Here is a 249,673-nt window from a genome sequence, read left to right as displayed (position 1 = left end):
CGCTGTCCCATGTGGGGCGGTGGCTCTGACAGCTGCTGTGTCCTGTGTGGAGCGCTGTCCCATGTGGGGCGGTGGCTCTGACAGCTGCCGTGTCCCATGCTTCCTCGGAGAGCCAAAGGCGAAAGAAACGTGGGTGTTTTCTTGCATGTTCGATCCGAAAGGGCTTCGCTAAGCGCGTCTTCATGTGGGCTCTGGAGAGAGGAGGCTGTGGGAGGGAGGGAGGGAGGGAGAGAGGACATACCAGAGCCTGGAAAAACTGAAAAGTGGGAGCTTCGACTTGGCAGTGAAGCCCTGGATGGTATGTGGAGAGCGACGGTATTAGTTGGAGCGTGTTTATCTGCGAAGGCAACTGTTTGTACATGTTAAAATGTAAAACCCAGGGAGGAAGAAGGTAGTCTGTGAAGGACTGGATTCAGGGCAAGTGATGAAGGGGGGAACAGTTTTCCTCTCAGAGAAGTGGTGGAGGGTCAAGTGATGTTCTGGTAGGACTGGTGAAAGGCTTTAATTTGAGCTTTATTTCACTGCAGGGAGGAACAGGGTGGTATCAGAGAGCAGGAGGTATCAGCTGATGGGCCTTAACCTCCTTTGACTCCTGTACTGATACTAAATTGCACCCACAGCAATCTTGCTGTGGCATTAATACATTGAGGTCGAAGAGACAAGAAGACACATAATTTAACTTAAAAGAATCTTCTATTTGGGCAGCTGTATTAATAGAGTGCAAGACTTAGGTTTGCACTTTGGAAGAGAGTGTGACAACTTCTTGATGCTGATAATCTCAGGAATGAAAATTCTTAGTGTTTGACATTAATCAGGTGGACATAAAAATGAGATTATTATGCATTAATGTTTAATTGAGCAGGCATTTTATAAGTTTTGTAGTAAAAACTGACAGGAAGGTGGATCAGGGCTTGAAATTATCATGATAAAAAACATCAGGACCAGGTTGCTGAGTGTGAGCTCTGCTCAGTACTAGTGAAATCATCTTTGTTATCATCTCTGTGTTCAGCACAAATCCAAAACACAGCTCTTCACCAAGCCACTTGGTGAAGAAAATTAATTCTGGCCCAGCCAAAACCAGCACAGCACCCAGCCCTGAGCATCCTTGAGGAGTCCCTAATGTATGGACAAATGGATTTCAGGTACTATCCCAGGCCTATCTCTTCCCCTTGACAGTAGAGGGAGCCTGAAGTATTTTAGAAAAGATGCCTGTCTTGTAGGTATTTTGAGGTCAGATGACTCTTGTGCTGGGTGAGCTTGTAGCAGCATGAGAAATGGTACTCTAGTGTGGCAGAAAATATGTTTTTATTTTTATGAATGAAGTGGAAAACCACAGTTGGTCTGTTTAATTCCTAAACCAGTTTTTTCTTTCTCTTACAGGTGTTTCTGCTAGTTCTGTTTGTCATGGTTGCAACATTTTTCTTCCCAGTTTTAGCTCCTGTAGCCTAGTCTCCAAACCTGCAACACGTTTACACTTTCCTCTTACTGTTTATCTGCCTTTTATACATATATACATTTTAAATTGAACTTTTTGTTTCTTGATAAAATTACCAGCTGCTTAGAGCTCCTGTTAAAAGTCTCTCTTGCTGATGGATCTGCCAAGGGCAGATGTGGATAGTGTTTAATCCCAGTGTAACTAAGAGCCAACAGAGGATTTTGTATAACTGAGAGTGTTAAAGGTACAAGTTACAGGTGATATATAGGTGGGCATGCCTGTGTGCATATGTATATACAGATATAAATGAAAGTACATGTATTGCATACCTAGGTACATGTATAAATATATATTTATAACACTACAGGCATTGGCATAGAGAGTTAGTATGTAAGTAATTTGTCTCTGTGTATACATTAATGTATATGGGTAGCAATTTAATCAATGCAAGGAATCTCACCTAAACTTGTAAAATCTGCAAAATGCTCTCTCTTGCTCCTGAAGACAGTTAAAATCAGAAATAAGACTAAATTACAAAACAAATAATTACCACTATTATATAATAAATGAGTAAATACACACTTAACAGCATAATTATGTAACTATACTTTTCGTCTCCAGACTCAATCAATCAGGATTGTTCTTGATTTGTAGTTACTCATTTATTAGAACTTCCAGTTTTAAAAGGTTTGGTATTCTCTTAATTTGCTAAATTTTTTTGGTTTCAATTTATTTTTAATAAGAATCTTTAAGGTACATCATAAAATTGACAGATCTTTTTTAATCTCTGAAAAACTATGCATTTTAGCATTTTAGCTATTTTAGAATAACACATACAAATTCATTATGAAATCTTACACTTTATTATTCAATTTCTTTTTGGTTACTTTATTTTTCATTTTCTTTTAGGTGTTACTGGGAAGTAGGAGGCCCCTTTCCCCCCATTTTTATTTTGTTTATGAAAGCAAAATAAATTGTTTTTTCTTTTGATAAATGGGCCATATTAAGTTCATACAATATTTAATCTTAAAAGCAAAGAACCATTGCACAAGAAACATCACATACTTAGGTAATTAATATATTAATATATGCTGTTATTTTTATAACTGCAGTAGAGCTACACGTGTAAAGCAGTTTTTCAAATTTGTCAATGAAAGCTCAGCAATACAACCAGTAGATGGCCCCAGCCTAACATCTCCCTTACACAGTGGTGCTCTGGTTTGCTGGATGGGTGGAAAAGTTTTTGCTAGAATACTCAGTGCACCGATATATAAAAAATAGGGATCAGAATGATGGATAAAGACTTTATGCATAGCTGCCCAAATTATAGGATACTCTTCTATAAAGCTGGGAACTAACTGAATATTAAACTGAATATTTAAGGAGATTTGACTTATCCCAAATGAAAATAAGTACATGGCATTTTCTCAGAGGTAGTAATGCACACAGAATGAAAGTTTGAAGTCAAATTTAGAACATTTCAAATGCTGTAGGGAATAAAGTTTGTGCAAGCTGGAGATTGGATCCTGCTGAAAGCAAGACAAGAATCAATCTGTAATTTCATTCAATATTGTTATTGGGAAAAACATTTCTCTTGCTATTTAAATTTAAAAAATCACAGGACTCAACAAAGTTTTCCAGCACTAATATTTGAAGAATTGAATTCTGCTGAGGAATAAAAGAAAGGAAGGATTTTACTTTGATGAAAGCACCAGCCAGGGATTTATAAATGCAGGTGGTGCCTGGCAGTGCCACAGATTTTCAACTAATCTTTATCAAATAATTTATTTAAACCCCTCCCTGTTTTAATATGGAAATAAAAGTGAAATTTATAGAGAACAAAAAGTGTATGTGACAATAATCTCGTGCTGTAGACCAGATGGTTAGAAAAAGCAAGCATGAGGGGGAAGTTGCTCAATTGGATGTGTAATTTCTTATATCTTGTTTATACACTAATTCCATGAACTGTTGAGTACCTAGTGGGTACATATGTCAGGGTATGTTTGGGTATTTGGAACATTTATCTATCTGGTAAAGATACAAACTTTGAATTTAGAGATTTAGCAGTTTCAACATATGAAGGAACTAGAAAGTCCCAACAAAATGTAGTACGAAATTAAAGTGCATTTGTGTATCCATTCATGCCATGCTTTAGATAGAAACAAAGGAAGTCTAGCCAGGATTATTCACGGACTTTGGATGCCTTGGACCTGGTATTTCATAGAAATTCATAGCTATAGACTGCCTATAGACCTCTAGAATCAAGTTCCAAGAATACTAAAAGAGGTCAGAAGGACGAGTTCTCTCAGTCAGTTTGGTTTAGATGAAGATCACGTATCCCTGAACTCAACTTCTGACTGTGGATAGCTGCAATTCCTTTATGATCTAAAGTCTATGAAGTGTTAAATTACAACGAGATCTTAAGATTCCACAACCCAAGCTTGTAGGATTTAAAATACAGTATAGAAAATGAGGAAAACAGAATTAATGACATTTAAAAAATTATTATTTTAATTATTCCAGTATGGTCTTGGATTTTATAGAGGAAGAGAAGTTTGAATGTGTCTGGGCAGTACTCCTTAGTCTGACAACTGTTCTGCAAGTGTTACCTTATTCACTATATCAAATGACTCTTCTACAGCAAATGAGGGATTGGCTACCTCACATTTAGCATCTTCTTCAACACAAACTGTTCACTTATTGCCAGATCTAGGTGAGATGGGGATCTTCTGAAAAAAACCCTCTCATGAAATGACCTGAAAAGGTATTCATACAGCTGAGATGAATTAGCATTATAAAAGCAATCTCAGATGTTTCTGATCTCCTGAACTGATGTTCTCTTGATGCGGCCTTTCTCTTGCATGAGTTTTTTGGAATGTGAAATCCTAAAGAAGCAAATACAGAATTAAATTTATAAAGATTTCTTATTGTTGCTGGATCATCCCAGATTTTCAAACATTAATTGTGAAGAACAGAATTCAATATTTTAACTAATGTTAATGACTGCAGCCAAAGGCAATACAATGTTTTAATATTACAGCTTGTTTCAGTGGCACTCGGGTCTCAGCTGCTTTCCTACTTGAACTTGCCTCAGAAAATACTATATAGAAATGTGAGTGTTTTAGTTCTAGAATACATCAGACATTAATTTAAAATTTTAATTAATTTTTTTAACCTGTGACTTCATAATTCTCTTAATTCATACTTGCGTATTTTATAAGTTCAGCCACACAACAAATAAAGATAAAATGTGGATTTTTTTTTTCAATACTATACTAGCCCAGTTTGACATGTAACATCCCTGGCTGGTTTTTTTTTGTTTCCTATCACAATATTTGTGTGTATGTCTGCATTACCTTTCTTTTGTCCTTTATCTACTTCAAAACACAGCTTAAACAAAGGAATAATTTTCAGTCCTATTTTGAAAAACTACTTGTAGCTATAACATCATGCTAACTCCATGTGTGTTGACTGCTTTACAAAAAAAAATGCAGTGGCAAAACCCAGCCACTGTACAGAAGAAATTTTAAAAATCCTTGGAAAAATAATGGAACGATTAATATGAAACTAATCAATAAATAATTAAAAGTGAATAGCAGAATTAATGCAAATTCATTCGTGTTTATGGAAAGAAATCTGTATTGAGGCTGGCTGAGATGGAGTTAAATTTCCCACAGCAGCCCTCGCAGTGCCGTGCTCCATGTTGGTAGCTGGAAAGGTACTGATAACAGACCTGTGCTTTGGCTGCTGTTGAGCTGCACAAACTTCAGCTTTTCTTTTCTTGCTTTGGTAAACGGCCTCCTCTCAAGCTACTGATTGTTCCCCATCTTATTTGCTCTGTCTTGTCACCCAGGGCTTGGTGGCTTAGTGGGCACTTGGCTTCCAGCCAGGGTCAACCCACTATATAATTCTATCAAACCATCTTCACATTATATTTTCTGTGATACTGGTTGCTTAAAGGATGAAGAAAATTGGGATTTAGTGGTCTGTTGAAGCTGTAGACTTCGACCGAGTTTTACACCACTATAAATCAGTCTATTTTGTTTTTTAATCCTAGAACAAAGTGGGGTTTTTTTTCATCATGCAGAGCTACTAAAATGAGCCTTACTAGCAAGCCTTTGTGCTAGGCATACTATTGGCAAGGGACTTGCTTTTGATGGCAGATGATGATGCTTTTATTCCTGGCAGCAAGTGGTAAATTCATGCATTGGTTGGGCTGAGACCTCCCTATGTGCCACTATGAATATGGGAAGTCTTTATTGTGAGGGTGGTAAGGTTGTCCAGAGAACCTGTGGATGCCCCACTTGTGGAAGTGTTAAGGCCAGGCTGAATGGGTCTGGGAGCAACCCGGCCTAGTGGAAAGTGTCCCTATCCGTGGCAGGGGTGTTGAACTAGATGGTTGCTAAAGGTTCCTTCTTACCCCGGCCGTTCTGTGATTCTGTGATTGCCAAGTGTTGGCCATCAGCTGCCAGCCACAGTAAAATCTCACCAGGGACTTGGGGTTGGGCATGATCGAGCTTGGAACTTTGAGGGAGCACTGCCAAGCAACCTGACAAACATTCCATAAACGTTCCACCGCAGCTGGTCAGGTAGTGTCTCCTGCTTGTGGCTTCTCTTAAGGTTTACAATTCACAGACTGTGCACAGGAGGATGTATTTGTCAGGTGCTTTATGTGTAAAGATTTTGGACACAGTCAATGGTTAAATTGGCCATTGGTGTTTTCCTTTTGGGACTGCCAGTTGGAGAGGGATCTTCACTCCAGAGCACCTTTGATCTATGGGCTGGTTTCTAGTGAATGGAAATGATCACTTCATGTTGTGACTTTCAGTAGATGTTACCTTGCCCTCTAAATTTATCTTCTTGGCACCAGAATTGCCTTCATGTTTAATTAACTTTCATGCTTGTAAATAATTTTATAATGTCCTGTTAAGAAATGGCAGAAAGCTGGGTACAGGCAAAGTGAAGCAGCCCTAGCATTTCTGCTTGTGTGTCTGTGACTTAATTCTCTTTGCCCAAATTGAGGCCCAAATTGACATTGTTTTCTGAAAGGTTTTCAAAGTATGTGAGCAGGGAGATATTATTTTTTCTAGTGTGTATATTCATGGAAAATCAGCATGAGACCTTAATTCCAGTTAAGAGAAGACTAAGCAACCTGTTGTCTTAGGATGGCTGTGAACTAAAAATCATTTAATGCTATCATGCTGAGCAACTTAGGTGCTGTGAAAAACTGCCATAATTTCTTTTTGTTATCTTCATACAATCTTCAGAATTCTTTTTTTTCCTACTAAATGAGATTCTTTTTGTACTGTGTTGAGCAAGAGGGGAAAATTAACTGAAAACAATTTATGTTTTCAAATTTTCTCTATAAAAACTGAACATTTAACTTAATTTTTAAGTAGTGTTGAAAAACTTGGCGAAGTGTCAATGACTCTTGCTTTGTGCACACTATATTAAAATATCATGCTAACTACTTGTGTTATTTTCAGTGGGGTTTTTTTGTACTCACCTGTCTTTGCTCTTACATGCCAACTTTATATCTTCTTAGTACTGCAGAGGCAGTCTTGCAAAAAAAAGGGATGACCTGGAAAAGACACCTAGACAGCAAAGAAAGGGAGACTGTGGGTGTTCCACTATGCAGAAGTAGATACCAAAATAATTTACTATTTTTCTATATGAATGGCATTTCACGTAAAGGAATAGTTTACTTTAATTTTAATTTAAAACAACTTTTTCCAAAGCACAGTGTAATCTAAACCAATATTATATTAATGTTCTCTAATTATAATTTAATGTCTTACTATTACAGTCATGCCACAGCTCTGTTCTAAGGTGGAGGAAATACCTTCTTCAGAAGACATGAAAGAGCAGTGATATGCTGAAACATATAATATACTATGCTTGCTGAATTGCCTTATGATTTTTGAATGGATAAATAAAACCCCCAGCTCTTTACACATAGCTGTCTCAGGGCTTGGGGTTTCATTCAAATCTTACTACAAAGTGAATTTACTGATACCTGCTTTATCTATGTTTGTTCTTGTGCCAGCCTTGCCTGTGAGCTCAAGTCGTCCCCTGTCCCAAGCAGAACTCATGTTAAAATTATAGACACTAATCAATAATATTTCCTTGTCTTGGTTTTGCTCTGTTAAATCAAGGTAGTCCACTGTCTGCTTGAATGCCAGGAACTTTGTTTTCTAAACATATCCATAGCCTGATTTCATAGTTGTTTTTGGTCAGATATTAATTCCTTTGTGGTTTGTTTCAACCAGAATTTACTATAGTACTTTCTAAATCATCTCTCAAATCCAGTATGATTTTTTTTTTCTGCTAGGAATTGCTTTGTCCTGGGTTAATTGTGTGTAATTTAATCTTTGCCTGTATGGAGTGCCTTGACATTGATACTATAAAGGCGGCAGATATGCCCACAGGTTTTCTGCATGTTTGTGTGATTTTTCCTGTTTCTTTTAATTAGGAAAGTCTACATATGGAAACAACTGGCAAAGAAACAACTGACAATCCAGGTAGCATTGTAAGCTGCTTCTGTTCTAAATTTCCTTGACTATACCCTAGCCAAAAGCTTTTTCTTAAGCAATTGAGATGGACTGAACTACAGGGTATTTTTCATCTATTAAAAAATCTCTGTTGCTCTTGACATTACAAGCCATAGCCACAGATTCTAGGGCTGTACTGGTAAAGAGCTCATAGGTATTCAGACAAAAGAAAGTCTCAAACCCCAGTGTTTTTCCAAAACAAGTCCATGATAAAAGGCTGTGGACAGGAGGGAGTATCTGTAGTGTAGGGCATTTTGAATATATCATTATTTGCAACAGTACTTAAAGAGTTTAATGTTGGGTGCACTAATTTCATCATAAGGAAGGGAAACAAAAGGAAAATAGCTTTGCTTTTTTGAGCGCTATCAAGATACATTGGAAAATAGGTTTTAGGCACAGTTTTTCTTAAGAGCTAATTTCTTGCATGGAAGCAAGATCTTTAAAATGGAAATACATGCACACACTCAACTTTAAATTTCTTACCTTCATTCTGCCAGTACCTTTTCTTAAATGTCTGTATCCTGTGCACATGCTATTCATTTTTACTTTTTGGGATCCTTATTGTTTTCCAGTAAAAAATATGACCTATCTAGCCTTGAAAGAATAGTAATTAAAGAGACTTTATATTCTTACTCAAGGGTGTTACAGTTCTCATTAAAAATCAGGTGTGTGTTTTTTCACTTCTACTGTGCATTTATTAACCCCTGCCTGCCTTGAAACTTTCCCTGAACTTAGAGATGGGTGATACACATCCTTTTTTCTGCCTCTTTGACCATCCCACTTTATCTTAAACTTGTTTGTGACATTATTCTGAATTCTCTTCTTTCAACAGAACCTACAAGATGTGAGACAGATTCTTCAGTCCAGTCTTCATCTGTCTCAGAGAGAGATTCATGCAAAGGGAACAAAAGGTTTGTGTATGGTTAAGTGACAGTTTTTCAATAGCACTGTCACATGACTCAGTAATGCTTTCAAGGGGTTTTGGACTGGTGGCAAATAAGATAATTAGTATTATTATTACTGTGGTAGTCTGAGAGTATAAATAAAACAAACACTGGCAGTGGCAGGCCATTCTTTTTACTGGCTATCAGATCTTATTTGAAAATGCAGTATTTATGGTCATTGATAGGGTGGTGATGAGGGTTGTGGCTGAGATTGTGTAACTGAAATTAATTTGTTTTGTAACTGCAGCCAGAATCTCCCTCTGAAAACCTTAGAGATGAAAGGAGAGATGAAAGTTATTTTCTTAAAATCAAAGACAATTTAGTTAGAGGGAGAGCCTGCATGGAAGTTTCAATGGATTTTTTATTTAAATCACTCAAACTCTGATTCTGATGTCTCTTTGGAATCAGTTCATGTTCCTGTGTGAAACTATCCTTAAACCAGAAAAATATTAAATGAAAATCTAATTTGTGAATTGCAGTAGTAATGACAAAGGGGTGTCAGATAATTTAAACAGGGCACGGAGAGTGCCTCCCCTTGCTAGATAGGAACACTTTGTTTAGTATCATTGAAAGCAGACAATTATGGAAGGAAGGGGTTTTGAAGTCAAATTTTTGAATAAGTTTAAAATGTTGATGTTTCACAGAGTGGCTACATAATGCTAAGTGAAACTCGATTTGTGTGTCTGAGACTGGACAAAAGGAGTAACTTGATGAAGGAATATTTTTGCACACTAGTGATATATTTTACCTTCCTAAGAAAAATCAAATATTGCTGTCACAAGGAAAATCACATATTGTAATTTGAAATCAGATAAAATTTCCAATGTTCTGAAAACTATTTATATTTCAAAGTAAACTCTGAGATAATGTTGACTTAAATTTTAGTATTACTTGGAGTGCATTTTAATTTTTTACTTGTATGAATGTTTGCAGACAGAGATATGGAGTCCTCAGCAGTGATTCCTTTTCCTCTTCTGAAGATGATGAGGATTTGGAAATACAGAAGAAGAAGAGAAATTTAAGGAGGTTAATGAACTTAGGGAATAGGGGAGGGAGGAGTGTACCTGGGAGGACTTTGCGTATGCCTAACTATGAAGTTTTGCCATCTTCATTTTGTACCTTTACAAAATTGTCATACATGTTGATATTGACAACTGTAATTGGAGTCTCTAAAACAGGATTTTTATGATTGGCTTTTAATAAGAAATTTGATTTCTAGGTGGGAATGGGAGGAAATGTGGAGATAAAACACTTTGGTGTATTTTCTTGATGTAAAACTTCACTGTTGCTGTGTTTTGCTGGTTTTTTTCAAAGCAAAAACCACTATAAGAGAAAATAGGGGAAATAGATTTTGTTACTTAACAAATGTTCTAGGAATATTAATTTAATAACAGTCTAACAGATGAGTTTTCAGCCTGACATCTTTCAGATGTGTATCTTCTGGCACACACATTCCAAAGCCCTCAGGAAAGCCCAGGAGTTGTGGGCAGCCTTTATAATATTAACACCCACTGAAATAAGTGTTCTCCTGGGCTGTAACTTTTTGAAGGTAAAAGCTAAAACTATTTGAAAGATGTCAGTGTGTTTGGGAAGGGGAGGAATTCTTCCATCATGATAATCGAGGTCAGTCCATGGTCTATTATATGGAATAATTGTTCTAAGCAATTCCTATATGTGCTGTGTTAACTGCCTTGGATGTTCATAAGTGGTATTGTTGAAATAATTAACTCTGTTTAATGTCTGGAGTGACCACTTTCCTTTATCTACTCATAGCCATTAAATGTAAAACATTGGAATGAGTATTTACCTATTTAGGAAGTTCATGCTGATTTATAAGCTCTTCTGCATTTGCTTGTTGTCATTAGAAAATCAAAAATCTTCTATCTGCGTTGTAAGTTAGAAAGCATATTTTTTTCCTCAATTCAAATCAGATCTCTTCTGTCAGCTTTCAGAAGTGTGCCTCAATGGGAGTTGACAAGGATACCGTGAAAACTGGAGGAAGTCTGGCTGGCATGGAGCAAATGCAAATAGATGGTTCAGTAAGTATTTTTGAATCACTGTGGTAGTGTGACATTTGTAATATTTATGGAAGCTTCCAGTAATGGGGCATCTATAACTCCCTTGGTTTACAGTTTTCTCTCAGGCAATCCAGCTTCTCATGGAACCTTATCAAGGCTTCAGCTTTCTTTAACATATAAAATGTGTTCTGTTGACTTCATCTTTAGGTACAGTTTGATGGTGTGGGTGGTCTTTCTGACCACATTTCATCTTTAAAAGAGATGGTCATTTTTCCATTGCTTTATCCTGAAATCTTCGAGAGATTGAAAATTGAACCTCCAAGGTAACAGACACTGTTTAAAACTCTAAAGTTCTAATTTAGCTATTTTCAGGAGAATTCAGCTGGGGCATCATTATGTTTTCATGCTTCCAAATTCTCAGCAGTTGATTTTTTTTCAACAGTAGTAAAATGTAACTTAAAAAAAATTGGTAGAATCCAGTATATATGTAGGCCCAAAGATTTACTGTGTGGTGAGACCATCCTTTCAAAGTCTCTTGCCTTTCAAAGGCAGAGTTGAGGATTTCTTCTTTATAGCTCTATATGGAGGTGGACTTGATTGGTTTGTAAGCAGAAAGTACTTTCTACTCAAAGTCAAATGTTTGTTTAGCAGAAGTCCACTTGTCTCTGCCACCAACTCTTTTTTTTTTTTTTAAAGTTCTCAAGTATCACTTTTGCAAGTGATAGGATATGCAACTAGAAACTTTTAGTGTTTGTTATATTTGAGCTAAAATCATAATCTGTTCTCTTTTTACAGAGCTAAGTGGCTTCTGTGCTACAATAAAAGACCAGTGCTTTAATTGTTACCTTTATATATTCTTGGTCAACAAAACTCAGTCATGGCATATTGAATTAGGACCTAAAATTCTTTGCCTTCAGTAACTTTAAAAGTATTTCAAAATAGAAAGAAAATATTTTTGTGCTTTGCTTCTTTATTAATTGAAATTCTTTTTTGAAGCAGCAGTGTATTGGCTTTTCTAGTTGATGTAAGTGCAGAAATGCAGAATATCTTTCCAGCTTTAGAATACTTCTTCCTTTATCACCACCAAAGGGAAGCCAATGCCAGTAACTCAAAGCTTTCTAAAGGAGAATCAAATGTTTTACTATAAAACCTTGATTTATGTGAAAACAAGAATGAATATGGAGTGCATCATTGAAAAATGAACTGATGATTCCTAAGTTAGCCTAGTCTCAGATTCTGCATTGGAAGTTTGTTCTTGTTTGGCTCCAGCCACCCCTGCTGGATTGTCAGAAGTTTTGAAAGTGTCCTTTTGGGATGTTGCAAGTTTTTATCAAGGTTTTGTATTTCTGCATTATCCTCTTTACTGATTTTGTTTGCTGCCTTGGAGAACTGTGTAGGAACATTTTTGGCTTTTCTCTTACTTCAGCTGTTACTGCTATCTTATCCATGGGGTGTTTTGTTTAGGAGAGCAGAGTTGTGTGTTTTAAGGATGGGGTTTGTAATAGATGCTTTTCCATGATGTTTTTTTCCTTATGTGACTTTTAATTTTTTTAATTTTTTTAATTGCAGAGGCTGTCTGTTCTATGGTCCTCCAGGGACGGGAAAGACACTGCTTGCTCGTGCACTTGCTAATGAATGCAGTCAAGGTGACATGAGAGTGACCTTTTTTATGAGAAAAGGTGCTGAGTGCCTGAGTAAATGGATAGGAGAATCTGAACGACAGCTTCGTATATTATTTGAGCAGGTAAGGTTGAAATTTGGCATGTGTTCTCTCTGAGTTGGAATTAAATTTCCATGGTCTACAACATGTTTTGTCAGCACTTTCACTGAAATGGGATTGCCACTGTTTCCTTTTTCAGTGAAGTTCTAGGGGTTTGAAATGTTGAGATGTATTGGGAAAGGTTAGTAAAGGAAATAAGAAAATCCTGCAAAGCACCACCCTCCTCTCCCCCAAAACAACAAACCAAACAACCTCCCAAAAAGTCACAAAAAATGTTTCAAGAAGAAAGAGGTGGTGGCTTAAGATCAGATTGAAAGAGATGCAGGCTGAAAGCATTGTCATTTAAACTGATAACAGAGGGTTGCTTCCAGAACCTGTAACTTAGCTAAGTCCTGTCTCTGTTCTTGTGGTTGCCAGGTAGATGTAAAAACTACTTATGTGGTTTGCTTCTTGTCACCCAGTCTCCTTGAGTTGCTATAGGATGCTGTCTTCTGTTACTCATGCCACTTTACTCTGTTAGCTCAGTTAAGAGAGTCTGAAAAATTTAGTTAGTGCCTTTCAAACCATGATGTTTTTCATGCATTTTCTCTTTCAAGTAAGGCTGTTTTCCTGATGTCAATATTCCTGTGTTTTTATTGTAGGCCTACCAGATGCGACCTTCAATTATTTTCTTTGATGAGATTGATGCTCTGGCTCCTGTACGGTCCAATAAACAAGACCAAATTCATAGGTAGGATATGTTTTGTATCTACATAGAAGCTGCTTTATCTTTGTGAAAAAAAGATGGCAACTTCCTTTACTTCAAGTGACACATTCATTTTTCCTGAAAATTAGTAATTCTGTGCAAATGAATCTCAGAGATTTTTAAACAGTACTTGAAAACAGTTTGCTGAGCTTGATATCAGCAAAAGGTCTGTGTTACCTTATCTGTATTTTATTATGACTTAAAATGAGTCTTTTGCTAAACAGCATCTCATAAATAAAAACTTGTTCTTTTTGAATGATCGCTGGACAAGGTTATGTGTAACTGAAGAAAATTTACTAAGCTGGTGAATGAAAACCATATTTTTCTGTTAGCTCTGTTGTGGGTACACTTCTGGCACTTATGGATGGCTTAACCAGCAGAGGAGAGGTTGTAGTGATAGGAGCCACCAACAGACTGGATTCTATAGATCCTGCTTTGCGAAGACCTGGGCGCTTTGAACGAGAATTCCGCTTCAGTTTGCCAAACAAAGAGGTCAGAACTTCCACTCAACCTTACGCTTCTGTGGCGAAGTCCATTTTCATGACAAATCCCTGTAATAAGGCAGCATTGTGCAGCAGTGCAAGTCTCCATCTGCAGTGTACAGTTTGGACAAAAGCTATAGGGAGACAAAAAGGGATATTGGAGAAATTGAATTGCATTGTACAGGGCAGACCTGGCACTGAATATATATGATTAAGGTGATTTCAACAAGTAGTTAACTCTCTGCTTAGTTTCGGTTTCTCTGTGACTGGTGAAGAAAATGGGATGCTGATAGTAACTGAAATGTTTAAGAAAGAATGGGTATATTAATTAGTTATGAACTACCCATCTAGCATCTTGAAAGTAAAAGAAAGGATGAGAGAATGCCTCCTTGGTAATAAAAACTTTGGTCAAGGATGATGCTAAAGCAAATTAAGTATGTTCAGATCTTACTGGAAGTTATTGACAGGGACTTGGACACAGATGTGAAGGATACTGCAGTAGCTTGGGAAGCTTCTAGTTCAGTGGCAATAGTTAAGCAATATAAAATGAGCATTTAGTAACAAAAACTATTGAAGGGGGGAGATAGCTTGCAAAACTGGAGACCTCTTTTTGTGTTTTCTCACTGGCTATCTCTGATATTTCTTTTCACTTCCTGGAAAAAGGATAAAAAGATTCATTGGATTGAAAGCTAGTAAAAGTGTACAAATATTTTTCTCCAGTTTTCATCTGCTCTCAGGAACAAGAGATGAGGTGCCATTAAAAAGATCTAATACATGATTCTCTACTGTGATAGAGTTCTAGAAGTCTGCCATAATTAATCTGTGTACTAAAAGTTTCATGAAATTTGCTTAATTTGAGAGAATTTTCTTTGATGAAAATACCTCTGTTTGCAGATAAGGATTTTACAATGATTTTTTTCTTCAGAATCATTAGGTCTCACACTTGGGAAAAGTCACTTTTATGGTAGATGTAAATGCCTTTTACTTTACTGCAGCCCCAGCAAGAATTTATTTTAACAAGTTCAGAATTATTAAATTTCCTGCTTGAAGAAGCAGACAGTACATTAATAAATAAAATACTAATACTATACTTTACTATACTTTTAAAATACTAAAAGGTTTAGCAGATAAGAAAGATATTTGTATTAGTGTAAGGGATTTTGTGGGTTTGTGTTGTCATTGTTGTTTTAAGAGAAACTTGGAGCAAACTGAATGCAACTGTTTCCAGGCAAGAAAAGAAATTTTCAAAATTCACACACGAGACTGGAAGCCGAAGCCATCGGACAACTTACTTGAAGAGCTGGCTGAAGAATGTGTTGGTGAGCTTGAAAACTCTGGGTTACTACATGTGACTTGAGTCCTAGGGAGCCTGAGCTTGTAGCAGGCAGTACTCGAGCTCTTGTACCTTGTGGCAGAGAGAGGCAGTGAGGAGGCATTCGGCATGGGACCAAATTTAAACACTGCTTTCGATTTTCTTTTTGTCTCTCAGAACATTGAATGGGTTTGTGACATCTTTCCCAGGAACAAAGTTTTGAGCAGCAGGCTGCTGCCTAAGTGCAGGATATTAGGCTGCAAGCCATGTAACAGAACTTTTCTGCAGCGCAGTAACTCTTTAAATTGTCTCTTAGCCTGGTAATTTTTGGCTGCATACAAAGTCTTTCAGTGCTGCCCTTTAGAAGTGCTGGCCTTGAATTCTGTTTTGTCTGAGATTGACATAACATTTGATTCCTGTTTTGTTTATTAGGATACTGTGGTGCTGATATTAAAGCCTTATGTGCCGAAACTGGTCTCTGTGCTTTGCGGCATCGCTATCCTCAGCTATATGAAAGCAGACAGAGACTGCAGATAAACATGGATTCAATTAAAATAAAAGCAAATGATTTTTCCATGGCCATGCAGAAGACTGTCCCAGCTTCACGGAGGGTTGTGCCTTCCCCTGGGCAAGCACTATCAGCTATTTCAAAACCACTGTTAGAAGACACACTGGAAAGGATTTTACAAACCTTGCAGAGAGTATTTCCCCATGCTGAGCTTGCACTAAAGAAGGACCAACAGCAAGGTAGAACATCTACATCCACTTGTTTTAAAATCTGCCAGAGCAAAAGCTTGTGATCTGTGCAATCAACATACACAAATGTACTGAGCTGTACTAGCAGCACAATTCTGTAATTTGTGTGTGCACAATGCTGGGTGGGAGCTGTGAGTGACATGCAAAAGCAGTCAAGAAATATGCATTCTCTGCTGGAGGACCCTGTTTCTGACAGGAGCTAGCATCACATTTATCACTTGCAGAGAGGAATCAAAGGTTTAAATTATTAGCACCTCTCTTCAAATAAATGCTTAAAGCAGGAGAAATGTTTTTCAAGTGTCTGGGAGCTAAATAAGTTGTTCCTAACCATCTTTATTCTAAGGAGAAAAACTCACAAGTTTTGTCAACAGAGAGATAATAACTGATGCAAATCATGGGACATAGGACAGCTTGGTAGAGACTTGTGCATTCTCCTTTGATGTGTGGTAGAATGAGCTCTTCAGGAAATAGCATTCAAATGATGAAATACAAGAGAAGTGTTTTCCAGCACCGATTTTGAAGGTGTATTAATGCAAGAGGGAGATGGACTATGCAAGAAAGTTAACAAACCTCACTTCTCTTTAAATCCTGTTTTAGGAAATCATGTGTTTGATAGTGATGAGGAATCACCATCAATCTCTGAAGAGAAGCCAACTCATCGCAAGAAGGCAGAATTCCTCACTTTCAGCAGGTACATTTGTCTCTGTTGTGGCTCTGTTTTTAAGACAGCTGAGTGTGTAAACTGTTTGGTGTGAGGGATGCTAGATGAAGGAGCTGAGAGTGTGTGTGTGAGGTGATCAATATTTGCCAGACATAAGTGTGAAGCTCGTTACTCCTGTTCTGAGTACACTGCCCTGGCCCATCAAACGGAACTGTTGTGTGGGTATTTGGCTGGACAGTCCCACTCTGGGAATTAAGAGCTGTTACTTAATCCAGCCAAAAGAGTAGCAGATGTGCTGGGGACTGGCAGGATTTCTAGCAGAGGCAGAGTACCAGTTTGTGAGAAAGTAGGCTTTGATTGTTTTCCTGTTTGCGGACCAGCTTATTATTTTGTGGAACAGGGAGGGTATTTACAAAACAAAGTGTGTAGGAAAAAACTTTAATGTCTGTTTTCCTATTCATCACCCATTTTTAAACTTGTTTTCATCTTATTGCTGTAGAAATCCTCGTGACCAGCCAACATCTTACAGGCCACGGTTCTTACTAATCGAAGAGCCAGGATCTGGGCAAGCTTCTGATTTGGCAGCTGCAGTAATACATTCCCTGGAAAAGTTTCCCATTTATACACTAGATACACCAACTTTGTTTGCTAGCACATTACCAGATGAAACATGTGTACAGGTAGCTTTTTTTCTCGTTCGTCTCATAGGATTAGTGTATAAACTAGTGAAGTAAGCAAAAGTCATTGTGAGTTTAAGTGACCTGATTTAAATGTGCTGTTTTGTTTACTTTTGTCTGAAAATCCACTTTTCCGATGGAATGATACCACATAAGGATTTTATACATAGCCGTGTTATCCATTTGAAATGTAACAGGGAGAATATTACTAGCAGCTCAGGAAGATGGGAATTGCTGCTAATAAACCCCTCTCTGTGGCAAGAAATCCTGCTGGTCTCATGAGGGATTCAGAAAATTGGTTTTGTTGTTTCTTAAGAGTCTGTGCTACCAGTAGATGGCTCTGCATCGACCTGACAGCGTGTCAATGCACCTTCTGTAGCCTCTTTTTTAAATTGTGTTTGTACGGCAGCCAAGGTTTTGAGGCAAAGACATTGTTTTGTTTGGATTTTTTGTTACATATGCAGCTTTTAATGCTACTGTGTATGCAGCAAAAGTGTTAAAATTCATGGAATACTTAGATTTGTATGATATTGAGTTTTCGTTAACCAGGAAAACAAAATATAAGCAGTTTAGTGCTGTTTTGCATTTTTACTTTTGGGCAGTAAATCCAGTTTGTTTTTTGGCATCACTGTATTAAAATATTTTGATCTCTAGTAGCAGCATTTGAGAACTATAGAAGTTAGGACAGACATTATGTGACTGGGTACTCATTTGTCCCATAGGAGGAGCAAGTCCTTTGCAGATTGTTAATCTGAAATGGTGCATGGAGAAGTTTGTTGTGTGAAAGGACTGTTCCACTTCCCTCATGCAGCAGATGTGAGCTGTCTTCTGCAATTGAGGGGCCACTTGTAGGTAGTGGCTTGTGTTTTTCCAAAGCCCACCTTTGGTAATGAGAGGCAGTCAGTGATTTAGCTCTTCAGACAGTCTAAGGACTGGTCACCTCTTATAAAATGTGCTTGAAGTTATGAATTATAGCCAGGCATCTTGTGCTGTGTTAGTCCTCATCTTTTCACATTTCACTTTGTTTGTTCAGCCTGTGCTCCAGTCTGAATTGGGTGTGTGTCCCTTCTGAACTGAAAACGTTGTGTAGTGATTTCTCCAGGCAAATACCAAAGACCTTGCCGAAGAGTTAGCTTTGGGTTTTTTCAGGCACACCACTACATTGGCTGAGTTCTTAGGCTCTTTTGGAGTTATCTTATACCTAAGTAGTTTTGAAATCAGGCAGAGATTCAGGTCTGTTACTGTCTGCATAGAAATGTCTATATTTGAGTCAAAGTGCAAATTTTACCTGGTTATTAAGGAGTAATTTATCAATTTGTCTTGATGTCTTGCATTTATACTTCTTATTTCATAAGGTAGTTTGAGTGATATGTAGTTATTTAGTAGTCTGTTGTACACGATGTAGTTTTTTATCAAAAAAACCCTTTTATTTTACTAGTTGATGCGAGAAGCTCAGAGATCAGCGCCAAGTATCATATATGTCCCACAAATCTCTTCATGGTGGGACACTGTTGGAACTACATTGAGATCTGTTTTTACAACACTACTGCAGAGCATCCCGAGGTTTACTCCAGTTTTATTCCTTGCAACATCTAATGTACAACTGAGAGATCTCCCAGAAGAGGTATTTCAGTCAATACTTTTCTTCCTTCGTTACTCAATTTCTTGTTAATTTTAACTCCCTGAAGCATTAGACTTACATGCCACTCTTAAGCAAATTCAAACCCAGTCCCTTAAAACTTGCTTAGACAAAACAATGCTGTAAGCATTTGCCTGAGGTGTTTTCTGAGTAAAGATTGACTTTGATCCAGCTTTTTCTCCCTTCTCACATACTCAACATTATTAGACAGGTGTATGGGCTTGCTTCCAACAACGGTTTTGGTGGCTTCAAGGTGCTTAGGTATGTCCGTAGTGAAGAGTGTGGTGCTTAAAAGGTAGCTAGGAAAGAAATATTGTTTTTCTGAAAGCGTTTTTACAGAAAAGTCAGTCATTTTTGCTGAAAAAATGCAGAAGTCACACTGTTATTGATGGAATGTAATTTCAAATTTTAATTATTTTTTAAAAATTTAATTGTGTCCTTCATCTGGGTGAAAACTCAACAAATTAGAAAGCTAAGGTCCAGTTTCTGTTTAAGCAACTTGGAAATAAATTTTAGGTGTATTTTTTAACAGAATTCTTCAAGAGGACATGCTGAGCTTTGTAGACATGTGAGAATGTTCATTAAAGGAGGGTGTTCAAAATGTGAATGTGTTGCTCAGATTATTTTGTCTCAGTAACAGAAGTTTTCATACTGTTAATAAGTGCCTTCTAAAATAAGGATTGAAATCCTTTCTATAATCTTTGGTAGCAGAAATAGAAAAACTGAATACAACTTGGAAGTATTCAAATTTAGACACTTCATTTAAATTAATTACAAATAAAATTAGAGAAAACCCAAACACCTTACTAAAAAGCCAGCGCTTGTCCTCTGAGCCTTGCCATTTTCCCTCTGTAGATGCCATCAAGATTCAAGGCAAAGGACAGCAAGGCACATAAATGGCAAATAAGCAGCCTTGTGCATGGTGAATCCCCAGTCATCCCTTTCTCAGTTGTTTATCATACAGTTTCTTCATGGAGCTTAAAATCTAGAATGTGATCCTTAGAGAAGGCTCTTTAAATTGCCATGCTATAAAAACCTAGTCTTTTAAGGTCACAAAGATAACTGTTAATTTATAGTCTTATCCAGATAAGTATTCAGTTTAATTCAGAGAGGTACTCATTTTTTGGAACAGAATATAAGAAGTTTGCATGGCCTTGTATAACTGAAGTATATTTTTTCTTCATGCTTTAGATAAAAGCATTGTTTAATAATGAATATGAGGAAGTTTTCAGAATCCCGCGTCCGACCTGTGCTGAGAGAAGACGTTTTTTTGAGGACTTAGTTATGAAGCAAGCTGCTCAACCTCCTGCATTAAAAAACAATACAAGTGAGGAGGATGTTCTGCATACAAAACTTTGCTAACTCTAGGTTAACAGTTAATACAGTATTTGCTTGGGTGATAATTTTCTATCAATCATTTTTCATGTGCTTGTATATGAGTACCATCAATTAACTACAACTTTCTGATTCAATGAAGCTTGCCAGCCTTTGGAAGTGCTGCCTGTAGCACCACCACCTAAGCCTCGAAAGCTGACAGAGGAAGAAATAAGACAGTTGGAAGAGCAGGAAGAGGATACCTTGCGTGAACTCAGGATTTACTTAAGAGATGTGGCTCAAAGACTTGTCATTGACAAACGTTTCAAAGCATTTACAAAGCCCATTGTCTCAGAGGAGGTTAGTATTGACTTATAATACCATTATAACTGTGTGTATTCATAATTCTTCTGTGTTTATGTTTCTTGGTCTTCTTGTGCTCTTTCTAGGAAGGTTTGTCTTTCATGTTAGGACCGTACTATTCTGATTTTCCAAGAAGGAAGTGAATTTTGCTTTTACTTGACTCCTTGAGACTCTCAAATGTTTATTATTTGAGTATTCACTGAAAGCCCTATGTTCTTTCTAAAAAGTCTTTAAAACTTTAGAATATTTCAGTTAGAAGGGGTCTACAAGGATGATCTAGTTCAAGTGCCAGTTACACCAAATGCCAACACAATTTGCCTATGGAAAGGTTTGGATACATAGTTACGTTACATCACTGAAAAGCAGAGAGATCACTTTGTATTTATAAAAGTACCTAAAGGGCTGTTTTAATGAAGTCTAAAGCTCTTTGATTAAATAGTTTCTATGAGAACAGGAGTAGAAGCAGCAATTTGTCAAATAAATTTTCAGATACTATTCCAGTTTCATCTGGGGCTTTTCTCAGTACATAATCAACCATAAGGGCTCCATGATTTCTCTTGCTCCTATACAGTTCCCATTGAATTTATTGAATAAGTCTATGCCAGGGGCATGTACTTCAAAGTCAGTTGTAGTTTTAAGATAGTTTTGCATTTCAGCAAAGTCCCATTCCCCTAAGCATCCACTCACTTGTCTTTTTCTCTCCTTGTAGTTTCCAAGATGTGAATAACCTATAAACACATAGATGTCCTCATCTAAAGTAGTCATTAGGCTTCTTTTAAGCTCTGAGTAAAGAAATTGACATTTCTGGGTCCAGTTATCTCATTCTAGAGTAGATGACAGGTGCTTCAAAGGTGCAAATCCCTGCAGTTTTTTTCTTGCTGCCTACAACACAGAGAATCCAAGGTGACATTACTGAGAAAGGTTTCTCTGCAGTGATTTTCTGAAAGGAAGTGAAATGCATCGCACCAGTTCCCCTCTCTGCTCCACACACACTTCTGACCACGCTGCTTCTTTTTTCCCCCCCTCTCCTGGTCTGTCTCTTCAAAGGCACCTGAAATACCTTTTCGATTTTCAAGAAGCTGGTTATTTTCTGCATCTTTATAAATATAAATATTTATAAATAAATATTATAAATATTTGGGGCTCTTATGATGTCCTTTATTTGACTTTATGAAAGTGATTAATTTTTGTAGCTTAAATCTCTGAGCACGCATGTTTAATTTGTAGGCACCCAATTACAAGGACACCATTAAACAGCCCATGGACCTCTCAACAGTTCTCTCCAAGATTGACATGCACCAATACTTAACTGCAAGAGATTTTCTAAAGGACATCGATCTAATCTGTAGCAATGCTTTAGAGTACAAACCAAACAAAGGGCCTGCAGGTACAGGTGTATTTTTTATCCCTAATTTGGAAACATTTCAAATGTATAAATTAATAGATTTTTGTCTGTGGAAATTTAGTAATCCCACAATGGATATGGTATTAGATAATTTTAAGGATCCCCATTAGATAATTTTAAACAACCCCAGAGAGCATTTCTTGCCAGGTTTTAAATGTTTTAGTATTAAATATATTGTTTGGGTATGGAATTGTGAAGGTGTGTTCATTGGTAGCTAGTACTTTTTCTTAAATAATTAACTTTTCTGGTTTTATGGTGAAAATACAGACTGAGATAACCTTTCAGAACCTGCCTATGAAAAAAGAAAAGTCATTCTAATTAACCAAAATAAAGAGTTTCATTGACTGGTAGAAAATGCTCAGTTCTGGCTGTAAAATTTCAGATCATCTCCTGAGGCACAAAGCTTGTACTTTGAGTGATACTGCATATTCCATAGTGAGGCATGAAATGGATGAAGGTTTTGAGCAACGCTGCCAAAAAATTAAAGAATCTCGTAAGAAAAGAGGTATGTTTTTTGATGCTGAGGATTTTGAGACTTGTCTCATGCTTTGTAACCGGCCACACAAGACACAATTCTTTGCTCTGCGGGTGTAAGAAAGCAAACCCAAAGTGTAATGTGAAATGGAAGATGCCTGCAACACCTGTGGACACCAGTACCTCCTGCTCTAATGGCAAGTTGCATTTTATTCAGACTTTCTTGGAAAAGGTGCTGAAGTCACTGCTACTTTCTCTGTTCCTGTGGCCTAAAAGCAGGTTTCTGTGATGCTTGGTTCTTCATGCTGGAGGCATTGAATTTTTCATTATGCTGCTTCAAATTGTGGGGTAAATCGTGAGGTCAGTCATTTAGTATGGTTATGAAGTTGAATGCACTGGCTGCATGGCATTCTAAGAGCCTGGCCTTGATGTCCCAACTGACACTTAATGGCAACTACATCTTGAAATTCGAAACATTGTCCGTGTCTGTTTTGAATATTCAGCTAGTTACCCATTACATGAAACAGTGTTTTTCCCTTCCCTGCCTATAATATATCTAATAGAGAACTGATCTCATTAACTTGCAACCTTTTCTCTGGACACATGTAGGTAGATGGTACAGAAGCTCCTGTGGTTATTTTCCTTGCAAGATGCTGCTGCTGCATTTTAAAGAAAGGACTGCTTTGGGAGTGGTTTGGATTACTCTTTTTTGGTATTTCTTTGTAGATAAGTCAAAAAGAAAATGCAAAATGAAGGAAGACTCTTCAAGTATCTCAGTAAAGAGGGAGAATATTCAGTTTGTATCCTCCCAGGACAGTCCTATGGAAGAACATGAAAATGTACTTCAAGGACAACAGAAAAATGGGACAGAAGATGAAAGTGAGAGAGTGACCCTTGAGGCTAAATTTCCTGCTGAAGAAAAGAGTGTCATGGTTCCTGAATGTTCAGACCTTAGAGAGGAGAGTGAAATGCCAGATTGCCAAATAGCCAGAGCTCTTGAAGATGCAGGTTCAAGCGGTAAGTGAAAGGTCAAACAGGTAATTTTGCTCCTTTTTGTTCTTGAGGAGGATTACACTATTTATTAGGTTTTAGCCTTCTTGAATTTCATTCTGTTACTATTTTGTGCCTCTCTTAAATCAACACACAGTGTTCCTTGCATAATGATGTTGCTGCTGTAGTAGTGTTGGCTACAGCCATGGTTTTTACAGTGGCTGGGTTTTTATTGATTCTACAGTTTGTTTTCCAAATGGTACCAAATTGTACAAGTATCTTCCCAGTAATAAGCAGCCTAAGTGTAAACTGTACTGCTGTATTTAAAACAGTGTGGACTCAGAGACCCCTGTGGAATAGAAGAATTATGTCCTAATGTTTGAAATGTAAAATGTGTGATGTGTTTCCTAACCTAAAATACTAGTTTTTTAGACCATGTTTGTTTTTTTTAACTTCAGGTTTACTATGCAGTGGTGTAGTGGCAGCATGAATATTTTTTCTTAGTTTTACCCTGCCTTTTTTCTCTAGTGGTTTTTTTTCATGTCTGAGTTCCTGGTTTTTATACAGCAGCACTAGAAAGATAGAAGTCAAGTATTCCTCGGTAAAAAAAAATTATAACAGTTCTGTCTCTGTTATTGCAGAGAGCTAGTCTTTTCCAGGTACAGGATACTTCACTGATACTGTATTCCAGATAATGAGAAATCTTGATTTCAAAAATGTGTGTAATTCCAGATTCACAAGTGCATCATACAGCTTGTGTGGGGCATTCTCAGGTGGATGAGCAACTGCTAGTATGTGATGGGGAAGCAAAGAAAATTCACACACAGGGAGTGTCTGTGGATTATTCTGAACTCAGAGTAAGTCTCATTTCAATTTTGCTGATACTGAAGTAGGATGTTTTCTTGCTACCTGTATGGTCGTCAGTTAAGTCACTTGTTAACCAATGCCAATTCAAACAATTCACGAGAGGGATATATAGCTTGTGAAATGATTCAGCCTGTAAGGACTGTTGTTTCCAGAGCTGGTGTAGATGGCTGCTTTTGGTTTTGTCAAACTGAATTTTAGGAGGTTGTTCTCTTCCTAATTTTCAATGTAAAAGGGCTTGTTAAATTTTAAGTTAGCTCGCTGTCAACCTGCTGCTGCTGTTGATTAGCAGGTTTTGTGATGGACTGGGGAGATGGCTATTTTGGTTTGCTGTTTGCATGATTTCATTAATTAGGACCTGGAAAAGTACCTTGATTTTTAGCAGTGATGACTTTAAACCTGAAATTAGAAGGTTGACCAAAATATCATCCTGGATAAAATACCAATATCTGCTTTGCTCAAATGCTTTCAAAATTCAGTGTAAGAATTTTTCATCCATACAGTTACACAGTTTTTCTAGTCCCCTGAAGGATAGAAGTTGTTATCCTAACGTATAGTGAGGGAAAGGATCAAACATGGGCCTAGCTGCAGAGGGAAAAAGAGGTTCCTCTGCATGAACTGGAGAGGGTAGAAGAATGACCTGCCCTTCAGGGGATATAGCCACAATAAATATTCAGGAAATTACTTGATTGAATTTCTGGAGGTTGGTCAAAGCAGAGGAAGCTGCTGTTTACCTGCTGTGATGGGAAAGGGAGTATTACTTGGTTGTTTCCCTTGTGTGGGGAGAAAATCCCCTTTGGTAAAAGGGCTCGCCAGCATAATTTCTATCACATTTTTGAGTGTTGGTCTGAACTGTAGAGGTTAAGTTAACTTTCCAAGATGGCTTCCTAAGGAAGCAAATTTCAGAGGGTTGAGTTGTCCATGCCTGCTTGTATATTTAAAAAAGCTACACAGTTTTTCCTAGAATCAGAATGCAAATGATATGTAATCTGAAATTATTGCCTACTGACTGGAGAAGTGGTAGGGTAGAGCCCTTATGTTTCTGCTCATACGTGTTTCAGCTGTGAGGAGAGGGCTACAGTCATGAAATGCATCTTTTAGATGACTTTTTTCCTTAACATGGGTGTCACTGGAACTCACTGCTTGTAGCAGAGAGCCCGTCCAAAATGGATCTGCTTGATTTTGCATGAGGTTTTTGTTTAGTTGATTTTGTTTATTTTCTTGGAGATTTCTTTTGGATGTGTGTTCACTTATTTGCTTGATATTAGGCGTAGAACTCAAATCTTGCGATAGCTGATCTAAGGGAGGCTGAGTCTGCTGGCAAGGAGTTTGAGGTAGTAATATTTTTATTTGGTGTGGCTGCTCTCTTCAGATACATCTGTACAGCCTCCCACAACACATTGAACAGTTGAACAGCTACTAAACAGCCCCAGCAGTGCTGCTGCTAACTTCTTAGTGTTGCTTTCCCCAGATTACCATATTCACATCTTTGGTAACACAAGGAACTGTATGAGAAATTGGTAATTTCCTACAGACTGCTCTGCTAGTTCATCCACTCTTGAGTTGAAGGGTAGGAGCTGACTGATGTTAGTCACAGTCACAGATTCAGCTAATGGGTAGAGGTGAGCACCTAAGGATGCTTCTGTTTCCATCTGGCAAAACTCTGTCTGGAAGATCAGAAGGCTTGTTTCTGAAAACACATTTTCTAGGGCCCTGCATTGCAACCATGACTTCCCTGAGGCAGCTACTCTGTGACAAAGTGGATCGTATCCCTCCCTGCTGTTCTAGAGGCAGTTGAATCGTAGTTACGATCACTGATGTCATATAGTGATGAGTAAGAAAATCCTGTCAGAAATGTAAGCTTTTTGTCTGACATGTGGAGTATTAATTTGTTTCCTCCAATTAAATCTTTTGAGATACTTAATCAGTTTTCTGAAGTGCCACTTCTATTTAACAATATAAGAAAGTAGGATGTATTTTGTGCTATTCTGAATGGCAGTTTTCATTTTTTTGCTTCAGCAAGTGCTGGATTTGGTCATTGTGGCAACTGAGAATGTCAGTATATCTCGCATGGAAAGACTATATGCTCTCCTTAGCCAGTGCATTTACCGACATCGGGAAGACGATGACAAAACTGAGTTAGTGAAGGTAAGTTTTTTGTCTTGTTGCCCTTTGTGTCCCATGCTGTTATACATGTGTGTGTGTGTTGTGTTTGTGTATGGCTGCACTGTGAACATCATGCTTATTTGGCATTATTCTGTACAGCTCAGTTGCCTGTCTTTCAAGGCTTTCATTTCAGTCTGGAAGACATTTATCCATATTGAAAAACCTTTATTGTATGTTGCATAATTTTTGGCATTTTCAGCAGGAAAAGGCTTGAAGGCAATGGGTTCACCCACTCAAGCCTCTCAAACCAGTTAACCTCAGTGTGTCAATAGCCTTCTCCAGAAGGCTTTCAGGGGTGGGAGGCTGTGAAAGGAGGGTGCATTTCTCAGTGTGTCACTTCCTCTTTCCCCCCTTGCAGGCAGGCACATGTGGTAATGCTTATATAGTAGTCATTCCATTCTTGAAAAGAAATTAAGTATAAAGCATAACAAGAACTTGAGACTATTTTCTAGTCTCATCAGACATTATTTTTAACTAGCACGGCCCAAGCATCTTTAATTTGACAAATGGGGAGTTTTCTGCCTATGACAGTTTGCTAATGAGTCAAATGCTCTAATTTTTGCCTCTAAGAGAGGATTTCTGAGTTGTCAGTACTAGGCAGAAATCTTCCACAGGCACCCAAGGTCCCAGCTGGGCATTCCTAGTATTCAGTTCATTAAGATAGGTTGGGTATTCAATCTTCAGCTTCAAGGCCCTTGAATTCATTTGTCTTTCAGATGCTTGTGCCTGAGAATAGATAAAATTTGTTCAGTCTGCCTTAAAAAATTGAGCAAGCCTGTTCTGTTTGGCCCTAGTCATCTCAATCTCTTCTTCTAGAGCTGATAAAGAGTTAGAACAGACTCTGTTCTGATTATGCAGGCCAGTCCTGAAAAATGCACCCACCCTTCTCTCATAATGATATGGTTTGGTGTAAAAAGGGACCTGTTTATGTTATCTCAGTGCTTTTGAGCTTTTGTGACTGGACTTGATTTTTTAATTTGTTTTTTACTTCTACCTTAACCAAAAAACATATCCTCTTCAGAGTACCTGCATGAGTTGATCAGGAGCAACCTTTGCTGAAGAGAGAGACTTTAACAAGTACTTAATCAGAGTGCAGAAAAGAGCAATTCCAGCTTTTAGTTGTGGCTCTTTGGGAACTGTTTCTTTTCTCATTGTTGAAACCATCATTGATAAAGATCCATAGTCCCATAATACAGATTCTTCCAGTCTCTCTAGCCTATTCTGTATTTTGGGTGCCTAAGGAATTTTTTGAAGCTAATGGGTCTAGAAAGATGTTAGCACATGTATTGGCTAAGCATGTATTGGCTAAACATGACTAACAATTTTAAGTGTCAACAGACTCTTGATTCTTTTGATGAAGAAGCAAACAGGGTTCTCCTGCTTGCGTTCACATTGTGACTTGATTCCTAATTTGTCTTTTTTTCTTGTTAGGCAATGAAGAAAGAAATTGCAACATTAAGTTATCTGTGATAATTGACTTCAGTATATTCTAGTGTTGATGTACTTCTCCCAAATGGAAAAATAATGTTTAATGTCTCAGTAATTGCAGCAACTAAGAACAGATGAATAGAAGAAAGAAACTTCTTTTACCATATGAAGGAAACCAGACATAACCTCCACTCTGACTATGGATCATCTCCTTGCACACTGAGTGAAAGAGCCCGTTTCAAGACAACAATGTTTACTTTCCATGGAAACATCATGAAATTCTTCTAGAGGATCCTGATTCTGACTCCTGATATTGTCACAATGCTTCCAAATATTTTTGTCACTGTAAGATGTGGGAACTGATCTTATTTTTCCTTTAACTTCTTCCTCTAATTTCTAGTGAAGTGAGCTGGGATGTTCTGGGTTCTGCACCTTGGATGCAGCACGCTTGATTGTGTGTACAGACTGGAGATGCTGGAAAGCAGTGCCTCAAAAAAGGACCTGGGTCCTAGTTGATGGTTGAATCTGAGTCAGCAGTGCCCTGGCAGCCAGGAGGGCCAAGCATGTCCTGGGGGCATCAGGCACAGCATGGCCAGCGAGGTGAGGGAGGGGGTTGTCCCACTCTGCTCTGCACTGGAGCAGCCTCACCTTGAGTTGTGTGTGCAGTGTTGGGCTCCTCAATATAAAAAAGACATTAAATTATTAAAGAGTATCCAAAGAAGGGCAACCAAAATGGTGAAGGGCCTCAAAGAAAAGTCATATGTGGAGCAGTTGAGGTCACTTGGTCTGTTCAGCCTGGAGGAGCCTGAGGGGTGACCTCACTTCAGTCTACAGTCCCCCTGTGAGGGGAAGAGGAGGGACAGGCACTGATGTCTCCTCTATGGTGTCCAGTGACAGGACCCAAGGGAATGGTCTGAGGCTTTGTCAGGGGAGGTTTAGGTTGGATATTAGAAAAAAGTACTCCACCCAAAGGGTGGTTGTGCACTGGAATGGGCTCTCCATGGAAGTGGTCACAGCACCAAGCCTGACAAAGTTCAAGAAGAGTTTGGACAATGCTCTCACACATGTGGTGGAGTTCTTGGGTCTGTCTTGTCCAAGGCTGGGAGTTGGACTTGATGATCCTTGTGAGTCCCAAGTCAGAATATTGTGTGATTCTGTGAGAGGCCAGTACTGAGATCAGCCTCCCAGCTGTGGCACAGGCTGGCAGAGGATGCCACTCCTGCTTGTGACTCTGGCTACCCTGTCACCTCACAGGGGTGAGGTGAGGGAGCACTCACTTGCCCCATCCTTGTCCCCCAGCAGCCCTTAACGGCAGCAGTGGTGCAGGCATGGGCAGGATGGGACCACACTGCTGCCTTGCAGGTGGCCAGCACAGGGATATTGGAAGTAGATGATCTTAAAGGTCCTTTCCTACCCAAACCATTCCATGGAATGTGTGGCCAACTGTGTATATGTATGCGTGTGAATATATATGTATAGATATGGTATATACCTGTGCTCTCTCCGCATGTGCCTACTGAGAATAAAACGTTTGTATGCTTATAAAGTGAGTATTAACTATTAACATAGCATAAACTAATTTTTTTACAGTTCTATTTTGGCCTTAAGAAGGAAATAGATAAGGAGAAATGAAGGATATAAGTATAGCACATGGGTAGTCTGAAATTGACTTTAAATAGGCCTGACAGAACTCCGTGCTGGAATGCAGAGCTTCTTCAGCAGGCATAAAGACTATAAAGTTTTTAGTCTGCAACAGTGTTAAAGTAATTTTGTTTTCATATAGCTTGGAAAATATGTTGAGATCCAATCTAATTTCTTACTGCTGTTTACATCACTTATCACTATTTTGCACAGTTGAAGCAAATGTGTTTTGGAGTACATTCTAGCATTTCAGGAGTTCCAGTCCCTCCCAAAGATTCTCCAGTGTTTGGAGTTTTTTTCCCATAAACACTACAAATTGCAGTGGTATTATTTCTGTGTTTTGAAGGCTTCCTTTGCTTTGACATATCTGCATGAATTGGTCTTTTATTATTTTCATCTTGCCTCAAGCAGAATTAAGGACCCTATTAAAAAGTACTTATCAGAGAAGCTAGGAAAGTGGAAAAAAGAAGTCATCCACTGAAAACTCCAAGGTCCCTTATCAAAGTTTTTGCATTGTTAGTCCAGTTTAGCCCTTTAGCTGTCTTTTCTGCATAAATGGCACACTTTCAAAGTTACTGAGCTTTTTCAGATGTGTTGAATTACAGTCTTTAGTTGCATGACGGAGCTACTTCTTGGCTCAAAAACTGTAATTCCTCCTAAGTGTGACAGCACAAGTTCTTTTTTTTTTTTTTAAATCTTACTAGCAGTGCTGAGCCATCACACAAATTGAAGCAATAGACTTTAGAATGCGATATATTAAAATTCTTACAACTATGAAACATACATTTAGTTATAATAGAGGTTATATAGTATTACATGCAGTTATTTTGGAACAAAGGGGATAGAAATTGTTGAATACTCTTGATCTATGTGTATATTTTAGCATCAGCTAAAATGCTGCTCTGCTGTAATTACCTTTTCATATTAGTCAATGGCAACTGTTATGAGATATAGAATGATGGAAAAATTGAAGTAACACAACTCAAAAGTTCTTTTAAAATAACATTACTGAAATTATTCATCATATATAGAAATACAGGACAGACCACACTTCTGGTAGAATACTGAGTAAAATAACAGATTTTGGAAAATCACATCTGCCTAGAAACTACTGGCAGTAAATTTCCATTTGGTGAAGGATTTTAGTTGCAAGTATGCCAAGATTATGCAAGGATAATACCATGTAGACATTTCACAGATTTATGGGTGTTGTTCCTGAGCCAATAATACAAAAGCAATTAGATACAGTAAATTTATGAGAAGGCAAAAAAAAACATGGGTGAGGCTGGTCTGCAGTAGAAAATAGTTACAGTTCTGAAACTGTGTTTTGTCTTTCCTTGATCCTCTGGGCATGATCCTCTGGGCATGCATCTGCTGTGGTTTCAGACAGTTTGGACTTTACAGAAGTGGCAAGGCTGAATCAATGACTCCCTTGTCACATTCACAGGCTGTGTGAGTGCTGGGGAATTCCCATGGTGAGGTCTAAACACAATATTTCTGTATTTCAATAGCTTCCTTGGGAGATCTGGAGGTCTCTACCAAAGCATATGGCCCCTTTGTGGATATTGTTTCTTCCAAGTGGACAGACTTCCTTATGGAACTCTGATCAGTGGGAAGGGAAGAATTTTCTGATTAACTGACTAGGGAAAGTAAAAGAGAAAATTAGTCTCATTTGCTGGGACCTGATTAGAAGCAGGGTATTATCCAACATATATGTTCCCATTTTGCTTTTTCTAACTTAGAATTCTTGATTCAGTATTAAAGATTTCTACTGCCTTCTTGAATAAATAAATAAATAAATAAATGCATTTTATGGAATAAAATGAAAGAGCAATTTAAAAATAAATGAAAGGCTAAATTTCTCCTGTTGAGAGTACTATTGGCACTTGTAAGATATTTGTATGACTTCTGAAGCTCAAACTATAGATCTTTTTGTATGCTTTAAATACTAGGCATTTTAATGGCTCATCAAGCTAATATATGTATGAAAGAATAAAGGCTGCATTATTCTCAGTTAATGTAATGCAGTTTTAGAGGCATGTATTACAGTATTCAATATTATGAACTCAGCAGGGTCTCCTACCCTTTGCTGAGATTAATTCATACGTGGAAAGGGAACTGATAGGTGTTTTATTCCGTCCCAGCTGAAGAACTGCATATGAGACTTGAGTTAAAGACAATGTAGTTGCTACAATATCACCAGCCATGTTCATTGGCACATTCACGTCACTGAATGTCAAACCATTGTGTTGCCCTAGTCTGGGACTGGGAGTCCCTAGTCTGATGCTGCCCCTAGAAAGAGGAAAGATAAGTTGGAATGCTGTGTAGCACTGACTGTGGTCCACCTTGCATGCTACCAGAAGCTAATACTTCTCATATTTTGTCTTTACTTGATGCCTCTTGTTTTAGCAGGGACATGCTCTACCAGCCCTTATGCAAAACTCCTGATGAAATTACATGGAATTCTCCTTGGCTAAGATCATAGAATGCTTGGATTGGAAGGGACCTTAAACAACATCTAGTTGTAACCACTCGTCATGTGTAGCAGCGCCATCAACTAGGCCAGGTTGCTCAAGACCCCATCCACCTTGGTTTTGAACAATTCCAGGGATGAGGAGTCCACAGATTCTCTGGGCAACCTGTTCCAGTGCCTCACGACACTCAAAGAATTTCTTCCTAATGTCTAATCTAAACCTGCCCTCCTCGAGCTTATCACTGTTCCCTGTTTTTCTATCACTATATGCCCTTGGGAAAAGTCCCTCTCCAGGTCTCTGGTAGACACCTTTAGGTACTTGGGGTCTTCTGTAAGTTCCTTTGAGCCTTCTCCAGGCTGAAAACCCCCACTATCCCAGCCTGTCTTCATAGGAGAGGTGCTCCAGCAATGCATTTTAAGTAAATTGAGCAAATCCATAGTGTTTACATGCTTTAATCAACTTAAATTATGTTTACAAATTATCTTTTATGTAAATGAAGATTTTCTCATAAAAACACATGGTAAGAGTCCCTAAGTTACTGGCCAAATACTGGCATCTCTGGTATACTGAATAATGATTGACATTTGGCACCATTTTCTGTGGAGTTATACCTGAGATACACAATTGCAGCTCAGGCAACTATATTTCTATGAAATGCTCATTAGGGACCTCTCAGAAACTTTGCTTGTTTAGAAGTAATAATTTATTTATGTGTTTGTTCATTTTGCTAAATATGCCAGACAGTAGGAACTAACAGCTTTGCAACTGTTCCCACTGTGAAAATAAGGTCTTGGAAATACGATTCTCTGGCTCTACTGATTAGCTGAGCTTTGAATGTGTTTAGCAACCTGCAAGAAAAAGGATGAACTTGGAACAATGTTAAATACTGTGAAAATATCAAAGAGAGACACACTTTATTGTATATCTACAGAAGTGTCAGAGAAGATCAATTGTAGTGAATACCAGAAATTCTGAGATTCATTTGAATGGGTGAAGCTAAATCTGGTGCTGTTTTCAACCCATGCTTCCACATGAAGAGGAAATAATTTGCTGTTGTTTAAAAATGGGAGGTTGGTAGATTTCATTAGATTTCTAATGCTGTGTAAATAGCTATTGTGACAGACAATACCTCTGAACACATGCACAACAGCAAAGTAGTTTGCCTTGATCGCTCATCACAATGAATGTCAAATTAATTTGCAACATCAGTACACTCCTGGAATTACAATTTTATTTATTCTGAGCTCTGGATACATTGCTGACAGTCCCTGAGTTTTAATTCCGCAGAAGTCATGACTGAAATTCCAAGGAAAGAAAACATGCTGATTATACAAAAATCAATTTCATTGTTAACTGGTGAGAAACACTGAAGTGAAACTGTACTCACAGAAAGCAGAGGTAGTGGAATATTTATGCAGTGGTGCCTGTTTAAATCTGTTTCTTCTGTATTCATATTATGTGGGTGAGAATGAGATCTCAGACATGAAAAACAGTAGCTACACTTTCCTGTTATATTTTTAACACTATAAAATTGATTTTCCTTCTGTATGTACTAGGGTCTTTATTTCTTTTGATTACTGGGAATCTTATTTTGTCCTCCCCAAGAAATGCAAGTAGCTTTTGACTTAGTTTTGAAATATTTAATAGAAAATTTGGAGCTTTTCTCTCATCTTGCAAGGTAAACATGTGAAACCTGCTTGAAGTTATTAAGCAGGAGTTGCTTATGATGAAAAGGGTGGTCAGGCAAGCAGGAGTGGCTGATCATAAACCAGTGGTTGTATTGTTGCTGCTAAAAGAAACTTATTCTTTTGGACATGTAACTGTTCATACTAGAAGGAAATTATTCCAGTCTATGTATGTTTTAATTTGCTGCCAGGTATATAAGCCTTGTAACAATCCCAGTGATGGGCAGGTGTTAACACTTCCATTCTTCTGTGTCAACGGAACAGGATGTCCTGGATATGTGACTTAATTTTTTTTGTATATGAATTAGAGTTGTGATAACTATGAGATCTTTCTGCTGTGCCTTGGTGAACTGAGAAATCTCTCTTGATTGTGGCTATATCATAGCACAAATGCAAAGTATTGCAGGGTTTTGGTTTGCAGACTGAGTGGTACTAAGACAGTGCCACATTCCATATTTGCTCTATACATGTGTTTTATGTGTGTGTGTATGTACATCTGAAAGTGCTCAAGTGGTCAGCAGACTTGCCACTGGAAGATGAGTCACAGGTATAAGATTTTTCTGTTACCATCCTGCTAAAGGATTGAAGAACTGAAAACCCAGTTCCTTTTTAAGAGTGGTACAATTATGCCAGCACCTGTATATATTAAAATGAAATTATTAAATCAAAACCAGTTAGAGATTAAGTGGGAAAAAGTGGTAAATACAGACAGTTTTTTGAGTGTCTGAGGAAATGAGTTCTGCTTCTTTATGGATCTGTGTTTTTGATCATTGAATGCCTCAGTGTTTAATAAGTTAGGAATTCTTCCTGCAGTTTGAGCATTCATTGTGGCTCTTTTAACTGTGGATTGTCCAGAGTCTAACTGGACTAAAGTTCACTTTAAGCTCTTTTCCATAAGGAATGCACTAAATTGCAAAAATATCTGAAGAAGCTTTTTTAGCTTTCATTGCATGGATATGAATAATGTATTAATACTTGACAGCTGACAGCTCGCCTCTTGCCATCTAGTAGAAACAGACTGTTGTGGGGAGATATTTTGAAGAATAATGGCAAATTGCCATTTGAAAACTGCAACATAAGAGAACAAATAACTAAAAAAAAGATTTCTTTTGGAAAGGAAAACAATAGTTTCATTACCAGTGAATGACAACAGAACTCAACCTGTTTTGCAGTAGGAATACCTAAATTGTAATTTAGCAGTGATTCACAATAAATTGTCACTGTGACGATTTCCAGTTTGGGAAAATCTGTAGAATGCATGAGAATGAATGGTGAGAAATAACAAATCAAACTTATTTATAATAATGTAAAAATGTTACTGAATGGCACCATTCCCTCTGCTGCCATATGCTTGATATGTCTTTACTGTCTGCAAATAAGACATATGTTATGGTCATCATAGTTCAACATTATAAAATACTTCTTAAGACAAAAAAAGGCTTTTGTAGCAGCCTTGAGTAAACTTGTGTTCCCTCTGGGCTCCCTGATGTTAGCTAACAAAACTGAAGATAGTTTTTCCTCATCATCTGGTTAATAGTGTCTATTTTCCACTCAATGAAAATTTGCTTTCAGAGAGTCAGCAGAAACATGGTTTAAGCCTATTCAATAAATTAAGGTTTTACATGATAACCTGAATATTTGGGTTGCTTACTTTCCTAATATTTATATCTAGAAATGCTAGGGATTGTTTTTCCCTCTGAATAGATTATGGTGGGATATTTTTTGTGCTAACCTAATGCTACCTCAGTATTTTGTCAATATCATCTCTACTGACTTGCTCTATTCCTCGTCTGGCAAGAATACTTCTTTCTTTAGGACCTAATCCCAACCACATATCACTCTTGCAGGTTATCATAAAATAGTTTTCCTGCTTCCTAGCTGCATTTGTGTTCAGTCATAGGTCAAACTGCACAAATTTTCACTAGCATCAAGTCAGTTCCTTTCTTAGCCTGTTTTGGGTCTGGGATGAGATGCTGGGGTTCTTGACATTTTTTTTTGAAATGTGCTTCACAAGAAAAATAGATGGAGAGGAGAAGATGGGAAAAGGTGACATGGTTAGAACAGAAATATTTCCTAAGCTCATGGTATGATTGAAGAGGTGTTGAGCTAGGAACTACAGTGGTGTATCTTGGTGCCTTGAATTTGCTTTTTGGAAAATGCTCCCACTTTTTTTCTTCTGTGTGATTTAGTCTCCTTTCTGCACAACCAAAATCTGAAGAGGCCCAGGTCTTGGTGCAGGATGGAACCATCTGGCAGCTGGAATGTTCGTATAGAACTGCAGTTTTGCAAATACTCCTGGGTACCATGATTAGGTGTGTGGGCTGCTTGGTTACTGAATAGTATAAAACACACCAAATCCTTTCCTTAAAATGCGATTACTCACGTGAATGCCAAGAAGAGGAAATTTGGACAAGCAATAAGAAAGATGTGGGGTTTTTTTTAAAGGAAAAATAAAATTGGCAATGTGTTTGAGGTAAAATAGAAAGATGGAACAAATTTAGATTTATGTACAGTGCTGCACACTCATAGAGGGAACCCTTAGATTAAAAGCTGAAAGGGTAGAGGTTCTGCAGTACAGAACTTCTGTACACAGAATAGTGAATGGTGTATTAAGAGATGTGTAGCACAGTGAGGCTGTGAAAATAAAGTGTCTCTATGCTCTCATCAAAGGGATGGACTTGGACTTCCATTTTTGCTTCATTGCACTGCTGTTCAGATGTTGACATTAAAAAATAGCTTTCTAATTTGTAGGTGAGGGCATTATATTCCTAATTTTCTGAATGATAGAGTTGCTCTATTATAGGTGGATTTGCAGCAAAACTTTGCCTGTAAAAAAAGTTTGTTATTTTCATGAGTCATCTTAAAGGAGTAAAATAATCTCCACTATAATCTAAATTTTGTCTTACAGTTTCAAGGTGGACAAGAGACTGGTTTATCCACTACATCTGAATATTAGGCTGAGGTACCTAGGTTTGACTAGCCAAAAAAAGGATGCCAAATCTTTCCATGCTTCTGCTTTCCATCCTGCAGTCAATAATGTTTACTCACCCTTGTAAAGTCATTTGAGGCTCTGTATCTATGACAGTGTGAGTAGTAATTACCAGTAATTCTGAACAGAGAGCAAAGAAAAAGGCTTAGAATCACTACATTTCATTTTTTTATGAAAAAAGCATGGATTCTGACTTTATTTGCATAGCCAAGTGATTTATTTCTGTACACATTGTCTGTCAGAGATTCCTGTATAATTTTGTTAAGTAATGACACCTAAAGACACTATGGATAATTGCTCTGGTATATATGCAATGTTCAATGTAAAGCGGTTTCATGAAGAGAACTGAAATGAGACACAGATGATTCATTTACACATTTATTTACTATCCTGCTTATTCTATCAGACTGAAATGGAGAACAATGCATTTATTTTAAAGACATTTGACATAAATTAAACAGATATTTTGATGTTGAACAATTGTACAGACTACAACATGCATATTAATATGTAGATTGGTGCAGAAATACTTAGTTGATCAGCAAAATCTAGTATGACAAAAATAATAATCACATTTCCTTTTTTATGAAGTTAAAATGCAGCTGATATGGAAACATTGATACGAATACCACTAAATGTGAGAAGTTATTAGTCTAATGAAATCAAATGGTTAGTTGAAAAAATAAAGCTATTGTCAAAGTTTTATCTACAGAAAGAAACTAAATCAAAATGTTTCTAACAAATACAATAATAATGAAAAAAAGCATGTTTGATGCAATTACCATTGCAAAATGCCCTATTATTCCCCTGCCCCACCCCCAAATACAAACAATGCATGAAGCAAAAGCAGCATATTCTCCCACAAAATGTCTGGGGCATTTTGTAAAGGCAGATGAATGAGATTAGACAAGACTTATCACATATGCTTTTATCTCCTAGTGACAGTACTTTTAAAGAAAGATACATTATTAATAGAGCAATGTATGATGAAATGTTGCTAAATCTGTAAAACTGAACAATAGTGAAGACACTGCTATTGCCCCAAGAGAACTTGAAAAAATACTGTTGTGCTTTTTTTGTTTGCAGCATTCAGAGCATTCACAGAGGAATACAAAGTAAAGTTCATTAAACTCCATAAAACTAATAATAGTCATGCTACTGTATCTATGAAACTAACACAGTAATAACATATAAACATGAATTAGTACATATATAATTTGATATTTACAGTGATCTTAAAGCAATAGGCTATGTATTCAATGCTCAGCTTCTTTGTACACTAATCTCTCCATGTTTCAGCTTACCAGCATGGCTCCTTTGATTTTTGAAAGAGTTGTACAGCTAAAACTCTGCAGAACTCTGATAATTTAGACATATAAATCCAGAACTCTGCATCCTAGCAGAAGTACCCATGATTGTCCCCAAGAGTAGTTTTTTAAATTTCTTTTTTAATGTATTTAGTAAGGTGTTAGAAATTGTTTCTTTTGCCTGACACTATAATATATTGCTCCATCCTTCAGTTTTATACAGGCAGAATTCCCACTGGCGTTCTGCTTAAGGACTTCAAGAACAGGCATAAATGTTTTGTATTCTGAACCTTCACAGAGAGATGCTATCTGCACAAAACTCAGAGCAAAAATATCACTACAAGACTTATGTCCTCCACCTTGAAATGGTTAAAAGAAGTAAGATAAGGAATAGGCTTTTTGTTCCTTGCATTACTGTACAAGCTATGTCCCAGACATCAGAGCAACAAAGCACACAACCAAAACCTACTAGTTCCTCAGTTTAAATAAATTTCAGCTGGTGATCCAAACAGGAAGATATCTAGACAATGGAAAATCGGCACAAAATACTCAAGCTGGGCTTCTGATCCTCCATCAATGCACAACAATTTGCTTTTATTCATACCAGTATAAAGTCAGGGTTACTGGGTAAATAAGAGTTAAGTGAAATAAAGCTACTTGCAATAACTTTAATCATTTCATTCCACTGACTTTGGAGTAAGTCTAGTGCTGTCTGTACTGTCTTCATTAAAAGTAACACCATCTTTAGGGTAAATTCACTGTAGAAATATGCAGTATATAGAGTTTGGTCCAAACTACAAAACCCAACTATCCAAAGGTTATCAAGAATTTATTGCTTAAATGACTTTATGTGGGTTAACTTGGGGAATGCACTGGGAACAATTTAATCTTTGGCTACACATTGGGTTTTTTATGCTATACCACTGATAAAAATGGCAAAATTTACTTGAATAAGTGATTTATCCAAGAGCTACCTGGGCTGAAGACAGTAGCCATGGTAGAGATCTATGTCTACATTAGCAAGTTGTACAATACCAGGAGATTTGTTGAGGACAACAGTTTGTGCTGACAGTTTACACTACTGGGGTACAATTTTTTGGACTTGCTCTCATCTGGTATCAGGCCTGATGGCTTTATCCTGCCTGCAGCATAGCTGGTGCCCTCATGGAACAAATTTTCTGGTTCAACTTAACCTAAAAATAGTCCAATTTGCATGGTGCAGGATTGCTCGGTTTTGTGAACCAAAGCATGAGAAGTGGGGGTAGCTGAGAGATCCATGTCAAGAGATCTCTTCTGATTTTTTCTAAGATACCAGTGTAAACTTAACCATAGACTTCCATATTTAGAAGTGTACATTATTCCTGCTGATGCTAAATATGTATTTAAATAGTTATTTGAGTTTAAAAAATTACCCTAATGAATTTAATTACACAGACTGCTGTTAGATTCATCGTTTATTTTAATCACCAGACTACAGTCGATGTCTAAGGTAACGACAGATCACCATTCTGTTTAGTTGGTAGGTATAATTAGGATAATCATCTTTTTTTGGATTAAATGTTAGCTAATACCATGTTTTTTAGTTACTTTTAAGTAAAAAGAGCAGTAATATTTGTGTGCTACTTCCTTGTTCCACAGTGGTATTCATCAGGATCTGCATTAGGTGTCATAAAAGAAAACTAAATATAAATCAATAATAATATAGGATTAGAAAGTATCACTGCTGTTTTGGAAGAAATCTCCATTTTTCTAAGGGGTAATACTTCCTAAATATAACTCAGCATTTAAAAAAATACTGTTTAAACCTGGAACAAAATAAATACAAAGACAAGTACATCGCCCCACCTGCAGATGTCCCATGGTGTATGATCACTGAACAAGAAACCATCACACAATGCAAACAAAATTTTTTCTTTCATTTTTGCCTGCCAGTTACCTAACCTTCCTTTGTTAAGGAGACTGACAGAGGACCTGTAAAAGGTTTGGCTCCCAGAACACCTGATCTGTTTTAGAAAGCATTTCATCTGGAGTCAATGCTGAGCACCACTAATAAAACCAGGTTGGACAAAAGACAAATATTCACACTTAGACTGATGGCTCTCCTAATAGCATTTACCAGTCAACTGCTTTTAAAAAAGTTCTTGCAAGAACACTGAAAGCTCTTGTGTGAAGGACGGGTGCACTGTGGGGACATTGGAGAATTCAGGGCACTTTACAACTGGAAAACAGGGAGAAGTGACACAGTTCTTGTACCTTGGTTCAAATGCAGCATCTGGCCATTTGCACCACACTACCAAAACACTTTCCTGACAAACAAGACACTCCTGTCATCTTGTTGGGTGGGCTGCCTTCTGACCACTCCCAGCAAGAAGAGAAGATTGATATTGGGGAGGAAATGGGGAGAGATCCAAAGATCAATAAAGATACCAACACATGATATTTTTTAGGAAAGTCTTCTGAAAAATTATTACAGATCAGATATTCATGTGGCAGGAGAGTGGGTAATGGCATCACTGAACCTGTTGGTTCAAGGTTAAAATTACAATGAAGGAGTGGAATTAAATCTTTTGCTTCTGGAATTTTTACCTAATTTAGTGAGAACAAGGATTCTTTTACATGTGTTTTATTACATCTCTTTTTATACAGTACTCTAAAACATGCCCTGTTTACTTATAGTTTTCTGCCCTTCTTTGCCCCTTTGTTGTGTTTGCATTTCTTACTTGATCTGTGCTGGCTACTTAGGAAAAAAAAAGCATATTTGTTGCATTAGTTTGCTTCTAATATATGTTTTTATGATCAAAATACATATTTTATATCCAAGTGATTAAAAATAATTTGAATCAAAAAGCCAATCAGTTAAACCCTGGACATTTTTACCAGTCTGGCCATCTGCAATAGAGCGTGAAGAAGACAACTGTCTTTTTTACTGGACTACAGTTTAGAGATGAGGCTAAAGCAGTTAATCAATAAATTGAAGGTAAACCTTGAAGGAAACAGAAGCTCAGTCAACATGTAGGGGAAGAGGTCTACTTTTAAAAGAACTCATTGTTTTTCAAGGAATACAAATACATTGCCCAGTATTACCTGATAGGAAATGACTCATGGAAGCCAATTGTCATTTAGATTTAGGAGTGTTATAGGCAAAAATAAACTGTCTGTACACATTTTGGGTTACAAAATAGTGTGCTAAAAGGCTCTTCATGTCCGTTGCTCTAGTGTTAGATCAGATATCACCTCTCTAACATCACTAATGTTTGAATTTTGAGACCAATTGTGAAGTGAGGACACAGTGCATTAGATTGCTGCATTAGCACAGAGGCTTCTATAGTCTATACAATGTAGCATTAAAAGGCCTTTTGTGTTTTCATTTTAAAAAGTGTATTTTATATAAATTCGTTAGTGCAAAAACTTCCTACACCTTGTTACATTCTTTACATTACATACTTCCCCTGTAAACAGCTTTCCTGTAGGAACTTCCTTTGCAGTTTGTGCGATATATTATTCCCCCCTACCCTCTACCCCCCACCCAGATTAGGATTAATGTGACTATTACTCAAAAACTCTTCTAATTACTCTGTGAACATTTTTTAAATATGTGCATTTGGTTTCATCACTGAAAAGGAATTAAAACTTTGAATCACGATTCTGCAGTTAGTAAAAAATATAAAAAATATATCAATTGCAAAGCTATCTCCCTGAACATTCTTCATTTTCCAGTGATGTTAGGAGTCAGACCTCTTTCAGGTGCACAAAGGAGTCACTTCTTCCTGAGACTCCTTAAGTTGTTTTGACATTGCACAGTTGGCATTAGAGACTGACTCCAGAACTCAGACACATTCTCCCCCTGCTGTGGTGAATGGGTAATAAGTCCAAAATGGCTTAAAAGCTTTAGAAAACCAGAAAAATATACTTGTGTAATTTTGCATAATTTGCTGCATATCAACCCATGATGAATGAAATTATCCCGGCCTGCACTTCTTATACCTGCTGTACTGGGTAGAAAGCTATATCCAGTCCTGCAACTGCTCAAAAAGATGTTTTAATCAGGAATTATACAAGTTTGGTATTCAGAGGTGGATCCTGTATATGCAGTCAAGACTGGAAAAACCACATTTCTAAACCTGTGCTTCTGGAAATAGTTTTCAGCATAGACAAAAGTAGATAACAAATTATACCAAAAGCACTTCTAAAGCATAATCACTTTGCTTCCAGTATTTCAAAAAAATAAAACATCTGTTAATAAAGTGAATTGCATTTCTTTCAAAATAAATGTGCTTCTCTGGAAACATTTAAAATACAGCAGCAAATAAGGGCCTGGTTTTTCATCTGGTTTATATAGTTAAAGCTCCTGTTAGTTTTCATCAAGAGGGAGAGACTATTGTTCTTCTCATTAGATTTCAGTCAGTCCCTTTTCCCACCAGACTCCCATTGGTTTCAGGGGAAATTCATTTGCGCAAGAATCGAGGCCTTGACTTTATTCCTTTTGAATTTGTAGTGATTTTAATGGGCCGGCATCAGGTTTGCATGAACTTTAGCTCAGGAGAGCTTTAGGAATGAAATCTCTGTTCCTGCAATAGGTTCCCAATGGCTGGACTCCTCCCTTTCCATCAAGTGTCATAGGTCTAAGGGGCTTTTCCAAAGTGTAAGGGTCACCTGGGAGAAAAAAGCACACAGAAGGAACTTGACAGACCTCAGTCTTGCCAGAACATCACTGTCTTGAATGGGAATTTTCTGTGGATCCAGAGCATGGGACCAGGTCCCATTTGGTTTTAATCTGGACTTCAATAGTTCACTAGGATGAAAAGGCAGATCAAACAGGCCCATGTGATTTCATAAAACTGCACATAGAAAATACAAACCAACACTTCAGGCATATAAAAATTGACTGGCATTTAGTTTTAGTCACTGAAAATATCTAGAAACTAAAAAATAAATGTAGAAGAGTAAGGACTATAAAATATTAAAGATCGAAGTTTAGGGACAGTGAGACACAACATGATTGAAAAGTGTCACTCAGAATACAATATAAATACATAAAACTGAATGCAGCAACAAGTTAAAATGAACTGCAATTAAAGACAAAAAAAAAAAAATTATTGATAGAATTAATGACCAGACATTGTTTGAAAAAAAACCAAAGACATTGTATTTTCAGGTATTCAAATGACTGAAGAGACACCTCAGTATTATCTTGTTACAGAAAAAAGAAAACTGATGGAAATATAGAATTTAAAAAAAACCAAAAAAACCCACCTAAGTGATTGTGCTGTGCTCATTGTTTGGCCCAGCTACCAGGATAATATTTTGGGGCTCTTCAAACTTGCCTCTTTTCTATGTGCCAGGCTAAGTCTGTGGCATTGGCCCAGCCATTTAAGCAAAGGGCCACGTTGTAACAAAAATGGTTGTTCCTTACACTAAATGCATTAGGTGCCCGATTGTTACATATTCAAGTGACAGAAAAAGACATAAGTAAAAATTAACCTACTAACCTATGGTAAGTAGAAGCCTGCTGTTCCAAAACATGCATTGATTGGTCTAAAGTACTTTTAAGTCTTCCTTATAAAAAAACCCAAAAAACCAAAACCAAAACAAACAAACAAACAAACAAACAAACAAAAACCCCAAAAAAACCCCACCCAAACAAAAGGGAACATTTTCTAGGGCATGTCCATGTAACTGCATACATTTGCTTATGATTAGAATCCATGGACTGAATAAACTTTTTATGATTTAGGGAACTAAAGCACTCTAGAAGCTTTAAAAAATATTTTATAGCATAAGGAGCTATGGATTCTGGATAAAATAAAAATAGCCTTTTTTGAGACAGTGGTAAGATGGGTTATTCGTAATGAAGGCTTTGGTTCAGCATCTTTCTTTTACAAGGCTGGAGAGATCAGATAAATGCAAAATGCTTTAGCAGTTGTCAGTGGAATGACATTTTCCTTTGTTTAAGTAGAGTGGAAATCCTGTACTCCATTTCAGAACAGCTATGGAAGGATGGGTTGAGGCAAAGTTGGTGAGTCAAGTGGTATCTTCTGTCAGTCCAAATGATTGAACTGAAAAACACAAACAAGTTTTGGGGTATGGAAGACCTGAGGCAAATCACATGTACGTGAAGCCTTTTCTTCTCCAGCTATATGATTTATGATAACAAAGCTATCACTTTCCCCTACAAACCTTGTCTCTGATGTCCTTACACCTTAACAGCTTCAACAATATTACCATTACTGAAGTATGTGCACTGCATGGAGAACAAAAGGTAAAAGATCAAAGATCATGTAGGAGCAAATAGTGTTAAATCAAAGGAAAAATAAGAGTATGGGAAATATTTTTTTTTAATAAGGTGTAGTCTATGAGGTTGGAAACTTTTGGGTATATCTGAATAGCCATTTGGCACTATTTATTGCCACAGAAATAACTATGATTTTTAAATTTTAAAATGGAACTTTTTTCCTCAGTTATGAAATGTTGGCAATTTTCTATAAAAATATCAAATGCTTCAAGTTCTGGTCATTAAATCTTTGCTTTCCCTCACAAGATCATTAATTAAACTGACAAATGCAATAACTGAAGTTCTGCAAGTAAAAAAAAAACAAACCATCATGATTTATAGCACAGATAAACTAAAATACTGTAGTCCTTAATTAACAGATATACTCATGAGCTTTTTAACAGAAAGCAAGATACGTGAGATGCTTTAAGTAGAAGTTGCAATTTTGCAACATAAGTCTGTACAAAACCTCCAGGCAGCACGCTGTGAAGGAAGTACCTGTGTCCCAGGAAATGCTTTTTCCATAAATCCTTGTTAACAGTAACTTTCCCCCCAACCCCAAACTATTTACAAGTATATGCATTTTGCAAGCTCAAAGCACCTTATTTCACATCCTTATGAATGCATGCATTGACATTTCATCCTTTCATGTGCAAATTCTAAAATTCATTGTAACTGAGGGGAAAAAAAAAAAAGTTTGAAGAGTTCAAAACCTGTCTACAATCATTAGTGAAAGGATCAAAAATGTCAGATGTTGCAGACCACTGGCTCCTAATAAAGCTCTCTTTATTGTATTCACAATTCTTGAGTAATTTTTCCCTGTTTTTTTCAGTTTGTTACAAAAGCAGTCTTTTATTTTTTTTTAATTAAACAGTATTTAAACTAAACAACTCTTCATGCCATGCAAAAATAACATTTTATGCACTTTTGTTGAGGCTTTCCATGTTTTAGTTCATAGGCATTACTAACTGTGTTTTAAGAAAAGATATTTTTATTGCTTCTGTAACTAGTCACATGCTAGTTTCGCGTGTAGGACAATAACCAGTTTCTCCTGGACTCGAATGAATTTCTGGAGCAAATAAATGGTTTTCCATTTTGTGACCTTCTTGGTTATTGTCTGGCTTTACCTCACCCACAGCATGGTAAATGTCTTGAGTACAGTTGTGGCTCATGCTTTTGGGTGAAGAGCTGACCTGTGGCTCCCCTGGTAAATTGTTGCCATCACTGTGTTTATCCCCACAGCAATTTGTCTTGATATCCTGTTTTTTCTCATGTTTCATACCGTGTAACTCCATAAACTCTTCTTCTTCTCCAGTGTCTATTTCAGTGAAGCTCCTCCTCTCTTTTGAAGGGAAAGTGAAAATTTTTTGTTTGGGAAAGAGAGGGGATGATTTTTTAGCAGGTCCCTGACAAAGTGCAGGTGCGTCAGCACCAAGTACAGGCCGTTCACCTTGGGGAGAATTTTCTTCTAGGAGAATGGTGCTGATGTGCTGAGGGGTGGCCTGTGGGAAGTCTGCTCCTGCTGTCACTGGCAGTGGCCTTGCGGTGCTCGGTGGAGTTTGTGGAGCGCCACCTCTATTGTCTTTAAAATTAACTTTAAGAGATCTAGATTTTAATGGGTTGCTACCTTTCAGGGAGCTTTTGGGGCTTTCCATGGCAGTGTCAAAATGAAAATGACCATGTGAAACATTTTGGGACCCACTGCCATCACTGATAACAGCTCTGTTGATTGGATTATAGTCAAAGGTGACATCAGTTGGAGAAAATCCTCTGTCTTTTGCAAATGGTATAAACTGAGAACTTCTTGCTCTTTGGTTTTCTTCCAGGTTAACAGCATCAGTTGGAAATCTCATTTGCAAGTGAGAGCCAGGAAACAGAGAGAGTGGAGACCTCTCTGTTTCCGTGAAGTCAGTTGCACAACTGGCAAAGCTGTCGATACTGGATGTGCTTCTCATGTCCATTACGATGTCCGCAGGCCCCGTTGGCAACAGATCTCTCTGACCCATAACTTCTTCCATTTCTATTTCTTCTTCATAACTGGGTGGCTTTGCTGACTGGTCTTGGTAACCAGCATTAAGATTAGGCTGAGACTGGGTTTTCGTAATTTCATTATACAGCATCTCCAGTTTTTGTGCACTGAGGTGCTGTGGGCTGGAGGATGCTGCAGCATTGTTTAATTGCTCATGGGAGTCTTGTTGACTAACTTCTTGATACTTGTTCTCATAAGATTTGTTTGAGCTTGTTTCAGACATTGTCCTTCTGGCCCATTTCCAGCGACTAGGGGACAGGTGGCTGTTATCAGGTGTCTCCTTTGGACTAAGTGGTTCTCCAAGCTTTCCTGAATCTACTGCTACATCTATCATTTCCATACTGCGAGCAAAGGCATCTTTCAGATTCATGGAGACAATACTGCCATTTCTTTTAGCTCGCTCAAGTGCTTCTCTCCTCTTAATTGCCTTCTCCTGTCTTTTCTGCTCCTTATAAAACTCTGAGAAATTGTTCACAATAATTGGTATGGGCAGGGCTATGACCAGCACTCCAGCAATACAGCAAAGTCCTCCAACTATTTTCCCTAATAAGGTCTTGGGATAAATGTCACCATATCCTACAGTAGTCATAGTAATTGTTGCCCACCAGAATGATGCAGGAATACTTGTAAATTTTGTAGCATCCTCATCCTTTTCAGCAAAGAATACAAGACTTGAAAATATCATTATTCCCATGGCTAAAAATAATATCAACAAACCCAATTCATTGTAACTCCGCCTGAGTGTAAAGCCTAAAGACTGAAGGCCCGTTGAATGTCTGGCGAGCTTAAGAATCCTTAGGATCCTCATAATTCGAAATATCTGAACCACACGTCTGACGTTTTGGAACTGCAGGACACTTTTATTGGACTCTGTGAGGAAAATGGTGACATAGTACGGCAAGATAGCCAGTAAGTCAATAACATTTAATGGGCCTTTGAAGAACTTCCACTTATTTGGTGAGGACAGAAAACGCAAAAGATACTCCATGGTAAACCAAGCAATACACACAGCTTCAACGTGTGCTAGCTGAGGGTTGTCATTTGGCTGCCCAAATTCATCTATTTCTTGAAGTTCTGGCAGTGTGTTAAGAGACAAAGCAATAGTGGACAGGACGATGAACAGAATGGACACAATGGCCAAAATCTGTAAAACAAAATAAAAAAATGTTTTGGTTAGACTGATACAAGTGTGCTTGTCAGAGTTTGATTGAGTCCTTTCAAATACACGTGTCAAATAAACACAGAATGGTAGAAGCTGTTTTCGCTGCTGTATTCATTATTTTGTTTCATTGTTTTGAATTTTGCACAGAGAAAACATTAGACTCATCTTAGACATCATCAAAACCTGATTGCTTTACTGCCTGCAGTAAGCTGATTCATCTCAGAAAGCAGTCCACGACTGGTCTTACCATTTTTAAAATTACAATAGGAAATGGTATTTATCACTGCAAGTCACCAAGTGAAAGATATATAGTTCCTGCTAATGTGAAGAACACGATGAATTTTCTGCATTAATTGTAATTATGTAAAACTTTACATAGTGGAGAATTGATTTGGGAATACCATGTGTAAGACAGTAATTCAGTACTACATATTGCACACTTCTCTAGACAGGCATACATTTACAAGCTGAAAAGTCAAGAAGAAAAAGTTAAGAAGAATAAACAGGAAGCACTATTCAGGAGACTAGTCCTGCTAAATTTTCATGTCTGGACAAATTTCAGATGCGACAAGAATTGAAGGTATTGGTCCTGAATTAGGTTGAGAGCAAGATTTTAAAATGTAAGTAGTATGAAAGTGAACCGAGTTTCTCATAATTATTAAAATGTCTGAGTAGACAAAGGCTTCCAAGAAATAAAGTTTTGCTTTCTGTCTAAGGAGATAGGCTTTATAATATATTTTGTCAGTCACTTTCACAGAATCTTAGAATGACAGAATGACAGAATGATAGAAACATTAGTGTCAAAAGAGATCTCCGAGACCCTCAAGTCCAATGTTTGACTGAGCACCACCACGCCAACTAAACCAGAGCACTAAGTGCCACACCACTTTCTTGAATGCTTCAAGACCTACTGACTCCTTAGGCAGCCTTAGTTCAAATGCCTGACAAGCCTTCGAGTGAAGAAATTCTTCCTGATATTGAACCTGAACCTCCCCTGGCACAGCTTGAGGCCATATCCTTCCATCCTGCCACTGGTTGCCTGGGAGAATAGGCTCTCCTCCACAGGGCTATAGCCTCCTTTCAGGCAGTTGTAGAGTGTGATAAAGTCTCCCCTGAGCCTCCTTTTTTTCTAGGCTAAACAACTCCAACTCCCTCAGCTGCTCATCATAACACTTGTGAGCTGCTCTGTGCTCCAGACCCTCCACCAGCTTTGTTGCCCTTCTCTGGACACACTCCAGCACCTCAAAGTCTTGTAGTCAGGGACCCAGAACTGAACACAGGACTTAAGGTGTGGCCTCATGAGTGCCAAGTAGAGGGGGATGATTGCTGCCCTGGTCCTGCTGGCCACACTATTCCTGATACAAGCCAGGATGCCGTTGGTGGTCTTGGCCAGGGTACACTGCTGGCTCATGTTCAGCCTGCTGTTGAGTAACACTCCCAGGTCTTTTTCCACTGGACAACTTTCCAGCCACTCTTTCCCAAGTCTGTAGCACTACATGGGGTTGTTGTGACCAAAGTGCAGGACCCAGAATTTTGTCTTGTTGAACCTCATACAGCTGGTCTTGGCCCATTGATTCAGCTTGTTCATTTCCCCTTTGCAGAGCCTTCCTGCCCTCCAGCAGATCAACACTCCTGCCCAGCATTCTGCTGTCTGCAAACTTACTGAGGCTGCACTCAGTCCCCTCATCTAGATGATGGACAAAAATATTAAACAGGACTAGCCTCAATACTGAGACTTGGGAAACCCCAGTAGAAACCAGATGCCAGATGGATGCAGCACCTTTCACCACCACTCCCTGGACCCAGCCATCCAGCCAGTCCTGAACCCAGTGAAGAGTGCACCTGTCCAAGCTGGGGGCTGCCAGTTTTGGAGAATGCTGTGGGAGAGAGTATCAAAGGCTTTACTGAAGGTAGACAGTATCCACAGCCCTTCCCTCATCCCCTGGGCAGGTCTCCTGGTCATAAAAAAAGATCAGGTTGGTTTGACAGGACCTGCCTTTCCTAAACCCATTGTGGCTGAGCCTGATCCTCTGGTTGTCCTGTTCATGGTGTGCAATTGCACTTAAGATAATCTGTCCCATAGCATTGACGTCAGCTGAGTGGCCTGTAGTTTCCTAGACCATTTTTCTGACCCTTCTTGTAGATGTGTGTCATGTTGGCCAACCTCCATTTGTCTGTTCTTGAGCTCTACACTCTTGAAACACTGACTAATGTACAGATTCCCCCCCCCCCCCCCCCACCCCCCTCTCCTTCCTCATCTATTCCTTCTGAAGAGTTTATAACCATCCATTGCCACTCTCCATTCACATGAGTGTTCTCCTGGTGTCAGCTACATCATAGCTCTCCTGCTGCACGATGGCTTCCAGCTCCTCCTGTTTGCTACCCAGACTGTGTTCAGCCATGTACAAGCACTTCAGGTGGGCTGTTCATTTCACCCCCAGCACCGGCATGCGCCCCCCAGGCGCATCTCTAGTGAGCCTGGTCCTATTGTCTTTCCCCTTCAAACCTAGTTTAAAGCCCTATCAATCAGTCCTGCTACAATTGTTTTCCCCCCTTTTCCCTCCTTTTTCCCCCATCTGTCTCCTGCAGGCCTGGCTCTGTAAAAATTGCCCTATGATGGAAAAAAGACATTTTGATGAAGTTCAGGCATCTCTGTACCTCATGGCCTTCTACTTTGCCTGGAATAGCTGGTCATTGTCTTTTATAGAACCAATACTATGAGAAAAAAAAAGAATATCAGCAAGCATTACGGCTTTACCAGAAAGTTTATTTATTTACACTCTAAGGAATATGAGCAACTTTGAGACAGTGAGCAAAGTGTTAAAATGATATAAAAATTATTATAACACTTGGAAAAAATATATTATTTTGGTTGGAAGTTCTAATTAAATCCAGGTCTTTATTAGAAATAATAAAATAAATAGTTTTCTGTTTTAATGTTCAGTTTAAGCTCATTCACAAAAGCATTTACTTTCATTTCTCAGAAATGGAACTGTTAAATCCATTTGGTGACGTTCCAACAATGCATTAGGTCTGACAAAATTGCTGGAACACCCAAGAAGAGTGAAATGAAGCTAAGAAGAATGCAAGTGTGAAGAGTGTATGCAGTGTATGTATCACAGTGGTGATAGAGACAGAAAGGCCATCTCACTGAATCTTTGAGAAAAACAGCAATAAATTTGTTTCATCTAAGGGTTACCAAGTGGATATTCAGCTCTCTAAGCACAAATGGAAATTGCTCATGGTGTGGTGTGTATTTGGCATTATGTTGTACTTATGTACAATCTTTGGCCTTCTTCAGCTACTAATAGCACAGAACAGGTATGCAGGTATCACCTTTCATATTCTAAAGTATCGAAACATATTTATGTGAATCTTTATCAGTGTTGCTTCTGTCCTTTTTTTCCAAACTATTTTTATTGGAGAAATAAGATCCATTCATTTCTTCTGCCAAATGAGTTAGACCATCTGTCTTCATCCTTCGTAAAGCCAATTCAGAAAACATCCTTAGGTTAATCTATCCTATTTAGGAGGGCTATACATTCCTTTAAACCTTCCGCTACCAATATCAGCAAAAGAAGCCAATCTTAGTCAAGAATGAGGGCAATAAAAGTGCATTTGAAGGCAGGGCTGATTAATGAAATTTGTGGGTAGGACTGAGGCAGACTAAAGACAACACCATAGGAGAGCAATAGCTACCTTTCAAACTGTGAAAGTTGCCTGTATCAGATTTCTGTTTTAAAGCTGGAAACTTAGAAGAGGTGCACTGGGTTATCCAATTCACCTAAATGACTGTGAAACAGCAAATGCAGGCTTGACTTCTCTAAAATACTCCATAACATAATTATACTTTCTGAATTTACAGAACAAATGAACAAGGCATAGGTCTGAATAGTTGAGCTTGCAGTTTCTGTCAAGCTGATGGAGCCTTATTGGGGCCAGAATCAGAATGTAAATAACAGGATTGAAAAAAGCTGTATAATACCAGGACCAAATTACTTGACATGCATTGTACTTAAAAAAAAAAAAAAGTAATAATGTATCTGCCCAACTGTGATTGAACTGATTTTAATTAGGAACCACTGGCATTTCAGTCTGTCATAAGGGATTTATTTTATGCCTAAATGTCTCCCAGCATACAAAAGATCCTAGAAAAGAGGTGAGTTAGTGAATAGCACCCCCTCTTGCACTATGTGACATTGCTAAAACTCCATGCATTTTGGGTGTTTTATTGAAAACAAGCATCCATCTCTTTGTTCCAGCCATTCCTTCATGTGCTGCTAACACAAGCCTGAACTCCCCCAGCTCTTTTAATAAAATATGCAGTACAGCAAGCCTGGAACCTTAAGTGATTTATACATATAATCTATAAGCATGAGTCTGTTCTTAGTGAAAAAAAAATTACAACAAAGTAAAGTAGTTTAGTTTCTTCTAATGTAAGAATCTCAAGCTTTTATTTGTTTGGGACTTTGTTGTGTAATTAAAGCAGTGCATCATTCCACACATAGTATGTTTTAATTATTGCAATTGATTAGATTTCACAACTCATTAGGCAAAAAAATGCCAGGGGAAAAGTTGGAAGAACAATTGCAGATATGAGAAAAAGAAGACAAAAAGAACTCCCTATTCTGAGTCTACATAAAAAATACTTTGCAAATATTATTCTCAAATTACAGATGCAGATTGTATTAAGAGAAGCACAGAATTTATAAGAAAGACTTGTAGCAAACTGCTAGGCTGCTTATGCTGATATAGAAAAGTAAAGAAACCACCACTGACTGAATCTTTCCAGCAGAACTTCCTGTTTATTACCTAATATTTTTAAACTATGTTCTGGACTGAAATGCCTGGAAAATTTGCACACTCCAAGTAATTAATCTATGACCCCAGTTCTTGACATAATATTTTTAACCTGAATTTCAGACTATACTCTGTTAAATGACAGATTCTGGCAGGTTGTGTCATTTAGTAATGGTACTACAAAAGCACATAAAAAAATCCAGACCTCTTAATCTTTAAAAATATTTCCTTTTAAATGACAATTTTTTTCTAAAAGAATGGACAAATTTAGATTTTTTTCCTATGGACTGGATATGAGGCATTTGAATCTCTTGATGCAATGAATAGTAAAACATTCCTTGAGTTAATGATGCAGTCTTCACAGCCTCTGCCAGATGCTGTTATTTTAATTTTTGGGGTGTAAGGACTGGTAGAAATCTCCTGAAAATTTAGTTGTTTCCCAGTATTAAATTGCCACTAAAAAATGGCCTTTTTCCCCTGTGCACCCCCTCATTGCTTATTACTGCCAGAAGTGTGAGGAATTCTGCATAAAATGAGCATACAACTGAGGCAGAAAATAAAGGTGTAATGGAATAGCCTTCAAATTGTTCCTTGCTACTCTGCAACAACTGATACAATATGTGAAATGATATGATATGATATGACATGACATGTGAAAAGGCTTCTGCTATAACTGACAAGCCAGTGTAATTTTTATGTGCAGCAGAGAAAAAGTATGCATCAGGTTCACATTAAAATATAGCTGCTGAGGGGAATTTCCATTGAGCCCTGATCAGCCAGTACAGTATGTTTGATTAATACAGGCTTCAGTCTGCAATTGACTAAGACTGTATTCGCAATCGAGTTTCCTTAGTCTTTTTTTTTCCAAGGGTGGGATCTAGGGTAGGATCTAGACCATTTAAATAATAGACAGCAGCACAGTCGCATACTTTTGAGATTTCTAGCCTCCACAGACACTGAAAATTATCAGGCTGTCATATATTCTTCCCTTTCTGCATTGAAATTTATGATATTGTCTTCACATAAGACATACCCTGGCAGTATCTTCAACTCTGCCTTTATCTCAGAGAAAAAAATCTCAGAAAAAATTGCTGTTGTTCAGGTTTTAAAAGGCTTCTGGAGAACTGTATCAACTTTCTTGGGTACTTAGCTATATATTCTCTAAAGCATCTCCTCTTGGTAAAGAGGTGAGTAAATTTGAGCAGATAGATATCTGGAGTTGATCTAGATTCTACAGATCAACCTGAGAGCTACCAAGTGCTGTAGCCTGCAGGTCATGCTGGATCTTGCATGGAAGTGTGTGGTATTCACATACTCTTTGAACAGAGAGAGACATAATTCTCTCTCCCAGGATTTTTCCTGGGGAAAGGAAGTGAAAAAGCTCAGAGAGAGAAGAGAAAACAATTCTTGTCTCTATTTGCTGCTCCTGTTGTTTGGCACATGGGGAATGTGTTATGGAGGCTGTTTACCAAAAGGGATTTGTTAATTGGCCGCTGGTGATGGTTGTTTGGATTGATTGATCAATTTGGTCAAAGCTGTGTCGTGACTGTCTGGTAAGGGTCATGGGTTTTTCTTGAGTAGTATAGTATAGTTAGAGTATAGTACTAGTATAGTATATAATATAATATAGTATAGGTTAATAAAGTAATTGTTCAGCCTTCTGAATCATGGAGTCAGAGCACGTTATTCCCTGGCTGGGGGTCGCCTTGCATCAATAAAAGCGTCCTTAGCTTGTAGCACAGAGCTCTCAGCTCTGGCCAGGCAATCCACAGACTCATAGCCACACTGGCAGGAGCAGAAGGTTAGATAATGGGTGCTTTCATTTTTCTGAGGGAGTAAGCCCATGACAGTAGAAGACATTTTGGGAGGTTTGATGAGAAGTTTGTAGAAATTAGTTTACTTCAGCAGCATCCTTTGCTGTCAGGTGTCTTAAGATTGTGATATTGAGTTTGCGACAGAATGGACAAAAAGTCTTGCTCAGTAAGAGTGCTGTCTTGTACATCTGTCTAAATCTGTTTGCATTCTGTTCTTGATCTCTGGGACTATCCAAAAGAGATGCACATTGGAGAAGCAAAGACAACTCTACAAATTGAGTCACCTTGCAACTATAACTATTACTACATGAGGAATTTTATAGTCAGGACATCAGTCTGTAGACATTTAGGAGAAGGGGCCGTTAAAATATTCTTATGTGATGCAAAGGACGAGAAGAAGGTCATGATACAACATCTCGCTCCCTGGTCACCCCATGTTCTCTCTCCATTGTGTCCCTTGGGTTACAAGCATCGCCTCTTGCTTCTGAGCCACAGTTTGCAGAGGGGACTGTGCTCAGCTCACACCTGTAATTCTGCATTCCCATGTATCAGTGTGCCATAGATCACATCATGAGCAGTCTGACAGACTTAAAATTATTTTGAATCTAAGGTTTCAATAGACCACACTGAAAAAGTTAAACAAAAGGCAAGACATTTTGCTACAGGCCTTTACTGGCTAATGCTCTTTTTTAACATACATCCTTAGCCATGAGACATAAAAAAAGGAGACAAATAGAAACAAATCCTACTTGGATTTACTCCAAACTAGAACACAATGGAGCTATGGCAAGCCTTAAGCATGCCAAATCTAACCAATCTCAGTAGTCCTGCAACACTGAGAATTATCTAAGAATAGAAGTACATGTTTGCAAATGCTCCTCGTTTTAAGTGATGGAAAAATTAATTTCCAGTTACTAAAAGTTTAATTTTTGTAAAATAAGAAAGGGGAATAATTTAACAGAAAGCATAAATTTAGTGCAGCTTACAGCTCTATCACTGTTGCCCTTTCAGGAACACATCTGATAATAACTCTGACAGCCTATGTGATCGCTGAACAGCTTCTCTCTACTGCTCTCGATCTCCTTCCTTGATGACATTATTTAGAATTCTGACCTTTCATTTCCCCCTATTTCCTAGATTAGTATTATTATTAATATTTTTAAGGAATTGATTTGACTGTTCTTCATTGCTCTTTCAGGGATATTCATTAAGCCTCACATTAACTACATGCATGAAGGTTAAGCTCTCAGTGTTGTATTTATCTAGTGTCTAAGTGAGGCACAGTCTTTGCTTTTGGTCTCTTTGCACTGGGATGACTCTCACTTAAAAAGCTTGGTTTAGAAATACTAACTTAGGAGGTTTTCACTAAAGATTTCATGACCAGCTCCATAAACACTCATCATATTTTTAGATATGAGAATGATCTACTAGTTCATCAGTTGATGAAAAAGCTCTGTCTGTAGTTTAGCTTGACAGACAAGTTCCTATGAAGATAGTGAACTCAAGTGCTTCTAGATGTTTATTCATGGTTCTATGAAGTTCAGTGGTGACTTTACCTAAGGAGTGGCATATGGCCAGGGATGTGCTGTCCTATCAAGCTCACCCAGACTGGGAGCCAACATGTGGGACCACCTTTGTTTCTGTAATGTGGCATCCTTTAAGTCTCTGTCTGAGGAGATTTAAGGCAGGTAGGAGTTTGCTGCCTGCCAATTCCGGTGTGCATGGCAGACCAGCGATGATAACATCAGCAGGATCATAATCAAGGTAATTCTAGTGGAAGGCATGATAACACGTAATTAAACCTCAGATTTGGCCACTAGCTAATTCCAACTTCTCCAAGCACAGCTGTAGTCAAGCAAGGTATTTTGAAACTGGCTAAGGTAGGTCTATGTGACTGGAGAAACTGCTTCTGTCTTGGCAAAACCTTCATTTCAGCAGTCATAAAGCCATTCTCTGTAGCCGATATACTTCCTACTTGAGAGCACTGTATAAATTCCATTTTTTTCACAAAGCCTTTCCAACACTTTGTGCTGACCTCCCCATTCCATAGAAGAATATTTGCCTTAGAAGACCTGGTATCTCAGAGGAAATAAACCTGTGTAGGAAAGGATGTTTTGTTCTTTGAGATTAGCAAGCATCCTTCTGGTTTAAAGTAACAGTAATAAAATGCATCTGTCCTGCAATCTGTTGCAGGTAGATTACTGTTTATTGTATTTATGCTATTAGGATAACAGTAATAGAATACACCCCTCCTGCCTTCTGGAGTGAGCTAACTATATTTACTTAATGACTTGATTATTGCTTTAGGGAAGGGTGGCCTTGGGGTTTGTACCATCAAGATTTTCAGCATATGGATTAGTTTGGGTTTGAGAATTTGATTATGGCTGAGTATCGAAGTGGTTTTTATAAGGCAACTCTGTGGGTAATATGGCAAATGGGAACCCTGGGAATGGACTGAATCTCTGTGAATCTGAACACAGGAACCACTCAAGTCTCTTAGAACACTAGGGGCACATTAGGTACGCAGTAGAAAACTAAGTACAACACTGCAAACATTTGCAGGATGTATTTACTAAATATTGCAATCAAAAAGTGATGTTGGATACCAGAGAAATTGCAATATGCACAAGTAATAGGCAATGGATTGCAAATGGGACTATCAGCTTGATCTTTAGCACAGCCCTGACAAAACCTGCTGTGGTTCATTATAGGCAAAAAGCTGAGCTTAATACTGAGGGCATCTGTTGGACTGGCAACGATAGGGGACCTTAAGTAGCCACAGATGAAAACAGTCTTCATAGTTTGGGAAGAGACAAATGTATTTTGTTTAGCATCAGTGGAGACAACCTTGAATACTGAATCAGCACAGAGCTAATAAGAATTATTTTTTTAGCATATTAAGATCCATATCAAGTCAGCTCTAATATTTTTTTGCTGTGGTTCAACAGCAAAAAGCTATTTCAGCTGGAGACATGAAATCAATTGTTTCATGAAAAATAGCAAACTGTCCCCTAGGAATTAATGTAGTTGAAATGGCAGATCATAGTATATGTAGGTGAATTACTTTTTTTTTTTTTTCACTATGAAATTGGATAAGCCCATGAATTTGACTGTCATATATTGACAGAAATAGAGATAGTACCTGCTTGAAATTATAGTGTGGCTAGTTTAATCAATTAAATAATTTAATGTAAGATAGTTTATAGTGAAAATAAAAAGTTTATCTAGATAGCTAATGCTTTCTTTGCTCTATAACAAAGTTAGAGATTTAACTGCCTTACAGATGATCACAAAAAATAAACTTAAAGAGTAATTTTAAAGGTTTTATTTATATATAGCTTTTTGGCCTCCTAAGTATTATTTCTAAATGGAATCATTTGCTTATGTCTGCAAGAAAAGTCACCAACATTTATCAAAAATGAATGAGATGTCTTTATTAAAGCTCCTGCCTGCCCTCATTCAGAAGTTTTCTAAACCTTTGACATATTTCTTACATTTAGGTTGTGTTTTGCAGTAGCTGTCTAATTTTTGGGTAGTGAAAGCTGAGTATTATTACTCAGATGAATGTACTAGACTCTCCAAAATTTGCATCGAAGTCATGACAAGGAGCTTGCAGTTTCCAATCCTTTTGCGTAGCAAACCATATGCAAGATCTGTTCTGTGCTACTTCGCTCACAAAAACATTGGCTTCATTACAGGAATTTCATTAAAAAAACCCCAAACAAACAAAAACCGACAAAACTCCACAGCAACACAGCTCAGCCTGCAGACCCAAGCAGAGAGGTGGTCTCCGGGAGCCGAGGGAGCGGGGCTGGATCGGCGGTGGGAGCCGGGAGCTGTCCCCGGCCCGGTGCTGAACGCGGGGCCCGGCAAAGCGGAGGCGGCAGATGGTGCTGAGCCCATGTTCACTCTAACCCCCTTCTTTCTGTCACGTTACTTACAGGAAGGTATGCAAATGATGCGGTGTGAAAAGATAAGTCTGGGAAAATAAAGATAGCTCTGGAATAATATTTGTTTCTTGGAAAAAATACCATTGGAGGAGGCAGGAATCTCACCAGAGGTGAGATATTTCTTTTTCCGCTTGCCGTTTAGTAAGTTATTACTAACTCCCAGCAAATCACGGTGGAGATAAACAAGCAGGAGTAATGAAAAATCAAACCCCAATTGTTTAGCTCTAAGGAGTTTTTGCATAGGCTGTTGAATGTAATTAATGGGGGAAATCAGCACACCTGATATACAGATTTATTCTGACGCTACCTATTTTGATATTAGCATTCAAGTTAAAGCAGAAAGCTGGATGTAGCCGATTTTTAAAACTGGAAATGAAGTTACTTGGTTCTCACTGTTTCCATTTGTCATTTAGTTTTAATGGAATTTGCTTTCACTTGGGACCTCAAGTTATTAAACAGGATGGTACACTTGAGTCTAATTTGCTGAAAAACATATTAAGATTTTGTTTGAACTATTGTCATTTTATCATCTTTTTACCATTGAATAAGAGTGTTTTTTAGTCATATGACACAATGAGTAGGAATGGTCTTCCTGAGGGCTGATATTATCCATCAGACTTATTTGAAATTATGACAGGCCCAAAATCCTTTATTCACACTTTTAAAATAATTTTTCTATCTTGGCTTCATGTTAACTTCTATATAAATTTCAGAACGAAGGTTCTATATAAAATATCTATATTAATCTATGGTTTTATGTAAAGGTTATGCCATTATTTCCCAAACTTGCAGAATAAGAGAAATTGTTAGGGAAAGGAATCCAGTCTGCTGTCTTTTTTACAATACAGTAGTTAAAGTTCTGCATATCTTAAGTGTCACTTCCTTATGTTAGATGTCACTCCAGGATTACTTTTGAAACTTCACCTGTAATACTGCAGTTTCAAACCCTTATTAAGGTGTGATGTATGCTGTAACACACACTCGGAGTACCAATGCTCTTCAATAAATATGTAAATGTCCTCACATCACATTTAGGAAGGTCAAATTGTAATTGAAGACAGATCTGATTCACAAAATATATTATCCATTATTAAAATACTATTAATAGGTACTGCTCATGCTGCTGTGAGCTCAGAGTAAGACGACAGTATATGAGAAAATGCCCGTAAATTACAGCAACATTCCAGTTCAGGGCTGTAATTCAGACTCTGCTTTTAGCAGAAATACCTCAGGCAGGTGCTGAACAAGCTGTTCAAGGAATGTCTGTTTATCCCAAACTGTGACTTGGACAGAAGAAGGGCTGACTATTCCCTGATCTACAGAAGACTGGTTTTGTTCTGTCACAAATAAATGTCTGTTATGCTCATAGTCTATGAAAATTAGGGTCAATCAGTGTTACAGGGTCTGGTTTTTCCTCATGAAATCAAAGGGAGGTTTATTGTTGCCTTTAACCAGAATGCACCAGTGGAGTTTGAATATTTTAGTCAGCTGTACTGGGAAGCAAAGAAGGGCAGTCTGACAAGGCTTTGTCTAATGTTCTGCATAAATTTTGATATTTTTCCTATTTTATATTTTAACCAGTAGATGTCTCTGTTTTATCATGCAGCCATTGACAAGGACACACTGTTCCTGTTGTCACAACACATATTTAGTAAGAGAACCATTTGTTTCCCATGGAATGAATACACGTGAATGCAAAAATGCCAACCTAATGCTCTCAGCATACCCTAACTAACCTAAGCTCCCAGAAGCTTTGGTGAGAGATCTGGCTGCTAAATAATATTGAAAATCATCTTTATGGAAATGCCCCATAGGATTTTAAGAGGGCAAAAGGGGAATTGGTGAGATTCTATGGATATTCATCTAAATAAATGTAATAAATTTAGTACATATTTTTTTATCCCATGGGAAGGCTCACAGAAGCAGCTTACAGAACAGTATGGAGTATTTGATTTCTACACAATGCCTCAGGAAATTCCAGGTTGTGATAGAAGAATTATCTCCTCTACTTCACAAATGCATAAGATGATATTATTTCTGCATCTATAGGCATCAGGAGTAGTAATATAGATAATTTGAAACTCTTGCACCTAACTGAAAATATCATTGTGATACAATTCAATTCAGACTTCTGTATTTTCCAAATTTGAAAAAAAAATCTGGGATATATACAGTTTTTCTAAAATCTCTACAGCAGAGATCAGCAATTTAAAAATTATATTAAAATTTTGTTATTGTAAATATATGAAAAATGAAGATTATTTCAGAATTTACAACTTTTTGATTTTTAGTAATTGTTTAAGAATGTGATAGGTTTCCATCAGTTGTTTCCTGGCCTTGTTATTGTTCTCTTAAGGCAGTTGTCCACACATTAAAAAACTTAAGGACTATTTTTTTTGTCTCTGTTTTCCTGGATATCTTTATATTTGAGATCCTGGATTAGGTAATCAGAGAGAAAAATACTAGACTGGTTCTACACTGAGCCCTGAACTGCGTCAGAATTTTTGTTTGTGGGCTGCTCCATCTTGGTCAGGTGCTCCCTTTTAGAAATCCCTACAGAAACTGTTAGGATCTGTTGTTGTGCCACATACTTATTAAAGTAAAAAAAAGCATATAATCTTAGAGAAGAAAAAGGTCACCTCTTTTAGGTGGCAGCTGTTCCCACATGAACAAACAGTATGCTGGGGCTTTTTTTTTTCCTCCATTAAGACCCCTGTCAGTGTTGGAAAACAGAACTTCTCTAACTGTAAGGAGCATGCTCCTTACAGCCAAAGGCATGTCACAGACTAGCCCTGTGTGTTCACACTTCCACCCACTGTGGCTGCTTCTCCTACTGTCAAGTGGAGCCAGAGGTGAGCTATGTTTTAGCCCAATGTATGCTCCAAATGCACTGTAATGCGAGGCAGAGATGGCCAGTGTGAGTCCTCAGTCCCATGGCACTGGCTCCACCAGGCTGGCCATTTCTGGGAGCCAAGCAGAACACTATGTAGCAGAAATACCAGGCCTTACCCTGAAATGGTTTATTATTAAATACAGCTTTTCCCCAAATATCTGAACACTGAGGAGTTGACTGTGGAAGGGGACATGAGTGCTGCCTAGTTTCAAAAGAAGAACCAAACTGTCTGTCAAATCTTCCTAGTTGTCAAACTGATGGCCAGGCCACAGAAACCCCATAGGTTTCCATGACTGCAGCTACAGCAGACTTTCTACAGCTCAATCAGGCTTAAGACAAGAAATAAGCCTGGAAATAAATTTGTCAGGTACAAACAGCTATAATGCAGCTATCTGCAGCAAGCCTATGGACAATAAAATTCATCTTCAAAGAACCCCTGAACATGGAACAAATACATTATACTCTGGCTATGCATCAGGAAGTATCTTTCATAGCTGACAATTTCATAATACATATATATATATTTTCTTTTAACTGCCAGGATCTGGCAATCTATGATAAAGTCTTGGAACAGAGTCTTTGGGGTATTTACACACTAATTACATATATTTCTACTTCTGAAAGTCACATAAAACCCCCACACCCACCACCAAAAACTCAAAAGTTTGCTGGAAGGGCAATGTGATTCTTTATTTTGCATGATCTTTATGATAAGGGATAGAACTGCCTGAGTAATTAAAGAAGAAAAAGGTTTGTGCTGTTACTAAGTCAGAAGTGCTAATCAATAACAAAGTAAATAGTCTTGAAAAATCTCTTACTGTGGAATATTTGTGACAAAACCATATGGCTTTTAGTAATTACAGCACTGGAAGAAAACAATATTATTCAGGTACCACCTGGAATAAACTGGAACCACTGTGTATGAGGAATATATGTAATATTACTATATACTGTTACATATGTTTTCTCTGACATGTAAACATACAGGTATTACATTCAAAAGGATTATTAATTATTGATCTTACAGATTATAACTGCTTCTGCTTTATTCTGGGTCCTTTATGTCCAATTAATTTTCTGTGAGCTGTATAATTATAAATACATTTTTTATGGGGAAATACCTGACTTACTATACCTAGGAGCTCACTGACAGTGAAGTATTTCACTGCTATTAATAGAAACACCACAACAGCATGGCCGAGGTTTGTTTTTTTCAAGATGATTTATCTTTGCAGGCATGACAGTGCACGTTCCTGTCATTGTCCCATGCTCCTTAGAAGGCTAGGAATGGGACAGAGGTGATTTGTTGCCTTCAGCGCAATACATTTGACATCATAACAGTTAATGTTAGCCTGAAAGGAAATAACTGGCACTACTGCTTTTACTGCCATATAACATGGAGAAATGGATGTGATGTGGAGATTAAGGAGTCAAAACACAGGAATATTTCTAGTGCTTTGCAGAATTTGGGATCTTGATTTCTGAACTGAATTTTCAGCATCTAAGAAAACACTCTTTTTCTTTGAGGTCCTGTTTATATTACAGAATGTTATCTTTTTGAAATATTTCCATTAAGACAGAAAATGGGAACCTAGTTTGACAGAAAATAGGATTTAGAATTTTGGGATTATATTACAATGACTGAAGGAAATACAACATCCTCCATCAGCCCTAACATCACCATTTATGGATACATCTCTGCTCAAACAATTAGCTCCCTGCTTCGTTTCTATATCCTGGTTCACTTCCAGGTTCTTTCTGGAGGCACAAAATCACTTCTGAGTGAGATGAGATCAATATTCTTGCTAATATACTCCAGGAGAATAATATGGACAGAACAGTGAAGTCTAAAAGCAGGAACAAGGATGTTTAGGCCAGATGTGCTCATGCCCTCCACCTCTGCACAACTGCCCCTCCTGACACTTCTGGAATGGAAGGGACTTTTGAGTAGCCTGTCTGTGTACTTGGACTGAGCCAGAAGAGACATTTTCATCCCTATCACCAGCACGCTTTCAAATGTACCTTTTATAGCCCCAATCTGACACCGAATCTGATTTACACCAGAAAGCACTCATATGGCAACTGTGTGGTGCTGCTGTACATATCTAATGCTTCTGTTGGGGGAAGCCTGCTATATGTAACTCAGCAAGAAAAACAGTAATTTCTATGGATTTTTATCTGCAGGAGGCTTGTTTGAGAGCAGCATGATTTGGGTAAGAGATTCCCCTAAAGGCATGTGAAATCGTAAAGGAGGAATAGTTTCCAAATCTCTCTCTGTGGAAATCAGAGAGCCAAACAGTGAAATGGTGCCAGTAAAGAAAGTGAGAAACAGAGGTACTTTCACTGTGTGATCCTTCCACTCACTGTTAGTCTTTCAATACTTTCAATGGACACCCTTGCTAACATCAAAACATACAAATAAAGCTGCATTGAAAATGTCAAACGTCAGCAGTGTTAGTAGGATCGCTAGTTTCACACCGATTCCGGGATGAAAAGAGCTTATGATTTTTATCTCTACATCACAGAAAAATGTGTTCTGAAACACCCTGTCAAAAGGAAAAGATGCAATCCCCTCTCCATTACAAGCATTGGATTTTTATTAAAATTCATTTAGTGTCTAACTTTGTAGCTGGAAAGAAAAGCAATATTTATCTTGGAGTTGCGAATTGCTTTTGATTTTGACAAATGACTTAAATTATTTGCTTATCCAATTTACTTTAGGAATGAATTGTATATTTTTTTCCAGAGGGTGTTACAGTTCCTAAAGAGTTTTATCAATTTTCCATTAATGTGCCAGTCAGTCTTAAGCAATAATCACAAAAGCAGAGGCATCATATTAACCTCTTGATACCAGAAGTTGGAATTAGCATATTAGCACTTAAGCAACGTAAACATTGGCCCATTGGTGACAAGGGATTAAACTGCAGCATGCTGTGTCTGCTGGGAATGAATTCACTACACCTGGCCTAGCATATTTTCTGCAGTGCACAAATCCTTATCCAGGTGCACAGAACTCATTTGGAATCCTCATAACTTCAGGAGCCAAACACCCAAGTATAGCAGGAGTCAGGAATAAAATCCTACCCCGGTCTGATGTATCTTAAAGCAGCTCAAATGAATGAGCCTTTAGCTTTTCTTATGTTTTCTTTTCCTGCACTCTTCTCCTGCACACAGTAATTACTGGGGGCTTTTGCAGGGAATATACTTGTGCATACTATCAGTAAACATTTTTGATCAGTAATTTAAGCATCAAGATATGCTTCAAAATCTTACCACTACAGTAAGCCTAGATGTAAGAACCCCATTGCTTCATACTGAAATACTAAAAAATTGTCATGATAGAATTATAGGAGCAGAAATATAGTGACTTGATTTTTTTTTCAGTGAGAAATCTGTCTCAACAGTTATAATTCATTATTTCTTCCAGTAATATTTATCATATGACAGCAAAGGAAAACGAAAAAAGAAAAGAAAAGAAAAGAAAAGAAAAGAAAAGAAAAGAAAAGAAAAGAAAAGAAAAGAAAAGAAAAGAAAAGAAAAGAAAAGAAAAGCATCAAACATATAGGCATAGTTACTTTATACAAGAATTTCTAGTATTTATTAAGCATATCAGAATTTTACAGGAATAAAGTTATGAAAGGAATTTGTTGTTCTGCATTATTATCGCCTGAAGCTTTGATGACCTGTGAGTTATCAAAACTTGCAGGTAGGTCCTGAAATTGAAAGCCGGGTGGCCTTTCTAGATACAAGCTGTTTAATTTTCAAGACAAATGGCAAAGAGCTCCTGGGGAAGACTCTGGAATATCATGCCTATGTCCTCACATTTCTTAGCTATAAATTTCCTGTTGTATAAAACTTCAACATAAAAACTACTGTTCAGTAGCTGCCAACTTCACATTGGTCTTACAAGGATCACTTAATTATGCCTGGCATTTGATAAACTTTCAGAGATCAGTTCCCATTTAAATCACAGCATCTTGCTGGCTCTTTCTTACGTAGGAATGCAAGATGGGGTGGGTTATTGTTGGTCATGTACAGCCACACAGGCACTCAGGGTTTGCTGGCCATAGTCTAAGGACTTGCATTGATATTATCAATTCTTAAATGATCCTGGAAATGATACCACACTGGACCAATAGTCAGCACTAACCAGATGGGTTGCCTCTCCCAAGTGCCCATTTGCATGGCATGACTTTGGGGCATTGGATAATTTGTTTTCCTTATAATTAATCATTTACTACTGTTTACATTGCATTGATGGAAAAATGCAGTTCCCTTTGAAGTGGGCTCTTTGCAGACCATTGGCAGACTCTTATCTCCTTCTAGATTATTCTTAATACTAGATGACCACAATAAATAAAATTGAAAGATAGGAAGACAGGGACACTGTCTTTACCATTTGAAGCTTGGTATCACATATTATTTACCTTATTGGTTTTTTACATGAGTGTCTGTACAGGGAATGGGAGCCTTTATGAGTTCAGGGCATTATGTAGCAACAAGTGCTCTTAAGGTGGTTAAAAAATATGATTTATTATTTCTATGACAACTTAATTCTGTATATGATTTATATATGTGAGAACTTTTTGCAATAGTAAGAAAGACAAAAAAAACCCTTAGATTGAATGAGAATGGTGTTATCACTTTAATAATAATTTTCATTTCCTCACAGTGAAAAAAATAAAATTTTCAAAGATAAGGGCAAGATTTGAGATGAGTAAACTGGTCTAGACACCCAGGGTTTTTATAGCTCAATTGCTTGCAGTATAAATTCTGTTAACCTACTTCCACATCTCTAACAAACATCATATTTGTATTTCCAACAAATCACTGACTTTCCCTTCTTTTCCATCCTGAAAGACATTTGTTTGCACAAGTTCTTCCAAAACAATGAAAATGTGACAAATGTATTTATTTTATACATCTTCCATGCCAGAAAGGAGTTTAAAGGATCTCATTCGATTAACAGCCTATTAGGAAACTTGAAATGAAAAACAAAATTATTTTTTTTTGCTCTCCACTAGTCTTGAAGCAGGAAGACTGACATTTTAAATTTTTTCCACTGGACCACCCTCTCACTATATTTGTAAGTACATTACAATTCCTGTTTACCAGTTTATAAGCTTCCACTTCAGCAATTTAGATGAAGAAAAAGCCTGTATATGCACGTAACTGTGGTTATCTATCTTAACTACATCATCTGCAAAAGCAGAAACCTTAATTACCTTAATGCAATCAGGAAAGCTTCTGAGTCCTTTCAATATAAATGCCCTTTTACTGGCTTTTACAGCTGATCTTCAGAATGCTGAGTTGAAACATATGGGAACAGCTGATACTACGCTGATAGACAAGAGGTCAAATCTTTACAGGGTCACATATGTTACTGCTGAAAGCTTAAGCAATTTCTTGCACGCAGGGTTATTTATAGTGTTGAAGAGTGAACCAATAGTATTGGTATCTGATCCATACCTCATGTAGATAAACCAAACTGAATGCCAAATCAGGGAGCAGATGTCCGGGAAACTCCTCTGAGTGACAGATGCCATAAAGTTTATGAAATATTAATGGCCACTTCAGCAGATTTTCCCTGCTAGTTTCTCTCTGGAGCAGTCATAAAATCCCAAATTATCTGGACTGCATTATGGTCCATGAAATATGCTACTTCAAGGTCTAGGGAAGGTTGCATCTCAAACACTGTCATCAAGAACCTTCTTCTTTGTGTGTCCCCCACAGGTGTCAAAGTTCTTTCTCAGTTGGACTGAGCAGGACTTGTATTGGTTTCCCTTTAGCACATTTTTAGGTTTGATTATTGTACTTTTAAAACAGTTCTTGGATGCAAATATGCTGCTTGGTTAGGAATACAGCAATAAAACAACACCACAATGCAACAATAAAACAACAGTACAAATAATATGTCTAGTTTATGAATAGCAGTAAAATCCCTTTGCTTGGACCAGGGATTCTTAAACTGCATAACACTTAACTGCCATGAAAGATGCATAAATAATTCCTAGGAAGCCAATAGCTTCCTTCTGAGCAGAAACGTGACTGGGAACTGCTGTCATTGCTCCCAGCATTACCACAGAGACGTTACATGAGAAAAATAAAGTTAGGGACTTCTAGAACCCTTTGTGTTTTGCAACAGATAAAACTGTTCAGTTCAGAACAATGAGCAGCTTCTCTCCAGGACACGTGCAGGAGGCTGTGCAGCACAGAAACAGAAACCTTATATATAATGAGCCACTTCACATAGCAGATTATGTGGTAGCTTCTCGTAACAGAGTAAAATAACTGCCCCAGTGTGAGCCTTGTTTTAAAAGACATCTGCTTACAATTGTAAGGGATAATATTTTGCAGTGATAGGGAACATTTGAATCTCAAGCAAGAGACCGGAGTATTGTCTGTGACTACCTACAATTACCATTTCAACTCTCACAAAGATACACTTCCAGATCTCCACAGCTGTTTATATATTCATGTACTGTACAAATGAGGAGGACAAAGATATCTGCTCAGACCACTTACCTCTCACAGACTTTTAGATACTTTGCATAATCTAAAATGTACAAAGTGTATTTCTAAGACAGAAGAACATCGTATCAAGATTACAATCTCTGAAGAAAATGCATCAAATCTCAGATTTACTCCTTCTCAAAATTGCCATTTACAAATCCTGAGATTTCATGGGAGCAGCAGATGGTGAAAATACATTTTTAACTCATTTATGTTCCATGTGGTTGGATGAATTCTTTTGCTCTCCTCTAAAGTATCCTCCCAATACAATTTTAGCATTAGTTCCAAAAGTTGAAATTGTTTATGAAGTTGGGGATTTTTTCTCCATTTCATTTTGTATGGTTTTTGAAGTGACAAAGAAGTAAAGCCTCACTTGTATTTCAAATGCAACACCTGTCAGCTTTCATATATATCAGATATAAACACACATATGTTCACATACACACACACACCTACATATATATGTAGATGTATAAGATAAGTATGTACACTTATGCCTAGAGAGATCTCTGCTAAATACTTACAAATCTGAAAGACAAAAGCTTAATTCAGGAGCATTTAGGGTTGCGGGCTACACTGCTGGCATAGTGCTAAATTCAATTTACTAAACTCTTTATGCAATGTTTTATTACACAAAAAATTGCAGATATGCCAAAAGTAACAAAGCGGATTGGTATGGAAGATTTAATGAATTTGTGTCACTCTGGAAACCTGAATCAAACATGATATTCCTGGAGCTTATTTTGGATTGCTAGTGCTTTTTAAAGTAATTAAGAACATACAGTTAGGAGACATTTGAATTGGGCTGGAAATGCTCTATGGAAAAAGACAATTTGTTGCATATCTTTTCTGCATTGTATTATTTTGGGTTCCTTTCTATTTTTAGTGCACCCTGCTCTGTCCAAGACTTTGACTTTCCTTATATCAGTTCTCAGTTCCCACCAATTTCTGCAAGAATTGCACCAATGGAGAATGGCAAGAAAGGAAGCTCAAAAATAACAATGAAAGTGCTTATGTACCATGGCAAAACTCCATGGGCTCTGAGGATTGCAGATAAATACTTGTGTACCAAGGGCCTACAAAGTGATTTTTTATTCATTTAATGTGATGAAATACCTGGAACACTTTCTCCACAGTTATTTGCATTTCTTTAAATCAGTTCACAGTTTTTCCTGATTTACTTTACCAATCTGATCTCATTTTAACAGTTCTTATGAGTAAGACGAAATGGAGAACATCTAACAGAGTCAGTTCAGTTCAAAATTCAGTTGCACAGAATTGCTTTTAATGTAATATTGTGCTGTGATTTATATCCATTTAACAAAGCCAAGCATTAATAGACTCAAGAGAAAGAAGAAAAGAATTAAAGCATCACTGGAAAAAGCAAAATGAAAGTGTCTCTAGACTGACCTGTATATTAGAAGAGTTAACCACATAACATCAATATGTCAAAATTAGGAGTATCTACAGAATACTGAATGAATCCTGGAGATACTTCACCAGTAATTTAATGTTCATTATGTATTATAAATATTGATCACTAGAACAGATGGGCAAGGATTTACTGAGGAAAATTGTGAGAGAAATTAAAATGAATAAATATTTCCTCCATGCCTTTTCTTCTGTTTTAATGGTAAAAGTATTTTGCTTAGAAACCAAAATGTCAGATATCCATTAAAAATGTGAAGATTTTTATTTAGAGGGAAAAGCTTCTCTAAACAAATATCAAGCAGTAAATTTCTGACTCTCTCCATTGCAAACTACGAATTGAGCCTTAAGTGCCTGGACAACATATGAGAATATTTCTGGGGGTATTGGATCACTGTCACTTGTGGTCTGAGTCACCTGTTGTAATGGTCACATTCTACCTTCCCAATTTAACTACTGCTCTACTGCTTTTTCTCAGGCAGGTGAATCTCAGCACAAGTGTTTAACAGATCCATCACAATGGTGATGTGTTCCAATGCACAGCAAAACACCCAAACTCTTGAAAACAAGGCTGACTCAGGATGTGCAGAACACCACCTTCTGGGCTACTTGCACATGCTCAGGCACAAAAGGAAGAGTGCCCATCTTTCCTCTAGCCTGATTTTATTGGGACAACATTATGACAGCACTATTAAATGAGTCCACCAAAGTCAAGGGGGTGAAGTTTAGGTGGAATGAATCTGAATTCTGATGTTCATGATATTCCCCGATACTTCATAAAATCAGTAATTTGTGTATGACTCTGTAAAGAAATTAAGATTAAATAATAGGCACAGCACATTAACCTTCTCTTACCCTGTGTATAATATAACACAATACAATTCAATACAATACAATACAGACTAATATGTATGGTAATATGTCTGGGAAGAATAAAGTTCACGTTTTTAACTGCCAGAGAACTCTGCATTATTCAGAGGAGTATTCCATACTGTTCATCCTCAGGCTAGAATGTACAGTGTACTCTACTATTACTTCCTTCCCAAAATGCTATTTACAATCCTTTGAGCCTGTCAGTTCAGACAGTTCTCAGACCACTTCACTTCCCACTTACCTCATTTGTATTTAATCAATTTGTCTGAGAGAATGTTATGATGGACAGAGTCAAGAGACTTATTCACTAATCTCCTCACATCCACCAAGAGAGCCATGTTATTACAGAGAAGTATCAGGTTAGTTAAGCATGATTTTCCCATTTGTAAATCCATCTCTCAGTCACCTTCATGTCTTCAAAATAGCTGGAAGCAGCTTCCAGGATGTTTTGTTCCATGACCTTCCCAGGGATTGAGGTGTGGCTGACCAGTCTGTATTTTCTCCTCGCCCTTTTTGAAGTTATGAGTGACATTTGCTTTCTTGCAGCTCACATGAGCCACTCCTGATCACCACAACTTTCTGAAGATAACTGAGAATGGCCTTGTGGTGGTATGACCTGACCCCTCATCACTTGTGGGTTTATCCCATCAGATCCTATCCAGTTTTGGATGCCCAGTTTGTTTTAATGTTTCTTAATCTGATTTTCCTCCACAGAGGGCTAATTCTCCTTTTTCCAGAACATCCCAGGGTTCTCACAGATTTTGTATTGCTGATGGTTTCTCTTATCAGTAAAGACCCTCTGTGCTGGCTCAGGCTGCAACTTCAACACTGCTAATGTGAATTGTATGATCTTTCACTAGTATTACTAGTTAGAAATGATGATGAGTTAGAAAGAATTTTCTTTGACATTTAAGTTCTAGGCTCACTTTTTAACAGCCATTAGCCAGAAAAGCCTTATTTTTCCCTATGAGCAGAGATTTGCATGTAGAACTCCATTCATTGTGGTGAAGATACTGGACTAGAAACCTCAGGATATGCAGCAGCTTTGAAGGAATAACTCTTTGGTGAATCTAATAACATACCACTACTTCAATGCCACTAGTCCTGAACTAATTAGATTAAAACCAACAAGTTCTGTACATGCAACAATAACTCCTGCTATTTTTCAGAATCCCTCCAATAAAGAGAGAAAAGGCATGGGATGGCTCATAAATAAATAATATAACCCACAAAAGCAGTTGCCATAATTTTTCTTTTATTTTACTGTTGAAAAATTTCCACTCTGAAGACCAGTTTTATGTTCCATATAGAAGAACATCCTGTTACCACAAAGTACCAGAAGTCACGCATTCTGACTTGTTAAATAGGGCAGAAATTGAAAGTAAAAAGCCACAGCAAAATTATCATAATTATAAATTGCATCTGAAGAGCACCATTGGTTTTTTTTTGTGTGTGTGTTAAGTGGTAATACAGACAATAAAATCAAACACATGTTGGAATGAAACAATTCAACAAATAAGTAGAAATTGAAAGAGTTTCCTGGAACTGAGAATGGCCAGAGTGAAAATAAGAAAGAAACACCATTATAATAAAAAAGAATACTTGGGAAACACTTACTGTTTGGGATTTTCTGAAACTCTTTTTTAGCTTTTTTTTTTATGCTATGCTAGCCTGATTGCTAACAAATTTTCTCTTTTACAGACACTTTTCTCTCACTGTTGTTACCTGAAAATTGTAAAGACAATATATTATATCAGGCAAGGAGAACTTCCTTTGCCAGAAAATACCTCCCATTTGTTTAGAACTTTCCTAAGTTTAAACAAGACAACTCCCATCACAACACAATAAACTTTTGCACGCTCACTTTTATGTCTTATTGACATGATAGAAATAAATCACTGATAGAAAAATCTCAAAAAGATTTAGAGGCCATATCTAAAAGGATACTTAGAAAGTCACAAGGAAATCAACTGAAAGCAGACATTTGCAGTGGCAGGGATCTGGGGGGCTGTGCTGACAGTGCCTGCACGGTGGGGTTCACTGAGTGCACAGGCACAGAAGGGAGGAGTGGGGTGCTTGTCTTCTGCACAGCCACAGAAAGCTTCTCCCTTTCAGCCCTGCTGTCCAGCGACTGTGGTTAATGCCAGCAGATAACAGCCACTAATGCAGCCTGGGATGAGCAGAGGGATTGGCTGTGTTTGCTGAAGGGCAGAGACCACAGGAACAGTTGAGGCTTAAAAGAGAAAAAAAAAAAGCAAGAAATATGCTGGGGCAGAAAGATGGCATCTTTTAGAACAATATGCTATTTTTTTTTTGAGATAGAAACAGAAGACCTGTTAGGAAAACTGGGAACTTGATTACAGTACCCTGTTTTTGAAGCAGGGCTAAAAGCTATTTGCTTACCACTGTATTCACTAAACATCTCCATTTAGCAACTACATGTAAGCAAAATATATAAATGACATTTCTGAACTGTCACTGGCGCAATATGATATTTCCCCATAGCATATGGAATTAGAAATTATCTTCCTTGCCATTGGCTGGAGCCAATGTTTCAATTCCTGAGCCTTTGGATATATTTACATCGTAGGACCGTCACTCTACAGCCCACACCTAAAGCCCCAAGGTCATTAATCACCTCTATGAAAGAGATAAAGCTACTGGAATAGAACACTGTCACCAAACAAATTACAGTATATTTCCGACCTTGTGTCTTAAATATTTATCATTGCTGTAAGTAGATTTGTGGGGCTGCTCTTTTTGAGAATCTGAAGAAAGCTGCAATGAAGGGAAGCTTGTCACTTGTTCTATGAATAAATAGGGCACTTCAAGATCCATCAATCTGATGCCTTCCCAAAGCAATAAATTCAGCTTCAAAAGGAAAAAAACTTCCGCCCTCAGCTGTAGATTTAATTTGTCATTATTGTATGTGTATGTTTCTTTTGATGGTTTAAAAGCAAATTCTTAGTGACAAAATTTGGCAAAAACATGAAAAGATTACCTTTACAAAACATAATGTTGTGTTTCACTTTGAAATCTATGTCATTATGCTCACATCTATTTCCAGACTTTATTAGGGTGTGAGGTAGAAAAAGCCCATCAAATCAATCAGAACCTTTGAAGAAAGGTTTTTCACAGTTGTCATCCTCCCTGTTTTTTTGTCTCTGTTTCAAACAACCAGGAGAAAATACCCTTATCCTTCAGTGAAAACACCCTCACCTTTCTCTTGGTTGCTTCTTTCAGAAACAGAAGGTATCTAATACTTTCATGCCCCATCGTACACCTCAGATACAGCCATGCCATGAGACAGTGCACTGCAGCACTGCAGAGGTCAGTCCCCACGGGAAGGAAGTGGTAAATTAACTAGAGACAATACAGGATTTTTTTCTTGGGTTTGGCTGTTTGGGGTTTTTGTTTTGTTTTTGGGGGTTTTTTTGTTTGTTTGTTTGTTTGGGTTTTTGGTGGTTTTTTAAAATTTTGGTGTTTTTTTTTTTTTTTTTTTTTTTTTTTTTCCCAAGTTGTTGTCTGAAAGAAAGCAGAGAAAAGCATTGTATGAATCTTATGAGGTGTTGTCTTCTCTGTGTTGAATGACAAACTTTTTAAATAATCAGAAAGCCTCCTGATAGGCTTTATAGCTATTTGGATGGCTATTTGAAGCACATCATAAATATTTTACACAAGAAGGGAAAGGAAGGGAAGGGAAGGGAAGGGAAGGGAAGGGAAGGGAAGGGAAGGGAAGGGAAGGGAAGGGAAGGGAAGGGAAGGGAAGGGAAGGGAAGGGAAGGGAAGGGAAGGGAAGGGAAGGGAAGGGAAGGGAAGGGAAGGGAAGGGATATTGGGCAACCAGTGAACTGGGTGTAATGGACAGCATACGTGTGTGTGTGAGCCTTTTTAAGACTACTGATGAGATCAGGAGCAAAAGAAGACCATAAATATTTGATTTTTTTTTTCATAGTCCATTGTGGTTACAAGCCAAAGTGATCAGTCATGAATTAGAATGTGTCCTCAGGCTTTTGCCTGATGATCAGGGTTGTCTGTATAATTCAGCGCACATGCACAGCTCACATCCCTTCCAGGGCAACTTTCTTTTCTGCCAAAAAACCTGTGCAGAGTGGCAGGTAGAGTTTAATGCAATTTATGTCCTGTGAAGGTCTGGAACTAAATCTTGACTGGCTACAGATATGAGAGAGAAACTGAAATGGCACATTGCTATTCACACCAAAGAGATATTTCATATGATTTACATGTAAGTGATGGAAGTGTATTCTATTTGATAGTCCATGCAAATCAAATGTGTCACATGGTTTGCTATTCAAAAGCACAAATAAATAGTGTAATATTAACAGTCCTAAAATAGTATCACTGAAAGGACAGGCATGCACAGCTAACATAAGACACTGAGTTTCACAGAGCAACTTTGCTGTTTAACAGCGTGTACATTTTCTGGCTCAGACTTTGTTTCCTGCAGGCTTGCACTAAGCACATCTGCAGCAAGGAGTTAGTTGCCAAACTGATAAGCTATGTTTTTCACATCTTCCAGAATCAGAAGCATCATCCTCCATAGTACAATACAGTGACAAATTCCCACCCTTCAGATCTTTTTAGTATTCCATTGGACAGCTCCCTCCACTGCTGAGAAGTATTCCCAAGCACATTAGCCAATGCATTTCTGTATGTGTTTGTGGGAAAAAGTAGTCTGTAAACTGTATATTACTGTGCACTGACACCAGTGAAACTCTCGTCCTCCTCTGCTCTGTTCTCCTGTGCTTTATCATGGCTTTAGGGTACTATGCCTCATAACAATTTTAGTCTGTGCACAGTAGCAGTTGACCTTTCCCTTTGTTATGGAAAGCTCCACGCATATTCCTGAAGCTATACAAATGATAAATAAAAATCACCTAATCCCCAGCTGCATCACTTAGTCCCTAGCTGCTGTGCACAGAAACTCTCCATACTACATTTTCTAACATCACTATCTGCCCCTGGGTATTCATTACTGTGAACAGTCAATGATCAGGCTATAACCTGGATAAGTTTGGTGAAAGGACACATTTGAAGCCGTTCAGAGTAAATACATAAATAATTTAATTTCCAGAGTTGCCCAATAGAAACTAGAGTCTGTACAGAAATCTTGTTTTACCTGTCTCTCTCTACCTCTGTTCTTTTAGGGTCTTTTTCTTGAAGTTTTAAAGTTCAGCCTCATATACATGATCTGTTTGTTTTAGTACCCTAGTACCTAATGCATGACATTTAATAAACTAATACCCTACTAAAGCCTAAAAATGGTTCTCTTCTAAAACACTGCTGAAGAAACATCAGACGGTTTGTCATCCTGTACCAGGAAAGAATGAGTAAGTGCTAAAAGTGGCTTCACATCCTTTCTATATATAGAAATCCTATTACAATTACCCTTAACTGTCCTTTGCCTTGCTGTAGTAGTTTCTTCTGTGTCCTCTGTACCTCCATAAGTAAATACAATAAGGTGTCAGGGTTTGTTTGTGTATATAAAAAGAAGAAGCAATCCTGATCCCCTTTTAGTGTACAGCTAATTTCCAAGCAAATGTGTGGTACCCTCATCCTCATCCATCTCCCGCTTTGTTTCACAGTTTGTATGTGCAGTAACAGTTCTTGATGCTGTATCTACTTTCACATTTTGAGAACTAAACAGTTTCTTAGAGTGTCTCCCATTGCCACATCTTGTGCTTGGAGTACAGAGTACTCAGAAAAGAGTCAGGCAGCATTAATAGCTTCAGGAAGCAAATCTGGGCAGAATTCATGGCCTGCATAAGGAATGAAGGTGGGTTTTAGTGAAGGACCTGCCACAGATGGATAATGATTATAATAATCACCAGTGCATCTAACCAGTTTTTTAGCAGTTCTTTAAAAGGCTTCTTTGTTGAGAAAGTTTTTTACTCCCTTTGCTGTCAGCAGAGCCTGTTTCTTTCCTTCTGAAGATTAATGGTCAGTTAACTGCTCCTGGCTGAGCAAGGCTCATTAAAGGAATATTGTCTAATCATCTACAACACTGCCTGTCTCTCCTTATTCTAAGCATATCATTTTGCAGAAACAGGATCAGAGATTAATTGAGTCAATTAGCAGCTAGATTTGCAGACAGTTTGGGAGACCTAAGATTTCCCACTTACTGTATTGATTTGTGTGCAAAATGGCATCTAATTTTCCACACTTCTAGGACTGGCAGGCATCCAGTCTGTTATTTTTCTATCCTAATGGTTAAGAACATGCCATGTAATCTTTGCCCATAAGTTGCATTTCTTTGATTTTCCTTTTAAATGCAATCATTCTATTTAGGTATTTGGGGGGTTGTTTAACACATTTTTCAAAAATCAAGCAATGTTGGTAAAATACAGGCCCAGCCAAGCTTAAATCGAAGACATTAGCTCTAAATCAGGAGTCACAGTGTTTTCCTGACTGAAAATGGGCCAATTTCTGTACTAATTGATAACCTGTAGATTTCTGATGAATCACTGCTTTTCACAGAAAAGGACAAACTAGCATTAAATTCCTCAGTATGTATATATAGTTTGAAAGTTTAGGCTGCTCTCTCTTCCCACATCTGGTCTTTGTCATTCCTTATCTTAAGGCAGAGCTCATGCAGTTGATGGATAGCTTCTGGCCATTGATCAGGACCCCAGAGTGGGCTTCAAGCATTCAGAAAAGCACTGCTACCTTCTTCCTGGGTGTGCTTGGAAGTACACAAGAACAATTTCATGAAGCTAAATGCTGCTGCTTTACAGGTGAAAACTCTGGCAGAGCTTCCATTTCATCTTTTGTCTTCCATCCTAATAGTGCTGAAGTACTTCCCAATCATTAGCAGTAAAAGACCCTGTCACACATTCATTTCTGTCTAAAATAGAAGTAAGATAGAAGTGAAGAAAGGAGGAGAACAAACTTCAGTATCTGATTCAGACAGCATTTAAGTAATTGAGAAGTAAGTGGGTGACTGATTTGAATGGACTTTCACAGGGATGAAGGGACCTCAGCTACAGAACTGAAACACCTCCAAAGTCATAGAACATGATCACCTGCTACACCTACTGAAATTCATTTTTGTTATTTCCTTATAGATAGCCCTCAGTCTGGAAGGTTAAGCAAGGCTTTTGGAAGCTCTGCAACTCCTTTAGTGTCTTTCAATAGAATAGGCTCTCTGTTTCTCAGAAGATCATAGTAATAATAGTAATTATTTGCCCTTCCTTCAATTACTCTGCCTTCAGCAAGGAATCCGATCCTCAGTGTCCAACATTTTCATGTAGCAGTTTTTTGCTGTTCAGAAGTCTAAAATGAAATTGAGAGTTTTAATCTGCTTGTTTACTAAGGTTCCTTAACAGCCTTAATATCCACCTCCTCAGTTTTCCATCAGCAAGTGCCACTGTTCAGCGGAGTGGAGAGCAGAGATAATTGCTTGAAAAACAAAAGCCACAAGTAATGCAAGATTGCATGAGCCAGCTCATAAGCAAGCGTCGTCTTCACTTCCAAAGTGCAATTCAAAGCTCTGGGCCAGTTATGCACGTAAATTTTCATTCCTGGGGATTATTTAGTGAAGGTGGTGGGAAATGTGCTATTCTAAGAAACCACAGCTTTCATTTACTTAGTGGGTGCAACAGATTCTCAGCTACTTTGTATAATCAGATTTGCTTCTTTAGCTAAATCATAGTATCCTGTTAACTTAAAAAAAAAAAAAATACAGGAAGCCTTGTTTCTAGGCAGTTTTCTGCCTCTTCCTCACTGTTAGACCATATCACCTGCTTGCTGTTTTCCTTTCAGGACTCTGATAGGAAAGCATCTTCTCTGCTGGTTTCCTTAAAGGAAATGTTTGACATTGACCCTTTTGTCTCTTGTTTTCCTCCTGTTATCAGCTGCCCTTTTGCTCTGTGGCAGGTATTCTTGAAGGTGAGAAAGCACTAGCAGGGAAATGGGAAACTTTCAGTGGGATCAACAAACCTGAGTCTGCTGTGGCAGAAGTTCTGGTGAAAGTTGACCCCACCGTTGCCACTGCTGAGTAGCCAGATATTAAAAACTGCTATTAGCCCCTGTCTTTCTCTAAAGAGAATCAGCAATTGTATGAAGAAGGTGTCTGAAGTCTTACACTATACTGAAAAACAGCAAATAAAGCAAGCGTTTCCAAATTTTGCGTCTTGCAATGGAATTAAGATTCTTACACCTAGTACCCTCCAACGTTTGTGTTGCATTTTTCAGTACAAAATTAATTTTTTTTATTCAGTGAAGCTGGCTATTTTAGCCAAGATTAAGGGTTCTAAGGATCATGAATACTAAATTCTATTTATATAATACCAGACTCACATCAGACATACAATATTACAGGCAAAGAAGAGAACATTCTGTAGGTAAAAGACCTCAGTGTATGAATAAAAGGTTCTAAACAAAGTGCAAGCTTCACTTTCAGTCTCTTTCAACTACTCACATCCTCCAAAGCTGTAGCAAAGACCATAAACCTCAGGTTTGTAGCTATGTCAGAAAGTGTTGTCTTTTATTTCTAAGAGTGGATATTAGTTGTCACTTACAGCATATGGCCAAAGCCAAAAAAACCCTGCCTGCCAGTGGATTTAGGTAGATATTTGTCACTGAAGTCCTACATTACTTAAAAAGGACACAATTTAAGGAACTACCTGGAGGGACCTAAACACTTTTACTACTTTCTACTTCAAGCTTCTCTTCTGATATACAAACTCTAGAAAATAGAAAATATGCGTCCCTTGTGATCTCTTTGTTTAGGGGTCTCTTTTTAGAATCTGACAAAATAGTCTGGGGTGCTTATTACACCCCAAATTTTGTAAACCAAACCAATGTCTTACTAACACAATGGAATGAAAAATTCCACTGTATTTATTTGACCAGCTTAAAAGTATGCTGCTAAACACACTGCGATGCAAATGAGAGGCAATTAGCATATCTGACCACAGACAGTCATCCTCGGAAGAGCAGCGTGTTTAGATATAAATGATTACCCAGTAATGAAATAGCAGCAGCAGTGATGAACCCATTTCCTCAGTTCTAATTACATAGGCTCCAAAGAGGTCTAAGCCGTGTTCCCTGAAAAGCTAATTATTCTACCAAGAATACTTTCTGCATCACAAATAAATTAATCCCCACAGGAATAACTGAGCTGAGGTAAATGTGACAATGTTTCTGCCATAGGGAAAAGTATTTGCTCCAGAATTTTTAACCATCCAAATACTGGAGAAGCTCCATTTGCCCCTTTGAAAATAAGTACATTTTGATAAACAGTTCAGATTTTGCAAGGTTCTTGATCTCTTTATTTGGTTATTCATGGTAAGTACCATTTTAATCCCTTCTGCATTTTCCAGAAGACATTACTTCTGGTTTTCTATCTAAAGTTAGTTACTCATTACCTTTAAATCACCTTATTAAATGCTTTAATATGGGGCTTTAATAAAAGGACTTTACAAAAAAAAGGTCCTAAAACTGCAACAGAACTAAAGATATCTTCATATAACCTTAATGTAGTAATAAAAATTACTAAAATAAAATTGATCCCATATGTAACAGCCTATTGCCTAGAAGTAAAATAAATGCTTATTGAGAGCTCAATAGCTCCCTAAAATCAAAATGTACGAAGGGAAAACTGGCATTTGAATTGAAAGCCCTGTGTTAAGAGATACACTGCATAACACTAGGCAAAGTTGTAACCCTGCTACTTTCCAAATGCTGCTATTTGAAAATAGGCAAACTAAGTTGTCTGCAGCTTTTCTTCCTGGAGCATTTTGTATCCTTTCTCCTCCTCACCTCTTCCTAAGATTAGCAGCTACACAGGTGGAAAGGGAGGGAAGGGGCAAAGCCCTTGAGCTTCACAGTATCTCAAATTTCCAACTCTTGCCCTCTTAGGAAGATGATGTACCCATGTATCTAAATGGAGAAGCCAACAGATTCTAGCAGGGTCAGAGAGAATTGTCATGTTCAGTTCTAGCAGCACCTTGAGACCCTTTCCCCTTTCTAATTTCTGTTTCTTTTATTTCTCAACTTTGTGCACGGAAGAAACCCAGCACTCTGGATTTAAGTATGAAATTCATGGATACTATATTCTTGTCTCTAAATGGCTGGCTTGTCTTAAGATAGGCTTAAGAAATTTCTTAAGATAAATACCCACCAACCCACCCTGCAGCTGAGAGCAAGGGAGTGAGCAAGGTGTTCTTTTGGCTTGTTAAAAAACCCAAAATATTTCCATGGAAAAGCAGAGGCATCTAAAGCAACACTGTGCTGCAATATCACTCACTAAGGAGCTGCCAAAATATACTTTAACTGTGCAAGTTATAGTATGATCAGAATGGTAAATGGATTCAAATATTTAAGTTTCAACAGATAGATTGAGGAAGAGGGCTTATATTCATTGCACATGATTTTATAGTACCCAATTTTTGTACTTAGCATTGCAATGAGGATTGATAGAACTAATCCAAAACCTTCACATAAAAGGAAACAACATGAAAATGAGATGACATAGAATTTATAAATTATGAAATTATGCATAAGATTAGAGCTTTATGCCTAGGGTAACAAGCACAAGAAATATTTAATTTAATTATTTAAGTTAAATATTTATATATATTTATTAATTTAATTTATTTATTTTTTAATGATTTAATTTTAATTTTTATTTAATTTTCATCTGATACAGAGTCATTATGGATCTGTCTGGGATATTTGACAAAAGAATAAAGAAAAGAAACAGTTTGTTGAGTGGTTAGGGCCTTTTCGTGACATTGAAATGCTGAACCTAGTTTTTAGTACAGCAATTTGACTAACATAAAACTTGAACTGAGATGAATGAGATTTTCATTTAGTTTTCTCTTTTAAAATCTGATCCCTATTTCTTAAACTGAAAACCAGCAAAAATAAAGGAAATCAGAAATTTAATTGTTTTTCAGTCCATTAGATAAAGAAATGTGTATGTCATTGACTAGGTAATAGCTTTCCCAGAAGTATGAATACTTAAGATTCAGTCTGGTGGTGATGCAGCACAGGATTATGGCAAGGAAAGGAAATATGAAATGCCATGTAGAAATAAAATATTTGAGCTGAAAGGAGAGGGAATTTTAAAAACAATGAATTTGCTAGATCAATAGCAGATGCAGTCTCCTATAAAAACAAACTCTCACTGCTTAGATTTAAGATTAAAATCACTTTACTTGAAACAGTGAAAACCTGTGTGGAAAAACATACTTGATATGCTCCAGGCTTAATCCAAAAAACTGTTTAGTTAAATCCATACAAGTTTTTGACAGACCTAATTGCCTTGTCTATGATTAACGGTCCACCTTCAGCTTTCAAGCCTTCATTCCTCACAGGCTCTGACTATGGAAATGCCTGATACCTCCAGAAGAAACTACAGCACTGAAGGATTCCAGGTAAAGCAGGGTGCAGAGGCATGTTTTCCTCAGCATCACCACCAGCCACTGCAAATGTGTCAAGCTTGGTTGCTGTGCTTTACATTGTTCCCTGTGCAATGCAGAGCCAAGTGAAGGTCACAGCCTTCATCTTCGAGGTATCTCCTCACTGAAACAAAAGATTTCGTTTACAAGGGTGCAGAACACAGCTGACAACACTTCTCAGGTGGAACAGAATAATATGGCTACAGCTCATCTTTACAGAGAATAGGACTGGCACAATCTGACATTTAAATAAGACAAGACACCTAAAACTTGAAATAGAAAGCTCTTTTCTTTTACCTTTGTCTTCTTACATGAGTATTAATGATGTTGCTTAGTTAATATACATGAATTTCCAAAACCAGACACTCAAGTACTCACTTCTATATCTGGGGAAAGGGTAGGAGAACAAAGTGCCCCTCTGGCATTAGATATAGTGCTTAAGCAAGATAATAAGGTATATGTCCAGTTCTGGGCTCCTCAGTACAAGAGAGACACGGAGCTCCCGGAGCTGGTCCAGCGGAGGGCTGCAAAGATGATTAAGGGACTGAAACATCTCTCTGATCAGGGCAGCCTGAGAGAGTTGGGCTTGTTCAACCTTGAGAAGAGACAACTGAGAGAGTGCCTCATAAAGAGAGAGTACCTCATAAATGCGTATAAATATCTGGAGGAAGACTGTCAAGAGCCTTGAGCCAGGCTCTGCTTGGTGGTGCCAAGCAATAGGACATGAGGCAATGGGCAGAAACTGATACAAAGGAAGTTCCACCTCAATTTGAGAAAGAACTTCTTTACTGTCTGGGTGACCAGGCACAGGCCATCCAGAGAAGTCGTAGACTGTCCCTCATTGGAAATATTAAAAAACTATTTGGATGCCATCCTGTTCTATGTGCTTTAGGATGACCCTGCTTGAGCAGGGAGGTTGGACCAGATGACCCACTGTGGTCCCTTCCAACCTGACCCATGCTGTGATTCTGTAACTGATTTCAGTTACAATGAAAAATATAGCCAGAAAACAGAGGAGGTTAAGATGTAAAACTCTTGAAAGAAAATAACACACAAAGTTGTTGGGATAGAGGAGGAGAAGGACAGGGAGGGAAGAAAAGGTGTGAAGAAAGGGACTGACAAAAGCTTTTAAAATATCTTCCTCGTATTTCTCTGATTTCCTGCTTTCTGCATTCATTAGCCCTTCTTTTAACAGACATAAGAAGCATTTGACTTGGTAAAATGTGGAATGGGAGGAATAAAGAGAAGTGCCCTTGAAACATTCTAGATGCAGAAATCACCTATGTCTGTCTTCTGTTTTTCAGTATCAGTTACCAAGAACAAGTAAGTAATTTTTTGCTATCTCTGGTTAAAAATTCTCTCTATTAAAAATATCTCTCTATTAAAAATGGCTTTGTTTTATAACACATAACCCACTTTCTAAAAGAAAGGGATGGATGGCTCTGAACAGTGAGCAATTCCATTCTTAACCTTGAATTTGTTTTGTTACTAGGACAAGGCAGATTGCTAGTCTAACACTGCAAGAAAACAAAAAATTGTTTGATAAGTCATCGCTTTTCCATGGTACTTACAAGGGGAACAGGTTTATCGTTAAGGAGGTAGAAACTATCCCCCCTCTGAGCTAGTGGTGGAATTTCTCTCAAAATCCCATCTTCTGTATGGCTGGGATGCCCACGAGCTGGTTCCTGGTCTCTATGCTTTGGCCCTCTTTGTGATGAGGGCAGATAAGGTGATATTTAGCTTCATCCAGTGCAGACTTAGAAACTGATACTAAAATTACTGAGAATGATAGTGAATGCATGTAAGATTTATTGCAGGTCATTTATTCGCTTATATATGACTGTGCAGAAAGGTACTCAATGTTTTTTAGGACAGGACCAGTATCTTATTGTTTGGGAAGATCTGTGGCATTACACTGTGTCTCTGAAGCCTGGACAGATGAAATCTAAAGTGATGAATACTTCCCAACAAGAATCTAAGATCTTAGAGCAACAATTATTGAAGAGTGAATAAGGCAAGACCGAAAATTATGCTGATCAGTGAAGCAATGTCTTGGGAGGAGCTTGTGATTCTTTAGAGGTTAAATCAGTCAAGTGAAAGGGATTCTGTAAAATCTTTATTTGAAGTGCTTGCTTCCATCAAATTGTGATAAAAATCTGATAGGTGAAAGTTTACAGGATAGCTTTAATGGAAGAACAACATCTCTTCTGATTTTTAATTCTCAGATTTGAAATTCAAATTCAATAGTATATAAGACGGAAAAATTTTCTTGCCCATACTTCAATAAGCTTACATGATACCGTCAGGATGACCAAAATGAGAGTCTAGTTGAAGCATGCATAACATTCTGGCTAACTTAACCAGGTTTAGCAAACTTTTCAGCCCAAAAAGTAGCAGCAGAATTGAGGGCAAACAAAAGCAGTAGAAATTCTTCATAGGCATCACTTTTTACATATTAAGGTACTGGAAAAACATGGATAGCAGTTATGTGTGGAAAATAATAAGCTGTGGATTTGCTGGAAAATAATTCATTCTGATGTAAAAATCTCTTTTTTGCCTCCCTTGCAATTTTAGCATGCACATACTTTCCACTGTAGTAGATGGTTCTTTGATTAATGCCAGCAAATCTAAGCTGCCAGTAACTTTTCCTCAGGTAACTGAACTTATTTCAAAACAGTATTCATCTGGTCACATCTGTTCTTTGGCTTTTTTTTTTTTTTTTTTTTTTTTTGCAGAGGACTGGTAGGGCCAAAAAGCCATGGGAACACCTGGGAGCAGCTGCACCATGTTGCCTGGCCATGTTTTCTCCCAGTGCAGCCTGCTCGGGGGCTGTGCTGGCTCCATCTCTGATCACTCCTGGGGAGTGTCCCCAGAAATTCTCCAAGCATCTCTGCTAACACCAGCTGCTGGGTTAACCAGATAAATTCAGGCAGTCTGTCCTATTAACAGAGATTATGATTCATTTAAAAGCACAGAGGTGAAAAGCAATTAGTATTAGTGATGATATTAAAGTGAAATTCTTCTGGAGAGGAAAGACTAGGAGAGAGAAAAATTTTTTCCTGATGTTTTTCAGCTACCGAGAATATTTCTAGATAAAAATAAGTGATTCACCCTACGCATTTTTGTCACTTGTTATTTCAAGGGAATTATCATGGCTTGGCATTAGTTCTGAGGTATAATTCACAGTGTTTAAAATAATAAATATGTAAGAGCCTCTTGGTAAACAGATCCATAGAAAGGGCAGGCAGATGGAGGTCTGCATGCTGTTTTGTTATACGTCCAGCATTACTTACATTTGGTAACTACTGAAACCCTTAAGCTTTAAATCTCCTCTTTCTCTTATAAAATACTGTGAGATTAGGAGGTCTGCACTAATCAAGTGCCAACAATAAAGAAACCCAAACCCATTGTGGAGCAGTCTATCCTAACCAAGTCAAAGGTGAAGGTATTGCCCAAATACTCAACAACAGACCTTAAGTATATTTTTCTCTGCTTAATGTTATTTGTAAAATACGAAGGTAAAGGTGTTTTTCTGTGCCTGATTATCTGCTGAGAATAATGCATTAGAACAATGAGCATAAAGAGAATAATGCACAAATAAACAGGAACAAAAAGACCTTGTTAACTTGAATGCTTCAGAGTCTGAGATTCACACTCAGATTATCTCTAATCTATTTTGAAAACAAATATTTGTTTTCTTTTTTTTTTTTTTTTAAGATTTCTTCGTCTTAGAGTTGGGGTAGACTAAGTGCCCTGGGTGTAGGTGGACAAAGAAGCAGATAGCAAATGAATCTCTGAGTTGAAAAGACATCTAAGTGGAATTCCAAGTTGGAGCAAGAACTTGTTCACATTTTTAAAAAAATATCACAATATATTTGTCTAAACACTTCTGGGCCGAAATATCTTCCCCAGTTTTCTTGTTTGCCAGCTAATAGGGCAACAAGACTTGTGACATAGCAATTAAATAAATTATAAAAATAGGGTTTCATTTCTTGAAAAATTTTATTTCTGACATTTTCTAATGGAATGCTGATTTGGTATGTGGAAGATGCAATTTAAAATAACAAAAAAATACACAAAGAGGTACATCTTTCCAAGCTGAAGAAAGTGTCCCTTTCATTCAAGATGAATTATTAAAGTTTTTCACTTTAATAATTTCAAACATTAAATTGAAAAGTCTACAGTTACTAAATAAATAAAAAAAAGTATTCAAAATATCCAAATGACTGTATTGGTATAATATTTACAGTTTTAGCTTGCTTGGCTTAGTGCCAAATCTATATCCTCTTCGAGGAGATAAAAGAGAATATTTCTTAGAGAAGTGCTAATGGCAGTTCATTAGAGTCCTGTGACTGAAGGCCTTGAGCTGAATATGTGGTACATTTTACTCTTAAAAAGATTACCCCCATATTAATTGAATTTCCCAAACATCCTTTAAGGAATATCACTATTATCTTACTACTTTATTGAAGGCAAAGCCCATGAGTGTTTAAAATGAGGCCAATTTTGCTGCATTAAGAATAATGATTATCAGTTATATTGAGGATAACACTATGCCACCTTGTATTAGCTACTTGAGAAGGAAAAATAGAATTAACAAGTCTACTCTTCTCTGAGCCTATATCAGTATAATAAATTTTGATTTAAAATTAACTCTTTTTTCTTTTTTTTTTTTTTTTTTTTTTTTTAACTTACGAGCCAGAATCTCTCTGGATGGCTGAAATTTGGAAGAAAAACTTTTAGTGTGATGTACGTGCACAGAATGAGATGTGCTGAAGCCAAAAATTCTGTAAGTGACTCAGCTGAGTAGCATGCTCCAACTGTGAATGAAGTTCAAGGTGGTTTACTGGCCTCTTGACTAGTAAACATGAGATGGATTCTGCCACGTAGCAGGGCACAGCATTCAGAATATTACAGAAGTCATCAAAGAAAAGAAGTACAGCACAGAACTGGTCACTGACTGAACATTCATTTCAGTTTTGGTTAAAGCATGAGCACATTGGCATGTTCTCATGATACATTTATCAGAACAAATGACTAGAAATGGATCCTGAACTCCTCTCATGGTTCTCCTGTCCACCCCACACATCAAAATGTTCTTGGGCTGAAAGTCAGCTGTAAGCAACAGCTGCAAAGTAAAAGCTAGTTTTCTTTATAATGTATCTCCAGTCCCACCATACTTATTTCAGCAGAATGCCAGAGGGCTAAGAGAAGATGGAGGTCAATGAGTTTTTAAACCTATCATGGATATTCTTGTTCTTTTACATTGAAACAGTTTTCACCAGAAACTTTAAAAGCCAAGAGTCATCTAAAAAGCTGATGGTTTGAAGTCAGGAGTATCCATACAGTATTGCATATTAGAACCTGAAAGGGGAAAAGCTTATTCTCAGTCCCCCATAAAACCCACAGATTTTCAGAGGTATAAGCAGTTTCATCTCGCCCTTGCCATTAAGAGATCTTGTCAGTCCTGGAATTCAGAAGAGGGGGTTTTGTCTTGGCCATGAAACATACAGCAGATGAACATTCAACAACAGTTCAGAAAAAGATCTCAATAGGATTCGAACTGAAACCCATTTACATTAATTCCTGACTCAGAAATACATCTTTAAGACTGATCTCTCATTTAAAACTAAGGATTTAGATGAAAGTATGCGATGAATATACCACCTGAATAGTTACAGAAAACTTTACAGAAGGGTCAGCTTTTTGGTCTATCAATCCTGAAACAGTTGCTTTCAGCAGCAGGAATTATCAAACATCTCCATATATTCAATGTAAAGATGAAGCTTTTGATCCAGTCAAATAAATGCAAGTGTCAGCTTTCACTGGCTTAAAACCCTTACAACTGTAACAAGCAGCTTGGAAATGTGACAGTCAGAGCACGATCACTGACCTAAACACAGGCAGCCAGTGTCACTTAGGATGCCCTTCTGGACCCTGACTGGCCTCCAGCCACTGCTCCACAAGGCCACGGGTCTTCTATTGCTCTAATGTCACATCTGCAAGACTCCTGCAGATGCCCTGGATACCCCACCAGGGCATCCCAAATGATACTGGCTATCTGCATTGAGGCTGTTCTCTGAATGCTGTTATCTGTGAGAAAAGCATGAAAACCAATGGATCCAAAGCTGGTATCTCAGATCCATAATTATTTTAAAATTGTTATAATTATGAGAAGCTCACCAGTGATTTCAGGATGCTTCAGCTGGCAAGTATTCAACTGGAGTATACAAAGTTATTTTTCACATGTCTGCAATTAATTAAGCACTGGAAGTAGTCAGCTAAGTGTTCCCTCAGATGAGCATTTATAGAAAGGATAACATTTTGGTGCAATTCTTTTACTAACAGGCTGCTTGGGAAACTGCAGTGTTTTGTGAAAATTTTGGACTGACTGCTTCAAAACCTTGACAATATGTTTAGTCTGCATAAATGAGGGAAAACATATTTTGTTTTGTTCAGCATGCTCTGAACTTTCACAGTTACATAATTATCCGCTCAGATGGTCCCACAGTCTTATTTTGACTGAAGGGAAATTGGAAGTGTTGATAAAATAAACCCAGGCTGGAAGCTTGGCAGCTCTGCCATTTGTTGGAGAGAAAAAGACCGAGGTTCAGGACTTTCTTTAGCATGTGATGTTTTTCACTGCAAACCATTCCCTGACATGGTGATAGTTAGCTGCTACAAGGACATAAAAAATGGCTGGATTATGCTTTTCTGGTCTTCTCCTGAATAAAGATATTATGAAAGTGTTAAGTTGAATTTTGTGGGACAAGCTGAGATGCTGGCACTTCATACTACCCAGAATATAAATCAAAGTACTTGATCTGATTTTGAAATGAAACAGTTCAGGGGTTTGTTTCAAAACTTTAAACTCTCAGGAAGCCTCATTTTTTCTTCCTTTCCAGTACCTTGTGTGTAAAACTAAGGTGTCAATGACTTCCTCTGCAGAGCATTTTGCTGATACCAATGCTACAGTATCACCGCAGTCTTGACGAGTAAAAAAAGGACAGGTATGATTTGAGTCATAACAAGTTGGTAAAAATAAAATGGAATGAAAATTTTCAGATTATTTCTTGTCAAATATTTTACAAACTCAGCCTCTGACCAAAAAATGGATTTCAATGTGGGAAACTTTCTGCTGTGAATTCTCTGAAAATTATTGTCATTCCTTAGTTCTGCACAAGACCTTAAGTTAAGGTGAAAGGAAAAAAGAAATGAGGAGCTTTTCCTTGCCAGCTCTTTGTCTCCATATCAGTCAAGACAAAGATGGTCTGAAAGTGTAACTGTCCTGCATCTTTAATCATTGTCTGTGCTAGCAAAGAATGAAATCTGCTTCTGAAGCTCCTGTTGTTAAAGCATCTTACATCCCTTGTCCCTAGGTGAAGACACCATGATGGCACCCAAGGCAGCTGAGGCTTGCTTCATTGATTTTTCATGTGGGCATCATGCCATGTTTTCCTGCTCACAATTTCATCAATTGGCTCTTGACAGACAATTTTTTCACAGAAAAATCTGAACTGTCTCCTACTGCTGCAGCAATACTGAGGTAGATCTAGATCTTTGGGCAGATCTAGAAGGGAATGCAGTTTATTTTCTCTTCCACACAACCAGAGGTGTGTCTGCTCAGTATTTGTGAATATGTGCAAAGTACAACTTGATACAGATTTCTTAATTTCTGGGACTGCTAGAAAAGTGCATTGCTTTTGGCTCCTTGCATCTTAAGTTTCACAGTAAAACTTCTCTGCTTACTTCAATTCCGCTGGTTTCATACCTTTTTCCTTATCAGAGAGGCTGCACAAAACCGCCCAGGCCATGAGGCACTGTCAGCCTTACTCATCCCTGCCCAGCCTCCCCAGGAGCCCTCTGCCCATGGGGGAGCTCCTGTCAGGGCTCTCTCCACTCTGCTCAGGGCACAGGATCCCAGGTCAGCCTACTGGGGCCACCAGCTGCCATGGGCTCAGCTGAGCCAGGCTCCCCTGTGGCCCCACAGCCCAGCAGGGCCATGTCCTAATGCCTGGGGAGGTGCCCAGTGTCTGGGGCTGCCCTGTGCCTCCCTGCTCCTGGCTAGGGTGGCTTGTGATGAGCTGCCAGGCCCTGCCCTGCTGTGCTTGAGGAGCCCTGACAAGAACCTCTAAACTATTATTAATGGCTGAAACTAAGGCAGAAGGAATCCACATCTTTGTGTGGTATTTATTAGGGGATGCCACTTCCTGGAAATGGTTTAACATGCAATGGTCCCAGTGGATGATCACTTCAATCATGTTACTGGAATACCAAGGCTACATACTGTTAATCCAGACTAGGCCAGGAAAAAAGGTCACTTTCTCACAAAACCCTTTGAGCATCCATGGTCTCAGAAGAGCACAAAAACTCTGGTTAAAACTATGCAATATTCCTATATAAAGAAATTAAAGTTAAGGGGAATTGGGAATAGTGGAGTTGGGGGTCCTCTGAATATGAACAGAATACAGCTTTCCAGAGGCTGGCAGCCAGGTGTACATATGGCGCGTCCCTCGGTGGCTATCTCTGGTGTACTGACCCTTCATAATTTTTGGATTTAGTTTAGGATGAGATTAGGTGTGTCCACCCTGCATGGGCAGACCTACTCTATCTGCCTGTAGAAGACCCTGCCCATCAGGACCCACCAAGACACAGGCTGTGCCTTAGACCGCACAGGCTACCCCTCGGCATCCACCAACAGCCTTCATGCTTTCTACAGCCTTTCTCTGGAGACTTCTTGTGCCTTTACACACCTGAGCATTTAATATTAACAGAAAGCTTTTCAGAATTCAAAGTTTGAATATTGTCCAAGGTGCCAATCTAAAACAATCACATGTCCTTTCTGTTGATCAAAACAGTTACCTTGAGGACTAGAATGAAAGAACATTTGTTATTTCCAAGAAGGGCTCTGTGCTGAGAGCACTGACAACTTAATTCTGCTTAGGACCTCCATTGGTCTTCCTGTATTCCAGAAAATACAGAAAAGAGCAATAGGGCTATACTTTCTTGCAGATACTCAGAGCTAAAACAATCCTAATTCTGGTGGACAGGGGATCCCCAAGAAATATTTCTCTCTTCCAGCGCAGCCGGCAACCTGGCCTCTGTGACTTTTCCCTTATAGATATTCTGCAGGTCTGTAGGAGATGTTTTTGGATTAAAGACAGTCTTTTTATTAGATGGGCCTGGATTTAAGGGATAAAGGCTCTAAACTTCTCATCTAGAAGTTTTTCTGTCAGTGGAACACAAATACCAGGGCTTTAGGAACACAATAAGATAAGCTTTTGCAGGACACTCCCCATCCCTCAGAGTAGCATACGGTTAACTTTAAAAATACAATCTGTTTTCATACTGCATAATGCTCATGATTAAACATGAATTTCTCATAGCTGTTAGAGCCTGGGGCAGTCAACAAGCCCCAGCTGATAAATGCTGCTTAAATGAAAAGACATTTTTTTGTTAGGCTCCTGGCAATTCAATAACGATGTGGACAAATCTCTGGCAGGGTAACTGGCAGACCCTGCAAACTTTCAAGGAGTCTTTTTTCAAATGTCATGATAACAGTAGGTCAAATCACTAATTTCTGGCCCAGAATCACATACCACAAGGATAAAGCTCATTTCCTTATAACTCCCACATGACACTGCAAAATTTCCTTTTTGATTTTGGAAAATGTAACAGGAACACACAGAGCTGAAGTAAGAAATAGATATATAGGCCCTGATAAATGGTATGACTGATGAGCCACTTTGTTTTGTGGTAACACCTCAAGGCCTCTGACAGGACTGGGTCCTGTGGTGAGAGGTGCAAAGGGCATGTAGCAGTATAATCACATCTGCTCAAAGACTTTGCAGTCAGAAAAGCAGTTTGCAGCACAAAGAACAATCTAATCCCTGTTCTACATCCTGATAAGTGAGGTGTAAGGAGTGCCTTCAGTAAGCATGAAAGGGGAATAACTTATTTCACTGCTGTGTAGGCTCTAGCATTATAATTATATTATAAATATCATGTCACGACACAGGATGTTATATAGTCAAGTTTGTTCATATATCCCATTGCTGGAGCTGGGAAAACTGTCCCTGATGAATAAGTTAAATTCTTCAGCAGTTTTAACTTTTAGCATTAATCATAATGATAATAAAGTTCATGCTAATAGATGCATTCTATAATTTAGGTATCTAAATATAGCAGTTTCCTGAGGCTCTGACAGTGTGAGGTATTAGCCTTTCCTGACTGGTGTACTGAATGGGACTTTCTGCTGGGAGCAATGTGAATCATGGATTTAATATATGCAAATTCTTTCATGTCGAATCTTTTCATGGGTTACAACCTGCCTGCTTAGACTCACAATCTGTATTTGATATGGCTATGATAAGAAGTTCTGCAGTATTTACTTATGGTGGCATACCATGAGGGTAAAGGGTTGTTACATGTCACAGGGGAAAGGCAGAAGTGCTCCCCTTTGTAATTCAAAATAAATGAAAATGAAAAACAAGTGCAATCTCTAAAGCACTATTATTTTAAATTTATGAATCATTAAGCTTTCTAGTGCAATAAACATAATTTAATAGACAAAGCATAACAGAAGGAACTCAAAACATGTTTAAGTGATTAAACAGCAGAGATCAGCAGGTTTCAAAATGAGAAATTGTTTTAAATATATTTCATTAAATTATTAAGTGGATTGCTTCACTTATTAGCTTAAAATTCTGTTCTCCAGAAATTACATCTCAGTTTCCAAAGAATATGTATTAAGAGAAAAAGTACATGCTTTTTCTGCCATGATGAAAACTGGGAAAGGATGCCCAAGCCTCTGCCTTATGAAAAGGCTATTGCCCAGCCAAAAAAAGAAAAAAGGACAAAGACGTTTTTTGTTACTGCTATAATGCGCCGTTCTCAAAGAGGTGACAGGAATGTGTTTGCTGAACATACAGCATGTCTCTGGAAAACAATAATCCCCTTTACTTCTTAATCATACTGAGAAAGTCTAGAGCTAGGAAGGAAGACCTAAATTTAACCAGACTCAAGAATTTAATCAATTTTGGGTAAATTTAGCTCTCCTTCCATGTAATCTGGTGGCAGGCTGGTGAGACAGCAATCTTCTGACAGGGTATGTACAACTGAAGTAATGAGTTGGTGACCACAACCTGACCTCAGATTGCTTCAGCATGAGCAACGCTCTCTCCTGGATGCTTGTTTCAGTACCACAGAAATGAATCCAACAAATCTCACCTCCAATCTGCTGTTCATTACTCCTAACCAAGGGTGGCACAGGGCACTTCAGTCCCACCGAGGGACAGAGATGCCACAGCTTAGAGGCACCCCGGAATTCTTCAATATGTAGGGAACATTGAACACTTCCAGGGTCTTGCTAAAAGCAAACTTAGGGGCATCAGCACACAGCCTCTTTCTCCTTTCTTACATGCAGCAGACAAAATTTCCATTCCAGTATATCCTCTTTTTTAAGGATGTGACCCAGCTTCATGGGATATTTATGGTAATAATAACAGCAGGCATTAGCAGTGCTGCCTGGATGCTCTCCAGATAATAAACAACGTATGGGATTCCTGTCGGCAGGCTTCCACTCTGTAGCCAGGGGGAGTTAGCTGAGATGCCCAAAAAGCACAGCTTGGTCAAATGGTGGTATTTTGATAGGCCCTCCATGAAGCATTAGGACAGAGGATAGAGGAGCACAGCAAGAGCAAATGCTATGCTGGTGAACATATGGATAAGTGCTAGAAAACTGTCCCTTAATTGCTGGGGAAGGACAGGCAATTAGTGCCAAGAATATGTTTATTACTGTGTGTGTCTACAAGAGTGCATCCCAGTATTCTGGCTGCTCTCCAGGACTCCCAAGGTCTGTGGGTAATTATAATAGACACAGAAGTGTGACCTAACTACAGGTCCCATAAATTATCCTCTTGCATAGTTTGTTTAATATTTTCTTCATGATTTTTATATATACTACATATACAGTTAAAGAAAGTATATTTATCCTATAACAGCATTTTACTAGTAGAAAGATCAGAGAAAGAAATAAATTAAAAATCAAGATCAGGAACAACTATTTTTGTTACGATTTCTTTGCCCATATTTACCTAACGCCCTATTTAAGCTTTTAACTATTAGCTTTCCTGGGTAAGTCTGCTATGTATAAGTTTTTTTTCATTTCCTCAAAGTAAGAAATTTTAAGAATGAGCTTCAAAAATATTTTTAATTCTGAATAGGAGTGGTTCAAGTTGAAATATTATTCTAGGGTGATCAAAAACCAAATGTAAAGCTAAGCTTTTGAAAATTATCAAATCTGAAAAAATATTAACTACCCACAAACCTGATCTAGAACTGAGTTTTGTGTCATTAGATACGTTACAGTTATTTCTATTTTTTACCATGAAAATGAAAAAAAAGTTAATTAAAAATTCTCCTTTCATTTCAAAAGTCTTCTTTTTTCTTTTTTTTTTTTTTTTTTTTTTTTTTTTTTTTGAGAGAGAGAGAGAGAAAATTGGAAGTGGCACAAAGTTTTTTTTCTTCCTTTTTTCCTACAAATTTGCCAGTAGTTTCGGAGGCCAGTTGAAGTGGAACTACATTAGCATGCAAAACCTTTTTGCATCATAACCCCTCCCCATAAAATATAGTGCTCTTTATCCTTCTGAGTAATATAATGTGAACTTTGCAGGACATAATAGTGCTACATCAGTCAAAGCCTCAATTACAACATAGGAACTCAGTTTGATCTAAATTGTCTAATAACATAGCCAGTGGAATTTTGCCTAAGCTACACTGATCATAAGTTTCCTTTATAGTTCAAAACCAAACTGTTTCTTCTTCTTTTGTAACTGATGGGCTAAAGGGCTTGATAAATAGAACAGAAATTAGTCTCTGAAGGACTTCTGTGATAGGACTTGACAGATATAACTGTAGAATGAAGTCAAGATCTAGTGCAGGGTCTGTAAATGTAGTGGATTTCCAATTTCACATTAAAATCTGTCCGTTCACAGATGAGGGGTAGCATACCTCCAGAAAAAGGGAGGTTTTGTCTATAGGCAGAAAATGTGTGGGAAGGAAGTGCCTGACAGAATATGTTCTAGATAAATAAGGCAAGGGGGAGAAAGCAGGAGATTTGGGACAATGACTACCTCAGTCAGGAATGAAGCTCAAAGTACAAACATTCAGCTTGAAGTCAGCCTCCAACCACCACTTTGTGAATGGTTGGAGCTTTACCATATTCATTGCCTTGTTGTATGTGAATCCCTGTCAAAGTCTTAGCAGCTGTGGGAATCTAAAGTAATCAAAAGGAGCCCAAATCTGTGAAACAATAACTTGGTATTCCATTAAGAATAAGCACTTCTGCACTTTGATCTAACGAATAATTGATTTTGCCATTTTTCATTGTTCTAATGCTGTTTTTAACTTTAATTTAAATATGATTACATTTTTAATGTAATTTACTTCAAATATTCTTCTTAGCAACAGCAGCAAAATGATGATAGCAATGTGGATTTTGAACTGATAATATCAGTCCTCTTATATTAGTCTACTCAACAAGAGAATAGCAATCAATCCTTACTAAAAGATAGTTATGGACCTGTGCCATCTCTACTGCATTTGGTTTGAGCAAATTTTTTGGGTTTGCTTCTTCCACTGTAAAAAAATAATAATTCTCACGCTGTGTTTTCTTATCATAACTAATTTTTGACTATGTCTTTATACCACAGCACCTGAACTCCTCTGTGGCTGCCATTAGCCGGTGCCAATAAGAAACTGTGATGTGTTTCAAGTCATATGGGTGATTAAGAATGGGTTCTGAAGGTCTTAGGCCCAGTAAAGAAAATCACAGGTAGGTAGCTTCCTTTACTTTGTCTTAAAAACCTGTGGCAGAACCCAAGAAGTTCAGTCCATGATTGCTATGAAAATTCTGTGAAATCTCCATAGATTATACAACTGAACTACAGCAAAACCTGCTATATCCCAAAGGCAAGGATTTGTTCTAGAATTGTTCTCTGAAAAAAAATTTGTGTAATTATCTTCAGAAGCTTATTCTATACCATGACAAGGAGTTCGTGGATGCAATTCATGCATTTGTTAATACTCCTCCTCAAAACCCAGATATTCCTCATTTGTGAAGGAATGATACCAATGCACATACACTTTGATACCAATGCATCAGCCTGGTGTCACAGAAATGCATGAGAACCCTGGCTGAATGAATTTTAGGTGGATAAAGATGTCTCTGAAATGTCTCTTATATCTAGAGAGCATTCAGTGCCCTTACCCCATCAAATGGGCTAAGAAATCACTGCCCTGCAAAGCAAGAAGCAAGCTTGGAAAGACTGGGGGAGGTTGGGCAGAGTGGCAGTGTGCTGCATGTGCTCCGGCAGAGTGCTCCAGCTCTTAAAAGGAGATTCAGGCTACAAACTACAAACTTAACATCTGCTTCCTCCAAAGATCTCCAGGGTTTGCACGATTTTATCCAAAACCAAGATTTCCTAGTCCAACCTCCCCTTTGGTTCTAGCCACAGTAACTTGCTTGTATTTTCTTTCAGCCAGAAAAAAATCAAAGCGTCACACAATGTGCTTTGGGAGAAAGAAGTTCTGACTGCTGAGAAGGCAAACTACAGGAAAGAGTGGCACCTCCAGCTGCTAAGCCCAGTCAGTCTTCTGTCCAGTAAACACTCTAGATTCCTGGCAAAAAAAGGAGCATCACCACCCAATTCCATGCCACTACATCAGTTTTTGCCTTGCAGCAGTTTGTTCTGGGGTATCACAGGCATGAAATCATTAATATATTACACAAGAGAGCAATGGTGCCACTGTAGCTGGGAAAGTCTAAAGATACAAGGCACAGGGTTTGCAGTGAGAGATGGTATCTTTTTGGCTTGATCAACCAGTGCCGTGTTAAAAAAAAAAAGGATAAGATAGTGAAAAAGTTTTGTGTTTTTTTCTGACGGCTTAACATAACCTTCTTCTCAGCCTCCAAGAAATCCTATAATTAAAAAAATATTTGCTTAAGGATGACTCTGTTTGCTGATATTTAACTATCATGTGATCATACAATAGTTAATTCTACAGATAATTTAGTAATGTATCATGTTGCAATAAAAAAAACCAAGAACAAACATTTAATGAAACTTTAAAAATCAAAGTGAATGTTGACATTCATCCGGCTATTGCCCAGATTTCATCAAGTTTTCCACTATTCTTGCTAGTTCCAAAGGTTTTGCTCAATGTTTCATTGCATTATCTCAGATTGTGCTTGATGACTGAAGGATCATAAAGAAAATAAAATAAGAAAGGAGGAAAGATAATATTTTTTGGAACTGTGGTCAATTATTCATCTGGGTCAGCTGTTTCCATGAATGATGTCATGTAGATCTCACTTAGAAATAAAATACAAATAGAAAATACTGTTCCACCAAATGCAAAGTACTGCAAATAATGTAGATAATGAGTTTTTAATGACTAAGTTCACTTTGTGCACAGTCTCAGAAATGTCCCTGTAAATGTTGTTTACATCATGAAAAGGGCACATTAGGTAGAGTTTACCACTCTGTACTCCTTCCCTGCACTTACAGCAAAACCATTAGAGAAGGGATTTGAAGATATTTGAAGCCTGTTGTAATTACCACACATGAAAGAGCAGTTTTATACCAAAATCCAGTGAGAAGGGATATTTTGGTAACAATGTAAAGTCAAAGTGCTCCAAAAGACCCTAGAATTTCTTAAGCATTTTTTCCTGTGTGTGAATATAAAAGGCTACAATTTCATTCCCAGTTACAACAGCAATTTCAGGGATATAAAAAACCAAAGTGGTTCATTTTGCTTGACCTTCAATTTGCTACTACAGAACTAATTAGGAACACCTAGCACATTTTTTTTCAGAAGGAAAAAAAGGACGTACATACAAAAATTTGGCTAATAAGAGAGAAGTAAGAAGAATAAAAGAAAAGTGTTGAGTTGCCTCACTATGACAGTACTTTTAAACTAGTTCAGTCAATTTTATTCACATTGTGACAACCTAGGTATGATCATATGAGATCTGTATCTGTTTCACTTGGAAATCAGAAGCATTTTGTTGTGATTTTAAGGCAATTCTTTACATCTTTCATGATGAAAATGCTGAGTGCATTGTGAATACGCAGTGGTTTGTACTGCTTGCATTCTGTGTTTTTAGAGAATGTTTGCTGATTTAGTCAATTGTAAAAATCCATCAATTTCAGCAATAGCAAGGTGAAAGCACTAAATACCTTTGACTAATGTATAGCGATTTCATAATTGCATGCTGATAAATATAGCAGCATCATTTGAATTTTTTTATTTAGACAAAATAAAGCCATTTTGTTATAATTTCTAATTCTTACTTACAACATAAAGTTTAAAAAAGGAGAAATTTATTTTTAAATATATATTTTTTCAGGATTTTTCAAGGCTAAAAAGTCAGTTTATGATTGTGGTTTTTTTTATTGATAAATCTCTATTTCTCAATGGAAAAATCTTCTGTTTCAAAATTTCCTAATGAGCTCCTGTGGTAGGTAGATTACAGAAAAACTACATGACAACTAGTACTCTTTGTCTATGGCAATTTTGCATGGCATGATTATTTTACATTTCCTCGTATATTAAGAGAAAACATTTAACCCTAATTACATTTTCCCCAGTAAAAGGTCTAAAAGTTTACAAATGTCTTTGTCTTGAGACATTATCACAACACCAATCCTATATTCAATGGTTAAAATTCTTCACCATCTCTTGGCTTTACTGATCCTGGTTTCCAAAAGTTGCTGTTCATATAACCTCGTTATCTAGTGATCACCAGTTTCCTTTGCTGAGATTGTTCATCACTTCTATCCCAAGCACGTTTTTCCTCATGTTTTTCCACTTCACCAGTTTTCATTGCCACTTTGTCAGCAATTTCAAAATGCCCATTTTAGCACAGAAAAGAAATCCAAGGAGTGAAAAATTTTGAATTAAAGTTTCTAAAGTAGCCTAAAATGAGCAGTAGGGTGTCCATGCTGGTCATATAAAAGAAACTGAGAATGAACTCTCTGTTGATTGCCAACACATCGATAAAATATTTGCTAGCTGGGCTCTCACCTCACTCCATCCCTGTGGCCACAGATGATTGCTTGCTCATAAACCTTTTGAACCCAATTAGCCACCACAGTAATAATCAGCAGTCCCCATAAACCCCACTAACTTTGTAACAATACACCAGAGCCATTTATGAGGACTTTGTAATGATGAGCAATACATGCAGCATTTTCACCCTGTACTTGAAATTTTTCTTTTCAAATGCAGACAATTCAAGCCACAAAAGCAATTTTGTACACAAAAAGCCAGTATCAACTAACTTGGGCAGAGAGCTGGAGCGGCTGCAAAAATGTCATCTCTGCTCCCCTGGGAGACTTGGAAATCATCACATTCCTGCAACAGCAAACTTAAACGTTCATCTAATTTATACTGGATGTTATGAAGTCCAGTTGGTTGAGAAATTACAGCTTTGTATTGATTTTCTACTCCTTTTAAAAGGCTCTACCAGAAGTATTAGTGTTATGCCATCTTTAAATTAATGACATGCTAGTTTTTATAGCCTATGTCTATCACTAACATAAAAAAATAAAGACCACAAAAAGAGCAAGTCTGTTTTCTTCTGTACAAGGAAAAAACCTATAGTCAATATTTTGACTGGGCCTGTGAAGAATAACACAAATAAGATGATACAAAAAAAGAGATCCCACTTGACAAGAAGATGGTTTTGTAAAATGATACACAATGGGTCAAACCCATTAGGAAGAAAAGGAAGTCCCAAGAACTGGCTGTGACAAAGATTGAACAGCATTCATAAATTAGCTGATGCCTAAAACTGTTATTCATAATGCTCTATTTATCAGCTTGTAAAGGCTCCCATTTTAATTTATAATAACACTCCTCCTCAGTTATCACCCTTCTGCCACTTTTCATTACATTAGAAAATTCAGTTTTGTATACCTTGTTCTCCCACAGAGAAGAAGGAATTCATTTTTCTCCCCATCTTTTGATTACAATATGCATTTTTGCCTAGATTCTCCTGACTTTTACTAGTGCAATAATTTACTGGACAACTCTCTGCCACCTCAAATCTGTGCCCATGAACACCATGCTGCATCTTGATTTGTCTTCTTGATAGCAGAATATTGAATTCAATTTCAAAGATAAAAAATGCCATCCTGTTTGCTTCATCAAGTAGAATAAAGCCCTCTTGCTGAGAAAGGCATTTGAGTGAGGGTTAACTGTGACCTGTGCTCCTCCACAGTCCTTGGAACATCTGGCCATATGGGCTGTAAGCAGATTAACCCAGTGCTTTGCACTCTCCTCCTTTAAACAGCTTAAAGGTTGCTGTTTAAATAGCACGGCATGCAATTTTTTAAAAAAAAGATCAGCAAATATTCAAAATAACTGGGACCACATGAATAAACCCTCTCCATGGGAAATTTTCAGAGGACCTGAAGAAGCAAATTATTTGGAAATTACTTCATTTTGTTTCAATCTTATGTTTTAACTTGATATATCTAAATTTAATCTTTCCCAAAGTTGTCAAATCCTATCTAGCTTACATGATTGATCCAGACATACAACTTCCACTACTCCTGCTTCTGACAATCGTAACAGACAGTTTTAAAGTCTGGGTAAGAGAGACCTGTAGTAACACCAGCTTGTCTGGATGAAGCCTCTATGCCTTGGTGAAGCGTCCCTCCCAGGGTGCTGGTGGCAACATACTTTTAGCTTCAGCTGTAGCTCCAAAAAGCTGGAAAGTTCATCCTCTCAGCACTGACCACCCAGCTGGTGCCTGCTAGTGCCCAGAGCTATGTAAGCATCTCACTTATCTCGCTTGACATGTCCTCTGTGGTGCAAGCAGAGGCAAGGCTCTGGCTACCCTCCTCACGCCGGCTGATGCTTTTGGCCGCAGGAGCAATTGCAGATGGACTGCACTGATGAACCAGAGGTCATGTGGAGGACACTAATGCAGAGGCTTTCCTTCTACCTGGGTGGTTCTTTTTTTTCCCAACAGCAAAATAAATTGCTGATGCTAAAACAACTAATGTGTTAATTCAGTTTTCTTAAAATTTATGTTTTCTTGGGATTTTTTCCCACTGAAAATGGAAACCTCACAGGTGGAATTTTGGTTATAGTTGAAAACAGGAAAATCCATTTAATTTATTTAAAAATAAAAGGTTTTACACAGAAATAATTATTTTAAAAGAAAAATTGAGGGCAGATAGAGGGCAAGTCCCAAGCCGTGTGAAGTTACTACTTTTTATCCCCATCTCTGTTTCTAAGATTTTCTTTGTTAAAAGCAGATGCTAAACTCCACAACCCCAAATGTTTGCTTTGTTTGAAATTGTACTCTTAGGTTTTGCAAAACATCTAAATTCATATTTGTCTCCTGATTTCCAAGCACTTCATCTCTCAGCTCTTGTGCTTTGTAGTTACTGCACTAGAGAGTTAGTTCTGATCCCTATGCTTTGTGTGAATAGCATGACCAATCCTGGCCAGAATAGTTGTTTTCCAATGTGAGTTTGAAGAAGTTGACTTCTTCACAGGTGTGGGTGGTCACTGTGGCTCTGCAGACAAGCTGAAGTCTTACTATCTTCATTTTGTGTAGCTACTAATTTTGAAGTTGTCCATCATGATTAGTTCTGGAACTAAGTCCTGTCAATTACCAACCATGGTGATTTCAAGGTTTTCTCGCTAACTTTAAAAGAGGAACTGAGGAAATACTGATAATAGCCTCTAAAACAATATTAGAAAACAGTTTCTGCCATTGGAAATCTTATTAACATGCAGAGCAGCACATGGCCCAATACTCTGCATTCCTAGTTAATGGAAAAATTATTAGCAGATAGCACTAAGTTAGGAAAAGGAATGATATTTTGATTGAGTTATTGAACTGGCTCTATTAAAGAAAAATCCATCGCTGAGCTGACAATCCCTGCTCCTCATTCTGTTGTGCATCTTCTAGGAGGGGACCTGAATGAGAACAGAGTGCCAAGGTTGAGGACAGATGGCACTGGAGACAGATTGCAGAAGCATTACCACAATGCATGAAACACTAAGGCAGCATTTTAAGGACTAGCTCTCACCTCTTGCTGAAGCTGTTAGGTATTGTGTACACCAAAAGGCCATCCTGAAACAGGAAAATGGCAGCAATTCTCAAATTTTGGGCTGATGATGCCAGTGACAATACTCCACCAGCCAGTTCAGGTCAGATGAGTGTGTGATGCATGATCTTTGTGGATAATTAACAGTGGACTTTTTGAAACACCAAAGGCCCGAGCAACTCTTTCTTTCAACTAAAACATATACAGCACTGACATAGGAATTCTTTATTCCTAGACCATGATAGAATATAATTTTTCAGTTCTTTAGAAGTTTTTGATTTTTCCCATTCCATCTGGGTTGAAACTAAGACCTTTCTAGTGAAAGCTCACATCTCAGAATATCATAAATTAGGATCTTTGTCTAAAATGGAAGATAATCCACATGAACCTTCTTCAGCTCCCAGTTTCTGCCAGAGATTTCTATTTTACCAGCTCAGCTGGGATTCCTGACTACTAGATTACAGACTTGGTATCTCTTGCTGTGTCCTAGTAACTACTCAATTATTTAAATATGGAATAGCTCCAACAGATGCTGTTGCAAGAAACACAGTCTATAACAGCACAGTCAAGGCATTCATCTGGGACACTGGAAACCAAGGGTCAAGTCCTCGTACCAGACAGGTTTAAAATCTTTATACAAAGAAATAAATTTATGCTAGACACACAACACCACTGGGTCAGGGGAACATAAGTTCAGGGCTAGATTCATTCCTAGGGTGGAGCAATTAACTCCACCACTGATTATTGGGAACGTAATTTACAACAATTGGATGTGATTTCTTCTTTCTGAAATTCAGTGATTTCATGAATGATTCTCTGACTACTGCTAAGATAATGCCTTTGTTCAAACTGATACCCTGTAATAATTTATATAAACACTGTTAATTATATATTTGCACTGTATAGCAATTTTGTCTGTGCCCACTGATTTCTTTCACAAAACAGAGAAATAAAACTCAACACAGTTTTCACATACATCACCAGCTGCCTGTCTAATTTCTTAGAAGTGAACAAAACCAGTGTAGGTGACAGTCAAGACAGGCAAACTCAGTCACTCCCAAATCATATTTACCTTCCATCACTGCCTTTTCCTTTCTGATTCATCTATAATGAATATCCTCCTCTCTTCATTAGATCCAGTTACTGTTTCTTTGTCTACAGTAACATAATCCACATGGTTTAAAAACACTGCTCCCTATCTCTATTTCTTCCCCTTTACCATTAGTATAATTGGGATCAAGCTTTGCCCATGAGACCTACAGATAGAGTTTGCAGTAATAAGGTATTGGAGGAGGTTAAAAGAGAGAGACCTTTAAGGCAGGAGGAAACACTGCAGCAGCTGCTCAGATGAACAATCCTGGGTTTTGTGATGCTCTGAGCGCCTGCTGCTGCTGCGTTACACATGAAGAAATAAATGTGATGCCCAAAGGCAGGGTACGTGCATTTGACAAGGTAGGATGCCTTCCCCCCCCCTGGGTGCTTTCAGGCACAGCAAGAACAGGGCCAGCTCTTGAAAGCCACATGGCAGGAGCTTCTCAGCCACTGCTGCTGCTGCCACTGGTTTTTGGGAGAGGACAACAGGACTCGATGAGCCTCTTCCTCATGGCTTTCAGAGGTAGCACTGCAAGATATTCACGTATCACAAGAAAGATGGGAAAAGATTTGTAAAAGACGGAAATTTTAAGATTTCTATACTCTTAAATAAATCTCTTACCCTGCACAGTGACTTATCTTTTCCGGGATTATTTTCACAGCCACGGATTTCCCTTACTTCTTCACTAAGTGAATATCCAAAGCGAGACTTTAGTACTAAGACATATGGAAATCAAACAAATCAAGATCCATATAAGCTGGTGTCCTCTGGTTGACCTGTCATGTGTGGAAAGCAATGACAATCTTAATCCTCAGATTTTGGATTGTATCCAGTCTATAAAAACATGTGGACTGAGAGGAGAGGATTGGGAGGCAGGCTGAGCTGCAACAGGCAGTAGATGTGGGCACTGCTCAGCAGTGCCCTCTAAGAGCTAAAACCCCACAAGTCTGTGGGATGCATCCTTCTCCACTGCTGCTTCTGTCCAGTATGGCTTGTGAGAGACAAAGCCTTGAAACAAAAAGCAACTCTCTGCTGTGAGATCAGTAACTGTAAAGTCCATCAAACCAGTAAAGGGAAACCTCGGGTCCCATCTCTGATGCTGGGTGTTAGAGTTGGTAAAATAGCACTACAGCACGTGTCCTGGTATTTGTTTCTGCCAGCTGTGCTCTATTTTGTATTTTGGGGAAATAGGATCAAGCTCTGTATGAACTCAAGGAGTTTATTTCAGTTCCTTTGCCTTTCTAGAACAGAATCCAATATGAACAGTAAGCATAATTTGAAAACTGTTTAAGAGGAATATATTACATTAAAGTATGTAGCCCCTTCTCAGCATATTACTGACTGCTATTTGACAGCATTTTATAAAGCAGTAGCTTTCCCTGTTCCACTGCAATGTACATGCCTGTATCCTGCCCATTACAAAGAGAGGGCTGGCTCAATCTGTTTGACCACTGTCTCTGCCAGAATGCCAAAATGCTGCTGTGAGCATCAGAGGAACATACCAAAGATTAGACAAAGAAATCCTGTGTAAACCAGCAGAACACAAGCTCTCTGGGCCCTATGAGGGAGGTTTGCTCTTTGAGCTGCCCAGCTTGCCAGGGGGTCTCTTCCAGCCCATGCACCACCAGGCACAGAAACCGGGACCAGGGGCCAAATGCAGCCCAAGCCAGAGCTGGCAGCCAAAGATGCTGAGGAATGCACTGGTCCAGAATCCATAAAGGCAAGAGGCAAGGCCTGTCTGTCGTGTCCCCTGGAGTAGCCAGGACAAGGATCAAGGAGCAGAAATGACTGTACTAGAGGAAGGGTGAGGGATAAGGCTCAGTAGCAAGAGGAGTACACAGCTACTGCCAAGAGACACTGCAAGCAGACAAGGACAGCCGAAGTTATTGAATCCTCTACTAAACGAGCAGGGCACACATTTAGTGGTTGGATTTAGCAGACCATTTCATTGGAAGAGCTGGGCTGTGGAGCTCTGAGCTTGGGCAGAATTTGTTACCTGAGCCAGAGGCCATGCTGCAGTAGCAGAGAGAGTATGACATAATGAGGGAGGAGGAATACAGCTTGAGCAACATGCTCTGCTCTACTAAACCTACCCTTGCTTATGGAGAGCTGGAACCTGCAACTTTTTTGTCAAAAAAGGGATGAGAGTTGTGAGCCACCTCCAGTTCCTGCCTGCCTCACTCCACAGCCCCTCAGCACAGGGGGCATGACCCATCATACTATGGAAAAATCGGGTCTTCAATGAGGCCATGCTGCCATTACCCTTCAGAAAAATACACTAGTCTGTGGACCAGTAGCATACAAACATATTAGGTCCCCTCTTTTAAAAAAACCTCACTTGAACTCACCCACATTTTTTGCCTTTTGATACTTAACAAAGCTCTCAGATCCCTTTGAACCCACATTCCAGATCTTTTAAGTAATAAAGTCTCACAAGACAGGCACAAGAAGGAAAAGATTCCTTCATTAAAGAAATCCTGCATAAAACACTACCCTTGGAATAGGTTTTAGTTAAGATATTAATGTAGTTGAAAATGGCAGAAATGTAGAAGGTCTAATGTAGGATTTTTCACATTTCATGGAAACACAAGTACAAAACAGCACATTTGTTATTCATTACATGAATCTCCATAAAACTCCAGTCTTATAAAAAGTAATGTCAGGAAAAATCTGATTAAATGATGCTGTTCTCCCTCAGGGAAAACCTACTTAATTTAGAAGAAATTGTGTTAAAGCCTGAATTTCCTGCTCCATTTCACCTTATTTACCATTCCAATAAATTTATGCTAGACTAAAAAATTGCAAAAACCACTGAATGTCAGGTGAACACAAAAAAAATATGCATTTAATATGCTCACACATTTAGACTTAATGCTTTTCAGTTGTCTACTTTCAAAGCTAAAGTATTTTCTTTGGGCTTAGTTTTGTCATCATGACATTTTTAAGAATCTGAATATTTAGCTGTGTTAGTCTCTAGCATAACTGAAGCTTCCTGCTTTAGTTTTGGTCAAGAACAGCCCTTGAAGTGGATAGTCAATGCTATTTTGAAACTGCATTCAAGTATTCTCAGGTATTAAGTGTGAAATTTGGCTCTAGGTTAATAAAAATCTTTGGTTACCCTCTGCAACAATTGCATCAATATTCATTTAACTCTGATTTAGGAAGACAGTTGTATTGTGAGTGATTAGATGATTACTGAGAATATATCTAAAGATTATCAAATAACAATAGCTATTTAACAATAGATATTTTGTCTTTTCCTGTCTTTGAGTTTGTGTCTATTATGCAGCTGTGAATTCTAGTAATTCTTCTTGCTGTTCAAGTTGCTACTCTGTCAAAACAGAACCAGCCTTAAAAACACTAGCTAAATTGATACCTTAGACCACTGACACACATATAGAGCTATTAAGAAATAAAGCTTGATACCTGTCTCCTTAAAATACGGATGTTCACATGTCCTGTCGCATATGCTGGACTGCAGGAGAATACGTGGCACTGTATGAAGTGTGTGACATCTGCTATGGCTAACAGATATTAATGAGCTTGCACATGTGTTCTCCTTCTATTTACTGGGCTCATGGCAAAACTCTGAAGGCTGCTGCAAAGGCAGATTTCATTGACTGCTTCATTTTCTACATGCTGGAGGCATGGGGTCGCTAAGCAGCCAGGTGACAGCCATCACGGCAATTTAGCAGAGTTTAGTTTCCTCCTAAACTCTCACTTAGTTTGTCCCTCCCAAATCCATGGTCCCCTCTACTTTAAACTCTGTTCATGTTTCACTGGTGAAATTTTTGGTTGCTTTCTAGACTCATGAATCAGCTGTAGGGAGGGACAAGACCATGCAATACTCCTGCTGATGCAAGACCTGTTTTGCAGCTTTAATTATATAAAAATGTCAAGATTATGCACTTCTGGGCAGTGATTTTCATTATTAGAATGATTTCTAGATTCAATAAGTTTTTGAAAGATTTTCAGTTTCCTGTCCGCCTTTTTGAACACCAGGGAGGGGCCATTTTTTAAAAAAGAACATTTTTCAAAAAGGCTTAGACATTGTTCAAACACTTTTCACTGTAAAAACTTACAAAAAGAAAAATGACATATCCAACTTTTTCCATGCACTGAATGGTAAAAATAAGAATTCAACAGGAAAGCAAAAAAATCAAATAATTCCTTGCTTTTAACCAATCCGAATTTAACTTTCATGCTGTACAGATAACACAGAGTTTAGCAGAATACTGCAATGCAATGTGCAAAATATTAATGTTTGAATTTTCACTGAAGTTTCTGCTGATGTGCTGAACTGGGGTAAGAACTTTGTCACTCTGGATGCTGAGTGCTGGACTTAACCTAAAGAAAACCTTACGGTCTAACCTAAAGAAAACCTTAAGGTCTAAAAAAGGACAATTTTGGCTGAAAACACACCAAAATTCAGTGTCAAAATAAGGTAACATTTGGAATAAAACTTTTAAAAATAATAAACAAGAGAAAGGAAAAAGAGAACAACCAGGATACCATACATATCATAACCAAGTCCAGGACAACTGATAAATAAAAAAAGAGAGGTACAGGGAAGTTATGACTGGCATAGACCCATTTCTATGTAGATGGTGTATAACGCACCGACAACACTGTTTAACTCATTTTCTTCTGTTTTCACAAGAAAAACTTTTTTTAAGAGCATGATGAAGTACTTTCTAGCACTTTCAAGAAGGATATCAATCAGCATGTACAGGAGATAAATACTTTTCAGGCTGTAACCCTGAAAAACTTGCATAGAAGATCCTATTTCTTCTGGAACTCAGTCAAGCTTTTGAGTAGAAGCAAGCTCGTCTGCCTTTGATCAAAAATTTTTATTCTGTTAGTACTTAGGTACCTAAGATTTTACTTAAAATGCAGATTTATAGCTAGTCAATACCTCGACTCCGAATTAATGCTCTGTACATGTCTCATTAGCAAATTTGGCATGACAGAAGATCAGAAGATCAAAGGACTTGATGCTGTGGCTCCTACATCTTTGTCAGATGCAGTTGAAGGAATTTACTTTGAAGTAGAATTTGTCTGTTTCTGAGATTGAAAGGTTCTACCTGTTGGGGCTCAATGCTCCTCATGGCCACATACCTCAGAGAGAGGGAATGACATGTATTCGTAAGACTTGGAGGGGATTTTCCAATTTAGCTTCCTCCAAAAGAAATTTAAAATCCAAAATTGTGATCCTAACTAAACCAGAACATACTAAATGGGGGTGATACAGGGATTTGCTTCAAACCAGCCCAAATAGCACTCTGACTGTAAGCATTCACCTAAAGCAACAGTTTCATGCTGTGCCACCATCCATGTCCCATCTCCAACACAGTTTCTTGCTGTACCACCATCCACGTCTCATCTCCACAGATTTTACCTAAGCCCTGTATTTAAGAGGATGATTCATAACATGACCGACATGTTACAGAAGAAGAAATCAAGCTGGGTGCCTCCCCGGTGGTTCTCCAGAGGTTCAACTCTCCCTTTGGCAGTGCTGGTTCCCAATAGCACCCTCTAAGCTGGGAGGCTGAATGAAGCCCTTGTGAAAGTGCCATGAGAAATGTCTTTGGCAGATGATCTCCCTGAAGAGAAAAGCTATGAACGTCTTTTTTAAAATAATTTTGAAAGGCTGTAGTACTATGGCCAGTGCTGGAAAGCTTTACTGCCTGAAAAAAAATTGTCAGGATGTGGAAGAAGAAAAAGCAGCAATTTAAACAACTTCTTCAGGGCTAAACTGCTATCTCATATTTAGGAGCTCTTGGCATCAAGTATCCTTAGTTACCCGTGGAAACTAGGCCTGTGTGAGTCAAAACCACATAGCTGAACAAAAATAAACACAACAGAAAATCTTCATTTGAGCTGTTGCAGATAATAATTTTTCTATATGCTTTCTTTAGTAAATTGAGATGAAGACTTAAGAATTGTAATAATTTTGGGGCATTTATGATAAAAGTAAGAAAATAAAGAAATAGCGGAGTCCTTTTATAAAAATAGTCAATTGACTTTCAAACACCAAGGAAGATGCAGCTGTGCAAACATGCACAGTACCACCATACTCTGGAAGTCAATCTCTCCAGCAATTAGCAAGTAATTTCCCAAGCAAATCTGGCCTGACTGACTCAACACAGAAACGGAATTCATAGATGTCTTCTCCAAAGACAGGACTCTAGCCATCAGACTGTAAGTGTAGTACAGGCAATGAGGAGCCTCTAGTCTTTCTTCTCAAAGCTGCTGAATTTTGGCTAAACTTTCGCAAATCAAGTTCAATTGACTGACATTATGACAGAGAGAGAGAATAGTGTTGAGCCTGTAGCTCATGTGCTAAGAAGGAAGGTTCACCACATTTTCAGTTGAATCTAAAAGGTTCTAATAATTTTTTTAACAGCTCTTAATGAAAATAAGCTTTGAATAATGGGAAAGTAAGATTTATTTTTCTAGAATATGTTCTTACTTCCTTGCTAATAGAGCACATGGATGTCAACTTCCTCACTTGCAACTGTCCCTTCTGTGAGAGAAGTTTTCAGATAGATGCATGCACAATGGAAAATGTAAATTACAAATTGAATATTTGTAAGGTAATCATCTGGTGAAGACCAGTAAGCCTTCTCAGGAAAATACAAGAGTTTTGGTTAAATTTTTATGAGCTGCAGAAATGGGCTCTTGGGTGTTTGTGGATGTGTATATATATAAATAGACACACACATCACAATTCCCGTTTTAGCAAGGGGAATATGCACATCTTGTCTCATTACTCACATTCCATTTTCTACTTTGCCTAAAATATATTTAGTAACATCCCAGCATGGAGTATCTTTGAATTTTTGTTTGGAAGGAGTATCCAGCTTTCTAAACTGTTACCTGGATAAGCTCTTTTCAGAGGAACAGCTCTCAATTCCCTTTTACACTAGAAGTACAGTAGAAGGAACAATTTACCAGTCTATGTGCAAAAAGCTCTTATACAAAGAAAGTTTTCACAGGTCTGTTGTGCAGCATGAAGGCAACTCTTTGGATCAGCACTGAAGACTTCTTTTGTGTGTAACATTAATGGCTTGACTTGCTAGCACCTTCCATTTTAGAGGCTGTAAATTATAATATATTTACTGTTGGTAGGATAAAGTATTAGGGTATTTTTAGACACTTCATCCTGTGTATACCATATGTAAGGGAAACAACCTTAGGTGCAACTTAGCCCACGTATTTCACATTTAGTCCCATATTTTTTTAATACAGAATGGTCTAGCATATTTTTCTTCAACTATATGCAATTTAATGTTATGGCTTGCCAAGTTATTTTAAAGAGATTTATAAAGATGGCTCATAACATCTTCAGAGGCTGAAAAACTGTTTTATCTGTAGGAGGGATGGAAAGGAATCTGAAAACCATTTTCTGGAAGGGGCTAATAGCTGAGAGCATGAGAAGAAACTAGGAACAATTTCAATGGTATTTACAAGAATGCATTTTTCATTTAGCTTTTGGAAGAGGCTCTCACATGGGTCAAATGTGTCTTGGCAATTCGTCAGTAAAATGCAATTTAAGTTTGAAGCACTCTAAACTAAAGCTTCCAGAGTCTTACTTGTGGCCTGATGAGGAAGGTTTAATTTCAGTAACTGCAGACCTGATTCTCTATTTCCTTTCTTAAACTATTGATGTCCATAACTCGGTGAATGCACTCCCAAAATAATACAAAGACCCCTTCCTGGATGCCAATAGTAGAGCAACTGTCATCAGGGCCACAGGACAACTGGAGAAACAGTGTCTGGGCTTCTGGCATGTCTACATACAGGAAAAGACAGAGGCAAAAGCAGAGTTGAAAGAATCACACCTTAGGCACAGACTTTACTGTGTGACCCTCACTGTGGCCCAGAGCATTTTACTCAGTGTCAGTTTGCTTAGTCTCCAAAGGCAGCTGAATTCTGTGGCTGAATAATTTATTCCAGCAGGTCAGAGGAGTTCAATGATCCAGAACAACAACTAATGAAGGTGGTAGGCACATCAAAAGCATTTAAATGATGACAGAAAGGAAAACTTTAAAAAAAATCCTGCTCACAAAGATGATAAATCTCTTTACAAATCATATGACAATTGGTGGTACATCCACTGCCCCTGTTTGCACATCCTTTTGTGAAATAGCTGCTTTACAGTCACATAGAGGATGTTGCCCATAACCCACCACACACCGCTCTCCAGAGAATCCATATGGAAATCCTAATGTCTAAGTCCAGTTTCTGGTCAAATAAACTTCTTGAGTTCTAATCTCACATGCTAAAGAGATGATATTACTTCCTTTCCATAGCAGTTATGGGGAACTCTTCTCAACAACGCAGCTTGCTGATGTATTTCAATGATACTATAACTTTGCTACATAAACTCATGACTGCATTTTGCAGACATTCATGCACAATGAAGTGTCATTGCTTTTTCTCTTAAGTAGGAAAAAAGATTTAATCTTGATTCAATTAAAGAGCATCTAATAAACAAAGTGTAATTTCTACTCAGAGAGAACAGCAATAAGTTACTTTTATTTTTCTTCTAACAGTGAGAAAGAACAATGACAAAAGTGCCATGAAAAGGCATGATGTGTTTTAATTTCCATATTGCAATCCTTATCAAATTGAAAATGATTTTGCACTAACCTTGAAAAGTTTAACTGGCTGCCTAAACCTCAGACCCCGAAAGAAAAAAACTGCCAGTGGAAAGGACATAAAGGTAAAAGTGCTGTACTGGATAATTCATTTACATAACACATTTAAAATGCTATTGTTTAGGAAAAAGATTGTCTTTGTTAAAAAAAAAAAAAAGCAGCAAAAATCCTTCTGGCTGTTACTATGCTACTGTACAGACATTTGGTGAAGATTGGGACTATTACTCTAAGTCTCAGTCAAGCAGTGCTTTTAAATACGTCATTACATGGAACACTGCAATTACACAGAACAGTGACTTCCACAAAACTCAATTTAAACTCGTCAATTCTAGTAATTTATGCCTACCATCACCATAAGCAAATGGGATGAAGAAGTCATTTTATGACTGCTAGCTGAAAGAAGATACAAGAGGACTGGAAGTGATTGCCTGGACCAATATTTTATTTAGCTTTTCCTCACTTATAGAATGGGTCTGCTAGAGAATCCGTAAAAACATGGAAATGGAATAACACAGTACATTGACTGCCCAAGGTTGGCAAATGTTATGTTATAAAATAATCCTTTAAATATCTGTATATCTCCAAGTGGTTAACCAATAAAATACCAATGGAAAGAACTAAGAATAGGTAGAGGATTTTCTGGGTTTTGTAAAAACAATAGCAGTCCTGATTGCACAATGCAAATAGGCTCTTCTTTGCAGTCCTTGGTCTGGAACTCTTGTCATGCTCTGTAGGGAATGTAATGGTTTGTCCAAGGTCCCCCACAGATCACATATGGAAAAAGAAGGCCTTTGATGGAATTTAGAAAGGTCAACAGCTCAATTTCTAATCAATGTATTGCTGAAAGTGAGGAAGTCTTTAAAGCTTGTTGGGCTAGTGAGATGCAGGGAGTTACACAAGTAGTAAAGAATTAATGTGTAATGATTCAGATTGCTCATAGAATAAGGAAGGATAAAGGCAAGAAAATGATGTTTGATGATCCCATTCCATGAGTGTCATTTTTCCTGGGACTGAAATTTTTCCAGGAGTAATGTAGACAATCATACTGATTTTGAACAACCTGACCCACACTGCAGAACTGGTTAGAGAAGAAGGAAAGAAAAATATTCCATTTTCTGATAAAACTCCAGAGGGAATTTCATTGATAGGATGCAGAATTTGATATTAATCAAATGGCTTTTTTGACAAATTCTACAATACTTTTGGAAACTCCTTGCCCTTGTATGCCCAGTTAAGATGCCAAGCTGAATCACTTACAAATGTATTTCCGAATATGTTGTTCAATGTGTTCCATGACATTTTAAATAAAATATACAATAAATATATTTTCCCAGTTCTCAGATGACTCAATAATTAAACAAAACTGGGACTTGGCCAGGACATGGGAACTAATAAAATTACTAACAGAATTACTAAAAAATGTCACGGGAATTTTTCGTAACACAAAAAATTTATAATACAGCTTTGTCTCTCCTTTCTGGACTCATGGGGGAAGATTAATTGGGTGCAGACAGAGAGAACATGGTCTAGTGACTGAGCAGAAGTACTGTCTGGGTGCAATTACTGCCAAGCTACAATATAATTACCCTAAAGTGTAAGAGGTGGAGAGATCTCAGTGTGACATGTCAGCAAGGAGCACGGGGCAAGACAGGCAATATGAAATGTGGAAAGCAGCGATGCCTGCACACGCATTCCCTGCTTCACTGAATGTATTTCATAAATGTAAAGATATCGAGCAGTGAGAACTTAGGGAATGCTAGAATTAGTGGTTTTTATTCAGCATTCGTCCTTATTTACCCTTCTCCTTCAAGGCATAAGAATTGTTTTAAATGATTTTAGGCCATACAATTTGTTTTCCATAAGCCTCCTATCTCATTGAGTGAGTGCATGAAAGGGCACTTGATATTATCTTCTTATTGTGTACATTTCAGTAGAGAAACTCTCTCCCTAATGTAACAGATACATTCCTGGGCTGTTCTGTAGTACACAGAGGACCTTCAGGTGATTTGAAATTTTTATTTATATATTTTCTTGACCTGTAAAGTAAGAGAACAGACATCAGAACAATTTTACAGATGTGTTACTAAGTGAAATAGAAATTGAGACTACCTAACACTTTTAAGCTCCTTCTGAGATGCCCCAGGACTGACTTTTCAGCAGAGGTAACATCATACAGTGCTTAATATATTCTGAGAACAATTATTTTAAGTTAAACTGTGCCTGGATTTGCCATTCTTCCCCAAATTAGAACCATGCTGCTCTCAGGCAAGGCACACCTGTACAGAGAAACTCACAATTAAAGGCTGTGGCAAGTCTGGTTTGTGCGGCTTGCTCACTAAAGCACAGACAGGAGCAAGAACTAAGGAAAGTATCTCATTTCTCTTGGACCAGAGTCACCTTAACTATATGAGAATCCTACCTCCTCTAACAGTTCCATGCACTGCACCCCTCAGCTCTTGCAATGACAGAAGCAGTATGCAAACAGCAGTCTTCCTAATGATACTTAATTCTCCATTTGAGTGAATGGCAACACAGAGAAACACTCTCTTGTGACAGACCAAGATATTCCTCTTCTAATGATTGTGAACTTACCAGGAATAGTATGACAAAATGTACAAAACTGGTTTTCATTAAAACCATAAAATTAAAATAATTTGAACAAAGTATTGTAAGTCTTGTAATAAATATAATTCATATAGGACCTGATTACCTTACACTTTCTGCAGTGAATGGGGGAGGGGAACAAAGTTTCACAAAGCTTTGCACTAAACAAAGGATGGTGGTTCATACATCTATTTTGACTTGTATCTTGAGCTTCCAAGCATGATTTGCAATACATGCAGGAACAAGTCTTACTCAGGTGAATTCATTACTTCAGAGCATCTGAACTGACATATTCACCCTCAAATTTATGATGCTGTGAAGCAATTGCAGTCTACTCCTTTAATGAAATTTCACTATTTAAAAAGCAAAATATTCATTCTATCTTTTACAAACCCAAAACAGGATTGAAGGGTTTTTTTCTGTTCCAAATAATTTAGGGCAGTTGAAGTCTGCTGCCAGCCTGTCTCCTTGCATCTCACAAAGCATTAACAGATCTATTTCCTGAGCCTCATGCTTCTCTAGTTTTAACATCTTAAAATCAAATTACAAGCTCAAGGATCACGATCACGGCCTGGTACTGAAGCCTAGCTTCTTTCACCCTATGAAATGAATATTGCTTGAGAAGTAAATCAATACTAAGCCTTGTACAGTGAACAGCAAAGATACCAAAGCATTGCTCCTTTTCTGCTGCAGCATTGCATTCTGAAATCAAAATCAACACAACAGCTTTCACAGCTAATGGGCTGTGCTGGTGAGCACTGCTCTGCTCCTGTAAAGATCTGTGCACAAGGCACTGCAAACAAGTCTCATGAGAGCAGGTGAGATTTGTCAGAGGCAACTCTTGTTCCAATTGACATTGTATGCTGGTGCTGACAGCTGAAGGCTAAAGTTCTAATTAATTAATTTTCCTTTCACTATAAACATTTTATTTTTCCTGAGAAGGTCCATTCAGTCTAGAAAACTGATGGCCCTTGGCAGTACTGGTTATTCTAATGTGGTCAGTGAATATGCAAGAAGGCTTTGACTTCTGATTTTTCCCTGAGTTTTCAGCTCTGTCTGGATCCTGCTCAAGGAATGAACAAAAGCACAGAGTTTCAGCAAGCCAATAACTGACGTATTTACAGAAATGAACAGTTCTGTTCTCTGATCTGTTTTTTGGTCTCTGCACAGTCAAACAAATAACTTAAGTGGGAGTTTTGCCTGTGTAATGAATTTAGGAAGCCTTCCAAAATAGGAATAGGATGTGTGGAGAGCAGCAGTGCAATAAATAGCCATGTTTTTTCCCCCAATTATGTGCAGAGAAAGAACAGAGATTGGACTAAGGAACAGAATTTAAGTTTCAAATTAACAACAGAATGAAGATATTCCGATATACTGTATTTCTGACCTCTGAACATCCAAAAGCCAGGTACAGGCATTACATATAGAAACTGAAAGACTACCACTATTTTCTTTGACTCTCAGAAGCATTTAAAAAACTACTTAGTATTAATTTAAATTATTCATAACAGGACAGACTGAGCTAGATCCCTGTCCTGAAAATGGCAGGAATGTATGGAATTTGTAAAGAGAAATTCCAGATGGGCAGCTAAACCCTTCCTGAGTTGCAATCATATTTTGTCAATATTTACCCCTTCCCACATCACTGGCTTTTTCCTGGCTTTTGTTCTTCTTGTTTTGCCACTGAGAAAATACTGTGCAGTGAAACTGTTCATTAATCCCTGCAAACATGTTCTGGAAGAGAATAAATAAAGAAAAATGCTGTTTACTTAGATGAACAATCATAAGCAACATAAACTGGGCTTGAGGGAGAGCATAGTACAGAACTATAGTCTCCTTTATCCTAAGTAAAGGCCATTCATTATGGGCTCTAGGACAAATTTCTAGAACTCTTGTGACTTCAGCTTTTTTTCCCCTAAGCTTTTATGGGAAGCACAAGAAACCCCGAGCTCCATTTTCAGTGGAAATACATGTTTCCTTCAGTTAGAAAGGAATGGAACCTATAATTCTGCCTGGCTGAGATGATATGAAATGTCTATCATGTTGATTTGCCTGATGTTTGGTTTTGATCTGGACACTGAACAACAAACCCCAAAAATCCATTGTTACATTGCCTTACTGAATAAGAATTTGATCCGAATGAGGGGATTTTTACTTTGTTTAATGACACAGTATCCACAGTGGTGCCAGTGATTTAAGGTAAGGATCTGGTCAATGCTAACCTTGTCAAACCAGTGCTTTCATGTTAATAAATGATATTATGAAGAAGAAGTAAAGAGCCAGGTAATATGGATATCTAATCCTAATCTAATCCTAGCCCTGGGTGAAGATGTCAGTGCTGTGCCACACAGAGAATCCCTCCAGCCTGGATCTGGACACTCACTTGCACACAGTCTTCAGCTAGTACCTTCCTTTCCAGATGAAAAACTTCACAAGGTGCCCCACAGTGCGTGACAAGCCTGCGCACACTAGCCCTTAATGGGAGGGGAGGGCTGCTTGAAGCAAGAATTTGATTGTTTGGAACAAAGCTTTTGGCTCAAACTGCATGACTCCGTCCATTTACATCATGAAATGCTGTATTAATCTAAAACCACATTATCTTACCCATTGAGCAGTCTTTTATAAAGTGTACTATAAACTAGTCAATAATGTATTTGAAAAAAAAACCTACACAGTCCTGAGAGACATCTGAAACTTCTTTGAGATCAACACTCTGAACAAAAAAAAATACTGATTTCAATGGGACTTTTAGAAATATAGCCTCATATGAGTTCTGTGTAACAGAAGCTTGAAGTATTTGGGACCTGCAAGCTTGGAGTTTATCTGCCAAAATACAAAAGGTAACAGGGAGTGTGGTAAATGCTATCAAGTAGTTTGGGAAGCAGGGATCCTTTTACCTTTCTCACTTACATACTCTGGGGCTGGCTGGGCAAAGCACTAATGTACTGTCTAGACATTTGTATAGAAGTGGATTTGGTTTGTAGGAGAGTGAGCCATATAAATTACTAATTACCCTGTATCTTACATGAGCCATCTTCAACTGCCATATATTTTGTTGAGATGAGCATATTAAGAGGCATAATCTCTATATGGTAAATCCTGAAATGCCCCATGTAACTTAATTTTCATAGATAAGAAATGCAAAACAGTCTTTCCAGCGTACCATGACTTTCTGCAGGAAGTAAATCCATTAGAAAATGAAAGCTTTCTAATGCAATGACAGGGTGCAGTCTCATCATCTGCATGTAGGACTGGCACTCACAAATTATTGTTCCAGCTGCCACCAGGCAGCTCTCTTTATCAGATCTAATTTACTTGTCTTTTATCAAGCCATGTGAGAGACATCCTAATCATGAAGGACAGGATTTATCTTACCTAATGTCAGCTTTCTGAGGTTAGGCAGATGGAACTGTCCTCAAGGCAATGCTTGGGGTCAGAGGAGTGAGGCTCCTCTTTGAGATACCTGTTGTGGGACTGGGTCCATGACTCTCCTGTCTCACTGCTGTCATGAGATGACAGACATTTGGCTATGTGATATCCCTTTTTTTTTTTTTTTTTTTTTTTTTTTTTTTTTTTTTTGTTAAGCCCATTACAGAGAGGATCTCACAGGATCTCACAGGTATTTTGACTGGTACTATACTCAATCAGGTTAAACTGAAGAAAATGTCCCTGTGAGATATCAACCATCCAGTTAGTATGACTGACTGATCTAAAGGCAGCTGAAAATGTTAGGCACTAATACAGCATTTGCCAGTTTGCTGCTCCAGTGGCTGGTAAGCACAAAATCTGACATGAGAACAAAACAAAACTATCAAGCTAAGAACACCTGATTTCCCTTGTTGTCTGCAGAAGGTGTTCCAAACTGGATGCTTTATGTCTATCTGATGCATTGTAACACATTTTTGAATGCAAATAGATTGAAACAGCAATAATATGAAGGCCATCAGACAGTTGCCTAGATCATGTTTGGTATCTCAGAGACAGCCAAGATGAAGAGATGGTTGAATGAGAACATGAAAATATGTTTAGTTTAAATATTAGATATGATTTTCAACAGGGACTTGTTGAAATCACATTTCATCTGGCCCTCCTTAAATAGTCTCCTGCTTGAGCTTTGTTGTGCTCTTGAAACCAAACAGGTTGAAAGCTTCTCTAAGATGCAAAGATTCAGCAGCACTCAGAGATGCTGTGATTAAGAAGCCAAGCAGTGCACAGTACATAATGTTACATCACCAGCCTGAATTGTTAATGCCTTGTTAATACATATACCAAAGCATGAGTTTATGTTCTATAATACTGATTAGGCTAAATCTATTGTGACCAGGTTTTATTATTCCCAAATAGAAAGCTCTGTGTATTAAAAGAAAAGCAAATGCATGTATTTTACTAAACTATATGTGTGAGGAAACTGACCAGCTTCAGTAAAATTACACAAATTGACCTCAACGTTACTCAAGGCATTTTCCCAAAATGTTATTTTCTTATCTTTTCTATTTTCCTTTTCCTGTAAATCAAGTTAATCCAAATATAAATAGTGTAAAATAGAATGAATAACTGCTGTGAGGTCAAAAGTGGGTCAAAGAAGGATAAAGAATTATCCAAAGGCCACTGTATTTCAGATACGCAGCTCACAAATGGAGGAACTCTATAAATTTTAAATGAAATTTGGGAGGCTGAGCCTGTGTGGTTGACATCTTTTCCTAGACACCATAGTCTGAATTCAGTTTGCTCCTATGCATGTCCACATGTATGAGAAACACTACTGAAGTGAAAACCTACTATATGGGAATTGACTGTCATCATCCACAAGAAACGCATTAATTTAATTAATTTTATTAATTAGTTTGACTCAAATACATTGATTCTCCCTTTTCTGGGGGAGTAGATAGTAGTCTTAATTCATTATAATATGCCAGAAAAGTATATTCAAATATCATTTAACTATAGAAAGCTCGGTGTCGGCTAATATTCTGCAGTTCTCAGTAGCTGGGAAACCTATCTCTAATACAGTGACAAGACATATAACTGCTTTTACACATACCAGTATCAGGAATTCCTAACATGATTCATCTGCAAAGGGTAATTCTGAACACCTGCTGATGCAATATAATAAACTTAGAAATTTAATTAAACCTTGTTAGTGGCATAGTCCTTCTTTTTCACATAGTTATCACAGCCCAGTATTGGCTGCTTTGCTAAATGGGATAAATCTTCCTCTCAGTTTGTTGTTTGAATTTTCTTTCTTTTTTGATATTCAGCTTGAGAACTGCAATAGCAAACACAATGAAAGTACAATAATGCTGGAACACTGCTTACAGAATCAGCCCAGGGGACAAGCCACAGCAAGGCATTCCAGTCAAAGCTAATGGCTAAACATTGATCCTAAGAAAGAAAATGAAGTAAAAACTGGTAAAAGGCTAAAAAATCCAATCTGATGCTCCAGTGCATGTCCAAATATATATACTTTAAAGACTTCAGTTACGGAGGAAATGAGGCTTTACAGATAATGCTGCCTTGCCTAGCATAGCCTCTTCTCCCTCAAAAAGGCATTCACTTGACTTTCAAGACTCTGAGATTCTTTACAAGAGTTAGTATCCTATGATTCACCTGACGCATCGCTGTAGTGGACAAGAACTTCTACATCCTTTAATAAGCAGCTACTCTAAGTTTTGTGACAAACTTCACAGGAAAATTTCAGAAAATTGCTTATTTTTCATCCTTCCTGTGTTCTGTAGCATGCTCAGCTAAGTCACAGTTATGGCCATATCCAGAGAAAGATATTTCTTCTGCTTGATTTTAAACTTGGTTTTAGAAGCTTAGCCATCTGTTTAAATTTATTGGTAATGAATGGCGATAACTGACCCTGAAAAAGAAGCCCCAGATGAACGGACTTCAGCACAAGAATAGCAAAACTTCATGTGACAGAAAGGCTACTTCAGATCTGGGGCCTGACGCTATTCCTCAGCTGGAATCAATCTCCATCAGACATCTCCTTTTGGCAGCTGGGATGTTCCTGTCCAGCTGGGATGTCCTTCTAGCAGTAAAAGAGAAAAGTCACAGATAAAATACAGGGTGCCACTGTTTGTCTAGAAGATGACCACCTTCAGCAGTGCAGAGGAGGATGAGCATGAATATTTTGGTTCACCCACTCCAACATGAGCAAGTAGTCAGCCCAGTGTCTGTGGGACTGAAATTCCTCAGCCTGAGCAGTAAGAAGAAGGAACCAAGATTTTGTCAGCAATTTTATATGCTTCAGATTACTTGACTGGATACTTAGCTGATTGAAATCAACATAAACCAAACTGATATTTTTTTTGGTCAAGGTATAGTCAAGGTATACTTACTTTTTGGTAAGTATGCGATCCATTGTATTTTCTAATATTGAAATATCTAAAGTGAAAGGATTAAAGTATTTGTCATCTTGATGTCTCAGCCTAATTAGCTGCATAGTCCTGTCAGAGTTACAGAGAAATTTCTTTTTTGATCATTAGGTGCCAGACATAAGAACAAATGTCATTTCTGAAAGTGAAGATGAATATATAAACTACAAAAACAGTTCTGAGAATTTATATAGTGCCACAGAACATTTTCCCTGAATTTGTATTTAGGAATTAGGGTTTGCTGCGGTGACTGAGCCCAGGTGCACTGGCTGACGTCCACATGAGCAATTACATTCAGCTCAAATTCCTCTTTTCAGAAGAGCAATGCACTCTCTCTTCATCCTGACACATTGTATGGTGGCGGTGCCTATTATTTCAAAGATGCTTCCAGCCTCACAGACACCTGTACTTTATTGATAGCTGAAAAAATCCTTGTACCCACAGCTCATATTCTCTTTCAGACTGCTCTAATTCACAGAACAGACTTGCTATTGCAGGTCTTGTGTAGAAGTGCCTACCCTGTTTTGCAAACCACTTTGAGAAGCACAGAAGAGCAAGTGAGTCACCTGGGTGACAGCTAGTCCTCCCCAACAGTAAGAAACAAGAAAGCACAAGGGGAGGGAAAAAGAGCTCAAGATCATAACAGCCATCTCCTGTGTCCAGAGACATCACAACATCCCTTCCTAAGCTTGCCTGGAAAAGCAGAGAATAGCTCACATCTGCCCCAGCCATCAGTCAGTGAGATGTGCACAGAAGATAAAAATACATTATTTTTCCCAAAGACAAAAAGTTTCCTCAGTAATTCTTCATGTCTAATATTCCACCTGGAGTAAGTACAACGTAGTATCCTTATTACTCAGCCTACTCCTGCACTAGACAAACTGTTGCTACTGATGTGTGAGAACTTGCAAGGACTGGATATGAGAAAAGTCAAAGGGTAAGACAAGAGTATGATAACAATGAAACATTGTTGAAACATTCACCAGTGTCCTGTTTTTAAGTCTTCACTTTGATTTGTCATCCTCCTTCCCTTTTTCCTTCCTCAGCTACAGCTTTCTGTTTCAATGCTATAAATTCTTTTCTTGGTTTCATTACCAAGAGAGGTTTGCTTATAAATGCATTAAGTGTCTTAAGATGTTTAGTCATAAGTTGTGAAAAAAGGCACTTTTTTTTTTTTTTCATGGAAGTAGCAGCACTGTGCACTGGTATCTGATGCCGTGCCATTCAAACATTGGGCATGCCTCTATTCTCATCTTCAAATCTCTGTCTTCCATTTTTTAGTGTTTTCTTTTTTCCTTTATCTTATTTTGTGTCTGAATCTGGTTCAACATCTTTAAAACTACATAAAGGCAGTGCAAAATTCTACTCCAATATAGGACTAGCTGCTAGTAAATCATGACATACTTAGCTTTTACTTCATTAGTTTACTAGGAATGTTGTTACTACCCATGATGCCATCATGGGGCAACAAAAGATTTTCATGAAAAAAGCATACAGGAAAAGTTGTTCCTACACAAAAAACTATTAACAAATATCTTTATTGTATTGTAATTCAGTGTATGGGAGGGGAAAATAAATGCAATGGTGTATTTGCCAAATGGAAAAGTACCAACCTGGTTAAACGGGAAAAATTATTTTCAGACTTCTGAGAAGATTTTACAATTAGCAAAGAAATGTGAAATCAAATTAAATAGCACACAAAACCCATCCAATTTTGCTATTTTTTGCCCTTATTGTTTATTCTTCCTAATAACCCTGTTTACTCTTTTTTGCCTCTTTTGATCTGACTTGATGGAGTTGCCACCCCTTCTCTGGCTTTCATTGTAATCTCACTTGGCCAAAGAACAGAGGAAATGAACAAAGCTGTTGATATGTAAATAACAGCTTTGAAGATAGAAGTACCAGATTGTTCCTAAAAAGAAAAATGCAATTGCTTTTCTTTTACCAGATTTAAAAAAAAAAAAATCCTGATGTATTATTCAAATGGTGACTAAAATCAAAGATTCCATTATCTCTGAAGAATAATCATTTCAGTCAAACCAGGTATTTCCAGAGAGTCAAGGAAATTGTATTAAGAGTTCAAAATGTTACATTCTAAATGTTGTTGACAAAATTGCTTATTTCAACCCTATTTCACTTTCTATGTATTACATTATGAGTGCCTTTTAGCAGGACGTTTTAAGAGCTGGGTTGATTTTCCCCTGCATAAAAGCAACTGAGGGCCAAATGCTGATGCCTCAGCTCCTGTAGGTGATAGCTGAATCACAGAGTCACAGAGGTGGAGGGTATCTATGGAGGTCATCTGGTCCAAACCCTCCTCTTCAAGCAGGGCCACCTAGAGCTAGTTGCCCAGAACCATGCCCAGAAGGCTTTTGAAGATCTCAAGGATAAGGAATCCACCACCTTCTTGGGCAACCTGTGATAGTGCTCATTCAGCCTCACAGTGAAAACATGTTTCCTGGTGCTCAGAAGAAACCTCCTGTACTTCAGTTTATGCCCATGTATGTTTTCTCTGATCCCAGAGAGAATCTCTCCTGATCACGGAATTTATAATAAACAGGCACCAAAACTCACTGCAATCATGTCAGTGACTTCAATACTTCTGGACATCTGTATAACTAGAAGGAAGAAATAAGGTTCATTTTCCTGGAAGTACTATTGCAGTTTGCATTGCTAAGTCCATATTTCTGCATGAACAGAACAATTTCACTATTGATTGAGATTCTCTAATGCCTTAGTCCAAACATGCAGTTGGTGGTATGCAGATAATTTGCAGATTATGAGTTGCATGTCCACAAGCATGACAGAATGAGCCTTAATACTTGTAAAGGGCTTGATGCAAAACAGCTATAGAGTGGAATAATTGGAATACCCAAGGAAAGCCGTATTGGTTGTCCTTCTGAATAAGCAGGATGCAGATATTACTTTTTTGAACTACCCAAAATGAATAAAGTGTCCTGTTTTTAAATCTTGATACTCAACAGTGAATGAGTGGAAGTGAGCATGTCTGCTGTCTTGTCATGCCCCATCTGTTGTCTTAAAGATACATAAGGTGTCAATGTGTCAAAGACTCGCTCCTGGTGTTCAGGAACAGTTACATTTTTACCTTTTGGAGAAAGCCAGGATGAAATTCAGGAGACTCAGGAGAAGTTCAGGTAGTTCACAAATTTTGTAGTGGCCTCCCCCAAACAGCCCAGTTTACCTCTTCTTCAGGACACTTTGATGTAGACAGCTTGATCTGTTATTGATTCTGTCCACATTCTGAAAACTGGCAAAGTGACGCTGCTTTCCAAAAGGTTACAGTTCTATGTGATGATAAATGATGGGTAAGCACTACCATAAGTAAACAGCCAAGGTGTCTAATAGAGAAAAGTCAATGAAAGTAAACAGCACATAGCCTGATTAAGTAGGCCCCAATTCAGAATTAGAGGGACATAAAATTATCTGCTCTTATCTGGCATGTAGGCTTATTAACAACATTTGTTTCAAACCTGCAGATATAGAAAAGACAAGTTCTACATTGCTTGAAGTCTGATTTTTCTTGCTTAGTGACTGTCAGAAATATGACACTACAGCATGGTAAACAACAATATTTGGTCTGGGTTTTTTTCCCCCATAATATTCCTTTTAATAGGAACATAAGACATCTTTGTAGTCCCCAGTATGAGCAGGTGAAGAAGATGAAGGTTCAGGAAGAAAAGCAGCACATTTTTTTCTGAAAAAGGTGTGGTGAATTGGGTTCTTATAAGCAAGAAAAACAAAGATTGAATGAGAGAGATTCCAAGAAAGTGAACACAAATGGTAGTGCAGGGGCACAGAGTAGTGTGGGAGTACCTGGCTGCCAGGTTGAGCCTGAAAAGTTAAGAGAAGAAAGTAGAAGCTCATTTCTACCCTTTGATCTGTAGATGTAGGAATATGGGAATATCTGTGGTCTTGGAACAAAACAAACCTTATGCACGTAGAACCCAACTGGGTTTGATACCCGAGGTTCACTATTCATCAGTGGAAAGATGAGCAGAAAGATGACTAGAAGGATGGAGCACCTCTCCTATGAGGTAACATTAAGAGATTTGGGATTGTTGAGCCTGAAGAAGATTCTTGGGTGACCTAATTGCTGCCTACCAGTACTGGAAGAAAGCCTACAGGAAAGATGGTGACAGACTTTTTACAGGGGCATATAGTGACAGGACAAGGGGTAATGGCTTTAGACTTTAGATTAGCTATGAGGTAGAAATTCTTTACTGTAAAGTGGTGAGGAACTGAAACAGGTTGCCAAAAGAAATTGTTGATGCCCAACCCTTGGGAGTGTACAAGGCCAGGCTGGATGGGGCTTTAAGCAACCTGGTCTAGCAGGAGATATCCCTGCCTATGACAGGTGGGTTGGAACTGGGTGATCTTAAGGGTCCCTTCCAGCCCAAACTGTTCTGTCATTTCCTAAGTCATCAAGGCTTTTTTCCCTCTGGCACATCTACCACTGGCATCCAAGACAGCTGTCCTTTCAGGAAGTGCAGAGATTTTCATTTCACTTTGGAGTTCTTGGCTCTCTGTGTCCATCCCCTGAAGCAACTCAGAAGGACAATCCACCTCAATGCAGGGGACAAGGGCAAGGTGGAAACTACCACATGCAAGTTCTGCAAGAGACTGCTTGGACCAGAGCATTAGATTACACTTCTGTCTGAAGCTGCTGCAAAACTACGTGCTCAAGGCTGAATCATTCTCTTGAAATGAATTCTCCATGTGAGGCAATTCAGCAACTCTCTAGTGGGGTGTTGGGTTTTCTCATCTTGTCCTTGGGCACTACCAAGCAGTTTAGAAAGGAGAAAAAGGAGAAAACCACTTCTCACAGAGTTCACTTGACTGAAACTGGAATTCAGTCTATTCTTCTCACCTCACAACCCCCCTGCATTGTATCCAAGTACAGGGTAAGAATAAAGTGTATTAAGTCTATGCTCTTCAGTGGAAAAAAAATAAAAAAGGTGAGGTTTGAGAAATTTCAACTTGCTCCCTTACTTCTAGCATGAGTTAAAAAAGCTTAAATCTCTGGCCTCTAAATTCATCCACTCACTCCTAGGGAAAACATATATTTCATAGCATATGCTAGCAATAATCCTGTTTACCTCTGAGTAGACTGGAAGATTAAAGTTTCTGCCAATCTGCTGAGGGAGCAGTCAGGCTGCAGCCCTCTGTATATTACAAGGCAATCAGAGCTCACTTTTAATTAAAGCACAATGTGGCAAATAACTTATGGAGACAATTATTAGACACACAGTATTAGATGGTCACACATTAGATTGCCCCACAAATTTAACCTGAAGAAACAGCGATTTAGTTGAGTTAACCTGTACAAGTTTAGGCACACTGTGTATGCCTAAAGATGTCTGTGGATGCATAACACAAAAGAATCTCAGCTCTGATGTGTCCTTCCATAAGGTAAAATTTGCTACTACTATGAATAACATTTTGCATGTATTATTTATTTTGATTCACCCCAAAGCGATCTCTCTGAAGGAAGCTGGGGTCTGGAATATCACCCATTAGCACCAACATGATGATACAAAGCACAGAATATACAGTCATTTGTCATGAGGGATTTCAAAACACTTAAAAGGTGTTCACCAAAAGCCTTTACATGTTTTTAACTGTGTATCTGCAGCAGAACATCTGTGAGATTTTTATACTCCGTTGGATGGATTTTCTAATGTATCTATCATTGGTTAACCAGGTTAATTAGGAGAAAAATGTCTAAGATTCTAAACATTATATTTATGCCTCGAACTTCTTTCACAAAAAAACCCCAAAACTTGCAAGGACCAAAAATGGTACTTATTTATTTAACCTGATTCTAATTACTGAAAATTAAAACAAAAAACAAACAAACAAACAAAAAAAAACCACAAAAAAACCCCAAAAAAACCCCAAAAAAACGGGTGAAAGCCCACTATAGCCAGTTAGCATTTGAAGAGAGCCTTTTGTGAACCTTGCTATTAAAAAGACCATGATAGTAGGAAGCAACTATAATTTGGCTATGAATCACAGAGCTATTCACAGGAAGACTCTTAGCAAAGACAAAGGCCCTGCTGTCCATTATAAACCCAGGAATTGCTTTCAGATAAATGCAGCTTGTCCTTCCACGTAAAGCTGCTCGTTGCAATCCAGCCAGCAGTCTCCTTTGTTCACTCTAATGAAAATGCACTGTGGAACAGAAAAACTGTCTAATTCCTTACAGGGGAGACTAATTTTTTTTCCCAGCAACTGCTTCATACTGAAAAATTTAAAAATCCCCAGTGAAAGCAGAAACAGACTTTATTTGTTTTCCACACAAAACTTAACCTTTATTTGCAAATGGCAAAACCACCTTTTTTTTACAAAAAACCCCCAAATAATAATGGTGTTCCTTTTGTGTGTGTTTAGCAGAAAGGTAAATCTCAAAGAGCTTTCCTCTATACCAGCTTTAGAAAGGATTTCTTTTTTTCTGGGTTTTATGCATCTACAGAGGCTTTGAACAAGACAAAGCGATTTCTTTGGCTACATTTATCTTCTTCCAGACACCTTTCAATTAATATTTGTCTAATATTTGTTAATTGCTACTAAAGATGCTGTATCAGGTAATGCTTTTCATTTACCTACTGAGCTTGGAACTGTGGGATAGAAATTGTATCTATGGATATGCCACTGTAGAGTAGCAACAATAGCTTTGGGCTACAGCTGCTAAAAATAACTTGCTCTGTGCTGCAACTCAGGCGTGAGAGATTTAGACCATTCATAAGAATTGCAATTAAAAGCATCAAATGGAATGGAAATACCCTTCTCCATCACTCTGGCAATTCCTTTTTGATGAGTCTTTGCAGTAGTGGAGTTTTCCTCGTTTTGCGTGTTTCCTCTCGTTTTGTGAATGCTTTACTGTTATATGAAAGGCACAGCATTTTTTTTATTTCTTTGCTGGGAACTAATAGTTTTAGAGTAGAAAAAGGGAAAGCAGGCATAATTTTAATTTCAGACAGAGAGCAAGGAAGAAAAAAAAGACAATTTTTCAAGGACAAACAATGTTAAGACTGCTGGCAATTTTTAAAAAGCAATTAAAACAGTATTCTTCATAATAAATAAAATCCCTTCATCATTTAAATAAAATGTTGCCTCCTGCATGTATTTAATTAGCATATTTTCCTTCACAAAGTCTCTGTGGGCATGGTTGACCTACTCTTACCAAAGCACACATCCTTGAAAAGCAGTCCCACTGAAGTTGAAGAGATTGATCATGCAAATAAATCTCTCATCACCTGGGCCTCAGAATAAACACTGCACTGTGACAGTCAGAGGAAGAACTGAAACCCTGCCTGGCAACCTTGCTAGGAAACTGGCTGTCAGGGAACCAGGCTAAAGCAGAGGCAGCAACTTGCACCACACGCTGAGATGGCTCAGGGGATGGGGACAGGGGTTCTTTTCTTTCTCAAAAAGCAATCCCTTTCGAAAGGTACATGGTTGGTGTGACTGGAGCAGCTGCTGACTTGCAGCAGCTTTGGCTACTGACGTTCCAAGGAGAGGTGGACAAAGCCCTTTCCCTGTGCGCTGAGCGGCACAGCGCAGTGGGTGTGCAGGTTGCTCCTGCTACACCACTGGCAGCAGCACCCCGGGGAAGATGCCAGCCAGGGACTGTGCCAGGGCTGGTGGGGCACTCATGTCCCACAAAGGAGCAGGCAGAGGAGAAGCCATGACCCCTGGCCAGCTGTCCAGCCACCTCTCTGTTGCCCAGGCCACAGGCCACTGCCCTGCTCTGGGAGGAAGCGGCTTAAATCAGCTCCAGCAGTGCATGATTTATTTGCCCCATTACTCAGGTACTCTTCACCTGTTCTACCTGTGCTTTGTTCCTTCTCTGCTATTCACAAAGGTGACAGAGCTCCTGGATGGTGGTGATGACTGTTGCTCTGCTCTTTTCTTCCTCAGGATACCCACTCTTTGGGATACGGGAAGGGATCTTCTCTGCTCCATGTTAAGCAGCTGCAGCACAGACAGAGAGAGGTTCAACTGTCCCATCTATATCAATGATCTAATCAGGACTGAGAGTGCCAATAAGAAAACAATTCTTTTTTCTTTCTTCAAGTTGGAACAAACTGAAAGACATCTTTCCCCTCCCTTAATTTTGTTCTGCCAACATAAAACAAAACAACTTCCTTATCAGCATCACTTTGGGTCAAAATGTCTCTTCAGTCTGAAACAAAATGTTCCATCCTGTGTCAGAGATACAGAAAACAACAGGGACTGAAGGACAGGCCGCATCTCCACCACTGCTTTCTTCTTTCAGAATCACCTGTGAGGGAACACTTCTGGGGCCTGAACTCCAAGTTCTAGATCCAGTTCCTACTGAAGGGGCTCCAGTCTATACCTCCTGTGAAATGGGCCAGCCACTGTGCTATGCCACTCTCCTGCTCTTGACAGTGAATGCTTTAGTATTTATAAAAAATGTGTTTCAGAGAGGTAAATATTGAGGAAACATATATTGGGATTTTTTTATCCGACTGGTTAAGGCACTGTCGAGACAAGAAAATTATAGCTTAAATCAATACAGGCAGCAGTGAACACAGCTCTCCTACATTTTGCTTGACAACATTAATCACTGGACACTGAAACAACAGAAGGGACATTGACTGTCCCCCCATCAAGATATGATGACTTCTCAACAGCCTCACATGTTTACAACTGAAAGTACTTGGCAAATTTGATCCAAGTCCATGTAGATTTTGAGCTGCACAAAACCACCTTTTGGCAAATTTTCTAATTGTACTACTTGTAAATTTAAATCCTGTTTTGCTATACTGTTGCGCAAGAACAATGACTTATAAGGAGTCATTCAAAAAAAAGCTGTATATTTATTCATACTTCTGTGAAAACTGAATACGTTTTGCATGTGAAATATTTCCTGTGTTAAATTCATTCTCACAGTGCTGTTTTCCATACTAATCAGTACCCAGTATATTCAGCATATTCAGACTGATATATCAGGATGATAGTGGTTTAGTACAACTACTAAATTATTCATGTCAAAACATATGCTGCACTAACACTGCCAAAGTGTTTATAAGCAATATGTCTAGGGGGAAAAAAAAAAAAAAGAGACAAGAACAATCCACAAATTAAAAATGAGAGATTTTGCAAAATTATCATTAATGTAGAAATATGCTAATGAAAATTGCTGATACTCCAAAGTAGGATGTAATGTCCATTAGGTAAGAATTAAAAAATCACGTTGGAAAGAGTGCTGTTAAAAAACCAGGATTGGCCAAAAGGGAATATGGCAAAGCTGAGGTTTATGTTCACAAGTTGTCTATATGATGAAATAAAACAAGGGCAGGTAGGAGAGCCTGTGATATTTACAAGTAAGAAACAGTCAGTGGGCAGAAGCAGTGACACTGAGCAATAAAAGGACACATTCAAACTTCCCCTATGCCAAAACCATAGATCCATGCAGTGTCTGGCCAGTGTGCTAGGATCCCAACACAGAGCCTTTTCTGCAAATCACATTTCTGTTACAGGACAAACAGACTCCCTTGCAGATGGCACCATGCGTTCATAGGTTTCCTGCCCAGGAACAATTCTTAGACAGACATATACTAACTTCCAAAGGAAAAGCACTGCCAGGGTCATCTGTTTTTCATAGCTATCAAAAAGTCAGGGATAACATCTGAGGGTATTTTGTGTTATTTCTAAACTCTCCAATGCATCTTTTACAAGAACTTTTAAGGTCAGCAGAGAGCAACACGTGCAGCAAACAGATTTACTGGGCAGATTAGCTAAGTGACCTCATAAAGCGAACAAAGCATGCTGCTCTTTCAATCAGCATCTTTTTAAATCTGTTAACTAGCACTGAAATATTTGCTTTGACATGAGAGTTTGCTGCAAGTGTTTCCATGGTAATTCTTGGCCTCTCAACTGTGGGGACAATTTCAGCTGGCTCCAGCAGACAGAATAGGCTTAAGGATATCTTCCCAGATAGCCCTCAGACTATTTTCTGCACAGACCCCAGGAAGAGCTGCAATACAGACAGGGATGAGGAATAGGGTGGGCAGCACCCTCAGCAGGCTGTGAGCTCAAGGATGATCATTGGTATTAAGGGCAAGGGGTGCAAATGTTCCTTCCCATTGGTAAATCTATCCCCAAACTGAGATTAAAGACAGGAGATGCAGGATGGTGTTTTCCCAGATTTTCCTGAACTCTGCCTGTAGCTGTAGCACAGCTCTCTCTCGGCACAGCAGCTGGCTGTGGGCTCCAGCTGTGGGCCTGCAGCCCATTCTCTGCCGGCCAGCAAAACTGCTGCTCTTGGATGGCCCTCTGCTACAGACAGCAGGAAGACGTCAGGCCACGCGAGCAAAATCCTTTCTTCTAATCGCTGACTGCCAGCTAATCCTACAACAAAAATTCTCATCCACCTTTTTTAAACAGCTGAACTGCATTTACTCGCATTGCTCCTTCCAAAACCTCTGAAGTACAGCTACATACAAATAACATCTGGACACTGCTTCGTGCAACTAACATGATTGTATTTTTTGCACATTTTATACTGCAAACTGCATGTGGTCAATTTTTGACCTTTGCCAAGAGGGTTTGAATTTTTTCCCAAAGCTCTTTTGAACTCAATTTTTTGCAATCACTTATTAGTACCTGTGACATCTGCATTCTATTGTTTTTCACATTGTTCAGAAATTTATTTTGGCACTTCAGGATTGTAGAAGGAAGAGGAAAACTGTGGCTCCAGTAAGATTACAGGCTTGCAAATTTCCTTCTTTGACTGTCTCACTGTGCACCCACGACTCTCTGCTCTAAAGTAAGGGGTCATCTTTTCTGTAAGCAGATATACTGTCAGAGTAGTTTTATTACAGGCAGCAATGTAACACTTACTAAGTCCATGTAACATTAGAAGACAGTGCATAGATTTCCTGTAATTAGGAAGAATTACAAATAATTCTACAAATTACAAATTTGCACCACTTTGTATCCTGGGCAGCATCAAAAGAAGTGTGGCCAGCAGGTCCAAGGCGGCAATTGTCCCTCTCTTGTGAGACCCAGCCTCTAGTGCTGTGCGGAGTTCTGGTGTCCCCAACAAAGCAAGGACATGGAACCATTGGAGCAAGTCCAGGAGAGGGCCACAAAGTGGAGCATCTGCAATATGAGGACAGGCTGAAGAATTTGGGACTGCTTGGAGTCCCAAAGAGACAGCCTGGAGAAGAGAAGGTTGTGGGAAAACCTCACAGCAACTTTCTGGAATCTGAAAGGGGCCTCCCAGGAAGGCAGAGGGTGACTCCTCATCAGGAACTGCAGTGATATGACAAGGAGTAAGGGGTAAAAAATGAAGGGGAAGTATAGGTCAGATATCAGGAAGAAATTCTTTACTGTGAGAGTGGTGGACAGGTTGCCCATGGACGTTGCAGATGCCTCAAACCTGACAGTGTTCAAAGGCACATTGGGTGGAGCAAGGTCCATCTTTAAGGTTCATTCCAATCTCTTAAGATTCTATGAAATACATAAATAACAGGCCTATAAATATTATGCACGTAACAGTACAACAATATAAATACTGGATCTATTTTGCAAAGAATTATGCATGCTATATATAATATTATACATCAGTAAGACATCTATATACATAAAGATGTAAAAACCTGTGTACATCTGTACAAAAAGATTACGGAACACGCTATGAAAGCAAAAATACTTGTTTGCTACAATAATAATGAAGAGAGCAAACATGCCCTTTAATAACATCTATACTGCAAAGTGGCACAGGAATAAGGATCCTCCTTAACAAGGCTTTAAATGTTAATGATGTAAATTGTCTCTGCTGTACCTTTGAGTGGTTTTATAGCTTCATGTCATCGTGACACACAACACCTCCAAATTTCTATCAGCATATTTCACACTGGAGTTACTTCTATGTCCATTGATTTTTGGTGTGTAATACTTGCTCTTTCTGTTTTATTCTGTTACTTTGAATAGGGTGAAAGAAACTCAGAATCGAAGGCCAGGGTCAAGTCATACAAGTATTAAATATGTGCTGCAGGGAGCATTTCCATTTGGCTGTCACAGGGCTGCTGCCAGTTAGCACAAAAGCCCATTGCCCAAGCAGGCTTTGCACAGGCATCCTTACAGCTCTCACAGGTTCAACCTGCAGCTCTGTGTGATGGGATGTTTCTGTTTGTGGGGTTATTCACACCCTTCACCTTTGGGCACCTTCTCACTCTGAGAAGTGACACACAGTAAGGGAAGAGTCAGGAATTGGTACCTGAGCTGCCAAAAGCAAAATGTGTCCTGACACATTCACCAGCCTGAGCAGAGCCACAGTGTCATCAAACGGGTGATTCTAGTGGCTCTGAGTCTAACAAAGGAAGAGCACAGGAAGAAATAGTCCCTACTTGGCTCCTCCCATCATCCAGCCCAGGTCCCCAAGAACCTGTGTCACTCACCCTGCCAGTCCCCTGGAAAGGGGGACTATCACCTCAGGAAAAGGTGGTACAGGGCAGGTCAAAACTCCCCTCATACACCTGTCACTGATAAAGCCAAATTTGGCAGTTTTCTAAACCTTACCTTTCTCCTGGATTCTTCATTCTGATCTCTTTAATTTTACTGGGGCTGAACGATCTGTGATTTGATTCTGACCTTCACAGACAGTCCTGAATAATGTATTTATCTGAGATATAATCAAATAGGGCAACCAACAGGACTCTCTGGTTCCCTAATGACTTTCTTTCTCTTTTGTTTTTTTATTTTTGGTTTTGTTTCCATTCATCATGCAAATAGTTTATTTGTGTTATTTCCTTGAAATAATGATATTTTTTCTTTTATTCATCTCCAGACATGAACTATTGCATAGTAAATAAATATTAAGTATTAAAGTGTTAGATGAGAAAAATCTCTTGTAGGCTTCAGTATGGGATTTGTATAACCTACAGAATTCTTAATGTACTTGGAGATTGACTTTTACCTCTATTTTTACCCTTCCTATTTAATTTGACTACTTAGGTAAAGCAAAAATGAAACTTACAATGATCTCCAATTGAATATTTGAACCTTGCCATCATGTCAACATAGCTGTCTAAAATAAAGCTGAAGCAATAGGGGGAAATAGGAAAATAAACACACACTTGAAGATGATTATACCTAGAGAAAGGATATGAAAAAAAGCAGCATCATTTCTCAGGAAGTTATGCACTAAGAAGAGCTATTACAGACAGAATGAATTGTTACTGGTTGGAATGAAACAAGAATATTCCTGGTTTTGACATGTTCCAGTATTTTCTACCAAGACTGTTTTTACTAGTATCTTTAAAATGCAAATAATTCTTGTTTCTTATCTGAGAAATATTCTATTTTAGTTTTGTTTTGCTCTCCTTTCTGGTTCCAAGTCTATAAAGAAATATGACAATGCATTTAACTAACTTATCATATATGATATTTTCCATCAGTAAAAGAGACACCAGCAAGAACCACACCAAATTCCAGTCATTAATCATATTGGTTTCAGTCCTTTTATCTTAGCATTTATATATTGTCTTAGATTTTGCAGAATTTTACAAGAGACATATGGTTTTTCATCTACCTGCTAATTTCACATTGAGAGATTCACTACAGTGACTATAACAGCAGTTGTGTTTAATTAGAACATTCTTGTCAGCTGGGGAAGGTAGGACAGAAATTATTGGGTAAAGTTTCCATATAAAATGTCCCTGGTGGAGGTAAGTGCAAATAACAATGAGAGCCTCAATTCCATGCTCTAATCCTCTCTTCCAAGGGTTGTTTACCACTGAGAAGGAACTCAGTGGTAAAACAAACAGCTGGTTTTCTGTGAAAATACCAGGAATGCATCAATCTAAGGATGTGCCAAAAGAAGCAGAGGATTTGTACTCTTTTCTGCCAGCATCTGTAGGCTGCTGCTGTGGTCAGCAGGCTCTTGGGAGGAGTGGCTGTGTCACAGTGTCATCTGGGGTGCAGAAAACTGTATCCCTGAACGTGCTAAACCTGTGAGCTCTGGAAGTTACAAATCAAATCTAGCCCATGACCCTCTGCATTAAGCTTTTTGTTGGTGCCTTGTTTTGCCTTCCAAAACTATATATTAACACTGGTTAAATTATTACTGGATCATACCTGGCACAGTATAGGAAATTCTTTCAGCTTTTACTATTCACAACTTTATTAAATCAAAATTACTTCAATGTACACACAGGTAGCCATGTGTATGTGTGGAGGTTTCAACAGAAAAGTGATCCCTAAGCATCCTGTTTGTAGAGATAAAAGGGTACATGTGAGTAGGCATGCACCAAAATACATTTATGTGTTTGTACATAACACAGTATATACATCCACATAAATTATGTGTTCACGAACACAAATGAAAGACATAAATATTTCAAAAAGTTAGGATTTATAACACATCTTCTCTTTCACTGATTTTTTTTTTTTTTGTAAATGAGCAGTGAAAAATGGTCATGGCACTGGCTGAAAAAAATCACACCTATTTTAAGTTCTTTTAATCTAAGAAAGTATCTAATGGTGCTTTGGAGAGGTGGGGCTATGAGAGGAGGACCAACACAAACAGAATGGTTAGAATAGAATACGAATATGAATAACAGGGAAGGCTCATCAGAGGATAAATGAAAACAAACCCTCTCCCTTTCTTAGGAGATGTGATATCTCTCTCTGTAAGGTGTGAGGCTCACTGAATCCATGGTACTGAGAGAGACAGATATCTCCCTGAAAATGGAGAGAAAAGAGAGTATGATGGAAAAGGCTTTGATAAAAAAATAAAAGCCCTCTGTCTCCGAAAATACCATAACCCAAAACAATTCCATGTTTAAACAAATGTCATATGTGTCCTATTTGTCTAAGTTTATTTAAGTTTTCATAAGAGATTTCTTCTTCAGATTTTTCTGTTCAGATTCCTGAAAGTTCAGTCACCATGCATTGCAAGACAGAACTTGGTTTAGATTCAGACATAAACACCTTATCTAAATTCTTCAAATAAGGGTGAGGAAAGCACCCTTACTTATGAAAGAAGCAAGACTTACTTAGTTACGGACCACTTCTAATATCAGATAGCAAAAAAATTAATGAATGGACACAGGGTACATTTTTTCCCAAATCTGTAATTTCAGGGTTCTGTTTTGTCTTTGAACACAACACGTGATTAATCTCAGTGTAGGATTTACAAAATCCGCTTTTAGCTACAGGATATACTCAAAAAAGAGGAAGTAAAATGTAACTTGTGCTAAACTTAGCAGCTTTGGCAATTAATGCAACTTTATTCATTGATTCAGTCAAGTGAAATAGTTTGCTAGATAAGTATATGAATTGCTCCTGCAATTTTGAATACTACTACATATCCAGCCAAATGGGTTTTAGGATAAAGAAGCCAGGGTGATTTATTTGTAATCCCTTTAGTTGCTTTTCTATTTGTTCTTTCAGATTGCAGAGACTAAAGAATATCATACTTACTCAAACCCTTGGATTATTTCCATGCAGAAGATTTGACCTTAATGCTCTGTGTGTGTAATAAAATCAGATGGGTTCAAATGATCCTGGTACAGTGACGCATTCTTGATACTGTCTACTTATTTTAAGCATGCAGTTCTGGTAACTTATGCCCACTTTTCCTCTCACAGCACATGATGGGGCTCAGGTTAACTTTTAATAAAGGATTATATGATGGCAAGTCTTGCTTATTCTGGAAGCATGATGAGCAGGGGGTTGAGGTGGTCAAGCTCCCTTTTACCACCCTCAGGGTGTCTTAGCTATGTTTTTATTTCAGCATCTGCCTCCAGATGTATTTCAATGAAAATGAAACGTGGAAGGGAACTTTGAATCCCATATTGTATATTCTTCACCAAGGATGAGCCCAAATTTCAATATCCATTAGGAACAGTTTCCTGCCCAGTGCAATCCCCTACCTTTTGTCTGCTTAGACCCCCAACCCCACTGGCCTCATCCTTCTCAGGCCATCATGACCTTTAAGAGCCCTGATCATAAAACCTCAAGAGGAGATCTTTGATGAGACCACACTGAGGAAATAAACAGTCCCAATTGCTGTGACATTCCTCTCATTGCTTTGGGGTGTGTGTAAGGGATGAACTGAGTACCCAGGGCTTTAAAATCAACTTCATACAGAATGAAGTGTGGGCTTTTGAAGGAGGAGAGGGGACAGAAACCCGGTTAGTCCAACAAATAAAACCAGAAAAAATGTTGAAGGAATACAGTTTTATTCTGTATAATGCAAAGAATGAGGATAGGGATGAAAACCTTTTATGATCATTTCTATGCTCTGAAGGGAACATATAACATGATAATTAACTTTAAAACCTGCTTTTAGCAGAAGTAAGCAAAGACCCTCAAGTTGGAAGCAACCTCAGTCCTAAGAAAGACAAGCATCATCTCCCCATGTCCACTGCAGTGTCATATACTGAAAAAGCTATTCTACATTTAAGCTTACACTTTAGAGTGGCTTTTAAACTATTTTACAAAGCATTTCAACATCTCTGCTCGTATTTCACACTGAGTATGTGGGACTAGAAAATTAAATGGTTTGCTGGAAGTCACTTGAGGTGGGCAGTGGTCCAGATCTTGTGCAAGTGCTTCATTGTGTCTCCCCTGGTTGTGAAATTACGGTAATATTGACTATCATTACCTTCTTCTCTGCCATAACTTAATGTGCAAAAATACACTAAGAATACATGAAATGGTTAGGATCACCTGTCCACAAGGCTGAGTAGTGAGTACTCCTGTGTAAGAATGCAGTGAATGGCTTGCAGTACACACAGACTGATCTAGCAGATTAATAGTTACTCAAACTTACTTCTGATGCCAAAATACTCAGAACGAGGCCAAATGAAAAAGCTGCCAAAGGGCACAACTAGTATCAGGTGCAAGATGAAGACAGCCATCCTGTTCTCAAACAGTGGAATAAAATTATGCGGCAGAAAAATCAGAAATAATGGCTAACTTTGCATCAAGTCCTCCAGTCTTGATGTATCTGTGCAATTCTGCCCTACCTTTGGAGAAATGTATGAACTATAGGTCTTTAGTTCAATCTTAAATGCCCAGTCCTTTTGTTTCCCCCTCCAATTACAAGGAATTTGCAAGAGTAGTAATGATCTAGAACTATGAAATATTGGACTTTTTGAATTCCACTCCTGAAAAATTCTAAGTAATCTCTGAACATTTTTATTCTCACTCTTACTAATTTACTTGCACTGGGGTATGTGCTTTTTTCTGAACGATGTAATTATACACAGTAATCCTTCACATAACACAGTTCTCTTCTTACCACTTGTGCTAACACCTATATATGTTATTAAAGTGTTAATAATTAGGGATGTGGATCCCTAACCATGCATATTAAAGCTCTAAGTTTTCTTTCTAGATTCCATGCTTCTGATTAGGATTCTTTTCATACCAGATAAAACTTTTTCCAATGTTATCTGCCAAAAAGCTCCAGGCATGTCCTACAGTTGTTAATTTCTCATGAAGTTCACTAGCAAACAAACTGTTTTAAATAATTCAGAAGCGATCTCTTCCTCTGTTGCAGGGGTTTGGTTGTTTGTTCAGGGTTTTTTTAATATTACCTAATGGTACTGGACAAGGACATAGGGATCAATGCTAGTCTCACTAATGTCCCTCAGAGGTTATCCCAGTGTGTTTCAAAAACTTCCAAGACAGACGCAGCTCATTTTTGCACAAGTACATACCCTAGGCAATCATCACCTTGCTGTCTTCTGATCAAGAGCAACACAGAATACACAATGGTTTGGTTTGGAAAGGACCTTCCAAATGACCAAAATGATAATCTAGTTCCAATCCCTGCTACCACAGGCCAGGGACACCTTCAACCAGATCAAGCTGCTGAAAGACCCATCCGATCTGGCTTTGAGCACTTCCAGGGATGGGGTATCCACAACTCCTTTGGGCAACTTCTTCCAGTGCCTCATCACTCCTATAGTAAGGAAACATACTGATGTGGTTAAGAGCATGGAGACAGATTAAAATTGGGGTACAGTAGCTTGCTCAGGCTCTTTCTTGAATAGATGTCTCAGGTGAAACGTTTCTGTAACAATAGTAGTAAGTTTACAGATTTTTTGGGTCTGGTGAAAATACAGCTTAAATCATCAAAGAGGCTCATTTTTCATGAAAGCTGTATGGAAATGTGCTACACATTGTGGGAAGGTGACAGCCATGAGGGTCCCCTAACAACCTTTAGTTGTGCTGTGCTGGGTAGCTTCAGGTGGAGCAGAAAGGGCTGGTGGGGCCACTGGCAGGACATACTGGCCATCAAAGCCAGCCAGCACCACCATCCTCCCCTGCCCACATTCTCCCTCCCAGGGCTTGGTCCTACATTGTTGCAGGGAGACCAAAAACAAGCATCCACTTTTGTCATTGGGTATTTAGTCCCCTCTAGGCAATGCTTGTAAAATTCTGCTCTAAGAGCTAGTGTTTACACAAATCTAAGCTAGATAACTGAATAAAGTATTTAGGTCATCTAATTTAATAAGTTACTAAATATCACCCAAGCCCCAAGCCCAGGAAAAGAAGGCAGCTACTTCTGAACGGAGAAGAGAAAATAATTTGCTATCTGAAGAGAGGTCAGAGTATCATGTAAGCAAAAATAAGAAGGCACCTGCATATCATAAAATCACTTACCAAAACAAATGAGAGCACTACTAGGAGCCTTAGAAATCTATCACAAAACACTGAATAATCAGTAAGTTCATTTATTAAATCTTCAGACTGGTGTCTCATTTAACAAATGTGATCTGGGAAAATGACAGAGACCTACAACCTCTGTTTTACTCATGGCTATTTTCAGGGCCCATGGATACCACCATCTGAAGAAATGTAGTAACCTAGTATATTATTTAACCTAGTATGTTTATTTATATTTATTAACCAGTAATATTATTTATAACATTCTTCTTTCAACCATTCAAAGAAACAAGGTCATCCAAGATATTCCAGTACATTAGCATTCAAACATCCTAAATCAAGTTAACCTGTTCTATAACTTCTTTGTCTTCTCAGGATTGCAACAGAGAACAAAATGGTCCACTGTATCTTATGAAATATTTTATAATTGAACAGTAACCATCCTTCTTAAAAATTCTCCTAAAACATCTACATCAAATTCAAGAGGTGAAATTGTCCTAGAACAGAACTTCAGGCTATAAAAATAAATCTACAATATAATTATTTTGGGGAACAACTGGCAATTAGAAAAGACCAAATTCAAGGACAGTCAGGCACTTTGTGTCTTTGCTAAAAGTCAGAGGTATGATTTACTTTTTCTGTTTGATTAGGTCATCAGAAAAATAGCATAATTAGGAATAGTAATGAAAACTTTGATGTTCAGTAGATAACTTTCAGCCAACTTTCTCTCACAAAGAGGAAACATATGTGCCTTTCAGCAACCCATAACATAAAATATATTTCAGCACCATATGCTATCTTTCCTCTTTGGATCCCATCATAGAATCGGTAATCTCTAAAAATGTTTTGGTTTTTTTTTACCAATTGCTTCTTGGCATCACTCATAGTCACATTTTTTAATCATAAATTTGAATTTTGGCCATAATTTTTTTGTCAGACATGACAGGGTCATAAAATCAATTCAAATGAGCTGTGCAAAATTAACAGATAAAATGGTGTGTTAGGTTTGTTTTCACCACCACGATCATTAAGTACAAGGCTGGCTCATTATGGGAAGACAATGTTTAATCATCCCCCAAATTCTGCAGATGGATTTACGTCTGTGCATATCCCCTTCTGTGATGCTCAATAGCCAGGCACAGTCTGTTCCCACCGTCTGCAAACAGTACCCTGTTCAGAAGGCTGCTCTGGTTTAGCAAAGCATTCCAATAATCTGAGTGGATCTTGTCGGTTTCAGAGGAGTTTAGGCCCATACTTAAAGCTAACAAACCTACACTAAGACCATGGAGATTGGCCTTGTGTAGGTGCACTGCTGCTTTTGAGAGCTGGAGTTCACCACGAGCTTTGAAGACTAACACCGAGATGGAACAATCTGGCAACTGTGCCTTGATTAGCCAGTGCTGCTACTGCAAATGAAAGAGTGGGAAGAACAAAAAAAAAAAAAAAAAAAAAATCTAAGAATCCCCAGAGATCTAAAAGCAAGAACAAATGTTGAACAACTATTTTCTTTACAAGATTAGAAGACATTCCAAGAAGAATTAAAAATATATATCAGCCTGTGCTTACCATTTCCTTGTCACATTCCTGGCAACAACTTGAGGTTAAGTTATGCTTAAGGGAATCTTATTTTGGTCTAATTTCTCAGCATAATTATTTCCCTCCCAAAGGGATGACACATAGGGGAGGCACTGCAGTGCTTTGAGGTTCTTTTCCTCAAACAAGACAAGCGAGCAATGACACCCAAGATTTTGCCAGTGGGACTCTGTTCCAGCCTTGCCCTTCAGCTTCTTGGCTGGAGAAATCTTAAAAACCATAACCTGGCAACTCAAAAAGGGAAGTCTCAGCGATGCTAAACCTATCACTGAAGCTACATTTCTAAGTTTCTGCTTACGAGTATCAGATTTTAATGATTACTTTAGAAAAATGCACACAACTCCTTGGACAAAAATTGTTGGCTAGTATAATTCTTCTACTGCTATTGGAGGTATACAGAGCATGGGGTTAATTTTCTTTATTTGACTATTTTATTTGTTTTAAAAAGATACATTTCTTTAAATAATTCAGGAAAAGTATCACAATTAAGAAGCTTATTCTCACTCTGTCATGGTGTGCTTGGCATTGTTGAAATCTCTTGCACAGCTATAAAGAAGGGCACAGCAGTTGCTTGGTGTCATGGCAGAAAGAGGACATCTGATATATGGCTACCACTGTCTAGAAAGAAGTAGCCAGAAAACCCAAGCTGCTGTAAGGATAGAAAGCATATGACAAAAAGGCAAGGGACTCAAGTTTTGTTTCAGTCCTGAGGGAGTCTTCAGAACAGTGGGTTTCTCAGGGCAGTGAGGTCTAGGCAGTGGTCATATGATGTTTGGGCCATGCATCAATCAATAACTCAAATGCTTTGTAGTTGCAAAGCTATTTACTGAAAATTAAAGCTTTCTTATCAAAACACCAAGATAGACCACTCTGTACATTGAGAAAGAAGAGACGATTAAAGGTGAGGTAGTAACAGTGCATGACGACAGGAAAAAAGAATAAAATTTGGAAATACAGTGGCTAAAAGCAGACATTCTCCTGAGAACTCACACATACCTGATCCACTGAAGGATGGATCTGACTCACTGTGAACAACAATGTGAACTGTGACTCAGTTGAAGTACTGCAAGGCCCTTTTACTGAGTATTAACCAAGAAATAAAAACTGATTCATCTTCTTACCTAGAAACTAAGGTTGTTACAGAAACTGGGCTATTGTTGCAGCTCACTGGAAACCAGGGATGTAGAACAAGCTGGCACTGATGGCAGTAAACAAAACAAATATTGGCAGGTATGGGTAAAAGACTAAAACTTTTTCCTAAATGAAAAAGGAAAAAAGTTTAAATGGTTTCCTACAGAAAAACCATTTAACAGAGGAGAACAAATAAATCATATGCTTCTATTTGTATTGTCTGAGGATGGCAGAAATGGAACATCCAAATGTAAGAAAAGAAATCCCACATAAATGACAGTAAGATGATCCAATTGACCCTGAAACTGGTACTGTTAAGGAGACTTCTTACTCTCTAATCTTGCATAAATTTAGTGATAGAGCTATGGCGTAAAGCACCTTTCTCCTCAAATTAGTGTTATAAAGTAACCAAGTTGTTTATCTGTATTTTCTCTGATTTTTTATTATAGTCTAGTATGTATTAAAAATAGAAACTTTAATAAGATTATTTTTGAATATTTTAACATAAAGTAACATGCTTTGGTGGCTTTTTTACAAGGATAAATTTTTAAAAAATTATTCAAAATTTCTCCAGTTGAGCCATCTTTTAACAGCTTCCTATCTCACACCTTTCCCTATATTCTTTAGAATGGGACATTTTATGTCAGGTTATTTATTATTATGCTTAATTAATTTTACTAATGTTTTATTATTATTTAGTTAATGATGTTATTATTAATTAACATTACATTTAAACAATTCAAATTATTTAAATTTAAATTATTATTACATGTTATAATTATTAAATTTAAATCAGGTTATAAAGATTAGCAGGCCTGCACCTCTGCTTATTCTGCATTTAAGAGACTTATAGATTCATACTCTTGCTCTAAACACGAATCAGCCAATACATAAAAAATGATGCATTATTATTTTATTATCATTAATAAATAATAGAAACAACAAGAAATTTTGCCTGAGTCAGAACTCCATAATTTGAATCCAAGACTGGAGTTTATTCTCTGATGGGAAGAGAACCAGTAACGATAGGACGGTGTGGGCCAGAATATGAGAGGTACCCATTTCACCTCGATAAACCCCTTTTTTCCCAGGAGAGTGTTGAAGTAGGAGAAGTGACTTGATGCAGGAAAGCCGTAGGCCCATGTGAATATACCTGTGCTGAAGGTGCATTCTTGTGGACATGCAGAAAAAGTACAACTGCAAGTTACATGGAAATAAACCCATTCTTCCACTCCATCTCCCTTTCTTCCCAGTGAAAAGACAGCCTTTTAAATAGACTTGAAAGCAATTTTTTTCCATGCTGAGAACAAATTAACAACAGTCAGATGCTAGTTAATAATGTGGGCATCTGAGAGAAAGGTCTTGTTATTCAGCTACAAATAAAAGAAGGGGACAGGCAACTTCTATCTATTTGCCAGTAAATAGCAAGAAAAATATTGGCCACACCACAAACTAGGAGCTGGAAAGAAGATTAATGTGATGTTTTCCAGCAAGATGGCTCATTTCCCCAAGCTCTAGAAAAGCTACATTTAGAGTAACAATGCTTTCTTTCAATTTCTAACAATGGTAAGAGAAGGTTTCACAGCCAAGAATCCATTTCTTCCATCCTAGGGTGTGCGGAAGGAGCGCGCATTGCTTCCCAACATAGCAATCAGAGATTTGTTTTGCAAATCAAGCACCAGGTTATCACACAGGGACAATAACCAGAGTTATTTCTGAACAACCACCATGTTCAGTCATGGGATTTGGAGGCGTACCTACTATTGTATCAAGGCAAGAGAGCGCTGCCAACTCCATGACTACTCCAGCTGGCAGCAACACTTCAGGGGCGGCACAGGCAGAACTCGCTGTACTTCATGCACTGAGGTGCTGCTGGGTTTTGCCTACAAACCCAAAGTGTCAGGTGGTGCTACAGAGCTCAGAGGGTGAAGGTCAGATGAAGCTACAAAAGTGCATGCCAAGGCCAAGTACCAGGTTACGTTAGGGGGAATGATTCAGCGACACTAGGTATGAAAGCCAAATGCAGATCAATCCCAAAATGTTGAAAACCCACACAGACTCTTTTAATCAGGCATTTTAGAAGGTTAAATTTCAGTGAACTGTCAAAACTTTAAAAAGCAGCTGCATAGCCTGGTTCTAACAGAAATCAAGTGATCACAACTGCACTGTCTGGTTTACACAAGCAAATGTCACACTTGAGTCTCAGATGGTCTTAATTCACAGGGATAAACAACAACTTTCTTCAGACAGCTTGCTCATTGCCTTCTTGGAGGAAATGGAAGGTCAAGTTTAAAACTGTTCTAAACATAACAGTGCGGAAAAAGGCAAAAAGGTGGGGGGAGAAAAAACATTGTTTGCTTCCTGTTACATTTCTCATTGGGGCTATCACCAGTGTTAAATCTGCAGTGGCATCCAATGGTGTATCTCAGAAGAAATCCTCCTGTACGTTGTGGCTTTGGGACTGTCATGACAACCTGTCACCAAACGCTGAGGGATCTGAAAGACAAGGTTTCCTTTCAACCAGCCTTCAAAGTTCAGCCTTCCTACGCTGTTCTGTATTGTCACCAGATTCACTGGGATCTGAATCCCTGCACTCGTACAATCTGAAACAGGTATTGATAATTAATTTCTGCCAAGGATTCCAAACACTATCACACTTATATTTAGCCTCTTCGTTATAATGTTTTGATAGACCATATGATCTTCATGCAGCTAAAATAGACATGATTCCTCCAAGCTGGATAAATGGCCCTCATTTGCCCTGATGAACAATGCAGTAGGGCAGCTTCCTCCGCGTACCTTTTTCTGCATCATGTGTGACTGATGCTGTCAGGCAGAGGAATGTTCCTCATGCACTTCACGTAAAATTAAAGGGCTTTTACAGAGGATTTCAGCTAACCTCCCACACTAAGCTGAAAATTCTGAAATAAGCTCAACTTCTACAAATCAAGAGGAATCCAGATAGGAAGCTCCTTAAACAGACACAATCCGAATCTGAATCTGAAATGGGTTGAGGAGGGCTTTTTTTCTTTCTTAATGATAAACAACTTCTATTGTATATTGCAAATTGGCTGTCACAATAACAGATTGGGTTCTCCTGCAAGAAGTTAACTAGCTAGATGCAATAGAAATAGACTGATTATTTGTGCATATTGCATTTTGCAATTCTTTATGCTGATGAGTTTTCAGCCTGGTACTTTGAGAGATTTGTCAATCTCTCTTGGAACAACAATAGATGCTGTAGGTAATATCACATTATGCTAACAATCAACACTGACTACTTTTCAAGACCAATTTTTCCTCTCTAAAACTTGAACTGATTTTTATAAATGCGGCCATTTTCCTCTTAAAAATGCAAATTTCTTGCTGTTTTCCAAGATTATATATTCTAAGTCTTCCAATGCATAATGACAGAATTATTCAACCAGGGTCCTGTAATGACTTAACATTATTTAATTATTTCCTATTGGACTATTTCCAGGACTTGTCTGTAGCATAGGAAAAAAATTGCTTCAATTCAGGATGCCTCTTTCAATTTGTTTTGATATGACTGATTTAAAAATTGCTAAATATGGGGGATTAAACATTTAGGAAGAACATACACAGAAACAGATTTCAAACTTTTTATTCATTGAAGTGAGCCCACTGACAATAAAGCAACTAATGCAGACAAAACAGAGCTTAGAGCAGGACCGGGACTGCTTCGTTTATAGAGCACTCTGTTCTCCATTGGAGCTTCTTCAAATTTCACCTTCCAGCCTACCTATGAGGGGGTTTTGGCCTACTGCGGCTGACGGTTAATAAATTAAAATAGATAGAGAAATTAATTTGCCACATTTGAAGCTTATTTGTAATAAAGCTCCAACGACTGAAACTTAATCTATTCTGTGGCTTTCCCTTTCTCCTTTTCAGCCCCAATGTGTGTAAGAGGGCTTCAGACTTTCCTGAAATCTCCAGCTCTCTCTATGTGAAATGCATTACACTAGATCCTTTGCCTTAGCATTTCTGCTCTCATGACCTGGGGCTTGTGTTAGGTCCAACAAATGTCCAGCAAAGTGCCATTTGGTGGATATCAATATAGGCAGAACACAAATAAGCAGTCAGGAAATGGGAATCAGGCCCTCTTAAATACAGAATATATCTCAAGAATTGGCTTGCATCCAGTCTAACTCTTCCTTCTTCCAAACTCATCTTCCCCCTCCAAATATGAAGCCTTTCTGTTCAGAGCTTCCATGGATTAGCTAAAAAATGAAAAGCCCCTTCCAAAATCAGAAATGAAGTTCTCAGTCCAGCTCAGAGCTCGTCTGAACACCCCAAATACATCATATATACTTGTTTACATCTCGGGTACACGGTCTCCTTAGAGAAGCAGGAGATCATTTTGAAGCTTCTTTTAAAAGAGTACTGCCAACACCTTCCCATGTTTACTGAAATATTTGTAGGCTTTCCAGTGTGGGTGGCAGCTCAATTGTGCTAGCTAGCAAGTCTTTTACAGAACTTGGCACCACTGCTACAAACATGCAGTGGTATGGAAGAAACACCAGTTAAATGTAATTCAGAAGCGCTATAAATACTGTACCACATTGTTTGTAAACAAGCATCAGCAGGTAGAAAGTCTGGTCTGGAAAAGTCATTCTGGGAAATTGGTCACCAGTGAAAAGACCTGGGAAGAAATAGCATGACTTTCTGAAGGTTTCTGATCTATGAATGGGGCCTTTTTCAGCTCGCAACATCTTTCTAGTTCACCAGAACTGGACCAGAGCTGTCATCTGTTCTCTCTTCACTTTCCTTAGCTGCTTTTATTTTCTGATTTCCTCCAGTTCCAGCCTTTCTGCCTGCTTTTTTCCACCACAAGGCCACTTGGCTACTCTGTCACCATTTGCTCCCTCTGCTCTTGTTCCCTTGTCATGACTCTTGTTAGTCTCCAAGCTGAACTTCCTCTCACCTGGTCTCTGTTGAAAGGTAAGAGTTTGACCTGAACTAGGCATCCACACACTCTCTGTAAGCAATGGGGAGAGAGGCATTCCCAGACCATGGGACAGTCCATCCTAAGAGAGAAAAATCTACCCAAACTCTCAAATTAAAGGCAAATGCCATCTGCAGCACTTAGAGTTTGACCACATTTAGCTCCATCACCTCCTATCCTACTGCTACAAACCAACAAAAACGGCCATTGAGGGACACTTCCTTGGGAGTATCCTAGCCACTACATTTCATAAATTTCCAGGGACCCCTATTTCCTTGGCAAATTTGTCCAGAATTTCTTTGCAGTGATAATGGCAATGATGGAGAAAAGGATGCAGTAAAAGGCAAATAAGCAATACAAATGTCTTCAGGCAACGCACAAAGGAAACATTTGATTGAATTTTAATGAGCTACTCCTTACTTAGCTCAACATTCATTGATACTTCATCCATACATATAAATCTACACTTTGTATCTTCATCATCTCATATCTCAGCATTAGAAGTATTTTTTTTTTTTTGCCTTTTTGACCTCTCAAGTCTCTTCTTTTCTGGTAGACATCACATGCTCTACTGCAAAGAAATGGTTTTCTTAACACTTCGAGTATGATTAATCTGCACTTAACAGATATTCTCTCACTCCTCCTTCTCCAAAGATGAAGCATAATCTGCGTGAAATTTCCCCCATCTACTTCTAGTCCTTTCACACATATGTTTCACATGTTGGTGCATGTAGAGCCAATGACACCTATCACATTCAGTCTGCTTTCAAAGGAGCACCTTTATACCACATCTTTCCATTCAATTTTCACATCCTTCCCATGGCATAGTTCTGTGGAGGCTGAAATTTCCCACACCCTCAGTCAGCTGTCTTACTGTCCAGTTTTGGGGGCCAGAAGGGAGCAAAGCAAATGATCAGCTGTGTAAAAAATGTAACCCACAAAGAAATATGTATTAGCTATCCTAAGAGAAGGCTGAGGGCAGTCTGCATCAGATTAGTGAAACAAGACTTTTACAATCAGCTCTCCATATCTACTGTGGAAATGACAAGATGTAACAGACTTGAATTTCAGCAAGGAGCACGCAGGAAAGTTGGAACAGATTGCCTGGGATGGCTGTGAAGATGCCATGACAGAGGGTGCCTAAGGAAAGATCAGAAGCAAAGCAGGTGTATTTGATTCTGTGCCCACAGGATTAGCTAAGCACTCTCTTCTTGTCTATTCGACTTTATTACTCCATGACTCAAAGATAAACATCTGCTGCCTAACTTCATTGTGCTTCTTCAAATATGTCTCTACAAACCTCATTCATCATAATCCAGGAGAAAAAAGGTCCAATGCCTATCATAATTTGTGCTCCCTTCTTCTACCCCTTCAGGCATATTAACTCATAGCATTTGGATCACCTTTCTCTCATCATCTCACTGATTGTACTGACCACATTAATGAACAAAAGTCCCCAGACCTGCACGCTACAGTACAATGGCATTCAAGAAAGACAGCCCTGAGTGGGATGGTAGATCACCTGGAAGCCACACACACTCTCCCCAAAGCAGGATACAGATTATGTAGAAGCAGCAAGTCACTTCCAAAACACTCCATTCCAAACCACTCTCCAAATGTACTCAGAAGCATTTGCTGTCCTGCAGGCAAACCAAATTTAGGGAAAAGTAATTATCATTTTTTTAATTATTATTTTTAGCTTTTTCTTTGAAAATGCAGTAGTAATAGCAGTGCTATAGCATGAAGGACTCCTGTACCCTTCTCCATTTTTTCCAGCTGCTATCATCTGGTTCAATGCCAGACATTATGTCTCCCTGGAACTTCTGCTTGTTGCTACTTTGTTTTGTTTTGTTTTTCAAGCATAAATCAAAATGCTGCACAAAAATGGTGTTGAGAAGAAAAACACTGTAACTCACTTAAAGCTTTTTACCACTGAGAACAGGACACAGGCTTTTTTGGGACATCTTTCATATTGATATAGACAAAACAAACTCACAAATAGTGATCTTAACTGACATTTCTTAAAACACTAAAAGCTCCAGGACTCCTACTTTAAATTTTTGCAACAGCTGAGGCTTTTTTGTTTAGTGAAGCCCTGACTTGTGAGATTCAGTAACTAAATCATTCCTCAATTGCCTTGAATGTTAGAGGATATGACACAACCTTCAACATTGCAGTGGAGTCCTGTAGACACCAAGTTGCTCATTGGTAGTGGGGAGGTAGTCAGGAGTCTCAGGCACTGACTCTTTCTCCAAGAGAAGATCTCTGATCACAGACCCAGTATGGGGCTTATCCTGATCTTCCTTCTCATGGGACTGAGCCAAATCCATCTCGTCTCATCTAATCTTTTCCTACAGCTAATATCCAGCCTTGTGGTGTTACTAGTGTTTCTCCTATCCCATTCATCCTTTTGCAATAATGAGATGATCTGGAGGAAGGTGGCTCGGTCTGCCAACAAGCAATGCTTGCTGGCATGAAATGTGGTTTATCTCCTTTCAATATTAGTCCATACTATTTACCAGAGATCTCCCTCAGTTTTCCTCATTTTCTTTTCACAATTGTCCCTCATCTGTGATGCAGCACCTTTGAAGGAGTGCAAACTATACATGCTAAAGTGATATTTTTACAGCATAGATAAAATCATCAGTTCAGATTCACGTGTATGAAAGCCAGAGAGACTAGGAAGAGAGCTGTTCTGGCACTAATGCACCTGATACTGTTGGACTACATGAAAAAAAGTTTGTACAAACACAGATAATAACATTCCCAGGGAGCATTAGCAATGGATTACCTCCCTTCTTCTTACCTACTTCTTTAGTACAGCTTTTGAACACATTATGCAAATTTGTGCTCAAACAAAGGAGGTTTGCCACTCATTCTGCTTCTTAAAAGCTTGTGTTTCAGTATGTCAGTAATGTGAGCTACATGGACATTAAAAACGGGATATGGGCACCTGAACAAAAGACGCCAAAAGATTACAAAAGTAATTTTGGTTCTGAGCTGCAGCACATCCAGGCACAATTACACCTCTGGCCACATACAGGCACTATGAGAACCTTGCCAGGACTGGCTGCACAGACCAACCCACTCCATGGGACTTATCCTTCTCCATACCAACACACCTTCAGGAACCAGCATGGGAGATGAGGACATCCTTGTAAAGCATCAACATCAGAAGACTGAGATTGATGGGAAGGATCTCCTTTGCCTTATATATTGAAATGCTCTGGTCTGAGATGGGGATACAAATTGGAAGATAATGGCTTTGAGCTTGCTGAGATTTTGCCCAGTCTAGGAAATAAATTGATTGGATTAATGTTACCCATAGAAAAATTGTCAAAAGGTACTTCAGATTAATGTCAAGAAGGTGGAGATTAAAAACCAGAAGTCTGATTAGGAATTAAAAGAGTAAAGGACATTGATAAAACTGCTCAGGATGTCTGACCACTGGAAATAAAGAGCTGATGAGCAAATCAAGATGTAAGAGTAAGAGCAATAGGAATGTCAGAAAAGCTTCATAATTTGAAATAGCTGATCACCAAATCTCAGCATGAAAGGAAGGCTGAGGAAAGTTACATGCCCAGAGAGCATACTACCATATACCAGAGTGTTCAGTGAGGCTTGCTGGAAAGGAAATATAGTCTGGTTTTCTCACCAAATTAGAAACATTCAAATATATCTTTGTGTACACTAAACCCTAAGGGATTGACTATGCTGTGTGAATGAGATAAATATAGTCTTCTTGATTAATTCCTACCTGAACCTCATGTAAAGGCTCCTAACTTTTTTTACAATTATTATATTCTTATGAGTTTAGCAATTGCTACTGTATTGCAGAGAGGTTTCTGTATAAAAATTAGAGCTTTTCAAATGTTTGCCTTAGAAGTATTTTCTAAATTTGGATTAAGCAAGTATTTTATTTCTTTCCACAGAAAGAAATGGGACCACTGATATTGACAGGGATGTCCTGAGATCAACTTGTCCAATGCCATCCTGCTGAAAGCAGGGTCAGCTAACAAAAGTTGTCCTTGACCATGCCCAGTATTTAGGTGCCAGATCATCTTCTTCATCTCTTCTTTGGGAAGAAATACTTCACTTTGGTACAGAATATCCACAAAGAGCTTAATTTGATAAAAAAAAAGAAAGAAAGAAAGAAAGAAAGAAAGAAAGAAAGAAAGAAAGAAAGAAAGAAAGAAAGAAAGAAAGAAAGAAAGAAAGAAAGAAAGAGAAAGAAAGAAAGAAAGAAAGAAAGAAAGAAAGAAAGAAAGAAAGAAAGAAAGAAAGAAAGAAAGAAAGAAAGAAAGAAAGAAAGAAAGAAAGAAAGAAAGAAAGAAAGAAAGAAAGAAAGAAAGAAAGAAAGAAAGAAAGAAAGAAAGAAAGAAAGAAAGAAAGAAAGAAAGAAAGAAAGAAAGAAAGAAAGAAAGAAAGAAAGAAAGAAAGAAAGAAAGAAAGAAAGGGAAAAAAAAAAAAAAGAGGAATTGCATCCAGTCCCTGGACTGGCATGAAAACATGTATATTGATCTGACCAGAATGCCCCAGAAGTCCTTGTATATAATTTATTTGGATGTCATTGATTTGGTAACCAGACCTCAACAAATCAAAAGAGAGGGGGCTGCCATTTGTCACACTGGTTTCCATCTCTGAATACATATTTTCTGCAGCACTTTGTCATTCCAGTTCAATTAGAAAATAGATTACAGTTAAATTAGAGAATAAATCTACCCACAACTATATGTCCAAACTCATTTCAAATTAAGAAAGGCACATAGTCTCCCCTGAAGGCCCTCACATAATTATTGTGGATTTCAATTACCAAACATTTTATAAGGGAACACTTAAAAGAGTATATAGGGCTAGCTTGGACAAATACAGTCTCAGTTATTTGTCTTTCAACCAATTCCAGAAGAGAAAAATATTTAATGAGCCTACTATCCTGGTTAGAATTAAGTGTGTGCTCATGAGATTTCAGGATTGAATTTTAGGAGCTAATCCTACATTTTTTTTCCCAAGTATTCTCAATACAACAAGTAAAATTACATCCTGCTACATGAGTCTTCAGGAATGTATTTCCTAGGGAAAAAAATGGTAGCAGCAAACAAATACTGATGACTTTGAGAATAACAACATGGAAGAGGATGTTCAAAAGCTCATGACTAAAGATTATGGATAATATTTGATGCACAATAGAAAAATCAAGTAAATATTTAAGTGGGGATGAAGATCCATTAAAGTATGGGGAGCTTTGCAATGGTTTCCCTGACATGATTTAAAATTATATGGCATTTCAATAGCACTAAGAATTGCTAGATTTGCTTCTGCTGTTGGTGACTTTAGAGGAAATGTAAAAACACAGTGCTAACCGAGTAAGTACGACTGGAGTTTTAATGGCAGAATAAAAATGACAGTGTTTTTACAAATTGCCTGAATTTCAAACCAGCACAACTTTATGAAAATGAACCAGAATTATTAGCAATTAATTTTAGTTTATGCAATTTGAGGTTTAAGAGTAAAGAACTGCTTGACATGTTTATGATGAAAAACAATATGAGCATCTATAGCATCTGATTGATGCTGTGTGCATAACTGCGTTCAGAAACTTAAATACCAGAATTCTACAATGGACAATTTCTTCACAATGAAAACACAGGCTTCAGGTAATAAGTTTCTCTTAGTCTTCTTTGAATACATGCTTCATAATAAATGGCAACATTTTTGCCAAAACTAGAGCAAAAACAGAAGTGAAATTCTGTTCATGACATATTAAGGTATGTGGAAGTTTTGAAGCTTACACAATGCCTTTTGTTTGACCTCCTGTTTTTGACTGCAGAAAATTACAAGCACAATGGAGACAGAATATACTGACTGAGCAGGCTAAACGAAAGGTTTCTAATGCATGTACAGAAATAGCCTATATATATGGAAATAGCACCTACATACATACATACATAAAGCTTTATTCAGGCTTCCCATACCAGTGTTGACTTCATTAATTCCTAAAAATAGCCTAGCAAAAGCTTTTTCCTTACAGGAACATAAACTGTCTTATAACATGACTGTCTTATTATAAGCAATGGTAGACTGGTGTGTTTCTACCAGCCTAAAAGAAGCTGATGTGGCCTTCAAAATCTTCAGCTCCAAAGAACCTAAAATCAATAATTAATTTATGAAATGGCTAGCTCAAGAAAAAGAAAAACTATTAAACAGTTATTTAACTCTTAGAGCACCAGAGTCCTCCAGGCTGCCTGTAAAATCAGTGCTTTGGAAAATATTTATTGGCATCTACACTTACTCGCCAAGGGGTTACCTAAAGTATTGTTAAGCAAAACTTGACAGGTTGAATGATTGCTGCATTAACAAACAGGTTCTCCTTGGCAGACAGGAAGGCTTATAATTCATGCTAAGATGACATCTGCCATTTATAATTGCTTAAAAAAGACAAAAGAAGCCCTACTATAGTGCCGCAAAGTCAAGTGTTTTATCTTTTACCCTGATATCCTACACTTTCAGCTTGAAAGCTATTTACTTGTAATATATACAGAAAGTTCCAAGTCTAGAAATGACAAATATAGACCTTGGCAAGGTGACAGTGACATTTGGTGCTTGCTCTTTTGCTACCATTTGCTACATTTTTAGGCATAAAAAACTCTCAGGATGGAAACACTCCGTAGGAAATTACGTCTTTCAGCCAACCAAATGTTGTTCCAATGAGTACTGCCTTAGAATACTGGCAACATAGCCATGATCTAACAAGCTCTGACAATGCGTGCAATACTGTCTTGTTACCCATTTGATTCCTGTTGATGAGAAATACTCACAAAAACAAATTGGCCTCAAGTCAGTCTAGAAAAATGTAAGAGGGAGATATCTGGACATATTCATTAAAAATAAGTGTGTATAGGATGTGGAAGAAAAGGAAAACTTTCTTTTAATATGCCCTGTGTACTATGTCCACATTCACACCAGTTTCAGAGTTCTCTGCAGCACAGGTATGAGCTCACTCACACACAAATCAGACAAAAACCATAATTTGCTGTTTTCCCCACTCACATTGGCCATTAGGTGTGAGCCCAGCTAACAACCACAGCCTGAGCATGTTGCCTTTATATCCCAGCCCCGCACAGTGTGCAGATGCCTTGGGTGGAGAAAGATCCAAAAGAACGGTTCTGACATACTCTTTTGCTATGGGCAGACCTTCCTCCAGCTGCTGTATTGCCTACTGGCAGCACATTTATTCTGAAGGATCATACTAGAGCACTTACCCTGGTTCTCCATGTGCTGTAAAGATGATAAACTCATCTCTGATGAATACACGATAAACTCATGCTACTTGTCCTACAGAGTGTTAGGAGCAGACTAAAATAAATTAGTATATGATAGAAATCCATACATAATACATTCTTCCATGCAGCTTTACTGAATAACTATGTGCTAAATGTATAATTTCATTCTGGATTACTCTGTAGTTACTTGACTGAAGTTCTCTCCACATCCTTATCTGCTCTGTTATGCAAGGCTTCTTTGCAGTTGAAAACACTTCTATGGTTTACCCAGGAGCTCAGTGTGGTCACATGCTGCGTGGCAATGTAGGAAGGTCTCTATCAGGCAAAAAGTATGGAAGTCTGTAAAGAAGCAGACTTCTTTAAGGATAAAAAGTCTTGCCTGCTGGGTTCTAACACTTTCAGGGACTCTTACCGAAATGGTCTTCACATCTACTTTCCTTCTTCTTTGATAGGGGCTCTCATGCTCCAAGAAAATTTGAATTATGAATGAACAAGCTTGGCACTGACTGTCACTATGTGTTATTAAGTACTTGCCTGTATGAAAAAGATGGGGTGATAAAGTTACATTCTGAGATTGCTGAGGTCTCCCAGCAAAGGTTTAAGTTTGGGGTCATGTCTGATAGAGTGGTAAACAGTCATTATGGAGCTGACTGCAACTATTTTGGTTTTATTCAGTGTTTGCTTTTGATAGAAAGTCTACTAGCTAACTTGCAAAAAGCAGGGGTAATACTGCTTCCCATGGCTACAATTTTGTTTTGAAATACCATAAAAAGCAGCCCCAGACAGACTTCTTCTCCAGGCTTTTTAATTAATTATAAGATCAGAAACCTGCTGAACTTTCCTGTAGTTTCCACACAGATGTCAATTAATTTCTATCCCTACTCACTTGCCTAACAGCACTGTATGTGTGTGAGGGGGAGATCTACAGCTGCTGGAAGCTTGTACATAGCCTGAATTCTCATAAAATAATAACAACAAATGAAAAATGCAATAAAAGACATGACATGGCTTTTACAAGCTCAATCTAATTTATAACCCAAAAGCTTCCTTTAATATAAAATGCCATCAGGTAAAGACATGATTATAAAGCTAATAGCCAATGCAATGAAAGGAAAAAGAATCCAGAGACAACCTCCTTGGAGTGCTCAAGAATCTTCAGAGCTCATGGCTCATCATTAGAAGTTCTACAATTTCTCAGTGCCTGAGTATCTCCTGTAGGAAAACACATCAGTTATATTTTTCTTCTCCGTCTTGTTCCCTGCTTTACCTATTTTGTGCAGTATTGTGCAACTTTTATTCTAAGAGTGAATTGTACTTATCACTGACTTTACAGAAAATATCTATCAAACTCCTTATCCACCTAAGACAGGGTTACTTAGCTTATCAGCTTTAGGAGGTGAGGGACTGTTTATTCTTATGGATTTCAACAGTATTTAACAAAAAAAGATCTAATTTTAATAGGTTCATTTTCTGTGATCAAAACATCAACAAACCTTTTGCAGGTTTTTACCCCAGGCATTCTTTTTTTTCTTTTTTTTTCCCAGCCTGTGCATGTGATTAGCCCTGGAATATCACCTTCTATAGGGTAATTTTGTCAATTTAGCATAACAGATTAAAATTAGGGATCAGTTCTACTGAGGAGATGTAAATACCCAAGTGACTGGATGCACTCTAACATAGACATTAAGAACTGGAGGTAAGAGCATCTAGTCAAATTTATATGTCAGCAACATTTGTGTCTTCTGCCAAGCCACTGTGCAGCTTTTACACTGCTGCCAAAGCACCATGCTGTTGCTGGTTTAATACCAGCGGCTTGTGCGGCTCAGAGCTGCCTTCACTGACTTCTGCAGGCACAAAGGTGCCATGGATTGCAACATTAAGGAATCTTTACAGCGGGGGATTAACTGTTAGCACTGGATGCTGAACACCCCAATCACAATTCTCTTTCACATTCACAGCTTTAGCATTCCGACTTCCCTGGAAATGAAATGTAAATTTTGGAGCACTTCCCAAAAGCAACATCCTTTCCCTTTCTTTCACTAAGTTGTTCCAAAGCAGTGAGTTTATGGTACTAAGTTATGATCCCCTTAATCAAAGGCTGAATAAGAATCAAACAGAAGCCCTAGCCCCTAGCCACTGCACATGTGACCCCTAGAATGAAAATAAACATTTCAAAGCAGAGAGGAGTATCTTGACTCAGTGGTAAATGTCAGTCTACCATTTTTGCTTTGGATTTCATAATGACCACTGTGAATCACAAGATCCTGATCCCCAACTACTTCTGCTGCTCTCATGTCATAAATATTCTAAGCTCATGGAAGCAGATGCTCATTTTACATAGAGGTCACATATAGTTTCCTATATAGTGCTTGTCTGCAAGGCAAAATAATCTGATTTGTTAAATAAGCAGAATTGCATTTCATTGTTGTTTTTGCCTGTCACATAATCAGAGCTCAAGAATATAAAAAGTCAACAGTTATCTGTCCAAGAAATAACTTGGAATTCAGATCAGGATATAAATATGATCCTGTGACATCAACTAAGCTTCTGGAAGCCCTCTCAGATTGGGAAAGTAGCAGCGAATTTCAGGAAGCAGCATCACAAAGTAGGGTTGCAGAAAGACAAACAAAAGAAAACACTGCATTTCAAAGCCATTGACAATCCTTTTTCTTGGCAAGTTAGCTGCAGTGATCTCCAACCAAAAGTGCCTTGAATAATAAATGTGAAGAATTGGATGGTACGGGGAGTATATCTATAGGGAGGGGGCAGAGATGCAATTACCAATAACTTCTCTGAGACAGTACAGGATGCACAGCGTAGGCAATTCGGGCACTTCGCCACGAGTCTGGGTTAGCAATAAAGTTTTGCTAGTAAACCATGACAACCACTTTTTTTATTAGGTTCAGCAACAGAAATGTATCCCCTTGCCACACAACATTACATACAAAGCACTTGAAAGTCGGGGAAGTTGCTGCAGCCGAGGGTGGGGTGAAATAGCTAGAATGAAGAATTAGAGCTACAGGAAAGAAGGCTGGAACACCCTAAGAGGATTTTTAACACACTGGTCAAGTTGACTGAGGTAGAAACACTCATTTAGCACCACTCCAAACTTGCAACATCTGCAAGTCCTAGCTGGCAACACGATATCAGTGCCTCCCTTCTCTTTGGGGTACAGGCACCTCAGCAGAGCAGAGTGGCCAAGTCAGCAGCTTGCCCAGGCTGAGGGCAAAGAGATCTACACTCCTGCCAGGATGCCTGCTCACTGCACAGAGGGCCCATGTTCAGAGGCACCAGAGCTGATTGTGCTCCTCTAACTCACTCCCCAGTGCACCATCTCCTGAAACAGGGGTGCTGAGAAGTCCTGTCTTGTCAGCCAACAATCTCTACCTCAGGTTCTCCAGGTCTGCTCTCCACCAAATCCCCAAGGGGAACTCACACAGGTTTATCCAGCCACAGATTCCTGAAAGCACTTGAAAATTTTCCAGCCTGCCTAAATTAGGAAACCTGAACCATTTTCACTTTTACTTGTTGGACATATATGGGGGTTTTGATTTCTGTGGTGAAAGACAGATTCTCAGAAGCAAAAGTATTGAGAGTAAGTTGCAAAGTGAGATATTTCTCAGCCAACAATGCATGAATTAGAAACTAAAGTAACCACTCTCACATTAAATACTCAGTAAACCATATAATTATGGCAGTTTAATTAGGATAAGATTAATTAGGATCCAGCTGACTACCATACAGGAACAGAGCCTTTTCAGTTGGCATGTTCTGATTAGGACAAAATTCACCAATTAAATGACTGTTCTAATTAGAAGCTGAAAAAAGTTAGCCACTGCAAGCAAACTAATGACCAGGCAACATGCCATTTTGGGGAAAAGTAATCAAAGATAACCCAGTGATTTTTGTAAGTAATACTGAACTATCAAAAGTTTCTGCCAAGCCAAAATCAATGGCTCATCTGGGGAAAAAAGAGAAGTATTTTTCCCACTCACTCTTTTCCAAAACAACTGGTAATTCTTTCAAAGTATTAAAGCCAATCTAACCTCGCAGCAAGGGATAGCTAAATACTCTCCAGCTCCATTTCTGAATAGGATAGTGCTTCCCAAAGGAAGGAGATAGACACTGTCAATCTGTACTTCTGCAGTTCCCAAGACAGAGACGTGCCAGATCTAACAGCTTGCTATCAAAAAAGCTGAATCCCAGTGCACTCTTTTCCCACCTCTTCTGCTCCTAATTGCCACCTTCTACTGTTTCTCTTTACAAGTCCCAGTGCTCACTTGACCTCACCATAAGCTGGTTCCATTCATTATTTTGGAAGAAACTAGCAGAATGAGGCAAAAAAAAAAATTAACAGTTTTCTTCCATGCCAGGTAGTAGAATTGTCTCTCCATAAGGTCTGATGAGGGTTATAACAGAAAAAGCAGGATTGTATGGCAGGTTAGGAAGAGGAGGGGAAGAGGGTTAGAAAATTGGGAAAAATGGGATTTCCCCTTTCAGCAGCAAACAGCTGTAGGAACAGATGTCATCAGGTCTCTAGGAACACATTCAGTGTCTCTGCAGCCAATAGTTCTGCTCCTGCAGGAGTCACTGGCTTCAAGTCCTCTGAATGACCAGGGAACTGCTATCTACCTTTAACTGCTGGCAGAAGTTCAAGTGTCAGTAATTCCAGAGCAGAGGACCAAGAACAGATATCTGAAACAGGTGCTGCAGACAGCTCTGCTCCCCAGGCCTGGTGGGGGGAGGGGGAATCTCTTCTAATTCAGGTGGTCACGCATGTGTGTGACACAAGAGGCTGGTGTTTCAGTTTGGGAAACATGCTGTATATGGTGCACTCAAGCTCACATGGCTCTAAGGCAGGCAAAGGCAGCTCTGACACTCTGCACTTTCAGTACAACCACTTCTTATTTCATGACTTGCTTAAAACAAGCAATTTGCAGCCAAGCTGTGCACAGTGATAAAGCCTCATAAAAACAGCTCGAAGCACAGCATTTGGTGACTTTATGGGGCCAGGGAAGACTTATGAGGCGAGTCCAGGGTTTATGCCACAAAAGCACTCAAAGGATAGACCTTCAGAAGAACCTGCCATGGAGAGGAGTAAGTTGTGCCATCTCGTTGTCTGCAGGTAGTGAAGCAAATGGCACTGACTCCAGTTATTTATAAAGACCCTGGCACTTTTTGCCAAGATGCCAGTAACTTTAATTTATTTATGTGCACCCACAGGCTTAGAGGTGTTCAGGGTGGGGTGCTCCTAATCAGCTTCTTGCCAAATAAAATCAGCACTGAAATACCTGAGTGCACTGCATACATATACCTATTTCAGGTATTTCCTTAGATTACAAAAGAACCCATTTTATCATTTCAGATGAGGAAAAGAACAGATATTGAAAAACAAAATAACTGCACTACTTTTTGTTTCACAGTTTAATTTGGGATGTTCAATTAAGAAGTTACTGCTTTGCTATGTAGGAAAAACACTATTAAACATAAATACTCTATCAGAGACATTACACAACTTCCACTGAACTGCATTATTCCTATTGACTAGTCCATTAAGTAACAGTATTTAGATCACAATTAGTTGGCTAAGGGTATGGGTAAAATTTTAAAGAGTCATTACAAATAAGGTTTCTAACCAGAAGGAAAATTTCACTTGTTCATCTTGGAGCCAAATTCAAAATGAAGCAAACTACATGGTTTTTAGGGAAAGATATCCAAGAATAACTTCCCATGATGAAGACACGGTATCAGTAAGGGCTGCCACAGCGCAAAGTTTCCAAGAACTCCTTACATTTAACATTAAATAAGGCCAGATGCATTCTGAAATTAAAGGTCTTTTTCTTCCAGGACAGATTAATAAATTTAATATTCCATACTTCTCTTAATTGGGATGTGCATAATTAGAATAGCACCTTTTTAGGATACATCCCAGAGAACCTTTTGGGCTTAATGACAGTGAATGATCATGACAACTGTTTAGCTGGGATAGTATTAGCAAAAATTTCCTTTAATGGGATACACGCAGATTGTGTCAGGGGGTTAAGTGGTGTTAAACTAAGTGTGAAATTCCAAGGCCATGTCCCTTAATAAAGAAATTGTTGAATAATAATTAACAGAAGAAGCTGAAATGAACGGTAATGAATAAAATCTGACACCTTGTGTTTATAGACAGCACTAGAGTAACAGGTATACACACAAAAAATGTACTTCAGAAAAACAACATATTTTCTCTTTCCTGAACAGATTGCTATTTTTAACTGTTTTCATTAATGAAGTAACCTGAGAGTCAGTTTTGCAAAATAACTTTATCTGAGGCTGAAATGGAGCAGTTTGTTGTGGGGGCTACTTTGCCTGAATGGGAATGCCTTTACCTGGATAAAAAGACCACATGATGAGTTGCTGATCTCTGGCTCGATGGACATGACATAGAAGAGCATTTACAATGAGAAAAGCTGATGAATGAATTTCATTATCTGATCATGCTCTTCAATATTGGCTTAAGATTTAAAGTTCAGGGAATGCTCATCAGTAAACCCATTAGCCAAGAACCCTCATGATAAGAAATGAGCAAAGCTGCACTGTCAGGCAGGAGGCATTGTATTTTACACTTCAGTGACAGGCATTTTACAGAAAACTGTTTCTAAAATTAGCTCAGAGGATGTTGCTACCTTGTGAGTGAGGTAATGGTTAGGCTCCACCCCAGGGAGAGCACAGCTTCCTCCTCTCCTCAACCCTTGCACCCAGGCACACACAGGAGGAAGAACAGAGCTACCTCCAGTCTCATCCCACCTGACCACCCTCAATTTAAGCCAGTCCTGAGGATGCCTCAAAAGCAGGACAGGCACTGAATGGGGAGCAAGTCGCAAACAAACTGTGAGTCCTCTTTCTGTGCTAGTGAATCAAGATCCTGCCTCAAGAACAGGACTCACAGGGAAACCACGACTGAGCCCTTCCTCCCAGCTAACATAATTTTTATATGACTTGGCATCTTTCAGATTTCTTTTATGTCTGCTTCAAATCAGGACAGCTTAATGAGGGATGACAAAACAGTTGATAGATATCCTCATTAACAAAAATTTAGTACCCTATTTCTACAGCAATATGTCTTGCTTTGTTATTTTGGAAAAAGCTGGCATTTAAGATTTAAAAGATTTTAAAGCTGGCTGCTGAGTTGAACACTGAAGTTTCACCACCAAACTGTCCAAATTAATATTATTGGGCTGTGCAAGGGGATAGCTTACAAATATATGGTTCAAATACTTTTCAGCTGAAGTAAACTGTTCAGCCTAACTGCTCACATCCAATTTAGAAGTGCTTCCATGTGATACAACTAGTGGCATAGTATAATACAGCACCCATTTACACAGGTGAAACCACACTTTTGGAGACTCAATTGCATATCTGCAAGGGTTTTGTGATGGTGTGCTCCCTCACTGCCCAGTCTTACCGTTATTTCCCATAGCCCTGCTGCAGGGATAGCCACCATGAGGTAGCTCCAGGGGTAGTCGAGCTGGATGCACGTGGTTGTGATGGCTGCATCTGGCTCAGAGCGCTTTCAGGGAGACAGGTAACAACACTTTAGCCCATGGCTAATTGGAGCAATGAGCCCACCTAACCACAGTGCTGCTCAATGTCTTACCCAAGCCAAATTTGAAAGAAATTGACTTCTGCAACTGCTATGCAAAAAGGACTGTGTCAACCATCTTACTCCATAAAGAGTGGACAGTCCAGGGAGGGTCCACTAAGCTCTCCGGCAAGGCACTGGGCTCCATGCCATGATCTCCCCTTGAGTAGGGGCATCGCTCAAGACTATACCTCAAGCTTGAAGGAGCTCTTACCATGTCAGATACTTGGTTAATCAATCTGAAATTGCACTGAAACTTTGCAATCTTAGCAAAGTGATAGAAATAATTGGTTGATACATCTAATCCTTTAGATATAAATCACTGACCAAGTCTGAGACTTAGTCTGGATCCAGACTCAACTAAACTCCTCTCTGAGGACAAGCTTAGAACTCAAGGGGATCTTTCTGAATCTCATATCTCATTGGGAAGGTTCCCCTTACAGTTTTATCTGACCCTGTCCTCTATGCAGTAAATAAACAAGTGTTTCCATTGAATCTAATTAAACCACTGTCATATGCACTATCAAACTTTGTTAAATCATTGTTTTGTATCAAAAGAAGTATCTCTACTTCCCTTGTATGAGTGAAGTGTGCCACTCCATCCATGAACAGCTTTTCACGAGCGTAACATCAATGTTCAAGGACAAACACCTTAGAATATCACAGGGACTTGTAGCAGGGGCTAAACTGTAGTCAGACATCTGTCATCAGATATTGCTTCTTCTTCTTAATTGAATGAATAAACATATCTGTACAAGATCAGCACTTGGACAAATTACCTTTTAAACAAACACCAACACAAATGTATGTACATGGTTTTGTTGTATTATATTTTGGTGGGTTTTTTTGTTTTGTTTTTTTTTTTTAGCTCCATGAGCTTCCTTTGACAAAGGAGACTTTCTGGTTAAAAGTAAATAAAGAGATTGCTAGTGCTACTGAACAACACAAAAAGGTTTTTTTTTCTTTAAGGTTTTCCTGAATGAATCTTGAAAGCAAGTTTTCTATATGCCTTAGTTCTCATCATAAGTATACTAAATTTCAGTTATTTATTGATAGGGAATACAGGGATATTTGCTTGGATGGGTCCAAAAATGTACAGTCTTTATTAAAAAATTCATTCTCATGGACAAGCTGGCAGGCTTATATCAAGGCAAATAAAATGTTGGCTATTGTGCATCATTCCTATTTTTTATCCTTAAATGGATAAAAATAGGTGGATGAGGTAAAACTCTTTAATTTCAAATCCATCAAAGCCCCATTATTTTCTGTGGACTTTCTCATTCTATCAAAATATAATCAAATTATACACAATGATAAATGGTACATAAACTATAAAATATATCAAATTATAATAATGCATAATTGAATAAATTTTATCATTATATATCACCAATAGTACACTGCTTCAAGGTAAAAAGGCAATGCAATATTGCTGCTTTCATTCATTTGCTTTGTCTTACTTCTTGTTAAGAAAGAAGTTGTTTTCTTTATGCATTTCATTCTGGTTCAGAACTTCAGAAATGAGACTTGATTTGTCTGATTTTCTCTTCAAACTGTACATCAGTGGAGTTATTTCTGATTTACCAAGTGGGAAACCAAGATACGTGCTGAAAAAGTCTGTCCATGGAACTACTCCTCACGCAGCAGGAGATCTGGATGTGGCCCACTCATCACTGGGCATTATTTGTACCTCTGTGCTCTGGAACAGAGAATGGAACAGTGTGGAACAGTGGATCTGTGTTTGTGATAGCCCTAGATACAAAGATACTGAGATGTAGTGGGCAGCTGCAAAAACTGAAACTAATAGCTCTGGAGTTTGAAGCTCCCAGTCTTAGCTAGGATAGCAGATATCACAAAAGTGGGAGTTGATCCAAGGATGAAAGGCATTTAATATGCAAAAAATATGAATTATGTCTGTGGAAAGTAATGTGGATAATAGAACATTACTGTGTACAAAAATAATTCACTGCAAATAAACTTCTGAATCTGTGTAAATCCAACTGTTCCTCCTCCTTGGTCTAACAGAGATAAGAAGATTTTTTGAAATCATTGTTTGCAGAGCATCTTCAAGTGCATGTGAATACTGCCATACCGCTAAAGTCATACACATTTGTCCACCAAACTAAATAAAACATCCCACCAATAATCAGCTATGGCATGACTGCACATTGCCACATTACTTTTATAAGTGCAAACCTGCAGCAGTCAGTCCATCTGGTTTTAAACTGTATCTTACAAGAGCAAGACTTTGTAAACCTCCTGTAGGACAATTACAGTCGGTCACAATCAAACTATGGATAACCCTGTGGATTATTCAGGCACACAGTCTATTTTTCCTATGACATTTCCGTTGTGATGAGCTTCTCTAATCAAGTAAACAAGACACATTGTCTCTGCTTAGACATTTCTGAGGAGTATCTTGAACATTTTCTGGATTGCATGAGGAAAAAAACCCATAAAATCACTAGGAGACAAGAACGATGGAAAGGCATGCACATCACAGCTGTGCAAACTCCAAAGCCTCCTAATCCACAAAGGTTCTCCTCCACGCTGGTAATCTTTGTGATGTGTTGGCTGAGTTGCTCAATCCTTGGATAAGCCAGCCCCGAGACTGCGCCTGTGGAGGCAAGAGCTGCTGGGGCGGCAGGGAGGAGATTGGTCCCGCAGCTGACTTGTAAAGTCTGATTAAGCGATCTGCCACTGCTGAAGTCCTTCAGTGACCTGCCAGCTATTTCTGTGTCTAAGACATTTGTGAAACAGCCCCAGCATGTGATGCCCTTGCTGACGCATACACACAGCAACTGGGCAAGGTGGCCAGTGGCTTTTATCCTACAGCTAGGAAAAAAGCCTACGCACACCTATTTCCTCTTGTTTGCTTCTAATCCAAGGATTGAAAATGTCATATTAGATGGGAACGGGAGCTTCATAAAAAATAAAAGCAAAAACAGAAACAAACAAAGAAAAATCAAACAGAAAAAAATAAAAAGAAGAAAAAACAAAATCAAAGAGATTTTAAACTAGTTTTCAAATCTTTTGATTTATTTGAAATCTTTTCCTTCCCACAGCAAAACTATCAGCCCATTTAAGAGAACCAGATGCTACACTCAAACTCTCTGCTTTCTTGTATACATTTATTGGAACCAGACTGACAAAAAGAAAAACCTGTAGAATACTAAGATGTTGATACTTCCATGACAAAGATGTTCTAGGACAGAGAGGTCAAAAAACTCAGTTACTGACAACTTTTACTGGTCCCACACCAAAAATCTGTCCTTTCATTCTCTTGCACAATGTAATTCTCTTGCACTGCAGACAATTCAATAGCCTGCACTGCTTCATCTTCTTTTTGCAAAGTCTTTATCTATTTTGGTTTTGGAGTGGGGGTTCTGTTAGATGCGTTTAAACCAGGATAACACACCCAGAGTCAATTCTTTAATGAAGATTCTCACACTTGAAAGTACTGACACAATCTTTTCCTTTGTAGAAAAGGAGAGTGAATACACTTCTTAAATGTTTTTAATTATACATAAAAATATACATTATAATAAATATACATTATAACACATTATAGTGATTCACTCAAAAAAAAAAAAAAAGGTACTTTGTTTATTTGAGTAAGTCACTAGAACCCTCCCAGCAAAGATAAGCTGATTTTCATTATTCAGAGTGTTCTTGTGCCTGGTACCTGTCTCTGAGCCTTACCTAATTCAGCCATACTTAGGTTTCCCAGTGCTAGGGCATCCTTATGACAGTGACACCAGAAGCACATGTTGAACACACTACACTGATATTATGAATGATGACCTTTCAGTTCTGGGTGCTCTGTTAGACACTGGCTACAGCTATAAAACACCTCCCTCCAAGTAAGCTGCCCTGAAAAGGTAATTCTTGCTCCTGCAAATTTCTGTATGTCATCAGAATGGCAGAGTGACAGGATAAAAAACAGTGCTACTCACGGTGTCACTCAAACACCTGATCAACGTGGTAATCTGTGGCACAATCCAATCCATTTTTCATATCACACCATGAATAAATAATTAGATAAACAGATTCCTTTAACAACCACTTAAATGATTTGCCCTCCTATTTTTCTATTTGCACACCAACTGAAATTGCATTCAAGGCAGTGAATGACTATTATATCTTCTGGTATCTACTGTAAGGCTCACAAATATTCCCAGTTTGAGTTTTAGGAAATTATTAATAATCTTAAAAGCTCCTCCAATAGTTTAGTATCCATTAATATCCACTTCATGCCAAGTACTTCTTCACTACTGAGGACACGTCTGAGGGTATTTCACTCAGAAAGAATGGTCAAAAAATGAAGGAAGAATTAGTTGCCAGGCTGTAAAACACTGAAATTGGTATGTCTTGAAAATTACTTTTAAAAATGACCAAATTTGCATTCTTTCTCCTACCCAATGCTTCAACTTTGTATTCACTACCTACACAAGAAAATATCCATAATCTAAATTTTGGATCTAGTTTCTAACACACAGTTTATGGACTTCACCATCTCAGAATACTTTCAATCATGCTGTGAATAGTGGCACAGCCAAGTCAGTCTGTCTTATCTAGAAAGAAACTCTTTGACTTGAGTTTGCCCATATTTTTCCTTGCAAATGGGTTCCAGGTCTGTGAAACCATAAGCAGCTGAAGGAGCTGGAGTTGGGGAAAAACTGTGTTAAACCCATTTCACATAATATTAGCCCTCTGAGGAGCAAGCACCTAATTGTCTAAGCTTCTCTATAGGTAGAGATGATATTTCCAAAGGGCATTTCTTCCCTATTTTAGAAAAAATACCCTTTACAGTGGACCTCTAACTATGAGGCAACAAATTTTTTACTTAGTGCTTCACATAGAAGGAGACAGATATCAGAGTCCCAAGACTTCTGCTTCATTCTGCCTTTTTTTTTTTTTTTTTTTGAAAATAACTTCCATTACCAGGACAGTTAAGAAGCACAAACAAGTCAGTATCAGTGTTCTGCATGAAGAAAAACATTTTCTACAGGAAAATGCAATTAAGCCCCACTTTTACCATATTTTCAGTGTAACTGTGTTAATGTAGAAAGAGCATTGTAGATTTCCTTACAGATCAGGGATCAGTGGATGTTTGAACAGCGGGCTGTCTCTGAGACAAGATCACAGACATCCTCTCAGCATTTCATTTGCCCTAATGGCAACAAGAAATGGAGAGTCCTTAAAGCATGTAATGGTAAGGGCAGTCTGGTTTGTCAGGAGTGCCAATTTTAGACAGGGCCTCCCATCTTACACATGGAGAGCACCTGCATCTGAGGCTGAACACTACAGCAGATTCCTTTAAGGCACAGAGCCTGTCAACTGGGATTAAACTGGATTACACTGGTTGAAGCAAGCGTTACCTGAGAAATGACTCCTTATGCTACTTAAGATTAGATCAACTGATTGTACAGTAATAGAAGTAATTTTACAAGGAAAAATAAGTCTGTATTTAGAGGATGAAGCAACCTTTAGAAAGATGGAATATGCTATCATGAAAAGAATGTCTTGTGCAGGCTTTATTATTTTATCAGGTAGAATAATAAAAGGAATGAAGGCACGGCATATGCTGTTTGAATTTTAGTGAGACATTTTGGAGTCTCTCAAAACAAATCTTAATTTTCTAGATAATACAAATTACCATGGATATAAATAATATTATGAGGATTTAAAACTGGCTGAAACAAGAGGTGATGATGAATGAAGATGTAGTAGTGAGAATGTGTCTACTGAGGATCACAGGAATCAAAGCAAGGCATGGTTATTGCTAAGTACCTCCATTAGGGGAAGGAAATACTTGTAGTAATGAAATTTCCACATAATGCAAAACAGAGATGAGTTGAGTAGCCAAGTGTTCATAATAAAGTAACAGAAAGGGGTCTATAACAATTAGGAATATGAACAGACTGATGGTGAATTATGATTTGCTCAGGGAAAAAGCAGAGCCATTCAGGAGCAGGTGCCATAGGTGGCAGCTCAGGCATGATTTCGCAATGCAAAATTGCAGCAAAACTGTTTAAGGGCACACAGCATTCACAGTAGGGGAAAGGGAGGTAGCCTGCTGCTCCCTGTGGTGTTCTCTTTATGTAACTACCTCGCATGGCTGTCCCAGCAAGGTGGCACTGAGCTGTGCTCACTGCCAGAAACACTCAGTGCAACAGAGGGGCGTTTGAAGGGAAGGGTGGAAAGCGCTGACTCACGAGGAAAGACCAGAGGAGTTAAACATGTAGCTGGCTAAAAGCAGGCTGAGTGGGGAACTCTGTAGTACTTTATAAATATATGACTCTGGAGATGAATTTTCTCAGAGCGACACTAGAAATCATGGCATGCAGCTAAGAAAGGTAATTTAGAGTAGGAGCCAGATAAAACTTCCTGACAATGAACAACATTAGCCTTGGCAAACCCAAAGGGAAGATGAAGATATGAAAACTCAGCTAATATATGGGAGATCATGTAATCTGATTTTCTGGGCTTGAGGGGAAGGTGAATTCACAACAGGAACCACATCAAGTGGAAAGCAGAAATGCTTACTATTTGACTCTGACCCTGAACAGGTCAAAGCTACAGTGACAATCTTTAGTCTTATGGGGCTGTGCAGACACTGAGAGTTTGAGGATTCCCTTTCCCAGAAGGGCCACACTGGACCTGGACCTCTCCTGCAGCACAGGGAGCCCTGAGGACAGTCCTGCAGCCAAGTCATATACAGAGGACCATCATTCCCTCTGTCTTGCTCTATTTAATGATGAATTCCTAGTGTGGAGACAGTTCTACAATGCTCAAACAAACTGAAAAGGATAAAAGCTTAGACACTTGCTGTTATTTCTTAATGGAAAAGCCTGGCTGACACTTGTGACTGTTTCTGCTGTCAGGGGATAAACGAGAAGCACGAAATCCTTCTGCCACTCCTTGGCCTTACAGGGGGCAGACACACAAGGTAGGGTAGCCCTCTGCTGTGGTAGATGCAAAACTAGGGGATTACACCTACCTGGATGATAAAGTGGCACTTTGCTCAATTTGTCATGCTAATATTCCATGCTGCAGCATGGAAACTGTTCTCTAAATAGGTTTCTAATTTCTGTACAGATTAAATGCAACCAAGCTACTTTACTTGCTGATAATTTATCTAATACCTCTTAGCTGTGCAGTCACATTCACCACAATGAGTTAGACAAGGAGATATCAGGTGTCCTGTGGAAATTCAGAGAATTACTAATAAAAGAGCAGCCTGCTTGGATTAAACATACATTAGTACTGTACTTTCAGGCTGGCACCTCTAAGTCCTTATTCTCTTGATGTCACTGCTACATCCTGCCCTGCCTGTCAGCATCTATCTCATGCTTGTTAAATTCCTGTGCCACATACTATCTTAGCTAAGCCAACCTGAGGAAAAAGGGCTGAGATATGTTGTAAAGGATCAGGGTTCATGTCACCGTGATGGAATGAAAGTCTAAACAAGCCTTTTCTAGGAACTAGCTGAAGTGTCACATAAAGTTCAGCAACCAGAAACACCAGGAAAATTTCCAGCAGAAAAATTCCAGAGAAATAAAGACTTGTATGACATATTCAACTGATCCATGACCTTGTATGACTGAAGTTCTTACTCTCTGGGCAGCAGTGAACCCTTTAGGATCACAGATGAGAACAGCATATACTTTGAAATTCTCCCAGGATTTTCTTACAAGGATTTCTACAAGGAAGAATGATCTTGCCTTTAAGTTTAAAAATTACAAAATTAAAAAAAAAAAAAAAGTCTTGATTAGTTTGTTTGGTTTTTTTTTTTAATACTAGATATATCTGTATAAATAAGGAGTAGAAATAGTTCTACATCAAAGCCCTTACTGTGAACTTACACAATTGCAACTGGGCTCGGAAAAAAAAGATGCAAATAATTCAGGAAATTAAAGGTGTGTGAGAGTTTCCATGTTATTTTGTACATCAGAAAATAAGGAGCATCCCCAAGAAGAGAGTACATAGTATCTCAAATACATGTTTTTCATGTCCCTGCCATTGAAAAATATAAACAGAAGAAGAAAACCCACACAGTCAGATACTTCTGCTTTGCTCTGCAGAATGGATGCATCCAAAGTGCTCAAGGTTGAGAGACCACTGAAACGCTTGGTCAAACCCTTCTTGCCCCAGATCTTGTGGGTGGAAACCTCCACAGCTGGTGCAGAGGAGAGAAACAGCAGGTAGCACTAAAAGCCCAGCAGCATCTTATGTAAGTCACTAAAGGACTTAAAAGGAGGTGACAGGAAATTATACTTTTTTGTTTGTTTTTTTGCTTGAGTTTCTTTTTGTTAAAAGCATGAATATTGTTACTGGTTTGTCCTCTGAATACTCCTTGCTCCTCTACTTCATCTATGATGAAAAGGTTTTGTTTAGTCTGCATGTTACTTTTTGCAAGAAATGATTGGCATTAACTTAATTAATGAGAAATAGCTAGAGATGCTAGTAAGTCCCCTTTCCATGTAGGGTGAGGCAGATACAGGTAAAAAGATGTGAGGTATAATTATCTATCACTTATAAACAGCTGTCCATATTGTCTTGTAATCCTGTTTTAGTCTGTTTCATCCTATCTATTCAGCATTTCAGAAAATGAGCAAAGATATTCTCTTAGAAAGCATTTCTTCTTGTTTATTAGGAAACAGTGATTATTTCAAGTAAAGATGGTGCTATCAGTGATTTAAAGAAAAGTGAGTATTGCTGCCTAAAGCCTGCCCCTAGAGTAATGTCCAAAAGCTATGGTGGTCTGGTGATAACAGATCACTGTTTGCTGTAAGCCTGTCTGTTTAGGGAATAATAAAATAAATATTAGAAGGTCAGACATGTGGCTAGTAGCTAGCACATGCTATGAACAGACGCTAGTAAAGACTGGTAGTTCATTCATTTTGAATTAAACTGTAAATCAAGGAATTATGAATGTGTGGGAGGAGTGGATTAAAAATTTAACGAAAAAGCTTTTGGTTTCTTAATTCCATGATCTGTCATACCTCTCCATCTGTGCAAAATGAGTGGGTGTTGCAGAAAAAAAAACCTGAAAGGGTGGGATGTTAAAATGGTTTACACTGAGGCTCCTGTGCAGTGTGGCTGACTTCCATGCTTCCCAAACAGTACCATTCCAGAACACCTCTGCTTTTCTACAGAATCAGGCCAGACATATTTATCACCAGACATATTTATCAGACAAAAAGCAGTTTAAATAGCTGGACTGAAAATGGAAATAAAGACCTTATCATGCTTGAACAATGTCATTGACTTTAAAGAGAGTTTTTTTACATAGTGAGCACTAGCTCAAACATCAACAGAAAGGGATGCCAGATACATTCTGCCAGTTTGCATTGGGAGAATCTTAGGCAAAACAAAATCTACCCTTGGAGAACCAACAAGAAAGAGAGATTAAACAACACATCTGAAAGAAAAATGACAAATGATTCCAAGATTTTATTGTAATTTTACTCCAGAAATTGAACTTGCTATTCCTAAGCTCCAAGTATTGATTCCTACACATTTTAAAACATCATGAAAGGGAGGCTGGTCCTTAGAAGTGCTCTCTGACAAAGAAGTACAGTGCCCAGAAACTGAAAAAGTTAGCTGAAAGTTTAATATATTTTATAGTGAAAGGAATAGTTTTAAGTGCAAACTCCTGAAATAACATAAAATAATTTATGTATCTGCCTAAGTTGCTGGATCTGTTACTTATTTTAAACTGTCTGTATACTCAAGCACAGAGTCACTCATCTGAAAATGTGAAGCAGTTCATCCCTAACTACAGCTAGTCTCTGTGCAGGGAAAGACCACAGGCAAGCTCCTCTCAGCTTTGAACACAGCATGCTTTCATGCAAAAGGACTCTCAGCAACACAGCTGGCTAGAGCAACAAAAGCAGTACCAGCAGAGTCTGGACCGCAACAGGTTCTCATCTGCAGCTCTATTTCTGTCAACCTCTATGTCCTGAACAACCTCTATGTCCTGAACAGCAGCCCATTTGAATGAAAAAACGGGGGAATAAAAATCACTGGAGTATTGCAAGAGTGAAGAGCCAAACCAAACTGGCACATAAATTCTCCTTCCTACACAGGGATCAAAGTAGGGAAGATAGGTTGAAGTGTCTTCTTTCACTTCAGAGCACGTGTATATCCCTTTCAATGAAGAGAGGTACTATTAATCATGATCTCCCACTCTCTCCTAGGTCAGATAATTCAAAATTCCCATCTGGCTGGTGTTTTGGATGTTTCATTACAGGCCTTTCATACGTCTCGTGTCTCATTATCTCTGGAGGAGTTTCTTACACTATTGGCAGCTTGTCTCTGACTGTGAGACTACTCACAACATCAAGGAGGAAGAAAAATATAATAAAAACCCACTCAGCAGAAGCAAATGATGGTAACTGGAAGAAGCCTACACTGAGAATGGGAAAAGAAAGAAGCATTTGAGATGTGGGCTATATGTGGGAAAGTCTCCTCCATGGGAGCCTAACCGGCTGGCCAGAAAGTGGGGAACTGCAAGAGGATACCTCGAAGACAAATAGGAACATGCAAATCAGAGAAACCTTTCATGAAAAGGGAAACCCAACCATAAACAGAGATGGTAATTCCATCCCTTTTCTCCCGCTTCCTTTTTCTCTACCCTCAACATTGAAAATGCTGTCTTAACCTCACAGATACATTTGCCTCTCCTGTGAGCTGGATCTGAAGCCTCCTGAAGCCAGTGATTTCAAAGGGCTTCACTACGCTCAATGGGGTCTGGATATGATGGCTCTGTTTCATGGGAAAATCCTTTCCAGCCTCATGAACTGTCAGAAAAGAGAGAAGAAAGAAGCCTAAGAGCTCACTATCCTTTCTTCCTGCCATCTGACAGAGTGAGCAAACAAGAGGTCCCTTTAGTCCTGACTGCAGAGACTAAGATCTGTGCGGACAAACCTGAACTGGCTTTTACAAAATAGCACAAAAATTGTCCGAGGGTGCAAATCACAGAAACAAAGAATGGCTGAGTTAGGAAGGAACCTCTGGAGATTATCTGGTGCAACCCACCTACTGAAGCAGGGCCAGTTGTTCAAGAGCATGTCCAGATTCTGAGTACCTCCAAGGATGGAGACTCCACAACCTCCATGGGCAAACTGTGCCAGGTCTTGGTCACCTGCACAGTGGAAAACTGTTTCCTGCATTTCAGTGTTTCCTGCATTTCAGTGTGTAGCCATGACCCTGGTCCTGGAACTATGCACAAAATCCATTCAAGAACCTTGAAGAATCTTGAGTACTGAAATTTGAGCACTGACATGCTTGATCCTGGTTAAAGATAGCCTGAGTTTGCATTTAACCCATTTTAGTCCTACACAAATCTAAGGTCCAAAAGGCAACCTACACTTTTTCTGGTTCCCTTAAGCAGTAAATTAAGTTAAAAATGCACTTTTCTGGTCACTGTTGTACTTTAATGCAGTATTGCAGGCAAGTTCCTCCAAAGTTCCTTTTCAGCTGCAGTTGTGTGGCAGTCAGACAGACATAGCCAAAAAATATGCAATAACATTACCTATAAGAAGACTCCTAGTAATTTCATATAGCAGATCTCTGAGGCAATGGCTTCTCCAACTACATCTTTGACCATGACAATAACACCTTTAAAAGCAGAATTTTTGTATTTATACTTCATTCATTAATTTGTTTTCCATTATGTTAACAGTTTTAGGCTTGCTGTATCTTGTTATTCTAATATTCTAAATAGGATCAGGCAGGAAATATTTACATTTTAATTAAAAAATATTGCAATAAACTGGAGCTTATTATTTGACAAAAATGGAGAGAAGGAAAAGCAGGTTACTACTATTTAATTCAATGGCACAAATAATTTTTTTTTACTGTAGGTTTTCTACAAATATCTTAGTGTGTAAAAGTATTTTTTGTCATGCAAATCATTCTGAGCTAATATTATACAAATTTATTCTTGAAAGACTTCAATTGCTTTTCAGAACAATAATAAGCTTTAAGTGGTTTGTATCTGAAATGTTTTTTTCAAGCTTGGAAATCACTGAAAGGAGAAACAATGGATAGAAAAAGTTCAGTTCCACAAGATCACAATGTGAACAAAACAGGTCTAATTCTCATCACTTTCTGCCACTACAGCAGCATTAAGGATTTCTGTCTATCTGCTCCCAGACCCTGTGGGGCTGCCTTGTCAGAGGGATGTCAGATAAAACTATCTTGATGTAAATGCAAATCTCTTTCTCCATGTTTGTAAATTCCTAGTAAGATGTGTTTAGTGAAATGGAAAGAAGAAAATGGATATCCCAGTTTGGCACTTCCGAATGCTTCTCTTCCAAAGAAGAAAATGGACATAAAATTGGTAGAAGTAGGACATGTCGGGTTGAATGACAGGAGGAGGGAATCACTTCCCAAAAAAGTCAGCATCTGGAATGGCTGTGGGGTTCCTTCATGGCCCCACAGGTCTAAGAGAGTGTAACTTTTCAGTCTAGAGGAGTTGTTAGGTCAGCAGGAGCAAGAGCAGGGAGACTCGCCTTTCTCCAAGAACCAAGTTTCTCAGGTATGTGTCAGTCTTGTGCACTGTGAAACATGAGCCACTGTGCTGACACTGGAACCTGAGCTGTAAGGTTTACAATAAACAAGCAAGCTCAGGACATTTAGACTGTATTAGTCTTGTATTATCATCACATCAACATGGCAAACAAGAAAGTGAGCAATTATCTCAGCCCAACAAAGGTTGCTTCAGTCTCCTTCAGGAGACAAGGAAATGTGAGGTTAACTCTGGAAAGAAAAACAGGTTTCCAAACTTCTCAGACTTCTTCTAAAATAACTAACCAGAGAAGAATTACTCAAAGAAAACTCACTGGATATCAGATAATGATGCTGTTGAGTCAGGGACAGAAAGAAAGACTCCAGTCTTCAGGTGGATCAGAAGGCAAAAGCATTTAATGAAAGTAGTGGGTCTTTTTAAAATGTGACTCCCTACGGTGATACTTGATTGGTCTCAAAGCAGAAACATCTCACACTATTGGTGACTATGAACAGCACACTCTAGAGAACCATAACTATAAGCAATGGTTACAGAAGGAGAGATAATCATTGTTTTAATTCTTTTCCTCCAAGATTCCCAGGCTCAGCCCGGGAGAAATTGTTCTTTCTTCGACTGAACTGAGAATATCCACAAGATAATATTTGTTTCAGTTCTTTCTGTGTAGACTTCCCATTATTCCCAAATGAAACTTGAAATGATGTTCCTCAGATCCTGTCTCAGAAGATATACAGTGTTCCACTTCTTCTCCCCAAAGACTTCTCCTTTGCTCAGGGTTACTCAGAAAAGGCCTGGAACACACTGGGGTAAGAAGTTAATGGTTCAGAAGTTAATGGTCCTAATTCTATGGTCAAGCCAATTTCAGTAGCAAATGATACCTATCTAAAGGAGCAGACAAGCCCCCCTCAGAATATGGGATGCAATACACATACCAGAAGTTAAACGTATCTGGTTTCATCAGTATCATATTTTCTGCCCATATCTGGGTATAGAACAGACTTTTTTTTTTTCCAGTTCACTACATCAACTTGCAAGTCAACCATAAGCCCTTCCAAAAAACGTAAAATGGATTTAAAAAGAAAACACTGACATGGTTTAAAGAAAATGGATTAGCCTTCTGACTTTTTGCATTTGGGCCATGCATTGAGTTTCTTCCAGCAAACATGACAGATAGAATATCACTTAAAATTACAGCAGAGGTTCTTACTTATTATCAGCTTTGTATGCCTTGTTTCTGAGCTTTTCACATTGAATATCACAAGGTTTTCAAACAACTGTGAAGATGCGGCAACTTTGTACAGAGCACAACTTCTGGATTACCCTGAACTCCAGATTCTTTGGTTCATTCCTTGAAAGTGCAATATGAAGGAGCTCCCTGGACATGTGTGTGGATTACGGATATACTCTGAAAAGTGGTTTTGTTGTGAGAAGCAGTTCAGTGCCCAGAGAAAACTAGTGCTTCCATAACTGCAAAGTAGGCAGGCGAGTACAGTCTGCCACTCCAGCTTGGCACTACACAATACAAGCCACCTGTTTCAAAAGCATCACCTCAGCAAACAGTGTCAATCATTTAAAGGTAAAGTTAAAGGGATTTAAATAAAAAGCTTGGACACTTCACACAGAGCAATTCTTTGGGGTCAGGTTCAATGGAGCTTTGAGCAACACGGTCTAGTGAAAGGTATTCCTGCTGATGGCATGGGGGGGTGAACTAGATGATCCCTTCCAACCCAAACCATTCTATGATTCTGTGATTCTGTGAAATATTAGCTGAGAGCATATGCAGGATTAAAAGCTCAAATATGAGAAACTTATGTGTAATTTTATGTAATGGATGCAATTTCATATACAGTAACAACAGCCAAATTATCAAGATGCCAATTATACATCTCAGTGGTCATTTGCATTTGCAGCAATTATGCCTACAACATAATGATAGTAATAGCCCAGCTATTGTCCCCTATCTAGATGGAAAGTCTAAGTGTTTTTTTGGAAAGTCTAAGTCTACAGCTTTTTTTTTAAGCTACCTACATGGAAATCAGGACTTTATTTATCCATCCATCATAACTAACCATGTCATTCTTTTATAGCATCTGATACTACTGTTTACACTAAGGCAAGGCAAAGTGACTGACCTGAAATATTCCTGCCTCTCATGATGTATTGCAAGAACAGCCTGGAAAGTTTTTAGAATGAAAATTAAGTTCTTTATGTGCACTTAAAAAACTATCAATCATATATATTTGGAGAAACACAATATAGTCACCAAGAGTAAAGCTTAATTGCAGATTCAGTCATATTACTTCTTGGTGATTAGAGAAAATAAAATATAATGTCAAAATAAGTTCATTGGAGATCACAGGTTTGCATCAAACTCCACCAGATTTTGTGGCACACTTGCAGAGTTTCCCAACATGAGGGTCTGAGTGGGAGATGGGGAATGGTGCTCACCGACACAAGCCTCTCCTTCAGCATTGCACCAAGCTCAGTGTGTGGCTGCAGGGACACATGTAGCAATCCTGTTTCCCTCATGCTGGGAAAGCCATGGCATTGGAGCTGTCTGGGAAGAATCCACTGAATCCAGTGTCAGGTATTCCACACCGTCTGAAGACATCAGGAAATCTGTGGTGTACATGTCACAGCTGGCTCATGTGTGCCACATGTTGGGCTAACCAAAAGGATGGACTCATGTCTCACCTCTCATGCGGTTCCAGTAAACCCCTCAACTCCTGCAAGGCTGAGCTTGCATTCAGAGAGAAGAGCTTCAGACAAACCTGGTAGCAAATGCAGATTCAAGCCTATGCCAATGTGCATCATAAATCTGATGCATACACTGCCTTGCTGGGCAAGCTTGAAGGGAGCACACCTCCTTCAAATTTTGGAAAAGGACAGTATCCTGCCTTTTTAAAAGAGGAGCATGAGATGAAAGTGGGAAGGATGCTGCCTTTTTTTTTCCTTTACCCTTTACACACTTCTGTACAAGTTGGATTTTCTTTTCTTCCTTGATGACTGTCATCTCCTGAGACCCTAGGAAAAGTTTCTCTTAAAAAACAGAATTTAAAAGGTCATAAACATTGAGTTGTGTTTACAGTCAAAAATACAGAAGTGTTGAACTTGACATTAAAGGGTCATCCAAAAACAGCCATTGATTTTTAGATAGCAAGTGGGATCTAAAACATAAATTGGATCTATTACATAAATGTGATACTAAAAGGATTTTGTTAATTTTTCTAGAGTATTAAGCAAATTTGGAGACTGATGTTACTTAAAACCAGAGGAAGCAGGTTAATCTATTTTTTCTGTTTTCATAATCTTCTGCCATACTATGCAATTTTCAAACTTTTTGTCAGTTTTTGCAGAATTTCTTCACATTTCAGTAATTTTTACTTTTTAAAGAATTTACAGAATTTCTAATTTTCATTGAATCTGAAAGATGCATTTAAAAGATGAATGACAATTTTTAATACATTTCTACTGAAACGCTGTTTAAAATTATTAAAAACAACATCTGAAAGAGCTCTGACATTTTGCATTTCCCATTTTTCCTTTCAAATGTTTTGGCTAAGTCTGATATTACTACAGCACTTAAGTCACTGTAAAGTTTCAATAATGAATGTTTTAATATGGCTAGCTGTAAAGAATTCTGGTGAATACAAATAATAACACAGAAAATTTATCAATTAATTTCTTTGCCCTATGCTTTTTCTCCTCTATTACTTAAATCTTGTGGTCCTCTGAAACTCTCCTGTTGCATATGTTGCATATATCTCTCGTGGTAGGAAGGAGACTGGCTAAAAATATGAGTCTACATTTGGTCAAATATCTGGTGAGGTGGCATCAGAAGATGCTACACTTCATTAAATGCTTTCCACACAGACTGAGTCAGGCCCATATTTTATAGCTCTTATCTGTACAAGCCTGCAAGAAAGGGACTATCAACATTTTTAATACCAATGCTTAGAGATGGCTGGAGGAAGGTCAAAATATTCAGCCTCCATGAGCTGCCAAAGACTCTGTGGTTGTGATGTGATCCTACAAAGGTCCTTTGGGCCATGGAGTAAAAAAGTGGGGGAAAACTCCCACTTTTGCATTGGTCCAGCTCCTGACATGCAGGCAAAGCTGTCAGCCCTCTAGGCCTTGCTGCTGTGGCCTCCCATCCTGGGGCTGCAGGTGAGGAGGGAATGTCCTTCACTCCTCTGACCTAGGCTGGCTGGAATCACTCACCATGGGGCTGCCTGCTCCACAGCTGGGTAAAATACTGGCTAGTGATAGCCCACTTATTTTGTGACTATAATTGCTTCCATGCCTGCCTCAAAATACATCTAAATGAAGCTCAAATAAATCTAATGACTTCATGTCCTTGTTATCATGAACCTCAAACAATGACAAAATGATGAATAGCTGCATGTTGCAATTCAAACTTTTATTACAAATAAATTTCACAACAATACCCTAGTACAGTCCATTATTTTTATATTGCCTGTTTTAACTCTGCTTATAAATGGTTCTCATAAACCTGCAAAAGACCATTTATACAGGTATCTTAAAAGAGTCACATATACTGGGAGCAGAAATTGAGAAATTAATTAATTATAAGCACATGTATGTTTCTGTTTGATTAGATTTAAAAAATATACTTGGATTGTAGACCTTTCATAAATGTATACTGGATTACTTTTTTCCTAATACAAAATATTCTTCCAAGTTGGATTGCAGTCATCAGTGGCACGCAAAGAGAGTAATGAACACATTTGCAAAGCAGGCTGGAAGGTGGCTAAGGGAGACAGAGAACACTTGACAGAGCTCTAGTTTAGCAAGAGAACTGAGTTGATATTTACTGAAGAGATCCTTCAGTTATGACTAAAGGAGTACATGGCACTTAGAAATACTGAAAATTGCATTTGTTTTATGGGCATTATGCAATTACTGTCTGAAAAAATATCTTTCACTTTTACTGCATTATTTACTAGGCTGGTTGTAAACTCTGAAATCTCTTTTTGTGCGGATTATATTGAAAACTTGCAAACTTTGCTGTAACATCACAGTTTGCTAGTGGTGAAGAGAGAACTTTACCCTATCTAGAAAGTCTCTGAAGTCCACTGTAAAGAAAACCCACACAGAAAGAAGCTGGATGGCAATGAAGTGCCTTCAACTAGGTACTGCAATGCATGAAATACATGCTTCTTGCCCCAACAAGGTTAGCACCAGCGCTGGGATACAGGGTCCAGGCCACTCTGCTGCCATGGGGAGCTGGGCACTTCCCGAACAGCAGGCAGAGGAGAAGGCACACACAGCTGGCTGACAGCTTTCAGGCTTCTCTGGGCTGGGGTGCTGCTAACAGTGGGCATTGAATTAAATCACTGGGGTTATAACACAATGTAAATTCTGCTAACAAGGAAATAACTAAGCAAAACTCGAGGGGGTAATATTGATGCAGCATCTTTGCCCATACTGAGTGCCCCAGGAAGGTACTCAAGGCTTCCCAGAGCACACTGGAAAGCTGCTGTAAGTTAAAGGACACCCTGGGCCAGGTATTTGCTTAAGTGTCAGTGTTCTAGGCATCCCAGGCAGGAAACTTCCCTTTTTTACTCCTAATATAAATGTTCTTGGTTTGCTACATCGATCCCAAAGCCAAAATGAGTATTTCTACCTGTGTTTGTGTTGAATATGTTGTTTACTTGTAGCCATGATATTTTATGAAAATCCTTTTGCCAGGATTTTCTTCTCTTGAGAAGCTGAGGGGCCTCAGGAACAAAATGTAAACAATGATTGTCTGCTCTTGTAGAACACAACAGGTGCTTCCTCTATTAGTCCTTGTTGGGTGTTTCTACTTAATAACCAAGCAAGGATACAACTAGTTCAGACTCTCTAGCCAGTCACAAGAGTTTATTATTCACTCTATTCTATTCTGATGATTCCTTTCTCTCTGTTCTTTTAATATAGGTTTTAATTTATCATTTTTAATATAATATATATCATAATATAATAAACCAACCTTCTGAAACATTTACTCAATATAGGCATAAATTTATTTCTAGATTAAATATTCATACATTCTAAATTTATAAATATTTTAAAATACTATATATGGATTTATACAATAAATACATATGTATATAGATATAGATATAGATATAGATATAGATGGATATTATTTTCATACTGCCTCCCTGACAAGAAATAATGTATTGAATTTTTTGCCAGGATTTTTCTAATCTCTGATAAAGTATGTATACCTGACAGGCTGCATGTCTCACTGCATCACAGCCTTTGAAGACTCTGCAGTGCTTTAGGCATCACACAAATATGAGGATTGTGGGCTTGGGCAAGAGCTGGCAACATGCAAGCAATGATGCTATTTTTCTCTTACTTCAGCTAAGATTTCTTCTCAGCTGATTGGGGTTTTTTCATCCCCAAAGCTTCTAATGTAAAATATTCTCAAGTATAATTACTTCAGATTGTGACCTGTCATATCAAGAATTTATTTACATATGAAGGAGACAGTAATACATCTGCTTAAGAGGAATAACCTATCACTGGAAGGAGACAGTAATACATCTGCTTAAGAGGAATAACCCGCTGCTTCTTCAAAGCCAAAAGGCAATTTGAATTTCTTGCTCAAGATGTACACATAGGTCACAGCTCAAAGGCTGTCAGGCTCAGAGCATGTTTTTACATATATTTTATTATTATATAGTACTTAGGCAGCTTAAAATATTTTAGAACAGGGCAAAAGGCCAGCATTTTGCAAGCCTATCATCTTATTGCTACACTTTTGCAAAGCAGAGATCTTTTCTGGGCTTCTTTTTGGGACAATTGCGCATGCATTCACAGCTGCTGGGTGGGCTGTTACTAGCTGGCAGAGTGGGATCAGCTGGATCTGCTCACTCTCCGTATCACCAGTGGGATTTAAAATGTCTCTCTCCAAAAAGGATGACAGATTTCACGGAGAGTATACTTGTCCTCGCTGAGAGAAGGGATAGGGAGGGAGTGGGGAAAGCCCGCGTCTGGAGGACGTGTGTGCCCGCGCTCCCGCAGAGGGAAGCCGCAGTCGTCAGAAACACTTTCAGGCTGTCAAGGCAGAGTGTCTAATACGCTGTGCCACAACTGGGTTGGCGTTGTCATTACTCTTTTATGGGTGCCATCCTCCCTTCTGCCCACGCGCTGGCACTGGATTGTTTGGGTGTGCCGCAGCATCCCCTCGCTCAGAGGGCACGGCCAGGCGCCCTGCTCAGGGCAGGGGTGGCCAGTGGCGATGCTGGACCCACTGCACAGGGCACAGCCTCCATCTGGGGGATGCAGCAATGAGACACCATGCAGTGACATCCACCGGGTGCTCCCCAGATACAGCGGCCTGCTTGGAAAGGCAAACTTGGGAGAGATTGGCAAAGGCCTGAAACAGCTCAGCAAACCTGTACTTGAGAGACTGGGGCTTTGTGTGGACAGCAGGTACCAATGAATGAGGGCAACGGCATTTAAAAATGGGCTTAGGATGGTATTTGAATCTCTAATCTACCAAATAATACCGGGTATTTGTATCAAATAAAATTTAATACTGTGCATTTATAAAGTCTTTTCCTGAGTCAGTCTGACTCTGAAAGATCTTTCTGAAGACAATTAAATATCAAGAAAAATGCATAGCACTACCTTCCTTGGTGTCAAATCGATCACAGAATCGTAGAACAGTTTGGGGTGGAAGAGACTTTAGAGACCATCTAATCCAACCCCCCTGCCACGGAGAGGGACTCCTTCCACTAAACCAGGTTGCTCAAAGCCTCATCCAACCTGGCCTTGAACACAGTTTCAACTTTGATGTCACTTAGAAAGTTATACAATTCCTTCAAACTCACATAATGTCAGAGGGTCAACACACTCACAGGAACCAGAAAAACATGCAGATCTTACACAGGATCTTGTGAAGAGGTGCTGCAGGCTTTCTCACAGTACTGCTGCTCCCAATTTTAGAGGCACATCTCCAGCTCTTTTTAAGCAAGTATTTCTCAAATTCCTACTGGAGGCTTGATGTGAAGTACTGTGAACTGATTAAAAATGTCATGTAGTTGTTTTAAAATTGTATGATGTTGCCAGAGAAATGGTTGCATGATGAGACAGCAATTTCCTTCATGCAAAAGTAAAAATTATCAAGAATTACTTTTTCTGAATACAAGATACTCAGAGAAACTTTTGAGATTATCTCCTGCATATAAAGATAGCCAGCATGTTCAGACTCTTCATGTACTTTCATGATGGGGACAGGTCACATAGGCATCCTGCTGAGGACTCCTATCAACCTCAAACATTCAACCCAATCCTTCCTCTACACCAGGGGAAAGTCTAGAAATCAGAAGACTGGATAAATTCTGGCTATCTACTGATCTGATAGACATGATGTAGAGACAGGAAGAAAATAAATTAGACAAGAGACAGGGTAAAAGATACAAATGACAAGTTATGTAAATAATAAATTTGGCATACATTTGGGAGGAAAAACCAAAATGGCATGGAAATTCTTGGACAAAGAGAAGATGACTTGCACTGGAGCAAAGACAAGAAACTGGGCCAGTGGAGGACAATACAATCTGGAGAAAGGAAAAAATGAAGCATCAGGAGATAGGATAAAAAGGAAAAGAGGAAAAAAAAAAAAAGGGGCAAAATAGGGAAACCTATGTTTTTTAGGAAAGAAATCCCTGCTACTCAGAGAATGCTTCTGTGGCTCCTCAGTGAATACAACTGCTTTCTCAGTGCGTGCTAGACTTAATGTGCCATGAATGATAGATTTCAGAAGAACTTTAAAATTCAATATGTACTGTGAAATGTTCCATGCTCAGCCACTCCTGTAGAGTGGGGAAATGGCAGGAAATCATTTTGAACAACAGCGAGTGTTACTTTGAGGGAGACATAATGGCTTGTTTGGTTTGACATCCAAAACAGATATAACTGCGACAAAAGCATTTAAATGCTAATCTGTCATTTACAGTGGGTAAACAAAAACTAATGTGCATCAAATCTGTGGTGCTTGTGAGACAGTGCCCTAGAAGCCTGAAATACTGCTTAATTCAGAGAAGACAGGCATCTTGGCAGGCACAACTTATACCCAAAATATATGAATGTTGAGAGCAAATTTTAGGTACTCAAACCTTTCTTTCCTGGTGCTGGATTTGGATCATACAGTTTGGGTCTCAGACAGGAGTGATTTTTCATTTGCAATGTATTTTTCAGAGATGGAAATCTGCAGGCAGGTATTTTCCAGGAGCAGTCAATACCTGCACAGTCCAGTCAAAATGTACCCCACATGTGCAAATTCAAGAGATACAGACAGATCCTAAATTCATCACAAGGTGGCTCTGGGTGAGTCAGGAAGAAATGTTTGCTTTATTTTTTATTTTTTTAATATTCTTTTCTTCCTGTTATGCCTGCTTGTATGTGGAAGTGTTCCATACACATAAAGACAACTTATGAAAAGTCTCTACACTGGACAAAATGTGATCTGTGACTTATCTCAAGCAGGCAAAACGACAGGAACAGAAAGAAACTCAGTCACCTGCTCCTCCTCCTTGTAACATGGTGTGATTTATCTCCTTACTATCTAATCACGTGGCTTTTGTCACGCAAGTCTCTTGGCTCCTGATAGCTGCTGAGTAACTTGTACAGAAACCATACTTTCACAGAAATAGAGAAACATTTTAGTTTCTACATGATGATTAGCTGCAAAAAAAAAAAAAAAAAAAATAGTGCAGTTAATAGGATATTCTGTAATGATCTGCTTGGATCTGACCTTGACATGGATGGTCAGGCACTCTGGCAGAACTGTTTCTAGTTCTGGACCTTCACTTCTTAACTTTGTTTTGTCTTTTTCCTATACATACTCTTCTGCAATACAGGAATAAGCCATGTGTGCTCTTTGTACGGAGAACTGCACTTTCCTGTGATATTGACATGTCCTGTTTGTCAAATATACAACCCTGGGGTATAAATGTGAAACTTCTCTTGAGCAGGCAATTTCCCCAAGCCCCTCTAAGGGATGGTCATTTGCTCTATGCAGTACTTAGGTGCTGGTTCTTGAGATGTCATCTTCTGAACATCCCTTATCCAGTACTTGTTCTGTGACTGAAAAGGGAAGAAGGGAAGGCTGTGCATGTCCTACACGGAGCCTGTGTGAAAATGCACATTACAGACATCAGCCTAGAAATCTGAGATCATAGTTGACAAGTTTAGAACCAGACCATCCTCCCCTTATCATGAGACATGTATCCAAAGGAGCAAGCATAACCATTCAATTAAAAATAATCACCAAAGTCTGATGTTCTTTGTGCTATTCTACTTGTGGTATTTATGTCACTTATTTGAAAGCACTGATTGGACAAAAATTGGCAGAAACTTTCTTTTCCAAGAAAATTTCCAGCTCAGTTTCAAATACAGAGGTAAAAGGCATTCTGAAACTGTCTTAAAAATATTCTGTAGAATAAGGAAGCCAACACAGCATTCAATTTTGTGTTTTGAGACTCTGAGAATTTATTACTGTGCTTCAAAATGTTCCTTTATGCTTGTGTGGGCTTTGACATTGCTCTTTCAGCCGACAAACATAATCTCATAGTGTGTCTAAGCCTCTCCACATAGATCTTACAAGCTTTACTCTGTTGTCAATATCCTGCCTTGGGTTTCATGACCTAGGTTCAGTGAATACTTCAGGACATCCAGCACATGGCATCAGACATCTTGATGACACCAAACCTTGCACACTGCTGTTTAATGACCTCTTGTATTATTTTTGTCTGTTGACTTTCTAAACCCATCAAAGCAGATTACAGCCACTTACAGTGTTCATGTCTTCTGAGTCCTCTGCTCAGCTTAATACAGCAAGGAAATCACCTTATCTGTCAGATATTCACTGCACCCCAAAATCTCTCTAAAATACATCATAATCCTTCAGTTGGACTAAGAAAGGATCTCTTTCGAAAAATAATTGCACAGTCTGTTCTAAACATCTTTTTCACTCTTATGTTCAAAAAGGAACAGGTTTTCCACTTTCTTAATCTATTTTGCAAGCAGTTCAGTGATGCCAACGGTGTAGGTATGAATGCAGACAGCAGGTTATGATTTTTGGTTATAAAGTTCTTCTAAATTTACTTGAAAGTTATAGAAGCTAATAATGCTCAGAAACTGAGCCCAGGCACTACAGGTTGCACATATTTATCAGCCAAATTCTTGACAGTCTTGCATACATGTACCTGGGACAAATTTTGCTGTGATAAATATGAATGTGTTTGTCTTGCTTTAGACAGCCACTTCTCTTTTAACTAAGAAGATGATTACAGCCGGATTTCCTGATACTTGTTCTTGCCCTCCCATCCTCCGTTGTTGCCCATTCTCATGTGAAGAAAAGTTAACATAAATAAATACATATGTTAAGGTGGTAGCAAATTCAATGCTTTACATTGCCAAGTATCATTTCACAATATGTGATTGGGATTGACTGGGACAAGGGGAAAATACAAGAAATAGTTTTTTCAGCCCTTTCTGCCTGGACATATCTTTGCTCTGTATGCATAAGCTATAACAACCATTTTATACTCGTGAAGAAAAAACTGAGCCTAAAGAAAATAAGAACTTTTTTAAGTAGCAGCTGATGTTCTGCTTTAGCAAAGGGGTTACAGTGAGCAGTATATTTAGTTGTTTTGTTTTCTCCTCAGAGAAAGATCACATGCTGCATTTATGCAGGAAAATTTACTGCCACCTGACTAAAATTAGATAGTCCATACTTATGCTTTGAGTTTATGTCGTTATCCTGGGAATGGTGTGGGAGTTTAAATCTATAATCTCTGCATACACACGGAAAGGCTGAGGACTATTCTGAATAAATGCAACAGCCTTGGAAATTCAGGCCTTAGCATTTAAATTATTTTTAAATGAACTCTTTTAAAGCATAGGTGCTGGAAAGCAAAAGTGGAGGAGAGAGGAAGGACAGGTAAGCAAGCATACCATATGGGTACTTAATGTATCTGGCAGCCTGCTGTTTTACCACTCTGGAGCCTTGTAATAGTATTAGCTGACACAGACGTGTGACTGTGCTTATCAGACGTCACTGCAGGGCTGAGGGACATGCTGTGGTGGCAAGCCCCACCACTCCAGGTTACATTGCATGCTGCAGCTCCTGCTACTCAGACCTTCAGAAGGCCAGCTAATTCATAGATAGCAAAACACTCCCAGGTGTAATTATTCTTGATTTTTTTTTTTTTGCTAAGAGCCCAGAGCCTTTACAGTCATTGGCAAAACTGTATTGGGGGGCAGGGAGGGAGATTGGGAAGGTAACAGCAGCTCCCAGAAAGTGACACCAGCTCTCAGTAAATTAGTTTTGGGGATTCGTCAGGCAATGAAAATTTTTAGTTTTAACTCTAAGACCTCTCTTTCTATGGCAACTTCATATACTGAAGGATATTGCTTACTATCTCTTCTCCCTATGATAGGCTGTAAATTCAGAGAGGCAGGAAGTAAACACCTAATCCAAACCTAGTATCAGAGTTATTTTGCTTGGATTCCACTTCACTGCACTCAACTGCACTCTAGCTTTCCAGAACTGAGCTCTTATAGTAAGCTCCTTATATAAAAACCAGTGCAAAATAATATTAAAATGAAATGCAAAATATTGCCATTTCCATCAGATGTCTATTTCCAATCAACCTGAAAAATAAAACCACTTTCTCACTCACCTGATATGTCTGTCTATTTGTAAACCTCATATTCTATTTTTGAGACCTATCATAAGCAAAGTGGTTTGAACTGTGACACAAATCCATGTTGATGACCCTGAAACAGCCTTAAGGGTAAGTCATGAGCCTAATGAAAACTGCTTGCTCTTTTCATTCGCTCAAACATCTGTGCTAAATTCTTAAAAGAATATTTAAAGGATGTAAGAAAGTTTTCAGAAATTCCCAAGAGGCTGGCTCATATCTTACAAAAGCAAAAGCAACCATTATCCCAGAGAGCATATAAACAGAAACCATTAATCTAAAAGCCAGATTACAGCAAGACTCCATTATGAAGCCAATTCTGGATTAGTAAAGCCCAACTTTCTCCTTACTCGATATAATTTCTCCATTTTCTTTCAGTCAATATAAAGTCAGAGTAGACCAAATACAGTGATCGCTGTTTTTCCCATTAAACTATTAACTAAGTAGGCAAACAAATGTTGTGCATCATTTTTGTACACATCTACATGTGTGTTCATGTCTATGAGCCTGATAATGTCTTTTCAGTAAAATTAACAAGGCAAGCCCTGCAGGACTAATTAGTTTTCCTTGCACAAAACTTTGGCAAGAAGTCAACATTTCCTCCCATTTAACCTTTTGGACTCAAACTGGCTCCATTTCTGCCCAAGTCAAAATCTAGCTTAACTGGTTTTGGCCACAATGGGAATTTCAGTGCTCAACTAAGAGTATATTTCTGATTCAGTGATTCAGTTCCCTGACCTGTCTTCTACTGTGCATGGTCAGGACAAAGCCCTTCATTACAGTGGCCAGTCCTGATTTAGTCAGAAGAGCCACAAGCCAGACAACTTGAAATATGTAGTAAATTCTAGGTTTTTCCAGGTTTAGAAAAAGATGTAATTTCTGGGATTTTTCAGCTGTCAAAACAATTGCCGTTCTTCCTTCTGTCAGGTGTTCTTTGATCTCTATCTACGATTCTGCTGTTTCCCTAAGCACAGTATTTTTTCCCTTTAGGTTAGATGTCAACAAGAGAAGATTTTCAAGTTAGAATGAAATCTTCTCTTTCATGTGCTTTATACTACCAGTTCAATACACAACAAGTGTTAAGACCTGAGACTACCTCTGATCCAAACCATCTCATAGCTAACAAAATAAAATTATAGCAATGGGATACAATTGAGAAAAATATAGAGCACTGTCTGCCCCTATGTTGCTCAACAGAAACAGCAATAGAAAAGTTTATGCAGACTAGCAAATTATTCTCACAGCAGAAGACATATGACTCTGAATTAAAAATGAGCACATATGCTTTTATTCCTGGAAGCGTGACATCCACAGTACTGGCAGTTTGGGACCCAGTGCAACAAATTCTTAAGCAAGTTTCCACCCTTCTGGAGTACCAGATTAATTCTCCACAGATGAACATGATGTAAATATAAAACATTTGGCTCCAGCTTGAAGCAGTCAAAAGTGATGCTGACTATCCCACCAGCATTTCAGGATGCTCTGAACTACCGTATTATTCCTGTCAGCAAACCCTCAGGTGGCCAATGCCAAAAGTTTCTGCTTCCTTCCCTACAATGCAGCAACCATTCATGAGATATTCAGAAAAAAATAAAATGAACCCCCCAAAACTCAATTAACCATACCAGTTCAATTTCAGATTGTATCACTGAAACAGTCAAACACCTCAGAGGATGAAGGACCTCTCTGTACCCTCAGTATTTAAAGTTCTGCATCAGCTGTGACAAAGAGCTTTGAGAACAGCCATGAAAAACAACAGCCTGTAGGTGTGCTGCTTATGTGGTGTACTTGCAATATAATTTTTGAGTAGTAACTGAAGAGAAGAAACTACTATTTCCATTGCCAATACATGCTTTGATCTTTAAAAATACCCTACTAGCTATGTCTGGGTAGGGCAGATTCATTTCCTAAGTTGACTACACAACAGAAAGCTCAAATATTACACTTGTGATAGAAATAAAGCACTGCAAAAATGACCAGGCTAGTTATAAGGTCACTAGTCTTACCACAGACCATTAATATCTACACAAAAATGAATTTTAGAATTTTGTCCCTTAGGCATAACTTACATATTATGACATTGCCACAATATCTTTGACTCTTGTCTTGTTCTAATTTTCTCCATGGTGTGGTAAAAAACTTTTTTGATTTATTTTCTATTTCTCTGCCTGTGAGGACCATTTAACAGTACTATTCTCCTGATTAGAATTCAACATGTTTTGAGTTAGTTCTTGGAAACTGAAATTTTATCTTAAAGGCAGATGAATTACAAAATCTATCACATCTGTATGAAATTATCAATAGAATGAAGTTTGGATCACAATAAAGTTACTACATCTCATCTCGGTTTCACCAAACTAATCACTTTAGTCAAATGCTAGATTTTAAGAGATTATTTGCAGTTAGGTACATGCTTAACTGCAAGTCATCTCTTAAAATTTAGCATACTTATAATATGTATATTATATACAATACACAAGTAACATAATGTGATGAAAAGAACAACGTATTCCTTATTAATTCTGTAGACAATGTGATAATGAATTTTTATATTCATTTTCATGGTTTCAAGGAGGCCAACTATGAGTTTCTAAGAAGTGCCATATTGTTTGTATGTCACCACGTTTACTGCTTTAACAGTACAATGCTGCAGCTCGTGAGAAGGAACTTTGTGTGACTAGCTGCAAATCTTTATTTCAGGTGGTAAGGACAGTTTAAAATTAAAAAAAAAAAAACCAAACCCAAGGCATAAATAATGCTTTTGCTGTGTTCTGATAGCTGGCTACATTTCTGGGGAGCGCAATTCGTTAGCTGCTGGGTGCTTTAGTAAAACACTGTAGCACACATTAGATGATCGCTATCTTCTGGGACAAACTGAACTATTTCAGGCACAAACTGAGGATGTTGTTTGCAGAGAACCCTTGAAGCTTTAAGCCAAATCCAGCTCTTTCCAGCCAGCATTCTGGAAAAGCTGCAGCTTCCATCCAAACAGTAGAGAAGGTGAGAAGCTATGCAGACACCTGACGTTTCTGCCTCACGGGATGAGAAAATTGAGAGGTTGTTAGAGCTAATGTAGTAAATGTGCAGCAGGACAAAACCTGTTTTGCTTTCCCTTCCTCCTCCCGCTGGTGAAGTCAGACAGGCTGCTTTTAAGCTTTTGAGAGATTTATTTGGTGATGCTTCCCTGAAAGATGACTTTGCAGAACTTTACCCATTCCATGCAGGTGCTCTGCCCAAGCTCCATCCTGCTGAATGAAGGTGCCTACCTGAGACTTTAATTTCTCCTACAGGCAGTGGAGAAAGATGTGTTACCTCTCAATCCCACTGAGCCCTTGTTTTTCCTGACTATGTGACAGAGCTTTAGACAACCAGACTACTCATCCCGGCACCTTGGTTTGGGTGCTGGACGCAAAAGGGATGAATCTTTAGCTCTCTTGCAACAGGTCTGAGTCTGGAGGGCCAGTTGAACTCCAGCTACTGACATGAAGGAGGGCTGAAATCAATCTCAATGCTACAGACTTTGCATTTAGCAATGTCACAGAGTAATCCGACCAAGTCAACTTTTCTAAAATGCATGGAATATCTCAAAATCAACACCTAAATGATTCTGACACCGAAGCAAAATTAAATTACTGTAAAACGCTTCAGTGTGAGTTGAGATGGCTCTCCTCTTCCTCTTCAATTCTTTAAATTTTTTTGCAAGTGAATAAAAAACAAACCTTGGAAAAAACATTCCCTCTACGTAATTCCATTTCAGCTGCAACTGAAAAACTGGAGTAACAAGAGTTCAGCTACAAAGTACTTATGGAAGAAATATGATTAAGTGGGACACCTCGGGATTTATGTCAAAAACATGTCTGAAAGATTTGCTTGTAGTTTTCATCTTGTCCATAACATAAGTGCTGGAAAATGCTAACAAGTATTATATCTGAATATATACATACACATACATACAAACACAGACATATATATATATATGTATGTGTATATATATATATATATATATATATATATATATATATATATATGTGTGTGTATATATATATATATATATATATATATATACATATGTATAAAAGGACATAATTAATGCACTTATGGTTTGAAAGCTGGACTCAAAGAGAATACAGGGCAGGGCTGTCTCTTGTCTCCTGGGCTGGGGCTCTTGGGGCCACCAGTGAGGGGCAGACTGGGGTGCTGGGCAGGTCACCCACCCAACAGCTGCAGAACTGAGTGTGTGCTACTACTCTCCTTCTGGTGTTACTGTAGGAAACCTCTCATGCCTCCTATAACTCTTTTGTGTCAAGAAATTGTATTTAAAATCTCATTTTTGGCTTTATATAATGTCTCAGGAGTGAGATAGCAGAATACCAGTGAATGAGATCACTCCCATCACATGGACTGCTGGTACTTGAATTGCTCTTTTGATTCCCCTTTTATTTGCACAAGTTGTTAGACTAAAGAGCCAGTCACCATATCATTTTCTCACATACAGATCATCTTATTTCCTATTGTTAGAGAAACCGAACTACCACATATTGTGTCATTTCTTAAATGCTGTAAAATAAAGGAAAAACATTTTTTTCTTTTTTAGATTGATATCTTGATTTTTGTTTCATTATACTAAAATCCTTAAGTCTACTGGGTAATAGATATTCCCTTATCAACCCTTCTAAAAATCTCTATACAGGGACTAAAATTTGTGCCAAAGACATTTGATTCTAAAGGACAAGCAGAGATTATTTTTATTTAGCAGATTTTCTAATCACATACTGCCTTGGCTTCCCTCACTATATATGAAATTCTCTAACCACTGCCATATTTCATTATCTCTAGACTTCTGAAAGAGAACTTTTATTAAATCATTGTCAAAAATCTGAAACAGAAGAATTCAGATACGAAAAATACAAACTCTCCTTACAGTATTTCAATGGTTCCCCTATTTTTACTCAAAGGTTTTATTCTATTCTAAGAACAGTACAAAAATTACAAATTTTATTGATGAAATGGTTTTGAAAATGGTGAGGTGTACCTCTAGTTACAGGGAGTGAGGGGGAAAATTACTGGACTGTCACGTTCCCTCCAGGCGTCAACTTGTTCTCTATGGTTGTCAGACTGTATCCATCTATCTGAGAAACTGTAGGGGTGGAAGCAAAGGGGTAATTGCCTTCCAAAGGAGTCTTGGTGTTTAGCTAACCCCTAAAAAAATGAGCATCTGTATCACAGAACGAGCACTACTGCACAGTGCAACAAAGGCAGCTTCCACATCAGCCCTGTCTGAAAGCAGACCTGACATGAGACACTCCCTAACACGCGCCTGCTCAGTATTTGCTTTGCACAAGGACTATGATTAATGAAGGCTCATTTCTTTGCTATTTGCCAATGATTCACACTAGCACTCAAAAGAAAAAAAAAATGTTCTCTTTTATTTCTCAATGCCAACATTTTATGGCCTTGAGAAAGACTAGTAGTTAAATGCTTTCAAGCCACAATAAAAGCCCAAAACAACAAAACACAAAAAAGCCCAAAGCGCTGAAAACGCAGCAGACTCAAAAGATCAAAACCTGGCTTTACCCAAGAAAAACAAGGTTATCCTGTGTGGCTCCAACAATGCAGAGGAGATGGTAACCAGCTGTGCAGGAGCAGTGCAGCATCACCTTCTGCGGTGCTGGACACGGATTCCAGCTGCGTTTTGTCACTGGCCTTGGAACAAGGGGAGTGCTGTCATGTGCAGAGGCAGGGAGGGACACATGTTCCATTTTTCTTTTCATTTCCCTTGGGTGTCTTTTCATAACTCCATTCCTGCTAATTAGCTTCGCCTCGGAGTTGGGCAGAGTAACCAGTTCACCTTCAGGCTGCAGAGTGACAAGAAGCCCCTACAGTCGCATCTTGTTTGATCAATTCTTTGGGTATGAGCAGCATAAGGACACACAGACTCACTAAGTAAACTCAAGCAAGTGAAATAGCACTGTTTACCAGAAACAAGCAAACACAAACCTCAGCTAAGGAGCCATTTGACCTTCAAGTACACAAAATGCAGCGTCCTCTCACTCAGAAAACTCTCAGCACCATGCAGAGGTGGGGACGTGAAAAAGGAGTATGAGCTTTCTCACAGCTGAAATTGTCCATGCCAGGGCACAGCAACAGCTCACCCACCCAGCTTTTTATCACACATCTTGAAGCACCCAATACAGGAAACACCCAATGCCACGGAGAGTACAAGGGAGCATCTCATAAGGTCTAAACGTCTTCTCTTTTTAATGCATTATTTGCACTTGCAGTCTTTTGCTCCCTTCAGCTTTTCACAATCCCTTTCCACACACAGATGGAGCAGCAGATAGAAGAGCTGTACATTTTCATTCCCTCTGTTTAGATCAGTCATTGTGGGTTCTTCCTGATAGTGTGAGCTCTTCACTCCTGAAGTACAGGAACTTTACTCCAGTGGAAATTTCCTCTGTCATTCATACGTACTTTGTACCTTTATATTACAGGATTTCTTTCCATCAAAGCTCTGAAACACTTATTTGGCTGACATCCTCAAATAAAACTAGGCATTTCACTCCATTTGCCTTGTTTTTTTTAAACCTACATGGTTTACATCGCACATTAACATGTATTGATTAATCTGTTTTTACATATTTGGCTTAATAAGAACTTTGCTAGCACTGGAGTTTTTACTGATATTGTTTCCTATTCTTATTTAAGAAGATTTATTTTTTTTATTTTCTCTCAAGTGGATGATCAGCTGGATTTTGTTTGCTTCTTCATGATATATTTTCCTTACTTTTTTTTTGTAAACAATTTTCATAATGTCTTCAGTTCACTTTTTGTGACACAGAGCAATAACTAAATGCAATGTTAAGTGAAGACTTTATTGAAGTTTACCTCCCACATCAATTCTGTTTTTCAGAATGCCCAGTTCGGACATTTTCTGAGCCATGCAAGAGTGAGAAATTAGAACCAGGTAAGGAAAAAATGAAGAACAGTTAATTCACAGAAGTTTTACACGTGTTGTTTAAGAAAATGCCAGGCACTATGGAACTCTTCAACAGCCCAGCTGCAGTGCTCCAGTGGCACCAACTACTGTAACCATGTCACTGCTGGATGTCATTTGCTGCACTCAGGTCTTCCCCCCTCCTGCCCATCACTTACTCAGCCTATGAGGTCTCTGGGATTGCACACAGATATTCTCTACTGGCTGGTGCAGCTTCAGAGTAATGAAAATGAACTGTGACCACAAGTCACAGTGAACAGAAAATAAATGTCTCCATCCAGACAGCAGCTGCAGGAAAGGTCTAATAAGTTATTTACTGCTCTGAAAGTCAAAACTGTTGTCTTGAGTGAATACACAACAGCCTTAGTTCCCCCTTGTCCACCTGCAATAAACTCTGTTTCTTCTCCTCTGCAATATACTGAACAAAAAATTTGGAAGACACAGAACTCCATGGATGGAACTTCATGGAGAAATCAAATATCACTCAGTGTGCTGGTCCCTCCACAATGCACAGCATCACTGGAGCTGTCAGCATGGTCCTCCCTGCAAGTTAATAATTTCTGCCTCCTAACCAAGGCGAATTACTATGAAAGTAGCACCAAAGGGTGAGCCAACAATCAGGCTTCCATGCCGGGCTAGAGCAGCTGGAATTAATTTAGTAACTTTTGCCCTGCAACCCATTTCAGAATCTAGAGGAAGCTGCCTGTACCCATTATAAACTCTTGCTGTCTACAGTGTACTGGAAGTGTAGGCAGATTGCAGCATCTCAGAGGAGATATTTAATACTTGCTTACCAAAGCCAAAAGATCAGCACGGAATTAAGAATCAATGACTATGGATAAATATCTAAAGCAAAATCTGGATGCTTTTGAAGAGTTTTTTACACTTTTATCTTGGCTCTTAGCATTTATTTTTGGTTTTCCACCCACAAAGTCTTTTTTATTGACTGAAATTAAATATTAATTCACTTTTCAAGCTACACTGTAGGAACTTGATCAAAGGCAAATGGTTACTATAATAAGTAGTAGTTAAATTCTGTAAGTATAGAATAATTTTTAAATTTTCTTCTAAACTATAGCACTGAACGAAACATGTCAAAAGGCTCTGGGACCAACTGACATGTACACCATTACACGGACACACCCACAATGTATTGGCTAAAATAGCTTATTTTCCATTAAAAGGAGTAGAAACAAGGCAGCTGAATCTCTTAGACTTTCAAATCTCTGCCAGCATTATTAAATGAAAACATTATTTAATTACTAATGGTATGAGAGGATAAACTCTGCCTGTTCTAAGTCTAAAATATTCAAGACCAAATTTCCACAGAAATAAAAGATGTTCCAGGTGAAAGATCTGGATCCAGCTTCCCACTTTGTCAGAAACTTTTCTGGGACCTTAAAGTAGATGGAGTGAACCTGAGGTTCACATTTGTACAACAGGGCTTCCCTGCTCTGTCAAACAATTGTAAATCTCAAATCACTTCAATATTACAAGGAACTCAGTACTAAAACAATGACAGTAGGGACAGATGAGAATATGTATCTACTTGTTTGCATTTAATTTGTAAGCAAGGCTCATTAACTTTGCTTCTCACATGCAAGAAAATGCTCATGCTTTCTTTAATAGATGTCTTTTCACCCCAGAGGTAAGCTTGTGGCACTAAATCTTTACTGGGATTGATTTACACAACAAAAAAGCTGAGAATATTCTCAGGCACAATGTATACCCCTCCCTGGGGTGTCTTGGTTTTGGGTTGGTGCGGTGACATGCTGATGTGACTGAGCTCAGCACCTCACTCTGCACGGTGATTTTTGCATGCATATGCCCAACACACACAGAGAAGCTGTCAGTAAACAGGCGGCAACAGCTGTCCCCAGCTTGCTTTAAAATTCTGACCTACGCAGCTGGAGAAAACACTGCTTTGCTTTCACAGAAGGAATAATCTCACTCACAAGTAGGCAAGTCATCAGACCTCCTCTCTCAGGAGATGGCTGTCACTACTCTGAAGTTCCTTGCTGTGAATTAAGACATGGCAAACTGGAGACCCTTTGTATGGCCACTGCCTATGACTGAAAGGTCTGACAATAGAAACAAAAGTTATTTGAGATACCGTGCTAAGAATTTTTAAAAAGACAGGAGTAATAACGTGATGGATTTTAGGAATAAAAGCCCTAATAGGCATTGGGATTTCAATACATGTAGATACTTGCTGATTATATTTCTCCTATTCCCTACCCTGTCCTTGGTCTTCTTTTCTGATGATTACTTCTAGCCTTAGGGAAATTATCTGGTGACTTGGACTGCCTATTTATTTTCCTTTTTTTTTCATCCTTACCATACAAAGCAATGCCAGCTGTACAGCTGACATTAGGTTCCTTATACAAGGTGCAATTTAATTATCTAAATCACATATGTTATTCCAGCTAACATGCATCTCGCTCCTGAAACAGATTTCCTGCCTTTGACACATGACAAGCCAGCCAGAGCTCTTACACCCTGCTTTGTCCCCAAGGCAGCTTGTCCCCAAAACAGGCTGCAGCCCAGCTACCCCAGAGCGAGGCCTTGTGCAGAGCCCTCCACTTGCCCAGTGCTGTTTTCTGGTGAGGCTTCATGAAGCACCAGCTGCACTGCAGAGGCTGAGCTCTCATCATCACCAAGCCTGGTGGCCTGGTGGCCTTGAGGGTTTCCTATGGTCAAAGGACAATATGGACATAAACAATATTGTGCAGAAGAAGGAGAGTGCACTTGCACAACTGGGACTACAGATCTTGCGTGGAAGGGGAAGGAAAGACTGCTTTTGCTGTTCAGACACAACTTGGCTCTATGCTTTTATGTTCATTTTGATCTATTATCTCATCCCATTTTCTTTTGAGTACTATAAATGTCCTTTAAAAACTGTGTTTCAAAATAGCACCCTAAGTCTAGAATCTACCTTAGCTGTGAAAACTTACCAAACAATGAATACCAATATTTGACATCATTGAATAAATTTATCAGCATTTTTCATCCACAGAAAAATGTATCTTCTTTTTTTCTTACACACTAGATCAGTGTTAAATCAGTGCACAACAGAGTCAATGGTTGGTTGCCCTTCTATAAATATGGAGATCTCAGGTGACCTAGGTGAACATCCCTCTGGAGGGGAGGCTTCATTCCAGAGAAATTTTAAAACATTAGTTACGGTGATATTAAAAAATAAGCATTTATCAAAAATGTCAAAATGTTGTAAGAGTCTTCTCTATAGACCTAAAGAAAAAAGAAAGTCTCGCTTGACTTCTGATTGACTCCTTCACGCATTTACAACAGAGAAAAGAAAAATGTAGTTTTGGATGGATGGTAAATGAAAAGGGGAAATCCAATTAAAAACCTCCGTTCTTCTTTTGCATTTTACTTATGTAAACTCTAGGCAGGTTCAGTACCATTTCTGTGCCCAGAGGTGCTGTTTGTCTATGGCACAGCACTGAAGAACTGTTCCTGAATCCATTGTCACGTGTTTGGAACAAGGAAAGACTGCCATGTGTGCTCCTGCAGCAAACTGATCTGCCACAGGGATCCACGACTGGCATATGTGCAAGTTGCTCACCCTCCCAGGAACACCCGAGTTCAGCCTAGTTCCCAAGGGATAGTACTCCTTTTCACACAACTGGAATATCAGAAAAGGTTAAGAGCTTTTGACGACTTTCTTCCCATCTTCCTTTTTAAAAATGGAGGGGGCAAAGGCATCACAGAGATTTGCAGTTGTGCCTCCTGCTTGCAGGGACCCAGGTTCTCCTGCTGTTTGCATGTGTTGGCTTCACAAGCAGGAGATACCTGTGCCTGCCCGTGCCCTTTCCAGCTGCCCCCTGCCCTCCAGTAAAGTCCTGGGGAAGGATGCCTCCATGAAAGACTGGCAGCAGCAAAACCCTGCTAGTAACTGTGCTCTCTTGACCACCTCCCTGTCACACACAGCCTCCTTCTCAGGAAAATGGGGCTTAGGTAAGGGTCGGGTCTTGTTTTTTAATCCAGTTAGGGAGGAAGCTGATGCTGGATTAAAAATGCTGAAGTTACATTAATCTGAATCATTACTGCTGAAATGCTTCAGACACGTTATCAGAGATTCAGTGCAATAATGGATATTTCTAAGATTAGGTTTTTCCTTTCAATTTCATACCCGCCTAAACTAAAAAATTTGTTTTCAATTAACAACAGAAATCAGACTGAGAGGGGACACCTGTGAGTCAGACATAGCAGCTCTCATCATCAAAGCATCTCATCATCATCAAAGGAAATTAATTTGCTTTCAGAAAAGAGGAGTATTTCAGAAGAGCTTATTCTTCATACAGACATTACTAACATCAGTTACACAATATTGTAATAAGACTTGTCCCACCATTCTGTGTTAACACGTACTAAGAATGCCTTCTAAAGAGCACATCTAGTCCTCATCTACTCCCTCTATAATACACTCATCAAGCAAATTATTTTTCAGTCCAAGAGCTCTCATCTCTATCAGCTACTCTAATTAAAAGACCCTCTCTTCAACTTAGTTATTTCATCCAAAACTACACATACAAGAATGTAGCAAACTGTGTTGATTCTTCCTAAATTCAACAGACTGAAGAAGCACTGAAAAGCTAAGAGGAATTACTCACCATTTCACTACTACTGGAGCACCCACAGAATTTTGAGTAAATTTTTCACATGTAGTTTAGAATTAAATCCATGAACAGCAACCTCACCATCAGGCCCAAGAATACATCAATCTAAAATGCAGATTACAATAAGTATCAGGTTCACTGAAGCACATATTATTGACCTGAGTAATCTGTCCATCCTGCTTCAATTCTAAAAAAAGGCTGTAGAGTTCAGTGAAACAGGACTGGCCTCATACCTATGTACTCTTTTCATATTACACATTTTGCCTTTTGTGCTAAATGCAGGTAGCCATAGCCTAAAGAACTTTGCAGTCAATGTTAGTGTAACAACTGAATGCAGGGACACTAACCAAATTTTTCTCTGCTATCATCTTACAAAATGAAACTGTATGCATACATGTAGAGACCACAGACCAAGATACTTTTGGAACAGTTTTTTTCAAATAGCATTTAACTCTACAAAAGAACTTATATCAAATTTTTTAAAAGATGACACATGAAAATACAAAGGCTTTATGAAAGTAACAGAAATGGAAATGAGTTCCCAATTCTTCTCAGAATAAGCCTGTAACACATTTATACATCTTCAAAAGAACAGCCTTACCTACTTCATTTTAGCAATATTCACTGTTCTCCAGGAAAACCTCCCCCAAAGTCAAACACACTGGTAGATACTTCAGCAAAACAGAATAGACAGGTCATCCAAGGACCCTTCAGTAAGCAATCCAAAAGGAGACTTCTTCAGTGATTGAAAGAAACTGTGTGAACATTGAGTTTGTAACAACAAAGCTTGATGTCATTTCTGTCTGTCACAGGAATCCAACTGAGTGAAAGAGTATGAAAAATTGGACCATCTCAGGAGTTAGCCAATAATACCATTCCCAAGAATACATGAAATCACAGCAAGCTTTACTGTCCCAAAGCATGCCAGCAGCAATCCCTTGTGATGGGGCATTCTGCAAGTGGCCAGTGATACCTGGAACTGTCACTGCCACTCGGCTGTCCTTGAGATAGCTCCAGCCTGTACTGGAGCTGTGCTCCTGTACTGGAGCTTTTTAAAGCTACGTCTAACCCTTGTGGTTGCATCAAGAGGGACTCGATGGATGATTGAAGACAGTGAACTCTGGGTAACAAATGTGCCCCAGCATACCACAGTGAAGCTCACTGCTGCCTTGGAAAGGAAAGCTCCCCCTTTAAGAGCTGTTTTGTGAAGAACAGCTCTTTTTGGACTTTTCATTATCTTATCTTTTAGAGACAAGGACAGAATAACTTAGAAAACCCTACAAGATTTTTTATTAGTTTGGTGAAGCACCAACTTTTAGGCAGAAGCTATTGGGAGCACAACATCATTTCCACAAGCAGCAGGCATAAAAGATTCTCAGTAAGGAATGAACTTGAGCCTCAGAGGTCAGGTAAGACTAAACTCAGGAGTTCACCTTTTCATTCAGATAAAAGCTTCCTCAGACTGCAGGTTTGCATCCCATGGCTCCTGTCTTTCCCTGCATTTTAGAAGAAATCCTGTATGAATATTTATTACAAGTAGCTACACGATGATTTGAAAATTCAGCAAATATGATTCAGGCAGTTTGTAGGCACTTCAATACTGAAAGAAAACTACTGCTCTGATAGCTTCAGCCATCTCACATATCTTCTTCATGTGCAATATTGTGAGCAATTTTTTTTTAATGGCTCAGCTGTCAGTGTTGTATACGCTTATGTATAGTGTATGTGTAGGATAAACTCCAAAAAATCCAAACACTTATTTTGGAAATAAAGGCTAGCTGGTAATATTTAGAATTAATAGTTACAGTGCCAAAGTAAGCATGCTTTTCAAAGGTAACTTGCCCCCTCCCACAGCTGCTCAAAAACACCAGAAGAGCTGTCTTAGGTATGGTATGTGGAGTACAGGTATTGCCTCAACTAGAATGCTGTAACACTCACCTGGAAAGGATACTGCAGGCTTATAAAACTACTTAAAATGTAGAACTGTTTTCTGAGTCCCACCTAGTGTAAATCAAATTCACTCATCCCACCTGAAACCCTGGCTTTTTTTCATGCTACCTCGAAAACAGAACAACCAAGGCATGTTAAGAGCAGACTGTGGAGGCTTCATATAAGGACTGTACTGGGATCCTGTTTTAATCTCAAAGTCACTTTGAAACAGCTGTGCCAGTGTCACTTGCGTGTTTTCAATATTCCCCCAAAGGACCTGGTTTTCAGTGCTATGTGTCAAATATTCACATATCTTCATCAAATAGAAAACTCATGAGTCTGCCATATGTCATGATAAATACCTTTTTTTTTTTTTTTTTTCTGAAATAAATAACATGCAACAGTCTGTTTGGCTTCCCAGTCACTTGGGAGCAACTTTTTGTTGTTCTGCATCTTGCAACAAAATCAGAGACCCAAACAAAAGCCAGTTTGCAAAGGATCATATAGATTTGTTTTGCCTCTCAGCTCTGCAAAAGCCAGACAGAGACTGTTAATCCAGACAACAAGATGCAGCCCTTTGTGTCCCATAGATTTTGCCCAGATAATGTTTCATCATTTAATTTATTAGTGTATCTCCCTGGCATCAGATTCTTTCCAAATATCTTACATGAGAGAAGACAATACACTGGCAGCTGCTTATAAAAACATGGAACGGAAATGCAACATTTTTAGGACATATGATCTGCCTGTGGGTGAAGGGAAAGTCACAACAGCCTGGTCTGTCCCCTCAGGCATTACCCAGCTTAAGTGACATGTCACAGCTGAAAATCCAGCTAGTGAGATGCCTCTGATTTCGTGAGGGGCATGCTGTAATGCCCAAAACATCACCCTCCTAACCAGAAATACTGCAGTACATATTTTAAAAGATATATACCATTGAGGCTACTCTACACTCAATAGATGGTAACAGCACAAAAAAAGGATATGACCAGTGGTAAAAGAAGCTGTTGTTGTAGTTAAATTACTCTCCTAAGTTAAATTAAGTTAATTTGCTCTCCTAAATTAGGGACACAAGGTGCTGGGGTAAATTGGAATAAATGCTTTCTATCCATTATGGCAAAGGATAGCTGTTCTCATGCAGATGGTACCTGCTGGTAAATCACTCTAATATCATATATTCCAAATCCTAGTAGGTTTCTCTGTGCAAGAGCTACTGTGTGATTCTGTGAATGGTGTCACAAGTGCAGGAATATTCTATTCATTACTTTAATACTTTGTTTTGCAAAACATTATCAATTAGATATTATTACCAAATACAAAGAATGGATTTGCCCAAATTTAAAAATAATTATTCTTGCCTCTTTCTTCCCCCTTTAACAAGAGTCATCATGAATCCCCTTTAATTTACCTTAATGTATCCATAAAACCAGAGTCAGTGAAGCCCCTTATCTTAGCTACAGAAGTAAAATTCTCATCCCTTTGTTCATACAGGGAATGGGGATATTCCCTGGTGCCAGTGCTTGATGCCAGTGATGCACTGTTATAATATGAGTCACTGCATCTCTGCCCTTGGCAGTGCTTCCACAATATCAGCATCTGTTTTACTGAGAATTAAGTGCCAATAATAAGCAAGTCGGTTCAAAGGACATTTTACTCATTCCAATAGCAGTTTGTAGTAGGTTTTTTAGTAAGTTTGCACACCACTGATAAAATCTCAGGGCTGAAGGGAACCCGTATGTAACTGAGGTACTGAACACCTCTGAAGCAAGACAGATCAGATGGTAGCTGTATTCCCATGACACCTTAAACTGACCAAAAATGCTGAATCATGGGTTACATGATACTTCATATAAGAACTAAAAAGAAGGTAAATAATCTCTTAATGACCAGCTTAGCAGTGAGCATATGTAAGTTCTTCAAACAAAATCAATTAACTACTGCCAGTCTTCTTTGTTCCTTGATATAATATCTATTGAAAAAGCAATAAATTCACTTATCTTTCAAGACATTAAAACACTTGAGTTATTAAATATGAATGACTAGGATCCAATATAATCTCCTTGTCTTACAGTCACATTGACTCTCTTTATCGTTTGGCACAAGAAAGAACTTCACCTTTAAAGCAAAGGGTGGTAATGGGTCTCCTTGGAAGAAACAATTGTGAAATAAAGATACCTATTTATTACCAGTGACCATTCTCTGCGCTTTACCATAACTTATTTTCAGCGGACAAATTTCTATGAAGTATTGGGAGCAACAATGCAAATGATATTATTCCTGGTAGTCCATTTGAATAAAGGTTTGTGACAGGATTGCCCCCAAAAATAAATTTAAACCAGAGGTCAGACAGAAGTTCAAGCCACACACCAGCTAGAAAAGAACACTTATCTCCAATGAGTATCATGCCCTGAGGTATATCACAATATACAAAGCTAAGTTTTTCTAAAGTACTTTGATTTTATATGGTTACCTTCAACCCAAAGGTAACCAGTAGCACACCATTAGTCAGGGTTTACCCCTGAATGAACACTGTGACAATCCAATTTATGAGGACTTGCAAGGGGAAAATGAAATGTCCTATGTGACACTCTGCTCTGTTCTGGTCATGCATAGTGACTCTGCTAATTTCCACTCACTCTAAGACCACTTTTAAGCTGCTCTACAAGGAATAGGCATGAGAGTCAGTGTGAATTATACATAAGAGAGTGGAAAATAAGAATCAGGCCCTTAATGTAAAATAGGTGTCTTGCCTCTCTTGGCAAGTCATTGTGGCAAGCCTAGCCAAAATGCATGTGTAGCTAAATACATACCGGCGGCCTAAATCTCCTCTTGTGTGCCTCCTGCTTTTTTTTTTCCCCACCCCAAAGGAATTTTTGTTCACAAAAGGGATTAGTTGCTCAATACTGCACACAAAGTCCTCACAATTTCCAGTCAGGCTTGGGATAATTATATCTTCTGTAATCCACAATCCACTAGTTAGCTAATAAATTAGTATGCTTTTTACAAAGAAGTAATACTCATGTCACAATTTGTAATGCAAACCAAAAAAAAAAAACAACAAAAAACCAAAAACTGAAAACTAACCCAAAGAAAAACAGAAATCAATAAAATAAGGAAAAATCAGTCATGCAGTGAAACAAACAGAATTAACAGAGAACACTTTCAACCCTATCAGGTCTCACTTTAAATAAAGCAAACCCCATTCTGCAGAAACACAAAGGCCAATGTTTTACCCTTCTGTGTATGTACATCAACAGGGGTTATGCAAAAATTCAAGGACAGAATGTGACTGAATAGTAATTTTTTATATTACTTTGTACTGCCTTTTGTACTTGATCAGTTAGTAGTCACACTGAGTTTGATGCAAATATTCATATGAGAAAAAATGACTTGCGTAAGAAAGAACTGTAGAATCAATCACAATCAATTATATCCTAGTTGTATTCAAAGGGGCAACATGGAATCTAAAACACAAACTGGAAAATCTGAGTGATATTTGTTGATAATGTTACTGTAAGGTAATTAAAATACTCTTGTTGATGAAAGGTGATAAGTCACTATCAGATATCTTTAGGCAGACATAGGGTCTTTGATACTCCTGGATATTCCACTTATTTCTTGTTTCATTCCCCCTATATTTACAGTAAAACATCTTGACTAGAAACATTCCATATTTATTTAGGATTTAGCCCAAAAGAGCTTCATCAGTATTAAAAAACAGAGAAAACAATCAGGCTATTGGACCCAATAAGCAAGAATGAAAGGAAGAGTTCGTGCATTAACTCTTTGAAAGACATACTAAATGGGTTCATTTGATTGACACTCATTCCAAAGTAAGGCTCCCTTGATTTTGAGTGGACTGCACAAAACAGAATACCTGAGACACAGCTGACATTGGCTCAGGTAGGTGCTCTCTTAACATGCCAGTTCAACAAGGCGCTGAACCGTAAACACTGGTGCAATCCAGCTGCACAAAGCTCACATCTGACTGAAGTCAGTGCTCATTCTCATATATGTTGAGGACTTTTATACTACTGACAGGTTGGTCAGAGCTGCTGCTGCACTAAGGAGGCTGTTATAGGTCCAGCAGCTGCAAATAAAAGACTAAATGATGGCTGATAGCATAAGTAAAATATTTTTTTTTAAAGACAGTTTTCACAAACTCCTGGTTACACAATAAGTATAAATAAATGCCTGATCTAAAAACTCAGATGATATTCCGGACCAAAGAATGCCAGACACATACAAAACTCTGTGGTTTGGAGACCAGGCTTTGGGACCTCTCTGAGATGTAAAATATGCAAAATTCCTGTCCTTTATAAATCCCAGCACTGCTTCTCCCATAGCACTGTACATGTCTGAAATGGCTGGACTTCTGCACATCTTAATCCTACTTAAAAAGCTTATGAATGAGAGCACTGGAAAATGGAGGCAAATCCTGTTTTCCTCAGCTGAAATGTCTACTGAATTCACAACTGTCCACTGAATTCCTGGGATGAGGACTAAGCAAGAATAGCTGTGCCTCTAATATGATAATTGGTGATTGAGATGAGGTGCACATCTGCATTTACTAAATTAAAAAAAAAAACTCAAAAAGTTGTGTGCCTGTACTGTGCAACAGTACTTGACCTATAATATTCTTTTTTTTACTAGCTAAACATAGTATTAATTTCTTGCCACCCATTCTTCTTGCCTTCTCCTATTTATTGTTGCATATCCTGTAAAACACATGCTGCTCATTCACTGTCACCTTGTTCCGTCTCACCTTGCTGTAAGGGAAGTCAGTGGCAAACCTTCACTGACCTCCAAAGGAGCAGGATTTGTCCTGAGATGCCTAATCCAAAGCAGGACTCCCTCTTAATTCAGTAAGCTTTGGATCAGACCTAGCAGGGTTCTTAGCAGAATCAAGAAGTGGCAAGACACAGTCACATATCAAAACCACATCCGAGTATTTATCTCACATTTCTAATCTTTGATGTGAAAGGGATTAAAAAGCAAGCTGTTCCTGTCAACTGCTCAGATGCCACACAGGATATAAATGACTGCACAAGCACCTATAGGATATTTATGCACATTCATATGGTTTCATTTCTTCAAAAGGCAGCTAATATTTGAATTTGAGGCTTCTGGTAGTATTTCCTCACTTGGTTCCCAACTTGCCACTGTCAAAATCCTACCATCCCTTCTACTCCTACAGAGGAAAGAAGATGGTTGTGCCTCTTGTCTCAGGACAAAGTAGAAACTTATTTGACCAAACACAAAAATGAAAAATCTAAAAGAGATGTTATCTAAACACTTCAGGCAAAACTTTGCCACTGATCCTAATACAGTCTGTTTCAAAGTGCATCCAACTGATTCCATCATATCTTGTTTTATGTTACCTAAGGTCAAAGGTGTTGTGATGGTCTTTGCTCTCCTTTCATTCAGCCAAGTTTCTATAGCTGTCTGAGCTGCCACGGGCATATCTGACTATAATTTTGGCTCATATATGTATTTACAGACTGAAGGTGACTAGATAGAGAAACTGAGTGCATGTATTATGGTGTCTTCTAGCTACCAGAACCACAGAAACCACATCAAATGGCATTGACTTAGACAAAAGGCAATTGAAATAATGAAAATCATTACAACATGTATACAAGTGCAATGTGAAACTCCCTGTAGCAAGAAAGATCTATAACATTGAATCAAATTAGGGCATGAGGGGAAAAGGAAATAAAAAGGTAAAAAATAATTATTTAGACATCTGGGGAAATTGAAGAAACAGCCACATTCATCTGCAAAATCTGAGGAGAAATCTGCTCAGAGTGACCAAAGGGGGATTTTCTTAAAAGCTCAGGGTCAGCCTAACTTCTTTTAAGCAAATACGTGATGGGGCACTGTGTAAGTTGTAAGAACAGTTTGATGAATGGCAAGCACTCATGCAAGTTCATCCTATATTTCTGCATTTATTCAACATGCAAATGAATGCAAGCAAGTCACAGGCAAAGAATGTAAAAAAATCAGTATATTACTTTTGTTTTATTCATCTGCTTCATCTTACTGTGTTGACTCCTACCTAGTCTTAGGAAAACACTAATTAAGCATATGTCTCAAGCCTTAGAGACAACTGTCTTCGTTTCTGTATATAAAAGAGAAAATATTTCACAAACAAATCTGCCTGCTGGATGTCTCTGAGGCAGCGTCCGCGGCCAGGTGATCTCCCAGGTCGCGTGCAGTGTGTTTCAGCAGTGTGGCTCAGACAGGATTTCCTCCTGCCCGTCTCCAGGAGGAGAGGTCTGTTACGGAACACACTGGTGATGTTTCAAGGCATGCAGGACTGAGAAGCTGGTCCCTGAGTCCTGCAGGCAGTGCAGCAGCTGTGTCACAGAATTGCTGGCGAGGGCTGATGGATGTTAGCTTGCACCAGGGGATCACGGTGCGTAACACGGCCTCCCTGAACCCTTTTTGGCAAAACTTATGCCCATCTGCTTCCCCTCTGCTCTTTCTCCTGGAGAGGAACATATGGCCCAGAATATGTATCTTGGAAGCAGAAAATTTATTCATGTAGTTTTCTAAAATAATCTGAATAAATTTATTCATGGAGTTTTCCAAAATATTCTGAATACTTTCATTTTTCTCCTATAAGCTTTTATTCCACTTACGAACCTTAAATTCTGCCACAACATTTTTTTAAATGAAGTTCCTTGCTTAAAAAGTTAGGTAGCTCCCAATGAAAAATGAAAATTTAAAAAAAATGAGTATTGTGCCTCAATAGTAAGAGTTACTATTGCAAGAAAAATCTTTGCCAGAATTCTCATTTTTTTGTCCATTGCAGCATCATATTTTAATACTTACCTTGGTCCAAGAGCATTGCATCCAATAACAAACAACAACAGAAGAAAATAAAGCCACAGTTAAGCTTAACACGAATATCTAAACATTGAACACTTTCATTTTGAGTCATTCAAAATGGAGATGAGCTTCCAAAATTTACCTCCCATTAATTAGTGCTTCACACCACAAACAGAACAGCTAAGTTCCTCAAGATGCAAGAAAATCTTTCTTTTAAATACCAGTACCAACATCTGTGTGTGCAGTCCCATTTCCACAACCAGGGCAAACTTTTCCACTGCATCAGTGAGACTTCAGCCAACTTCCCTGCTTGAAGACAGCAGAACTGGACCCAGGATTCATCTGAATTTGTTCTCACTTCTGACTAAATAGATATAAACTTTACACATATATATTTGTGTGTGTGTATACATGTATAGAATATATACTTGTTTATATACACATACCGGTATACACATAAATATGCATGCATATAAATATATATATGCATTAATATTTTAGTATCTTTATACAAAACACTCTAATTCTTGATTGCAAAAATGTAGTATAAGAGAAAACATGCCATAATAAAACCATGCCAGACCAGCTGATGACTCTTTGATAGCTTATCCAGCACAACCCAGCAAACACTGACACACCACACATGCAGTGCCTGTAACCGGACAAGCAGCACTGAAATGGATGTTTGTCATAACCAAATACTTTTCTAACAAACAAGTAGATAATGTACTCTGTCTGCATTTTCATTGAAGTGTTTAATATGGAGTCCATTAAGAATCCCACAGATGTTTCTCATCACATACAACAAAAGCAAAGTACGGTACAATACAGTAGTTGCCTAAAATCAAGTGAACTCAACAGGGTTCCTTCTGCTGATTTCAGTGGGGTTTAGATTTGGGTGTTTTCATTTAATGATACGTAGATTTTATGATTCTTCTTTCCTCTAAATATTTTAATTGATGCTGATGATTCCTACAAGTCAGATGCATGGGTCATGAAACCATTTTCTACTATCTTTGCATTAAGACTATTGTTTATCCTACCTTTGCTGCAACAGATGAGTTGGGTTTCTCAAGCAAGTCCCAAAGCTTCTTCCTTTTCTCTGGGCAGCAGGTATTATCGAATTCTTCCCCTTCTCTCTCTCTCAATGTCTCTGCCTCTCTCCTCAGTTCCTCATTCATTTGCTCTTTCTTTTGATGGTATCTTGCCTGGCAGCAAGATTCTAAATATATTTCATCAATCCCCCAATAATCAAGCTCCTGGCCAAAAGAGAGAGCACACATTTCTTCCATCATATGTAGTTTCCCTGTCCTGTAGAAATTCAAAATGGAAGTGAAAGCCCCTGGATGTCGATCGAAAAAATACTCATTTTCATTCAAATTATAGTCATCGCATACTTCTAGCAGAGATTCATGGGTATTGCAGTCTCTGAGCTTTCCTAATCGTGTCCTTGGAAGTCTGTCCAAAGTCCTCCACAGCACTTCATGGTTGAGTCCACCGACATTTATTTTAACTCTCCGCGAGCAGGCTTTGCTCCTAATGATCTCCACTGGTTCTGGAGGGAGAGAAAGGGTGGACCTTGAAGACTTTTTGGTGATCCCTGGTGGAGCTTTCTCAGCCATTCTGAAAAAGATGGAAGTTGTAACACCAGAGTCTGAAGGAAAATGAGCTTGGAGACTACGAGTATTTGGGCAGAATCCTCTTCAGACAGACAGCTCCATTCCTGAAGCTAAAAAAGACAAAAAATTAGAATATTGCCAGGTACAATGCATTTCCCAATCTCTCTCTCTCTTTCCATACTTTCATATGCAGATGAAAATTTAATGATTTTAATTTGCCCTCTTTATAGTGATACTCTTTGTGGTAATATCCAGAAGCACTGGAATAGCTGGAACAGCTAAGAGCACTATGCTTAAGCAAAGGAAAAACTCACTGGAATTCCTGTATTGGTGAAAATTAACTGCTACAATTCGTAAAAAGGACTTGGGTTTTTTCTTTTCTTTTTTGAGAATCAGTTTCTGATGCAGCTGTGTTAGCTTAATCTGATTACTTATCTTTTAATGTGTGAGGTGTGCAAATGGAAAGATTATAGGGATATCTGTAAGTAAAAACAGAGGCTAGTCTACCTTTTATTGAAAAATTCAAATTTGGGAGATATTGAAACTGAGTAAAACAATCACAGCATATCAAAATCTCCAAACCAAACTGCTTCCCTCCTTGTCCCCGTTCAAATCTTAGTTTGCTGTATTAGTTCATGGGTAAATGTTATTTACCAAAAAATTCAAATGCTATCCTGAGAAGTCATATTTTTAGCACCACACAGCAATTATTTCTTTACAAAGGGGCCAAAAGAATTCTAAGTTTTTTGTGGCCAACTGACCAGTCATACATGTTATATAGGCAAGGGCTGTGCATACAGTTCTCCGGATCCTCTGCAAGGCTCTTCTCTGCCCCACTGTTCCCCTGTTACATTGCTGCAGACATGACTGCATGACAGCAACGACCGACCTCAGTTTGAATAACCCACGAGTGCATCTTCACTCACTGTGCCCAGTGCTTCAGTAACTCTGAAGTGCAGCTGTGTGTCACTAAATGTAGAACGCCAGAATCAACCAGGAAGGAAACACACCCACCAACCAGCTCTACTTCTGCCAACAGTCAGACACAGTGCTTAAATATTAACCTAGCAATAGTATCATGGCCCTAAGAATGCTTAGACAAGGCTTCTGTTTCAAACTTGGAAAGTCCTCCTCACTAATTTCCCAGAGTTGATATCTCCTCCTCTTGTTCTCAGAAAATCAACAATTCAACAATCTGGTTTTTTGGGGGTTTTTTATTTGCTTGTTTTGTTTTGTTTGAAGTAAGTCCAGCAAATAAAAGAATTTGAAGTGTACAAGAATTTGAGCCTCTTTGCACAGTAAGGCATGAAAGTTGTGCTGAGAGGGGTTGTTACTTATAAATACATCAGGACTAAACACCTGGGAGGGGTTTGAACTGTTTGTACTGAAGTACCAGTTGGCACAAGAACAAAGGTGTACAAACTCATCTTTGAAAGAGAATTAGAAGGTCACATAGACCAGAACCACACCAGGGAAGTGATGATTTAGAATAATCCTTTACGAGAAGTATCAGGAAAAACAAAGAATAATTCCAGTGTGTCATCTCACATGCCCATGACAGTGTTGACTAGGTTGCTGGTATAAAATCAAAATTGCTAAATTTCATTATAGCAAAACTTTAAAAGTTCCTCCACCAATAGATAAAAACAAGACTCAGTCAACTACAGTTCAGGTATGACTATCATGTCCAAAACCATCAGAAAAGAGGAAAATTACGTATGAGAAAAACACTTACATCCAAATATTTACTTTTTTGTTTTGTTTTGTGTATAAGCTAAATTATGGCAACAGCCCAGAACACCATCATTTTTGTTATCAATTTCACTGTCAAGCTGAACTTCAAAACTGTAAGGGTCCAAATATTCTGCATCTTCCCATCCTGCCTCCAGCACTGCATTGTGAAGATCCTTCCTCATCTCCTAGTGCAACCCAGAGCACTTCTGTGCCTAATTACATAAGGGTTTAAGCCTGTGACATTTACCTTCGTTGACAAAAACGATCATCTGATAACTTCACTTTCAAAGATAAATATCCTATCAAAATCAAAGCCCTGGCATCAGGAGGTTTGCATAACGTATATCCCTTTCTTTTGTGTTTGTTTTTTTTTTTTTCCTCTTGACCTTAGGTTCATTTTTTTTCTGGTTTTACCCTCCTCCTCATTGCGTTATCTGCAAGGGGATGATGGTGAGACTTCTGAGGAATGGAGGACTACAATCCTTGCAAGATCTCTGCACTTAAGCATTTCCTAGTGATGTGTGATGCATTTATCAGTCTTCTGACATACAGACAGCTACATAAAGAGTAAACAGTTACGAGAGGATATTTATCTACAGAGGAAATATTTGCAAACTCTATTTTTAAAAAAATCCCTTTAGATTTTAACACACAATGATATTTCTCCTTTAAAGGTTGTTTTACTTAAGAAAATAAAATAATTTAAGAAATTCATAAAGAGGTTCTGTTTTCCTTCATTAAATCAGTCAAGTCTTCAGGTGTTTCCTAGAGAGGTTCACTAGTTTACTCACTGTTGTATCTCAGAGATTTATTTTTCTGTTTTTAAAATGAAAATGTGTACCCTAATATTAGCAATATCAAGTAAAAACACAATAGAGATCAAGCATCTCATCTGATTAATCTTAAGTTGACCATATTCTTATTTATTTTTCTGATTGCAGAAACAAAAGATTAACAAGACTATGCATTGTTTTAACTTTTCTGCAGTGCAGTTACCAGACATATTTTTAAACAATGCAAATACTCTAATGTCACCATGACTGGTCTAAAGCTGATAAAACTTCTTTTGATTTTTCAGTATAATTATTGGTTGCATTTTCCTACTTGAGGAAATGTGGCTTTTCTAAAAAACTTTAAAAATCCTGGTGGCCACACTGAAGTCAACAGTGAAACACGATTAAGTTTAGTGTTGAGAATGTGCTATGTATATATGTATGCACCAAGGGATGAACCACCATTCAAAACATGCAGCATTCTGAAAAGATAAAAAAGTTATTTTCCCGAGTGAAGAATCTTGAACCTTGAGGGTGATTTTTTTGCCTTTTATACAGAGCTGTTGTCATTGAAATATACATTGAAGAAGGAGAACGTATAACTTAAAAATAAATAACCAAATTAGTTTAGTTTCCTTCATGAGTGTTTTTTCCCCACTTTCTTTCATTCTTCATACCTTCTTTAGTTCTCTGATGATAATTTCTTAAAAACTTCTTCCTGTGTAGGTTTTCCCCAAACCTTGGCTAAAAAGCCTGGCTTCAACTGTGCCTTTAACAAAAACATAATCAATAGCCTCTACTTTCAGAATCACAGGATCCCTTTACCATCTTCATAATCCTCCTTTGGGCACTCTGCAATAGCTTTATATTATTATATTGTGGCACCCAAAGCTGCCCCCAGCACTCGAGGTGAGGCTGCCCCAGTGCAGAGTAGAGAGGCACAATCTCCTCCCTTGTCCAGCTGGCGATGCTGTGCCTGATGCCCCCCAGGACAGGGCTGGCCCTTCTGGCTGCCAGGGCACTGCTGACTCATGTTCAGCTTTCTGCTGACCAGGACCCCCAGGTCCCTTTCTCTCATTCCCCAGACAGCAAATCTACCCACAGCTGTCCCACCCAGATGGAGAATCTGGGCACTAGTCCTTGTTACACTTCATGTTGCTGGTCATAGCTCACCTTATTCAGCAAGGTCTCTCTGTAGGGCCTCCTTGCTTTCAAGGGAGTCAGCAGCTCCTCCCAGTTTCGTATTCTCAGTGACGTTAATATCCCTTCCAGTCCTCCATCCAGGTAATTTACAAAGATGTTGAATCTTCGTAATCCTCCATCTGAGGATGGAGTCCTGCAGAACCCCACCAGTGACAGGACAGTCTGATGTCATCCCATTCACTACAACCCTTTGTGCCTGACTCATGAGCCAGCTGCTCACCCATCCCATGATGTGTTTATCCAGCTGTGCTCTGGACATTTTACCCAGAAGGATCCTGTGAGAGACAGTACCATTAAGCCTTTCTGAAATCCAGAAAAGGTTACACCCACTACCTTCCCCCTATCAACTAGGTGGGTTACCTTGTCAAAAAAGGCAATTGCCTTTATGTTACTATATAACATTTCTAACTTGAAAATCCACATTATCAATTTAATACAAAATCACTAGATCTTTCATCATAACAAAATTATACAAGTGAAGTTACCTTTCCAATTCATTAAATTACGTTTCTGGATTTTAGCTACTGTAACTAACTCAGAAGAATTTTTCTTTTTTCCATAAGAAGACTTAAAATACTTTTCAGCTTGGCTTATTGCCTTAACCTTCAGACTGTGTGCAATTCCACCACACACCTTGTCCTCCATGGGCTAGTAATAAATGCAACTATCACTTGAGAGGCTGGCAAAGCCAGCCTGGTGCTCACCAGCACTCTTAGCAACTGGCAGAGAAAAATAAAAATTCTACCCCATATCTAAAAGCAAATCTAAATAAACCCTGCATTATTCCTGTGCAATAATAAAACTACTTTGTAGCAAAATACCTGTAATATTACATAAAACTCTTCAAATCAAAGTCAATTCTTTGCATTAAATAAAAATGAAAACTTCAAAGACTACAACTTGAAAAGCTAGGGAAAGCCAGAAGGAAGGTTAAGTGCCCTCCCCCGCACCACAGACATGCAGCTTTTAATGATGTGACTCTCACATCAATCCCTTCCTCTTTACATGAACGGGTAATTATTTACCATTTCTTTTCATCTTTCTCATTCAGTATTTGGCCTCTGATGTTACTCACCATTTCCTGCTGCAAGGCCTGCATTACACACAAAGTGCTGAATTCCCCTCAGGGAGCTCTCCCTGTCCTGCCCAAGTGCTTCCAGGGTATCCCAGTCTCCCCTTCAGCAGGAGGCCATTATTGCCATTGCTTTATAATTTAGAAATGAAGGTCAAAGATGCCTGAGGTATCCAACAATTTTGGCTGCTCAGGCTGAGATAGCTGCTTTTTAGAGTGCTTAGCATTTTCAGCCCTTTTGATGGGCATGCCTACATGACCAGATTAAACCCTCAGGCTGAGGAACCCAGTTATCTGCGCTGTCACGTTGCTGGAGCATCGCCTGCCACGGCACAGTTGGGAGTCTCCCAAGTCATTTGCAAGGATGGCTGGAGAGTCCACATGCATCAAGGTCTGCTCCTAGTAAGTGGTTTGTTCACAGCCATTTGCTTTGGAGTGCAGGTGAGTGCAACTGCACACAGGGAGGTTGCTGTGCTGAGCAGCACCAACCCCTTCCACAGACTCCATGTGCAAGACTTCTCTTCCAAAAGGTTCGCATCCCAGCCACTCTTGCATGCCTTAGTCATAAACATCTCTCCCAATCTTTGCCATACAAATTTTGCCAAAGAAGATGGAAAAGTTACAGCACATAAGCAGGCTTCACTGCTGGAGCATGTCCTGCATTTAAAGCACTGAGGAAAATAACTATGTGATGCCTAAGAAGAGGTTGTATCATAAGGACCACAGGAAAAGGGAACAATTTTGCTTTCTTCTGATTTTTAAGGGACAAACTTCTACCATTTCTGTCAGAAGTCTTTTTGTCACAATTTGTAAAATTGTTTTCAAGAAAAGATTTTATTAATTAATTTCCTTGCTTTGAAAACAAATGGAAGAGTTTTTCACAATTTGCTGGAAGTGTCGTCAACATTTTAAAACAAAATCTGGTTCTAGATGTACTGATATTTTACTATTTTTTTTAAAGTTCAAGAAAGGTCCAGATTGAAAAGCAGAGATTGTGAAATTATTAAACATTAAACAAGTTATTAAATGGGTTGTCCCATTCAAAGTATTTATTTTCAGGTCTGAAGAGTCTAAGATCAATCTGCTGGATTTCTTCACATGCAAAAATGCTCACCGAAATCAAGACAGATCAGGGGAGACAATTGTTGTATTTACTAGTTTAGCTGTTAAAAATGAACTTAAGGCTTAAGAACTTCAGGCTGTATTCAATGCAGGTATGTAACACTTTCTAGGAAAACTAGCTTTAAGTTTTGTAGGTGTAATGTCAGGGGAAAATCAGAGCGGACATTAGGAAAAAGTTCTTCACCCAGAGGATGGTTGGGCACTGGAACAGACTCCCCAGGGAAGGGGTCATGACACCAAGCCTTTCAGAGTTCAAGGAGCATCTAGTCAATGTTTTTAGTCATATGGTTTAGTTTTTAGTTTTAGGTAATCCTGTGAGGAGCAGGGAGTTGAACTCAAAGATCCTTATGATCCCATCTAGCTGGAGAACTAAAGGTACTCTGTGATTTAAAAAAAAAACCTTAGAAAGCCTGTGCTCACCTCAGCAGCATCTGACTCCTAAAGCCTACAACCTGGGATCCAGCAAGTTAGCCAAGAAAAGATGAAAGAAGTCGGTTGTGACAAACCAATATATTTTTACTGAGCAAACACATTTTTGCTAACTTATTTGCTTGTATGATTCTTCTTTCAGTGACTGCTTTGCTGTAATCCCTCTGCTGCCACATCTTAGCTCTCAAATGTCTGCTCTTTGTTTTAAAATACGAAGAACTTCAGTTTCTTAATGGTGTGTTGCAGGATCTCTTACTAGAATTTTCCTTTAATTTCAGTTTTTAAAAAGATGGCTGATGTGATAGCTAAAACTCTGCATAAAAGCATCCTGATCAAATGAGTTGTACGTTATTTCCATTTCCCACCTTTAGAGAAATCACATCTCGTATAGTTAAGGATTGGCAAGCTGAACGCGAGAAGTGTCAGGAAACATGTCAAAGAATTCCTGAGCATCCTTTGTATGTCTCAGATTCATATCTATATGCAGGAACACATGCATGTGTGCACAGGAAGGAAGTATCTGAGCTTTGATTATCCACATTGTTGGTGACAGCTCTTGGCACAAGTCCTCAGGGGCTTCAGTGGGTGACACCACTTGAAGCAACATGGTCTGAGGGGGCAAAGATGGACCTTAGCCTGTCTCCCCTGTGACGCAGCCTCTCTGTGAGCAAAGCCTGGCTCTTGCCAGACTACAGCCATGGGCAGAGCTGTTACTGGAGAGCTGAGTCTTTCCACAAACTAAGACCAAATCCCACCTGTTGCTTTGACTGCTCTGTTAACAACTACAGATAGGCTGGTCTATGAAAAGTAAGATCTCACTTTGAGAGTAAATCCTGCAAAATCAGCTCTTGGGGCTATGGCTAACTGGTCTGAAATGATGATTATTTCTATTTCATAACAGACCTCACAGGTTATTTATTTCTGGTATGTGAAAATTCAAACTTTGGCTGCACAAAGTCTTGGTGATCTGCAAGAGAAAACTCAAAAAAGATGAGGCCTTTTATAGACGAACTTTTCAGATTGACTAAATCAGTCTGTCTGCTAACTCACTGTTCTCACCATCTTGAGCACAGAGGTGTCTTTTAGATGGATGAGCTGAACTTCACCATGGAGCAGCAGAGTCTGAGACTCTATATATTCCCTAGGAGCCCTGGATAAGAAAACCCAGACAGAAATAGGTAAGATGACAGAAGACAGAAAAAGAGGGAAAGTATAACTGATAAAATGTTTTTAAAGTCTTGCAGTCACACAAGCCTGGCAGTTTTGGCTTATCTGAGTATTCTAACAACCCCAATAGCACTTGTAATCACTTACTGAAGCTCTTATGCAAGGTAAAGCCACATGGGTGGGCTCTAGACACACTACAGGTGGTGCAGACTGCTTTACGAAAAGCTAAATGCTCTTGAGAGCTTTCAGAGTAATTTTACCTCAAGTCCCATGGTTTTTAGAGCTCAAGTGATCTTTTTGAGTAGTACCTCTTACAAGTCTGTATCTGAGCACTGGGATTTTAGCATCCCCTCAGCCTGCCCTGGGGTCTCAAGACAGCACTGAACATGGCTTTGTAGTCCATCCAGTGCTGAATCAAGATCCCCACCAAACTTTATTTCAGATCAGCTCTGATTCTCTCTTTCCTTACTAGCAGCTCTTCTGCTGGTGCTCGTGACAAGTGGGGCTATATGATCCTTACAAACAATCCTGATGCATTCCTGCTCAGTTTACAACAACCTCTCCATTTCCATTGCAGGTTGAAACATCTCTCATTTAGGATGTTGTTGTTGGTCTTGTCTGCACTTTACTGTTCATGTTTACAATTGGTTGCTAAGGGCTGTTACTGCTTTTGCCAAAGATACTGTCTTTCACTGCTTATTTAGCCTTCCCTGGAAACTTCTGAGGAGATGAGCTGTCACAGAGAAGTACAAGGCCGAATAGCAGATCATTTTTAATGTCAAACAGGCTGATATTACAGAAATGTGATTATGTAAGGTCCTCATGTCAGGTCTAAATCAGACTACATATTTATATCCCAACTAGCACTCTGGATCCACAGGTTTGATTGCTGCTTCCATACAATTCTTTGAGAGTCTACAGATGTTACATGTGCAGGATACACTAATAATAGCAAATACATTATTATTAATAAATTAGAGCTTTGAGTTGCAATTTATCCGTCCACTACTTGATTTTCTCTTCTAATTGCATTGTGGTGCATTAAGATGATGGAGGAGATTGTCAACACATCACTTGTTCTTTCGGGAGGTACTAATGTAACCAGTTGTCCTAAAGCAATTCGTTTTAGGGTTATTCTAAATATGTTAGCTTCTCTAACCCTTCAATCTTCCACTACTCCCTACCAATAACAGTGCTGCCAAGTAGCTGAAAGCAGTGAAGAACTTCACAGATGTCCTTTTGTTCTCATGAAGAAAAGCCTGCACAGCGTAGTAATGAATGATGATTCTAGGTTTCTAGGCAGGGAAATATTACACAACATATAATATTGTCCTATATACATAGAGAATGATGTCTGAAGCAATGAGGCACATCATACAGAAGGGTCAGATTTTGTCCTTCTTTGAATGAAATTGCACCCAAAATTTTGGATGTTGCATTTTGGTCAGAATCCTGCTATACTGTTGAGTTTTCTAATAAAGAAAAGACATGCAATGCCACAGTCCCAAATCTACAATTAAGAAAAGCACAGTTGTATTCCTAAGTGACTTCAGAAATCAAAACATTTATGTTCAATTGCTGCTTCTGTCAAAATTTCATTTTCAACCATTTCTAACAGGACTGTTCCCTGATTAAATCAAGGTAAATGGTAGGCCCAAAACTACCTGGACCACAGATAGGAAGAGACTTGGCTGAAGAATACAGTTTGAAAGGAGCATATTTACTCAAGAGACATTTGTCTCAATCAATTAGGAGCTATCTCAAACTCCTATTGTTGGTGCTCTACGGAAGCCCCAAAGGCGGAACAAAGGAATGAATCAGGCCTTGGTTTTTGGGAGACTCAGTTTTTGACAAGTGCCTTTGTACATACATAGCTGGAAATGTCCCCCAGGTCACAGCATCAGCAAGTCTTTACAGAAGGCTTTTATCGTTAAAAATTAAGAAAAAATTCTTGATCTGAAGAATCCAACCCTTCAACATTTTGATGTCTTCAACAATAGGACGCCTTGGAAAAACATGCCAAACTTGCTGTGCAGAGCCTAGGGCAACCCAACATCTTATTTTGCCTATCTGAGGAAAGCAGTCACCCAGAAAGCAGAAAACTTTGCTTCCTGACCTTACCTAAAACCTTATCAGTTTTGGTTCCACATAATGCACAAAGATACAGTTGGTTTGGGGGTCAGTAAGGGGAAGCTGTTCTTAGGAACTCCAGTTTTACACTGTAGAGAAGAAGCTACACTGACTTTTAGTCCCACCTGATACCAAGAGTATTGATATTTTTTGACCCTCAAACTGACCTGACAGTAGAAAAAAAGTGAGGACTCACTATCATGCACAACCCTAGGCTACTGTTCCTATAATTCTGAAATCAAGACAGGCTAAAAGGAACACTTTTATAAAACTGCCACAATAAATTAATTTATTTACTTCTATCAAGCCAAAATGTATTTTTAAAAGCCACAGCATCCTCTTAAAAAATGTGCTTCATCAGAGCCATTAGTTCAGGGTTTCTAATATTAAACACACAAGTCCCAAGTTCAAAGAAGGGTGTGGGAACCTCTAAGGCAGGATCAACACGATACTTCACAGTCAGGAAGAAGACGCTCTTAACTCCCATCCAGGCCCAATGCGTAAGCAGGATCAAAAGGGACACAACCCACCCACATGATATTCTAAGCCTGGAAACCTCCTCTTACAAGAGGTATGTAAGATAGTCATTCAAAAGAATTGAACAAGGTCTAATCTTTTCAAATACAACTTGAGGTGGTGGCTTTGGTTCCACCTTGATGTCATTGCTTGGTCATTAAACATTCACTGAAGGACCACATTCATCCCTGGTGATTCAAACCCGCGGTTTACATCTTCCAGGCTCCGGCTGCTATCAGTAATCCCCAGGACAGCTGCAGTGATGGAGACCATCCCCATTCCTACTGAACAAGAATGAGGCAGCCGGTGCTTGAAAGACAACAGACACAACTGAGTCTACAACTGAAGGGTGTGACCAGTCCTTTGGTGGGTGGTAATCTTGCATTACAGGAAGTGGAATGTTTATTTGCATCACGTTAACCTATGAAAGGACTAAAAGCTCAATTTTTCTCCATCAGTACCCAAACCACAAGGATGCTGAGGAAAAGCGAGATATTTTTGCTTCTACCTGGGTTATCTATAAACATACTGAAGCAGCTAAACATTCTCATCCCTTCTACAGTTCAAAAGGAGCAGAAGATACTGCAGAAGCACTGCTAATGCCACTTTAATGACATGCCTAAATAGGGACCAAAGTGACTAACAGTAGCCACGCTAGTCTTGTGAATAAATTCAAGTATAAAGCTTACCCAGTTAAGAGGTTTGCTCTATGTCAGCAATAATAAGAATGAAGAAAGCATAAGAGGAAATATTCCAGAAGGCAAGACCTTCTAGACAGCACTCCTGTCAAGGTAGAGCAACTCTGTGCTGTTAATCTCACCAACCACTGGAAAAGCACGTTCAATACTGTCATTCACAGTTGTGTGATTTCAAGCCTAATTAAGCCTATTCACTGTTTTGAGTCTGCTTAAATACATTAGTGGGATTCTTCTAGCTTCTGCAGCTTGCCAGCACTTTCTGCTCAAACTGTCTCAGAATGTCTCTGGTATATGCAAATTTACACTGAATGAATGGCTATAAATTATAGCAGGATTATTCTGCCATTTGAGATGAGATGAGTTCAACAACCTTGTAGGTACCAAATCTTGATACCTTAAGAGGGCAAATGACACAACTGAAAACTCTGTAAAAAGAAACATTATGGCTTCATTTTGAGTTCTTGAATTTGGCTGTAATTTTTATCTCTATATATATTGCAAATACAGCTAATTTTCTAAAAGTTAACTATTGATGAGGTACTGTGAAATATTACTTTATGAATTGCCTTATTAATGCTCTGAGGCAAATTTATTCTGTATTTGGGCTGTACTGCCATAACTGATTTCTATTTCTTAACTTGTTAGGCAATCAGGGGGAGAAGCTCATCTCCAGTGTCATCAAAGAAGATTACGTTCGAGAGCTTTGTTCAGTTAATTATCAGCACAGCTTTGCATTCATTTCCTCCTAATGTGGTTTTACCTAAAGGGCTGACATTTATTTCCTAACAAGCTAGTACCTGGGTATGATAGCAGCAAGAAGAACACCTCGCAATAACAAAGTCTGATTTCCTAGTAAGAAGCACTTTCCTAGGGGTAACAAAAACCTAGGGGCTTATGCATCACATGCCAGTGCTGTGGTAAGAGAGCTGTTCAGCCCCTCTGCCTTGGCTCAGGCAGTAAATGCCCTCAGACAATTTTACAGTGCACTCTGCTCCCCTGTCATGGTACTGTGAGGGGTAAATTGGTCAATTGCCATTGCTCCTTGTAAAGAGTTCAGCTGCTGTTTATCACAGCCTACTCCTAAATGCTCAGAGCTGCATTATGCCAGCATTACATATATTATTTATTAGCTAATAGATTGTTGTTCTGACTCTTGCTGGTGCGAGCAGTGATGCTACTGACTACTCTTTATAGTCATCCAGAGAAGGAGTAGGGATGTACAGAATCCAGACACCTAAGTCACAGCTGATCTATCATTATGGCTAAATATAAATTTCCTGCATTAGAAACAAATAAATTTTAAACCCCACTGATTTTAGTGGCCTGAGACTTTTATTGTTTCCCTATTGTTCATACCATAATCCAGGAAGAAGTGCGTTCAAAAATAATATTCCTTTTTTTCTGATTATGCAGTCAACAGCATCATACTTTCATGCTGGTGAAAAAAAAGTAGTTTAAGACACTCATCCTTTTAAGAAATTCATCCATTATGAAACTCCATCCCTCCAGACTTGGAAGAAGGAATGTATTGCACAGTAAACAAGTGAAAACTTAGGAAGATGCCAATGTGTGACTTGTGCTGAAATTTCTGCACATTCCGTAGCACACACTGGGATGGACAAAAGGCAAAATAGCCTTTGCTGTCCTTCCAGATTTTTATGAAGAATATAGGCAGGTTTAAGCCTAATAGATTTTAAATGTCTTGACTGAGGCATCCTCTCCTAAGCTTTTATGGTATGCAGTGGTCTGGGAAGCTATACTGGGGCTGACTTTGTACGGTAGTCAAGATAAGAAACCTCCAAATTCTGTTCAATAAACACTTGAGTTGTTAAGCTTCTCTGTTCAATTTTTTTTTTTAATTTAGCCATATATATGCACTTTACTTAGACTTTATTTGAGCGTGACTGAGCAATGTATATATTAGAGCATGCAATATGATACCTGTAATTGCATAATAGTGAAGAAAAAACTCAAAATAATGAAATTCTTTCCATATCTCTTCCATATAGCCAGAAAAGTATAGGTTAAGAAACATATGAAGCTATGGGATTGCACAAAAATCTACATTTACAATAAGATTACATCTACTCTGTAATGTCCTAAGCAATTTCTTTGCACATTATCCCATAGAATACTGTTGCACATCTTAAAAAAATCTCTGCAATTTAATATTGGAAAATTTATTTTTGGTTTGAAGTTAATATTCTTGTTACAAAGTAAACATGCATTTCTCCCTCCTAAAATGCGAGTTAAAACAACATAGTCCAAAGATTTATTATAAAATCCAAGAAATCAAATACCCAGTTCCACTACTCCAGCAATAACCACAACAAAAAGATGCCAACTACAGATGGGAAATCAAAAATATTTTCTCTTGGGGTGCTCATATCCTATTACTATTACTAGAAACAGCAAAACACAACAAAGTAAACGACAGCCTGTTTTTTTATCATGCATCCATTACAATATTTATTTTATATTATTGTTTAACATTAATGTTTATATTTATTTTATATTTATGTTTATAATGTTCAGACACCTCTTAGGTAAAAAACCTTTATTCCTAAAGATGATAAAAACTTACTATAGCAATATTTGGCAAACACGTATAGTCCTTTCAGAGGCAATCATTGCTTAATTCCAAGAGCTGTGAGCATTGCTGGGTCAGAAGACATTATGCAATAACATGATGAATTAATAGAACTGACCCCTGAAAACATCCAAAAATTCATTTTTAGGCTGCGTGTATGTCTACTGTGATGAAGCTGAGGTGGCATACAGCTTTAAGTGCTTCCAGTTCTGGCTCCCGTCCCTTCCTGTGGGGAGCAGCAGGTCTGTACTCTGGTAGAGCAGACACCTTCAGGAGGGTCTGCAGTGGAATCCCACTGCACTGACATACTTCCAGTCACTGCAAGTCATATCTTCACCAGATATCTCAGCTTGCATTCCTCCTCTGAGCTGAGACCAGACAGACCTTCCCCAATGTGCTGTTTATATCATGACAGACGGAGTAAAACACTGACTGAAATATCCTTCAGCAGGTAGCTTTAAATACAGTAGCATCATGGAATATATTTTACCTGCACATGTGGTTACATGAAGCTCAAGGAAGTCACATAAGATCAAGATTTTTTTTCTAAAAGTGACAGTAGCAAACTGTTTGGCAAAATCCCAACTGTTGGCAAGAAAGCTATTGCAAATCTTGACCTCTCGCCTTGCTTTGAATGGCAAGCCAGAATTTACCAATTAACTTTCACTTAGAAGAAAAAAAAAGGCAGAGTATGAATAAATACATGTGATATGGCATGGTTAAGGCAATGGGACATTTCAAAATACTGAAGCAAATGGAGATGTTCAGACTGAAGCGTGCTGCTCTGAACAGCACCTCTCCCTCTTCTCTAGCTGAAGATGTTTTACTGTCTGCATACATCTGAGTGAGGGCAACCTGCTGAGCTTCAGCAACAGCATCCAGCCGAGAAAGGAGGCGAGAGAAATTCAAATGCTGTGGTTAGAGAGGCCTGCAGAAGCACTCATTGGAAAAAAAAATTACAACAAGCCAGCTGCAAGTTCCACTAATGCTGAACAAAGTGAGTTTATCAGTTGTATCGGATTTATCAGTTGTTTGAACAGAATAGACAGAGGTGCTAAGAACCAGAAACGAACTATTTTTTTCTGTACTGCATCTTATCTCTCTGGGAAAGACTCCAGAGTTTTGCTAGCACATCTTGGTGATCAGAGAACAAACAAATCCCATAAGTGGCATGTACTCACTGACCCTGCTCCCCTGAAAGTTTCTACTAAAACTCCCTGGAGGATCGTGTCCCAGGCTTGGTGGAATGTTCAGTTTTGCAGACCTTGCCCAGCCTCTGGGGCTTGGTGCTAGCTCTGCTCTAAGCTGGACAGACTCACCAGCTGAGCAAACTTGAACTCTAGGTGTTTTTAATGCAAAATGTTACCAGACAGGCTTTTCCCCCTCCCAAGCTTGCCCAGTCTCCCTGCTGTTCTTCATCTTCTAAACCAATCCTGGCACCTCCTCAGAGCTCGAGGACAGGGTCACTGAAATCCTTCGCTAAGGTGTCCTTTTAATAGCAAGGTCTTGATGACTGTGTATTTGCTAAGGAACGTTGTCTCCACCTGATGCTATGGACACTTCCTTTCTTACACAAACATTGAAAAAGTGACAATTTTGGCAGTGTTGCCAGAGTCAGTCCTTTCTGCATCGAATTAAAATGTCCAAGAAACTGCATATATATTGCCTATTGTATCTTAATCGTTATGTAACTTGAATTGAATGAAGTCCAAACCCTACTATAAATATGGACAGTACATACATAGGGTATAAACAAAAGGTCTGCCTTCACCCAGGCACTGAAATTCTGATAGAAGAAACACACTGAATGGTTTGTAGAAGCCATGTAGCCAATGAACATGCCTATTCATAATGACATTTAGGTTTTTAAATCCAGAGGCCAGCGTGCTAACTGCCTACAGAAAGCATATATGACAGTGTATTTTAGACTACCACAATGCTGCACGTATTTTCTTCTATAGAGGAGATTTTTCAGTCCCCGGGTAGATGGGATAATTCCAACGACAGCTACCGAGAAGGCTGAGGTTTTGTATCATCAGGTTTCCACAAGCACTATTAGAGCATCGGAAACAAATGACGAGCCTTTATCGGTGGAGCTCACCCACGGCAGGAGGCAGAATACTACGAAATGTCATTCCCTCCCTCCCTTTAGCAGCTCCGAAGGAAGGAAAATACAAGCCACGGTTTCCAAAGCGCTCCAGGGTGAGGGTTCTATTATCCAGCCTCAGACCGATCCAGGCAGCCGGGGAGCCCACCCGGCGTCCGTCCCGCCCCGCCGATCATGCCCCCTCCCCGGGGGCGCTCCCCGCGCCGGGGCACCCCGGGGCTCCCTCCCCGCGGGAGCGCCGCGCTCCCGGCCGGCCCGGGCGCTCCCGGCCAGCAGGCAGCTCTCGCCTCCCCTGACAGTCCCATCGGGGCGGGAGCTGGGGATGACTCGGGCTCTCAAATAAACAGAAATAGAAGCAAAAGGCATCCCTCGGCGGAAGAGGGATGCCCTCCCGCTTACCTCGCTCCGCGGGCGCCCGGGGCGCCGCCGGGGGCTGCAGGAGGGATTCCCCAGCGCTGGCAGGGGCTGCTCGGGCTTCCCCGGGCACTGCGCGGCCGCCAGAGCCACGGCGAGGGATTTGTTTTGGTCGCTCCTTCCCGGGGAGGGTTTTCCTCTACATTCCCGGCTCCACATCACCGCCTCTCCCGGCACGGAGAGGGCTGGGGGTGGAAAAACCACGGCAAAGGCATCTCCCTCCTACCCCCGGAGATGAAAAACCGCCGGAGCAGCCGCGCGGCGAGCGGCTGGGGTTTCGGGCGGAGGATGGGGGGGGGGGGGGGGGAGCGAGGGGGGATAAGAGTCGAGCCCTCGCTGCCCTCGCCCCGCTGTAATCCCCGGCTGCATGCGAGCCGCCGGCTGCCGGCGCGGCCGCCCGTGTCTGCGGCTGTGCGCGGCGGCGGCGGCAGCGGCGGGGCGGGGGGGCACGGCCGCTCCCGGCCGGGGCACGCGGGGCGCCCCCCGCCCCGCCGCGCTCCCGAGCGCCGCGCCCGCCCCCGCGAACGCTGCGCGCTCCCGGCCCGCGCTGGGGCTGCGCGCGCCCGCACGCACCCGGCACTACCCCGGGCGGGGCGCGCAGCACACCCCCCCCCGCGCTGCCCCCACACAATGGGGGCACATCCCCCCGCACCCTGCCCGGACAGGGGATCCGCGCTCAGAGACATCAGCCACGCACAGACACCGCGGCAGTGCCTCAGGCGGGGTGCACGCACTCACCCACCCACAGACACACAGACACTCGCACACTCACACTCACACACTCGCACTTGTGCACATGCATGTACACACAGAGTGACCCCCAGGCAGGAGGTGTACGCACACGCACACACACAGTCCGCGCTAAGGGCACTCTCCAGGCAGGGGATTCCCCTCTCACACACCGGTGAATCCACGTTAACGTTACTATGTAGGGGATGCACGCACCTCTCAGACCTCCTCACACACCGTCCTTCCAGACAGGGAATGTGCAGCACCACACACACACACACACACACACACACTTCATGTACTGTCTCCTCCCATAGACATAGACACTCTTCACCTTCTCCTGCTCAAGAGTGCATCCACTGCATCCCTTGCCAGTTTTCCTTTCCCAGCCAGGGCAGGGCAGGGCACAAAACACACAGCACAGGACTGTACCTGGCCGATGACCTGGCTGGCCCAGCCTTGCTGTTGGCATGCTGAGGGCCTGCCAAGGGCTGAAGCCCACAGCAGAAATCCAGTGCCTGGAGAGCCAAGACCCTTCATCCCTTCATGGGGCAGGGACTAATGCATTTTTGTCATCAAGTCTTGGCTAGGTTGCAGGCTGCAATCAAGACTTCAGCTACTCCTGCTGCCTCCCATAGTATTTTATAGCTCTTTATTGTTTTTCCTTGATCATTCCTGATAATGGGAGGAAGTCTCTTTCCCTCATTCATTAATGCCCCGCTATATTTCAGGTATTGGATTAGAAAGCTTTTTTCCTTTTCAAGTTCTTCTCTGTTTCTCAGGTTTCATAACAGTTCATCTGTAGCTTTGCCCTCTGCATTGTGATGGTCAGGTTTCATCTCATTCTATAGCTCTGAAATTCAGCCTTAACTGTTGCACATTTTGCTGCTGGGATGAAGGCTTTCCAACAAAACTTTTATCAGCTTTTTCTTCCTTTTTTTTTTTTTAATTGAAAGACTTCCTAATTCTTTTTAAAGCTATCCAAGAAAGAGATTGGGCAGTATTTGCCAACATGATTTTAATTACAACCCACAAAAAAATAGGTTAAACTGAATGCTCACTTACTGTGCTAATTTTCACCTATTTTATGTAGTTCTTTGCCCACTGTCTTGAGGACATATAAAAGTACGATTTTTTTAAAAGTTTGCCCACCTTCTCCCCAGCCTACCTGCAGAAGTTTTCTCAATGGCAACCACAACCTAGTCAGTGCTGAGTTCAAGGCTAGATTTCTATGAAAAGCTCCAGCAGAATGTACTTAGTCTGAAACCTGGACATTTGTGGCATAGGCATCCATGCCTAGTCTCACCCTTATGGTCAATCAGGGAAATTCTCTTCCATATCTTACATGTGATAAACAAAGCTCCATAGCAACCCATTCCTCTCCTCAGCTACTCCCCAGCTGAAATGTTGGTATCTATGTATTTCATATGTTCCGCCCCTTGTGTGTACACGTGTCCATGTGTCTCATCACTTATTTTTGAATACACCAATCAGTTTCATCTGAACAAAACTCTCAAACACAATTAAATTTCAACAAGTTTAAGAAAAAGAAGGCAGATGGATGAAGAAGCTAACTACATATCTCTTTATGCCCAGAGCATGGCAAAGGTGGCATAAGGAGTTCATGTGTTGTTACGTACCTCAAAATCTGCATGTACGTGTGACATCAGTGAGAAAAGTTAACTGGAGCATCTGTCTTCTTAGCCACTGTAGTTCAGTAAAGCCCATGAGGCAGAGCTGTAGGAAACTGGAGTTCATTCCTTCAGATTCTCATTAAATAATAGGTTGTGAGGAGCTCCAGTTCTCCTCTACTGCTTTTCTTTATGCAGTGAGTGGTTTTGAAGCAGACTGTGTTTTCTTGAGATTTTATTACTTGATTTTTCATTTTTGATAAAGGAAGAATGTCTTATCTCCCTCTCATACGCACACCCCCAGACACTAATAAGTCTTGCTTATTGGGAAAACTGACAGAAAGTGCAGTTCATAGGTGAGTTCCTGCAGTTCATTGGCTACAGTGGTATGCATGCTGTTAGACACTGCTCCAGAATAAGCAACTGATCTGCTTTCAAGAAGAAGAAGTTATTCTGTAATAAAAAGCTCTTTATTTTGCTAGTATGTCCACAGTAAAACTAATTTTATTCTGGGAAATTATTTTGCACATAGAGGTACATTATCCTGCCTAGACTCATGTTTACATCACTGTATCTTTGTTATTCAATTTTCCTTTATTAAAAAAAAAAAAAAAAAGCTAGCAGTTCTTGGCTTGCTCCTTTTCTAGGCTTGGGGCATTTATGTTTATGAACACTCATCTTCTGCTCTTACTGGCATACTTGGATATTGAAGGGAAGCCTTTGTTGGTTCTCTAGATACCAGAAATAAATGCAAACTGTATGGCCATGCTGATGACCAGTGTCTTTCAGATCATGTGGGAAAGATTTCCTTTAGAGGAGTTTAGTCTCAGTTGGTCAGATAAGGGGAAGAAAGAAACAGCTTGAGAGAAAGAGAAATCTCTTTTCTATCAAGATTTCTGCTGCAGGATTTTCTCCCTCATTACAGCGGTGTTCTTCAGAATACTTTTTATCCCTCAAGACCATCCTTGTAAACATCCTGGGCCTCTTTCTTCTGATTTAGCACCTGATTTGCATAGATGAGCCTGCTCTGTGAGGCAGTGCTTCCCAAATACCTCCCAGCAGTGACAGAAGAAGCTGTTTAGAGGAAGGCATGGATGGAGAAAGATAGGCAGACATGTGGAAAAGTATAGCTTAATCTTGCTATGACCAGGAGGATCATTCAAACTCACAGTCTAAATGTTGCAAGAAATAATTGTCTTCTTCACTGCTGAACACCTTGACCATACCAGTGAACTCATGTGAGCCACTCAATTGCTTGCTTTTGAAGGAAGAAGAGTGGATTTATGTTTTTCAGGGCCTTCAAGGCATGACCAGGACTTCTGGTCCTAACCCACTTTCCCTGAAGACTTCCCAATCCTTGTCTATAGTCCAGGACACCATTTCATTTCAACACAGGGCTTTCAGTCCCTGCCTCAGAGACACTTCCCTGTGGAGAAGGGAATAATCTACTTATAGACTGGTTTAATGGCTATTCCTTCTTGTAGGAGCAGATATTACATTAAGCACCAACAACAGGAGGACTGCTGTAATCAGCATCAAAGTTTGCCCGTCTAAATAAATGGTTGATCATTTTCCTGAGTGTAATCATATCAGTTATTGCAATGCCGAACTATAATGTCAGAAGGTTTTGAAATGTATCTTAATTTCCCAGCAGCATGTCTAACAAATGGCAAAAATAAGTTCTAGGAGAAGAATGAACGCCATCCCAGTGCCCTTTGTATCACTCAAGACTTGCAGAAAAAACAAGTCAAACAAAGGCAGCTTCTTGGCCAAGTCCAATATTCTGTTGAAATAAATCACATTACGAATAGCATCTGGCAGTAGCATAACCCACCACAGTTCAGACCAAGTCTTGTCTGGATTATGGACTTCCTGATTATTGGAATAGCTTTCCATGCTTCCTATTGAGTGGTTGGGATTTGATTTGCTTTTTTTCCCTCTCTTTTATTTAGGTTTTGGTTTCCTTTATCATATTTCTCTAACTCAGAATACTATGTTTTCTCTTTTTGTTGCCACAGATTAGGCTCTGACACTCTTTTTCCAGGTCTTGGTTTCTAGAGGGGCTCTTGGAAGTGTTTTCAGTCCTTTCACAGGCTGCAATGGGACAGCAGTCTCACTAGTGTTTAAAGGCTGCCTTGTGGACACATCCAGGAATGATATGCTGCTGCACACAGGGACAATAGTGGCAGCTTTTCCCTCTCTAATTGCCATTAAATGGAGACTTACAGAGCTGCATATCACAAAACCAGCAACAGAGATGAGCAAGAGCATAGCCAGGAAGGACAGACCATGGGAAATATGCCATTGTAAAACAAGCCATAACTTGGATGGGTTTGAGGGTAGTTTTTTATCTGTTCATAAAAATTGTTCATTGGTTCATTGTTCCTTTCTTCTCTAGACGGACTTTTTTTTTTTTTTTTGCGAGGGGGAGGGTGGTTTTGGTTTTGTTTTTTTGGGGTTTCTTGATTTTTTTGTTGTTGTTGTTTTGGTTTTTTGACGGGTTTGTTTGTTTGTTTGTTTGTTGGGTCTTTTTTTTTGCTTGGTTTGGTTTTTTGTGTTTGTAATTTCTTTAAATTCTGGACAAATCTGCACAAGAAAATAGTAATTGGTGTCAGGGCTACAATCAGTTGTGACATGACAAAACATATCACATGACAAAACACGAACAGAAACCAAACTTGAACTAAACAAAGGCATGTCATTATAATTGAAGCTGAATTATTAGAGTCACAGTTAGAGCTGTACAAACTGACATTTCAAATTTAGGCATTTTCTCATGTGCAGAAGTCGAATAGATAAGATTTACTGGTTGGGTTTTATGGCAAGCAAACAGGATGCCTGCTGAGTAGCTCCTAGAGCTCCACAATGCAACATTTAGGTTCTAGGATGTAGGGCATTCCTTTGTGTAACATAAGATGGTGATGATTTTCACAAAGTCAAAAGTTTTTTCAACCTACTGTAGTAAGCTATTGCAGTTTGCATTTTTATTTTTTAAAAAATACACATTTGGTAATGCAATTTTTGGGTTTTTTTTTTTATTAGCCTGAGCTGAATGTTAATACTGTCTGACAACTAAAATGTTATCTGGTGTTATTCACAGACCTTTAAAATGAGATCCCTTATTCTGGCCCTATGCCAAATCACAACCTGAGAAATAATTAAGCTTTTTTCGTGAATCTCAGGGATGGTGCATCCCAGATATAAACTTGGTCTGCTATTGCTTTCTAGAAGCAGCAGTAGTTTGGTCCAAGCTGATACAACTGAGCAGTCTAAGAAAACCCAATCCTGTCACTATGAAGAGCTGGCACTTGCTGGTTATATTATATAGGGGATGCTTATAGCCAAAGCTATATTTAGCATGAGGCTTGTTTAGGTGATCCAATATTGCCTGCTGACTTTGAACTCTGCAATGAAAAAATATGTTTCCTTAAATACCATTTCTGAGAAGATGGCTTTCATGCCTTCCTCTGCCACTGCCTCTTCCACAGTCCCTCACTGCTACCTTCTCCCCCATCCCTGTTGAGGCAGAGCCCCACAGGGGGGGTTCTCCGTTCCCAGGAGGGCTGTTATGGAAGACATCCTTTGCAAGTTCCTTTGAAGTTTTGCAGTACCTGCCTGGGGTTTATGTACCAGGCAGAAATTTTTCTGCCTTTCCCCAGTCTGGTGAAACGGGAGTCAGAATTTTCAGATTTTATGTTTTGAATTATGTCTGCTCTATGTCAAAAATGATTTAATGATGGATTAATTAAAAGTCATCTGTCACAATAGTTTAGGCATAAGCAGAAGGTATTTTCTGCATAGGTCAAAGCTGAAGGAAATCAGGAAGGACTAGAAGAGGAGATGTTCAACAGCTGCTCAGAATAACCAGCTAAATTCTCTCTTTATGAGTGAGGGAGAATTTAACATGTAGGAGCAGAGGATTTTGCAATGGGAAGATGCCAGTTGCAGAGAGAGGAGAATGAGACTATGATAAACTGCGAGAGGTATGAAGCTTCTAATTGTAAAGGTACTCCCCTGCAGCTGAGTAGAAGAGGATGGAGAGTCTGAGCAGAGGGATAGGGCTAGGCATGTGGGAAGAGAGCTTCCTCCATATCTTGATTTCTAACAGGGTCTAGGGGGAATTACAGGGAGGTGAATTTTCCTGAAAGGCAGTTTGGGCCTTTCCCTGAGCAGGGCAGTTCTGCCGGTACCAGGCACTGAGCTCTGCTCAGGCAGCCTAGTGTTGCCATTGGCAGCTGCCATTGGAATGGAAGCTGGGAAGTAAACTATCAAGAGATTGGACTGAAACTGTTGTCAACACATCTGATAAACTTGTACTGCAGTTAAATATGATAAACTACATGTGGATAATTTGTTTAAAACTTACTGTATTCACAAGTGAAGTGTTAAGCCTTGGAGCTCTCGTTCATATCATTATTTTTCATTTTGAATATTTTCCCCAGGGTTTAAATCTTAGGACTGGAATGCAGAAAACCTGTGGAAATTTCCTCCTTTAATAATATCTTGATGTCACCAGCAAACCCTGAGCAAATAATAAGCCCATATTTCTCCAGCTGTGAATAACACATGGCATAGAACAGTGCTCTCCTCCTGGCTTGCAGCTCAAAACAACCAGCAAGCTAAAAAAACCCTCCAATTGCTTTAAACTATTTTTCAGGCATTAGATAAACTTGGGGATTTTTTTGATTTAGTTTTGTTCTGTTTTCATTGTATAGGATTGTAGACAAATCTGATAGAGTAATAAGATAATTTTTTTTTTCTTTTAGCATTCACCCTAAGAGTTCCCTACAGCCTTTTTATCATTTGTAATGTCTGGAAGAGAGTACTGCGATGTGTAAATGGAACACCAAGCCCAAGTGGAACTTCCTTGAAGACAAACAATAATGAAGTTGTTGCCAGGTAATGGTTTCAATTTGCAAGCTCTTTTTTGGAAAGAACTGTAGTTTTTCTTACAGCCATGTGAAAAGCAGAGTTTTCTGCTCATGGGGACTCTTGCTTTTTCTAATGATGAATGGCAGCATCTCAGCTAAAAAAATGCCAGCTTCCTGGAGAAGTTGCAGATTTATTCAGTGGTAGAGGGTGAACCCTGCCTGGGACACACTTGCACGGTGAGTCCATGTAAGTTTTTTCACCTTCAAACCTAATGTGTATGAGCCCAAAAGCTCGGGGAGTGGGTGCTTTCACTGGCTTCCACTTCACTGCAGAAAAACTGGAGGAAATCCCTGTTTAGGTGGATGGTTCCCAGGTTTCCAGGGTCTGGCCATAGGGAAATCTGAGCACAGACCAGTATGTGGGGATCAGTGCCAGCCTGGGGGACTCCAGAGAGATACAAAGCAGATTGCTTGTGGCATGGCAAGCCAGGCTCCTGAGCAGCTTTGGTCATCTTTGATGAAGAGGTTCTTGAAGAGAGACAAGGTTTCTGGTTCCACAGCATCTGCCAGGGAATGGAGCTGGTTTGAAGCTCAGCTCAATAAAATGATAGAAATTCATCAAACCGAAGGAAATTTAAATGAGTATCTTGATACTAACACACTGGCTTTGCTAGAACATTTCAAGAGCTCTATGCTCATGTCCTGGATTGCCAAGCAAATTGTATTCTGTATTTGCCATCTGTATGGCAGTTGTCTTCTGTTAAGTGGGCAGTTTTCCTTATCTCTTCCACAACCAATCCTCCCTCCGGGGAGATATCTGCTGATAATAGGCTATTGAATGTCACTGATAAGAACTATAGCATCCCATCCTGAGATGCTCAGCCCAGAGGGAAGAGCCAAGCATTCCACCCAGATATAATCAGGAGATTCTGGAACACCAGCAATGCTTCTCCACTGGATTTCCCAGAGGAACAGCTGCCTCTTCCACTGGATCTTCAGAGGAAGACTACACCCTTTCTACAGGATCCCTGCTCCAACAGAACCACACCTGACACTCCAGGAGGACTGCAGCCACATTTCCAATTGGACTGCTACCAACACCCTGACCAACAGGGTGTCAGGTTGTCTTCTGACTCTGTCAGTGTTGTTTTAGTTTACTGCATTGTTTATTTTATCTTTTTATTTTCTTCCCTAATAAAGAACTGTTATTCTTGCTGCCATACTTTTGCCTGAGAGCCCCTTATTTTAAAATTTATAGCAATCCAGAGGGAGGGGGTTTACATTTTCCATTTCAGGGGAGGCTCCTGCCTTCCTTAGCAGACACCTGTCTTTCCAAACCAAGACAGCTCATAACTAGCTTCAGAAATATCAACCAGTAAGTGACCAGCTTTTTGATGCAATTTCTAGGGTCATGCACATTTTCTTATTACACAGGAACACTCTGATTCTGATTCTGCATACTGGCTCTGTGGGGTTTGATTAATGCCATGGGGTGTTATTTAAGTCAAGGAAATATGACTTTTATAAAATTACATGTCAAGTCCTCAGATTCCCCCTAAGTATATGAAATCTCAATTGGTGGGTTTCACACCATAATCTCTTCTGAAATATTTCATTAGACATTTTTTATACCTACTGTAGCCATTTTTAAAATCTCCTGTAGTGTAGGATGAATGCAATGGCATTATGTTTAAAAAACCTGTATTGGAGGTGTAAATTTACATGTTCACATTTTCCTAACTTGGCTAGAACATGTTTCTCATTGTTTCCATTAAAAACTCAAAATCCACAAAAGCAACAAAACAAGAACCAAACAAAAATCTAAAAATCTTATTCTTAATTTGCATATTATGTCCTTTGCAAATCAATGGAAGAATGTAAAAGGTACTGTATAGATACAAAAATGAAACACACTGGTTTTGAGGAATGTAAACTAACATGGTGATTCAAATATGGAAGTTGATTGAGACTAGAAGCAGAGTAATGGAACTTCATAGTCTTGCTACAGATTAAACAGATTGGTTTTGAAGTGACTCTTGTTTTATATTTCAGTGATCTTTATTTCTGGCTACCTTCAATTTACTTGAAAATTATTCCCATAAGCTCCATTATTTCACGCTCCTAAAATACTCCTTGTCTTACCAGATACACTCAGTACCCTCCATTCACTGCGTCTCATTCCCTAGCTGCTAGTGAAATATGCTGTGGATGATTCTGTATTCTATACACTTAAAGGTCAGTGTTTCTACTAAATTAATGAAGTAACAGAAAAAGTGTGTTGCAGCCTCTGCAGAGAGACTAATGTGGATTCCTTTCCTCTCCCGTCAATATTTTTCGTGAAAGTTTGTAAGATGTTTTGAAAGGGGCTAACAGATTTAGAAGTGATGAGAAAGAGATTGTGGGGGGAAAAAATGGTCCTGAAAGACCAAGACTTAGATTTTTCCCCAGGAAATCAGGCTGAGCTGTCAGATGCCAAGCTGAGGAGGCTGACGTGGTCAGTGGATCCTAATGTATCTGAGTACTTGATTGTATCACTGCAGTGACTTTGAAACAGGTAAGAAAACCTACCAAATTTGGCTTGAAAAGTGTTACATTCGTTTTGCCTGGATGGAGATGACTGCAGAAGATTCAAGTAACAGGAAATTGTGCCCCATGCTTTGCACAAACTTGCGTTGTTATTATTATTAATTTGTTTGTAATTGAATTTACTCGCAAATGACATAGACAAATATCTTGGTCTAGGAATTGTTTGCCCGGTGCTTAGTTCTTGCTTTAAATGTTAATTATTCATGTTTGCTATTTGCATAGTGTTCTGGAATCATGGCAAGTCACTATAGGTCCCATGATATAATTTCACTTCCCCACTAGGTCTTTCTCAAACCCACCAGAGACTCAGGATGGCAACATGACCCCTGCACCGTAACACCTTCTCTGCTGTTGTGTGCATTGGTTATGAGAGTGAGGATCAGGTTCATTAGAGTAGCAAACATGCCACGCTATTGCTGCCAAAGCTAATTATGACGTAGAGAAAAACTGTGACAAACTTAATTGTACATTTGCATTTGGTCTGAGCTGAAGACCTGAAAAAGAAAACTGTGACAGTAATTCAGTCCTTCACAACAGAAAAGGCTAAAAGCCTGTGTGTTTGAGGCAAAAGGTGACCATGGCTGTGGAGAAGGAGGATGTCTTTATCACCCAGAGAAGGTGATGTGGAGGATATAGCTCTTTTTCTCTGCTTTCTTTCCTGGCTGTTGCAGCTCTCTTCTTTATTCTTAAAGTCAGGTGTTAACATCAGCTGCGTTACATAAAGCATGGCTAATCTGTTAGAACAAACTCTCAGACTTGTATCTTTAGCAAACATGAGATTCTTACAATAAATGGGGTTTTCTGTCTGTACTGGGGATAGGCTTAATCTTCAGACTGAAGGATGCCTGTGAGCCTCCAAGCAAGAAATGGTTAGGTCATGGACTTGTGCAATTAACTCAAGGTGTTCAGAGTGAGTCCCAGTGTAAATTTACAGTGAGACATTTCTGTCTCTTGATGAAGCTCTTACTTAGAGAATGATACAAATACTATACAAATACTATACAAATTACCATCATTTAAGACCTAACCATCCATTCTATGAACTGAAGATGAACTGAATTTTTTGACAGTTCTCAGATAGGAAAGCACTTTCATGTCTTTCTTCTCTCTAGTGAGAGATTGACTTTCTGTGAAACAAGGAATAAGCCCAAGTAGACTGACAAGCAGAGCAATAGAATCTGTTTCTAATTCTTAAAGCCAAAGGTTATTTTAAAGTGCACACTTGTTGAAAATGAGTGGATTAGAAAAATTTAAAATCTACAATACTGGACTGCTGGTTGTGAGCCTTGATAAGTACGCAGTCCTTTTTCCCTCTAATATCCTGGTTATTTAATATGACTAGGAGCAACATTTGAACCTCTTTATAAGGGGAATGCTTCCCAGAAATTACTTTATCTTGTTCATTTATTACTATTGAAATTGTCTAATGGTTTTCACCACCTGAATATTTTAAGCAGGTTCACTCTGAGTACTGCAGGTCTGCATTATTCTATTTAGCTCCTCTTAGCAGAATGATCCCTTAGTGAGTGAAAGGCCCTAAGGCAGAAGCTGGATGCAATTTTAAAAGAAAATCTTGTGGTTTTCATCAGGTAGTGGAAAAAAATATCTTTAACTATGGAAAAAGCTGCAGTGTGAGCTATTAGGTACCAGAGAATTCACCCTAGAGAAGCCCTTATAAATATCCAGAAAAGACTTCTCATTAATATTAAAATTTAGTTTTCATACTAACACTCAGACACAGATCTTTAGGAAATTAGGCTTCACTGATTCAGAGAATTGCAGTTTGCTGTATTATCTCTAAGTAAAAAATGTGCTGAATGTCACTTGTGCTTTTCTTTCAGAAATGCCTCCAGCTGTCTCTAGTAGAGCAGTTACATATCCAGTTTGTCTGATGTGCAGGAATTTGGCATGGAGAGCTACAAGTCATCTGGGACTTGGATGTTACAAGGACAGTGTCCAAGGTAAGGAAAGAAAGGTGCCTACAAGTGAGAACTGTATGAGCAGGACAAAGGACACATAGAGAAAAATTAATACCTTAGTAAATGAACTTAAAGTTCATCATCATGATTAATGTTTCCCTAAGCTCTTGAGAGTGCCCGAATAACGATGTATTAAATCAAGAAGATTTTTTGAATATGCTATATTGGCAGGTGTTCATTAGAAGTATCCAATTATTAAGGATATTATATTTTCTCAAGATCTTTAAAGATTAATGGTTGCACATATACATCTCTCTCCCTACAGAAAAAAAAGCATCATCTTTATACTGCAGTAGTAAATATTGTTTTAGCGTGCTCAAATTTTTAGGCTTCTTGAGTTGGCCTAGACTCATTACTGGACTTCAACATATAGAAAAGTGTTATGCTTTTCTATAATTAGATAAGAAACTCTGCACAAACTGCAGATTACAGATCGCAGATTGCTCCTAGATTATGTGTATTATGACTCTTTTGAGCTTCCTTATTACATTATCAGTCTAATTATGTGTAGCAGTGCATTATTTTAATGTGACATTGAATCAGTGCAAAATTTTGTTAATTTTTAATGGGGCCTGAGCCATTGTCTGTGCTCTGTCTGAGATTCCTCATGCTGTGCTACCATCTGTGGATGGCCTCCAGAGAGAGAAGGCTGTTGTGCTGGCTCTGAGGGCACTGTGACATGCATTAGACACACCGTCGAAGGACAGAGAACGTGTGTGTACCATGATGAGTCACAGCTGTCCGGAAGCTTTTGATAAACCACATAAATGTTCCTATGCCTCAGCAACTCTAAAATCTGGAAGTGTGGAAGTTTCAGCTCCTAAAATTCATGCTGGCAGTCTCCCACATGCTTGTACTGGAGCGAGGCAGTGCCTCACTACTTGGGCAGTGCTGGGAAATTAGTTCACTACATTTCTCTGGGTATCTATACACACAAACATTAAACTTTTGTGAATATCAGACTAGAAGAAACTGCCCCCCTGAAACACACTTTCTGGAATGTTTTTGTGACCTAGGAAGCAGTTGAGATATATTAGTATAAATTTCTGACATATGGTTTACAAAACTTAAAATATTTGGGTATCACAGGAAGGAACTGCATCAGGACTTTGTGACTCTTCTAAGTGTTCAGTGAATGCCCCTAAGCTATAGATAGTTTAAAGTTCCTTTTGTGTTCAGGAAAGAGATGTCAGCACCACTTGTGATGCTGGGACTTCTTTCAAGACCTACATTTGTTTCCTACTATTGGACCCAGCTGAAGATTGGATAGACAGTATTAGAAAAAAGGTTCAGTTACAGAGAGTTTAATTTGCAGAATGAATCCTTCTGGTCTGAAAGCAGAATAATTGGATTAATTCCACTATTAATACTGTGCCCTTACATGTACATTTTACATGCAAATATAGGTCCATTCTGTGAAATAGCAGGTACTGATAAAGATGTCAGCTTTCAAACAGTCTGAGAATTCAAGGTTGTTAATGAATCATTTCCACCATCATCCTTCATACCCACTTGAAAATTACAAGGAAATTAACCTCTCTTTGAAACAAACAAAAAAAAAAGAGGTCACAAAAATAATCCTCCAAGATCACCAAAATTCAAATTTTTACCCCTGATTCTCAGTAAGAAGCATCTCCTCCTCCCGTTCACATATATTAACAGGAATCAGACATTTATGTATGATGGAGAGCATCTTGCTTTTTTGCTTGATTTGGCATGGGAGAATGAATTGCTGCTTTACCTAAGGCAGAACCTGCTGCATATGTGCCCTTCTTGGTGGTGTTCCTGTTACATTAAATTCTTGTCTTAATGCCTTGGCCATTGTTGCAGTCAGAAAGCTTCGACTGAGCTTTAAGGTGTTAACCATTTTATTGCAGTTTCATGGGAACAGTTAGACACATTTTCTCTCTCTCTCTCATTTTAAAGTCCTGAAATCAGATTGAAGGCAGTCAGATGAATTTACAGAGGCTGGTGTAATTTATATCTGTGCTCATGGCTCATTTTCTCCTAATTGTGAGAGAAATCCCTTTTGGGTTCACTTTAAAGGATTCACAATTCTGTCTCAATCTAAGATGTAAGTAGACCAAAATGCAAATGTGCTTATTGTATTACTCTTGTCACATCCTGAATTGGTTGGAATTATTGGTACATGCATCCAAATCAGCTTCTGTGGAGCAAAAAGCCAACAACAACAACAACAAAACCCAAAAACCAACCAACCAAAACAAAACAAAACAAAAACCAAACCCTAACCAACCAAAAGAAAAAAACAACCAAGGGAAAAACCCCACACCATCAACAAAAGAACTACAGCTTGGTATTTTGTGTAACTTCTAGGAAGGGGGCAACAAAAAAAGAGATTTTTCCTTTTTCCTTTGAAACCAAGATGAGCTTCAAATATTTCATAGGTTATATGTATTCCTAGTTGGTGCAAATAATTGCTCCTTTCCAAAGGAAAGGGGCAATGCCCAGGGAAGCTGTGTTTTCAGATTGTAAGAAGTTATTGGGCTGTTATCCCTGTAATAAAATTTAGTACATCAAGTGAATGACTTCTTGTTTAGCGAAACATGGCACAACATCGATTGAAGCTACCCATTAAGTCGAGACATCAAATATACCCTTGTGGCACTGTACTAGGGATCACTGTTGAAATTGCAGAACTTGCTGGTAACAGCAACTGAGCTCAAGATAAACATTGTCCTTAACTCATGCCGCAGTGACATTAATGGTTCATGATATCATGCAGTGATCAAAGCCTTCTGGGAAGACATAGATGCAAAAAACCAATTTTCTTGGTGATCCATATCCACTTTTTTATTGAAGAAAGTACACCAGATTTGAAATTGTATAGATATTTTGTATAGATAATTGTATAGATATCTCTTCTGTAACCTCTTTTATTTTCTTTCCAAGCTTTGCATATACCTCACCACTGATGTCTCAATATGTGAGAGCCATCAGAGCGTTTTGTCAATTAAATATATCAAGAAAAGTGAATAAATGCATTACTATGCACTGTCTCTCAAACTGCAAGAGTTTTTCTGAAAAAAAAAGTGGTTTTCTACGCTTATAAAAATACACTCATAAATTCAAATTGTAATCATGGTCTTCATCTTGAAAGCATAATTTGAATACCTTTACAGAAAGTTTTTTCTTATAGTAAATATTCTTGACAGGATTGTTAAAAAGACAAAAATCCAGGGTGCAATTCCTTTGATGTGGATGCCGCCAAACTGCTCTGTTGCTCCCTTGAGGTATTCATCAGATTGCTGATGGGCCATACTATCACCACCTTTCCTACTCTGTAGTTTTTTCTTGTCAAGAAAAGACAGATTTGAATACAGGTTGGGATTTGAGGACTTTGTATAGATACCCTGCCTTTCTCCCCATCTGGCCATCACCCTCCATCTATGGCTGCGCTTATGGCTTGGGAGTGTTTTGGCAGGCTGGCAACCCACAACGGATATCCCATCCATAACATACCTCTTTTAATATCCTCACAATCTTCTAAACCAGATTTCTGCCCACCCCAGTGTTTTGTGTATTAATGGAATAAATGTGATTTTGCCATGATTCCTGTGGTAATCATGTTTGACCCTTCTTTTGTTTGGTGTGTTTCTAATACACACTTGTGTTTGAAAGCAGAGACTGTAGAATTGTCACATGGTAATACCAGATTTAGTCACAATGTTTTTTATGTGTCTGGTTTTGCTAGTTGGATGTAAATTAATACTGTTTTGAGGCCTTCCTTGTAGCCTCTAGAAGCAATTTGCTTCCCTCAGGGAATAGTACTACCATTAAATACAGCTTTGTGTCTTTAGAGAACTTATAATCCTTTGGGGAAAAACATATTACAAAGGGAAGAAAATATTGTCCTCTTTGTGCAAGAAAGACACTATATTACCCCCTTACACTTATTGAATTCAAACTTTTTTTTAAGTAGGAAGTTTTATTTTTTCATGCAAATACTTCATGAAGGGTCCAAATTTTCTATTCATTGAAATATGTGATAGGCAAAACAAGGCTTACATTTATCGGAAGAAATAAGCTACACACAGGATTCCATTGTTTAGCTATATATCTGAAACTGTTTAGAAAATTTAACTGTCTCATACATTTATAGAAGTGCTGAGCACCAGACTTGTCTGATGGTAACATAAGCAACACTTTGAGAATACCTTTATTTTCGAGAAATACTCCAAATCCTTGACAGTAGTCAAATAATGTCATATTTATGTTATCAGTCTGGCACTCTTTATCCTATTTGAATAGCTCATTAAGAATAAATACTGCTATTTATTAGCATCATCTAAAGAGCAGTTTGCTGCGTAAGATCTTACAGGTCTGAAAATACATGATTTCGCATTGCAAACTGAAAATGCAAATGTCTGCAGAGAAATAAGCAAAGCAATCTGTAGGGAAGCACCACAGTAACACCCAGAAAATCCTGATATTCCCTTGAGGGGCCTGTGAACTGGAATAACAACTTTTGTTTTTCCATGTGCAGCTGAAGAGATGTCAGCAATGAAACCACAGAATGGAAATGTATCACACTGCCCGTCCAGAGTCATTCCTCAGTACTGGACCCTGCAGGTTGCGTAAAAGTCATGGAATGGTATTCCCAGCTTTGGTGGAATTCATCTTGAGATTATACTTGTCTGCATTTTAACTATTTTTTTTCAGTGTCTCCCTGTCTCCAATCCATGTTCACACACGCACATTGAGGTTAATAACAAATAGATCCATCCTATTGTCACTCAAGCAAGCCATGGGTTTAAAGAATAATTCATTTACACCTGCTTCTTCTTTTCATGATTGTCACTTCCACAATAGTTTTCTAATTTTAATACACACTTGCTTGAATGTACTGAAGCATTTTGAAGACCAAATATGAAAATGACCTGTACACCCAAGTAATTTCATCACCATGAGATACCATGGCAGTAGAAAAACATCATCAACCACTCTTGGCAGTTAATGTTTTTCTGAGCTTTATCTGGTTTGTGGTGAAGTCATTGCAAATATATCCATTAACACTAAGTAAACTGACACTCCAAAATATCATCTGGGAGATGCAAATATTACTTTTGGAAGGAAAAATTATATATTAGTTATATAAAATGCCTCCAGTTGGCAATGGAAGAAGAAATGACAGAAGTGCTAGTGATTAACATACTGGAAGATGTCTGATTCTTTATGATATACAATAAAATCCCAGGAAAAAATGAAAAGAGACAGAACTAACATATTTGAATAGCAAACTGAAGATATAAACTATGACACATACCCAAGATGCAGAAGTGTTTTGTGAAGCATTATACTTTCTGAGTGTTTTTCATTTAATGCCAAATCTCAAAATTCAGGCTAAAACAATAGCTAAATAGCTAAAACAATAGGTGTTTTGGGGGGTGTGATTCTTCATTGACTGATAATTCATACAAAAACTTGAATTTCCAGGCTCTTCTTTAGTGAACAGACTTCAGCAACATCCTTTGGCATTACTAGGAATCAGCTCAACTGTAACCCTCCTGAAGTTCAGCCAAACAATTTGTTGTTTCTTTCATCGAAAATCAGTAAGACTTTTGTACCAAAAACTACAAATACATGAGAATGGATGGTAACTTTGTTTTTTCCCCTCATTTCAAAGTCTTTTGACACAGAGTCAAAATGCCTTATTTTGAAAATGTTAACACAAAAGCATATAGAAGTTTCAGTTCAAATATGCTAGTCATACCTATACTTTCAGTCCTAGAAAAAAGCCTGTCTTGATGGACTCCTCTTCCCATAAAATGTCTCCCACTTTCCATCTTGCTGAACTACTCAAGTGAATTAGCTTTCACTGTGCATTATGGGGTCTGGGCTGCTTCACTTTTCAACAAAACAGGCATATGAGATCTCATAAGTATGGGTTTTCATTGCATTGTTTATTTTCTGGTTTTGTCTGAAAGTCTAAATTTTCCACACAAAATTGTGAAAGATGAAATTCAGAAAAAAACCCCCCACATTTTCCCTAAAATCATCAATGAGAATTTCCAGTTGAATTTAGCATTCACATCATCATGGATCCCATTTTGGTAAAGAACTTGATGTGTGCTACTTACTCTGTGGGAAGTGAATAATATTTCTTGCTAATGGAGATAATGCATCTGTGAAATATAAAAAAAGCATTCCAATAACTTCAGGTTTTCACTTACTTCTGAAACCAGACTTGAATTTGGCCCATTATTCTTTTTAACTGAAGAGGATAATAATGGCCTTATGTTGTCATATGGCAATATATCAAATAGTTTCTAGCTCTCAACACCAAAATCAGTTGCATCCTCAGGGATTTGGCCCTGTGCTTATTAAACAGTAATATCTTTGTACACAGACGGATTTTATACTGCTGATATCCTGACAAGTCACTAGAATGAATCTGAAGATTCCCAGCCATAACACAATCCTATTTTAACCTTGGTTATTTTTAAAAACCCAGTGTAAAAAAACATGACAAGCATCGATGCTTAATGCAAATGCCTAGCAATGCGTGTTACCTGGTAACCAAATGGATGGCATGTTGGAGAGGGAAGTGGCAACAGCAAGTGAACATATGCCAAAGCAGCTCCTTGCAGATATAGAGGTGGTCACCATGGATTTTGCCACATCAAAAGAAGAGATTGTCATGACCTAGTCTGAATTCATGAAAGAAGAAAACAGGTTTTTCTTCTTACACACACCCATGGAGGCAGAGGACATTCATAGTCTGTGGCATCAGAAGCTGCTAGAAGTGTCACATTTGTCTGGGAGGGACAAAATTTCCCACAAACAAGGAAGGAAATATCCCACATTTGTCCAATGAAACAGGATTGGAAAAGTTAACTGCAGTGTGTCACAGCAGAGACGGGTCAAAGTCTAAGTTTCCTGAGTGACTAGCAAGACTCCTTCTGCTTTGTTGGACAAAACAGAACTGTTTCTTGGAGAGATCAGGATTTATTTTCTTACTGTAAGTTCAAAGATTTGTTTCTTTCCTTTGGCCTTCCCTCAAAAATTCATTCTGCTGGAAATCCATCATCTCAAAAACACAAGGCATTTCTTTTGGTTGAGAGAGTCAACCTGAGAGCTCTGCCACAGAGGCTTTCACCAGAGGTCAGAGTATAAAGCTACAGTAAAAGTTTGAGGTAGGATCATAGTATCCAAATAGATTGTTTTCTGTGAAAAGAGAAAACCTAAACAATTTTTCCAAATAAAAGATTTTCTTTAAAATTTTTAAAAGAATTGCAAAAAATAGCCTAGAAATTAAGTAGAAAATAAAATTATGCAGATAGGAGCTAAAATACTGGAGCATGATAAAATATTTCTATTTAAGGAGGTATCGGTGTATCTTTTTTATTTCCCAGTGATATACAGGACAACCACAGTTTACACTGCCTTTGAAGTGTTTGGGTTTGCAAAGCAACTTTGGAATAGCTTCCAAAAATGGCTGTTTTTCTGAAGCTATTCTTGGCTGATGCCTTGTGTTGCACCACTTTATACTAAAGCTGGGAGTAGAAATGTCAAATGCCAGACAGTCTGCCATATCTTTACAGATGTGGCACACAGTTCTGGGCTCACATACTTCATTCTTTAAGCCTGTAGCAAGTAGCACATTCTGCGCTTTCATAGAAGCTGCAGAATCCAGTCCCATGTTCTATGGCAGATTTCAAACAATTTTTGTTACTGGGGAATGTGCTGCAAATAGCCAGCTTAGCATCTGATTTCATCCATGAAATTTCAGACTTCATAAAAAAGAATAAAGTCCAGCTGTTAGCAGAGAAGGAACAAAATCAGATCATTAGCACAAATAGTGGTAAGTAGAAAAAGGCCAGAGCCTGGAAGAAAAAACAGTGCCCATTCCCCAAGGAAATTCATCTTCACAATGGATGCTTTTCTCTCATAAGACCATGGGAGCACAGTTTGTGCTTGTTCAAAACACAGTCAGAGCAGCTTACTTCATTAGGATGTGTATCTGTCTGTTCTTCAGCTACCTTTCAGATTTGTCAGTCTGTCCCATTTATTAAATATATCCCAAATAACTAATCAAGAAGCTTTTAAGAATGTTTACATGCAAAAATTAGGAATAAATTATTCAGTAACTGAAATCTGATTATACACAAATTTCTGGAAAGTACTTAACTACGTGCTTACATCCTTCCTCAATAACGCAGCTCAGGGCTTTCCCACCTGGCCCTGCTGTACTGATTGAGCCACAGCCCCAACCTGGAAATACCTTTCATACGGTTAAGCTGTGAATTTCCAAATAGGCTCTGTAGTGGGAGAGAGGCTGCAGGGCTGCAATTTGCAAGACAAAGTCTCCCTCACCCCTTCTGGGGCACTGCTGTCCCTCCATGCTTCCTTTCCAGTCTCCCCATATTCTAGGAGCGCTTCTGTCCAGGCCACCCTGCCACTGATGTTCAAGGGTCCTCTCTTGAACATGTGTTACTGGTTTCATCACTAGATTTTCTTTTATTTAGGCCTGGCTGGCACCTCAGGCACCTAAGTGATCAACTAAATGTCTTTTTGTACTTATTTGAAAACACTTAAGCACTTGAAATCAAGTTTGTCTTTATGTCAAGCCCAATACTATGGGAAATGCTGTCTGTTCTTGGTTTTAGGAGGGAGGTCTGAACCACCTTCAGATAAAGTCTGCCATTGGCAAAGCATGCAAAAACAAGCAAAAGCAAAAAAAAAAAATGGTGTTGCTTTTCAACACACATTTGGACAATTGACACCAGTATTTTGAGCTAGATATGCTTGACTAATACTGTGATGGCATGCAATATACCGGCATACTGTGATGCATGCAATAATAAGGGAAGAGTATTTACAAAACTTTTTTTGTCTGGAATTTGTGGGCAGAGATCTTGACCTGGTAACTGTACAGGGAAGATTTATGTGCATGCAGCACAGCAGTTTCTAAACACGTTTCCAACGTTATTTCAGGAAACTGTGACAGCTCCACCGTGGTTTATTAACTTCCTCTATAGATTGACTGATTTTAGCGTGGGGAGTGTTTTGTCATTGCATGTTAAATGAGTGGTGTTGCTTAAAATTTTTGCTAATGAGGACACCAGACGTGGGACTTCCCCTGGTGCCCTTGGCTATAGGGATTTGTTTCTAGCAATGTGTCATCTTCACTTCAGTTCTCAGTTACATCGAAGGCATTACTCAAGTGACAAAAATAGAAAGATTATTGCTCATGTATGTATGCATTGGAGTTATTTGCATGAGATTGACAGGGAATGCCTGCCTGTCCTTACAAACAAGCCAAAAAAGGAAAATGCCGTATGATGCTGCAAAATGGCACGTGAATTACCTCACTTTCTCATCTCAGTCTGTCTCTCACTACAACTCATGTTATAGACACAGTGAATACTCTAAAGCTTGAAATGGATCTGCCACTTACAGCCAGAGGACTCTTTTAAGCTTGCTAATCCATTGGAAAAATAGCTCATTCCTTTGACCAGTGGGCACTATCGATTCAAAATGGTACCAACATTGAAATTTTATAAATGAAAACATAGATACCCATACAGAAATATACATAAATTCATATATATATGGGTTTAAATTTTATGTTTACATATACATAAACACACACACACACACACACATGTACATATTTTGTAGGTCTCTCACACATACGCATAAATCTAGATACAGAAACCAAAAGGTATTCTTACAAAATAATGTCGCTGTGAAGAAAAATCACTTTCCTTCAATAGATCCAGTCAAGAATTATGGACCGGCCAGTAGGACAGTTAGAACCACCATGCAGAGTTAAAACAATTTATTTGATTTTAATGACTTAAAGGGAACAAAAAGCAAGGGAGTAAAAAAAGCAGCAGAAATCAACAAATACAATTTTATTTTTTAAACACCTACCAGGTAAATAAAGTTGGGCTTGCCATTATTTTATATAGATATATGTATATATAATCCTGCCTTCTGGAAGGCTGAATATCTTCCGTGAGAAGTTCACCAGATACAATTTTTAATGTCTAACTATAAAGGGAAAAGAATGTAAGAAATTTCAAGCATTAGTGGAGTTGGGTGCATGGTGATGTGCATGTGTAGGGGTGTGTGCGTACGAAATACACATGAGGATGAAAAGTAGGGTACAAAGAATCAGAATGATCTGGAGAGCTTGGCCAATTATTTGTTTAATGGCAGGTTGCTATTATCAAAATTTACTGACAGCTTTTGAAGTCAGAAACTAAAGGAGTTGGTTCATTACTGACTGAAGTGAGAGTTGAAGCCCCTCTCTGCTTGCTGGATGTTTGTGACATACACTTTGCAGCAGTTGAGGAGAATGCAGAAGGTGTTAGTACAAGAGCTATTTACTAACTTCTCAGGCAGTTTCTGTTGTGGTTCACTTCCAAATAGCCCCAACTCTTTCCATATCACCTGTGATCTCAGCATGGAACAGAAAAAAGTCATGATCATCTGACTGCCAATAAACCCCCTATTTTGTGCCTTTCTGTTCCCTTGTTCCCTTGGACAAATGAGACATACAGGAGAAATAACTACCCTGGATCAGTGTTTCTGTCCCTCACTAATCATAGTTCCTAGAAGGCCATTAAGAGCAATAAAAATTAAATATAGGGTTGTCTTTGGGTTATCTCTGTAATTGCAACTTCTCAGGCAAAACGATTTTAAAAGCTTGGGGTCTGAGATGTGAGACCATTGCATATGAATGCCCACAATCGTTTATGGAAATTTGTTGGTTGAGTGTTTCCTTTCATGCCTTCTGGCACAGGAGACTTAGGCACATAGAGTTTATTTTATCCTCTCTACAGCCCACACTTGTAAATAACAACTAAAGCAGTATGGAAGGCAAAGACTTGGCAAGCTTAAAAAATGTAGTAGATGGTTACAGTGGCAGCAAGAATAGCCAGATATAAAAGGAAACACTAAGAAAAATAAAGTGGTTTGGATGCGTAAACCCCTCAGGTTGTACAGCTCAGTTTTAACAGTATTTATCAACTGATCTGATAGATTTACTTAGGATAAATTCTAACTGCAGTATGCCCATGAGCAGATTACAGCATCCTCCACTGCCTCTCTCTCTCTCTCTCTTTATGATAGATTTACTTGTCTTAATGGCTTAGATATGGAGATGATTTCAAGTGTAGATTTGCATGGCAGAAGAGAGTAACACATGATATCAAAACACTTGAGATATAAGGACGTTAAACTGGTACTAGCAAGGCAATGTACAGACTGCTACATGTATTTTTCTGAAATAAAGCTGAATTTCTCCTCTCTTACTTTGGTAACAGCCAGAAATGCTTTGGTAATGTAGTAAGACATGAGATTTGTAATTTAGAACAAATCAATGGTAAAAGGACCTTGCTGCTCTCCATTTGACATTCCAGTGACTGTGCAATAGCATACAGATAGCATGTGGAGAGCATGAATATTTTCCTGGTCTGCTGTTTGCAATATGGAGTTTTGATCCTTCAGCTGGGACAACCTAAAGCAATTGTGCCCACCTTGATTCATATGCATATTTAATTCTACTGTTTCAGACTAGTTTTCAGTTTGTGACAGTGTGCCCCTCAGGTTACCAGGCTTGACCCTTTAGGTTAACCCAACCTATGAAACTCAGAACTTCACAAAGTGGGACAGTGGAGCACAGCTTCACACATTGACAAGCTATCTCATATTCTTACCCCCCTAAAATCCATTTCCTTTCAATTTCCATGGCTGTCTGTGCTGGAGTTTGTTCTTATATAAGGGCCATGACTGATTAGCATTAGCATCTACGATGAAAAATTCAGTTTAGCAATGTGAGGTTTTTTACAGACAGAAGGACTTTTCTGAAGTTTTTCTAAAGGACTTCAGTATCTATTGTTTGAGAGCCATTCCTGAGTGTGGGTTAATGATTTTTCTGGCTCAAATATATTTCTATACCCAGATCACATTTGGGAACAATGATCAGAGGAAACTATGGGAGAGTTAATTATGTCCTGTCTGTCATTCATGACATATTAAATGCTTCCACTCAACATTACGGTTTTCAGATTATATCCAACTTCACCTACTGTGGCAATTACTGTTAATGTTTATTGCTGAGATGGGAGAGATTAAGCTTGACATTATCAAACAGCATGATATAGTTAGGTGTATTATGGGGAAGGTTTAAAGTAACACATGTATCTTAGTAATTTGCTGTTAAGGACCTTTTAAAGTTATTTATTTTTAATCAATTCTGTGGGTTTTTTCCCCTGACTGAACTGATAGATCAATGCTAATTGTAATCAAATTTCACAAAGTTTTATCTCTAACATTTATGAATCCGCATTGTCATATATTCAGTGTTATTTCAATATGAATATCTGATTTCTATATGAAAAAATCAGTTTATTTCCATGTGATGTGACAGAAATAATTTTTAGCAAATATTGTTCCTAAAATAATCTTTCCTTACTTTTCTTTTATTTTTGGATAAATACGACTGGAAATTTTAGAAATGTTACAAAATATCCACTAGCTGAAATTCCCAAACATGTTTCATTTCTGGTAGTAGTTTTTTTTTTATAACAATGTCATATATTTGTCTGACTTTCTTTTACTCTCTACAAACATAAAGAAGAATATATTTTCTTTTTAATTTTAACACATTTTCATCATGTAAAGGCATGAGTCATGCAGAATTTTTGAAGCCAGGCTAAGCTCAAAAGCCACATGGTTAACTCAGCAGTTCTGGCAACTTTTTTGTTATTGTTAGTGGTGTTGTATTTTGCAAAACAATTCAAAGGCTATTGTCTTAGGATAGCCTGTTTGGAAAAATATGGCTTTGAAGTTACCTACCATTACAATCCTGGATAAATCCTTGAAGAGCAATTGCCTTACGTTCAAATTCTATACTATAAAGTTCAATGCTATAGCTGACAGTTTTGATAAATAATATTAATTCAGTGCTATAAAATGATAAGAGAAATCTCACAGACACTCACTGAGAAATCATTTTGCTTCAGCAGCCCTGAAAAGCTAGAACCAGACAGTCGTACTTCAGCCTATTTTGGTTTTGCTGCAAAGCTGCTTTTTGGGCTGGGTGAGCATTCATTGTGTGCTGCAAAATTAGACCAGAATTTCCCCTACAGTAAAATCAAAACATTGTTTTCAACAATATGTTTTTCACTATTCAAGAAGCAAAGCTGGCAAATCAGAGACAGCTGGTGAGCAGCACCAGTTGAGGGCTTAGAATAATCACTGGTGTTCCAGAGCTCCTGTGCGTGTCCATGACCCTTGCTGGAGTCAGGAGGCAGGTGGGATCTCCAGGC

The 249,673-nt window shown here is 38.6% G+C and overlaps 2 protein-coding genes across 2 annotated transcripts; one reads left to right on the top strand and one right to left on the bottom strand.

Moving 5' to 3' along the window:
- The first annotated feature begins 8,828 nt into the window (after positions 1-8,828).
- Positions 8,829-28,360, top strand: LOC119697402 (ATPase family AAA domain-containing protein 2-like). The gene is given in 21 exon segments (XM_038128146.1): positions 8,829-8,897; positions 9,864-9,956; positions 10,876-10,969; positions 11,156-11,271; positions 12,518-12,692; positions 13,310-13,398; positions 13,746-13,905; positions 15,124-15,214; positions 15,640-15,954; positions 16,561-16,654; positions 17,124-17,304; positions 18,740-18,925; positions 20,132-20,267; positions 20,418-20,614; positions 21,845-22,004; positions 22,405-22,583; positions 22,585-22,693; positions 23,223-23,513; positions 24,219-24,343; positions 26,370-26,498; positions 27,948-28,360. Coding segments are annotated over 19 exon segments (2,847 nt in total). The 5' UTR covers positions 8,829-8,897; positions 9,864-9,956; positions 10,876-10,894; the 3' UTR covers positions 27,987-28,360.
- Positions 28,361-36,596: 8,236 nt separating this feature from the next.
- Positions 36,597-225,049, bottom strand: KCNB2 (potassium voltage-gated channel subfamily B member 2). The gene is made up of 3 exons (XM_038130233.1): positions 224,559-225,049; positions 208,043-208,728; positions 36,597-47,484 (listed from the first exon to the last, which is right to left on the bottom strand). The coding sequence occupies exons 2-3, from the start codon at positions 208,619-208,621 to the stop codon at positions 45,322-45,324; spliced, it is 2,742 nt and encodes a 913-aa protein (XP_037986161.1). The 5' UTR covers positions 208,622-208,728; positions 224,559-225,049; the 3' UTR covers positions 36,597-45,321.
- Between the last annotated feature and the right edge of the window lie 24,624 nt (positions 225,050-249,673).

The sequence above is a fragment of the Motacilla alba genome, chromosome 2 (assembly GCF_015832195.1).
Source record: "Motacilla alba alba isolate MOTALB_02 chromosome 2, Motacilla_alba_V1.0_pri, whole genome shotgun sequence".
NCBI classification, from domain to species: domain Eukaryota; kingdom Metazoa; phylum Chordata; class Aves; order Passeriformes; family Motacillidae; genus Motacilla; species Motacilla alba.
Note: the sequence above shows the minus strand (reverse complement) of the source record. Positions and strands in the feature narration are given on the sequence as shown.

Bases quoted from the DNA above. Each gene is read 5' to 3' on its own strand.
- KCNB2 (XM_038130233.1), bottom strand. From the start codon at position 208,621: ATGGCTGAGAAAGCTCCACCAGGGATCACCAAAAAGTCTTCAAGGTCC. The intron at 47,485-208,042 runs GTAGGATAAACA...TTTGTTTTACAG, and splicing joins ACTCATCTGTTGCAGCAAAG to ATTTTGGCCATTGTGTCCAT.